The sequence below is a fragment of the Phyllobates terribilis genome, unplaced genomic scaffold (assembly GCF_046119375.1).
Source record: "Phyllobates terribilis strain yellow unplaced genomic scaffold, ASM4611937v1 Scaffold_1__5_contigs__length_1240528914, whole genome shotgun sequence".
NCBI classification, from domain to species: domain Eukaryota; kingdom Metazoa; phylum Chordata; class Amphibia; order Anura; family Dendrobatidae; genus Phyllobates; species Phyllobates terribilis.
In genome coordinates this window covers 281,369,621-281,657,978 of record NW_027362761.1, presented here as the reverse complement: position 1 = coordinate 281,657,978, position 288,358 = coordinate 281,369,621, and the positions used below count along the sequence as shown (strand labels likewise).

General features: G+C 44.3%; 4 protein-coding genes across 9 annotated transcripts; 3 read left to right on the top strand and 1 right to left on the bottom strand.

The window, feature by feature from the left end:
* Nucleotides 1–12,645: 12,645 nt before the first annotated feature.
* TPST2 (tyrosylprotein sulfotransferase 2) lies at nucleotides 12,646–67,586 on the top strand. Its single transcript, XM_073673108.1, has 7 exons — nucleotides 12,646–12,785; nucleotides 52,890–52,946; nucleotides 57,567–58,485; nucleotides 60,273–60,471; nucleotides 60,864–60,914; nucleotides 63,999–64,045; nucleotides 66,979–67,586. The coding sequence occupies exons 3-6, from the start codon at nucleotides 57,638–57,640 to the stop codon at nucleotides 64,026–64,028; spliced, it is 1,128 nt and encodes a 375-aa protein (XP_073529209.1). The 5' UTR covers nucleotides 12,646–12,785; nucleotides 52,890–52,946; nucleotides 57,567–57,637; the 3' UTR covers nucleotides 64,029–64,045; nucleotides 66,979–67,586.
* A 60,814-nt stretch (nucleotides 67,587–128,400) lies between these two features.
* Nucleotides 128,401–173,706, top strand: LOC141258089 (clustered mitochondria protein homolog). The gene is made up of 26 exons (XM_073673100.1): nucleotides 128,401–128,584; nucleotides 134,391–134,515; nucleotides 136,803–136,974; nucleotides 137,075–137,218; nucleotides 137,314–137,468; nucleotides 137,866–138,023; nucleotides 138,942–139,067; nucleotides 139,363–139,510; nucleotides 141,798–141,890; nucleotides 143,162–143,856; nucleotides 145,055–145,143; nucleotides 147,415–147,519; nucleotides 147,595–147,695; nucleotides 148,012–148,164; nucleotides 148,708–148,770; nucleotides 149,862–150,106; nucleotides 155,870–155,954; nucleotides 156,778–156,931; nucleotides 157,759–157,898; nucleotides 158,371–158,451; nucleotides 158,535–158,660; nucleotides 159,665–159,786; nucleotides 164,255–164,348; nucleotides 169,305–169,439; nucleotides 171,679–171,752; nucleotides 171,864–173,706. The coding sequence occupies exons 1-26, from the start codon at nucleotides 128,494–128,496 to the stop codon at nucleotides 172,687–172,689; spliced, it is 4,500 nt and encodes a 1,499-aa protein (XP_073529201.1). The 5' UTR covers nucleotides 128,401–128,493; the 3' UTR covers nucleotides 172,690–173,706.
* Nucleotides 173,707–177,166: 3,460 nt separating this feature from the next.
* SRRD (SRR1 domain containing) lies at nucleotides 177,167–228,602 on the bottom strand. 2 transcript variants are annotated; one of them, XM_073673086.1, is made up of 8 exons: nucleotides 228,453–228,602; nucleotides 226,632–226,802; nucleotides 188,617–188,657; nucleotides 187,498–187,715; nucleotides 184,246–184,344; nucleotides 183,455–183,606; nucleotides 183,330–183,375; nucleotides 177,167–179,036 (listed from the first exon to the last, which is right to left on the bottom strand). In XM_073673086.1, exons 2-8 carry the CDS (start codon nucleotides 226,793–226,795, stop codon nucleotides 178,845–178,847), a joined length of 912 nt encoding a protein of 303 aa, XP_073529187.1. In that variant the 5' UTR covers nucleotides 226,796–226,802; nucleotides 228,453–228,602; the 3' UTR covers nucleotides 177,167–178,844. The 2 variants fall into 2 exon arrangements, with proteins under 2 accessions (XP_073529187.1, XP_073529193.1); XM_073673092.1 differs by having other exon boundaries at nucleotides 187,498–187,682.
* Nucleotides 228,603–228,612: 10 nt separating this feature from the next.
* Nucleotides 228,613–273,818, top strand: HPS4 (HPS4 biogenesis of lysosomal organelles complex 3 subunit 2). Of its 5 annotated transcripts, none has more exons than XM_073673057.1 (14): nucleotides 228,613–228,742; nucleotides 232,970–233,094; nucleotides 235,926–236,016; nucleotides 244,895–245,038; nucleotides 246,001–246,108; nucleotides 247,053–247,166; nucleotides 247,956–248,050; nucleotides 249,150–249,216; nucleotides 262,219–262,246; nucleotides 265,355–265,451; nucleotides 268,741–269,653; nucleotides 270,036–270,168; nucleotides 270,712–270,820; nucleotides 273,472–273,818. In XM_073673057.1, the coding sequence occupies exons 2-14, from the start codon at nucleotides 233,054–233,056 to the stop codon at nucleotides 273,641–273,643; spliced, it is 2,112 nt and encodes a 703-aa protein (XP_073529158.1). In that variant the 5' UTR covers nucleotides 228,613–228,742; nucleotides 232,970–233,053; the 3' UTR covers nucleotides 273,644–273,818. The 5 variants fall into 5 exon arrangements, with proteins under 5 accessions (XP_073529158.1, XP_073529173.1, XP_073529165.1 ...); XM_073673072.1 differs by lacking the exon at nucleotides 228,613–228,742 and adding an exon at nucleotides 229,243–229,379; XM_073673064.1 differs by lacking the exon at nucleotides 228,613–228,742 and adding an exon at nucleotides 232,716–232,827.
* Nucleotides 273,819–288,358: the final 14,540 nt, after the last annotated feature.

The following is a 288,358-nucleotide window of genomic DNA, read 5'->3' as shown; positions in this document are numbered from 1 at the left end:
AGCACGCCACCAGGGATGTTACACTATGGTTCCTGTATGGTTCGCATGGTCTGTATGATGATGGCTGGTAACAACAACTCCCAGTATCTCCTTACCAATGTCAAGGACATACTGGGAATTTTAGGTTCAAGTAATACACTTATGTATGGGGCTGACCTGACATTACATTTGAACGCTGCACAATGCTTGGTGCTGTATACATGTACTGACAGTGGTTCTGGCGCTGCATTCATACAAACACGGTGGTTCTGGCACTGCATTCGTGTACTGACAGTGGTTCTAGTGCTGCATTCATGTACTGATGGTGTTTCTACCGTTGCACTGATATACTGACGTTGGTTCTGGCGCTGCATTCATATATTGACGGTGGTTCTAGCACTGCATTCATGTACTGATGGTGGTTCTGGTGCTGCATTCATGTACTGATGACGGTCTTGATGCTGCATTCATGTACTGTTGGTGGTTCTGGTGCTATATTGCTGTTATGATATTCTCCATGCTTAGTGTGGCACACACAGATACACAATGCAAAAATTGAATCAACTTCTCCAATTTTTATCTGGTTTCAGGTGTGCTTTTCATATTGCCCACACCTGTTACTTGCCATAGGTGAGTTTGAACGAACATCGCATGCTTAAAACAAAGGTGTTTACCCAAAATTTTGTAAAGGTGCCAACAATTTTGTCTGGTCCATTTTTGAGGTTTTGTGCGAAATTATGTCCAATTTGCCTTTTTTTCTCTCTTTTTTTATGTTGTTCCAATGCACACAATAAATAAAGAAATAAACATATGTATAACAAAACATGCGTAATTGGAATAATTTTTTGGGAGAAATACTTAATTTTCTAGAACAATTTCAAGGGTGCCAACACTTTTGGCCATGACTGTATATGTAAGAGGTGTGGACAATGAGTGTTGCGTCCGTATCCCTGAAGACACCAATCATGTTATGTGAATAAGTGTTATGTGTCTTTTACATATATTGATAGTATTATGTAATCCATAGTGTGTAGCAGTATTATAGGTAATGTGATAATGTAAGGTGTTATAATGTATAGTGATAGGATGCATGAAAGACATAGGTTAGGACTTAGGACATGAGGTAGTGTTTACATAGACTGTAAGTGAAAAGGTAAGTCTCACCAGCAACAGACTGCAGGGTCAGAGAGAGAGTTAATTTTGGGACCAGCCCACAGGTGGAGTGCTTAGTGCTAGGGTAAGTGACCTGCTTCCTGAAGTTAGTCAGATAGGAGTTAGAGTCTGAAGAAGTGACAAGTGTGCAGTGCTGCCGTTGTAGGTGAACTACAGCAAAGGAGACGAAGGGACATGAGGTAGCACGACCGGGAACTGGCAGAAGAGACAAAGTGGCCTGCCACTTTAAAGGGGCCCTTGGATAGGACGACTTGTCAAGAGAAACTCTGAGTTTGATAAACACCGAAGGTATGGACCTAATGAGGACTGGGAATGTGGGACTAGTGAGGGTCCCGAGCAGGGCATCCATAGTGATAGGACGCGGAGCCGCTACTAGCTTCAGTAAACTAAACCTACAAATTTCCTCCAGCATGTTATGTGTTGGGGGTTAAACCACCATTTTTAAAGGGAGTGTTTTTTTGTGAATAACATTGAGAAGGGCGGGAGGTCATTCACCATATATCCACCTCAGGGTGTAGCTGTTATGATCTGCAACATGTACTAAGGAAAGATAGGGGAAAGCTGTCCCTACAGTAAGACTAAGCTGAATCCCTACGATGTAGCGGGCTGCCTGTTCCTAGCGAACAGATCCACCTTAGTCCTCTTCTAGTCTGAACGAAGACCTATAGCATTAAGGGAGGGGTCCCTAAAAGAACTAAGGACTGGGACAAAAATGGGACACCTCCTAAACAGAGAAGTTGTTGCAGAACACAAAAAGACAAACTGACAAAAAGGTACTAGAGGTCCCAGAAGGACAGAGCGAAATGACAGAGAAAGGCACCAAAGCACCAGGCTAGAGAAACAGTCAAACACTGAAGTCCAGCACAGCCAGAAGGGCGGAGCTGGAATATAAAGGCAGATGGTCACGTGACCGCAAAACACAGGATGGAAAAAACAAACAGGAGGGTTCTAACAGTAGCTGGACAAGTTAAATGCTCAGTCACTCTGTTTTTTCTCTCTGGTGTGGTCTGGAGAAGGAAGTCTCCAGACTGTGTGTGTAGAAACCAGAGAGCTCCACAGAAGTACTTTTGTTTGGTGAAACTTCATTGTGCTACCAGGAGCGGGTGAAACCCCGCACACCTATGGACTGCACTATACTTTATCTTTTTTTGTTTTTCGTTATCCCGAAGAGGACGTGTTTATTTTTTGGAACCCTGCTGAGGTTTATGCCATATCAAAATAAACCTACAGGAAGTTAACCCAAGACATGGTTCCTGTGTCTGCCGCTTTACCACAAATGGTAAATTTAGACAATTGGAACTGCATTACTGCCATGAAAAATAGATAAGTGCTAAATAATGTACATATGGAATTTTGGGAAAAATGTAACAGCAAAAAATTTTGCTCTAGGAAAATTTATAGTAGAAGGATGGTACTTAGCACATACAGTAGGTACGAAAAGTATTCAGACCCGTTTAAATTTTTCACTCTTTGTTTCATTGCAGCCATTTGGTAAATTCTAAAAAGTTCTTTTTTTTTATCATTGTTCTCATTGTTACAACAAAAGTTACAAAACCATTTTTTTAGGGACCAAATCACTTTTGAAGTAACTTTGGGAGGCCTATATGACAGGAAGTACACCGAAGTGACACCATTCTAAAAACTGAACCCTTCAAAGTCCTCAAAACCACATTTAACAAGTTTATTAACCCTTCAGGTCCTTCACAGCAATTAATGCAATGTGGAAGGAAAAAAAATGAACATTTTACTTTTTTTTTCACAAAAATGTTACTTTAGCCCCCAATGTTTTATTTTCAGAAGGGAAATAGGTGAAACTGGCCCCAACATTTGTTGTGCAATTTCTTCTGAATACACCAATATTACATATGTTGGGGAAAACTACTGTTTGGATGCATGGCAGAGCTCGGAAGGGAAGGATCACCATTTGACTTTTTGTAAGCAAAAATGACTGGAATCGAGAGAGGATGCCATGTCGCGCATGAAGAGCCCCTGATGTGCTTAAACAGTGGAAACCCCACAAGTAACTACATTTTGGAAACTAAAACCCTCAAGGAATGTATCTAGATGTGTGGTGAGCGCCTTTAACCCCCAGATGCTTCATAGAAGTTTATAGAAGAGCCGTGAAAATAAAAAAATAAAAAATCACATTTTTACCACAAAATGTTCTTTTAGTCCCAAATTTAGCATTTTAACAAGGGTAACAGGAGAAAATGCACCATACAATTTGTCGTGCAACTTCTCCTGAGTACACTGGTGCCCAAAATGTGGAGGAAAACTACTGTTTGGAAGCATGGCAGGGCTCGGAAGGGAAGAAGCGCTATTTGACTTTTTGAACGGAAAATTTGCTGGAATCATTAGCGGACGACATGTCGGGTTTGGAGAGCCCATGATGTGCCTAAACAGAGGAAACCTCGCACAAGTGATGCCATTTTGGAAACTAGACCGCACAAGGAATTTATCTAGACATGTGGTGAGCACTTTGAATGCCAAGGTGCTCCACAGAAGTTTAGAACGTTGAATTGTGAAAATTAAAAAATGCATTTTTCGCAGAAAAATCTTGATTTTGCCCCTAATTTTTTATTTTCACAAGGGTAACAGGAGCAAAATAAACCATACAATTTCTCCTGAGTACACTGATACCCTATATGTGGTCGAAAACTACTTTTGAGGCACAGTGCAAAGCTCAGAAGGAAAAAAAGCGCCACATTGGAGTTCAGATTTTATTGGAATGGTTTGAGGTTACCTTTGTAAGGAGACAAGACTCTGTGGAACCAGAACAGAATGGAGTTGTGACAGAGGGGAGGAGTTTGATCAGGATTCCGAGTACTGTGTTGTCAGGGAAACCAGCTCAGGAGAAAAACAGCACGTGTGCAAGTTCTGAAGACTGCCCCTTCCCGGTATAGTTAATGACAATCTAGTTCCCCTTCCCTCCAGTAGATCACTTTAAACTACAAGCCCCTGAATTCTAGTGTATTCTGAGATTTTATTCTGTTATGTGATTTCCTGCTTATTTTACTGTCAAACATTGTAAACAAATTGTTACTATATAATACGTGTTTTATAATTAATATTAGTTGTTAAATAAAAGAAATATAATGTTTTTCCGCCTGTGTCTCCGCTGTTACATTCTGATACCTGCTTATACTATGTCACATTGGCAGAGCCCCTGAGGTGCCAGAACAGCAGAAACTCCACTTAAGTGACGTCATTTTACAAACTGCACCTCTCAACGAATTCACCTAGGGGTGTAGTGAGCATGTAGACACCACATGTGCCTCACACAAATTTATACCCTTGGTCGTGAAGAAAGAATAATTAAATTTTTACAGCTAAAATGTTGTTTTAGCCTAATTTTTTTAGAAAAAAAATGGACCTCTCAGTTTGTTGTGCAATTTTTTCTGAGTGCGCAAATAACCTACATTTAATCGGGAACTACTTTTGAGGCACAGTGCAAAACTCAGAAGGGAAGGCGCACCATAATTTAGCGCAGATCTTACTGTTATGGTATGCGGGTGCCATGACCCAGTGGGAGAGCTCCTGTGGCGCCAGAACAGCACAACCCCCCACCCCATTTTACAAACTACACCTCTCAATTAATTCATCAAAGGGTGCAGTAATTATATTGACACCACAGGTGTGTCACAGAATCTTATAGCATTGGGCAGTGAAGAAAAACTAATTACATTTTTACCACAAAAAAATTGTTTTAGCCCCAGATTTTACATTTTCACATGGGGAAATGGGGAAAAATGGCACCAAAATTTGTCACAGAATTTCTGCTGAACATGGAAATACCCCATATGTAGCTGTACAGTAATGCTTAGCCGCACGGCGAGACTCGGCAGGGACGGAGCGCTTTTTGCCTCCTGGAGCACAGATTTTCCTAGAATAGTTTGCAGACTCCATATACAGAGACCCTAAATATTAGTAGAGCAGAATACCCTCCTCAAGTGACCCCATTTTGGAAATTATACTTCTTTGGGAATTTATCTACAGGTGTAGTGATGATTTGACTCCATGGGTGTTTTCCATAAACAAGCAGCAGTGGATGTTGCTGAGTGAAAATTATAAATCTGCTACTGTAATGCCTAGTAATGCCCATACATTGTAGAGCCCAGAGCGTTATGCCCAGCTCATGCTTCCGGAGAAATGCACACGTAAATTAAGCGGACTCTCATCACTACAGAAATGCCAAATATGTGGACGCTAAAACTGCAGTTTAGGCACACTATGGGGCTCAGAAGGGAGGGGAGCATTTGGATTTGGGAGTGCAGAATTCGCTGGATTTCTTTTGGAGGGCGAGGAGCCATAGTGCTTTTCCAGAGCCTTTGTACTACCAGTAAAGTGGAAGCTCCCTATATTTCCGTTAACAGATGACGGACCTGAGTGGGGACTTGCTTTTTTTGTGGATTGAGTTGAAGCTTTTATCGGAAACATTTTACATAACATTTGGGATCACATTTATCCAGCTCTCTATGCTGAGCATTTACATCGGGGTTCCCATCTAAATCTTCGAATGACATGATTCAGATGACACGCCTGACCGGTCCATTCACTATTTTGAGACAGCAGTTACTCTGGACCTCGTCTAGCTTCTGCTCAGCGGTGTTCTTCATCTCAGAGGTGAGCAAAACCGTGGTCGAACGCACTGTTATGCATGCCTAAGAAGACAGGCACCGCTGAATTATAGGCCAGATGGCATCCACACAGCCTCCATCTGCCTCATTGTAGGGAATCTTCTGAATCACGTATTTCAGAGATTTATATAGAAACCCCAGTGTAAGCGCTCATCGTAGCGCAGGATAAATGTGAGCCAGGCCGTACTGCGATCTTTGGGAGGCAGAAAGAACAAATCAACAGCAGGCCGAGAATTGGTTTTATTTATTTTTCACGCCATTCTTAGTGCGGTATAAGTGATTAGACAACTTTATTCTTCGGGTCGGCGATACCAGATTTATATAGTTTTTTTTTTATATTTGGCTGATGTCACACAATAAAAGACGCTTTTTTTTGCAAAACAAAGTTTTAGTATTGCCATATTTTGAGAGGTATAATTTTCCATATTTCTGCTGACAGAGTTATGTGAGGGCTTGTTTTTTATGGGAAGAGTTGACATTTTTATTGGTACCATTTTTGGGCACATGACATTTTTTGATTGCTTTCTATTCTGATTTTTGTGAGGCAAAATAAACAAAAAACAGCAATTCATGACTGTACAGGAACATGGTCTGATCATACCAAGAAGAAGAAGAAGCAGCAAAAGAGTATACAGATATTACAGCATGGGATCGCAGCTGATTCATTTTGTGAGGTAAAACATTTCCCTGCCTGCTTTTAAACAATGTTTTACCTCACAGAAAGAATCAGCTGTGATCCCCTGCTGTAATGTCTTTTGCTTCCTCCCCTGCCCAGGAGCTGTGGTATGATCAGACCATGTTCCTGCACAGTTAGACACAGCCATTACACAGTACACAGCACGGACACATTTATAAGATTATCTCAGCATAGGGACATTTCATTTAAACACATCCAATTGTGGAAGTTAGTATTATTACAAGATCTATTGATTAAAATGAAGTTTTGTTCATGGGAAAACCCCTTTAACTCCACTCTGACGCAGGGTGTAATAATATGTACCTGTGCCTTATTGACCAGGTATGTATTATTCCTGGCGATCGTGCTCGCACAGAAGCTGTGCGGGCGCGATCACTGCCACGGTGTCAGCTGATTCTAACAGCTGACACCCGGTACTATGTGCCAGGAGCACATTAACACCTGAAATCGATCGCAGCATTTCCGAGGCAAGCAGAGGTAATAGCGCCCCTCTTACCTTGGATCGGAGACCCCGCGCTCTGTGCGCGGGGTCCCGATTGTTGCCATGGTGACCCAATGTCATCATAACTGTACTATACTGTACCCATAAATAAATATTACTATGAAAAAAAAAAACAACAATAAAAGTACACATATTTGGTATCGCTGCATCTGTAACGATCTGACCTATAAAACTGTCCCACTAGTTAACCCTTTCAGTGAACACGGTAAAAAACATAAATAAAAAACAAAGCAAAAAAATGATGCTTTATCATCATACCGCCAAACAAAAAATGGAATAAAACACGATCAAAAAGAAGAATGTACATAAAAATGGTACCGCTGAAAACGTCATCTTGTCCCACAAAAAACAAGCCGACATACAGCTACATCAACCAAAAAAAAAAAAGTTATAGCTCTCAGAATAAAGCGATGCAAAAAAAATATGCACAAACGTTTAGAAACCGACTCCATGAGGGTGGTATGAGGGCCCGACGTCCACAGATGGGGGTTGTGCTCACAGCCCAACACCGTGCAGGACGCTTGGCATTTGCCACAGAACACCAGGATTGGCAAAGTCGCCACTGGCGCCCTGTGCTCTTCACAGATGAAAGCAGGTTCACACTGAGCACATGTGACAGACGTGACAGAGTCTGGAGACGCCATGGAGAGCGATCTGCTGCCTGCAACATCCTTCAGCATGACCGGTTTGGCAGTGGGTCAGTAATGGTGTGGGGGTGGCATTTCTTTGGAGGGTCTCACAGCCCTCCATGTGCTCGCCACAGGTAGCCTGACTGCCATTAGGTACCGAGATGAGATCCTCAGACACCTTGAGACCATATGCTGGTGCGGTTGGCCCTGAGTTCCTCTTAATGCAGGACAATGCCAGACCTCATGTGGCTGGAGTGTGTTAGCAGTTCCTGCAAGATGAAGGCATTGAAGCTATGGACTGGCCTGTAAGCTTCCCAGACCTGAATTAGATTGAGCACATCTGGGACACCATGTCTCGCTCTATCCACCAACTTCACATTGCACCACAGACTGTCCAGGAGTTGGCGGATGCTTTAGTCCAGGTCTGGGAGGAGATCCCACAGGAGACCATCCGCAACCTCATCAGGAGCATGCCCAGGCGTTGTAGGGAGGTCATACAGGCACGTGGAGGCCACACACAATACTGAGCCTCATTTTGACTTGCTTTAAGGACATTACATCAAAGTTGGATCAGCCTGTAGTGTGTTTTTCCACTTTAATTTTGGGGGTGACTCCAAATCCAGGCCTCCATTGGTTAATAAATTTGATTTCCATTGATGATTTTTGTGTGATTTTGTTGTCAGCACATTCAACTTTGTACAGAACAGAGTATTCAATGAGAATATTTCATTCAATCAGATCTAGGATGTGTTATTTCAGTGTTCCCTTTATTTTTTTGAGCAGTGTATAATATTATGGTGTATATAGTGTGGTGATATTATGGTATATATAATATTATGGTGTATATAGTGTGGTGATATTATGGTATATATAGAGTGGGGGGATTATGGTATATATAGTGTGTGTGGATTAGGGTATATATAGTATAATATTATGGTATATAGTGTGGGGAGAAAATTGTATACATATAGTATAATATAGTATATATAGTGTGAGGGGATTATGGTATATAGGATATGATGACATATATAGTATAGTATGGTGATTATTATGGTATATATAGTATAAGATTATGGTATATATAGTGTGGGAGGATTATGGTAAATAGGATATGATGATATATATAGTATAGTATGGAGATATTCTGGCATATATAGTGTAATATATATAGTATGGTGATATTATGGTATATATAGTGTAAGATTATGGTATATATAGTGTGTGTGGAGTATAATATTATGGTATATAGTGTGGGGAGAGTATTGTATACATATAGTATAATATTATAGTATATATAGTGTGGGGGATTATGATATATAGGATATGATGACATATATAGTATAGTATGGTGATATTATGGTATATAGTGTGGGGGGATTATGGTATATACGATATGACATATATAGTATAGTATGGTGATATTATGGTATATATAGTGTGGGGGGATTATGGTATATAGGATATGACATATATAGTATAGTATGGTGATATTATGGTATATATAGTATGGTGATTATTATGGTACTAGATGGTGGCCCGATTCTAACGCATCGGGTATTCTAGAATAGGTATGCGGCCGACCGGGCGCAATCAGCAGAGCGGTATTTAAATTTTGCGCCAAAATCGCTGATTGGTCGAGGCCGGCAACCGCGACCAATTAGCAAAGCGGTGTTAAAATTTGGCACCTATATCGCAGATTGGTCACGGCTGGCGGTGGCGACTAATCAGCAGAGCGGGGTTTAAATTTGGCGCCAATAATGCTGATTGGTCGCGGCCAGCGAACGAGACCAATCAGCAGAGCGGGGTTTAAATTTGGCGGCAATAATGCTGATTGGTTGCGACCGGCGGTCGCGACCAATCAGCAGAGCGTTATTTAAATTTGGCGCCAATAATGGTGATTGGTCACGGCCGCGACTAATCAGCAGAGCGGTGTTTAAATTTGTCGCCAATAATGCTGGTTATTCGTGACCGGTAACCGCGACCAATGAGCAGAGCGGTGTTTAAATATGGCGCCAATATCGCTGATTGGTCGCGGCCGGCCACCACGACCAATCAGCGAAGCGGTGTTTAAATTTGGCGCCAATATCGCTGATTGGTCACGGCCGGTGGTTGCGACTAATCAGCAGAGCGAGGTTTAAATTTGGCGCCAATACTGCTGATTGGTCACGGCCGGCGACCGCGACCAATCAGCAGAGTGGTGTTTAAATTTGGCGCCAATACTGCTGATTGGTCGCGGCCGGCGACCGCGAGTAATCAGCAGAGCGTTGTTTAAATTTGTCACCAAAATTGCTGATTGGTCGCGGCCGGCCACCGCGACCAATCAGCAGAGCGGGGTTTAAATTTGGCGCCAATATTGCTCATTGGTCGCGGCCGGTGACCGCGACCAATCAGCAGAGCGTTGTTTAAATTTAGCGCCAATCTCGCTGATTGGTCGCTGACGCCAGACGCGACCAATCAGCAGAGCATTGTTTAAATTTGGCGCCAATCTCTCTGATTGGTCACGTCTGGCGTCCGCGACCAATCAGCAGAGCGGTGTTTAAATTTGGCGCTAATCTCGCTGATTGGTAGCGGTCGCCGGCGGCCCCGACTAATCAGCACAGCGGTGTTTAAATTTAGCGCCAATCTCGCTGATTGGTCGCGGCCGGCCACCGCGACCAATGAGCAGAGCGGCGTTTAAATTTGCCGGCCATCTCGCTTATTGATCACGGCCGGCCACCGCGACCAATGAGCAGAGCGGCGTTTAAATTTGCCGCCCATCTCGCTGATTGGTCGCGGTCGGCCACCGCGACCAATCAGCAGAGCGTCGTTTAAATTTGCAGCCTATATCGCTGATTGGTCGCGGCCGGCGACCGCGACCAATTAGCAGAGCGGCGTTTAAATTTTCCGCCGATATAGCTGATTGGTCGCGGTGGCCGGCTGCGATTAATCAGCAGAGCGGCGTTTAAATTTGCCGGACATCTCGCTGATTGGTCGCGGTGGCCGGCCGCAACCAATCAGCAGAGCGGCGTTTAAATTTGCCGCCCATCTCACTGATTGGTCGCGGCCGGCCACCGCGACCAATCAGCAGAGCGGCGTTTAAATTTGCTGCCCATCTCGCTGATTGGTTGCGGTGGCCGGCCGCGACCAATCAGCAGAGCAGCGTTTAAATTTGCCGCCCATCTCGCTGATTGGTCGCGGTCGGCCGGCCACCGCGACCAATCAGTAGAGAGGCGTTTAAATTTGCCGCCCATCTCGCTGATTGGTCGTGGTCGGCCACCGCGACCAATCAGCACAGCGGTGTTTAAATTTGCCGCCCATCTCGCTGATTGGTCGCGGCCGGCCACCGCGACCAATCAGCGTCGTATTAGTGTGGGCCCGGGAGCGGCGCTGCTTGTGCGGCTCCGTATTAGCGAGGACCGGGGAGCGGCGCTGCCTGTGCGGCTCCTTCTGCTGCGAGAAGTCGGGAGATGAGCGGCTACTCGCAGCAGAAGCATCCCGACCGGCGGCGCCTCTCCATGGTCCTCCGTTCACACTTGCTGTCGGGAGATCAGCGGGCCAAGCCGCTGATCTTCCGACGTTAGCCGCATGGAGGTCAGCGGCGCCGCTCATCTCCCCGCTGCATCGCCGCTGACCTCCGTCCGGCAGATGAGCAGCTAACGGCCGCCATCTTTTTTCAGAAATCCCGCGGCGCTGATTGGCCGCTGCCGGACCAATGAGCGACGCGGGATTTCCTGGACAGACAGACGGGATAAGACAATTATATATATAGATATATATTATGGTATATATAGTGTGGGGGGATTATGATATATATGATATGATGATATATAGTATAGTATGGTGATATTCTGGCATATATAGTGTGAGGGATTATGGTATATAGGATATGATGATATATAGTATAAGTATAGTATGGTGATTATTATGGTGTATATATAGCGTGGGGGGATTATGGTATATAGGATATGATGACATATATAGTATAAGTATAGTATGGTGATTACTACGGTATATATAGTGTGGGGGGATTATGGTATATAGGATATGATGACATATATAGTATATATGGTGATATTCTGGCATATATAGTGTGGGGGTTATGGTATATAGAATATGATGACATACATGGTATAAGTATAGTATGGTGATTATTATGGTATATATAGTATAATAATAGTGTAATATTATGGTATATATAGTATGGGGGGTTATGGTATATAAGATATGACATATATAGTATATATGGTGATATTCTGGCATATATAGTGTGGGGGTTATGGTATATAGGATATGACATACATAGTATAAGTATAGTATGGTGATTATTATGGTATATATAGTATAATATTATGGTATATATAGTATAATATTATGGTATATATAGTGTGGGGGGGTTATGGTATATAGGATATGATGACATACATAGTATAAGTATAGTATGGTGATTATTATGGTATATATAGTATAATATTATGGTATATATAGTGTGGGGGTTATGGTATATAGGATATGATGACATACATAGTATAAGTATAGTATGGTGATTATTATGGTATATATAGTATAATATTATGGTATATATAGTATAATATTATGGTATATATAGTGTGAGAGGGTTATGGTAGATAGGATATGATGACATACATAGTATAAGTATAGTATGGTGATATTCTAGCATATATAGTGTGGGGGTTATGGTATATAGGATATGATGACATATATAAGTATAGTATGGTGATATTCTGGCACATATAGTGAGGTCTCTGGCTGTACACGGGCTTCCTGGGCCCCTCCCGGCTGTGTCTTCCCCACACGGGTCTTGCTGTCTCTATGTGCCGGGCTCTGTGCTCTCGCCTCCATTGCTCATGACGGGCTGTTTTCCCTCCGTCACCGCCAGCACCGTGTGAGCATGACTCCGTACACGGACCCTACATCCTACTGGCAGGCAGGACACGGCCGTATAGTGGGTCACAGCCTCCACAGCACTGAACACCCAGACCCTGCGGCCAGGCACAGGCCTGAGGGGCGGAGACTAGTGCGCGTCCTGGCGGGGGCGGGGCCTGTGTGAGTCTGGCAGTGGCGGGGGAGGGAGTCGGTGCGTGGGTGCGCGCCTCGGGTTGGTGAGGGCACTGCTGGTGAGAAGAGAGGTTCCCGGTTGCTGCCAGCTGCATGCGGGGGGCAGCGGAGAGGTGAGTGCGGCTGTGCCTGTGCAGGCTAGTTGTGGGTGCAGTGTGGTGTCCGGGCGCCCTGGCTCCTATGTGCCTCATGTAGCTGTGCTGATAGACATGTGCCTGTGTGGTCGTGTACCCCACCATTACCGTCAGGTGTGTGCACATGGCCCCAGTAATGACTGTTATGTCTAGTCTTCAGCCATTTGTGAGCTGTGTGGGAAAGCTGGGTGCAAGCTGTGTCCCCATAGGGGGCTGTCACCAGACTCCTGACTGCCACCCTGGGGCATGGCACTAGTATACATCACTGGGCACATCAGCCATTCAGGATGCCAGGAAAGCTGAGTGACAACTTCTAGATCTGTTCTTAAAGGGATTGTCCATTGCTTATTGGCCATGTTACTGGGAATATCAGAACTTCAGAGTTGATCTCTGTTGCACAGGTGTAATGATTGCCGCGTTGGCACAACCCTCGCCCGTCCGCAGGGCAGTGGCCTTCTTCACACATTTAGTAGCCGGCAGGGCATGTGTCAGGAGTGTGCAGTATATACTGTAGGTTTTATCATCCTGATTACGGTGATTATTTTCACAGATTACTTGCTGAAAGCCGAGGATTATCTCTATTGGATTACTGTAGGGTTAATCCACTTGTGAGTTCTGCGGCTAATCCGTCACAAAAATCCACGTTTTATATGTGGATTATCTGAAAAACCCACCCAGCATTGATTTTGGGTTTTCCTATAATCCCCTGGCCCTACGGGGGGGGGGGGGGGGGATTTATTAAACAATTTCCCCTTCTTTTTGCGCCTTTTCTGTTCATAAAAAGTCACAAATTTTTATATCTTGCATTTTGTTCAATTTTATGCCGCCGACATCGCTTTTCTTAGAAGCGGATGGTGTTTACTCTAAAGAAAGGGGCCAACAGGCACTCAAAATATTTCCAAATATTTACATAAGTTATAAAGGACAAAAAATAATAGTTTGGCTAAGTGCACACGATGCGTATTTGAAGCGGAAATTTCCGCTTCATTTCCGCATGTCCTTTTTCCTGGAAAACGCATGCGGAATTTGGCATGCGTTTTTCGCGCGTAATTCGCGCGTTTTGCACATGCGGAATTGCCTTGCGTTTTCTACTGCATTGTAGATGGCAATTCCGCATGCGTAAACGCACAAAGAATTGACATGCTGCGGAATTTTCCGCACAACAAAACGCTGCGGAAAATTCCGCAGCGTGGGCATTACAATTGCGGAATGCCATAGGGGACCATGGCAGAAGGCTAACATGCGTAATTCATGCGTTTACGCTGCGGAATTTTCCGCACAAAATACGCATGAAATACGCATCGTGTGCACATAGCCTTTCTGTTTGTGGCTCATGGACAGCACACGATGTGCCATATTTATTAAGGGGTTTGCACCTCTTCATGAATTTCTGCATGCTACTGATTTAAGAGCTTGTTCAGACAAGGCTGTAATTGGTCCGTGTGCTGTCCAAGAGTACCCAAAGCAGGTAGCACACTGACAAAGCAGGTCAGCGACAGTTCACATGAACCTTTTTACACACAGGCAAATGATCCACATGTAAAAAATCTCAGCAGCCTCTACTCTGATCTGTATTCCGGGTCACACTCGTCCATTATAAGCCAAAGGCGCAGAAAGGACTGATCACTTACAGGTTACCATCTGTTTGGCATCCATCTTTACGGATCTATTGCAATTATTAACACAGGAAACTGTATTTAGTTTTTTATTAAATTGTCAATATAAAACCGAATGGCGAATGAAAAATGTGTTATTTTTTGGGCTATATGAAAAACAGTCTACTCTGTATATGTTGGTCTGAACTTGGCCTAAGACTGGTGTAAGAAGCGCCATCCTTAGTGAAGTCAACCCTATGTGTGATACAAGCCTCCGGGAATGTTTTTAGAGTATCGAAAAGGAAGTGGCCTCTTCCTTATTTCTCACTTTCTAAGTTTGTAAAAATACAAGTGAAACACGATGGCCTTCTCCCTGGTATGATGAATGGACGCGGTCAGACTGGTCATTATTTATGTGCCGACTCCCCTGGGAATATGTCCTTGTGAGCATCTTGTTCTGGCCAGTAGATATTCCAGCCAGCTACCTTCTGGCCTCCTTCCTTTTCTTTTTCAATTTGAGACATTTTTTACAGACATTTTTGAAGTTCTTAAAGGGAATATGTCAGAAGAATGCACTACCTAGAGCCTGTCTTTGATTAAAAAAGAAAAAAAGCCGGAAATCAAACATCTATGTAGACTTTCTCATATTTCACTGCAGGTCTTTAAGGGGCTGTCCAGAACTTTAATAAGAATACTCCCAGCTGTTGGCAAGTCCCATGGTAACCAATGGAAAACTGTCTGCGTAGCCAGAATACCACGTTTATGCACACGGAGTAGTGGCTGCTGTTCCATTGAAGTGAATAGGAGCTGATCTTCAGTAGCCAAAATGGCCGCTACACAGCATACAGACCCTTGCCTTTCTGCTATGTACTCTCTACTTCTTGCCTCCATGGGAGCTACAAACAGCTCAGTGTAGGGGTGCCGGGTGGCAGACCTGTTTTTGTAAAAAAAATAAATAAATAAATCAATAAAAAGCTTTAAAATATTGAAAAGTTCTGTTTCTAGTAAAACAGAATGACCTCCAGATATATCCTCCTACACCGCCTACCACCCAGCTTTCCAGGCTTGTTTATTGGGTATCTGCAGGTTATGTACCCGTGAAGGCAGACAGCATGTTGCTGCATAGATAGTGAAATTGGGCTGACTTTAACAGGATGACAACACTTGTGGGAGTTATATTGGTGACCATACTTTTATATCCCAAGTGTGTGTATAGATAATAATAAAGCTGGACAAATTAAAAAAAAAGCAGAATTTTGTAGGACTCCTGTCTCTGATGGTTTCAAGGGAATAAGTCAGCAGGTTTTTGCTACCTCATCTGAGAGCAGCCTGTATAGGCAAAGAGACCCTGAATCCAACCATGTATCACTTAGATTACTGAGTGCAGCGATTCTGACACAATCACAGCTTCTAGATGTTTAGGCTGTGTGTCCACTATGCGTTTTTTAAGCATTTCCGCAGCGGTAATTCTGCTGCTGAAATGCTTAAAAAACGCTTGGTAGAAGGTCTGCTATGTTCCCCAATGATAATCCGCATGTGCTGTGCACATGCTGCGGAAATTTTCGCTGCGGATTATCATTGCGGGAAAATCCGCAGCACTACCAGTTATTTTGCGGAAGCACGCCATTTTCGCCGCCATTGACTTACATTGGAACGCATGTAATCCGCATCACTGCATCTGTACATGCGGATTCCATGCGTTTCAATGTGCAGATGGTACCCGGGTCTGGAGAAGAGGAGACTCTCATCCAGACCCGGGTACCATAGAACCTGTAAAAAAAAGAATAAAATAAAAAATAAATATTATACTTACCTTCTGATGGCCCCCGGTGTCCTTGTCTCGGCTTGCCGGCAGCTTGCGGTGGACTGAAGGACCTGTGCTGACGTCATTTAGTCACGTGACCGCTGACATCAGCAGGTCCTTAAAAATCTACCGCAAGCTGTCGGCAAGCCGAGACAAGGACTCTGGGGGCCATCAGAAGGTAAGTATATATTTATTTTTTACCATTCTTTCGGTCACACTATATAAATTCATGCTGTTTGCATGGATTTATATAGTGTGACCAAGTTGTCAAGCACTTTCCAAGTGATGCTAAAATCGGTTGGAAAGCGCTTGTCAACCCGCATGTGGAAATGCAAGTGAAGAACGCTTCACATCCGCATGTCCCTGGCAGGAAAACGCATGTACAATCCGCATGTACAATCCACATGCGTTTTTTCTGCCTGGGAGATGCAGAAACGCTCAGGAAAAAGCCGGAGCATTTCTGCATCGTGGGCACATAGCCTTATAGGGGTTGTCCAGTACTTTTAAAAATATGCCAATGTGATAAATAGAAGCTTCTTTCTAATTACCTCCTGGTGCTGTTTCTGCCTGTAAGCGGCGCTATCGGTGGCCGCTCACAGGCAGCACATGACCCCCCGCTGTCGTCATGTCAAGTGAGGCGTGACTCAGCGCTGGGGTCCCCGCGGTGGCTGCTGGATGTGACACGGGGACCCCAGCACTGAGCTACGCCTCACTTGACATGACGACCGCATGCTTTTCCAATGAATGGGGAGAGGCAGAGCTCGCAGTGGATGGTGGGCGTGACGTGCGGGGTAACCCCGCCCACAGCCTGGACTTGTCGTGACGTCAGCGGATGTCAGAGCCGGCTGCAGCCGGGGGTCACGTGCTGCCTGTGGGCGGCCACCGATAGCCGCGCCGCTTACAAGCAGAAACAGCACCAGGAGTGATTAGAAAGAAGCTTCTGTTTATCATTACTGTTTATCATTAAAACACATTGGCATATTTTTAAAAGTTCTGGACAATCCCTTTAATCAAGTAGATCTAGAAAGCTTTCCCCACCCACACCAGGCTCTGTATATACAGTGTCCATAGACAGTGAGCTGCCTATCACAGGGGCAGGGGGCGGAGTGTGACCAGGAAGCACACTGCTGTGTCCCAGCAATGATAAGCTCTTGGTGCTAAAACAATCATTGTAAGCAAACAGAACCTTGGAGCTTGATAAGAGGCATTGCTGAAACCTGTGTTTTAACCCCTACCTCATGCTGTCTTCAGATTACACAGCAAAAACCTGCTGACAGATTCCCTTTAATTTGACTGATCTGAGATAAACATAGAGGGCCAGAGACCCTGATGTGTCACTTAGGGTATGTGCACACACTGCCTTATAACCTCAGGTGAACCTGCTGAGTATTTCAAACAGAAGAAGCTTCAGGAAACTGGCATTTTTTTTCCTTTTCCTGAAGCATCTTTTGTGGGGCGTTTTTAGGTCGTTTCCTGAGCAATTTTCATACAGTTTTGGCTGCTGCCAAGTTTTTGGAAGCGTTTTCCTATGGTTCTTGCAAAGTCTGTTTAATATAGATGTCATGTGCACATACCCTTACTGGGCTTCTTGCTGTAGTCTAGATAAATCACGGTTTTCTCCTGCCCACATCACTGGCAGCTTTCTGAGAACACTGTACATTGACAGAAAGCTGCTAATCCATGTTGGAGATGGGATTATACTGAGAAGAATGGCTATATAACATCAAACACCTAGTCCTGCAATGATGATCTCCTAATAAAACAATGATTTTATTGAAACACGGTCTTGTAGGTGACACATTGCTGGAATCAGGGTCTCAGCCCCTGCATCATGCTGCTGACAGATTTCCTTCAAATTAAGGCTCACTTTGGGGCATTTTTAGAAATGTTAGGTTTGACTTTGTTTTTTTCCCTCCCATTAAATGCATAGTCTAGGAAAAGCTCCCTTAGGAAATGTTAATGGATGACTGTGATGAATGCCATTCTGTGTTTATAAAACTGTATCACGGAATATAAACTTTATTTGATGCCACTTTATACAATAGCACAGTCTGTTGCATCTCATATTACATAGAAATGTAAATCCCAGGGGTTCGGGTAAAAGATCGAAAATTCAGACTCTCTTTTTGCAGATCTTCTCCTAACTCTCACCAATCCTCACCTCTCTCCTTTAATTTACATTCCATTTTATCAGAATTTGGTACTTTGTCAGGCCGCAAAACAAACACAAGTAAAACTGAAGCGCTCTCAATAAATATACCAGATCCTCAATTGAATCTCCTATGTATTAACTTCAAATACCATTGGAAAGATACCACTCTTAAAAATTAAGGAATTAATCTCACATCCTCATTTTCAACTCTCTGAGAATAATTTTCCATCACTCTATAAAGAAATCAGTTCCCTCTTGACAAGATGGATGTCCCTACCCCTATCTCGCCATTTTTCAGCAATAAAATGTCCATTCTTCTAAAATTATTATATGTTTAAAACGTTACTTTACCCATACATGTCCCACTCAGAGAGTTAAGATCATTCTAAGCAGCTACTTTAAAGGCAGGAGAGCACCACAGAATTCCAAAGTCAATTCTGCTGATGAGTAAAAATACGGGTGGTTTAGGTACCGGTCACTTTGTACACTATTATTAAGCTACTCATTTACACAGAGTCCAAGCATGGTCCTCTAAACCTGCCTATACGGAATGGATGAAAATTGATAAACTTTGACTTGCACCAGCACAGCCTAACTCTGATATGGAATGGTTCATATAATCCTCTTTCAAATCAACTCCTTGGCCCAATGGATCTCACCAGAGGCATTTGGAGAACTTACTCTAAAAATGTCAAATTGTGTTCCACAAGCTACCCCCTTACATCCTTCCTATTTCACACAAATTTCCCTGAAAGCTTGACCCCCTCTTAACAAGTATTTGTGCCCACACTGGTCAGTTTAATTTTGCAGATATAACTAACTATATAACCAGGACAAGGCTCACGTATGATGAGATGAAATCTAAACTTTGTTAGTAAACTCTCATTATTCCAATATAGTCTACTACTAGGACAATCCCTTCTCATACCCCATACTTGGCCCAATAAAATAAAAATGGTTATACTCGCCTCCCTTTCCAGTGCCGTTCCATTGGTGTCGGCACTCGCTCTCCCCGGGGCTCTCGTGCGCTGTTGTGACATGTGATGCCGGCGCCCAATCGCCGCCGGTGTCACTGTCCTCGCCTCCTGTGGAATTGAACAAGAATAGGAAGTCCGGGCTGCGGCTGCTCTCTGACTTCTTCTTCATGTTCAATTCGTATGAAGGCGGAGACAGGGACTCCAGCGCTGATTGGGCGCCGGCATCACGTCACAAAACCGCACGGGAGTCCCGGGGAGGGAGAGTACCGACACTGGGAACGGCGACGGCATGGGAGGCGAGTATAAGCTTTTTTTTATTTTATCAGGGCCAAGCGTGGGGTATGAGAAGCAGTTATCCTAGTAGAGGACAACCCCTTTAAGATTAGGCATTTTACCTCATCCCTATTCCATAGCTTACAGGTTTCTTTTTCAATATATTTTGAAAGACTCTGTAGAATCGGTCCCTCAACAAAAGGCTTCATTTCTAATGTATATAATTTACAAAATCCCAATGATAATTCCTTGATTAGACATCCATATATGCTCAATGGGAAAGCTGTTTGGGTTGAACTCTAAGTGATGCTGACTGGAGACTTGTTTGATCAAGAGCAGCTATTACGGCATCCTGTATCACTTACAAAGAGAACCAATATAAGATCCTCCATTTCTGCTACTACATAAACCAGACTCAACTATTTCTCCCATGTGTTGGAGATGTGCCTCATTGAGAGGAACTATCTTTCACCTATTCTGGGACTGTTCCCTGATAACCAGGGCTGTGGAGTCGGTATAAAATGGACTGACCCCGACTCCTAAAAATATAATAAATTGGGTACAGTAGAACAATGCAGGATGTGCTGTAAATGTTTTCATAAGAATTTGGGCAAGTTATGAAATGTCCTATAAATGTCTGTTCCATTCCAGATATAAGGATCTCGGCTTTTAGTTGAGATGAATCTGTGCTGCTCTTTATGTACAAACACGCAGCGTCCAGATGTTACGGTATAGTGGATGGGATCTCTAGAAATCCCATGTCCTCTATGCGTGCATCAGAGGCTGCGGATCACCCGTCGACACTGACATATGGCGCGTCTTTCAGGACCGCAGCATGTCAAATACTCTTGCGGAGTTGCTAGTCTCCGCAACATAAATTTGACCACTAGAATGTATTGAATGCGGTTCAGTGAATACATGTGGGTTTACCTGCGTTCAATAGAATGCAACGTTTTGGACGCAGCAAAAAATAGGCGTCCAAAGCGCTGCTATATCCGGATCGAGGGCACACAGCCTAAAATTCAAAAAAATGGCGTGGCCTCCCGCGTTATTTTTATAACCAGCAGAGGGAAAGCTGGGGGCTGATAGCAGGAGAAGGGGCCATTAGCAAAAAAAAATGTTCCCTGGCTATTAATATCAGCTGTTTGTTTAGCCTTTACTGGCTAGATTACAGGGGGAGCCCAGAAAAAATTGACGTGGGGTCCCCCTATAAAATCTAACCAGAAAAGGCTAAACAGACAGCTGCGGGCTGATATTAATAGCCAGGGAAGGGGCCATGGATACTAGCCCCCTTCACGGCTATAAATATCACCCCTCAGCAGTCCCAGAACTGGCGCTTCTTAAGATGCGCCAAATCTGGCGCTTAGTCTCCGCTCTTCCCGCTGCCCTGTAGTGGTGGCGAGTGCTGTAATGAGGTTGGGGTTGACGTCAGCCTTGTATTGGAGGCTGACGTGAAGCCCATATTAGTAATGGAGGGCATCTATTAGACGCCCCCATTACTAACTGCGTAGTAAAGTTATTGCCGCCTTTTCAATAAAAGACACGGCCAGAATAAAGTATTTTAATGAAATAAAAAAACACATGGTTTTTAAAAAAAAAAAATTTTTTATTCTACTCTGTCCGCGAAGCCATCGATCTTCTGAAAAAAAAGTAAAAAGCAAACAACCATATCCCTCACCTGTCCGCCATCACGACGCAGTCCACAATTACGCCGATTGTCCCTTGGCGATACGGGTCACCTCTACAGCAGTGACCTCAGCAATCCCTGATGTCACTGCTGTAGAAGACACTGGGTCACTGGGGTTCATTAGCTGAAGATCAGCTGATCAGCCCCGGTGAGCTCACCACCAGTACTGGTGGGAACATTATTCAGAATGTTCCCACGGTGAGGTCACGTGAGTGATCAGCTGATCGCTCTTGTGACTGCAGGTCCTGGCAGCGCAGTACACTGCTGGGAGCGAGCGAGGAGAACATTGCCAGGGACCAGGAGGACACTGGGTGTGTGGTGTGTGTGTGGTGTGGTGTGGTGTGTGTGGGGTGGGGGGGGTGGGCTGGACAGGTGAGTATAGTGTTTTGTGTTGTTGTGTTTTTTTTTTTTTTGTTTTTTTTTTTTTTATACACCACATGGTAGCCGGCTTGGCTGAGGAGACTACTGCTCCTCCCAACCGCGCCGCTCTCGCTGTTATCAGTGGGAGTGGCGGTCGGATGAGAGCAGTAGTCTCCTCTCCCGACCCAGGTACCACCCGCACCGCGTTTCCACCGCGAATTTGCGCCTATTGGCTTTAATTGAAAAGCAGCAAATCCGCGGGTATAAATATTATACCTGCGGATTTTTCGGGTTCAATTCAAATCACAATGGTCATGCTGCAGTTTTTACCGCAATGGCAATCCTGAGCGAAAATTTCTGCATCATGTGCACAGCACATCAGGATTACCATTGCTATAGCTGGCAGACCTATTAACAAGCGTTTTCGCAGCGGAAAAACAGCCGAGGAAACGCAGTAAAAACGCTTCGTGTGTACATACCTCATGCAATATTCTCATATGGTGAATAATATGTGTGGAATCTGAAATGGCAATTTGCAAAAGTACAAAACAAAGGAATTGTGAAATCTCCGTAGACTACCGCGCAGTAATATATAGTACTAGAGAAATCGGTGACTTCCAGCATATGTTATACAATCCTTTCTAACAAGTCAGTTTGTGAAACTTTTGGTCTGCTCGCCTTGCTTATGCAATGGCTCTCTATAAAAGTCTGCCAAGTTTTCTTGTTTAGTAAAACAGTCTGTAGACCTATAGGTGCCTGATGGAAGATCAACAAGCACACCGTTGGCCTCCGTTCAGTGAATTGGAGCCTATGAGAATGTCAATGTAAGTACGGTATATATAAAATAAAAAGATAAAAAGCACTGTGCACTTCGCCTTAGCTCACCTGCATATGATGTGATTTCAACCTGGAAATATCTACATCATGCAAACGTGAGCACTCTCATTTTTATTACGTTTGAATGGTTAAGATGCATAGAGTGGCACTTGGGCTCAATAGTTCTATGAGCCTATTCATTTGCTTGTACGTGAGCCTGTGCACGTGCTTGCAGAAGTGAGCTCATCAGAGCAGTGTTTAAAGCTTTCAATGGTTGTCTCAGTACTTGAGTGATCGGCAGCGCGCTTAGGTATGTAGGAAACATAAAAACAAAAAACTATAGGTTCCCGTTAATTGTAGAGAATAGCAAATGCAACATTTTACAGTAATGCTGCGTGCCCACTATGCGTTTTTCAGGCGTTTCTGCCACGGAATTTCCGCAGCAAAAACGTTTAAAAAACGCTTGGTAATACGTGCCCCATGGTTCCCAATGTTAATCCGCATGTGCTGCGGAAATTTCCGCTGCGGATTATCATTGCGGAAAAATCCGCAGCATGTCCATTCATTTTGCGGAAACGTGGCGTAATTGCCGCCATTGATTTGCATTGAATCGCATAGTATCCGCATGATGACATATACACATGCGGATATTAAGCGATTCAATGTGCGGATGGTACCCGGGTCTGGAGAAGAGGAGACTCTCTCCTCCGGACCCGGGTACCATAGAACCTGTAGTTAAAAAGAATTAAAATAAAAAAACATTATACTCACCTTCTGATGGCCCCTGGTCTCCTATACAGTTCGTCTGGTGTCTTGGGCGGCTCGCGGTGGTGTAAAAGGACCTTCCATGACGTCATTTAGTCATGTGACAGGTCACACGACCACAGACGTCAGCGGTCGCGTGACCTGTCACATGACTAAATGACGTCATGGAAGGTCCCTTTACACCACCGCGAGCCGCCCAAGACACTGGACGCACCGGAGAAGGAGACCGGGGGCCATCGGAAGGTGAGTATTATGTTTTGTTTTTTGTTTTTTTTGCCATTTATATTCTTTTTACCATTTTTATTCTATTAACTTGGTCACACTATATAAATACATGCCGGTTGCATGGATTTATATAGTGTAACCAAGTTGTCAAGCACTTTTCCAAGTGATGCTAAAATCGCTTGGAAAAGCGCTTGATAACCCCCATGCAGAAATGCATGCAAAAACGCTTGACAAACGCTTCTACCTGGTGGGAAAAACGCATGTAAAATCCGCATGCCAGGGAGAAGCGGAAAAAATCCGGAGCATTTCTGCTTTTTGGGCACATAGAGTAAAGTGATTGGCAGCATTTTTACACTGTGTGATGATCTTAAATGCACCAAGGGTAGTCAGATGTGGAAGTGCTCATTAAAGCCTAAAAATAACAGCAGTACTGAATACAAAAGCGAGCTAATATTCTCATCAGCAACATGCATGGCTTACAGTACTACTAAAAATAGGACTCAGGTTGGCCTGTTCTTTGGGTTCCTCAGACTTTCTCCTATCAATATCTGATGACCAATACTAACCTCGGACCATACACATTAGACTGACATCAGCCAGACCTGCCAGTAGCACTTGGCAGATTTGATCATTCATGTACAGGTGCATCTCACTAAATTAGAATATCATCAAAAAGTTAAGTTATTTCAGTTCTTCAATACAAAAAGTGAAACTCCATATCATATAGAGTCATTACAAACATAGTGATCTATTTCAAGTGTTTATTTCTGTTAATGTTGATGATTATGGCTTACAGCCAATGAAAACACAAAAGTCATTATCTCAGTAAATTAGAATAATTGAAAAATGTTTTTAAAATCCAGAATGTTGGCCTACTGAAATGTATGTTCAGTAAATGCACTCAATACTTGCTCGGGGCAATAGTTTCACTTTTTGTATTGAAGGACTGAAATAAATTAACTTTTTGGTGATATTCTAATTTTGTGAGATGCACCTGTATGTGGAGTTGTGTACTATGTAATTGATCTATTGTGTATGGGGGGCTTTAAGGTAACTTAGACACGCCCTATCAGTCAAAAACTAGAAGGTGGGGAAAGGGGATTTTTCCACAAGTTACGTGAATGACGACCATTTCCATAGAAAGGTAATGGTTCTGGGGTCGCGCATGCTCCCTTCCCCTGCATTGATACAGGGGGCTTGATGTCCTTGTTTGGACAACCCCTTTCACATGCTAGTCTTTTAATGTGCGAGTACTACTCCAAAGTTATTTTTAAGGTTTAAGGTGCTTTTACTCTGCAGGATTATCATGAACGAGCTTTCCTATGAATTGTGCAGTCTAAACCAATTGCTGATCACCTGACAAACAAACAAAACACTCGTTCTGTGAAAAGATCTTTTGGTTTGCCTATTGTCCTATGCAAACAGGACCTGCACTGCCGAGAACAATGGCTACCTATGTACAGTGAACGATCTATTACAGATTGCTCAGTGCTCATCTGAAGCATGGTCTACCTGTGTTAAAAGGCTAATAAATAACCTCCGGTATTCCCACTTGATTTTGCTTCGTATAAACATCATCTTGATATCTGACTACCCCTGACTCTATAATAGCCAGTGGTCCCATTCAGATGTTCGAATTCAAAAACAGACAAATGTACAAAATTGGGATCTAATTAAAGGGAAACTGTCACCAGGATTTTGCTACATCTGAGAGAAATATAATATCGCAGCAGAGACCCTGATTCTAGCACTGTGTTGCTCTGTTACTTATTGGGCTGCTTGCTGTAGTTTTGATAAAATAACTTTTATTTGTGGCAGATTTACTAGTTCTCTGATTATTGAACTCTGTAAAATCCCACCCACACCACTGATTTAGGTGTTTTTTTTTTTGCCTATGCACAGTGTACACAGAAAGCTGCCAATCAGTGGTGGGGGTAGGGTTATACAGAGTCTATGAGTATTAAGGAATACATGGCAGCAGGCTTATTTTTCCAGTGATAATCTTCTGATTACCAAAGCAATCAGCCCAGTAAGTGACACATCGTTGGGATCTGGGTGTCTGTCCCTACATTATGCTGCTCTCAGAAAAAAAATCTGACAGTACATTGACCAGAGTAAATCAGTAGGGCTGCTCATAAAGTGTCCCTGTTTACAATCAGGGATGTAGTCCACTCCATTCCTGTACCTGCTTGAGAGGACGGACACTATAAAGCTGAGTCCTGGCAGTCTATGGCTTTGTTGGGGTATCTTCTGAATCCCGTTTTCATGCTTAGTGAATGTGTAAGTGCGTTGAGCATTTTTTTTCACAGAGAAGAATCACCACAGCATGCACTATTCTCATCCATTAATGAGAAGAAGAGTGCATGTCTGCATTGGGGGAAGAGTGGAGGATGAGACAAGTGCCCAAAGCACAATCATTTCAACATTTGTCTGAACTCGACCTTATGCGGAGTTCACACTACATTTGAGGCTTTTACCTGTAGAAACCACAACACCGATTTATGCATTGTACGATAGAAAACACTGGTGCTCGACAGACTCCATTGAATTAGAAGTCTGTTAACCTACAAAATTCCACCAAAAGTAGAAGGTTATAGCTCCTAGAATAATAATGTGAAACCAAAAAGGTTCTTCAAGGCCACCTCATATGTAGCGAGAATCAATGCATCAAGCCTCATAGGAGGGTAAAATAAAAAAAAAATGAGCATAAGACTAATAATAAAGTTTTATTGCATCAACAATAATAACAGTAAGTACTATACAATTAAAGTGAGGGACAAGTACGGCTAAGAACTTGCATAGGGGAGATGGGTAGTGTGCACAACTTTTGTGTAGCCTAAAACACCTATTACAACTGGATCCATTTTCTTTTTCAAGCATTAGTCTATCAGAAACATAACGAGTGGTCATCTATTATGTCATCTATTAACAAATTTGTTTTCTCAGTTCTGCGCATGCCCAAAACTCTAGAGGTGTACAGAGACTCCAATGGATGCAAAACGGAAGCTATAGAGTGCATCCATGTATACTCCACTTTTTTGTAACAGATCCATTTTTTTTTTTTTACTTTTAAAATACTGGAACCATTTACAAGCGGATGACAACTGCACATGTGAACCTTTTTGTGTAACTTTTTTATTTTTTCCAGTCTGAAGGCTGCCTGAAGGTGTTTTGCCTCTTATTACTAAATCATTCTTACCTGGTTGTTAGGGGCCATGACCCCCACTGATCCCACCTTTATGATGTGTGATTGACAAGTGTCCAGTTCTTTCCCACCCCATGAAAATGAATAGCCTTTTAATTTCAATCAATATTTTCTTTGTTCTCTCTGACCTTAAAATGAAAGGCTTTGCGAATTGAATGGAGATGACTGATTGATAACCTCAGTCTTCACTGGATTAATACAACATCTGCTCTTTTAACACGTGCATGTTCTTCAAATGCACCATTGATGTCTACAATCAGGTTTTAATTTAGATTCTTGAAGCATTTCCTCTGATGTGCAGTTATATTATATCTTGCAGTTTCTTTATTCTCCCTGAGAGATAGCAAAAGTTTGTGTTTTACTAGAGTTTTCTTTTTTTTAAAGCAGCATTTGACCAAAATGTATTGTTTCAGTTAAGTCAACTTTTAGGTTTGCTACATCCAATAGATGGCACTTAAGCTTCTGTCCTCTTACTTTCTGAAGAGGCTATTTGCATATTGAAATTCCCAGAGGAGCAATGCATGGCTTATAAGTCTTCTTACACTGACTTGGCACTGTGCACAAAGAGAACTTCTACCCATTAGAATCCTTTCAGACGCCTCTCACCCATCCAAACGAGATCTCCTGTATTGCACTGATGAGGAGAAAGAATATCAAAACATGTGTCCGTAGATGGAGTTTCTGGCTTGGCTTCTAATACCAAATCAGGTGCTCGTTAAAGGGTCAATATTCATTTTTAGATTGCTCCAACCAATTTGTGGCATTAGAGTTCACAGGCAAGATAATGTGATATTGGATTTACTTATTGGGTACTTAAATCTGTTCAACCTTCAAGCTTCTCGTCTGTTTTGCGTTCGTAAATTGTCATCAGGGTAGATTGTGAGTTTGAAACATTTTTTTTAAGCTTGTAATCTATACTAAATGTGTATCTTCATTGGTATAATTGGAGCACCTGTACATATTATACTGAATAATATGTGTAAGAATATATACTGTGGTAGACTGACTCACTCAGCTACTTCCAGAGGTAGACACAGGAACGTTTTCGTCTGCAGGTTTATTCAGTATGGCATAAAGCACTGCAGGTTCAACAAAATATGCCAGCGTGTTTAACGGCAAAACAAAAGATAAAGTATAGCACAGTCTTTATGCATGCGGGATTCGTCCACTCAAGTTATAATCTACTTCAGCTCTCACTGAAGTACCACACAGGAGACTCCTCTGTCTCCAAACATATCACAGGAAAGAAAAACTCAGTAGCTGGAGATTTAACTTCTCCAGGCACGCCCTATAGGTGAAGATACTGTGAGTGGCCATTCCACTCATCTTACAACCACTCACAAAAAACCCATCCAAAATGGCTGATTAACCTCTTCAGCACCTAACATGCTGAAGACAAGCTTATAGGTGTAACATACCTGGCGGCGTCCTTGCATGGTGGTCCATCTCCCACTGTGCAAGAGCGCGCACTTGATCTCCAGTCCAGAATGTCTCTCTGGCTTCCCTCCTTGCTGTCTGTTTGTCTGTTTTGGCTGCATAGGGCGACGCCCGCTGAACTTCCTGTTTCTTGTACCTGCTGCGGACACGCCCCTGTTGCACCTTCAGCCTATTGCTGTCCATCTTTGGGTATTTATACCACCTTCTTCCTCAAGATGGCGCCTGAGCATTGTGTCCTGTCAGTTGGCTTTTTGTCTCTGACATGCCAGGTCCTATCCTGTTTTCCTGCCTGTTCTCCAGTTCTGTGTCTGAACTGTGGTCTGTTCTTGTGAACACGCTTCTAGCCTGTTCTTTCGCCTTCTAGGGGCTGTATTCCTAGATCTGCCTGTCTGTGCCTTGCGGTATCTGTTCCCGTCTGAACAGAGTCCTGTTTGTGTCCCAGCCTTGCTGTATTTGTTCCCGTTCCTCTGTTTCCAGTTGTCTGTGCCTTGCGGTATCTGTTCCCGTCTGAACAGAGTCCTGTTTGTGTCCCAGCCTTGCTGTATTTGTTCCCGTTCCTCGGTTCCCAGTTGTCTGTGCCTCGTTTCTACTTTAGCCTTTTCTCCCTTTTCCCTCTGTCTGTTTTCTGCGTCTTTCTGCAGAGTCTGAACTTGCTCCTAAATTCCTTCTCGTCGTCTCTGTACCTCTGTTGTGTATTTAGTGTACGCTCGCTACTTCTTTGTAAGTACTTTGTGTGCTTCTGGTTCTGCCTTTCCTTCTCCGTCTGTTCTTTGTGAACAGAGTCCTATCCCCTTGCCTTGTCTCGTTCGCCGCTCCGGCGGTTCTAGCCGCTCTGCTTCTGCCTCGCCTACCGCTCTGCGGTTTCCGCTCTGCTCCTGCCTTGTTTACCGCTCTTCGGTTTCCGCTCTGCTCCTGCTTAGCTTGCCGCTCTTGCGGTTTCTGCTCTGCTCCTGCCTTGTTTACCGCTCTGCGGTTTCCACTCTGCTCTTGCCTTGCTTGCCGCTCCTGCTCTTTCTGCTCTGCATCTGCTCGCTGCTCCGGCAGTCCTGTCCTGCTCTGCTTCTGCACACCGCTTCGGGCGTTCCCTCTCTGCTGTGTTTGGCTACCGCATCTGCGGTTCTGTTTCTGTGACCCAGTCTGTACTGGGTCTTGTCCTCTCTGTGCTCCAGCCCGTCCTTTCGGCCAGTACCTCCCTGCCTGCATATTCGCCTGTATCCACCCGTCTGCATACCTGCCGTGTTCGCTTATATCCACCAGTCTGTGCCAGCCTAACCTGCCTGTTCCAGTAATCCCTGTGTGGGTCAACCCCCGTGTCCGGAGTTTGACCTGGAGTAGCACCTGGTCCCTCTGCCCGGTTTCTCCCTGGTGCACTGGCGTCGTATGCCGTCGTGCCATCTTGGTCGGATCGGCCAGATACTTAGTCACGCCCCTCCAGGCACTCTCCGGTTCATGGTCCAGTGGAACCACTTCTCCCGCACACGCCAGTCAGTCCGGGCGTGTGCATAACAGCATGCTCAGGCCATGGTTCCCGTTGAGCCCCACGGCCTTCGCTCTCTGAGGCGTTTTCCAGCTAAATACGTGCATTAAAAATAAATAAATAAATTTTTTTTTTCTCTAGCTGAGTTCCAGGCGAATTACGCACCCGTCCAGATGGAGCTTTCTGCACCCGTTCCTGCGGATCCGCCCCAGTACTATGGGGATCCAAAACTAAGTCGTACATTTGTGGAGCAATGCATGCTACACTTCAAGTTCTACCCTCTTTCTTTTCCTTCTGATTGGTCTAAAGTGGCATTTATAATTGACTACCTAGCGGGTGATGCCTTGAAGTGGGTCACCCCCCTATGGGAAGCTTGGGATCCTATCGTCCTTGACCTGCAGGCCTTCCTGGTGGCTTTCCTAATGGTCTTCGATGACCCCAATCCTGGAGTCCCTGCTGAAGCTGCACCTGCTCCCGCGGATCCACCACGGTACTACGGGGATCCAAAACAATGCCGTGCGTTTGTGTGGCAATGCTTGCTGCAGTTCCGGTTCTATGCCAATGCTTATTCTTCCGATCGGGTTAAGGTGGGATTTATAATGTCCAACCTAGCGGGTGATGCCTTGGAATGGATCAACCCCCTATGGGAAGCACAGGATCCTATCGTTCTTGACCTACAGGCCTTCCTGGTGGCCTTCCTTTTGGCTTTCGATGATCCTAACCCTGAAGTCCCTACTGAAGCTTCATCTCCCTGTATCCTGGAGAAGCCCCAGCGGGTGATGTGCGTGGGTGGTGCACCAGTTCTCCTGCCAGAAGAGACTGCTACCCATCCAGAGTCCACACAGGAGAGCTTCCTGCACCTGGCATCAGATACTACACCCACTTTAACCAGTGTGCATGTCCAAGGATGCTCCGAAGCTGTGATTACCTCCGAGTCTGTACACCTCTACTACCTGGCGGAGGACCCCCTGTTGCCTCCTGAATCCTCCGGGATACCACTCGATGACAAATGGAGAGAGACTTCTCTACACTCGGTACTCGATACTTTGTCCGCTTCGTCCTGTGAGCCTGACAATGGGTACCCCAAAGTGGTAGTTACCCCCGAGTCTCTACACCCCTCCGACCAGGCCGAGGACCTCCAGTTGTCTCCAGAACCCTTCGGGGTGCTACCTGGTAGCGAAAGGACAGAGACTCTCCTATACTCTGTACCTGATACCTCGCTCGCTTCGTCCAGTGAGTCCAACCTAGTATACTCCGAAGCAGAGGTTACTCCCGAGTCTCTACACCCCTCCGACCAGGCGGAGGACCTCCAGTTGTCTCCAGAACCCTTCGGGGTGCCACCTGGTGGTGAATGGACAGAGACTTTCCTATATTCTGGACCCGATACCTCGCCTGCTTCCTCCAGTGAGTCCGATCTAGTGTACTCTGAAGCAGATGTTTTCTCTGAGCCTCTGCACTCTTCTGACCCGGCGGAGGACCTCCAGTTGTTTCCTGAATTCTCCGGGGTACCACCAGATAACAAAGAGACAGTGACTTTTCCTCATTATGTACCTGATAACCTGTCTATTTCTTCCTGTGAGCTTGACAAGATGTACCTCGAAGCAGAGATTACCCCCAAGTCTCTGTCCCCCTCCAACCCGGTGAATGACTTCCAGTTGTCTCCTTTTCCCTCTGGGGTGCCACCTGAAAATATGTGGAGAGAGACTTCCTTGTGTGCTGTTCCTGGTACTCCACCCGTTTCGTCTGTTGCTAAGGATGGCTGGATAGGAGGTAGCATCCTAGCTAACCAGATGAGATCAATTTTTCCTGTGGACAGTGGAAGTGATCTCCTTGAAGTGAACGACCTCGAATTCCCTGCGGAAGATTCTGGCAGGCCTGAAGAAGAGGGGGCGTAAGGGGGGGGTACTGTAACATACCTGGCGGCGTCCTTGCATGGTGGTCCATCTCCCACTGTGCAAGAGCGCGCACTTGATCTCCAGTCCAGAATGTCTCTCTGGCTTCCCTCCTTGCTGTCTGTTTGTCTGTTTTGGCTGCATAGGGCGACGCCCGCTGAACTTCCTGTTTCTTGTACCTGCTGCGGACACGCCCCTGTTGCACCTTCAGCCTATTGCTGTCCATCTTTGGGTATTTATACCACCTTCTTCCTCAAGATGGCGCCTGAGCATTGTGTCCTGTCAGTTGGCTTTTTGTCTCTGACGTGCCAGGTCCTATCCTGTTTTCCTGCCTGTTCTCCAGTTCTGTGTCTGAACTGTGGTCTGTTCTTGTGAACACGCTTCTAGCCTGTTCTTTCGCCTTCTAGGGGCTGTATTCCTAGATCAGCCTGTCTGTGCCTTGCGGTATCTGTTCCCGTCTGAACAGAGTCCTGTTTGTGTCCCAGCCTTGCTGTATTTGTTCCCGTTCCTCGGTTCCCAGTTGTCTGTGCCTCGTTTCTACTTTAGCCTTTTCTCCCTTTTCCCTCTGTCTGTTTTCTGCGTCTTTCTGCAGAGTCTGAACTTGCTCCTAAATTCCTTCTCATCGTCTCTGTACCTCTGTTGTGTATTTAGTGTACGCTCGCTACTTCTTTGTAAGTACTTTGTGTGCTTCTGGTTCTGCCTTTCCTTCTCCGTCTGTTCTTTGTGAACAGAGTCCTATCCCCTTGCCTTGTCTCGTTCGCCGCTCCGGCGGTTCTAGCCGCTCTGCGGTTTCCGCTCTGCTTCTGCCTCGCCTACCGCTCTGCGGTTTCCGCTCTGCTCCTGCCTTGTTTACCGCTCTGCGGTTTCCGCTCTGCTCCTGCTTAGCTTGCCGCTCTTGCGGTTTCTGCTCTGCTCCTGCCTTGTTTACCGCTCTGCGGTTTCCGCTCTGCTCCTGCTTAGCTTGCCGCTCTTGCGGTTTCTGCTCTGCTCCTGCCTTGGTTGCCGCTCTGCGGTTTCCGCTCTGCTCCTGCCTTCTTAGCCGCTCTGCGGTTTCCGCTCTGCTCCTGCCTTGTTTACCGCTCTGCGGTTTCCGCTCTGCTCCTGCCTTGTTTGCCGCTCTGCGGTTTCCGCTCTGCTCCTGCCTTGTTTGCCGCTCTGCGGTTTCCGCTCTGCTCCTGCCTTGTTTGCCGCTCTGCGGTTTCCGCTCTGCTCCTGCCTTGTTTGCCGCTCTGCGGTTTCCGCTCTGCTCCTGCCTTGTTTGCCGCTCTGCGGTTTCCGCTCTGCTCCTGCCTTGTTTGCCGCTCTGCGGTTTCCGCTCTGCTCCTGCCTTGTTTGCCGCTCTGCGGTTTCCGCTCTGCTCCTGCCTTATTTGCCGCTCTGCGGTTTCCGCTCTGCTGCGGCCTTCTTAGCCGCTCTGCGGTTTCCGCTCTGCTCCTGCCTTGTTTACCGCTCTTGTGGTTTCCACTCTGCTCTTGCCTCGCCTACCGCTCTGCTCCTGCCTTGTTTACCGCTCTGCGGTTTCCGCTCTGCTCCTGCTTAGCTTGCCGCTCTTGCGGTTTCTGCTCTGCTCCTGCCTTGTTTACCGCTCTGCGGTTTCCGCTCTGCTCTTGCCTTGCTTGCCGCTCCTGCGGTTTCTGCTCTGCATCTGCTCGCTGCTCCGGCAGTCCTGTCCTGCTCTGCTTCTGCACACCGCTTCGGGCGTTCCCTCTCTGCTGTGTTTGGCTACCGCATCTGCGGTTCTGTTTCTGTGACCCAGTCTGTACTGGGTCTTGTCCTCTCTGTGCTCCAGCCCGTCCTTTCGGCCAGTACCTCCCTGCCTGCATATTCGCCTGTATCCACCCGTCTGCATACCTGCCGTGTTCGCTTATATCCACCAGTCTGTGCCAGCCTAACCTGCCTGTTCCAGTAATCCCTGTGTGGGTCAACCCCCGTGTCCGGAGTTTGACCTGGAGTAGCACCTGGTCCCTCTGCCCGGTTTCTCCCTGGTGCACTGGCGTCGTATGCCGTCGTGCCATCTTGGTCGGATCGGCCAGATACTTAGTCACGCCCCTCCAGGCACTCTCCGGTTCATGGTCCAGTGGAACCACTTCTCCCGCACACGCCAGTCAGTCCGGGCGTGTGCATAACAATAGGTTTCACATCACGGAAGATAGCAGCCTCCGTGACACACATCTCCCGACACATATATTGCCAGTGACCCTATCACATATTTCCTCTTCTGTGCCCAAAGCTGGGGGTTTTGGCACCTTTAGAGACTAAACAGGGAATTCTAGCGAGGGCATCCGCATTACCCTGTATTTTTCCAGGTCTATGCTCTACATGGAAACTAAAGTCTTGGAGACCTAAGAGCCACCTAGTCACCCGGACATTCTTACCCTTTTTTTCTTTTAGACCATGCCCCTCTGAGATGGTTGACACTAGTTTAAACTTCCGGCCTAGTAGGTAATACTTTAGTGTATCTATGGCCCATTTTATGGCTAAGCATTCTTTCTCAACAATAGCGTGGTTTTTCTAGCAGGATGAAAGCTTCCTGCTCAGATACAGGATGGGATGTTGCTCCCCATTTATCTCTTGAGACAGCACGGCTCATAAGCCAACTTCTGAAGCATCTGTCTGGACCACAAATTCTTTACTAAAGTCCAGTGTGATCAGGGCCAGCTGCTTACATAGTGCCAGCGTCAACTCTTGGAACGCCGTCTCCGTTTCAGCTGTCCATTCGGCCATCGTTGTTTTAGAGCCTTTAAAAAGATCAGTCGGTGCGGCCATCATGGCGAAATTTGGGATAAACTGTCAGTAATATCCCACAATTCCAAGAAATGCCCTCATCTGCTTCTTGGAGAGCAGTTGCGGCCACTTCTGGATTGCCTCAACCTTATTTACCTGGGGCTTGATTTCGCCTCTCCCGACGATATAGCCTAAGTACTTTGCCTCTTCCTTCCCAATGGCACATTTCTTTGGATTTATAGTAAACCCTGCCTTTCTCAGAGCATCCAAAATCTCCTGTACCTTTGGTAGAGGACAACCCCAGTTTGGGCTAAAGACCACAATGTCATCGAGGTAGGCTGCGGCTTCTTATATGGCCCTCGATCCATGGCCCTCTGGAAGCTGGCTAGGGCCGCCTGCAGTCTGAAAGGCATTCGAGTTTATTGAAAACACCCATCAGGTGTTGCGAAAGCCATCTTCTCCTTGGCCCTCTGCTACATGGGGATCTACCAGTAGCTCTTTGTCAGGTCGAGGGTGGTAATGTACCTCACAGGTCCAAGCCTCTCAATGAGTTCGTCGACGTGGGGCATTGGGTATGCGTCACACTTGATACTTCATTCAGCCTGTGGTAGTCGTTGCAAAATCTCTACTCCCCGTCAAGCTTTGGCACGAGAATGATGGGACTCGACCATCCGCTCTTTGACTCTTTGATCACGCCGAGGTCTAACATCCTCTTTACCTCGATTGAGATCACCTCACACCGTGCTTTGGGAATCTTATAAGGCTTAAGGTTCACCCATATGTGCGGCTCTGTCAGCACGTCATGTCCACCACCTGTGTACGCCTCGGCAACTCTGAGAACAGGTCACTGTTCCGCTGCAGCAGTTCTCGACACTGTTGCTTCTGGGCCGGCGATAGTATCCGCTGTTGTGACATCTTCCACTTTGGCTTTGGGAATGGCTCTCGGGCAAGGAGCTCCAACAGTTTCCTGATCTTGCCACAGCTTTAGCAAGTTCACATGATATACCTGGTGCGGCTTTCTTTGGCCTTGCTGGTGGACTTTATATTTAACTTCGCTGAGTTTCTTCACCACCTCATACGGGCCTTGCCGCTTGGCCAGGAACTTGCTCTCGACTGTGGGGATAAGCACCAGAACACGGTCCCCAGGCTGGAACTGCCTCAGTCTGGCTGATCGATTATACACCCTTGCCTGTGCCTGGAGGAGATGAGCCTTTACAATAGGCTTCACTTTCGCCATTCTCTCCTTCATTTAGGCGACATGCTCTATGATGCTCCGGTGGGGCGTAACCCGCGGCTTCCCAAGTTTCCTTGGTAATATCCAGGAGCCCTTGCAGATGTACACCATACAGTAGCTCGAACGGGGAGAAGCCAGTAGAGGCTTGAGGAACTTCCCTGACAGAGAAAAGCAGGAACGGAGGCAGGTAGTCCTAGTCTCGACCATACTTCTCAAGGACCCTCTTGAGCATCGTCTTTAAGGTTTTATTAAAGCGCTCCACTAGACCATCCATCTGCGGATAGTAAACTGAGGTTCGCAGCTGGACAATCTGGACCTTACACAGCTCCTTCATTACCTTGCTCATGAAGGGGGGGTTCTCTGCTCTGTCACTATCTCCTTTGCCACGCCGGTCCTGGCAAAAATATGGACAAATGCACAGGCAACCAGCACTGCAGCGACTCAGTCCTTGTGCAGAGACTTCAGAAGCTCGACCTCATCAGCTGGAGCAATCAATCTTACCATCGGGTGCAACTCCCTCCAGAAACAAAGTAAGTCACAATTCATACATGAAGAAAGCGGGGTGGCACACCGATGTAATAAAATCTTCTTTTATTCCATTTCCATTAAAAATGCAGGGAAGCGGCACCTTTTGCAGACGAAGGCCGTTTCGCGTGTCTATCACGCTTCCATGGGTCCATGCCTGGACCCGTGGAAGCGTGATAGACACCCGAAACAGCCGTCGTCCACAAAAGGTGCCGCTTCCCTGCATTTTTAATGGAAATGGAATAAAAGAAGATTTTATTACATCGGTGTGCCACCCCGCTTTCTTCATGTATGAAAAATATGGACAAGTTCCCGGGCTATGCTCCTGCTCGAGGACGTCCTTAGTGGCTTCTGGGTATCGGGTTGCATAGTCCATGACATCAAGGATATATTGGTGCCCCTGTGCTGATTTAACTAAGGGTCCCACTAGGTCCATGACAGTCCTCTCAAATGGGACCTCTATCACAGGTAACAGGACTAGTGGACTGCGGAACTGAGAAGAGGGAGTGGTTATCTGGCAGATCTAGGATCTCCCGGTAACATTTGGGCCAATAGAACCTCTGCATTATCCTCTCCTGAGTTTTCTCGACCCCCCCCCCCCTCCCCCAGATGTTGATGGTGTTTTCCCCCGGCTCTTGAGCAACCCCATTACAAACAGGAACATTGTCAAACTCCCCCTTTTAAGGTCAGCTCCCGAACTTGAGCAGTCCTAAAGTTCTGTACGGACACCTCTAACTCAGGGAAGTTGGCCTCCTCCGTCACAGTGTCGTCCTCTTTCCCGGCAAGGACACACAAGGGGAACTCATCCCGAGGGGCTTGGCTTTTGTCTGGGACATTCTATACGGCCCCCTTTTCCCACAAGTCCCAAAATAAGGAAAAATCCCGCCCCAATGTGAAGGGATGCATCAAGTCCTTTACTTCGCCGACCTCATGGGACTGGGCCCCAAAGTTTGTTCCCACGGTTACTCTGGCCATAGGGTAGTCCTTGGCGTCCCCGTGGATACATCCAACGGTTTTGGCAGCGATAAACTGGTGGGGGAGGGCAGCACTGATTACTCACCAGACTCCCCGAGTCCAACAGTCCAAGCACAATCACCCCATTAATGAACACTGCACACGCCTGTGGCCCCTCGCCGGGTTGACAGTCCACACTACAGACTAGATAGGAGTAATAGGAACAAAGCCGGCCTAAGCTGCAGTCTATTGGTTCAAGGGACATATGACACTGGGCGGTTACGTGTCCAGGATTGTGACATCGCCAACAGACCACACCCTTAATAACATCCTTTGCGGGATTGCAACGCCCTTCCCATATGTGACTTTACACCCCCTATGTGGGGAGACTACCCCCCTTTGGGTATTCCAGTACGGGAAGCCGAATATGTCCAGTTTCCCGAGGGATTTCTCAACAATCTGGTACCTCTCTACTAGGCCAACGATGTCGTCCACGTTCTGAGGGTCGCCCTGGGCAACCCAAGTCTGTTCCGGCCTGGGAAAGGAGTGAATGAATCTGTCAATCACCACCCACTCGACCATCTGGGCAGGAGTGGAAGACTCTGGCTGCAACCACTTCCGGACTAGATGCAGTAAGTCAAACATCTAAGGGTAACCTTATCTTACAGGAACCAACGACATTGTAATAAAGACACTGGTGGGGTCGCAACGTCAATGTAACTTTGTCGCACATCTTCCCGCACATTTTTGCATATATCTGCTTTCATGGATAATACAATTTTGCATCACCTGAATTAAGTGTGTGCAGCGAATTTCTCTTGCCTTGGTTGAGGGGTCACGCATCAGCACCTTGCAGAACGACTGAGTGCGCTTCAACTTCCCAGTATCTGTATTAATAATTGACATGGGCAGCTTTCATATCTTGAAAGGCACTATTATTGCCAAGCATTATATAGAGGGTTTAGAATAACACATTCTCCCATCCAGACATCTATTTCAAGGAAGGCCTTGTATATTTCAGCAAGACCATGCAAAACCACATACTGCATCCATAACAACAGCATGGCTTCACAGCAGGGCTGTGGAGTTGGTAAGCCAAACCTCCGACTCCTCAATTTCCCTGACTCACGACTCCGAATCCACAGCATTGCCTCACAACTGAGCATGTACATAAAGTGCAGCACAGATTCCTCTCAACTAAAAGCCTAAATCCTTAGATCAGGAATAGACCAGACATTTATAAGACATTTCATAACTTTCCCAAATTCTTATGAAAACATTTACAGCACATACTGCATTGAACTACTGTATCCAACTTATATATTTTCGGTCCATCGTATACCTACTCTGACTCCACCAAAATGGACTCTGACTCCACAACTCTGACTCCACAACTCTGACTCCACAACTCTGACTCCACAACTCTGACTCCACAACTCTGACTCCACAACTCTGACTCCACAACTCTGACTCCACAACTCTGACTCCACAACTCTGACTCCACAACTCTGACTCCACAACTCTGACTCCACAACTCTGCTGCACAGAAGAAGAGTATGGGAACTGGCCACCAATAGATAACATGTTGCATAATATGAAACGAAAAGTCCAGGAAGGATGACCCAGGACTGAGGAGCAGGTGGAATCCTACCTCAAACAATGGGACAATATTCCTCTCCCAAAACTCCAGCAATTGGTCTCCTCACTTCCCAGACATTTATAGACTGTTGTAAAAAGAAGAGGGAGATGCTACACAATGGCAGACATGACCCTGTACCGACTTTTGTGAGATATGTTGCTGCCATCAATTTCTAAATGAATTTATTTTTTTCTAATGAAGTGGAAAAATGTCTAACCTTCACCTTCTGATCTTTGTTTTATGTTCTGTTGTGAATAAAATGTGCTGTAAGAGGTTTCCAAATCATTGCGTTCTTGTTTTCTTTACATTTTACACTGTCCCAACTTTTTTACCCGTAAATACATTGATCAATCTCCGTTTATGGGCTTCCTTTAGCTGGCCCTTTTGATCATAGCTATGAAAAGCACTCGTCTTAAGCAGTGTACAAAGTTTTCAGCTGCTCTCTTATTGGTTACTAATAGCTACCAGACTTTTTTAAACTTGAGTGAGTGATGCTCTCAAGATTAGAAACACTTGAGTTTCTTCAGTTAGGTTGACACACAAAGGCTTCCTAAGATTTGAGGCTTTAAGAGGTTTGCCTTTGTTGAAAGCAATGGGTTTAAAGCTCCTAGTTCATTGCAGAATGATCAGACACAATTGAGAACTGGGTTTGGCATTTCTTGTTCCAGACTTTCCCACCTTCTGAAAGCTTCTGTTTCCAATACCTGCAGTCTATCCATCTACAATGCTGGTCACCATTATTGGCACCCCTTCATTTTTTTTTCATAGACCGTACAATATCTTCAGAAATAAATGGAAATGTACCAAAGTTATATCCTCAGGATTTTTTAATTAGTGGTCCAAAGTAATACAACAATAAAACATTGTTTTCCAACTTCCATGTTGCAATTTCAAAGAAGAAACAGAATAAACAGCATGTGCAGCAATAAAGGCACCCCTAATTAATACTTGGTTGCACATCCTTTGGCATTGATGGCAGCCTCCAAACGTTTATTGTAGCCATGTATAAGCTTCATGCACTTCTCAGCTGTAATTTTCTCCCACTGTTCCTTTGCAGTTTGTTCAAGCGCTTGAAGGTTTGCAGGGTTCTTTTTCCAAAAAGCTCTTGATAATTCTATGATTTCATGATTCCTGTGATACGGTCAAGGCCTCCAGTACCAAACGCAGCAAAGCAACAACACAGCATTATGGATCCTCCACCATGCTTAACTGTTGGTAGGGTGTCCTTTTCTTTATAAGCTACATTGCGCTGTCTGTAAACAGTATGCATCTAAATTCTGTTTATGTAACTGAGGGCCTTCACAAAAGAAGTATACTGTGCTGTATGTAGTTTTTAGGAAACTGGCCCCTATGGTGTACGGATGCTGTTGCATCCATTAAGATTGTGATGACATGCCCAGCATATACAGTACTTTGACTGTAAACATCCAACCGTGGCCACAAACTAAGTGTCCACTTAGCCAAACCAGGTACATTTAAATGACATGGAGGAGTCTGTTTTATATCAATGTTAACGGCTTTAGATATAACCCCTTTGAAATTACAGCTGTCAGTGCAGTCTGCCCAGGAATTGTCCTGTGGTGTTCAACAAACAACTGATTTTTCCAGGGAAGATATACTGATACATGGCGATGATTGATACATGTAGATAAGACTGTTAGAATGTGCCATAATCTGAATCCTATGCTATGGAGGGGCTCACCATTCTGGCTTCTAGAAAGAAGTTGGGCTATATGATGTCCATATGCTCCACAAGAGACAACCCCTTTTAACGTAAAGGGTGTGTATCAACAGAAAATTAGGGTTTTTTTTGTTACACTTATCCTTAAAAAAATTGGCAATGTTTTTTACAATCTCTATATAAAAAAAAAATATTAAAGGGAATCTGTCTCCACATTTGACCTCTCTAAACTAGTAGTATGGGCATACAGATTATAGACGACTGAAAAAAGTCCTACCTGTATGCCTCATATCAGATGCCTTGTTGCTTATAAATAATCTTTTATCAGACTTATTGGACTATAAGACGCACCGGACCATAAAACACACCTAGGTTTTGGAGGAGGAAAATAGAAAAAATATTGAAGCCAAAAATGTGGTCATGACACACTGTTATGGGGAAGGGGGAGATTCTGCTGCTGACACTGTTATAGAGGTAATTTCCCCCAATTCTGTACTGATATCCCTCATCCTGGTAGATATGATTCCCATCCAGGTATACAGTACAGACCAAAAGTTTGTACACACCTTCTCATTTAAAGATTTTTCTGTATTTTCATGACTATGAAAATTGTACATTCACACTGAAGGCATCAAAACTATGAATTAACACATGTGGAATTATATACTTAACAAAAAAGTGTGAAACAACTGAAAATATATCTTATATTCTAGGTTCTTCAAAGTAGCCACCTTTTGCTTTGATGACTGCTTTGCACACTCTTGGCATTCTCTTGATGAGCTTCAAGAGGTAGTCACCGGAAATGGTTTTCACTTCACAGGTGTGCCCTGTCGGGTTTAATAAGTGGGATTTCTTGCCTTATAAATGGGGTTGGGACCATCAGTTGTGTTGTGCAGAAGTCTGGTGGATACACAGCTGATAGTCCTACTGAATAGACTGTTAGCTGCTTTTTTCTTGCCATAATACAAATTCTAAGTAAAGAAAAACGAGTGGCCATCATTACTTTAAGAAATGAAAGGTCAGTCAGTCTGAAAAATTGGGCAAACTTTGAATACAAGTGCAGTTGCAAAAACCATCAAGCGCTACAAAGAAACAGGCTCACATGAGGACCGCCCCAGGAAAGGAAGACCAAGAGTCACCTCTGCTTCTGAGGATAAGTTTATCCGAGTCACCAGCCTCAGAAATTTCAGGTTAACAGCAGCTCAGATTAGAGACCAGGTCAATGCCACACAGAATTCTAGCAGCAGACACATCTGTACAACAACTGTTAAGAGGAGACTTTGTGCAGCAGGCCTTCATGGTAAAATAGCTGCTAGGAAACCACTGCTAAGGACAGGCGACAAACAGAAGAGACTTGTTTGGGCTAAAGAACACAAGGAATGGACATTAGACCAGTGGAAATCTGTGCTTTGGTCTGATGAGTCCAAATTTGAGATCTTTGCTTCCAACCACCGTGTCTGTGCGACGCAGAAAAGGTGAACGGATGGACTCTACATGCCTGGTTCCCACCGCGAAGCATGGAGGAGGAGGTGTGATGGTGTGGGGGTGCTTTGCTGGTGACACTGTTGGGAATTTATTCAAAATCCGTGCCAACAGCGGTCACTAACAGCTGACCGGCATGGCTAGAGATGTGGGGACCCATTTCCACGGTCTGCGCTCTCTGATTGCTGTGATCGCTCAGTCAATCTGACTGACCGATCACAGTATGTGATCGCAGGGAAGTGCTGAAATATCAGCACTTCCCTACGTAATTACTGCCTGAGTTCCACTCAGCTGAAAAAAATGGGGTTGGGATACAACGACTGTGGCTATGTGATGTTTCATGAAACAGTAGGAAGATAAAGTCTAAAATAAAGACCCAGTGGCCAGTGTTAAAAATTGCAAGGTTTTGTGTTGTGGCAAAAAATTGCCCAAAATTTTTTAAAAGAATTTAACACACAAACTTTATTTTAAGCAATAGGTAATTTTTCTGATGACCTGTTTCTTTTCTTGCATGTAGCTATATGGAGGTCAGACTAGTGGTGTGACAGTGCCTGTACTGTGCAAGATCCTCAGCTATTCAATTCATTAGTTTTGTGCTCCTTAACATACTGGAAAGTTAGTGACCAGGGAACCCCATCTGCTGACTGTTTTTTCGCCAAATGTTTCTATGTGCGGAAAAACGCCTAAAGGAGATCTTCAACTCAGTTATCAATGCTGTTAAAGTGATCACTGGCTATTATAAATGAAATACTCTTTGTAGAAAGTGGAACTTGGGGCCATAACTGTTAAGTAAAATGGAGCTAACCAGGGTAAGTAACACACCAATGGTAATTCTTTACCCTGGTATCCTAGCATACAAGTTTTCAAGTTCTTCTAAACACTGGAGGTATTCACTACTTGTAATAAATGTCCACTTACTTGGCTCTGCAGTCAGGTGAAGGTCTGAGATGGACACAAGCCACCAACCGTCTGCTCGTAACTAGATTTAAAGACAGCTCTTTGGATACTATATTACCTTGATGGCTATCACATGGAGTTAATACATGCATATTGGTTACCTAAAGAAAAAACTGCCTATTGTTGGGAAATTGAAGAACAGAATAAAAAAAGTTAAATTATCTGCTGCTCCATCGGTCTTTGTTTACTGGTCTTACAGTGATGATGTGCCGTACATGCAAACCGATCACTGACCTCAATGAAAAGCTAAAACTACGCAGAGATGGCTTCTATGGACCGGATTGGGGACATGTCACGGTCTACCCGTATAGGATTTCTACAATGCACTATTGGTCTTTCCTATCACCTAGAATAACATGGCTGTATGTTACAGGGCCTTACGTTGCTCCCTGAATATACTCTAGAAATATTACTCATAATACTAAGAGCTTTCTAAAAGTATTTTAGATGCTTTTTCCTGTCTTTGGATAAAAAAGCATGGAGAATTAACAGAGCGCTTTCTGCTACATTTTAGCCACCAGTTCTTTCTGCTGAGTTAATGCAATGATGATGTTTTATTACAGAGACAAGTGACTTGTTGCAGCCAATCAGATATTTACTACAGTCAGTGATTGGCTGCAGCAGTCACATGAACATCATTGCTACAACAGAAAATAAAAACTGGCAGAGAGGCCCATATTGTTGGAATACAAGCAATGGGGGGATATTCAAGGTGAACATTTTTTCCCAATTCATATAAAAATCCTCATTTTGTTTATAAAAAAAAAAAAAAAAAAAAAAAAAAAAATGGACTACCAAGATAATCCCTTTAATTGATGCTTTTGAGTGGCTATTACAAATTAAAGTACTTTTATCAGGAAATAGATGATGGTCTTCCTGGCACAGTTTTGGGCACACTCACATATGGGATATGTGAACCCAGCCTTGGACGATGTTACAAGACACAGCCAGCATAAATGCCATTGAAAACTGCTGTTACATGGGAATTGGACTATAACTGCATGGCAAACTTTGGAGAGAGCAGAATGAATTGTAGCACTCGCCCTTATCTTAAAACGGAGTCCTTTATTCCATTTTGAGTAAAGTATAACTGCTTCACACATGGGGAAAGTGCGGATTTGCAGGTGATAGCCGTTTCATGCATGCATCTTATGGTTTTACCTATATAAAAAGAAAATTTAAGAAAAAGTGACATTAACGCAAAATGGCCATTGCTTGCACAACCATTTGCTGCTTCACAGCATGAGAAGGACTTATTTGTATGATACCGGTGAGTGCCGCACATTCATTCTGTGGTTTCAATAGTCATAGAATTGTTGGCTATGTGACGTGCTCCACCGGATTATGTTGTAATCACTCCGTGGTTGCTCTGGTCTATACTGACAGTCCCTTTCATCTGTCAGTGCCATACGTTGTTCTGCTTCGTGTTTTGATGTTGGTAGTAAACCCATCGTGGTTTTGGCTCAACTTTGAGCATAGCGGCTGAGATGTTAGAAAATGTCGATAGCGGAGTATTGTACTGGCTAGCATTTAAACCACTTAGCCCTCAAGATGCAATATCAGGACAGTGATGAATGTGATGTTTAGTTATTGGTTTAAGTTGACCAATATTGTCTGTTGCATGATAACCCTCTTCTTACAATTCCCAAATTCATTCCAGCTGAAAACCACATTACCACTAGATGATTCAGATATTAGACACAGTTTTGTAGATCAGATCAAAGTTTACAGAATCTCATGTGAAACTACGCCTTTCCGTTATAATACCCGTACAGCTTGGCTAGCATAAAGATCTGTATACATTTACAATGTACTGATTGTGTGTAGTTTATAATAATGTTACGTTGTACCCAGGGCTGTGGAGTCTGAGTCTGTGTCCATTTTGGAGTCAGTATAAAATGGACCGACTCTGACTCCTAAAATATATAATAAATTGGGTACAGTAGTACAATGCAGAATGTCCTGTAAATGTTTTCATAAGAATTTGGGCAAGTTATGAGATGTCCTATAAATGTCTGCTCTGTTCCTGATCTAAGGGTCTAGACTTTTAGTTGAGATGAATCTGTGCTGCACTTTATGTACATGCTCAGTAGTGAGGTCGTGCTGTGGAGAGGTTGGTTTACTGACTCCACAGTCCTGATTATACCTACTGCTGGCCTGAACTTCACCGCTTCTGTCTGCTGCTGGGGGGGTCTGATCACATGGATGGTACTTCGGGGTCTAATTTTACCCAATGTAAAATAAAGGGTATATGTCTTTACATTATTTTGCTCTCAGACTAGATGGCAAACACCTGGTGGCAAATTCCCTTTTATAGAGGAATTACATTTTTCATTTTTACGGTTTAATTTTCTTCCCCTGTTTTTTTTTTTTTTTTTTCAAGTATCCATTTCTCTCAACAAAGAGGTATGAGGGCTTGTGGGCCAAGTAATAGTTTTGAATCATTTATTTTACCATATAGAGTAATAAAAATGTAAAAAAGAAATCTAAATGTGGTGAAAAATTGCAATTCCGTTTTTGGGGTTTAATTTTTATGGCGTTAGTTGAGTAGTAAAAATGATGTGGTATCTTAATTCTCCCAAGTCAGTATGATGACCGTAATACAGACCCAAAAAATTATGAACTTATACTAATAATAAAAAAAAAATAGGTTTGTGCCACCGTTTTCTAACACCCATCACTTTTATTTATTTATTATTTTTTTTTCTCATTGGAGCTGTGAGGGTTTGTTTTTTGCATGTCGAGCTGGTGCTTTATTTGTACCGTTCATACTATGCTTTAATTATTGCATTTTTTTGTGTGAGGTAGAATAACCTAAAAAGGCAGTTTTGGCAATTCATTTTTTTATTTATTTTGTTAAACTATTCTTACTGTGCAAATAATTTTTTTTTATATATATTTTAATAGATCTGTCTTTTACAGATGCTGCTATATCAAATGTAATTTTTATTTTTTACACTTTATTTTTATCTGGGGAAAAAGAAAGGTGATACAATTTGAATTTGTATTATTTTTAGAAATTTTTTTTTATTTTACTTTTTCCATTTTTTTCAATCCCTAAGGGGACTTGAACCGTTAGTTCAGTTGTGCTAAGTAAAGCAGTGCTACAGTATATAGTAAAAATCAGTGTCTCCAATGACTTCCAGCCTGGATTTCATGGGAGAAATAACATGGCAGTCATGGGGGACTAGAGCCAGCCCCATGGCTTTCATAGTAACCCATAAAATAACTGAGCCGGATCTCTGCGCTTAATGCTGTTAGTGATTAAGAAAATAAAAAAAAAGTTACACCCAGACAATGATGTGTTTAGATAAAACTACCCTGACTACAAAAACAGCACAAGCCAATACACGGTACCGCATAGATGCGCCATTGTTGGTGGGGTTAGTGTTCACACTTTATTCTAACTTTTGAGCTTTCTTGTGGGGTTTCACGCTAGCTAGAATCTATTTTCAAGCAGCGGAGCCCATGTCTTGTGCAGCTGTGCAGGGACCGATGAACGTGCAGGAAGTTGTGGGTTAGCAGTCTCCTTAACTAATCTTCACAAGTAACACTGAATAGACTTTTTAAATTAGCTCTGTAGGATTCACAAGTTAACAATACAACGTAAGCAAATAATATGCACATAATATAGTCCACATGTTTAATTCACGGATCCATGCTGCACTGGAAGCCTTTTGAGCAGGGCCGGCTCCAGGTTTTTGTGGGCCCCGGGCGAAAGAATGTCTGGCCCCTTTAACACATACCAAAATTCATAATGCACAGATAAGGAATATAGATATAGTACAAGGTCAAAGATTTCACTTACTACTTACATTACATCTATGATATCATATGATATCTATTGTAAATTCTGCAATATCTCAGAAACCGGTAAATCCTCACAGTGCACAGTGTGTGTCCTGAGGAAAGGGGGGGAATCAAACGTTTTCATTTTAGACCGGACAATATACCATATTTTTTGGGCTATAAGACGCACCTAGGTTTTAGAGGCGGAAAATAGAAAAAAAAAATAAGCAAAAAATGTGGTCATGATGCACTGTTAAGGAGGAGGGGGTCTTCTGCTGACAGTTATATGGGTAATGTCCCCCAATTCTGTTAATATCCCCCATCCTGGTATATATGGCCCCCTCCTTCCTGTTATACGTGGCCCTCAACCCCATCCCGATATGCATGGCACCCCAATCCACCATCCTAGTATGCATGGCCCCCCTCATCCCTCTTCCTGGTATGTATGCCCCCCCCCCTCCTCGCACTTATCCTGGTATGTATGGAACCTTCATTCCTCATCCCTGTATGTATGGCTCCCCTCATCCCTGTATGTATGGCTCCCCTCATCCCTGTATGTATGGCTCCCCTCATCCCTGTATGTATGGCTCCCCTCATCCCTGTATGTATGGCTCCCCTCATCCCTGTATGTATGGCTCCCCTCATCCCTGTATGTATGGCTCCCCTCATCCCTGTATGTATGGCCCCCCTCATCCTGGTATGCTTGGCACCCCCTGATCCCCGTCGCGCTGCACAGAAAAAAAAAAATAAACAATTATACTCACCTCCTCTCTCCTCCAGCACGGTGTCCCGCTCTGTGCCGGAATGGTCACTGCTCCCCACGCCGGGATTGCGTGCGTGGGGAGCAGTGACCATTCATTCTCCCTAATAACGCACACTGTAGCCGCAGCGCGGTTCCTGCTGCGCCCGGCTGTCTGCGTGCCCGCTATTAAATGCCATGCATATTCACCACACCCGTGGGAGTGGTGATTATTCATGGACTTTAATAGCGGGCACACTGACCGCCGAGCGCAGGCTGCAGCTAAAGTGTGCGCGCTATTAGGGAGAATGAATGGTCACTGCTCCACACGCACGCAGTCCCATGGGCGTGGGGAGCAGTGACTATTAATTTTCTTTAGTAGCGGGCACAGTATAGGCTGCAGCGGACGGGTATGAGCCCTAATAGCAATAGACTGGCTCAGGACCTACTTAGGTGTGTGGACTATTCAGGACAAAAGTTATTGTGAAGGGAGGGGGAGGAGGTGAGTTGTGACATCGCCTATTGTGAATAGTGGATCCTGTGTTGTCACTTGATACACTGTAGATTTGTTACCTTTCATGGTAACGCTGCATGTGATGACTTCTGAAAAGTCTTCTGTAAAGAACACAAAGCAAGTCTAGAATTAGGTTCAGTGGCCATTGAGAAAATTGCAAGACTTGTTTTTTTAATGTAGACATATAAAAAAAACAAAAAAAAACTCAATTTAAAAAAAATAAATGTATAATTTTTAATCTGCAATACAAATTTGATTTAAACGATTGCTAATAAGGCATTCCATCAAAGGGGGAAAAATGTAAAATATGATGAAATGCAGTTAGAAGAGATTAGTTCTAAATGAACATTTGATAGTAGATTATATAGGAGTATAATATGTAGTACTGATCATTCTTGCACTGTAAGTAGTGTTTGTGCTTGGTGTGCCTTAGTATGCGCTTGCTGTTATGACTCATGTTCGCAGCCTTCTTATATCTCCAGTACATTTAGTTGACAATAGTGGCCTGTATAGTGAAATAACAATCTTCTGTCATGTAGTGTTATAAACTTCCACGTCCTCCAGTGTAACAATGCAATGAAGAAGGAACTATATTTAGTCTCAGCCCTGAGCAGCTGGAAGCAATATCTGTAGTAATATTCTGCAGTGCCGCATTATGGAGAGCGCTCCGCTCCATGTGATGTGCAGGTGGGAATTTTGGCTCCGGGATGATTCTCGTGTTGTAACTGCAATCCACAAACTATTCAACAAAGGGCTTATATAATGCTCTTCTGTAGCATGCTGCAAACAATTGGTGAAAAAAGTCAAGGAATTCTTTGTGGAGTGGAAAAAATATATATTGTCTGTGTACTTGTGTGTATTTATAATATTTTATTCCGATAGTTTTTCTGTGTCGTTATTCAGCAAAGTTCAGATCTGAGAAGAACTTCTGTTCCTCTGCTGAAATGACGTCCCTCAGGGAGTCGTAGTGTGCTTGACTTTGTCATTTTCAGGCTTTTGGAGACCTGTTATTTTTTCTTATTTTCATATCTAAGGCTACCTAACAGTGATAAATAAGACAGACTCCCCTGTACAGAAGTCAGGTGCTGCTGGACATGTCCATTCAGTGCAAGTGCTTTGGACAGACTTTTTTTCTCTTTGCCGTAATGTTGAACTTTCAGGAAGTTTGCAGTTCGGTTAAGTGATACATTTTACATCTCTGTACCTGCAGTTATTTGGGAATAGCTATGACTTGTGCTGTGTACACATTCATGGTGTTAGATGACTTGTCTAACTTGTACTTGACACCCTAGCGTGACATTTCCACTCCTTTCCTTGTGTAGTCCTCACTTGTTGGTGATACAGAGCAGACTGATTTGCTGTCGTGTGAGATTATATGATACTAGCTATTGAACCCGTTCTACGCCCCGGGTGGCGAGCATTTTTTTATTGGTACATTTTTAATTGTATTAATGGCGCCAGAGCCAGCATGTGCGCTATCCTGCACCATTTTTTTAAAGACACTGTCTGCGAATTCGCCTATACAGTGTCTTGAATAAAATGGCGCCGTAGTGCGATATGCACACGTGCTGACTCCGGTGCCTCACTGCACAGGCGCCACCCATCCCATCCAGCATATATAAGATGTACTGAGAATACAGACTGCTGTGTACTCAAGCTGAGCGCTGTTATGTATAATGTACTGAGAATACAGGGGGTGTACTCGCTTACGCTGAGCACTGTATATATAATGTACTGAGAATACAGGGGGGCGTACTCGCTTACGCTGAACGCTGTATATATAACAGTGAAAATACCGGGGGTGTACTCGCGCTGAGCGCTGTGTATAGAACGTACTGAGAATACAGGAGGGGTGTACTCGCTTACTCTGAGAGCTGTGTGTGTATATATATATATATATATATATATATATAACGTAATGAGAATATAGGGGGGTGTACTCACGCTGGGCGCTGTCTATATAACGTACTGAGAATACGGGGGGATGTACTCACTGACGCTGAGTGCTGTATATATAATGTACTGAGAATACAGGGAGGTGTACTCACTTATGCTGAATGCTGTATGTATAACGTACTGAGAATACAGGGGGTGTACTTGCTTACGCTGAGCGCTGTATGTATAATGTGAATACAGGGGGGGGTGTACTTGCTTACGCTGAGAGCTGTATGTATAACGTACTGAGAATACAGGGGGTGTACTTGCTTACGCTGAGCGCTGTATGTATAATGTGAATACAGGGGGGGGGTGTACTCGCTTACGCTGAGTGCTGTATACATAACGTACTGAGAATACAAGGTGGGTGAACTCGCTTACGCTGAGCACTATATACAGCTCTGGCAAGAATTAAGAGACAACTGCATAGTTTTCAAAAAAATCACCATCTTTACATGTCTGACAGCCATTCCATTCCAGTGTCAGTTGAATTCCAACCAAAGTCCACCTCATTCTACTTAATGTGCTTCTGATTAGGTGATCACCTGAACCAAGTCTTATGTTACGAGGGAAAGTATAAAAAACACTGCTGTGGTCTTCAGAATCCTCTTGCAATAAGACAAGCTGGATGGAAAAACAAGTGCTAGGAATAGCCCAAAAGTAATTTGAATAAAAAAATAACTTTTAACCATGCCAAAGGAGTTGAAAAGAAAAATCTTGAGAGAGGAAAAGAAGGGCTTAATTCTGGCTTTACCAGCAGAGGGATACAGTGAGCGTCATGTTGCCTCCATCCTTAAAATTTCGAAGACTGCAGTCCATTACAACAAGGTCAAGCAGCAGACATTGGGGACAACAAAGCTACAGACCGGCAGAGGGCGAAAGAGACTCTCCACTGACCGGGATGACTGTCATCTTATTCGAATGTCACTCGGCAACCGCAGGATGACATCAAGTGACCTACAAAAGGAATGGCAAATGGCAGCTGGGGTGAAGTGCCTCCTAGAGGCAGGCCGCAAGTCATGTAAAGCTAGAAAAAAGCCTTTCATCAATGAGAAGCATAGGAGAGCCAGGCTGAAGCTTGCCAAAGACCATAAGGATTGGACCATTGAGGACTGGAGTAAGGTAATCTTCTCTGATGAGTAATTTTCAGCTTTGCCCAACACCTGGTCGTCTAATGGTTAGACTGAGACCTGAAGAGGCATACAAGCCACAGTGTCTTGCACCCACTGTGAAATTTGGTGGAGGATCGGTGATGATCTGGGGATGCTTCTGCAAGGCTGGAATTGGGCCGGTTAATCTTTGCGAAGGACGTATGAATCAAGCTGCATACAAGGTTATCCTTGAAAAACACTTGCTTCCTTCTGCTCAGGCAATGTTCCCCAACTCTGAGGACTGTTTTTTCCAGCAGGACAATGCCCCATGCCACACAGCTAGGTCAATCAATGTGTGGATGAAGGAGCACCACATCAAGACCCTGTCATGGCCAGCCCAATCTCCAGACCTGAACCCCATTGAAAACCTCTGGAATGTAATCAAGAGGAAGATGGATAGTCACAAACCATCAAACAAAGAAGAACTGCTTAAATTTTTGTGCCAGGAGTGAAGCTTGAAGCTCATCAAGAGAATGCCAAGAGTGTGCAAAGCAGTCATCAAAGCAACAGGTGGCTACTTTGAAGAACCTAGAATATAATACATATTTTCAGTTGTTTCACACTTTTTTGTTAAGAATATAATTCCACGTGTGTTAATTCATAGTTTTGATGCCTTCAGTGTGAATGTACAATTTTCAAAGTCATGAAAATACAGAAATTTCTTTAAATGAGAATGTGTGTCCAAACTTTTGGTCTGTACTGTATATTATATATGTTATATATATTTTGGTATCAAAGCTGGTTGTGGGAGTGGGGAGAGAAGATCAAGTTCCCTCTCTGTTTCCATTTTTTTTACTGCTATCCGAGACCAGCAAGATGAAAGGGCAGAGACCCTGATTCCAGTGATGTATCACTTACCGGGCCGCTTGCTGCAGTTTTGATACAATCATTGTTTTCTCTGCTGCCGATCTAGCAGTTCCCTGAATGCTGAGCTCTGTATAACCCCGCCCACACCACTGATTTGCAGCTATGTGACTATACACAGTGTACACAGAAAGCTGTCAGTCAGTGGCGGGGTTATAGAGAGCTCCTGAATATTGAGGACTACATGGCTGCTAGTTTACTAGGCTTCTAGTGATAATCTGCTGCTGATAAAACAGTGATTTTAATTTTGTTTTACTCAAGTATCGCAAGCAGCCCATTAAGTGACACATTGCTGGAATCAGGGTCTCCATCTCTATAGTATGCTCTCAGATTAGTCGACAAAAACTTGGTGACTGATATCCTTTCAGGCATCTTTCACACATTTGTTTTTTTGTGTTATAGAATAAAAAAGTCATGACTTGGTCCACAAAAAACATGACCTCATTGACTATAGTGGTTACATATTTTATCCGTTAAAACACGAGTAGGACTTGTATCTGAAAAATGGACCTGCAAAATGCCTAACACTGTGAGTAGCAAGATAATAAAGGACAAGTTTTCATCACTTTCTAGATCTGATTTTCATCCATTTTTGGTCCGTGAATCCGTTTTTACCATTAGCGTGTCACCGTGTCACAGTTTTTGTCATATGAGGGGAAAAAAAATAATGGATGCAGTGCTGTGGAGTCACTAAGCTAAACCTCTAACTTCTCACTTTCCCTGACTCCTGACTCCACAGCACGACCTCACTACTGAGCGTGTACATAAAGTGCAGCACAGATTCAGCTCAACTAAAAGCCTAGATCCTTAGATCAGGAATAGAACAGACATTTATAGGACATTTCATAACTTTCCCAAATTCTTATGAAGACATTTACAGCACATCCTGCACTGTACCCAATTTATTATATATTTTAGGAGTCTGTCCATTTTATACTGACTCCACCAAAATGGGCACCGACTCCAACTCCACAGCCCTGGATGCGAGTTTCCCATTCTTCTCCTACCAAACAGTTTATTTAAAAGCTAATGATCCCATGAGATGATTTACCCCCAAGGTTTATCCATCTACAGGGCCGTGTGTATAATGAAGTGCGTTTGTATGAACCTGTATATGCATTCTTCATAAATGAATTACGTTCCAATAGGATGAAGTATTTGGGTTGGGGGGCTCTTTTTTTCTTTGGTCTCTAATAGCATTGGAAATGATGTTCTCTCTTTCTCTTTCAGAATGGACCATTATAAACAGAGGAAGCTGACATCATAAGATGATTACACCATGGATAGGTGGGTTTATCCTCCGTAATATGGTCTGATATTACAGCAGGGTTGGTATAAATATTTGATATTGTAAATGGATAATCCATTGCTGTACCATTAATAATTAACTCACTTTCAGATTTTATAAAAAGATCTTTACTGCCAACAAGTTCATCTGATACTTGTATTTTAGTAGAAGTTGATCAAAATGAGCACCCTCCTCCACCAACAAAACACTTGTATGGCATACCACCATTAAAGGGGACCTATCCGCCATTCATGCACCTGTGGCAGCATGAATCAGAGCATGACGGCACAATCGCTGTCTGGTATGTTTTTGCCTGAAATGCCGGAGCATTAGAAGATCCTTCCGGGGACCATAGCTGGCAGGATTGCCAACTTTACTTTTTTTTTTTTTTTTTTCCACACAGCTTATCAAAAAAATCACGAACAGGCAATATTTTTTACGGACACATTGGAAAACCATAATAAATCATTATGATTTATAAGTAATCCATGTCTACAGAACACAATTGTGATATGAAGACATTAGCTGCATTCACTGTAAACTGTAAAATGATAATTAAAGTAAAAATAATCTGTATAAGTTTCTTCAGCTTCCCCAAAAAATTACACCCTAAATTTTTGTTTTATTTTCCAAAATGGTATTAATAAAAACGTCAGCTTGCCACTCAAAAAACATGCCCTCACATAGCTTTGATTTTTCTTTTATAACAAAGTTTTGACTTTTTTTAATTTGTAAAAGAATAAATAAAAAAAAAAAAGCACTACATTTATCACCGCAATTATACTGACCTGAAGAATTATGTTGCCAGGTAATTTTACCACTCAATGAACGCTGCGACCACAAAAATGCAGTTTTTTTATTTTCACCATTTCAGTGCTTGTCGTGTTTTCTTCCATTTTCAGTACATTGTATGGTGAACTGATTGGTGTCATTCAGAACAACTACTTGTCCCGCTAAAAATAAAAATGAAAAACACGTCCTCGTAGTTTTGTTAATGGAAAAAATTAAAAAAGTTAAGGCTCTTGTAAGAAGGGGTGGGAAAAACCGAGCAAAAACAAGAATTTGCTGTGGAGGCAAGGGGCATAAAATATCAGACTACAAGGCGCACTTATTGTAAATCCTTTGTGAAACAACTGCAAAAACATTCTTCACGTGCCACCTCTGCTGTTGTTACTGTAACCATAGCTTGCCCTTGCATTGTTGCACACCTTGAGCACTAAACATACCACAAAAATACAAACCCAATAAAACACATTGCAACTTAGTAAAAAAAACTATCCCAAGTCTTGCATACATGGACGTAAGAAGGCTTTTAGTAGTCACTGCCTTCAATATCCTAGAATTAGGTGTACTCCTGTACTGTCATTTTTATGTACTACCAATTAGTACATATGGATGTCCTATAGGGAGGGAATCAATCAGTAGATGCAGCCCTCCTAAGCTGTCTATATGGGCATGCAGGTCATAAGGGGCTGAATAAAATGGTACTTTGATATCTGCAATCTGATGTCTTATTAAGAAAAATGTGGATTCCTCTGAAATAGCCTCCAAAGCTTATTTTAAAGGGCGATAAAACATTTTTGTACTGTCCCTGCCCTCAAAAACTATGAAGGTGAGATGCCAGGTGCACTTCTATGATCTTTAAAATACTTGTATTTCAGTGTGACAGGAGCTGCTCCTCACTGCTCACCCCTCAGTCTTGGGGGGAGCAGTTCCTGTCAGGCCAGCCTTCTGATAATGTCTCCTTGTCTGCAGTCCTACATAAGAGGGCGTGGGCCAGGAACAGGACACGCCCCCTCCGACTGGACTGCAGACAAGGAGGCTGGTGTGACATAAGCTTTTTACACCAGTGTACAGCTCCATGCTGTTACTATCAGCCAGTCTCCTGATAATAGCTGTTTCTTTGCAGAGAACAGGGAGCATGGCGACACCCCCTCTCCTAAAGGCCCTGTCACACATAACGAGATCGCTAGCGAGATCGTTATTGCGTCACGGTTTTGGGATCGCTGGGGAGATGTCAAACGTGCAGAACTTCCCAACGATCTCGGCCGCCCCAGCGATCTAACCAACGATCTCGGCGGTCGTTGGGACGCTTTCACACAGCAGCTATTTCAACGATCCACACCTTGATAGGGACTGTACTGTGTCAGAAAGGCGTACATAAAATTACTTTTCCGTGCCCCCCTCCTCTTCAATTGGAGAACGCTACTACATTCTGATTGGGTGGCCTTGGTTTAACACTGCGTCTCCGGTCAGATGGGATCTCCACTTCGTGTCCATTAAAAATGGAAACTCATTTGAGACCCCAAACAATACTTACCTCGCTAAAGATGCCTGATTTCTTCAAACTAGAGTCACAGCCGGAGAACGCTGGTGGGATCTGAAAAAAACAAGGACGCAGTAGCGACCACCAATCGGAAACGAGGAGCGCAGAAAAGTCCAATTTATGCACGCCTACATGTCTCAGTTCTGAATTGCTAACGAGGTCGTTGATAAGGTGTCAAATACAGCGATGCACACTGCCCTGCTGGAGAGCAACGACCCAGGAATGGTCCAGGAAGCTTTGTAACGATCAGCGATCTCACAGCAGGGGCCTGATCGTTGCTACCTGTCACACATGACGAGCTCGCTAGCGAGATCGCTATTGCGTCACCAAAACCGTGACTCATTAGCGATTTCGCTAGCGATCTCGTTATGTGTGACGGGGCCTTAAGGCTGGCTGTAACTCACAGGGGGAGCTGCTCACTGGTGTGTGACCTAGTGTCCCAGACAGGAGGGGGGAAACAGTGAGTAGCAGCTGCTGTCACTCTTAATTACAAGTATTATAAAGATAATATAAGTGCACTGGGCATCTCATCTTTATAGTTTGAGGGCAGGGACAGTAGAATTTTTTTTAATCTCCCCGGAGTACCCCTTTAAATGAAAAAAGTGTGTGATATGTAATGACTGACAGTCTGCTCTCCTGATCTACAGGTCTCACAGGTAACGGCCCATTTAATTCAAAATAAGCCCTGGAGGCAGATTCTCCAGAGATCTTTGTCCAGCCCAGTGATCACAACAGTTCATTTACATATTAAGAAAAAAAAAAACGTGTTTTTTTCTGGAATGAGACATTGGATCACAGATATCAAGGTATCCCATAATTCAGCTTCCTATGACCTGCATGCCCTTATAGATGGCTTAGGAGGGTTGATCCTACTGAAATATATTTCCTTTAATATTTGAAAACCTTCCTTTACCTGAGCCCATAATGACATTAATGGAATTGTTGTACAATGACGGGTTGTACCAAGAGGTACAATAATGTAGTCTGCTTCTGGGATTTCAGGGAAGCTGGAAATCCCTGCAACTCACTTTTTTAAAGGGGTTGTCTGATACCTAGAATTCCCTTTTATAAATATCAATCTTTAAGCCCTAACCACTTTTTAATTTGCTTTATTATAAAACTCCCTGGTATTCTAGCTCTCCTGCTAAACCCTATATCTGCTTTTTTCTTCATGTGATGTTTGGTTTGAGGGGAGTCTCAAACGGATCGTCACCAGAAGATGCCCCTACAGTCACTTCCTCGAAACGTTATCACCCCTCTTTCCATCCCTCCTGTAATAGGATGTCATTCGTCCTTGCCGTCCCTTGATGATGATCTGTTTCAGGGGGTGATGGAGAAGTAGTGGCCGCCACGCATATCTTAAGTCATTGCCACCGTCATTGCTTTGGATACGGTCACCTCTGCTCCCTGAAATAAGATGTGGATTCATTTGAGGGTAGTGATGGAAGCTAATGTCTGTAACGCACTGTGGAATTAATGGTGTTATATAAGTTAGTAAAATAAAAAATATAGAAAAAGTAAAGAAAAAAACATAAGGATTAACAGTATAGGGAGAATTGTAGGGAATTTTATAATAAGGCTAATTACAATAGTGGTTAGGGCATAAAGATAAATATTTTTATAGAGGGCATTATAGGTATCTGATAACCACTTTCAAGTAATTTTTAGAGCGTGCTGCAGATGAGAACGTGAAGTGCTTGACTTTAATATCTGTGAATAAGTGGAAACTGCGTGGTAACATATAGGACTGACCAGTCTTATTTATTATGCTGGTTTATATAGCACCATCATATTCCACAGACATCGTCCTCCAATCATCATTGGGGCCCACAATCTAAATTTCCCATCAGTATGTCTGACGTGTCAGAGGGGGCCAGAAGAAACCCACGCAAATATGAGAATATACAAACTCTTTTCAGGTGTTGTCCTTGGTGGGATTTGAACCCAGGACTCCAGCGCTGAAAACAAACAGTGCTAACCCCTGAGTCATGATGCTGACTCGATTACACTCATATATTTAGTGGCTTCGCTAAAAAGATTGTTTTAAGAACTGCGCCACTTTGTGTATAGAAAGTGATCTAGTCGATCTTTTCATGTATACACAGTCCTAGTACATGAGGATAAGGAATAGCTGATGTTAAAACGTTATTTAGGCAATTGAAAGTTGGAGCAAAACACTGTCACCTTGTGGCATTATGTGGTACTGCACCCAAAGGTAGATAACCAATCCTGAGCAAGATCTGAATTTTGATCTAATTTAATATGTTCTGCTTTATATTTCCCTCTTCTCCAGGGTCCCTATGGAAGCATTACCATATTAGTTTACCCCCTGCAGTACTTGTTTCCGCATGGTGACCAGTAAGAATGCGCTTCACGGTGAGGAAGGTGCTGCTGGTGTTTGGCTTCATTGCCTTGGTCGCCGTGGCAGTCCATCTTGGACAACAAATGCTGGAATGCCAGCAGATTCTAGATGAAGGATATGGTAGAAAAAATCGGGGCGTCATGAAGCCAGAAAGTGAAGAACTTGTAATGATGGACGCCAACAACATAGAGTACAGATACAGTAAAGACATGCCACTTATATTTATAGGAGGAGTGCCGAGGAGCGGTACTACATTAATGAGAGCCATGCTGGACGCTCATCCGGACGTCCGCTGTGGAGAAGAGACACGGATTATTCCCCGGATTTTAGCAATGCGCCAAGCTTGGTCAAAATCTGGCAGTGAAAAGCTGCGTCTTGATGAGGCCGGAGTAACTGACGGGGTCATGGATGCCGCCGTGCAGGCCTTTATACTAGAAATCATTGCCAAACATGGAGAACCTGCCAAACTGTTGTGTAATAAGGATCCCTTTACTCTGAAATCATCAGTTTACCTCTCCAAACTGTTCCCAAATTCCAAGTTTCTTCTAATGATTCGAGATGGACGTGCGTCTGTACATTCCATGATCACCAGGAAGATAACTATAGCCGGCTTCGATCTCAACAGCTACAGAGACTGCCTGACCAAATGGAACAAGGCGATCGAGATCATGTATGCGCAGTGCTTGGAGATCGGAGAGCACAAGTGCCTGCCGGTGTACTATGAGCAGCTAGTTCTGCATCCCAAACAAACCATGCACGCTATTATAGAGTTTCTGGGCATCCAATGGAATGATGCAGTGCTTCATCACGAGGAACTGATTGGAAAACCAGGAGGAGTATCCCTCTCTAAGTGAGTGCTGCCATTGGAAATGTGATGCATCTGCTAGCGTCAAGTTTCAACTTCTTTCTACTTTCACCAGCAATGCTGAAAAGCGCCGTGCTCTAACTCATGTGCACATGTGGTTAATGCTGACACCTAGTGGCCATTATGATTACTGTTTGTTACTATTTGTGTGCCTGCGGCTAGTGGCTTTTCTGATGATAGGCACCATTTAACAATGAATAATTCTTTCATCTAGTAAAACAAGCCCCTGAATTAATGAAGGTGCTTTTCCTAGGTTATTGTCTCGCAAAAGTTGCAAATTAATGTAATAATCACAGATGAAAAAAAATCGGGATTGATATATGTAAATTTAGCTTAAAGGGGTTGTCTACTACTAGGACAACCCCTTCTTGAACTAAAATAAAAAAGCCTATACTTGTCTCCTGTTCTGGCGTCTTTCCAGCACTCGCAGTCCTGGAACTCTGGTGCGGTGGAATGACACGTAGTGCCCGGCACCCGATCAGCGCTGGCGTCACTGTCTCCGCCTGAACATGAAGAGGAAGTCCGGGCTGCAGCTGATCTCTGACCTCCTCTCCGTGTTCAATCTGTACGGCAGAGACGGTGACGCCAGCGCTGATTGGGCGCCGGGCATCATGTGACATTCCACTGCATCACAGCCCCAGGACTGCGAGTGCTGACACCGCTGGAACGGAGCCCGCACGGGAAGTGAGTATAGTTTTGTTTTTGTTTTTTTTTAATCTGGGCCAAACATTTAGTTCAAGAAGGGGTTGTCCTAGTAGTGGACCACCCTTTTAAGCGCTATATTTTTCTGTCAACACCTTCAAGACCACTGCATGCTGTCATGTATGTTCACATCTACAGGCAGATCAAGTATAGAGGCCCATTCATTCTCGTAGCTGGGGGTTTGCTACAATTCTATCTAGACTAGGATATTCTGCTGATTTACTTTATCATAGTCTATGAAAGAATACAGTGAACTCCATAGTTATGACTCCTATATTCATAAGAGGAGAGCTCCCCTTGCCTCTAGTAGCTAAAGGGCACAACATTTATGTGCAATTTGGGCTAATAGGACCATTGTTCTGTCCCTTTTATATGCTTCCCATATATTGAGCAGAATAAGATGACGGATCCCTTTTAATACATGAACAGGGTTAATGGCCCCATAGCAAAACGTTTCTCTATGGACCTCAGCTCTATCGTTCCTGCTAGTAAGCTTGAGAATAAATGTGTGGTCACTATTAAAGGGGTAGGAAGAAGTTAAATATTATCCATTTCTAGATCATGGGGGTCCACATCCAGAACGGAGCTCCTTTTATCCCCATTATAAGCATTACCGCTGCTCCATTATTTCCAGTGGGACTGACTGAGCGATGCCCTCTGCTTTCTATGGCTGTCGCTTAGTGAATGGATGGATGGGATATCACACATGCGCACTGTCGCTCTGTTCTGATAACGTCTACTTTCAGGAATGCCACTTTTAAGGCTTTATTCATACAACAGCTGATTTACAGAGCCTGAAAATGTTGCCTATAGAATTCCTCAGCCACATTTACTGAACTTCCCACCAAGAACGTAAGCCTATTGAAAATTTTGGTGGTCATTACATTCCCAAGAATCCAGTTGTCAGTTACGGACTGAAGTTTTGTAAATCCCTATAATGTGGTTTGTTCTGGTCATTATTCCAGCTCAGTCGGAAATGGGTCATTGACTCACTATCATGTTTGGTTTTCTCAGTCTTTTTTTTCCAAAACGTCTCTTTGCCTGGACTTTTTTATTTTTTTTATTTTCAGAACTGAAAAGTCAACAGACCAAGTAATGAAACCTGTGAATCTTGAGGCCTTGACAAAGTGGGTTGGAAAGCTTCCAGCAGATATAATAGAGGACATGCCTCGTGTGGCTCCAATGCTTGCTCGACTAGGGTATGATCCTTTTGCAAACCCGCCAAAATATGGTAGTCCAGATGCCCTAGTGGTCAACAACACCCACAGAGTGAGTATGTCTATAATATGAAGACACGTACAGTCCTGTAAAATCCACTGTGTCGGTCATTAAAGTAACTTAGCTGATTGAAGAAATGAGTAAGACTGAGCGGAGCGGCCTTGTATTTTCATTGTTTACCAAGCAATCACGTGATTTTTCAGGATAGAAGATTTTTCATCCCTAAACTGTGTGATTTTAATGGTAGCATGGTTTTGCAGGTGAAGCGGTTATTTCCCAGGCCTTACCCAATTAGCTGGTGACAAGTGTGACTACCTATAGAAATGCTTCTCACCTTATGCAGCGAGTTTTTATGCATTGTACATTATAAAATCTTTATTTTCATTCATTTTGTACATTCGCAAGTCTCATTAACAATTACCCCAATGCTTGATATTTTTCAGGTCTTAAAGGGTGACTTTAAAACGCCAAGCAGCCTGAAAGGGTTTATCCAGGTTAGCCTTCTTTATATACTCTAAGTGACGGCGATTAATATTCTTCTGCAAATTCTATGGATCTAAGCGTAATAGTATCCCAGTGTGCCCATCCGTTGTTGTTTCACTCTCTTAAATATTAGAAAAAAAAACAAGAGTCAAAAAACAAATGCACTTGTGTCACGGGGTCCTTCTCCAACATCACACAATCAACAGAGCAAGAGAAGATTGAACAATTCCAAGACCTTTATTATAGGCAAAACTGAAAGGTCCATATACAATCCACCACACAGAGGATAATATAATCCAGAAATACAAATGCAGTCTGGTAACGGGAGAAATGTCCCGGGAGATGAGAGTCCAACAATCCAGCAGACAGAGGATAAAATAGTCCATATGCTTCTCTGTATATATTCCACCAGCAGTATTTTCAAAGTCATCCAGGTTTCTCCCATTCTCTCTGACATGCTGTCCTCATTGTCCCACACAGAATCTGACTCTCTTGTCTCTCCTGGCTGTGATATTTAAAAGTCCCTCTCCTCATTCACAGGGGCAGTGGGGGAAGGTGGCATTGTTGGTCCTTCCATTGCTTTACAAAATCAACAAGCTAGCCTGGTTCAATATGTCATTAGCATATTAGCAAACAGCATTATTCACTGACCCTGTGCACAGATAACAGTACAATAAGCTGTGGGAGCTGATATCAGGTGATAAATAACAGCTATTCATCAATTAACCAATATCAACCCATCCTACAAGAGAAGTCAACATTAGAGGGACACATAGCAACAAGAGAACACTATGAAAATCAGTAAAACCTAAATATACACAAAATGATAACCACATACCATATCATATCATCACAAAAAACAAATGTAAGGGTATCGGCGACCACATGTTTAGTTTTTTAACACTGTACCTATTCAACTAGTATTATCAGTGGCCACATTTCCTTCCAAACATTATCAATCAATACTGTCTAAGTCTTATACAATGAAAACTTAGACTAGACCATCATAATAGACATCAGATTTATCACAGTGCTCCATGCTGCTTGATAAATCTGGTGTTTAGAGCGTCTCATCTAAGTTTCCATCACCTATTTATTGGCTTAGGCTGTGTGCCAACGATGCGTTTTTTAAGCGTTTCCGCAGCAGCAAAAACGCTGCACAAATGCTTAAAAAATGCATGGTAGAAGGCCTGCCATGTTCCCCAATGATAATCCGCATGTGCTGTGCACATGCTGTGGAAATCTCCGCTGCGGGTTATCATTGCGGAAAAAAACGCAGCACTAGCAATTATTTTGCGGAAGTGCTGCGTTTTCGCAGCCATCGACTTGCATTGGAACGCATGGAATACGCATCACTGGATCTGTACATGTGGAATCCAAACGTTTCAATGTGCGGATGGTACCCGGGTGTGGAGGACAGGAGATTCTCCTCTGGACCCGGGTACCATAGAACCTGTAAAAAAAAAGAATAAAATAAATATTATACTTACCTTCTGATGGCCCCTGCTGCGCTCGTCCTCCCATGCCGGCAGATCGCGGTGGACTGAAGGACCTGCACTGACGTCATTTAGTCATGTGACGGCAAGTCCTTCAGTGTACCGCGAGCTGCCGGCAAGCCAGGACTGAGCGAATAAAGACTGCGGGGGCCATCAGAAGGTAAGTATATATTTATTTTTTACCATTCTTTACGGTCACACTATATAAATCTATGCCGTTTGCATGGATTTATATAGTGTGACCAAGTTGACAAGCACTTTCCAAGTGATGCTAAAATCGGTTGGAAAGCGCTTGACAACCCGCGTGCGGAAATGCATGTGAAGAACGCTTCACATCCGCATGTCCCTGACAGGAAAACCATGTACAATCCGCATGTACAATCCGCATGCGTTTTTTCTGCCAGGGAGATGCAGAAACGCTCAGGAAAAAATCCGGAGCATTTCTGCATCGTGGGCACGTAGCCTTAGAGATGACGGAAAACCTCAAAAGATTGGAGTCCAAATATTCAATACAGCCTCTTCACCACCTTGATGAGTGCAAAGTATCCCACCAGTCAGGGAGGTAACAGCAAACATGTAGAAATTGTGAGTACGCATTCCAGCACTTTTCATATAAAAAATTAACTTCTTTATTGATCCATGATAAAAGTCATTAAAATAGATATGGCAGGGAGCAAGCAATACGTTTCAATCCCCCTGGTTGTTACTGAGATGTTTGAAATGCGTTGCCAGCCCTGCTTGCTCTCCGCCATGTCTGTTTTCATTCTAGATCAGTGAATGGTATGTATATGAAGAGTGCTGCAATGCATTTTCACAACGTCTATATGTTAGCTTACTTTATTCCAAAAATGTTCTCCAAAATTTTGTTGCATTATGCCACACCTCCTTTACACTAAGCCACACCCCTTTCAGTGAAGCCACAATCAGAAAATGTCTAAAACACACAACTATGGAGCAGGTGATAACAGACTGCTTTTTGAGTTTTTATTTCAGCAAAATTGCGCTAGAATTCAGGCATATTTATCTTGATAAATCTCCCCCAATATTTTCTTGTTGAGCACTATAGCCATCTTTTTATGACTTTTTTAGCTACTTGCTTCCTTCCTTCTAACCATTTTGGCATTAAAGGTGGAGAGCACTGTCCCTGATGGATTTCTGCATTGTTTTTCACTGTTCAAGAGGACAGGATCTCTAGCACCACCTATTGGATATAGCAATCCTCAAAGTCAATATTGACCCTTTTAACGAGTCTTGCCATTTGACTGATCCAAACCAGAAACTCCATTTTCAGACACGGGTTTCAGGCTGTTTTCCCCTCCTCAGTGCAAAGCTGGAGATTTCATTTGGCTGTATGAGAGGCCTCTGCATTGTTTTTTTCAGTTTTGATTATTTCCAAATAACAGAAGAATACTACCAGTCAGGACATTTAATGGTGCTATAAATTAGGGGATTGATATTAATGCAGCCAAGTAAACACTTTTTTTTAGGGACACACACGTCTTCCACCAGTATTTCACTACTGCTATTGATAACACATGATAAAATAGTGCTGAACCACCTCTAAGGTTTCTGACTAATTTCTTTCTTTTTTTTTTCCAGATTCATCAGAATAACTCCTCGCACTGGTGATGACTGCAGCAGTGCCGGTACACGCTTATGTATTAGTCATGCCGAATATGTCCGGATTATACCGGAAATGTGTGACCAAATATGGATTTTTCAGGTTATAACAACTGATAGCAGTGGGTCATGTTAATACATCTACTGAGCGGTATTACGTTTCCGCTGATGTCATGGCTTCCAACGGGTCCATTAGGGTTGTAGTATCCCATTGACTTACAATGGGTATATGTTTACACAGGATAAAATAGTAGTATACTGAATTGTTCTGGCTGTGGAAAAGCAATGGAGCCTTACTGAAGTGTGGACGTTGAATATCCGCTTTGGCCAATCCCTTTAAGGGGAACTTTCGCCAATTCTGCCTTATAAGCTGTACATTTGTGCAAATATTAGCAGTAATGTAACTAAAAATGTATTTATTTATTTATTTTTACTCCCTTATATAGCTCCATTAATTCCACAGCACTTTACAGACATTATGGTCACTGTCCCCATTGGAGTTCACAAATTATTATTTTTCCCTCCACTCCAAATATAAAAAAGCAGCATCCATAAGTAGACCTAAATGAAACGCCCATTGAGGTGAAGAACTGTGCAAGCATGATAGTTACCCGTCCTCGGCCCTCACATGCTCCCATGGCGGTCCTCACCCTGATGCTGCTGTCTGCCTCCTCTCACCTTACTAACAGGAAGATCCGGGAGGGAGACGTCGTGAGATAATCCTGCGCGAGCCTTTATCTGTCTCACGTCACCATATCTTAACCCTTTTCCATGTGGTTAATTTTTGCATGGCTACTTATTTCTGTGTAGAAACTAATTTAATTAGTGATTTTCACTGATTTAACAGCCGTATGAGCAGCAATGCTGCTTTGACTATTGGGAACGGTCTGTGATAAAATTCCGCTATGCTTATGCCCATAACCTTAAGACCACGTTCACACGTTCAGTATTTGGTCAGTATTTACCTCAGTGTTTGTAAGCCAAAACCAGGAGTGGATGAAAAATCCAGAAGTGGTGACGTGTTTCTACTATACTTTGACTGTTCAGCTCCTGGTTTTGGCTTGCAAATACTGATGTAAAATACTGACCAAATACTCAATGTGGCAACATGGCTTACCTGGGAGTCCCTGTGATTAGTTGTAGTGCCACCTGGTGCCCATTGAAACCCGTGGACTATCTTTGTAACTCATGGATGTGTTTAGTTCTTCCAGAGAGGGAGTCGTCTGCATCCTCCATTCCTCCAAAATGACTTAATAGGGTACTTGAAAATGAGTTGAATATAATCTGTGCATTTGTGTTCTTTAAGGTTTTTTTTTCCCCACAAACGAAAGTTAATTTTGATCAATAGATCTTGGAATAATAATAACTTCCACAATTGGATTTGTTTAAAAAAATGTTCCTGTGCTGAGATAATCTTATAAATGTGTCCCTGCTGTGTACTGTGTAATGGCTGCGTCTGACTGTGCAGAGACCTGCTCTGATCATACCACAGCTCCTGGACAGGGGAGGAAGCAAAAGAGTATACAGATATTACAGCAAGGGATCACAGCTGATTCTTTCTTTTGAAGTAAAACATTTCTGTCTGTTTTTAAACAATGTTTTACTTCAAAGAAAGAATCAGCTGTGATCCTGTGCTGTAATGTCTGTATACTCATTTGCTTCCTCCCCTGCCCAGGAGATGTGGTATGATCAGACCAGGTCTCTGCACAGTCAGACACAGCCATTACACAGTACACAGCAGGGGCACATTTATAAGATTATCTCAGCACAGGAACATTTTATTTAATCACATCCAATTGTGGAAATTATTACTATTCAAAGATCTATTGATTAAAATAAACTTCCGTGGAAAACATTGGACTTCACACAGATCACATCTGAGTACTGTCTGATTTTTGCCGCCTCACAGAATGGTAAAAAAAAATTCTATCTTCTCCTCATCCGAGAGAATTGGATCAGAGTGTGATCCAATTCCCTTGGATGAGAGAATACCGGGTCGTCTGCACCTGCTCTTACTGAGCATGATTTCATGATTTCACACAATGACTTTGTTTAAAAAAAATGCCCCAAAAATGTATTGTGGCCATATTTTGTTTGGGAGTCAGTTGTGAAACACTACAAACAGTGTATTTTTCTTGTAGCCTTTTCTTCTCACTTTTGGTGGTTATATTAGGTTATTGGTAATTTTTCAAACATACTATTTTAGCTTTTGTATTTTCCCATGCATTTTTCCTAGGCTTTTCTCTTGGGGAAAAAATGAATGCATGTGTAAAAAGAAAAGTTATAAAAATGCATGAAAATTATGGTGTTTTTTTACTGACCAGAAAAAAGATTCAGCAAAATAAACTAAGGGTATGTTCACACTGTGTCGTTTTCCTTACATTTTTTTTTGAGTGGGTCTGTTAAAAAAAAAAAAAAAATTCCTGAAGGTGCGCAGACAAAATGATCAGAGACGGCCCCTATTAATTTGTATAGGAAAACGACTTGCTGTTTATGTTCGGGTTTTGGAGTGTCTCTTAAATGCTACAAGCTTTCAAAGATGCCAAGTGTTTAAAAGAAAGTGACATGTCCAATTTTATGTAGTTTTCCACTAGGAAGATGGGAAAACCAGCAAGATGCCTAGGTGCCTTTTTGAGCATTTTGTCAGTGTTTTTTTCTGCAAAAAGAGCTAACATTTTCCTCATTGTTTTAATTACAAAAAAAAAAAATCTCCAGAACGTGACCGTAAAGTAGCCCCCAAAAAAACTACACTTAAAAAAAGCCTGGTGAAAAAGAAACCAGCGAAAATGCACTCATGAAATGACCCAAAAACACAAATTTAAAGATGTTTTTGACAACTGTAAAACAATGCGGTGTGAACGTACGCTTAGAGGTAACTATTACAGTAACGTGGATGTAATTGGATGTACAGCTGCTAGTGTTCGCACTCTTCATTTACTATATTACTTTTTATTTTCAGAAGCTGAACTTCTTTTGATCGTCAAGACAAATAGAAGGAAATAGAAAATCCTGATATTGAAGGAATCCTGATATCCAAGCATATTGCTTGCCAAATCTTGCCAAACTGTGACTGTCTAGAGCGAATGTATTTGCACTTGTTTGTACGCTACAACCCTTCAGACTTGTTGGTAGAACATGACTTGTTATCTCATCTGACTGTACTATGATCTGCGGATCTTTTATCTGTCACTGAATACGGAGCCAATATTTTATAGTGAGCCACATCAAGTGCCGGACACCCAACTGGCTAAAGACAGGAATATTATCAGTATCCTGGAGTGATGGGGAGCGGCGTCCTCTCACAGTAGATGTTTTTGGCCCATTACACACTGGTGAAATGAAGGAGTGGCTGCAATAAATAGTTTTATTCTTTCTTCACAAACGACTGGTACATTCTAATAGTCCGTCATTCTGTTCCAAGCGGTGGAAAATAATGGTGGTGGAGATGGTTTTAAAAGTGTTATTGTATTCTTCAAATCTCTATTTAAGATTTTAATATATGATCCATTGCATTACAAGTTTTAATCCAGAATTCATGATATTAAACTGTTTTAATGAAGTGCCAAATTATTGCTCGGTTTTATGTTAGTTTGTACTTTTTTATTTTACAAAGGGCAACAAAATGCGAGAGTTGTAATATAATTTTGCTATTTCTGTTCTCTGTCCTTTATGATGTGTGTAGTGGCAGCATTAACCACTGTGGTCTAGGCACACGTCCGTGGCAGCACCCGGTGTTTTCTTTTTCTGGTGCTCCAGTACAATGGCCTCTTTGAACACTGTAAATCAATGAAAAGCTGTAACTAAAAGACACCTAAAAGTGTTAACAGCTTGATAGAAGAGGACAGCTTAAGATTTAGTATTTAAAGTGTTATTTTTGTGTGTTAAATAATATTTCTATAGCGCCAACATATTCTATATCACTTTACAATTTAGCGGAGACATGTACAGACAATAAAGACATTACAAAGTAACACATACAGTTAGGTCCATATATATTTGGACAGAGACAACATTTTTCTAATTTTGGTTCTAGACATTACCACAATGAATTTTAAACAAAACAATTCAGATGCAGTTGAAGTTCAGACTTTCAGCTTTCATTTGAGGGTATCCACATTAAAATTGGATGAAGGGTTTAGGAGTTTCAGCTCCTTAACATGTGCCACCCTGTTTTTAAAGGGACCAAAAGTAATTGGACAATTGACTCCAAGGCTATTTCATGGACAGATGTGGGCAATCCCTTCGTTATGTCATTCTCAATTAAGCAGATAAAAGGCCTGGAGTTGATTTGAGGTGTGGTGCTTGCATTTGGAAGGTTTTGCTGTGAAGTAAACATGCGGTCAAAGGAGCTCTCCATGCAGGTGAAACGAGCCATCCTTAAGCTGCAAAAACAGAAAAAACCCATCTGAGAAATTGCTACAATATTAGGAGTGGCAAAATCTACAGTTTGGTACATCCTGAGAAAGAAAGAAAGCACTGGTGAACTCATCAATGCAAAAAGACCTGGGCGCCCACGGAAGACAACAGTGGTGGATGATCACAGGGCCCTGTGACGTGCAGGGGAGGGGGCAATATGGTAACTAAGCATATAGGCGGGGATTTAGGGGAATAATAAACAGGCTGGGATTTCTTAGCGTCCCCCAGACGCCAAGCCTGTACAAAACAGAATTGATTAAAATGCTTTTCTCTGCAAGCAGACCTATGGGCCATACAGGTATGTATACATTTACTTTTCTATACCCTGCATGCCCATAGTAGAGGGCTGATATCTCCCAGGGGTTGACAGATTCTCTTTAATAATGTAGAGGCTAGGTATTATTCAGATTGTGTGAGGGTAGTGCATTCCAGAAAACTGACGAAGCACAAGAGAATTCTTGGAGACGGAAATGGAAGGTTAGGATTATGGAAGATCTTAGTCTTGGATCAGTTGCAGAATGGAGAGCACAGGTAAGGTATGAGATGAGGGAGGAAATGTATGGTGGTGTAGAACTATGGAGAGTTTTGTTGGTGAGCTAGAGAAATTTATATTGTACTCTGTAGCGGATGGGCAACAAGTGCAATGACTGGCATAAGGTGGAGACATCAATGTTGCAGCTGATCAGAAATACGACCCTAGCTCCCACATTCAGGATGGGTTGGAGAGGAGAAGGTTTGGTAAGAGGGAGACCAATCAGTAGAGTGTTGCAGTTGTCCAGAGAAGAATGATTAAGCAACAGTGTTTTTGCCATTTCAAAGGTGATAGAGGATTCTTGAGATGTTTAAGATGTAGGTAACATGATTGAGTGAGAGGGGTCATATTTGACACACAGATTTACTTTATTTCCTGTATCCAAAGACGAGTGCTGCTTGGGAGTTATGGTTGAACTACCCAAGGAACTTGCAATATCGGGTATAGGTAGGTTAGTAAAGGGAGGAAACACGAAAAGTTCAGTTTTGGAGAGCTACAGTCTCAGAGGGAGGACATGGTGTTACAGACGGTAGGCAGACAATCCCTGCTATTTTGTATTAAAGTGGGGGTGATGTGAGGAGATGATATGTATAATTGGGTGTAATCACCCTATAGATGGTACTGGAAACCAAATCTGCTGATGGTTTGTCCAATTGGGACAGTGTATAGAGAGAAGAGGAGGGGGACTTGGACTGTACCTTCAGAAAGCCCGACAGTAAGGGGGAGAGGAAAGAGTCGGCAAATTTATACAGTGAAGGAGTGGTCAGAGAGGTAGGAGAACCGAGGGAGAATGGTGTTTTTTTTTTTAATATGCATACATTAAAGGGAATCTGTCACCCCCCTGGGACCTATCAGACCTCTAATATGAGCATACAGGTGATAGAAATGTGACTATACTTACCTGTATGGCCCATATTAGAGGTCTACTGCCTTTGTAATAGCTTTTTATTAAATTAGTTTTAGCAAGCTTCCCGTCCGGGGGACTCTAAGAAATCCCTGCCTATTAGCTTAATTTCCATATTCCTCCCCCCCACCACTCACCTGCACATCACCGGGCCCTGTGCCCTGCATTTACCGGCCGGATTCCATCCCTGTACGGAAGGTGCTCTTCTTCCCGCAGTCTGTGTAGCCTTGTGGAGCAGGAAACTTGTGCGCAGGTGCCGGGAAGGCAGAGTGACAAACCGGCGATTGCGCACAAGTTTCCTGCTACACAGACGGGAGGAAGAAGAGCGCCTTCCATACTAGGCAGGCGCGGGATCTGGCCGGTAACTGCACGTCACAGGGCCCTGTGACGTTCAGGGGATGGGGGGGGGGGGGATATGAAAATGAAGCTAATAGGCGGGGATTTCTTCGCGTCCCCGGATGGGAAGCTTGCCAAAACTAATTTAATAAAAAGCTATTACAAAGCAAGTAGACCTCTAATATGGGCCATACAGGTAAGTATAGATTCACATTTCAATCAACTGTATGCCTATATTAGAGGTCTGATAGGTCCCAGGGGGGGTGACAGATTCCCTTTAAGATGGCATGTTTGTATGCGGATGGAAAGGTACCAGAAGAAAGAGAGGTTAAATATTGTAGTTAGGTGGGTAATGACAGCCAGGGCCAAAAAAGGTTAGAAAAGAGGAGTAACCGATTATAGAGGTGGATTATCAGTGGGGATGTTCCCCCATGGTGAGAGTGGGAATGTTACAGGATACGAAGTATGGAAGCCAGGTGGCAAAGTGATCATGGAACTAGGTGGTTTTGCCTGAAAGGCGATACACAACAGCCAACCCGCAGGGAGAGTCTAATGGTATGAACCTCAAATAAGGGAAACATACAGTATATATGAGGGTACTTGAGTGGTAACCTGAAAAGCACATTGTGATGGAAGGAGCAGACCAACACCTCCACCTTGTCTGAAAATGTAGCCCACTATGTGAGAGGGCAGCAGGTGGCAGTGATGTTCTACTGCTGCATACATGTTTCAGTGAGAGCTAGAAGGTTAAGGGAATTAGAATGTAAGAAGTCGTGGAAGTAGGGGAGTTTGTCATTCACTGACCCTTAGTTCCAGAGGGCACAGTTCTAAGCCACAAGAGAAGGCATGCACTGAATGTTAATAAGATTAGTAGGGTTTGTATGTGCAGCAGGAAGAGTTATATTTTCTAGTGGAAGGAGGGCCCTGGTAAGAGAAAATGTTGCCACCGAATAAGAGGAGAATGAGAATGAGCAAGTGGTTGTGTTTTTTGCGCTGTATGGTGGTAGAGGATAATTTGGAGTGTTTGACAAATGTGAATAGAGCCCAAGATCTGTACATGGGAGGAGAGGGACTGATGTGGAGAGAGTGCACAGAATGTGTAAATGGGCGGTAGTTGTGAAAGGAAAGCAGCAGCTAGAACATGGATGAAACAAAGAGATATGGAAAATAAATTGTGGCACAAGAAGCATCTTTGGATATCTTGCGTAGCTCACATGTCTCCTGACTAACTGCCATGTTTAACCCTACTGTTCTGTTCGTATTGACTATACACTTGTACTGTTTGGGTCAATATGACCCGACCTATTAAAGTCTGTTCATTTTTACATTTAGCTACGGAAGCACATTATTTGAATACCAGTTGCATTATTTAACTGTATGTGAACATGTTTGGTCAAAAACAAATGAAAAATAAAAATCAAAACTTCAATTTTCTAAAGAAAATAAAGTAAAGGGTTGTACGGGTTCACTTAATGCTATATTCAGGCATTCTTACATTCTGCACAGAAATAACTCACATTTGCTTTACATAAATATTTACCACAACTAGAGCATGTAGTATTTGTTTTATCACCGAAGATGGACAAATGCTGCATCTTTTCCTTTTTAGGCTTTTTCCGGTGCTGGTGGAGGCAGTGGGCTCACTTTGTTTAGCTGCTGGATATGGTTTACTATGGCTGCTGCTCCTTCACTTTGGGGTTTTACTTTTCTTCCTAAAATAGATGGCATGAAAAGTGACTTTCCTAATTCTTCCAGAAAGAGTATTTGTTTATGCGATTTATTGGCGTTTCAATCGGGAATTATTTCACACGATAAAACAAATGTATTGTAGGCAGATACATCAACAATGTTATAAAACCATTGGCCACCGATTTGGTTTTGCGTCTGCTTGTGTATGTAGCTATTAGTTTATATATTGTATCAACTGCCCCTCCGGTGGAATTTATAATCTGTCATCTGTGGCTTTGTCATCTCGACTACTTACCGCATTGTGATGGTGCACCATGCTCATCAGAATGACCGGCTTGTGGTTTTGGGGAATGTAAGAAACCACTGTCTTATCTCCAGTAAAGTAAAACGTTGAACTATGAACATCTTTTACCAAGGATACATTGCGGAGTTCAGGCTTGCATTTTCTTACTGTGCCCAGCATTGTAAGTCTTCCTTGTAGCAACAGCTGCTCCAATTGGTGCAATGTAAAAAAGTCACATTTTGTCCTCTTTGTCCATATGTCAAATCTGAAACCACTTGCATACCCTGATTCTTTTCATGTTTTTCTCCAGTCTTATGGGCTGCTGCTGTCTCAATGTGTCCATACAGTGGGTACGGAAAGTATTCAGACCCCTTTAAATTTCTCACTCTTTGTTTCATTGCAGCCATTTGGTAAATTCTAAAAAGTTCATTTTTTTTCTCATTAAAGTACACTCTGCACCCCATCTTGACTGAAAAAAACAGAAATGTAGAAATTTTTGCAAATTTATTAACAAAGAAAAACTGAAATATCACATGGTCATAAGTATTCAGACCCTTTGCTCAGTATTGAGTAGAAGCACCCTTTTGAGCTAGTACAGCCATGATTCTTCTTGGGAATGATGCAACAACTTTTTCACACCTGGATTTGGGGATCCTCTGCCATTCTTCCTCGCAGATCCTCTCCAGTTCCGTCAGGTTGGATGGTGGACGTTGGTGGACAGCCATTTTCAGGTGTCTCGAGAGATGCTCAATTGAGTTTAGGTCAGGGCTCTGGCTGGGCCAGTCAAGAATGGTCACAGAGTTGTTCTGAAGCCACTCCTTTGTTATTTTAGCTATGTGCTTAGGGTCATTGTCTTGTTGGAAGGTGAACCTTTGGCCCAGTCTGAGGTCCAGAGCACTCTGAAAGAGGTTTTCATCCAGGATATCTCCGTACTTGGCCACATTCATGTTTCCTTCAATTGCAACCAGTCGTCCTGTCTCTGCAGCTGAAAAACACCCCTATAGCATGATGCTGCCACCACCATGTTTCACTGTTGGGATTGTATTGGGTAGGTGATGAGCAGTGCCTGGTTTTCTCCCCAAATACCGCTTAGAATGATCACCAAAAAGTTCTATCTTCGTCTCAGACCAGAGAATCTTATTTCTCATAGTCTGGAAGTCCTTCATGTGTTTTTGGTCAAACTCTATGTGGGCTTTCCAGTACGTCCCCATGACAGAACCATAGGAGGAGTAATCCTATATCCTGTGTAGGGACAGGAAGCACAAGAGGTTAAAAGCCCGCCCACCCCCAACCTCCTCAGTGTTTTTCCTGTCCCTACACAGGACAGGGAGTACAGGAGGCGTGCTGGTGCAGGAGTACTGGGAAAAGTTTACCTCAAGGGACCCCAGGGGAACGGGGGGTGGCCGCGGCTCTCTCCTTACCGCCGTCAAGCGGGTCCTGGGCCGACACTCCCTGGTGGGAGTCCCTCAGCCCTCCGATGTGCTGGAGCCTCCAGGTGCTGCTTCCCCATCGCCGGGGCTCTTGGCGTCCTGCTCTGGGCGGGTCCGGCTTCTCCCGGCTTCAGGACCGCCCGGCGTAGAAACCGGAAGTCCGGAGATGACTACTTCCGGTGGCGATTGCGCGGGAAATTCAAACCGCAGTTAGACCAGACGCCAGGGAGCAGGAGAAAATGACTGGACGACCAGGTAAGGTATAAGAAGGGGGGCTGGGGAGCATCAAAGGCAGGCTTACAGCTTGGGCACCCTTGACAGTAAAATGGCAGACATGTCTCACCCTGATACCCTCCCTGGATTGCCCCACAGTCATGTAAGTGTTCCATTACCCCTTTTTATATGGCTAATGGAGCTTACGCTTACCAGGCCCTCCATATTTTTTATAGGATGTCTCTGGGCAATTACCACCTCCTTCTGAGAAAATGAAGGATACGGGGAAAAAGGCCACAGTAAAATCCAAGAGGTGCCTGGATTGTAACATCAGACTTCCCGACTCGTATACTAAGCGTCTATGTGCTGAATGTAGAGCCTCCATGCTAAAGGAGGAGCACGAGGCTTTATTAAATGAGATGCGTAGTATAAAGAAGAAGTTCAAGCTTCTATTATGTCTCTGCAGCCCCCAGGTTCAGGAGTCCAGGATGTCCCTGGACCCAGAGAAGATATAGCACCATCTTCTGAGGGTGAAATCGACCCATCTGGCGACTCTGACAACAGTGAGACCATTAGTCCACCTCAGGGCGGGGAATGGAAAAAATATATGTTCCACTCAGATGGTATGGATATTCTTCTACGAGCCGTCCGAAACACGATGCTGGTAGAGGAAACGGGGAAGAGCAGTAACATTCAGGATGAGATGTTTGGTGGTCTTAGAACCCAGAGATCCATGGTTTTTCTTGTTAATGCTCATGTGAAGGACATGATACTGGAGGAATGGGAGGATGCGGAGAAGAGACTCCATACAAGTTCCATACAATTATCAACCTGAAACCCCTAAACCGATGGGTCCGCTACAAAAAATTCTGCATGGCATCAGTAAGATCAGCCATTCCTCTAATAGACGCAGATGCGGTAATATGCACCCTGGACCTCAGGGATGCATACTACCACCTGCCAATACATTCCTCAAGTCAGCAATATCTGAGGTTTGCACTACCATCAGGCATTCAGATTTTACACTACCAGTTCCAATGTCTTCCCTTTGGCCTGTCATCTGCTCCCAGAATCTTTACGAAGATCATGGCAGAGGTGGTGGCCTATATCTGACTCAGGGATATTACCATCATTCCGTACTTGGACGACTTCCTGGTGGTGGCAGGATCTCCTCTAGGTATGATGCAACATGTGGAACTTGTCCTACAGACATTTACCAGCCTGGGTTTGATTGTGAACAAAGAAAAATCCAATCTTATCCCCAGTACTTCACACATCTTCCTGGGAGTCCATCTCGACTCCCGAATGCGAATGTCTTATCTCCCGGAAGACAAAATGCTCTCAATTCCACAAAGGATTTGTTCTTTTGCAAGAGATAAGAAACCTTCAATCCGAAAGGCGAGTATTTTGAGACTCATGACGTCATGCATTACCTGCGTCAGATGGAGCCAGTTCCATTCCAGGCCTCTACAGAAATGCATCCTGGAAATGACAAACGGATATCAGAATTACCTAGACAGGAAGATGTCTTTATCCTCGACCAGAAGAATCTACAGAAGGGAGTGCAGTGGATTCTGAAACCTTGTCTTTTAGTGACCACGGACGCAAGTCTCTCAGGATGGGGAGCTCAAGTGGGAGATTCTTATCTCCAAGGAACATGGACCACAGAGATTCGGACCCGATCATCGAATTTTCGGGAACTACAGGCGATCTGGGAAGCCCTACAGAGAAGCCGGGCGGTCTTAAGAGACAGACATGTAAAAATCCTGTCGGACAACAGCACGGCAGTCTCTTTCATCAGACATCAGGGTGGAACCAAGACACCCACTTCTCCAGTCCCTGGCCTAAAAGATAAAGAAGATAGTGAGCTCCATTTCAGCAGTTCACCTTCGGGGATCCGACAATCAGGAGGCACATTACCTCAGCAGGCGTCAGATGAAGGCTTCAGAATGGGAACTGAACGAAGAGGTGTTCCAGCAACTAACTCGCAGATGGGGTCAGCCGCACCTAGACCTTTTTGCATCCAGAACAAATGCAAAGACCACATCTTTCTTCTCTCTTGACCCAGGAGATCATCCTCTGGCAGTGGATGCTCTCTCACAATATTGGGGAGAAGGCCTAACATATGCCTTCCCACCTGCCCCTCTAATTCCGAGAATGCTGCAGAAAATTCAGAAAGATCGGGCGACAGTCATAACAATTGTCCCGTTCTGGTCAAGGAGGAGTTGGTTCTCCCTTCTACGTCATCTAGCATTGGAAGACCCAATCGTTTTACCATTTCAGGAAGATCTTCTGACGCAAGGTCCACTGTTGCATCGGAATCTTCAACAGCTCCAGCTCTCAGCCTGGCTTCTGAAGGGGAGATCCTGAAGAACAAGGGCTTATCCACCAGAGTGATCCAGACTATGCAGGCTAGTAGAAAACCTGTAACCCAGGCCATATATAAAAAAGTCTGGAGGACTTTTTGTCAGTTCCACAGGACGGTAGCCACCTCTCAGCCAGACATCCCTGGGATCCTTGATTTCTTGCAGGCGGGATTTGACGCAGGTCTTAGACCAAGTACCTTGAAGGTGCAGATTGCGGCACTAGGTGCTTTCTTCGACACATCATTGTCCTCGCATCCCTGGATAATCAGGTTTGTCAGGCAATCCAGAGACTTAGGCCTACCCAGAGAATTTCTTCCCCTCCGTGGGATCTGAATCTTATCCTTAGAGTCCTTTGCAAACCTGCCTTTGGCCCAGTTAATGAATTGGGAATAAAGAACTTGACTCTGAAAACCAGTTTTTTTGGCGGCAATCACCACGGCTAAATGGTTGGGTGAAATCCAGGCTCTATCTGTTGTTGAGCCTTGTATGCAGATTCGGGATGATTGCATCATTCTGAAGCTGGATCCAAGTTTCTCCCCGAAGGTGGTGTCAACGATGACCTTAAACCAAGAAGTGGTTCTTCCATCATTCTGTGAAAACCCTAGGAATCAGAGGGAGGAAGAGTTCCACCATCTCGATGTCCGCAAAGCAGTGTTGGCCTATTTGGAAGCCTCTCGGAACTGGAGATTAGGCTAATCTTTTTATACAGTTTGGGGGGAAAAATAAAGGCTTCAAAACCATCCTTTGCTAGATGGGTCACATCCATGATTAATCTAGCATATCTTTCAGAAGGACCGCCTCCCCATGAAATTATCAAAGCCCATTCCACCAGAGCAATTTCCACCTCATGGGCAACTCTAGCAGGGGCTACCATTGAACAGATATGTACGGCAGCCACATGGTCAGGACATACTACTTTCTGCAAATACTACAAGCTAGATGTTCTCTCACAGCAGAGATCTGCGTTTGGTAGGAAGGTACTTCAGGCAATTATCCAACCCTAAGCTATGAGTACTTGGGTATACTCCTATGGTGCTGTCATGGGGACGTACTGGAAAACCAGAATTAGTCTTACCGGTAATGATGTTTCCAGGAGTCCACATGACAGCACCCTTATTTCCCTCCCTATATTGCTACTGTATGTGACTCTAACATATGTCTAAGCAGTCTAAAATAAAAGTTTGTTGTACCCAGCCAATGTGGTTCTTGGAAAATCACTGAGGAGGTTGGGGGTGGGAGGGCTTTTAACCTCTTGTGCTTCCTGTCCCTACAAAGGATATGGGATTACTCCTCCTATGGTGCTGTCAAGTGGACTCCTGGAAACATCATTACCGGTAAGACTAATTCCGTTTTTCAGATATCTTGCACTGAGGAGAGGCTTCCGTCGGGCCACTCTGCCATAAAGGCCTGACTGGTGGAGGGATGCAGTCATAGCTGACTTTGTGGAACTTTCTCCCATCTCCCTACTGCATCTCTGGAGCTCAGCCACAGTGATCTTGGGGTTCTTTACCTCTCTCACAAAGGCTCTTCTCCCACGATTGCTCAGTTTGGCTGGACGGCCAAGTCTAGGAAGACTTCTGGTGGTCCCAAACTTCTTCCATTTAAGGATTATGGAGGCCACTGTGCTCTTAAGAACCTTGAGCAATGCAGAAATTATTTTGTAACCTTGGCCAGATCTGTGCCTTTCCACAATTCTGTCTCTGAGCTCCTGGGGCAGTTCCTTTGAGCTCATGATTCTCATTTGGTCTGACATGCACTGTGACCTGTGAGGTCTTATATAGACAGGTGTGTGCCTTTCCAAATCAAGTCCTATCAATTTAATTAAACACAGCTGGACTCCAATGAAGGAGTAGAACAATCTCAAGGAGGATCAGAAGGAAATGGACAGCCAGTGACTTAAATATGAGTGTCTGAGCAAAGGGTCTGAATACTTATGACCATTAGTGTTGAGCGAGTATGTTCTATTAACCCTTTCGCCGAGTACGCTCGGGCTGAGCTCCGAGTATTTACAGCTGCTCGATGATATGGTTTAATCGCTCCCGTGTGCATGATTTGCGACTGTTTCACAGCTTTATTACATGTGAGGAATGTGTAAGAAATAGACATTCCTCACATATAATAAAACTGTCAAACAGTCGCAAATCATGCACACGGAGCGATTCAACCATATCACCGAGCAGCTGTAAATACTCTGAGCTCGGCCCGAGTGTACTCGGACAGAACATACCCGCTCAACCCTAATGACCATGTGAAATTTCAGTTTTTCTTTTTTAATTTGCAAAAATTTCTACATTTCTGATTTTTCTCAGTCACGATGGGGTGCAGAGTGTACTTTAATGAGAAAAAAAATGAACTTTTTAGAATTTACCAAATGGCTGCAATGAAACAAAGATTGAAAAATTTAAAGGGGTCTGAATACTTTTCGTACCCACTGTATCTCAATGCCGTACTTTGCTGGCTTACTCGGTATATATTGTTTGAACGGGCATTTACCTTGGAAAGCCACAAGTTGTTCATCCATAGTGACATTTTGACCAGTATTTTATAATTTTGGAAGAAGCTCTATCCATTTATCCCAAACTTCTCTAATAGCGGCTAGTTATTGGAGAATTATCTGATGTCAGCAGACAATTTTCTTGCCTGGGCAGAAGGCTGCAAGTTCCAAATTACATTTTCATTTTTAGACTGAATTGCTTGCATCGGACTAGTTGTCTGCGTATCTTGCCTCAACAGATTCAACTTCAGAATTCACGTAATCACTTTCCCCGCCACTTATGTGGTCCTCATCTTTGGAAATTTTCACCAGTTGGATAGCTTTTTCAGAATCTGAGGCACTGGCACGCTTTTACAATTCAGATTCCGTCAGTGGACATCTCCACATTTTTATCCAACTTTCAAAATAACTTTCACAGGGTAAAATCAGCGCGGTGTAATAAAATAGTACTATATGAATAAACAATAATAATAAAATCGCAACAAACACCAGTTTAGCAACAATAAGAGCTTACTAACTTCCGCAAACAGACATGTACTCAAAGCCCATCCATCTGCAGTAACTTGCAAATGTATCGAGCGCAATGACATGCAGAAACTGGAGAAATGGAAAAACAATAGTAGGTGCAGTAAATAATCCACAATGATATTGTAAATCGTTTGTGACTGAAAATATGGCGGGAGATGTATGAAGATAATAATACCAAAGAATTTGTGATTGCAATCATTTTCAGGAAGAAACTGAGTATTATCTGACAGAATTGCAGGGGTGCCAATACTTTTGGCCACCACTGTATGTAACAATTATTTCATACAGAAAGAGTTAAAAAAAAAAAAAAACACTCATAATAACACTTATCCATAAACAAACTTCCCTAACCATGATTTGCAGATCCTCAGAATAAATAATCTGTGGCTTGACAAATTTTTTTTCTGGTCAAATAAACCCTAACAGTACAGCAGGGTTAACTGCATACACCGATGATATTGCACACATGCTTACCCTAAACCAGATCTAAATGTATAGGAAGTATTTGTTAAGATTTGGCCAATTTAACGTGTTCGGGGTGGGGAACCTCCACGTTTTGCCGGCCTTGGGCCCTTTACTTGCTCCTGAGATTGTGATCATGCGCACGCAGCGTTCAGTATGGAACGCTGACGTACCTTGGAGTCAGTGTCCTCCAGTCCCACTGACAGCTCGTTCTGTGATGTCTGTATGCCCCAGCACACCCTCCAGTAATGCATATATGCGTCTCCTGTGTTCAGAACTTACTGCTACGAGTTTTCAAAATTCATCAAAAAGAGTTGACTCCAGACCAATGGATACCTGGAAAAGCAGTTACGAGTAGTAACTTCATCACTACCACCTAATATCACGTCTCCCCAAAGAGAAGCAGCTCCAGCCATCACATTAGGGGCGAGTTAACTGACCAAACATAACATAAAATAAAATTCAAATTTATATTTTTTACGGTCCACGAATGATGGTATAAATATCCATATGGTCCCTGGCAGAAAAAAAGATTCCCTATCTGTGGAACACATCAATTAACCAGAGAGCAGGCAATTGCAATACTACACAAGATGAACACCCATACTGGACAGAAAAGATCATAAAATATCAAATAATTGAGATAGTTTTCAACATTTAGAAACCGACACAAGAACAATTAGTACTTTCTCCTTCCCCCATGACAGCACCATGGAGAGAGGGGATCCGCCCTTCAAGGACTGGAAACCTACAGATAAAAGAGCGGTACCTCTCTCCCGCATCAGTTGGTTTCCAGTCCTTGATGGGATCCTACAGTTCCGAAAGGAGGCATACCTGCGGGGTGCCAGAAGATGATCATCGTGGGATGCCAGGCCCGGCCAGTCCGATCCAGGCAGCGGGGGTTCCCTGCCTCGGCTGGTGCAGTGCCCTGATGCGCCACCACTGGGGTCAGTGGCCTTTAGGGTGTGCGGGGGGAGTCCAGACGAAGAGGACAAGGCCTGTCGGGGCCCGCTGAGGTGCTGCCCTGGACCCCCCTGATTGCGGCAGGTGGAATCGCGGCGCTGTCCAGCAGCATTCTAATGGACTTCCGGGTTTGCCGCACACGCGCGAGCGCGCCGGGTGCCTCCTGATGACGTGTCGCCGCAATGCATGACTGGGAAACCAGTCTGCGCAGGCGCGAGCATCCCCCCGCAGGTGCGTGGGAGGAGGGGGGCGCCAGATTACCGCAGGCACTATGGGAGGGACTCCCAGTACCTTAAAAGACAGCTGGGGGCGCAAGGAAAAAGCTTCTCTGAAGCTCTGGCACACTGTCTGGAAGGAGAAAGGAGGAAAAAATAAAATAAATATGGGTGACCAGGAGCTACTTGAGGAGCAAGAGGTGCATCCTCAGTCGCCACCACCGCCACCAACCCAACGCAAGAAGAAACCGGAAGAGACGGGACACCAGGATCGTAACAGTGGAAGCGGGCGCTCCGGCAGATCATTGCAGCGCAGCAAAGACTCCACATCAGCATCTTCCAGGAGGACTCCATCTACAAAGATGGCTCTGCCTCCTGAACCGGTACCCTCTCTTCCGTCTGGTTGGTAAGTGATCTTCGTGAAAGTCCACTTTGTAACTAGGGCCCCCCCTCTCTCTTTTTTTCTCTTATTAGGGAAGAAAGAGTACAGGAAAAACAAAGAATAGGACCTGTGCACTATGCACGGAAGTCTTACCCACTAGTTGGAATAAGAGACTCTGCAGCTCCTGCATTGAGCAAACCATATGCGAGGAAACCCCGAAATTTGCCTCTGAACTTAGAGACCTGATAAAGTCACAGGTCGAAGATACCATTAAATCCTTTCGGGGGGTAAAAAGCTTAAAAAAAATAAAAACATATCCCCGAGTCTGGGTCTAGCAGCTCTGAGAATGGCGGAGATTTGGACACGTCCGTCTCTTCATCATCCTCTTCCTCGTCTACAGATAGGGGAGATGGAGCCTTTTCCCTATGGAGGAAACAGATAGCCTCATTAAGGCCGTCAGGTCCACCATGGGGTTAGCAGATCTCCGTCCCAAGAAGTCTATCCAGGACATAATGTTCAGCGGTCTTGAACAAAAAAAAGGAGATCTTTTCCACTAAATGAGCAAGTACACTCTTTAATTAAAAAAGAGTGGAAAAGACCGGAGAGGAAGGGCCTCCTTTCCCCAAAGCGGAAGTACCCGTTTGATGACCCTGCATGTTCCTTTTGGGAGAAAGTGCCAAAACTGGACGTCGCCATTGTCAAAGCCTCAAAGAAGTTCTCCCTTCCATTTGAGGATATAGGCGTCTTAAAAGACCCCATGGATAAAAAAGCAGACACCTTCCTAAAGGGTTCCAGGGAAGCTACTGGGGGGGGGGGGGGTTAAAACCTGCGGTAGCTGCCACATGTACGGCCAGGTCAATAATGGTCTGGTTAGACCAGCTTGAAACACAACTGCGTCAGAAAACATCTAGACACACAATTCTAGAAACCATCCCGGTAATGAAGGGAGCTGCGGCCTTCCTAGCTGACGCCTCGGTGGACTTCGTCAGATTAGGAGCTAGGGCGACAGGGCTCGCTAACGCGGCCAGATGAGCCCTCTGGCTCAAATGTTGGCCCGGGGATCTACAGACAAAATCGAGATTGTGCTCCATCCCCTGTGAGGGCGAATTTCTATTTGGTCCCACCCTTGATGACATCTTAGAGAAAGCGGGGGACAATAAGAAGGGGTTCCCTATCCTGTCTAACACTGCTTACAGGGAACCTTTTTGAAGCAAAAGGTTTATCCGCAGAAAGCCCCCTAAAAAGCAGGATAGGTGGGAGGACAGGAGAAGGAAGACAAAAGGGTTCCTATTCAACAAACCTCCCAACGATAGCAGAAAGCCCTCCCAATGAGGATTTGCCATGGGTGGGGGGAAGGCTATCAGACGTTCTCCCGGCCTGGGAATTAATATTCGACAGCTCATGGATTCTGAGCCTAATACAATCAGGCCTGAAACTCCAGTTCCTCACATATCCTCAGCCAAACTTAGTCTTAACCCCCAAAAGGTCCTCAAGCGAGGAGCAGCTGGCCTTGGAGCAGGAAATCCGGGGACTGGTAGGGAAAGGGGTCCTTCAGGAGGTCCCGAGGGGGGAGGAAGGCAAGGGCTTCTATTCTCCGTTATTCCTAAGGAAAAAAACAGATGGGACTTACAAGACGATTATAAACCTATAAAAGCTGAACAGACTTTTGAAGGTGGAAGCCTTCAAAATGGAGACAATAAAATCATCAGTAAAAATGCTGTTTCCCGATTGTTTCATGGTCATCCTGGATTTAAAAGACACTTATTATCACGTCCCAATACACAAAGACTACCAGAAGTTCCTCAGAGTACAAGTTCCCGTATGTGGAGTGGTCAAACACTATCAATAAACGGCCCTCCTATTCGGCATCGCCATAGCCCCAAGGGTTTTCACCAAAGTTATTGCGGAGATGATGGCTCATCTAAGGGAACAGAACACCCTAGTCGTCCCATACCTGGACGACTTTCCGGTAATAGGCAGTTCCTTCCTAAACTGCAAAACCCATCTGGGAAAGGTCATGGATTCCTTGACACACTTAGGATGGCTTTTGAATCTGGAAAAATCCAAAACAGAACCATGCCAGATACAGGAATACCTAGGCATCGTGCTGGATTCAAAAAGACAAGAGTGTCGTCTCCCCACAGGGAAAATTCACAAAATCATAGAACAAATATCACGGGCAAAGTCCCACCCGACTATGTCCCTACGGAAAGCCATGTCCCTTCTAGGCTCCCTGTCGGCATGTTTCCCGGCCGTCCAATGGGCCCAAATACACACCAGGACCCTGCAGTGGGAAATCCTAGAGGCAAAAAAATCCCTAAAAGGGCATTTAGAAGGGCAGCTAACGTCTAAAGCTAGTTTCCGCAAACATGAAGGAGCTTCTAGCAGTAGAGTGGGCACTCCGGGAATTCATGCACACACTAAAAGGCCACCACGTGAGGGTGTTCTCAGACAACCGAGTAGTAGTGGCGTACCTGAACCACCAGGGGGGTACACGGTCCCATTCTCTGATGCAGGCTACAGAGGTCATCTTTCGTATAGCCGAGGAAAACTTACAATCCCTATCAGCCCTACACATAAAAAGGATAGAAAATCGCACCGCAGACTTCCTGAGTCGAACACAGCTGAAGCAGGTGTAAGGCAGCACTAGTCATCATAATGGGGGATACTCGCTGCACCGGGTAAATTAGGCACACGTGCAATGTCCTTCCGGTATTTTCTCAATACAGCAGTTTATTATCTTATCATAAACCGCATATCACACAGTCCTTCTTAGTAGATCACCGGCATGTTTACACACTTCACATCCGGGAGTCTCTCAAGTAGCAGACAGGCCCAATTGGCCCAAGTTACAGCCTTCAGCAAGGTAACACTATAGCAATGTCTATGTAAGTGTCCATATAACAAAGTGTATTACCTTTGCCGGGTTTAGTTGCTGCAGTCCATTTAATCCGCCACCACTGTGGCTTTAAGGCTTTCCCAGGTGGGGATCTCTAGCCGTCGTCCCGTCTAAGGCTACTGGAATGTTTCACTCACACCCATCCAGTCTGCGCCTTTCCGGATTCTTCACCAAGCCGCTGCCTTCCAAGGCCACTGGCATCTACACAAGATCCAGGCTCGACCTTTCAGGCTGCCAGGCTTCACGGTATCACGGTGTCCCACACACACAGGGAACAGGCCTCACGCCCAACACACTGAACACACCTGTCTCCCATCAAGCAGGGTTTATATATGCATCCCGTGCACACACACACACACATACTGACAGGACCTTGCTGATGTCACAGTCATGTGATCAGACAGACATTCTGTGCGTGCAGGACCTGTGCTATGTCACAGTCATGTGACCAGTCACCTGAGGGGGAAGGTACATGGTCAGGTAAAACACATCCTGGACCATTACCGTAATGCCAGCAAGTCGCTGCATTACACAGGGCAAATGGGAGTTAAATCAGTCAGTTTTTCGTCAGATTGTACAAATGTGGGGACGTCCTTCCATAGATCTGTTCGCCAACAGTCAGTACAAGAAAACACAATTTTTCTGCTCCCTAGACTCCAAAGGAAACCCCATAGCTTTAGATGCCTTCATGATCCCATGGAGTCACCCTCTCGCTTATACTTTTCCTCCGACTGCCCTAATTCCAGCTGTTCTGAGGAAAATCAGGTAAGGGAAAGCGAGAGTAATCTTGATAGCCCCCTTCTGGCCAAAGAGGGCGTGGTTTTCTTGGCTGAGGATGTTGTCAATCTCCAACCCATGGGTTCTTCCGGAGCTTCCGGACCTTCTTTCTCAGGGTCCGGTTCTCCATCCTCAGGCATCAAACTTACACTTGACAGCCTGGAATTTGAGAGGGCTCTTCTGAAGGACAAAGGTTTTTCCCCAAATCTTATCACCACACTACTTCAAAGTAGGAAACCCGTGACCACCAAACTTTATGGGAAAACTTGGAGGAAATTCCTTTCAGTCTCAGGTTTCACGTTTGGAGGGGAGGTTCCATTAACAGCTATCCTGGAATTTTTACAGAGGGGTTTGGAACAGGGTCTGGCCACCAGTACCTTAAAAGTCCAAGTTGCGGCCCTGGGAGCCCTCTACAATTTCGATCTGGCTAGGGATGGATGGGTATCTAGGTTCATTAAAGCATCATCCAGATCCCGACCCATCCTCTCCCGAAATACTACACCTTGGGATTTAAACTTGGTCCTTTCAGCTTTAACGAAGGCCCCTTTTGAACCTCTGTCAGAAGCGTCTCTAAAAATTATATCCCTCAAAACAGCGCTCTTAGTAGCTCTCACATCCGCATGTAGGCTTAGTGATATTCAGGCCCTATCTGAAGGCCCCCCCCTTCACACAAATCTTGGAGGATAGGGTTACTCTGAGAACTGACCAGGCCTACCTGCCAAAAGTGGCGTCAAGATTCCACAGGTGTCAGGAAATCACCCTCCCTTCTTTCTGCCCCAACCCTAGGAACACGAAAGAGAGAGTCTTGCATACACTAGACGTCAGAAGGTGCCTAATCTGTTACCTAGAGGCGACACAAGAGTGTAGGGAGGATAGTTCTCTCTTTGTTTGCTTTCAGGGCCCTCATAAGGGGCAGAAAGCTTCTCAGGGCACGCTGGCCAGATGGATAAGGGAGGCCATTATACTATCGTACTCCTCATGCGGGGAAGCTGCCCCGGAGAAACTGAAGGCCCACTCATCAAGAGCGGCGGCAGCCTCCTGGGTGGAGAAGGCCGGTGCTACATTAGAGCAGATATGTAGAGCGGCAACCTGGTCTTCCCCCTCTACCTTCTTCAATCACTACCGGCTAGACTTAACCTCTTCTTCAGACCTTACTTTCGGGTGAAGGGTTTTGGAAGCTGTGGTCCCCGTCTAATGAGTCACTTCTCTGTAATTCTCTCCATGGTGCCGTCATGGGGGAAGGAGAAAGACGTAGTTACTTACCGGTAACGGGATTTCTCAGAGCCCATGACGGCACCCGTACATTTCCTCCCTTCACGTGTGGGTGCACACACTTATTAGTTACCTGTTTGTAGCCACATGGTGTTTCTGACAAGTTCTTAAAACGTAAAATTTTGTGTTACTAACCTGGTGGTCCTCTCATGCTCTGTAAACAACTGATGCGGGAGAGAGGTACCGCCTTTTTATCTGTAGGTTTCCTGTCCTTGAAGGGCGGATGCCCTCTCTCTGTGGTGCCGTCATGGGCTCTGAGAAATGAAGCCATTTATTGTCAAACTAGTGTTTTCTCTTTTTAAATCTTAATGACAGCCAAAAACATCCAAATGACCCTGATCAAACGTTCACATACCCCAGTTCTTAATAACGTGTATTGCTCCCTCTAACATCAATGACACCTTGAAGTCTTTTGTGGTAGTTGGATGAGGTTCTTTATTTTCTCAGAGGGTAAAGCTGCCCATTCTTCTTGGCAAAAAGCCTCCAGTTCCTGTAAATTCCTGGGCTGTCTAGCATGAACTGCGCGCTTGAGATATCCCCAGAGTGGCTCAATGATATTGAGGTCAGGACACTGAGATGGCCACTCCAGAACCTTCACTTTGTTCTGCTGTAGCCAATGACAGGTCGACTTGGCTTTGTGTTTTGGATCATTGTCATGTTGGAACAGCCAAGTACGTCCCATGCGCAGCTTTTGGGCTGATGAGTGCAAATTTGCCTCCAGTATTTTCTGATAACGTGCTGAATTCATCTTTCCTTCAACTTTTACCAAGTTTCCTGTGCCTTTGTAGCTCACACATCCCTAAAACATCAGCTATCCACCTCTGTGCTTTACTATAGGAATGGTGTTCCTTTCATCATAGGCCTTGTTGACCTCTCTCCAAATGTAACGTTTATGGTTGTGGCCAAAAAGTTCAATTTTGGTCTCATCACTCCAAATTACCTTGTTCCAGAAGTTTTGAGGCTTGTCTCTGTGCTGTTTGGCGTATTCTAGGCGAGATACTTTGTGGCATTTGCCCAGTAATGGCTTTCTTCTGGTGACTCGACCATGCAGACCATTTTTCTTCAAGTGCCTCCTTATTGTGCATCTAGAAACAGCCACACTGCTAGTTTTCAGAGAGTCCTGAATTTCAGCTGATGTTGTTTGTGGGTTTTTCTTTGCATCCCAAACAATTTTCCTGGCAGTTGTGGCCGAAATTTTTGTTAGTCCACCTGACCGTGGTTTAGTTTTTACAGAGCCCCTGATTTTCCATTTGTTAATCAGTTTGAACGCTCCTGACTGGCATTATCAATTCCTTGGATATTTTTTTGTATCCCTTTCCTGTGTTATACAGTTCAACTACCTTTTCCTGTAGATCCGTTGACAATTCTTTTGCTTTGCCCATGACTCACAATCCAAAAATATCAGTGGCTGGATGAAAGATGCAAGAGTCTGTCTGGATCCCAGAAACTCACTCAGCTTTTATGCACACACACTGATTACAAGCAAACAGGTCACAGGTGAGGATGTTACCTTTAGTAGCCATTCAAACCCATTTGTGTAAAATTCTGTGCATGTTATCAGGCCAAAATCACCAGGGTATGTGAACTTTTGATCAGGGTCATTTGGATGTTTTTGGTTGTCATTAAGATTTAAAAAGAGAAAACACAGTAGTTTGACAATAAATGGCTTCACCCAACCAATAACCATGAGTGGAGAAAAAGTTTTTTTGTTATCATTCATATTCTCTGAAACAAGGCCAAGAAAGGAAAAATTCTGCCGGGGTATGTAAACTTTTGAGCACAACTGTATATACCAAAAATGAAATCTTGGAATAACAAGGGGAGATGTTCACACTTGACAGAAGTTGACATTTTAAAGGTGAGTGTTGTCCAATTTCTTTAGAAATGAAAATTTATTAACGTAAATACTGCTTTATTTTTGAAAAAGGAATGTAAGAAGTTGACACCTCCTATAGAACGCCATCCCTAGCCTTTATTGTAGTCCTGGAGTAGGACATATACTAGTTCTAACTGTAACAGGTTGACTACGCGCTTATCTTCACTTACTAATTACTCCTCTTCCACAGCCCTCCTCTCACTGTTCAGGCCGAGCATGCGCAGAAGAGCTTGTCTGAGTATCTGTATGTAGCTGTGATGCACTGATCCCCCGAGCTGTGAGAAGTCACCTGGGAATTTTGGCTGCTCTCACTGCACATCTTGACTAGTTGACGAACCTTTCAGGTCATGTGATCAGTTACATGCCTGTAGGAAACTTCAAAATGTGATAGTGTATACACTTCACTTAAAATCTTTGTGTATATCTGTGTTTGTGTGGGGCAGAGTATGTGCACTGTAAAGCCTTTTGTGTATAATACACGTTACATAGAAACATTAACAGGAAAAATACCTCCCTAGTCTACCCTAGAGCATAAAAATAAGTGATATTAACCCATCCACTTCATTACACTACCAGGGAAGTTTTAATACACTGTGTGCAGAATTATTAGGCAAGTTGTATTTTAGAGGATTATTTTTATTATTGATCAACAACTATGTTCTCAATCAACCCAAAAGACTCATAAATATCCAAGCTTAATATTTTTGGAAGTTGGAGTGGGTTTTTTTAGATTTGGCTATCTTAGGAGGATATCTGTTTGTGCAGGTAACTATTACTGTGCAGAATTATTAGGCAACTTAATAAAAACCAGATATAATCCCATCTCACTTGTTTATTTTCACCAGGGAAACCAATGCACAAAATTTAGAAATAAACATTTCTGACATGCAAAAACAAAAACCAAAAAAATTAGTAATCAATATAGCCACCTTTCTTTATGATGACACTCAACAGCCTTCCATCCATAGATTCTGTCAGTTGCTTGATCTGTTTTCGATCAACATTGCTTTCAGCAGTCACCACAGCCTCCCAGACACTGTTCCGAGAGGTGTACTGTTTTCCCTCCCTGTAGATCTCACATTTTATGATGGACCACAGGTTCTCTATGGGGTTCAGATCAGGTGAACAAGGGGGCCATGTCATTATTTTTTCTTCTTTTAGACCTTTACTGGCCAGCCATGCTGTGGAGTAGTTGGATGCATGTGATGGAGCATTGTCCTGCATGAAAATCATGTTTTTCTTGAACGATACCGACTTCTTCCTTACCACTGCTTGAAGAACTTGTCTTCCAGAAACTGGCAGTAGGTCTAGGAGTTGAACTTCACTCCATCCTCAACCCTAAAAGGTCACACAAGTTCATCTTTGATGATACCAGCCCATACCAGTACCCCACCTCCACCTTGCTGGCGTCTGAGTCTGAGTGGAGCTCTCTGCCCTTTATTGATCCAAGCTCTGGCCCATCCATCTGGCCAATCAAGAGTCACGCTCATTTCATCAGTCCATAAAACCTTTGAAAAATCAGTCTTAAGATATGTCTTGACCCATTCTTGACGTTTTATCTTATGTTTCTTGTTCAAAGGTGGTCGTTTTTCAGCCTTCCTTACCTTGGCCATGTCCCTGAGTAGCGCACACCTTGTGCTTTTTGATACTCCAGTAACGTTGCAGCTCTGAATTATGGCAAAACTGGTGGCGAATAGCATCTTGGCAGCTTCACGCTTGATTTTTCTCAATTCATGGACAGTTATTTTGCGCCTTTTTTGGCCAACACGCTTCTTGCGACCCTGTTGGCTATTTGCCATGAAACGCTTGATTGCTCGGTGATCACGCTTCAAAAGTTTGGAAATTTCAAGACTGTTGCATCCTTCTGCAAGACATCTCACAATTTTTGACTTTTCAGAGCCCATCAAATCTCTCTTCTGACCCATTTTGCCAAAGGAAAGGAAGTTGCCTAATAATTAAGCACACCTTATATAGTGTGTTGATGTCATTAGTCAACACCCCTCCTCATTACAGAGATGCACATCACCAGATTTACTTAATTGGTAGTTGGCTCTCAAGCCTATGCAGCTTGGAGTAGGACAACATGTATAAAAAGTATCAAAGTGATCAAAATACGCATTTGCCTAATAATTCTGCACACGGTGTAGTAATAAATAAGTTATTCCTATATTCTCCTGTCTAAACCTGGGGTGTGTCTTATAGTGAGATGCTTCCAAAAATATGGTGTGTCTACATATACATTACTGTGCATAAGTTTTAGGCAGGTGTGGGGAAAATTGCAGCAAAGTAAAAAAGCTTTCAAAAATAGTTTTACCAAAGTAAATGAACAAAAGAGAGACCTAAATCAGATCAATATTTGCTGTAACCTTCCTTTTATCTTTAATACAGCATCAATTCTTCTAGGTACAAAGTAAGGTATTTTGTAAGATTATAGTCATGTATATGAGTAGCCAATGATACCAAATAGATGATAAGAATCACCATTTTCGTTTTTAAATCAAATGTTTTTTATTCATTTTTATAAAGATTTTCACAAAGGTAAAAATGAAAAAAACAACAACAACCAGACAAACATTGGAGAAACACAGTTCTCCACCCCCCAACCTTAAGAAGCATTAAACGTGAGTTACGTATACATCTTGGCCCTGCAAAACCAGCATAATTAGATGAACAAATATTTGAACATAGTAACAATAGTCAATCCAATTACATATAACTTGTGGAAGTACTAATAACACTTTTATTAATTTTCAAAGAAGTTTAATTTGAGGCATCATATAAACGTAACTCAAAGCAAGCCGAGGCGAAATTTCCTCAGTTCCCTAGATGTCAAACCAAAGCCATCAATCCATAGACCCTATATCTTGTCAAATTTAGAGACAGCATCTCTTTTTAGGTATATGACTTTTTCCAAATTTACTAGCCAGTTAACTTTATGAATAAATTCTGATATCATAGGCTCCTGATCTACTATCCATTTTTGAGCTATCAATTTTCTTGCCATATATGACATACATGCCGCTGCAATTTTGCCGTACTCATCAATAGTCAGATCTTCAACATATCCCAATATACATACTAATGGTGAAAGCTCTACGTCAATTGAATAAACCCTGTTAATCATTGCTTCAACACTCTTCCAAAAGGACACCAGGTGAGGACAGTTCCACATCATATGAAGCATATCTGATATGTTAGTTTTGCATCTAGGACAGTGAGGACGTTAACGAAATCCTATGTTAAATAAGAATTGAGGTGTCCTGTATATCTGGTGTATATCACATATACAGGGTGGTCCAAAAGTAGGTGGACAGAAACTTTTTTGCACAAGTCTCTTTGGGTATTAATTTCTTGAAATGCATCTCTTATGTAATTTTTCAAATCACTGACACTTTTTGGTTTTCGACTATAAACTTTGTCCTTGAGTACTCCCCAAAAGAAAAAATCCATTGGGGTCAAGTCTGATGAACGTGCCGGCCAATCAAGTGGGCCTCTTCGGCCAATCCATTTATTAGGAAATGTTTCATCAAGATACTCGCGGACTACTCTTGAATAATGTGGAGGGGCCCCATCTTGTTGAAAATAAAGGTCATTTGAATTAGGCTGTTGCTGTAACTGGGGAACAACTTGATTCATTAGAATTTCGAGATACTTATCTCCTGTGACTGTTCCATCAAAAAATATTGGTCCTCAAACACCAAAACTTGAAATACCACCCGAAACATTGACACCAGGCTCATTTAGTTGTTGCTCTAATGTTAAATGCATGTTCTCATTATACCAGTAAATACAATTATGTCTGCTAATATGGCCGGATAATTTGAAAGAAGCTTCATCACTCCACATAACCACTTTACACCATGTTTGATAAATCTCCCCCTTCATAACCTTATTACACTTACTGTCCACCTACTTTTGGACCACCCTGTATATATGGGACAGTCTATGGGATTCACTTAAAGACAGCTGTGGAACTCTTTCCAGTATATCTGACCAGTGATTTTCCTCTATGGCTCCCATTACGCTCTCCCATTTCTCTTTTGATCGCATCGGCTGGTTTGTCAATATAATGTCTTAGAGAATGTTATAAAGTAATGAGATCAGTCCACGAGAACTGTGTAGATTAGCTATTCTCTGTATTATTGAGTTTCGGGGTACCACTCCTTCCAGAACAATGCCTTCTGCCCGATATGAGTGCCTAAATTGTAAGTATTTATAGAATTCAGAGGGAGGTAACCCATATCAGCACTTGATTGTCTGTTTAAACCCTTGGCGCTCCAGGAGCCAAATCCCACCAGTTGGTATAGATTTGGAAACCATGGAGTGTTCCATAATGAAGTAAATTGTGAAACTTCTATTCCTTGTCATTTTTTCACCGTCCCCCAAAGTTTGTGACATAACAGCATAGTCAGTATTTTGCCTCCAAGTGTCCCAAACTTATGTGCCTCCAATACCTCATAGAGTTTATCTGATTGGACATAATGCTGTAGTAACATACGCTGAGCTCCCCTTCACCTAGGGTCGTCCCATCCCCGGATATGTTGAAGCTGAGATGCCACATAATATACCTATGGGTTAGGAACCGCAATCCCTCCCATTGTTTTGTTTCTTTTCTCGGAGTCTGTTTGCCCCATATAAATTTTCTAAACTCCTGACTGACTTTAAAGAAAAACCTCCTATTTATCCATATTGGGAAGTTGTGTAGAACATACTACAATGGTGGCATCCAGATCATTTTGACCAGATGGCCCACAACCGACAACGGTAACTTAGACCAGGTGCCTAGTTTACCTCTAAATTTAATTAAGACTGGATCAAGATTCAACTTTATTTTTGCCGATTATATTGATGCCTAAATATTTAAACTCCGATACCACTTGTAAACCCGAATTAATGTAGTGGGAAGCATTCTCATCTGTATTATCCAATGGAAGTATAACTGATTCGCTCCAATTTATCTTCAGACTGGAGTATTTTCCAAATGTTTCTATCATCGTTTCCATTGCTATAGGGAGGGGCTCAGAAGTTTTAGCCAGAAATAATAAAGTGTGGTAGCATATAACGCGACCTTCTCTTCACTATTCCCTCTACGAAACCCAACTATTCCTGGATGCTCCCTGATAACTGATGCCAGGGGTTCAATGGCTAGTGCAAAGAGCAAGGGGGACAATGGGCACCCCTGCCGAGTACCTCTTCTCAGTCCAAAAGCCAGGGAGAGGTGTCCATTTACCCGTATTCTAACCATCGGCCTACCATTTTTTAACCCATGAAATAAAACTAGGTCCTATACCAAACTTTTCCAACACCACCCATAAATATTCCCACTCAACAGAATTGAATGCCTTAGCGGCGTCCAGAGAACATACAGCTCTATCCCCATCACCGTCCACCGGCAATTGAAGATTAAGAAACAATCTCCGGATATTAACAGCTGTGGATCTAGCAGGCATGAAGCCTGACTGGTCAGTATGGATAACTGTAGAAATTACTGTATTTAATCTAGTCGCCAGAAACTTCGCAATAATTTTAACATCAGTTGACAATAAAGATATGAGCCTGTAAGAGTCAGGTATTAAAGGGTCTTTACCTGGCTTAGGTATGACTACTATCACCACCTCTTGCACTGAATGGGATAGGGTTCCCCCCGTCACTGCCTCCTCGAAGGTAGCCAGTAAGTGGTGAAGTAGAATATTTCCAAATTTCTTATATATTTCTGTGGGAAGCCCATCTACTCCTGGTGATTTATTAGCTATAGAGGCTACTGCTATTTGACGCGCCCCTGGGCCTGTGTCGCGCTGCGTTGCGCACGCGGGAGCTTACCCGGAGCCGGATCTCTTGAGGGTTGTAGTCTCGTGGCGGTGACCCGGTCCGTGCCCAGGGAGTCAAACTGAGCGGCGATGTAACAGCGGTAGATGCAGGACGACTACGCCACCCGTTGAATGCAGCTATGGAGCTGCCGCTGCAGGACAGTCCGCTGAGGCCGGTGGATGGATGGTGCAGCGTAGATGGTATAACCCCCAACGGGAGGGGTATGGCCTCAGGGCAGCAGATGTGGATGATGGGGGTAGCAGGAACCACTCAGAGACGGTGCGGTGTAATTCAGGGTCTTTACTGGTAACAACGATAGACCCTCCCGGAGTACTTGCTAGTGAACGGGCCCTGGTCAGTCCTTGAGCAGATGGGATCTCCCCTGGCCAGGCGGAGTTGTAGGCCTCCCAAACTGACTGTACTCTTCTGGCTACCTTGCTAGAAGCGGATATAAGTAGCCCACGTCCCTGAGTGTACCGTGTGGTGCTCACCCGTATGGCCGGTGACTCGGGGCCTTCTAATGGCTTCCGCTCCACGATGGCGGTGCTGGTCCCACACGTGTGACCGTGCCTTCGGGTTTCTGGGCCTGAGGACCTGCAATCCCCTGCCGGTCGGCTTCTGCTGCTGGGTAAGAGTTAGTCCCCACAGCCTCGGACGCCGGGTCCGGTAAGAAAGCTTCTCAGTCAGGGCGAGCTCTGCAGCTGCCAGCCCCTGACTCGTAGTAGTATTGCTTCTGCTGTTTCTCGTCTCTACTCTCCTTGACTGACTAACCCTGCCTCAGCCCAGGGTTTATACAGGGGAAGTTCTTCCCCTCCCAAGACTGGGCAGGAGGTGTGGCATGCACAGGATCCCTGACCAAAGGACCTCCCACCTGCTCTCAGACATAACATTACATTACTGTGGAAAACCAGACCCCTGGGGTGCCACATTCCCCCCTAGTGAAATTTAGTACTCCGGGACTAAACATATTTTTGTAACATAACAAAGTATAAACAATAACATTACAATAAGGAAACACATAAAGCTGGTCACGGCGTGTCCGTAACCGGGTGCAGTCTTTGAAGAAAGCAAGGTGTCCATTTCACCAAAACAGGGAGACGTAACCAGGTAGGGGTCTGTCCTACCCCGAGTCCTTAACAGTCTCTAGTCCATCCTGGGTTACGCTCCAACTATGTACAAGGATTCCCGGTAAATCCACCAAGGATTCCTAAAAATAACTGGAAACACAAAATTATACACAAGCAACAATACACAGATAAACATAAATAAAACAATTTATACACTTCAAATCCTCCAGCGTGCGGGTAACTGGCCTCTAGTGGCCCTAGTGGACCTACGGAGCTGACTGTCTAGCCCTGAACTACAGGGTGTAGGAGCTGTCAAGGGTAAACTGGGCAGCTGTCTACCGGCTCTTTGTCTCACTAGGGGTACGGCAGGCTCACTATAAGCAGAGGGTTGATCCTCCTGTTCTGCTTGTGTGGAGTCTTCTGCCTCCTGGACCGGCTGTTCTTCCAGCTCTACCTGTTGCTCCGTAGGTGCTTGGGATGCTGGTTGGAGGAAGGTGAGTACGAGTACCACAACTGCACCATTGACTTGAGTCCAAGACCGAGGGAAGTCCCCGAGCACAGTACTAACCATTTCTTCCCTTTCCTCTACGGGTCGATGGTCTTCTTGTTCCTCTTCAGGGTTTCTCAGTTGTTCGGGACACTTCTTCAGGTGGTCCCGGGATACAATGGCTGTCGTTTCCCCTCCGTCTTTACTGATGGTACAAACCTTCGGGTTCTCGTGGCTTGAGGGCAGTACGGTGTACGGGTCCTTCTCCCACTGGTCATCCAACTTGTGGAGCCGTCTCTTCCTCTTCAAGACCTGCTCTCCGGGTACCAGGGGAACAGCGGGAGCATACTGGTTGTAAGTTTTCTCTTGTCTTTCCCTAGCCTGACAGAGACTTCGCTCCACGCTCTCCTGTACTCTCCGGTACTGCTGCTGCCTCTCTGTGTCCCAGTCTGTTTCTGGTGAAGTGTCCTCGGGTGTCAGGACTCCCATTTCCAGGTCAACAGGTAACTTACCAGGTCTTGCCCTTATTAGGTAAGCCGGGGTACAGTTGGTGGAACCTACCGGGATGTGGTTGTATAGGTCCACCAGATCGGGCAACTTCTCAGGCCACAGACTGCGTTCTTCCAGGGGCAACGTTTTTAGAAGATCCATTACCACCTGGTTCATTTTCTCACAAAGTCCATTAGTTTGCGGATGGTAGGGTGTCGTCCTTATCTTCCGGCAGCCATACAGATTGCAGAATTCCTGGAAGACCTCCGCTTCAAAGGCAGGTCCCTGGTCCGTCAGCACTTGGTCCGGGTACCCGTGTGGACGGCAAAAGTGCTGCTGGAAGGCTCTAGCTGCTGTTTGAGCCGTTAAGTCCTTGACGGGGACGACAACCAGAAACCGGGAGTAATGATCCACGATGGTTAACGCGTAGACGTAGCCACTTCTGCTTGGGGTCAGTTTTACATGATCCAAGGCTACCAGTTCCAACAGTTGCCGGGTGACGATGGACTGCAGGGGAGTCTTCTGGCTGGCACGGTCCTTCCTTCTCAGGTTGCACGGGCCACAGTCTCTGCACCACTTCTCGATGGTTCCCCTCATGCCTACCCAGTGGAACCACTCGCGCAGCAGGAACTCCAGCTTCTTCCACCCGAAGTGTCCAGCTCCGTCGTGGTATGCCTCCATCACCATGGCTGCGTCTCTTCGTGGCACCACTACTTGCCAGAGTAATTCATGCGTCCGGGAGTTAACCATTCTGCGGCACAACTTCCCTTTGTAAAGGAACAGTCGACTCTTCTCTGCCCATAGTTGTTTGGCTTCCTCCGGAGCGTCTGGTTCAAGGCGAGCCTCCGGCCGAGTCAGCATCTCCTTCACCAGTCGGACGGCAGGGTCGCTGTCTTGCGTTTCCGCCCAGTTGTAGTGGGGTAAGGGGTTCAACGTAGCAGCCTGCTTACTCCTTACCCGGTGGGAATACTGGATAGTCCCATGACGGTGGAACGCAGGGAGTTCAACTTCTTCCAGTCCCTCCGGATCTTCTCCTCCGTCCGGCAGGTTGGGCATCCTGGACAGGGCGTCCGCGTTGGTATTGGAGCGTCCTGCCCGGTATTTGATTGTGAACTCGTAGTTGGACAGACGGGCCATCCACCTCTGCTCCAGGGCACCGAGTCTTGCCGTGTCCAGGTGTGTCAACGGGTTGTTATCCGTGTACACGGTGAACCGGGAAGAAGCGAGGTAATGCTTAAAGCGCTCGGTGACTGCCCATACTACGGCCAGGAACTCTAACTTAAATGAGCTGTAATTCTCGGGGTTCCTTTCGGTGGGTCGCAGTTTTCGGCTGGCGTAGGCGATTACTCGTTCCTTCCCCTGCTGGATCTGGGACAGTACGGCTCCTAGCCCGATGTTACTGGCGTCGGTGTAGAGGATAAAGGGCTGGCTATAATCCGGGTACGCCAGGATTTCGTCCCCCGTGAGGGCCATCTTCAGCTGGCGGAAGGACTCTTCTTCCAGCTCCTCCCATTTGAAGGGCGGCTTCTGGTTCTTGGCCTTCCGGGACTGGCCTATCAGGAGGTCCTGCATAGGTGCTGCCTTTTTGGTGAAACCGGGAATAAACCTTCGGTAGTAGCCTACCAACCCGAGGAACTGCCGCACTTCTTTTACGCTGGAGGGGCTTGGCCATTCCTTAATTGCGGTGATCTTATCAGGGTCGGGAGCCACTCCGTCAGCGCTCACCACGTGTCCCAGGTACTGCACCTTTGGTTTCAGGAGGTGACACTTGGAGGGTTTCACCTTTAGGCCGTAACTTGCCAGAGCTTCGAACACTTCCGCCAGGTGTTTCAGGTGGTCCTCATACGTCTTGGAATATACGATGACATCGTCCAGGTACAACAGGACCGTCTCGAAGTTTCTGTGGCCCAGACAACACTCCATTAGTCGTTGGAAGGTTCCCGGTGCGTTGCAGAGTCCGAACGGCATGCAGGTGAACTCGCTAAGTCCCATCGGGGTGGTGAATGCGGTCTTCTCCCGGTCCGCCTCTGCTACAGGAACCTGCCAGTACCCGCTAGTGAGGTCCAAGGTAGAGAAGAAGTTAGCAGATCTTAAAGCAGCCAATGACTCCTCTATCCTTGGTAAGGGGTACGCATCCTTGTGTGTGATACGATTGATTTTCCGGTAATCTACACACATCCTCATGGTGTTGTCTTTCTTTCGGACTAAGACTAGTGGAGCTGCCCAGGGGCTACAGCTATCCCTGATCACCCCAGCCTCCTTCATGTCTCTAAGCATCCCCTTGGCGTGTTGGTAGTGTGCAGGGGGTACGGGTCGATACCTCTCTTTTATGGGAGGATGGTCTCCCGTGGGGATGTGGTGTTCTACCCCCTTGACTCGCCCGAAGTCTAACGGGTGTTTACTAAACACTCTCTCGTACTCTTGAACCACCCGATAGACTCCCTGTTTCTGATGTGAGGGAGTGGAGTCAGTACCCAAATGTAGTTGCTGACACCAGTCCTCCTTTGTTTTCTTAGAGCCGTTACCTTCCTCCGGGTGAGATGGAGGCAAGGGTTCCACAGATTGTATAGCATTTTGGTTAATGGTATATAATTTGGCTAGCGTGGCATACCGGGGCAGGTACACTTCCCTCTCCCCGATATTGATTATGCGAACGGGCACCCTCCCATGGCGTACATTGACCACCCCCCGTGCTGTCAAAATGGTGGGCCTACTGTCTGAGTAAACTGGTTCTACCATTGCCTGGTAATCTCTACCTCTCAGACCAATAGCTGCCCGGCACCAAATCATCATTTCACTTTTTGGGGGCATGGCAATAGGAAAAGGGTCACACATTCTTACGCTACCAATCTCACCGCCGGAGAGTTCCACCTGTTGCCGTCGCATCAGTGCCCGGATCTCTTTCTGGAGCACCCGCTGCTCGCCGGAGCTGGCGTTCTTGGCAACCTGCTGTAAAAGGAAAATCACCTCTGCAAGACAATTTTCAATTACATTAGTTCCTAGAGTTATTTTTGGGTGACTCTCATGTTTGTCAATATCTACAATGATCAGTCCCTGTGCTGCCAGTTCGACTCTACCGATTTTGATGGTCACCTCTTTAAATCCGATCTGTGGCACGGGCTGGCCATTGCTGGCGATGATACTCAAGTCGTCGTCAGGGTAGCGGGTAATATCCGAGTCATTCCAGTACTGCTTAAAGAGCACGTACGGGATGGTGGTGACCTGTGACCCGGTGTCCAGTAGGGCACTCATGGGAATGCCATCCAGTACCACAGGCAAGACTGGACGTCCTCCCACATATCTGTCGCGCCAGTTCGATGGGCCTGGTGATCTTTTTCCTGGGGGTTGGCCCTCTACCCCAGGTTGTGCCCGTTTAAAGAACAGTACCTTGCCATATGTCCAGGTTGATTGCAGCGGCGGCAGATGGGTCGTCCGTCCTCGCTGTATCGGTCACTGGGTCTTCCTCTGGCCGGTGGGGTCCTCCTTGGTCGACGCCACGGGATGTCCTCCGGTCCGGATGCCAGCTGGATCTTCCCTGGGGTGGAAGCCTGTAAAGACTGCACAGTTCGGGTTAGCGCAGCAACGCTCTTAGCTAGCTCTTGGACCTGATGGTGTAGGTCTGGAGCCGGGTCATTGTCCAAAGCCTGCGCATCAGCTCCCACAGGCCCTGCCGACAAGGGCACCGCCTCCTGGTGGTAAGTGATAGCAGGGCGCTTGTGGGTCATAACGCCACCCGGTGCCAGTTCTCGGAGCACCCGGATGGCTCTGTCCTTGAACTGTGCAAAGCCCAGATGGGGATCCTGTAAGGCCATTGCCCGCAACTGGGTTCGGTGGGTATTACAATACAGTCCCTCTATAAACTGTTCGGTCAACAGCCTGTCCTCGTTTCCCACTCCATCAGGGTCGGTCTGCTTAATGGCCCTCAGGGCCTCTTGTAGGTTTAGTGCATAGTCCCTTATACTCTCATGCGCTCGCTGCTTGCACCCGTAGAATCTAAGCTTAATCTCGGCTGAGGTGCGGGTATCAAAGGTGTCCTTCAGCCGGGTTAGTATCCCTGCGACAGTCTTCCTCCCAGGTGGCCAGGATTTTACTTCCCTTTTGGCTGCCCCGGTTAGTTGGGCCACCAGGATGCTCACTTTTTGCTCTTCTGTGAGGGGGTACACCTGGAAGAGGCTATCCAGCTTTTCTCTAAAGTCATGCAGGGTATGTGACTCCCCTGAGTACTGGGGTAGCCAAGCTGCTCCCGGGATATAGGGCATGGTGAAGGGCATAACTGCAGCAGCGGTAGCGCTGGCGGGGGTTGAGGCAGTGAAGCTCTCCTCCGTATCCGACATCTTCCTCCCCCCTAGTGGACCGTGGCCTACCTTGCGATGATCCTGTTCCGTAGGCCGCGGCTCCGCAGTGGATCGTCAGGGTTGAGGACCTTCCGTCGCGCTCCTGTGACGTCGGCGTCTGCTGGGCTCCTTCCAGGACCTTACGCAACGTCCGGACGTGAGGCGGGGCTTCAGTTCTCGCGCGCTTTCGGAGTCCACGCCCCTCTTCTTCCCGCGCGGCGTCCTCAAGATGGCGTCCAATGGCGGGAAAACTCCACGGATGGCGGGAAGAAGGCAGAAGATGGCGCCGGATGGCGGGAAACTTCACCGATGGCGGGAAGAAGGCTGAAGATGGCGCCGGATGGCGGGAATCTTCACCACAGGTAAGTTTGAAAAGTCTCTTTTTCAGGCACGCAGTACCCGGTGGTTGCGGGCACGAAATCCTGCCGACTACGCCAAAGTTGACGCGCCCCTGGGCCTGTGTCGCGCTGCGTTGCGCACGCGGGAGCTTACCCGGAGCCGGATCTCTTGAGGGTTGTAGTCTCGTGGCGGTGACCCGGTCCGTGCCCAGGGAGTCAAACTGAGCGGCGATGTAACAGCGGTAGATGCAGGACGACTACGCCACCCGTTGAATGCAGCTATGGAGCTGCCGCTGCAGGACAGTCCGCTGAGGCCGGTGGATGGATGGTGCAGCGTAGATGGTATAACCCCCAACGGGAGGGGTATGGCCTCAGGGCAGCAGATGTGGATGATGGGGGTAGCAGGAACCACTCAGAGACGGTGCGGTGTAATTCAGGGTCTTTACTGGTAACAACGATAGACCCTCCCGGAGTACTTGCTAGTGAACGGGGCCTGGTCAGTCCTTGAGCAGATGGGATCTCCCCTGGCCAGGCGGAGTTGTAGGCCTCCCAAACTGACTGTACTCTTCTGGCTACCTTGCTAGAAGCGGATATAAGTAGCCCACGTCCCTGAGTGTACCGTGTGGTGCTCACCCGTATGGCCGGTGACTCGGGGCCTTCTAATGGCTTCCGCTCCACGATGGCGGTGCTGGTCCCACACGTGTGACCGTGCCTTCGGGTTTCTGGGCCTGAGGACCTGCAATCCCCTGCCGGTCGGCTTCTGCTGCTGGGTAAGAGTTAGTCCCCACAGCCTCGGACGCCGGGTCCGGTAAGAAAGCTTCTCAGTCAGGGCGAGCTCTGCAGCTGCCAGCCCCTGACTCGTAGTAGTATTGCTTCTGCTGTTTCTCGTCTCTACTCTCCTTGACTGACTAACCCTGCCTCAGCCCAGGGTTTATACAGGGGAAGTTCTTCCCCTCCCAAGACTGGGCAGGAGGTGTGGCATGCACAGGATCCCTGACCAAAGGACCTCCCACCTGCTCTCAGACATAACATTACATTACTGTGGAAAACCAGACCCCTGGGGTGCCACACTATTTGTAACTCCTCCAGCTGTAGTGGTTTATTTAATAATTCTTGATCTTTACCGCTGAATGTCGGTAGTGTGATTTCCCTCAAGTAGGATAAGATCTTTTCTCTATTAAATTGCAGTTTGGATGTCTATACATCTGCCTTCTCCCCCTCCTAAAAGAAGTGTGTTTTTGTAGCAGTGTCTGATTTATATCTATCCCAAATGGAATGAAGAACATTATTGAAATCTCTCATGCAAAAGACTGGAACTCCCGATATCTTATTCATTAGTGAAGCAATATTTTTTAAAGTAATGTTGTTATATGGAGGAGGAACATAGACTGGCACAATTAGAATTTCTTTTGTGAATATTTTACAGTGGATGCCCACAAATCTGCCTTCTCCATCTATCTTGGAATCAATTAATTCAAAAGGGATATTCCTATGTACTAGGATGCTAACCCCCCTAGAATATGTGGAGAAGGTAGAGTGGAAGCTGTGGCCTATCCATTAATGTTTCTTGCCCACAACACTGTTTTTCCCAAAGTGCGTTTCCTGCAGACACCCCACTGCAGGCGGGTGATCGCGGATATGCTCCATGACCGCCGCTCTCTTTAAGGAGTTCCCCAGACCTCTGACATTCCATGAAAGGAAATATACTTTATCAGCCATTATATCTAGTTATATAGGGATTGAAAAATACTGGTGACTTGTAAGGAATCTCGCCTTTCTCCTCCCTTTTATAACCCTTTTTACAGTATTTCCACTTAGTCGGCTTAACCGCTAGTATTTGCAGAACCAGACAAGTTATAGAAACAAAAACCCCACAAACACATTTAATCTAGTAAACATTAATCCATCCATTCAATCTGGATGAAGAAAGGCACCAGTCCATCCTGTAGCCGTATACAAGGCAAGCGAACAATCAACCTAAAATGAAAAGGGTTAAACACTTCCTGGGGGCCTGCAATATTCGGATATAGCTCAGGATAGTTGTGTCCACTGGGCCGTGGGCTAGGCAGTAAAGGATATGACCCCAGAAGTCAATCGGGAAGCTTCGATGGTATATATCTTTAATTATCCAGGTTCAAAGTTACTGATTTTGACAGATCCTCTACTCATTCAGATCAATCCAACGGAGTGCATCCTTCGGATGTTCAAAAAAGAAAGTCTCTCCCAGAGCCGCCACTCTAAGTTTTGCAGGGTAAATCATGGAGTATGAGGTTTGCAGAATACGCAGCCTTCATTTTACATCAAGAAACTGCTCCCTACATTTTGAAACTTCAATGGAGTAATCTGGAAAAAAAGAAATTCTTTGGCCGTTAATAGAAATGTCCCCTTTATCACGGGCAGCCTTAATAATGGCATCTCTGTCTTTGTAGTGAAGCAACTTTATTAATACTGGACGTGGAGGAGCTCCTGGTAGCAATGGCCGGGTTGGCTCCCTGTGCGCCCTTTCCACAGCAAAGAGGGCTGACAGGCAATCAGTCCCAAACAAAGAACGTGACCATGTCTCAAAGTACTCATTCGGATTATTGCTCTCAGTATTTTCAGGGACACCAATCACTCTTATATTATTTCGCCTGAGTCTGTTCTCCAAATCATCTGTTTTAGCTAATCAGGCCATTATTTGTTTGTCATGTTTCTGGCTGTCCTGTGATATCTGAGACTGTTTATCCTCCAGATCACTGACTCTGCCCTCTGCTGCTGTAGTGCAGTCGTTAACCTTTTGTAGCCCTTGCCTCATAAAAGAAAGTTCCTCTTTAACCCCTTAATAACATCTGACGTACTAATACGCGTCTGTGCCCTGGGACTTAAGAGCCAGACCCGTATTAGTACGTCATGGCGATCGCGCGCGCACACAGGCTGTGCAGGCGCGATCGCCGCCGGGTGTCAGCTGATTGTCACAGCTGACACCCGGTACTATGTGCAGGGAGCGGTCCTGCACCGTTCCCAGCACATTAACCCCCGCGATGCTGCGATCGAAGTCGATCGAAGTCGATCGCGGCATTGCGGGGGCAAGGGGAGGTGATCGGCGATACTCACCTCCTCTTCCGGCTTCCAGCGCAGTCTGCAAAGGCTTCCCGGGTGTTGCCATGACGACCCGATGTCGTCATGACAACATCCGGGTCACCAGAGAGCAGGAAGATTGCTTGGGCATGCGCAGTGCATCTCCAAGCAATCTTCACACTGTGCACTTCTGACAGCCTTCATGGCATAGGGATGGTGCTTCATTCCTGTGCCATGCAGGCGATCAGAAAAAAAAAAGTGAAAGTCCCAGAGTGGGACAAAGTAATAAAGTGTATAAACTGTGTGAAAGTGGAAAAAAAAAAAAAAAAATGTGCAAAAATATTATAAAAAAATAAAAAAAATAATACACCAAAAATAAAAATATAATGTACCCATCAATAAATATTATTATAAAAAAAAAACAAAAAAAAAACAATAAAAGTACACATATTTGGTATCGCCGCGTCCGGAACAACCTGACCTATAAAACTGTCCCACTAGTTAACCCCTTCAGTGAACACGGTAAAAAAAAAAAAAAAAAAAACTAAGCAAAAAACAATGCTTTATCACCATACCGCCAAACAAAAAGTGGAATAACACGCGATCAAAAAGACACATATAAATAAAAATGATACCGCTGAAAACGTCATCTCGTCCCGCAAAAAACAAGCCACCATACAGCTCCATCAGCCGAAAAATAAAAAAGTTATAGCTCTCAGAATAAAGCGATGCTAAAAAATATTTTTTTCTATAAAATAGCTTTTATTGTGTATAAGCGCCAAAACATAGAAAAATGATACAAATGTGGTACCGCTGTAAACGTACTGACCCGAAGAATAAAGCTACCTCATCAATTTTACCACACGCGGAACAGAATTAAAAAAAAAAAAAAACAATTCCTGAATTGTTGGTTTTTGTTTATTCTGCCTCCCAAAAATCGGAATAGAAAGCGATCAAAAAATGTCACGTGCCTGAAAATGGCACCAATAACAACGTCAAGTCATCCCGCAAAAAACGAGCCGTCACATGACTGTCTGCCAAAATCTGGAAAAATTATAGCTCTCAAAATATGGCGATGCAAAAACTAGATTTTACAAAAAATGCGTCTTTTAGTGTGTGACAGCTGTCAGTCATAAAAACCCCATATGATTCTGGCATTGCTGTAATCACACCGACCCGAAGAATAAAGTCGTCTAATCACTTATACCGCACAAGGAACGGCGTCAAAAATAAACTCTTGGGTTAGGATTGGGCTAGGGTTAGGGCTGGGTTTGGGGCTAGGGTTGTACTGGGGCTAGGGTTGTGCTGGGGCTAGGGTTGTGCTGGGGCTAGGGTTGTGCTGGGGCTAGGGTTGTGCTAGGGCTAGGGTTGTGCTAGGGCTAGGGTTGTGCTAGGGCTAGGGTTGTGCTAGGGCTAGGGCTGGGGTTGGGATTTTTTTCAAAAGTAAGAAAAAAAGATGACGATACGGCGACTAGTGTTGAGAGCAAGTGCTCGCTACTTGAGTTTGCATCGGGTGCTCTGGTATGCATTGAGTATCGTGGGTATTTGAGTGACATGCTCGAGTCTCTGCCCCATATGCTTCGCGGCCAAAAAACTTTACGGGGATTGCCTGCCATGCACGAGCGATCCCCGCTTTTTTTTTTTTTGGGTGTCTAATAACCGTGAAACATGCGGAGCAGGGACTCGAGCATGTCACTCGAGCACACGCTGTACATGGTGCATACCTGAGTACCCGATGCAAACTCAAGTAGCGAGCACTTGCGCTCAAGAATAATGACAACTTATTCAATATGATGACCTAATGTAAACAAATTCTGTGCCGTACCTCTGGGTTCAAAATGTTCACTATACACCTTAATAAAATCCTTGAGGGGTATAGTTTCCAAAATGGGGACACTTGTGGGGGAGCTTCACTGTTTAGGCACATCACGGGCTCTCCAAACGCAACATGGTGTCCGCTAACAAATTGAATGGAAAATCGGCTCAAATTGTTAGCGGACGCCATGTTGCGTTTGGAGAGCCCCTGTGTGCCCAAACATTGGAGCTCCCCCACAAGTGACCCCATTTTGGAAACTAGACCCCCCAAGGCACCTATCTAGATGCATAGTGAGCACTTGGAACCCCCAGGTGCTTCACAAATTGATTCGTAAAAATGAAAAAGTGAAAAAAAAAAACACTTTTTCATTTTTATGAATCAATTTGTGAAGCACCTGGGGTTCCAAGTGCTCACTATGAATCTAGATAGGTGCCGTGGGGGGTCTAGTTTCCAAAATGGGGTCACTTGTGGGGGAGCTCCAAAGTTTGGGCACAGAGGGGCTCTCCAAACGCAATGTGGTGTCCGCTAACAATTTGAGCCGATTTTCCATTCAATTTGTTAGCGGATACCATGTTGCATTTAGAGAGTCCCTGTGTGCCCAAACATTGGAGCTCCCCCACAAGTGACCCCATTTTGGAAACTAGACCCCCCAAGGCACCTATCTAGATGCATAGTGAGCACTTGGAACCCCTAGGTGCTTCACAAATTGATTCGTAAAAATGAAAAAGTGGTTTTTTTTTCACTTTTTCATTTTTACGAATCAATTTGTGAAGCACCTGGGGGTTCCAAGTGCTCACTATGCATCTAGAAAGGTGCCTTGGGGGGTCTAGTTTCCAAAATGGGGGAGCTCCAAAGTTTGGGCACAGAGGGGCTCTCCAAACGCAATGTGGTGTCCGCTAACAATTTGAGCCGATTTTCCATTCAATTTGTTAGCGGATACCATGTTGTATTTAGAGAGTCCCTGTGTGTCCAAACATTGGAGCTCCCCCACAAGTGACCCCATTTTGGAAACTAGACCCCCCAAGGCACCTATCTAGATGCATAGTGAGCACTTGAAACCCCTAGGTGCTTCACAAATTGATTCGTAAAAATGAAAAAGTGTTTTTTTTTTCACTTTTTCATTTTTACGAATCAATTTGTGAAGCACCTGGGGGTTCCAAGTGCTCACTATGCATCTATAAAGGTGCCTTGGGGGGTCTCGTTTCCAAAATGGGGTCACTTGTGGGGGAGCTCCAAAGTTTGGGCACACAGGGGCTCTCCAAACACAACATGGCGTCCGCTAATTATTCAAGCAAATTTTACAATCAAAAAGTCAAATGGCGCTCCTTCCCTTCCGAGCCCTGCCGTGCGCCCAAACAGTGTTTTTTCCCCAAATATTGGGTATCTGCGTGCCCAGGGGAAATTGCACAACAAATTTTGGGGTCCATTTTTTCTTGTTACCCCTGTGAAAATAAAAAAAATTGGGTCTAAAGTAACATTTTTGTGAAAAAAGTTAAATGTTCATTTTTTTCTTCCACATTCAAAAAATTCCTGTGAAGCACCTGAAGGGTTAATAAAGTTCTTGAATGTGGTTTTGAGCACCTTGAGGGGTGCAGTTTTTAGAATGGTTTCACTTTTGGGTATTTTCTGTCATAAAGACCTCTCCAAGTGACTTCAAATGTGATGTGGTCCCTAAAAAAATGGTTTTGTAAATTTTGTTGGAAAAATGAGAAATCGCTGGTCAACTTTTAACCCTTATAGCTCCCTAACAAAAAAAAATTTTGGTTCCAAAATTGTGCTGATGTAAAGTAGACATGTGGGAAATGTTATTTATTAACTCTTTTGTGTGACATATCGCTCTGATTTCAGGGCTTAAAAATTCAAATTTTGAAAATTGCTAAATTTTCGCCAAATTTCCGTTTTTTTCACAAATAAACGCAAGTGATATCGAAGAAATTTTTCCACAATCATGAAGTACAATATGTCACGAAAAAACAATCTCAGAATCAGTGGGATCCATTGAAGCGTTCCAGAGTAATTACCTCATAAAGTGACAGTGGTCAGAATTGTAAAAATTGGCCCGGTCATTAACGTGCAAACCACCCGCAGGGCTTAAGGGGTTAATCTCTCCCATCTGACTGCTAAGTGAGGCTAAAGCAGATCCATACTGTGTTACAGCCATAAACACATACTTTATCGTGGGCTCATTATGCTGAGCTGTATTATGGTGGGAAGCAGTGATTTCTTGCTGAGGCTGCCGGGCACAGGAATTTGCAGAGTCATTATCAGCAGTGTTATTGAATTCCTCTGAGAGCACAGAGAAACGATTAGACACCTCAATGATATGTGTCTGTGCCTCATTGCCAGTGCAGGCTCCTGTATCTGAATTTCTAGCGTGGCCACCCAGCCTCACTGCAGTGCCTGCAGCCACTGACTTCCCTGTTCTGGTACCTGCTGCAGAGGAGCCTGCGCCATCTTGGATGCCTCCATTCCCTCCTGCTGCTGCTCCCCGTCGTCTTGCTGCTGCTCCTCTGGCCATGATCGCTCCTCCTATGCACATCGGTAAGTGCTAGGACGTGTATGGAAGGGGTAACACCGCTTTTTATGAAGTTAGGGGCCCAGTGGATACTCCGGCAGGAGCTCTTCTAGCACACTTCCACTCACATGTCCGGCCAGGCCACGCTCAGCAGCAATCACCATTTTCATACGTAGTTTGAAATATAGTCATTAACTGAAACAGAAATTGCTGTGTGGGAGACACAGGGACTCTCAGCACAGAAGGACTGTTCAAACCAAGCACATGCGCTTAGTGCATCAAGGTGAGGAAAATCATTTCAATACACCTTCCCACCTGCTTGTTTTCCATCCATCTCCACCCTTCTCTGGTTCTATGAAGCCAAAGCTGTTAATCAAAGAAGAGGGAAGGGGCATGCAAATAGAGGGAAATCAAGCTGGTGAGAAGGGAATGTAAATGATTGGCCCTGCCATGATACACCGAGCACCTGTACTTAATTTGAACAGTCATTATATGCTGACAGTGTCCCTTTAAAACTGAGTGATAAACAGTCAAACTCTGCTACAAAGGTGAGGTTGTGGAAGACAGTTCCATGTCATAGATCATACACCATGGTAAGACTGAACACAGCAACAAAACACAAGTTTGTTATTCTGCATCAACAAGGTCAATCCCAGGCAAAAATTTCAAAGCGGTCCGGGGTTTCAAGATGTGCTGTTCAAGATCTTGTGAAGAACCAACAAGAAACGGGCAGCGTTGAGGACCGTATTCATAGCTTTTACTACTTGGAGAATTTTATGCCCATTTACTATTCAGAGAAATTTGAGTATAAGTGATCTATATGGAAAAACTGGAGGAACTGGAGTTCAGAAAAATGGCAGCAGGTTCTCTGGACTGATGAGTCAAAATGTGAAATATTTGGCTGTAACAGAAGAAAGTGTGTTCGCCAAAGGGCTGGAGAGCAGTACAATAATGGGTGTCTGCAGGAAACAGTGAAGCACGGTGAAGGTTCTGTGCAAGTTTGCGGCTGCATTTCAGCAAATGGAGTTGGCAATTTGGTCAGGCTTAAAGGTGTCCTCAATGCTGAAATACTTAACCATCATGCAATACCATAAGGGAAAAAAACCAAAGACAAGCAAAATACCCAAGTAACTGGAAGTAAATGGATAAATCGCAAGTGCATAAAAATAATGATAAATAATACAGGGTATTTAGTTAACATAATTTTGATCAAAATAATGTAAAAGCTATCCCGCCACGTCACGGCAACCCTTATGGGACAGTCCTAACTCTAATATTAAAACCTTACCATTTGTCAAGTGACATACATATGGACAAGGGCAGAGAGACTGAACCCTAGTAGAAGCATGGACCTGAGAGGCAGAATGAGCCTTTCAGCTCAGACAAAGGGCGGCCACACCCTTATATGCACTGAAGCACACTAAACTACAAAGAAAAAACCTGGGAGTCTGAACTGAAACGTAAATTGATGTGCATGCAAAATGTAAATGCATGTTCACACAAGGCCACTAAACAGCGAAAAAAAACAAAGACAAGCAAAATACCCATAAGGGAGTTGTCTGACTGGCTCCAGATTTATTCCGCAACAGGACACGAACCCCAAACATGAATCCAATGTGATTAAGAACTATATTCAGCGTAAAGAAGAACGATGAGCTCTGGAAGTGATCATACGGCCACCACTGAGCCCTGATCTCAACATCATCCAGGCTGTCTGAGAATTGCTGCAAGCCTAAATCCACAGAAGATCTGTGGTTAGATCTCTAAGATATTTAGAACACCCTCTCTGCCACATTCCTTAACAAGCTGTGTGCCAGTGTACCTAGAAGAACTGATAGTTTTGAAGGCCAAGTGAGGTCACACCAAATATTGATTTGATTTAGATTTCTCTTTATTTTCCATTTTGTTAATTGATAAACTATTAACATATCTGTTTTTGAAAGTAATCCTACTGTGCAGCATTTTTACCACACCTGCCTAAAACTGCGCCCCAGGCACTGATTGACAGCCGACCCTAATGCTGAGCAAGCTGTCAGTCAATGCCGGAGGCGTGGTTATAGCTGCCTCTCCTTATAGCTATCCCACAAAACAGGCCTAGAAAAAAGCCTAACTAACCAGAATTTTTTAATATTAAAAATTATCTTTATTAAACACACCAAATAGTACAGCCACAATTAAAAACACACATGCTACATAAAGGAGACAAAGATCCCTTATACCTCCATTTGGTAAGATAAAATACTAGGGTATGTAAATTCACTAGGGAGTCTATCTAACAGATAATAACTGCAGATGCCCCTGATACTGTTTAAAGTGACATGTGCCTTGTGCAAAACTGCATCCAAAAGTAAACCCTTAAATAGTAGTAGTACATAGCATTTGTATGTAAGTACGGGCACTCATTTTCAAAATTGTATCCATATATCAGGCTTAGGGCAACTTCCTACAAAGTATAGCATACTTACAACAGGAGGTGGGCGAATACGGCATGTACTCGCGCCCCTACGTGTGTTTCGCCCTCGCTTCGTCAGGAGGTGTGTCACGGATAGATAAATTATTGTGTTTGATCATGGAATAATCTTCTGGATACCTTATGAGTATAATGTTACCTCTCCTTGTCTAGTCTTGACACCCCCATGACTGGAAGCCAAACACTGGCGAGGGGGATAAAGTTTGTTTCCTCTCTGCAATGGGGCTCTCAGTGCCAGGCAGGTTCAGAACACTATTGACCTGCAGATTAACCCCATATCTGCAGGAAAATAGTGTTTATTCATGTGACAGGTTCTCTTTAATGTTGTTATACAGTAAGATGATAACTTGGTAATAATAACCCTTTAAACTAAAGTTGGAAAAGTGGTTTCCATTTTGTCTAGTCGCTCATACTATGCCTCTTTGTTCCTCCAATTTTTTACGGATTCTATGAGAATCCACAAGAATAAAAGGGTAGCATGTTGCACATTGAGTTGAATGGGTAATGTGTAATGCCCATTCATTGATTTGCTGAGCGGGCATTTCTGGCTATTTCTGTTGTGTCAAGACTGGGCCAGGCAGTAGAGACCAGCAGGGACCTGGAGCCAAAATTGGTGGGTTTTTATCTAATTTGTATGCCGGCATTAACAGCCTATCTGAAAGCCTAAAACAATCGTCTCCTATACCAGCATGGGCATCATGCACCTTTCTAGAAAATCAAACTATTCAGAAAATAGAGATAACACATTCACATGTAAAGCGCCATGGAATAAATGGTGCTATAATAATAAATGTTTCAAAACGATATACAAACATCAGAGAAATATGCAGTAATACATAAGATACATTTAAGAAACATTCCTTATATTGTAATAGATAGGAGAAAATATACTATAATAAATAGCGATATGGTACAGTAATGAATGCATATTACTACACAATAGTGATCACTGGTGTAATTGGCTAACATGTAACAGATGCTGCTGACTGCACTCTTGTTTTGCAGTTTTCTGATCTTTCAGCCACGGACAGATATTGGCTGTAAAATATAAAATGTCCTACAAAATGCACTTTTTGTGTCAGTTTGTTCATATTAGTATTTATTCAAGTTTTCAAAATTAAATCATGGGAAGCAGAACAATTATTGAGAACCTGAGAGCTGATCTATAACGCCCGATCCACAGGCAGCAGGTATCAGACGCAGGCGGTATGATTTCAGCCAAATATGTTTGACTCTGAAGCGCTGCAGTGAATCAGAGAAAAGTATAGTTTCAAAGCCGCCAGGGAGCAAGCCTCACAGGAGACTTGACGGACAGGTGGGTCCCCAGTGGCTTCTCCCCGCCAGCTGTCATACACATACGCAGGGAGAAACCTGTTACTAAACTATGCTTTTCTCTGAAGCGGCGCAGCATTTTAGGGTCAAGCATATCTGGCTGAGATCATACAGCCATGGTGTAATACATGCTGCCTGTGGAGCATATATCAGCTGTCAGGTTCCCTTTAATGTACAGTTTTAAAGAGAATGTGACAGCTGATACATGCAGCTTGTGTAGACAGGCATTCAACGACAGTCATATAGTGCGGCTGGTCGGTCTGTGTAGGCGGACCCTTACACTCCGCTGCACATTTTACCCTACTATCTATGTGCCGCATTATCTGCAAGAATATTCTGAATTTAGGAAAATATAAATTGGGAACAGTAAGAGATTTATCATTTTTTCCCTTTTTCTTGCTGAACAAATGCATTTTTTAATGCTAGAAAGCAGTCAAAATTCATCCTGAGGCGTCAGACGTGTGACAACTGGACGATGTGAATATTTGGAAGGGTTTATGTACAAGTTAAGAGTTGCAGGGACGCCAGGCTAAAGGCTAATTTCACATTAGATATAGAAGCAGGGATTTACCTCCTCATTAACAAGCTGGACACATCTACCCCCATAATGACAGAATAAATCCTGAAGAGTGGGAATGTTACTGACAAAATATTCCTTCATTTATTATGTATATGGACCCTTATGGAGATCCTGCCTGGTGGAGGGATTACCCCCCATCTCTGCAGACAGTGGGATGCATAATGTTTATGGGGCCCCATAACAAATGTTTTAATTGCCCCCCACCTTCTAAAAAAATATGATCCCTGCCTACTCCACAGAATATATATATCTCCCAATTTTTATAAACAGGGAGAGAGACATGTATTACACATACACAGTAATTATGCCACTATTGAAGCCCCTTAGTGTTCTCATCCACAGTAACCCTTCTGTGGTGATTATAGAGTGTGATGCTCTAAAAAATGCAAATACACACACAATATAATATCTTTACACCTGTCACACTCCCCACACCGTGTGACACCCCACACCCCTCCACACAGTATCATGGCCCCCAGAGACCCATAATGCTCCCATAGACCCTTATTCAGAATTATGGCCCCCACAGTCAGCCCCCTACTCAGTATTATGGCCCCCACAGTCAGCCCCCCACTCAGTATGATGTCCCCCAATGTGACCTACTCAGTTTGCTGGCCCTAATGCCAGCCCCCTACTCAGTATGATGTGCAGTGCATGGAGTCTCAGACTCTAAGGCACAGGTTGGATGAGGAATAATGAATCCCTGATCCACCTTTCTCCGTAATGGTATCCTGACCATGAGCATGCGGATGCTGCTGAAATTTTGATGACAGGTGGGTGGGAGGGCTAGGTGATGATTGACGCCTGGCCCCCTGACTTATGGGCCCCATAGTGGACGCGTAGTCTGCCGCTATAGAGGGTACGCCTCTGTCTGCAGAGAGATGATTCATGAGGCAAGCTGTCCAGATCTAGATTACCAAATTACCAATTAAATGAAGAGGATTGGGACACTTAAAGGATAAAGATACATTGAGAGGATATTTATTTTTTCTTAAAATGCATGTACTTTTGGCTAAAAACATTTTTTATTTCGTCTCCTTAAAAATGTTGCACCTTTTAGCTTTCACAGACTCTTTGTTTCCTTCCATATTGCTGACTGCAGAATGAGTTAATAACAAAATACTGACCGTCACTTCCGAACTGCAGTGCACGGGTGCATACTAAGAGTAGCCATCTCTATTAGTGATGAGCGAGTGTGCTCATTTAACCGAGCACGCTCGGGTGCTTTCCGAGTATCTTCGGTGTGCTCGTATATTATGTTTGAGTCACTGTGTCTGCATGATTTATGGCTATTATACAGCCTCAACACATACAGGGATTGCCTGTTTGTTAGGGAATCCTCACATGTGTTGAGGCTGTATAATGGATATAAATCATGGAGAAGCAGGGACTTGAACATAATATACGAGCACGCCGAAGATACCTTGAAAGCACACGAGCGTGCTCGGTTAAAGGGCTAAACGAGCACACTCGCTTTCTCTATACATAACTAACAAATAAGGTTGCACTCTGTAGCGCTATAGCATGTAAACATGAAATATATGAAATTGGAAATGCATTACTGCTCTAGAAAATAGGAAAAAACGAAGATACTTAGCACATAATTTGGTCAATTCATGCACGCCCAAGCAGCCAACGAGATGGTCAGTCTCTTGTTATTTATATATAGGACCTCTGACTGAGCACTCCACCCATCAGCCCCTGGCAGTTTTAATTACAGCAGGATCCTACCTACCCATATAAATGTAGGCTTCAGCCTAGGGGAGGATTCACATTAGGATAGGTTCCCAGCAAAAAGAGATTGCCTTATTGTTGGCTACTGGGCATGCATGAATTGGCCAAATGATGTGCTAAGTATCTTCATTTTTTCCTAATATCTACAGCAGTAATGCAATTAAAATTTCATACATTTCATGTGCTATAGTACTACAGAGTACTACTTTATTTGTTAGTTAGTGCAGAATGAGTTAAGTGAGATTTTGTCAGTGAACTGGTCTTTTATCTGTCTTTTTAGGAGCTTCACTCAGTTGATTTAAACTTTGATGTGGTCTGTGGTGATAAATCCTTACAGAAGAGTAAAATAAAAGAGTTACAAACTATGTCAGAACGTGCTCACTGACTCATTTTGCAGCCAGCAATGCGCAGAGAAATAGAAATCCAATTGCAAAAATGTCCTCAAAGGTGTTTATATCATTTAAATGCTACAGACGCCCTTCACAGTGAAACAAATGATATTTACACATTCGTGGTTACCAGGCCCGGACTGCTAATCTGCCCTTCTGGGCACTTGCCCGGTGGGCCGCAGTGTGCACTGCTTGGGAGCCTCCCAGCCCATTTTACGGCTGCCGGCCCATTTAATTTTCCTGGTGCCTGCCCTGGTGGTTCGGCATCATCGGGCGCATCGTTCATCATTTGATGTCGCATATCGTGTAACCATCACTGACTCTGTTTATCCTCTACCCATTTCGTTGAGCTGGATATTTTCCTGTTTATGTGGGGCCATCATACTATGTGCAGGGCTATTAGGACTTTTGCTATGGGGCCCCATGTTTTCTTTGTACACCCCTGGCGGCCACCTAATCCGCTCCAAACCAGCAGTCATCCGCATTGTGTTGTCGTTCCTTCCCAGTCTGCAGTAATCTGGGTCACTGGGTGAGTTTGTGTTCTCTCCCAGCCCAGAGACAAATTTAATACATTTAAAGGGGTTGTCCACTGCTTTAACACTGATGATAGGGCATCAATGTCTGATCTGTGTGGCTGCGACACCTGGCACCCCCGCTGATCAGCTGTTCTCAGTGCTGGCGGAAACTACTCAATTTTGGCACAGCACAGCTCCGCCTACTGTATAGTGGCCGCAGCTGGGTGCTGCACATTCGTCACCTATTCAAATCAATTAGGGGGCGGATGTGCAGTACCCGGTTGTGGCCACTATACAGTAAACGGAGCTGTGCAGTTCTTTAAGGGTATGGGCAGACTATCCGGAACCGGCTGCGGACCCAAGGCTGCAGAGAAGCCGCCTCCGGCTACCGCTCATTATGCAAATGAGCGCTGGCCTCTTTTTTTTCTCACATTCAGACTTTTCCCATAGCGATTAGGTCTATGGGGAAAGTCCACATGAGGACCCGCAGGAGATATTGACATGCTGCAGTCTGGAAAGACGCACCACATGTCAGTTTCAGCGGGTGATCCGCAGACGCATAGTGGGTATGGGATTTGTATAAATCCCATCCACTATGCTGTAACATCTGGCTTCTGCGGATTGCACGCAGCGCACTTGTGTTGCGTCCAATCCGCAGTGAACACTGATCGTGTGCATGCACCCTGAGCAGTTCCTACCGGCACCGAGAACAGCTGATCGGTGGGCGTGCCGGGTGTCACACCAACACCAATCAGACATTGATGACGTACCCTAAGGATAGGTCATCAGTGTTAAAGTAGTGCACAACCCCTTTAAATATTCATGTTTGTCTCCTCTGGTCCAGAACTGACTGATAATAATTGTGTTTTCTCCCTACTAAAAACGTCCAGTCCTCCACCCAGTTTTGCACCAGAAGCTTATTTGGCCTTGGAGATATGATTTCTATAAGTGCTGGACCATCAGTCCCTATATAAATCATATCTTCTTGGTTCAAAACTGTCTGGAGCACTGGCCGTTTTTAGTAGGGGGACAACCCCTTTAATTTTTTCTTTATGTGGTGATAACATTAAGGGCTCGTTCACACGATCGATGATTGCCAGATGATCGGATCGATTATGGTAATGACATTGATCACACTCCGATCAGAGTTTGATCAGTGTCAGTTTACTGTGATTTGATTCTCGCACAATAGCATCGTATCTCAGGTGCGGAGCAGACGGAGAGCTGAATTTCTCCATCTCCTCCATTGTCTGTGTCCGCTTACATCAGACTGCACTTGAATGACGTCTGAGTGCAGTCCAATGTTTCAGACTTGTACGGGTGATCTGAATGCCAGAGCCACTCGCAGCTTGATGCAAATTTCAGACCAATTTGGTCTATAGAGAACAACGCAGATCTGCACTGCCCATAGTGTAACATTGAGCCGAGTGCTATCTGTTAAAACATTGGACAGCACTCAGCTGTGTCCTATACTAGTGTGAGCGAGGCCTCACTGTGCCAAACACATTCTCATCTGCTTCCCGTAAGAGCATTGGATGAAAAGTGATGAGAATGTGTTTGGCAAATCACATACTTATAGTCACGTGACAACTGAACCGCCTGGTAAAGCCGAATCCCAACATTACAGTCTGCTAGTGACGCGCCCCTGGGCCTGTGTCGCGCTGCGTTGCGCACGCGGGAGCTTACCCGGAGCCGGATCTGTTTAGGGTTGTAGTCTCGTGGCGGTGACCCGGTCCGTGCCCAGGGAGTCAAACTGGACGGCAGTCTGTTAGCGGTAGAAAATGGTTGATGACTACGCCACCCGTTGAATGCAGCCAGGGGGCTGCTGCTGCAGGGCAGACCGCTGAGGCCGGTGGAAGGATGGTGCAGCGTGATAGTATAACCCCCAACGGGAGGGGTATGGCCTCAGGGCAGCCGACGTGGATGATGGGGGTAGCAGGAACCACTCAGAGACGGTATGGTAGCGTTCAGGGTCTTTACTGGTAACAACGATAGACCCTCCCGGAGTACTTGCTAGCGAACGGGGCCTGGTCAGTCCTTGAGCAGATGGGATCTCCCCTGGCCAGGCGTAGTTGTAGGCCTCCCAAGCTGACTGTACTCTTCTGGCTACCTTGCTAGAAGCTGATGTAAGTAGCCCACGTCCCTGAGTGTACCGTGTGGTGCTCACCCGTATGGCCGGTGACTCGGGGCCTTCTAATGGCTTCCGCTCCACGATGGCGGTGCTGGTCCCACGCGTGTGACCGGGCCTTCGGGCTTCTGGGCCAGGGGACTTGAAATCCCCTGCCTGACGGATTCTGCTGCTGGGTAGAAGTTAGTCCCCACAGCCTCGGACTCCGGGTCCGGTAAAGAATCTTCTTAGTCAGGGCGAGCTCTTTAGCTGCCAGCCCCTGACTCCTTGTGACTCTGCTGCTTCCTATGCTGCTCTTGTCTCTACTCTTCCTGGACTCACTAACCCTGCCTCAGCCCCGGGTTTATACAGGGGAAGTTCTTCCCCTCCCAAGGCTGGGCAGGAGGTGTGGCATGCACAGGATCCCTGACCAAAGGACCTCCCACCTGCTCTCAGACGTAATATCTCTATCACTGTGACAACCAGACCCCTGGGGTGTCACACTAGTATTCAGCGAGCTCTGCTGCCGACTAAAAACACTAGGTGGACTAGGTGGAAAACCCCTATAACTAGGAGGTAGGGTGGCCTGAGTGTATAAATTATAATTATTAGACTATGCACTGACCTTGGGTCCTCCTGCAGCTAGGGGCATACATAGAAGAAGTCCTAATTCTGGTTCCCCCTTTCAAAACCAAAAATTCTCAGCGGGGTCACAGGGCATAGGTACAGTCCCAGAATGGCGTGTCTCCCAACTTTTAAAGACAAAGTCATTTTTCACTTATTGAACTCCCTTAGCGTTCTCATCACAAACTGTACAGAAAATATACACTCCTATTTAAAAACAGCGATTTGCATTTGGGCTGATTTGGTTTGTGTGCCAGGGCTGATTTTCAGTCCCAGTCCGGCCCTGGTAATTACCTTTTATAAAGGCTGTGTGCCCACGATGCGTTTTTTAAGTGTTTCCGCAGCTGCAGAAACGCTTAAAAAATGCATGGTAGAAGGCCTGCCATGTTCCCCAATGATAATCCGCATGTGCTGTGCACATGCTGCAGAAATTTCCGCTGTGGATTATCAAGGACCTGCGCTGATGTCATAGTCATGTGACGGGTCACGTGACGCTGACGTCGGCAGGTCCTTCAGTGTACCACTGCCGGCAATGGAGAACGCAGGGAAAGCAGGACACCGGGGGCCATCAGAGGGTAAGTATATATTTATTTTTTTATTTTTTACCATTCTTTCGGTCACACCATATAAATCCATGCCGTTTGCATGGATTTATATAGTGTGACCAAGTTGTCAAGCACTTTCCAAGTGATGCTAAAATCGCTTGGAAAGCGTTTGTTAACCCGCATGCGGAAATGCAAGTGAAGAACGCTTCACATCCGCATGTCCCTGGCAGGAAAAACAGATGTACAATCCGCATGTACAATCCGCATGTACAATCCGCATGTACAATCCACATGCGTTTTTTCTGCCAGGGAGATGCAGAAACGCTCAGGAAAAAATCCAGAGCATTTCTGCATCATGGGCACATAGCCCAAAAGTCTTCCACTTTGCAATCTATTAATTTCCGGACCCCCTGGTATGCTCCTACTTTCAGACTTGGTTAAGGTGGCTGTGTTCCTCCCAGTAATATCTGATTGATACAAGGTTTGTGTGTCCTGGTTCTGCTGTCTGCTCCAGCTCTCATGTGTCAGCACATCGTTATTCCTGTACTGTTTTACCCTTATAATTTAGTCTGGAGAGCTCTCCTCTATCATCTACTGTCAAATACACATTCGATAAAAGTCAGCTGATCCTGCTGGCCACTCAAGGGCTCATTCATACGTCCGAGCATGGACCGCTAATGCATGGACTGCTAATGTATGGACTGCTAATGTATGGACTGCTAATGCATGGACTGCTAATGCATGGACTGGCACCTAGTCTCCCGACCCAAGCATGACAGCTTTAAGTATTCCTATGAGGCTGTCATGCTCAGGTCAGGAGACCTGCTACCTGTCCAAGCATTGCAGTCCGAGATCCCCAGACGTTTGCATTAGCCCTATGTACTGTCCCACAACATTACCAATATTGCAAGTTGTACACTGGTCACTAGGGCTTTTAGATTTATACATCTTGCCCTTTCAGAAAGAGTTTACAGGAGTTTTCTTATCAGCAGAGGCAGGATAACAATGACAGGTAACGCCTCTATACACAGCTGATAACACAGGATCCACCAATCACAATAGGTGATGTCACAGCTGACCTGTTCCCCCTCCCTTCACAATTACCTTTGCACAAGCTCATCAGCCACTTCAATTCATATTATAGGGTCGGGTCTGACCACTGTGACTATGTACATGTGTTGTTTCCTGAAGCAAAAGGAAAGATGAGTCTAAAAAGCCGAAGTGGTCGGTGTGAAAATGGCAAGATTTCTATTTTTTTTTAATGCAGAGTGTGTTATGTAAAAATAAATGGCAAAAATTTCTAAAAAAAAATACATTTAACACAAAAACTTGATTGAATCAATAGATCATTTTCTGATGATAGCTTCCCTTTAAGCCTGTCACGATCTTTGACATACCCTTCCATCATAGATGGGAAAAGGTTCCCGACCTTTGACATATGGGTACATCATGGCGATTATGCAGGCACAAGAGCTATGCCCAAGCGATCGCCGCTGGGAGCACGGCTTAAGTTAAAGCCGAGACCCATCTGTCAGTGCCAGGAGTGCACCACTTTAAACCCCTTAAATGCAGCGATCGATATTGATTGCAGCATTTAGAAGGCGGGGGGGGGGGGGCTCCCTCTCCCGTCCGATCGGGAGAGCCCGATCGTTGCCATGGCAACCCAACATGTCATGACGACATCTGGGTCACCAGGCTAAGACAAGCCTGTTAGACCATGCTCAGAGCATGGTCTAAGAGGTTTCTGTCTGTGCAGCACTGACAGGTATAATGCATTGCAATGCTTTATAACAGCGGTCAGCGCCATAAAAGTGAAAGTCCCATAGAGGGACTAAGTAAAAAGGTAAAAAAAAAGTAAAAATAAATAAATTGCAAATATATACAGTACAGACCAAAAGTTTGGACACACCTTCTCATTTAAAGATTTTTCTGTATTTTCATGACTATGAAAATTGTACATTCACACTGAAGGCATCAAAACTATGAATTAACACATGTGGAATTATATACTTAACAAAAAAGTGTGAAACAACTGAAAATATGTCTTATATTCTAGGTTCTTCAAAGTAGCCACCTTTTGCTTTGATGACTGCTTTGCACACTCTTGGCATTCTCTTGATGAGCTTCAAGAGGTAGTCACCGGAAATGGTCTTTCAACAATCTTGAAGGAGTTCCCAGAGATGCTTAGCATTTGTTGGCCCTTTTGCCTTCACTCAGCGGTCCAGCTCACCCCAAACCATCTCGATTTGGTTCAGGTCTGGTGACTGTGGAGGCCAGGTCATCTGGCGTAGCACCCCATCACTCTCCTTCTTGGTCAAATAGCCCTTACACAGCCTGGAGGTGTGTTTGGGGTCATTGTCCTGTTGAAAAATAAATGATGGTCCAACTAAACGCAAACCGGATGGAATAGCATGCCGCTGCAGGATGCTGTGGTGGCCATGCTGGTTCAGTATGCCTTCAATTTTGAATAAATCCCCAACAGTGTCACCAGGAAAGCACCCCCATACCATCACACCTCCTCCTCCATGCTTCCCGGTGGGAACCAGGCATGTAGAGTCCATCGGTTCACCTTTTCTGCGTCGCACAAAGACACGGTGGTTGGAACCAAAGATCTCAAATTTGGACTCATCAGACCAAAGCACAGATTTCCACTGGTCTAATGTCCATTCCTTGTGTTCTTTAGCCCAAACAAGTCTCTTCTGCTTGTTGCCTGTCATTAGCAGTGGTTTCCTAGCAACTATTTTACCATGAAGGCCTGCTGCACAAAGTCTCCCCTTAACAGTTGTTGTAGAGAAGTGTCTGCTGCTAGACCTCTGTGTGGCATTGACCTGGTCTCTAATCTGAGCTGCTGTTAACCTGCGATTTCTGAGGCTGGTGATTCGGATAAACTTATCCTCAGAAGCAGAGGTGACTCTTGGTCTTCCTTTCCTGGGGCGGTCCTCATGTGAGCCAGTTTCTTTGTAGCGCTTGATGGTTTTTGCAACTGCACTTGGGGACACTTTCAAAGTTTGCCCAATTTTTCGGACTGACTGACCTTCATTTCTTAAAGTAATGATGGCCACTCGTTTTTATTTACTTAGCTGCTTTTTTCTTGCCATAATACAAATTCTAACAGTCTATTCAGTAGGACTATCAGCTGTGTATCCACCAGACTTCTGCACAACACAACTGATGGTCCCAACCCCATTTATAAGGCAAGAAATCCCACTTATTAAACCTGACAGGGCACACCTGTGAAGTGAAAACCATTTCCGGTGACTACCTCTTGAAGCTCATCAAGAGAATGCCAAGAGTGTGCAAAGCAGTCATCAAAGCAAAAGGTGGCTACTTTGAAGAACCTAGAATATAAGACATATTTTCAGTTGTTTCACACTTTTTTTGTTAAGTATATAATTCCACGTGTTAATTCATAGTTTTGATGCCTTCAGTGTGAATGTACAATTTTCATAGTCATGAAAATACAAAAAAAATCTTTGAATGAGGTGTGTCCAAACTTTTGGTCTGTACTGTGTGTATATATATATATATATATATATATATATATATATATATATACACAGTACAGACCAAAAGTTTGGACACACCTTCTCATTTAAAGATTTTTCTGTAATTTCTTGACTATGAAAATTGTACATTCACACGGAAGGCATACAAACTATGAATTAACACATGTGGAATTATATACTTAACAAAAAAGTGTGAAAAAACTGAAAATATGTCTTATATTCTAGGTTCTTCAAAGTAGCCACCTTTTGCTTTGATGACTGCTTTGCACACTCTTGGCATTCTCTTGATGAGCTTCAAGAGGTAGTCACCGGAAATGGTTTTCACTTCACAGGTGTGCCCTGACAGGTTTAATAAGTGGGATTTCTTGCCTTATAAATGGTGTTGGGACCATCAGTTGTGTTGTGCAGAAGTCAGGCGGATACACAGCTGATAGTCCTACTGAATAGACTGTTAGAATTTGTATTATAGCAAGAAAAAGCAGCTAAGTAAAGAAAGACGAGTGACCATCATTACTTTGAGAAATTAGGGTCAGTCAGTCCGAAAAATTGGGAAAACTTTGAAAGTGTCCCCAAGTGCAGTTGCAAAAACCATCAAGCGCTACAAAGAAACTGGCTCACATGAGGACCGCCCCAGGAAAGGAAGACCAAGAGTCACCTCTGCTTCTGAGGATAAGTTTATCCGAGTCACCAACCTCAGAAATCGCAGGTTAACAGCAGCTCAGATTAGAGACCAGGTCAATGCCACACAGAGTTCTAGCAGCAGACACATCTCTTCAACAACTGTTAAGAGGAGACTTTGTGCAGCAGGCCTTCATGGTAAAATAGCTGCTAGGAAACCACTGCTAAGGACAGACAACAAGCAGAAGAGACTTGTTTGGGCAAAAGAACACAAGGAATGGACATTAGACCAGTGGAAATCTGTGCTTTGGTCTGATGAGTTCAAATTTGAGATCTTTGGTTCCAACCACCGTGTCTTTGTGCGACGCAGAAAAGATGAACGGATGGACTCTACATGCCTGGTTCCCACCGTGAAGAATGGAGGAAGAGGTGTGATGGTGTGGGGGTGCTTTGCTGGTGACACTGTTGGGGATTTATTCAAAATTGAAGGCATACTGGACCAGTATGGCTACCACAGCATCTTGCAGCGGCATGCTATTCCATCCGGTTTGCGTTTAGTTGGACCATCATTCATTTTTCAACAGGACAATGACCCCAAACACACCTTCAGGCTGTGTAAGGGCTATTTGACCAAGAAGGAGAGCGATGGGGTGCTACGCCAGATGACCTGGCCTCCACAGTCACCAGACCTGAACCCAATCGAGATGGTTTGGGGTGAGCGGGACCGCAGAGTGAAGGCAAAAGGCCAACAAGTGCTAAGCATCTCTGGGAACTCCTTCAAGATTGTTGGAAGACCATTTCCGGTGACTACCTCTTGAAGCTCATCAAGAGAATGCCAAGAGTGTGCAAAGCAGTCATCAAAGCAAAAGGTAGCTACTTTGAAGAACCTAGAATATAAGACATATTTTCAGTTGTTTCACACTTTTTTGTTAAGTATATAATTCCACATGTGTTAATTCATAGTTTTGATGCCTTTAGTGTGAATGTACAATTTTCATAGTCAAGAAAATACAGAAAAATCTTTAAATGAGAAGGTGTGTCCAAACTTTTGGTCTGTACTGTATAAATATATATATATATATATATATATATATATATATATATATAAAAAGCCCACAAAATTATTATTTTTTCCTTCCATAGTGCTTTAGTTCCTGTGAAGCACCTGAAGGGTTAATAAAGTTCTTGAATGTGGTTTTGAGCACCTTGAGGGGTGCAGTTTTTAGAATGGTGTAACTTTTGGGTATTTCCTGTCATACAGACCCCTCAAAGTGACTTCAAATGTGATGTGGTCCCTAAGAAAATGGTTTTGTAAATTCTGTTGGAAAAATGATAAATCGCTGGTGACCTTTTAACCCTTCTAACTTCCTAAGAAAAAAATTATGTTTAAAAAATGATGATGATGTAAAGTAGACAAGTGGGAAATGTTATTTATTATGTGTTTTGTGTGACATATCTCTCTGATTTAAGGGCATAAAAATTTAAAGTTTGAAAATTGCAAAATTTTCAATATTTTTGCCAACATTCCTATATTTTCACAAATAAACTAAATTTACCACTAAAATAAAGTACAATATGTCACAAAAAAAACATTCTCAGAATCACTGGGACACCAAGGGTTCCAGAGTTATTGCCTGGTCAGAATTGTAAAATTTGGTCTCGTCATGAAGGTGAAAACAGGCTCGGGGTGGGAAGGGGTTAAAGAATATGTAACTTTCCCCCTCCCCCCAGTACACAATTTCCTTTTAGTGCTCACCTTTGTCACCTATGAAATACATTTCTCACCTGCAGGATAGGTGATAATCCCTTGATTACAGGGGGCTTCTCCAATCCCGAGAATGAGGGTTATCAGCCCCTGTTCCTCCTTTGCTGCACAAGTAGGAATCCTCTCCTTGAGAAAGCACGCTAAGCGAAACGCGCGTTGGGGCGGTTGCGGCGGTGCCTTGTGAACATGGGTAAGTGATGAGGGTATTACCCTTTATTTGCATCATATTCCGTTCTTGTTGGACTGTATTTGTTTATGTCAGACTATCTTTTAATGTGCCTTATTAATGGCGATCACCGTTACTGATATATACAGTGGGTACGGAAAGTATTCAGACCCCTTTAAATTTCACTCTTTGTTTCATTGCAGCCATTTGGTAAATTCTAAAAAGTTCATTTTTTTTCTCATTGAAGTACACTCTGCATTCCATCTTGATTGAAAACAAACAGAAATGTAGAAGTTTTTGCAAATTAATTAAAAAAGAAAAACTGAAATATCACATGGTTATAAGTATTCAGACCCTTTGCTCAGTACTTAGTAGAAGCACCCTTTTGTGCTAGTACAGCCATGAGTCTTCTTGAGAATGATGCAACAAGTTTTTCACACCTGGATTTGGGGAACCTCTGCCATTCTTGCTTGCAGATCCTCTTCAGTTCCATCAGGTTGGATGGTGAACGTTGGTGGACAGCCATTTTCAGGTCTCTCCAGAGATGCTCAATTGGGTTTAGGTCAGGGCTGTGGCTGGGCCAGTCAAGAATGGTCACAGAGTTGTTCTGAAGCCACTCCTTCGTCTTTGTTCTAAGTGGGGTTCTTGGGATAGTTAATTTCCAAGTGTAGGTTGTATAGACATGGCAGAAATCCACTTTATATAAAGAGAACTACATTGATATGTCTCCAGCCACATTATATAGAATGTGTACTTTGAATTTTTGCATGAGTACAAGCAGGAATCCTGCTGCCCCATTCATGTCTATGGGACAGATGGAAAACACCATTGTCCTTTGCCTGCCCCATATGGCAGTAGGGATCAGTGGGGCCAGTGGCGTACCGCCAATGGCGGCAGGCCACGCGACTGCTATGGGGCCCGTGACGCGAGGGGGCCCCATAGCAGTCCAGGGGAGGACATACCGCCGCCGGTGCAGTTGCTCCCTGCACGTGGCGGGCATGGAGCGATCCCTGCAGCTCTGCTGCTGACAGGAGGAAAATGGCAGCGGAGCAGGAGGGATCCGCTCTCTGCTTCCTCCTTGACACAGACGCACGCAGCTTGATGACATCATCATGCAGCGCTCGCTTGGGTCAGGAATAAAGTTGCCAGCAACTAGGAGGATGCTGCAGGAGAGCGTGCTGAGAGGTAGGTTTTTTTTTTTTTACTTAAAACGCTGGGGAGAGGAACAGGAGAATGAGGGGAGGTGGGGGAGAGCAATGGTGGGGCTGGGGAGAGCAATGAGGGTGATGGGGAGAGCAATGATGGGGATGTGGTGCTGGGGAGAGCAATGATGGGGCTGGGGGGAGCAATGATGGGGATGATGGGGCTGGGGAGAGCAATGATGGGGATGTGGGGCTGGGGAGAGCAATGTTGGGGCTGATGGAGCTGGGGAGAGCAATGATGGGGATGGTGGTGATGGGGAGAGCAATGATGGGGATGGTGGGTCTGGGGAGAGCAATGATGGGGCTGATGGAGCAGGAGAGAGCAATGATGGGGATGGTGGTGCTGGGGAGAGCAATGATGGGGCTGGGGAGAGCAATGATGGGGCTAATGGAGCTGGGGAGAGCAATGATGGGTATGGTGGGACTGGGGAGAGCAATGATGGGGATGGTGGCGATGGGGAGAGCAATGATGGGGCTGAGAAGATCAGTGATGGGGATGGTGGGGCTGGGGAGCGCAATGATGGGGCTGGAGAGAGCAATGATGGGGGTGCTAGTAGAGAGCAATGATGGGGGTGCTGGGAGAGAGCAATGATGGGGGTTTCACTTTGCTTGCACTGCAAAGCCTTGTATATTTTCCGTGTGCACATAGCCTTACAGTTAATTGGAGAGAGTCACAGAGAATAATTTATATTATTGGGCGGCAGAGATTATAGTTAATGGGGGGCACAGTGCTGCTGATCACTTTGTATTTTGATTACTAAGTGGCTAATAGTATATTAATGGTGGGTACATATCTGTATTCAGGGGCGCAGTGTGCGGGAGACACAAGTATATATACAATATATGTGACCTTGTTATTTTTAGGGCTGTACTGATCATCGTGACAAGATGAGTCGTGGCTGGGAGATGTCGACATGACGGTCTGACCAGATGGAGAAGAAGCAGCAGAAACTGACTCTGATCAGATGAGACGTTAGTGGTAAGTTCCTGGATGTAAATAATGTTATCAATAAAATCCCTTAGGCTGCATTCTCACATTTGTGTGAAATGTCCGTGTGCTGCCAGAATTTTTTATCGCATGGTCCACGGACTCGTAGAGTTTTATAGATCCATTCACATATCCATGAAAATCACGGATCTGAGAACGAGATCTGTGAGGGTCAGAGAATGTCCTGTTCTGATCCGATTTTGAGGATTAGAATAGGACATGCTCAATGCATCGGTAAAAGTGGGCAGCACACCGACACAGCATACAGATGCAGGAATGTAGCCATATTATGTATAGCATACTCAGTATACTCGTATAGTGTACTCACTTATTATGTGTAGCGCCGTCCTTAGTTATATAGTTTCACCTTTTTTTATGTATAACACCCTCCCTTATTACGTATCATCCTCTCTAGCTCTAAGGGGTCACAGTTGGGGGATCATACTGTGTTGGGGTCACTATACTTTGCCCTGGGAGTTGAGGTGGGGTACAGGAGGGACATTATACTGCGCATGTGGAGGAATTCACCAGGGGTATACTGTGTTTGGGGGACACTTTTGTTGGCACGACACTTTAAGGGGCAATGAAAGAGGGATCTAGGACTACAGCAGGGGGGAAATTACTATGTAACGGATGGAAAGTTGTGAGATCTGCTCTTGTGTGACCACGACAATTATTTCCATTTTTTTTTTGGGGGGGGGGGGGCCCAATTAGAACTTCTGCTATGGGGCCCCATGATTCCTATGTACGCCCCTGGGTGGGGCCCTTCATCGATCACCCATTTATCTTGTAGATAATGTCTTTTGTGAGATAACCCCTTTATGATTGGTAGGGTTGAGCGAGTATGTTCTGTCCTGAGTATGCTCGGGCCGAGCTCCGATTAGTTACAGCTGCTCGATGTTATGTTTGAATCGCTCCCGTGTGCATGATTTGCGACTGTTTGACAGTTTTATTACATGGGAGGAATGTCTATTTCTTACACATTCCTCACATGTAATAAAGCTGTCAAACAGTTGCAAATCATGCACACGGGAGCGATTCAACCATATCACCGAGCAGCTATAAATACTTGGAGCTCGGCCCCCAGCATACTCGCCGAAAGGGTTAACAGAATATACTCGCTCAACACTAATGATTGGTCATTCAGGAGCCTGGGAAAGCTGGGTGACAACCCCTGTGTGAGCTGTGATGTAAACCACAGTGGTTGTCACTTAGGCCTCATTCACACATCAGTTTCTTTGGTCAGGATTTGTGAGCCAAAACCAGAGTGTCTCCAAAACACACAACAGGTGTCAATATATCAATTATAGTTTTTCTCTATAGGTTCTTCTGGCTTTGGCTTACACTGATGGAAACCACCGACCAAATACTGACGTGTGAATAAAGACTTAGAAATGGAGGCACCATTGCCTAAAGCTGGAGACCACAGACCTCCTTCCTGGAGATGGGGGGTTTGTGCCTTCTGCTCTTTCCCTCAGGACACGATGCCCTTTAGGTCACGGATGTCGTGGGTCGTGACTTTCCACGCTACTGCACACTATACAGTATGTGCTATAGAGTCAGGAGACATGTGACAGTGCCGGAGATCACAGTCAGGCTTTTCCCCAGTTTCAGCCTCTTGCATCATGAACCTCTATTCTGTGTACAGAAGTGACGTCACATGGCACACACTGATCGCCTGCAGTCACATGGCACACACTGACCGCCTGCAGCCCGGCACCTGCCGCGATCGTCCTTGCCGGCACAAGTCACCTCTACACTCAGCCTGGTGGCCTTCAGCAGTCAATGGAATAGTGACACTTGCGCTGACACAAGCCGCGCCCCCGTGACCTGATTGGCCAGTGTCAGGCTTCTCGTCCGTAAAAGGACATAGTGACCATATAAGGCAGCGGCGCCTCCTCCGTTACACGCTGCGGGGTGACCTCTGTGTGTAAATCACTGATCGCTGCACTGAGCTCTGCTGATCGGACCTGGGAGCAGGAAGCATGGTGATCGGAACCGGGAGCCACACAGCCGGGCTCTCCCCCACTGCTGCCCCGCACAACTCAGGGGAAGCCATGGAAAGCCCGCACCAAGGTGAGAAGGAGACACCTGAGTGGGACAAGTGCTGGCTGTCAGTAGTGTCTCCCCAGCCTTATCTGTGTCTATGTATTATATGTCATCAGTAACCAGAGATCGCCCAATCTAGCATGTATCATCATGTCTTATACGATCAGATCGTTACAATATCGCATGAGGTGATGAATCTGGGGACACAAGGTCAGTATATAGGTGCTGGGCTAGAATGTTGTGCTCGCTTAACACGTGGATGTGTGGACAAACTTCCAAGGTCACCTTTCCTGTGCTGTGGCCATTACTACAGCCAGAAGTGGAGGGGTAGTGGCCATCTCTGCTCATACACAGCAGGACTACTGGGGGATCTGGTATCTGGACCAGTCCTGGCCATACACAGGAGGACTACTGGGGGATCTGGTATCAGGACCAGTACTAGCCATACACAGCAGGACTACTGGGGGATCTGGTATCAGGACCAGTCCTGGCCATACACAGCAGGACTACTGGGGGATCTGGTATCAGGACCAGTCCTGGCCATACACAGCAGGACTACTGGGGGATCTGGTATCAGGACCAGTACTAGCCATACACAGCAGGACTACTGGGGGATCTGGTATCAGGACCAGTCCTGGCCATACACAGCAGGACTACTGGGGGATCTGTCATCTGGACCAGTACTGGACATACACAGCAGGACTACTGGGGGATCTGGTATCTGGACCAGTACTGGACATACACAGCAGGACTACTGGGGGATCTGTCATCTGGACCAGTACTGGACATACACAGCAGGGCTACTGGGGGATCTGGTATCTGGACCAGTACTAGTCATACACAGCAGGACTACTGGGGGATCTGGTATCTGGTCCAGTACTGGCCATACACAGCAGGACTACTGGGGGATCTGGTATCTGGACCAGTCCTGGCCATACACAGCAGGACTACTGGGGGATCTGTCATCTGGACCAGTACTGGCCATACACAGTGTAGTCAGGAAAGTTGGATAAGACAAGTGATAAAGAAGAGAAAACTTTGTATAGAAGTTGTGATTCCAGTACAACCTGTGGGCAGTTGTTACTATAGATGGAGCATTGTTACCATTATTATACAGAAGAGCTATGTATATTAGAGCCACTTGTGGATTAGATTTACTTTACCAAAGTGAAATGTAAATGTAGTATCCGGCGACCATGATTTATTACTATTTATTAGCAATGTGCCAACATATTCTGCAGCGCAGTACACACAGTGCACTCCATCTGCATAAACAATGAAGGATGATCCAGCTGTTTCCTGTATTAAAATATATCAAAAACTTCATGGATTTAACATAGTCTGAACGCGTAGGAAAGAACAAATTGCATATTGCTTGGATGTACCGATATAGATTATTTTTATCAAAGTATTCTATGATAAAAATTCTTTGAATTCGTGGAATAAAGTTTTTGATGCATTTTAATACAAAAACCTCTGGATAATCCTCCATTCATTATTAAGTCTTTGGCCGAATCGAGCACGGGTGGCGTTTACGTGCCAAATCTACTTAGAAGCCTCAAAGTGGGTGAGCTGGACTACGTCTGCCCACTGCCATCTGCTCCTGTTACTAGTGGGCCGGTGTCTAAAGCACCCAGACACAGAAGCTGGGGGGGGGGGCAATTTCCTAGCAAGTCACTTAGCCCAGGACCAGGGGTGGACTTACATCTTGGGTCCCTGTGCAGCTGCACAGATTGCACCAATGGAAAGGGGGGCCGCTCTTACCTCCAAAGCAAGTGGAATTGTGCATTATGATGAGTTATTAGACTGCAAAGGGCTTATATGTTGTTCTTACACAGGGGCCTCTTCTGTCTGTGTCCGCTCCTGCATAGGACACCTTACCTATTCAGATATCCACCACAAATGAGGAGTGGAACATTTTGCAAGTTACATTAATTGACCTCTATGTACATATAGTCATGGCCAAAAGTGTTGGCACCCTTGAAATTATTCCAGAAAATGAAGTATTTCTCCCAGAAAATTATTGCAATTGCACATGTTTTGTTATACACATGTTTATTTCCTTTTTGTGTATTGGGACAACACAAAAAAGAGAAAAAAAGGCAAGTTGGACATAATTTCACACACAACCACAAAATGGGCAGGACAAATTGTTGGCACCTTTCCAAAATTGTGGGTAAACAACTTTGTTTCAAGCATGTGATGCTTGTTCAAACTAATCTGTGGCAAGTAATAGGTGTGGCCAATATGAAAATCACACCTGAAACCAGATGAAAAGGGGAGACGTTGACAAGATCTTTGCATTGTGTGTCTTTGTGTGCTACACTAAGCATGGAGAAGAGAACTGTCTGAGGACTTGAGAACTAAAATTGTTGAAAAATATCAACAATCTCAAGGTTACAAGTCCATCTTCATAGATCTTGATGTTCCTTTGTCCACGGTGCGCAACATAATCAAGAAGTTTACAACCCATGGCACTGTAGCTAATCTCCCTGGACATGGATGGCAGAGAAAAACTGTTGAAAGATTGCAACGCATGATAGTCTGGATGGTGGATAAGCAGCCCCAATCAAGTTCCAAAGAAATTCAAGCTGTCCTGCAGGCTCAGGGTACCTATCCGTCTACTTTTGAATGAAATGAAACGCTATGGCAAGAGACCCAGGAGGACCCAACTGCTGACAGACATAAAAAACTAAACTGCAGTTTGCCAAAATGTATATAAGTCAGAATCCTTCTAGGAAAGCATCTTGGCAGGTGAGACCAAGATAGAGCTTTTTGGTAAAGCATATCATTCTACGGTTTACCGATTAACGTAATGAGGCCTACAAACAAAAAAAACACAGTACCTACAGTCAAATATGGTGGAGGTTCAAAAATACTTTAGGGTTACTTCGCTGCCTCTGGCACTGGGTGCCATTACTGTGTGTAAAGCTTCATGAAATCCGAAGATTACCAAAGGATTTTGGGTTGCAATGTAGTGCCCAGGGTCAGAAAGCTGGGTTTGCGTCCTAGGTCATGGCTCTTCCAGCAGGACAATGACCCCAAACATACTTCAAGAAGCACCCAAAAATGAAAGGAAACAAAGCGCTGGAGAGTTGTGATGTGGCAGCAATGAGTCCGGATCTAAATCTCATTGAACACCTGTGGAGAGATCTTAAATTTGCTGTGGGGGAGAAGGCACTCTTCAAATGTGAGAGACCTGGAGCAGTTTGCAAGAGAAGATTGGTCCAAAATTCCAGTTGAGAGGTGTAAGAAGCTTGTTGATGGTTATAGGAAGCGATTGATTGCAGATATTTATTCCAAAGGGTGTGCAACCAAATGTTAAGTTGAGGGTGGCAACAATTTTGTCTGGCCCATTTTTTGTATTTTTTTTGTGTGAAATTTTGTCCAATTTGCCTTTCTTTCTTTGTTTTTTTTTTATATTGTTCCAATACACACAAAGGAAATAAACGTCTATAACAAAACCTGTGTAATTGCAATAATTTTCTGGGAGAAATACTTCATTTTCTGGAACAATTTCAAGGCTGCCAACACTTTCGGCCGACACTGTATCTGATATTTATGGACTGTTTTCTTACATGGATCACATCCCTGTTTCCTGATGACCATTACAAAGTTTTGACAACGTTTTTAAAGGGGTGTTCCCTGCTTCAACAGTTATTGTCAGTTGGGCAAGGGTGGGGAAATAAAAAAATAAAATAAAAAAAAAAGCCTTACTCTCACGTCCTGAGCTAGTACTGATCCTCTGCACTGAGTACTCTATCCCCCGGTTAACATCCAGAGGTCATGTAACCACTGCAGCCAATCAACAGCTATTGTTCAACTGTAACCTTCACATTCCATACAAGTTGATAAAGCTCGGAAGTGACTATAGGACTTTATTTTTTTATTTTAGCACTGGAGTGGTGTTACTAATATAAATTCCCTGCTTAGGCCACGGCCCCACTATCAGTATTTGGTCAGTTTTTTTTCTCAAGAGTAGGAGCCCAAACCAGGAGTGGGTGATAAATGCAGAATTGGTGACTTGTTTCTATTATACCTTTTCTCTGATTGTTTCTCACCTGGTTTTGGCTCCCACTCTTGAGAAAAAATACTGACTGAATACTGATAGTGGGGCCGTGGCCTCATGGTAATATACTTACCAGCCGCTGTCTTCTGCTCTCAGCGCCATTCCCATCGTCTTTTGTTGTGTGTGACCTGTCGGATTGCTCCAGTGTTTGCTGGATGAGCCGGAGGTCACTTTTCACTGTAAGTCTATGAGAGCCAGAACGAGGCTCTCATAGACTTATGCCACGGCTCCACTATCAGTATTCGGTCTGTATTTTTTCTCAGGAGTGGGAGCCAAAACCAGGAGTGGGTGATAAATGCAGAATTGGTGACTCGTTTCTATTATACCTTTTCTCTGATTGTTCCCCACCTGGTTTTGGCTCCCACTACTGAGAAAAAATACTGATCAAATATTGACCAAATACTGATAGTGGGGCCGTGGCCTTACATTGAGAGTTTGTGATTGTTACCTCTGACTTCTAGGAGCAACATTGATTAGTGATTCCACTCCAGCTGTAAAATAAAATAAAAAATGCTTGAATGGTACTTTAAATTATCCCACCCTGCCCCGTTGACAATGGCTTTGCAAGCAAGGGACAGCCCCTTAAACACTAAAGGTGAAGTTTGATAGTATGTTAAAAAAAAAAAAAAAAAAAAACAACTGCTGATAAATCTGCAAAAATTCACAGATTTTTCAGAGTTATGACATCTATAAAGAAATTTCACATAAGAAAATCTGCTACAACTAATATCGGGGATGCAAAAAATCTGTGCTTGAGTATTGGGATAACATGGAGAAATCCTACGTAGTAGAAATGAAACTATGCAGTGTGTGGCCATGTGTGAATCCTCCTGAATGTGGCCATCTGACAGCGTGCTATATACCAGGGAACGGTCTGCGCCTGCAGAATACTTTGCTGAAGGGTCCTAATAAGAGCAGGTTAATACATTACAAATATTTACCCCCAGGGGATGAAATTTCAGACTGTAGCAATTATTTTCTGCTTGCATTAATCGTGGAGTATTTTCTCTGCAGAGGACATTTTTGGATGACCTCCAGTTACATGTGTAACATTTTTATAGGTTACTTTAAAAAAAAAAAAAAAATCTGATTTTTTTTTTTTTTTTTTTGCTATGGACAACACTGCACCTTATTTATTACATTAAGGGTATGGGCGCACAAAGATTTTTAGAGGTGTTAAAAATGACGAGTTCTCTAGTGAAAGCTGCTTCAGGAAACCCTCATTGTTTGGGGAGTTTTTGAAGGAGTTTTTAATTCTCTAAAACTATTTTGAAGCGTTTTAATTTTTTTTTTTTTTTTTTTGCAGCCTTTTGATTGTACAGGGCAGAAAATCAGCACAAAAGACTGTTCCCTTATTGTAATACCTAAGTAGACCAAGAAGACAGAATGTGCAGGATTAACAGACTTGAAGTAGTTTAGTGAAAATATGTATACCTGCACCAATTTTATGTGGCTTTGCTGCTTTAGCTGAAAGGCAATATATATATATATATATATATATATACATACACATACACATACACATACACATACACATACACACACACACACACACACACACACACACACACACACACACACACACACACACACACACACACACACACACACACACGGCATCAATGTTTTTTTAGAGGGAATTTTACTTCTTGGTCCCCAAGTGATCCTGAGATAAGTGGACCTGTTACCAGCATAGAATAAATATTGTTTTCATAACTTATTATTAATAATACACTCATGTTCTACTATGTATTATATTTCTAGATATTACCAAAGTGTTGGAAGGAAAAGCACCCAAAGGTGTAACCCCGACAGGGGACCCACACAGTCCCCAGGATCTGTATAATGTGACTATTCAGCTGCCGGGAGGAGACTGTATTGAAATACAGGTAAGAGACATTGTGTAGATTTGTGCACATTTTTATCTTCTGACGTATCATAGAAACATGAGAGAAGGGTATTTCTGAGACTCAGTCTGATCAGAGCTCAGATTTTCGTTGCCTACAAGCTGTGCTATACCTTCACCTTCACTCACCGGGGGAAAGATTAAGACTGTGGAGGCCAATGCACCCAACTGTATGACAACTCCTTCATGTGCCCCCAGTTTCATACAGAGACTATATAGAGGGGCTTTTTATGTCCAATCCATATAAAATTGTAAAATGCTCCATCAGATTCCATAGGGTCACAGCTAGTGGCAACCAGCTTTATTATCTTCAAACATAGCAAAGCAAGTACTTCACATTACGACAATTAATTCAGGGCCGCCTGACCACTAGCTACACATTACATATAACATCTCTCATTATAAGGGTCTTTCACACGTCAGTATCTCAGGTGCATGTAGTGACCGTTTCCACACGTACTGGTGACCCAAATGAATGGGTCTGTGCACATATCGGTCTGTTTTACGGACTGTGTATCCGTGGGCAACACACGCTGACATGTCCGCTTTTTCTGCGCTGCACGGGCTGCAAATTTTCCCACACTGATGACACACAGTTGACATTCGTGTGTCATCTGTGTGACACTTACCGGCGCCTGGAAACCAGTATAAGTTAGTGCTCTTACCAAGCACCGGTTTTGAGCGCTGCCCTCATTATGGTTCCCTGCCGGTGCTGCAATTAGCACCAGCAGGGGACCATAATGAGAGTATTAGTCTGCTCCTGCTGTCTCCAACTGTGAAAATAAGAATAAAATAAAAAATCCATATACTCACCTGTCCTAAGTGTCTCCCCTGTAATCCATGCGACCACTCATGTCGGGAAGAATGACTCCTGCAGCGAGCGAGCCCCGGACCTCTGCTGAGCTCAGTGAGTGGTGTCCTGTCACTCACTGAGCGCAGCTTCAGGGCTTGCTCACTGCAGGAGTCGTTCTCCCCGGCTCCTCTGCTGATCAGTCGCATGGATTACAGCGGAGACACTTAGGACAGGTGAGTATAAGGATTTTTTTTATTTTACTCTTATTTTTACAGTTGGAGACAGCAGGAGCAGACTAGTACTGTCATCATGGTCCCCTGCTGGTGCTGATCGAAGTGCCAGCAGGGGACAATGATGAGAGCACCCCACGCTTGGGAACAGCGCTAACTGTACGCTGATTCCCAGGCGCCAGTACGTGCACACAGACACAGATATCTCCGGTATGGGTTTTTCCACTACTGGAAATATCCAGATGTGTGAAATACAGCTAAGAGTCACTCTTGTGAGCACAATATAATTTTATAAAAATCTGTTACCTTTAAGGTTCACTACACAGCCCAAACCCTGGCCTGCCCTGGTCAGAGTGGCGTCTTCTCTTTTCTTTCACTCCATCAAAATATATGACACCTACATGGAATGAACACGCCACTCCCGCAGCTGCTCTGCTACACTTTGTACATATAAAACCTGGTTTGATTGTTGCAATTATGGGTAATTTCAATTTTTTATTACTTCAGTTTATGATCATTCCATTACCGTCCATTGTACAAAATGAATACTATGTATCTTTTACATTGATCATACTAGTAGAAAAACGGGTTCTTGTTTTTTTTTTTTTTTTCCAGTCTCTCTGAACTCAATGAATGAATGGAGTTTTTGTCCATAACAATTAGACGAGATACATCTGTCTATACACATTACATGGACAGTATTAGCCCACATCTCTTAATTATTGAATACAGGTTTTGTATTCAGTCTGATTGTCACAGGTCTATAAAACTAATGGACGAATATCGGGAGAACGTTACCTGCCGGACTGCATTGTGCCTTCTGTAAAGTTTGGTGGAGGAAGGATGACGTTCGTTATAGGGTTGTTTTTCAGGGATTGTCCTAGGTCACTTGGCTCTAGTGAAGGGAAATCTTAATGCTTCATCAAGCCATTTTGGAGAATGTTATGCGTCAAACTTTGTGAGACCAGTTTAGGGCAGGCCCTCTTCTGTTCCAGCATGACTGTACCTCAGTGCACAAAGCAAGGTCCATAAGGGCATGGTCGGATGAATTTGGTATGGAAGAACTTGATTGGCCTATATGCAACCCAAATAAACACCTTTGAGATGAACTAGAACAGTGATTGTCTGACATCACAGATGTTTTTCTTGATGAATAGGCAAAAAATCCCACAAACACTCCAAACTCCATCATTTCTGAGCTCATTGGTATGTAGAAAGGAATTCTATGCCATACTTTATGTGCACAGGTATCATCGAAAGAACTGGTGCAGGAGATTATCCAGGTATTGATGGAACATGAAGATTCCTGCCATAGAACTTGCTTTTCATTGCAATTTGATGGGAATGTTCTGGACAACTTTTCAGAGCTTAAGTCTGTGGAGGGACTGAAAGAAGGCTCTGTTTTAAAAGTAGTGGAAGGTAAGTGTCTGTGTCTTATATATTCAGTATATATACATCTCACATGGAGCAGAGGATCTCATGACATTAATTATAATACTTCAAATGTCTTCTTTCTTAGAACCATATACCATCAGAGAGGCACGAATTCACATTCGCCATTTCAGGGACTTGTTGAAAAGCTTGGACTTCACTGATGCCTACAATGGAATAGACTGCAGCTCACTGTCCTTCCTCAGCAACATTTCAGAAGGTGACGTTGGAGGTACCAATAATTTGATTTTAAGATTTTTTTAATAAAGTTTTCCTGTTTCACCCTAGCTTTATCTATTCCCAACAAATCTGTTCTCCCTAATTTAGATTCGTCCAGTTCTGAAAACAATGGAAAGAAGAAGAAGCGTTCAACTGCAGAACAAGGGCTGGAAGCCATAGACTGTTCTCCACCAGAATTTATTCTTCCAGGAAGTATAGAGCGTCCTTTACAAGCTCTTCAACCTGTCAGCTTCGACATCAAGGTAACTTCTTTCCTACTGTTCTGTGGCTTTCCACTGTCAGCGTGGCATAAACTGACTGTTGTCACAGTTTGGAGCATTATGCCAGAGATGCTTCTTAACATCACTTTTGGTCATAATTAATTTTGCCATATTATATATGAAAGGGGTTTTCACATTAGTCATTTGTGGCATATCCAAAGGAAATTATAAAAATGTTGAAGCACTTGGATACCCATGACCCTAAGAACAGGGGTGCATGGTCACCTATTGCCCTTCATCAGGCCTTTCAAGGGATGGACCCTAATTTCCATGGGAGTTAGAGAAACAGCTATCTTGATCCAAGTGCAATAAATGTCTCTTTTGGGGACATCTCATTTAATTTTTTCTGACCTTGTTTCAATTGGTACTGTCTTTACAGCAGACTCCACAATGTCTGAAATCATTGATTATGAGCGGCTGGAATCCTCCTCCAGGCAATCGGAAAATGCATGGCGATCTCCTGTATTTAACTGTTGTGACAATGGAAGACCACCACATTAATATCACTTCTTCCAACAGGGGGTTTTACATCAACCAGTAAGTACTGTGAGGAAAGTTTTCAGAGGTCAGTCATACTTTAAGTGTCTGAGGCGAACTTGGAACCTTAAAATCGTGCTTCCGGTGCTGCAAAACTTTCAGTGTGAAAAATTGTGTCAGATTCAGTTTCATTACAAAAGCCTATATTACACGGTTACAATAAGGGGTTAAATATGAGTCCCATAATATAACTTTTAGAATCGGAACAACAATTGAGTTCTGGCTGTGTCATCTACGTTAGCAACACTTGGAGAAGAACAGGGGAAATGGCTCTCACATGCCAATTATGGGAAAAGGATGTGGAAGAGGTTTGGGTAGGATGGAGAGGATGGGGTTGTTAGAATACTAATTATCTTTGGGGTGTTTCTTCAAGGGAACCTATGAGAGATGTTAATGTCCCCACCCCACCCCCCTCAAATTATTTATATGACTGTTTAGCACTTGAAAAGATAAGTCGGTTGATCCCAACGCCTTCTCCAAGATTAAGAAATTATGTTTTGACGTTATGCCTGGAAGTGCATTGGGATGTGATGATGCACTGCTAGCTTCTCAGCCTTGCGCTATATTTCCTATCTAGCAGCACCCTCCCCTGGCTCATTGACAGGTCAGAGGTCGTGTACCAGAGAAACTGACCTGTCAATCAGCCAAAGGAGGGTGCTGATTGGTAGGTAATAGAAAAATGAGGCTGAGAAGCTGGAAGTGCGTCATCTTGTGAGAGACTAGAAATGCGTCATTACGTGAGAAGCTAGAAGTGCATCATCACGCCTCCATGTACTTACAGACACAACTTTAAATGTGATTTCTCATTGCTGCAGCAATGCTCTAGGTTACACAATCATATTAATGCTTATGGGGGGTAAAAGTTTCTGACAGGTTTCCTTTAATTAAAAGCATCCATCATTTTGCATTTCTTGTAAGGTCAACAGCAGAAGTATTTAATCCGAAACCCGCATCACCGAGCCACTTGAGCCACAGTATTGTGGAATTGCTGAACCAGGTTAGCCCGGCTTTCAAGAAAAACTTTTCCAATCTACAAAAGAAAAGGTAAATGTCTGCAACACAGCCATCATAATCCCACAAATGTCCATACACTCATAGAAAAAAACAGCACTGTATTCACAATTTTCCTAGTTGGTTGTCATTGGAAACAGTCTACACACTTGTTGTCAGACACATCCAGCTGTAGAGATATCTGGTAATTTCTTGTTTTTTTTTTTTTTTTTTTTTTCTTTCAATTGAAGTGCTCTTATAGAGTATGGCTTATAATATTTAGTATCTTGTCTATGCTTGCAGGACACCAATATAACACGTTTTTTTTTTTTTTTCCCCCAACTTTTAGGGTTCAACGTCATCCATTAGAGAGAATTGCAACTCCTTATCAGATATACAGCTGGATTGCCCCAAGCAGCAATCATATCATAGACTGCGTACGGGCAGAGGATGCATACAATTCACGTCTGGGGTATGAGGAGCACATTCCCGGCCAGGTACGACCAAAAATTCATGACTAGTTTGGCACGTGAACAGTGTCGGACTGAGGTGCCACGGGTCCACCAGTAACCAACTCCATGCAAATGTGACATTATCCTCAATCACAAATTTATATAACCATGAACTGGGTAGATTGATCAATGAATACGATGCTGCCTTTCTACATAGTGAATCAAGTATATTGTGCCAAGTACTGCTCATATAAGAGGGTGGTGGCCCACTCTTACATAGGGGCCCACCGGAGGTTTCTCCTGTTCTCCTGTGGGCCAGTCCAAGCCTGGATGTCAACACATATACCTTTATGATAATGCTTATTCTGCTGATTCTATGCTTGGTTCTGACAAAATGAAAATTTGTCAAGACCAAGGATTTTCATTAGAGCTCTTGGTTTATGGACCTTTTAAGAACTTGCAAGAGACTCACTTTAAAGAGTGACTACCTTTGTAATATAATATATATATTTATAAATCAATAGCTCACATGTAAATGAGAAACTTTGTAATATACCAAAGAAATCTGCTTCTTTCTCAATTGATTTTTTTTCATTCTCAAAATTCTCAATGTAGTGAATACAAATGTTCCAGGTTCTGAAACAGGAGATGACAGTTGGTCCTTATAAAGTTCTATGGAGAACCGTAACTGTCATTTAATTGCTCACAGCAGAATATCTGTATCTGCCTATAGCTCCTTTCTTCTTCTCTCCCTTCTCTCATCCATAGAGATTTAAAAGCACCAACTGTCATATCCTATCTCAGTAATGGGATAATCTTTTTTTCACTGAATACAGATTGGTCACCCTCAATTCATGGGTACAATCAACCCAGGACGATAAAAAGGCACAGTTCTCTGTTAAGATGTATTACAAAAGTTGCTTATTTTCATGTGTACTATTACAATTTATGAAGTAAAAATTAAAACAATGGTTAGTTTTTAATTAAATATAAAGGTTGACAGTTTAGGACGGAGATTGCTATACGGTAACCATATAGAAGGCAATTTACAAAATGCTTCCATTTTACCATTAGACTATATGTAGAATAAGTACCGTATATACTCGAATATAAGCCGAGGCCCCTAATTTTACCACAAAAAACTGGGAAAACATATTGACTCGAGTATAAGCCTAGGGTGGGAAATGCAGCAGCTACTCGTAAATGTCCCCATCCTGGTAAGCAATGCCTACTCATCCCCAATCCTGGTATGCATGGCACCCCTCATCCCCAGTCCTGGTATGCATGGCACCCCTCATCCCCAATCCTGGTATGCATGGCACCCCTCATCCCCAATCCTGGTATGCATGGCACCCCTCATCCCCCAGTCCTGGTATGCATGGCACCCCTCATCCCCCAGTCCTGGTATGCATGGCACCCCTCATCCCCCAATCCTGGTATGCATGGCACCCCTCATCCTAAATCCTGGTTTGTATGGTACCTCTCATCCCCAATCCTCGTATGAATGGCACCTCTCATCCCAATCTTGGTAAGCATGGCCCCACTATCCTGGTATGCATGGCCCCCCATCACTGCACACATGGAAAAAAAAAAAACACTCCCCTTCCTCCCCCTCTGCTGCAGCGCTGCCTTCTGTTCTGCCAGTAGCATCTCACCTTGGCATCTGAGGGGATATTCACTCCTCTCCACCCTGGGACTATGCTCGTGGAGAGGAGAGAATAGTCAGTCATTCTCCTTAATAGCGCAGTGTGAGTCTCAGCTGCCGCTTCCTGCAGCGGCTCTACGATCACATGTGCCCGCTACAAAAGAAAATGAATATTCACTCTTCTGCATGCCCATGGGCTTGGAGAAGAATGACTATTCATTCTCTCTAATAGCAGGCACAGAGGATCACTGAGCCGCTGCAGGAAGCAGCAGCTGCGATTCACACTACTCTATTAAGGAGAATGAATATTCACCCCTCTCCACTCTCATGGGTGTGCAGAAGAGTGAATATTAATTCTCTTTAGTAGAGGGCACACGTGGAAGCTGCAGCAGCAGCTAGTGCCTGTGCCCGCTCCTCCGCCGCAACCCCCCCCACCTCCAAACCTCCACCGGTATATAGTCTATAGAAGTATATACCCGAGTATAAGCCGAGAGGGGCTTTTTCAGCATAAAAAATGTGCTGAAAAAGTCGGCTTATACTCGAGTATATATGGTATGTTGAAAATTTTTCATATCAGCGCAGGAAAAACAGATCTACTGCATAGGTAGATCTACTACTATTGTAATTGTATTGGTGAGTTACCATGTTAAGGTTTGATTCAAATATCAAATATTCTCTGTCTTAAAGACAAGAGACTGGAATGAGGAGCTGCAGACAACTCGAGAACTTCCCCGGGAGCTCCCATCAGATCATCTACTGCGACAGAGAGCAAATTTTAAGGTAACAATAGTGAATATTTATGATATACATTTGATTCATTGGTGTCCTTAGGGATTTGACATCCAATATAATGGAATGAAAGCTTGATAGGCTGTCACACTCGCAGGTGGCGCACGTGGTTCGTGGACTCACTGTGCCACAGGGCCGGGTCTGCCTAGGAAGGGGCATAGCTAAGCGGTTACTAGGTGTTCACTGGAGCTCCGGATGGTGGAGACAGACTGGACTGCAGGTAGCTGCCAAGTACCACTCCTAGGCAGTCCGTCCCCCCACCCCGCCAGTACTGCAGCTGCCGATACCAAGTGGCCGGTTTGCTGGACAGGAGAATTTGTGACCGGAGTCCCTGCCGAGCAGGATTCGGAGACAGACGGACTGTACGGACAACTTGGATCTTGAAGATAGGTTCTTGTTCACACATGCAGTAATCGGGAAACATTTTGGGAGCTGGCCGCACTAGGACTAGGGACTACGGATTCAGGGCTGGCCACACCAGGGCCAGGGGTTCAGGTACCGCTGACACAGTTTCAGGATTTAGGATATGGATACCGCCGAAGCAGTCACAGGATAAAGAACACAGTATACTATACTAATGGAACAACACAGGAAAGGGAATAATTATAACAGACTAAGGACAGGGGACCTGTTAATTTACAGTTGCACACACCAACACCACTAACACCAAACTATAGGGGTTGCTCAGGCACCTCCCTATTGGGGAGTGTGCCTTTCAAACTATATGCCTCCCAGCTATAGCCTGGGAGCCATCTTGCAGGTGTATTCTTTACTAAATGCCTCCCAGCTGTTGGCTGGGAGAATTTTATTATGTGCGCACGCTGTCCCTTTAAGAGCAGGGGAGCTCTTGCATTAGGCGCGCCACTGGAACAGTGTGATGTGCACAGGGGAAGGAGGAGTATCGCAAGGACGCTGCTGCTGCCGGGGTGGTGAGTATTCCGGCGTCCCTGCATGGAGGGACGAGAGGAACCATGCAGGGGTGCCGTTCACGGACGTTAGAAAGGCCCATAACCTAATTCCCATACATACCTTAGATCCATTTAGTTGCAGCCCTTCTTAAAACATTACTGCCTGATCAGGTAGTGAAAATATTCAGCTTTGGTTATAAGGTCAATGGCCTGAAAGAGCAAGATAGGTGACAATGTTTTAAGACCTCTAGAAATTGGTGCTATCTAAAATCTGTATTTCTTGTAAATATCCTGTTGGAACATAGATGTGCATTCATAATGGCTGACTATTGTCTTTATTATTATACCTTGTAGATTAACTCTGATTTTGTTGGGGCATCCACCCGAGGAGCTATGGCAGTAATTGATGGAAACGTTATGGCAATTAACCCTGGAGAGGAAACAAAGATGCAAATGTTTATTTGGAACAACATCTTTTTCAGCTTTGGCTTTGACGTAAGAGATCACTACAAGGACCTGGGTGGAGATCACGCTGCCCACGTGGCTGCAACCCATGACTTAAGAGGAGTACAGGTCTACAATGATTTGGACATAGACGAACTCTATGTCTTAGGCACGGTAGTTCTCGATTACAGAGGATACAGGGTAACTGCTCAGTCAATCATACCTGGAATATTGGACCGGAAGGAAGACCAAAGTGTGGTATATGGTTCTATTGACTTTGGTAAAACCGTAACTACAGATGTAAAATATCTAAGTTTACTCCAGAAAGCCTGTAAACCACTGCAGATAATGAGGCACACAGTGCTAAATGAGAAGGATGAAGAAGTGCTTCTGTGTTCTTCTGTGGAGTGCAAAGGAATTGTGGGTAATGACGGGCGTCACTACATTTTGGATCTCCTTAGAACTTTCCCTCCCGATGTGAATTTTTTACAACTGAAGGAAGAAGAATTAATAAAAAATTGTCAAAACCATGGATTCCCTAAACCTTATCGACACCGACTGTGCAGTTTGAGGCCAGAACTCATAGAAAGATTCGTTCAACATAAGTAAGTTACTCGGTCAGATGCCGTTAAGGAACCAAGATGAGGCACATGTTATCAGATGGCGAAGAAAAGATGTATGATCACGTGAAATAGATTGTGTTCTAAAAATATTACTGAACATGTCATGATGGTATAATGTAGGGTTAGACACAAGTGACCCAGGTGCTGGGTAAGGGACTAATGTGGACATGCCACAGTAGGCCTCAATCACACTGCAGTTTTTCATGTACGAGAAAATTGGACCAGGTTTTATGAATGATTTTCATCAGTTTGGTCGAAGTGTCATCAGTTCTTCATCAGTACTTGGGGGGGAAAAAAAATTTTCTCCAACATCCTCCTATTTAACAATCCATGAAAATCGGACCACACTCTGATGGCATTCATGTGCTGTCTGATTGATTTATTTATATGGATCTATAAACTTGCATTGCCGTTTTTGATATTTTGATTCAACACTCGGTCTCGGATCAATATAGGACAAGTCTCAGCAATTTTGTGCTGACTTCTCGGTCTGCGAATAATCAAAACATGTGAATGGCCCCATTCACTATTATAGGTACGTGTGCTGACGTGTGAATGAGGCCTTACTCTAAGGTAGTAAAATAAAGCTTTTTCCTTGAGTGAAGGAAAGTCCAACTATGACTCTCATCCAATGACATTGAAAATCTATTTATGAAGCAAACTGTGTGACCCTGAGATATATTTAGTAAGGTCGCCGGCACTCCTATCATGATTGAAAATGACTTATTCCTGTGATTACTATTTACAGCTTGATTTACAATAAGGACAGTTTCACATCAGTATCATTTGGATGCTTTTCAGTGGCCATAAATCATCCATCCAACACCCACCCTGACCATAGGTCTAATGTCCTCAACTAAGCACTTCATAGGGATGTCAATGTGAATCATTAGTTCCAGTGGCGAACATAGAATTGGTGCAGCTGCACGGGGCCCAGGAGTTAAGGGGTTCATTTCCACCTCCAAAGCCAATGGAATTTTGCATTGTGATGAGCTATTGGGCTGCAAAGGGCCCATATACTGTTCTTACACAGGAGCCCTTTTTGGTCTGTGTCCGCCAGTGATTAGACCCACAGTTAAGCCACAACTTGCAGCCATAATATTGGAACAGGAAAAATGCCCCCAAACCTAGAATGACGCTGGATTAAAGCTTTCCCAATATATCTCTATTTGTTTCATAGGTATGCCCAGTTCATGAAGTTGATAGTGGACAAGTCACAAAATGGAGAATTACTTCAACCTTACAACAGTGGAGATGAATCCTTGAAAGGTAAGCCTAAGGCCGGGTTCAGACGAGCGTATAAATAATCATCTGATTTACACCCCTTTTTTTTTTTTTACACCCAGAAAAAGACAATTCTCATCCGTGTGTCCATTTCTTACATTCATGTGACATTCGTATCAGTATATCAGCAGCAAATAACATTTTCAAAACCAAATACAACTTCTCACGTGAATAATTGCATTGTATCCATAAAAATTGGATGCAACTTAGATAACCATATGGGATCTGATTTATTTTTTTATTTTTTTTTTTTTGTGCGCACCCTTAGACCTGAATGGGTGAGTCTCATACGAAATATAGAAGAGAATAGTACAGGCAACAATTTTCTTTTTTCACACGGATCAGCCTTTAGAAAGAACTTTGGTCAGTGTGCTGTCCGATTTTTTTTTTTTTTTTTTTTTTTTTTTTTTTTTTTTTTTTTTTTTTTTTAGCCCAGACCGCACGTGGACGTATAATACGCTCATCTGAACGATCCCCAATTAAGAGATTAGAAGTGCCTCCAATTACAAAATACTTGAAAGGATGTGTGTCATTAGAGACTTAGTGTTTAAATCAGGTCTATATGTTAAACCTATTTTTTTTATTTTTTGATAATGTTTTTGCTTTCCACTTCCATATCGCTCTTTATGTAAGAAAACAAATCAGAAATCTTGCAATTTTCACACTGGTCATTAAGCCTAATACTAGCCTCATACATCCTCGTCTGTACACATGACTTTTTAAGCAGTCATTTCCATTAATGGGAATATCCGGGACTTTGTGATAAACAAAAAATGTTCCTAAGCACTAACAGGCCGGTACAGTAGTTGCTACCTACCTGCCTGTTGTGCGTGGCGCTGTTCATCGCCGGTACAGACCGCTCTGTTGACGGGGAGGGACTTCGACGTCATTCTGATTGACAGCCGGATTCCCGCTGTCTAACTGGGGGAGCCGATTGTCAATCAGAAGGACGTCGGAAGCCACACTTTGTCGACAGAGCAGGCCGAAAAAGAAGACTCCGCACTGACGTGATGTTGACGTGATGTCAACAGAGGCAGCTGAATCCCCTGCAGGAGCGGTCTGTGCCGGCGATGAATGGCACCGGGCACATCAAGCAGGTAGGTAGCAACTACTGTACCTGCCTGTTTGTGAAAAAACAAAAAATGTGCCTAAGCGCTAAGACCCGGATATCCCCTTTAAGGCAACATAACAATGGCAGCTAGCGCCTCAGCATACCACCACTCACAATAGGTGACCCACCACACCTTACTATTAACCTCCCCATTCACAATGATCTTTAACCAGATTCAGAGATGCCTAGAATACTCCTGGAGAGGTCAGTTAGGCCTCATTCACACACCCGTGTTTAACACCCATACCTGAAAAAAATGGCACGGATGTCATCAGTGGTTTCCACCAGTGTGTCATTCATGTGTCCATTTTTACCATCAGTGCGGTCATGAGGGTTTTTTCACGGATAGATAGATAAAGCTTCTCCTATCTTTTGCACTGTTAAATACGGACAGCACATAGATGCCATCCGTGTGCTGCACGTGTTTTTCACTGACCCATAGACTTGTATTGGCACTTTTCATCCAGAGAAAAAGGACATGTCTATATGAGTTTTGCAGGGACAAACGGGTCAGTTAAAAAAACCAGACATGTGAATAGCACCATAGATTATAATGGGTGCATGTTCTATCCGTGAAAAAAAATGGGTACAACACATGTGTGCAACATGGACGTGTGATTGAGACCTTAGCTCTGACTATTAGTAGGCTGCTGAAAAGTACAAGTCTGGTATTGGGTCTAGTTTCCAGTGTGAATGAAGAATTGCAAGACTTTGTTTTATGTAAAAAAAAAAAAAAAAAAAAATTGTAAAACCTTTGAAAAACTTTTTTTTTTTATTGCATAAAACCTGATTTACACAATAGGTCATTTTCTGATGACACATTCTCATTATAGTTGATCTGACACATCCATATGCTGTTCTAGCTAAGGTTCATTCTCCTATTAACCCATCATTAAAAGGCACAAAAATATTGTGCAATTTGGCTAAAACAAGCAATCACTGAATGTAATGCCTGGCCTGCCCCCTCCTCCAATGCAGTGATCGACAGGCTGCCCCAATCATAGCAAGATGTCTACATTATAAATGTTCAATCTATTCAATGTGCGACAGCAGAAGATAATGGCACTGTTGTAACATGTCAGACATGACCTTCTAACGGTCCATTACTGGTTTATGATAAGTGATTATCCCACTCTCCTCTTCAGATGATCTACGGGGCGCCGATATTGTAAGAGACGCCTGCAGAGAGATCGGCTCTGTAGCTGATTATATTTTTGATATACGGTTCAATCCTGATGTATATTCCCCAGGTAAGTAATTTTTATTTTCTCCTTGATAAAGAATGTTTAACTTAGGTGGAATTGACCTTGTTTTTTTGACCTCAGTGGTTAGGTTTCCGGAGACCCAAAACCAGGCCCTTCAAGTACAAAAGCGATTGCTGAGTGAAGCGGCCACCTTTATCCTCGTGGTGCAGATCCCCAACTTTGTAAGTAGAAATATATCGGGTTTTTGTAGGCAAATATAACATCATCTAGGAAATGTATTGTGTATACAGTACAATTAAAGGGTTTGCCGCCCTAAAAAACGAAACAAAACAAACAATCCTGGTTAATTACACAAACCCCGGCCACAAATGAGCAATTGTTCATACACAAATGTTGGTAATATATATGACATTTATTAACATGAATGTTGGTAACTATATAGATGTCATATTGGTCATCAATCAGCAGCATATTGTGAACTTCAGCTTTCAGATGGCATATTGGGAATATTCTTCTCATTATCACTTTGCTTTACAGGTAAAATCCTGTCTGAATCATATAATTGTTCCCCTGGATGGTAAAACACTAAAAGAGTCTCTTCATTCACACGGAATCAACATAAGATATTTGGGAACAGTCGCTGAGATGATTACCAAGATGCAAGTCCTGTCTTCTGTGGATCATCTTTATGTAAGTATGGTATTATCAGTATACACATATTGTTGGGGGCCATTGTGTGCCATAATAAAAAAAATTGGGTTCTATCGAGAATTCAGCTTTGTCGCTGAACCTACATGTTACCATATATATGGCAATTATCTTATTGTGGGTACAATACACTTAAAGTGAACTTTAGGTTGTATTTACATGCTATGATTTGTTTGTATTCCAATTCATCCCATTTAAAGATGTATTCCTATCTGTTATAGTAATGCATGCAGTTTTTCCCTGCACAGCGGGACTCCCGACAAATCTGGCTGTGCAGAGAACTACAACTGTCCCTATACACCTGAGGAGAGCGGTGCTGCAGTTCCCCTGCACAGTGCCTGACTGCTGTACAGGGAATGATTGTTCTCAAGATTGAAGGATCTCAGAGAAGAATTTTGTATTTAAGTGGTGAATTGCACTCCTTCCCCTCAATGACGCCCAGGCATCCTCTTATTCTCCCTCTACCTCATCACTCTGTGAATAACTACTAACATGTATGATTATTACTTTTTTTTTACCCAACAGAGAATAATAATCATTGACATAGTCACACGCTCAGCCAAAAGGATCCTACGCAGCTACCTACAGGTAAGACAAACCCAGCAGTCTCTGTCTAGAGCAGGGATGTCAAAAACACAGAGGGCCAAAATTAAAAGCTTGGACAATGTCGCGGGCCAACCTTGATATTAAAAAAATGTCTACAATTGAGAGCTTTTCCTAATCAAATGTAATGATGAAACTTTTCATATGGAAACAAACTTAAAAGTGGTTGTCTCACGGAGAAAGTACAGTTTAATTAATAGATCCTAGAATAAGATTAGCACATAATCACAAATGGGGCATACTGCAATAATATGTCATTTAAGAGCAATAAAAAGCATATCGCCCAATGGCCTAATTTAAATATGTAATAGCAAAGGATAAAAAAACCCTTGAATTAATAGATAATAAAGTATGATGCCAGCAAGTGCCCCCAAACACAGTATGATGCCCTCACAGTGAATTCCTCCACAGTATCCTCCACATGCACGGTATGATGACCCAACTTTACCCTCCCAATAAAGTATGGTGACCCAACGGTGATCCCCACACAGACATCCACATATTATAATGGGCCCCACATAGTCCTCCCTACAGTATAATGGGCCCCACATAGTCCTCCATGCAGTATAATGGGCCCACACATAGTCCTCCATACAGAATAATGCCCCCACATAGTCCCCGGCGTTGCGGGCCAAATATAATCACCCTGAGGGCCAGATTTTGTGGGCCGGAGTTTGACATATGTGGTCTAGAGTTACTTATGGTATGCCCCTATCCCCCCACACCAAACTTTAGTCATAAAACAGCCTGTATTGACAAGAAGTATGAAAGCAAACAATACAGTACCTTCTTCCAGCAGCAATGGTCCATGAGATCAGGTCTTGGGTATGACATTTTAGCAGGACTAGTATATTAGGTGATGAAACCTGTGTGGCGCTCTGTTATTTTACAATGTATACTCTTGATTTATTTGTCACCTTGTCTGTGAATGTTCTGTAGTTCCGTGGAATTTCCTATTCTTTTAATGTCTGTCTGTGCTGTTGAGCTGGAAACTTACTGAAGATTCAGGTCCTTTAGAATTGTAGATATTGTGGTAGGGACATTATAATGGATTGTATCCCTTTGTCTTATGTTAGGGGATAGAGATGTCGGCTTTGTCAGCTGCGCTCAGCCACTTTCTGAACTGCTTCTTGAGCTCTTACCCAAACCCCGTGGCCCATCTGCCTCCCGATGAGCTCCTCTCCCGTAAGCGCAAGAACAAGAAGAAGATGCGTTCAGTGGAAAATGGAGACAGCACAGCCTGGACCAGTATGACACCGACCGACCTCTGGAAGCAAATCCAGCACAGTGCTAAAGACAGCTTCGACTTTACAATTTCATGGTAAGACTTCAATTATTAATCGGAGAAATGGCGGATGCTGAATATAGCAGGACTGAATACTCCGTACACTTCATCAGTCCATATGCATCAGATATACTGACTCACTCCTAGACAGGCATAAACATGTGTATAGACACCGTGAAATCTAAGGCTTGGGAGATATGTGATAAAATAGTGATCATAGTGGCAGATACCCTGTTATTAATGCCATGGATGAACATCTTCTCACCTGGCTGATAATCGGGAACTATACATTGTATTCAACCACACAGGTTAAGATATAAACTGAACAGTAGGTTTGGTTTCCCTGTAACCTATTCATGTTCATTACCTGTTTTAACCAGTTGTTACCCTTTTAAGCTGACCCTAGGCCACTGTCTATCTTATTTATATTAAGCATGGTAGACACAAACCTACAGCCAACTGTCCCAATACACCTCAGATGGCTGAATGTTGGTTCGTCTGATCGATTGGCCGGCAGCTCTCAGCCATCTCTTCCATACATAGGAGAGCACTGGTGTTCTTTATGAGAGAGCCACAGCCAGACATCTCTGGGAGCAACTTATCTCAAGGAGAACAAAAGGATTGTCAGCCCAAAATCGGACATGCCGGAGCCATAACTCCCTCAACAATCATCTGTTCAGGGCCCCCATACACATTAGACACATCTCGACAGGTAAAGTAGGCCTTAGGCCTACGTTCAGTGTTTGGCTAGTATTTTACATCAGTATTTGTAAGCCAAAACCAGGAGTGGGTGAGAAATCCAGAAGAGGTGACGGGTTTCTATTACATTTTTCCGCTGATTGTTCCACTCCTGGTTTTGGCTTAAAAATACTGATGTAAAAAAATAGCCAAACACTGAACGGGAGCCTAAGGGCTCTTTCACACGTCAGTATCTCCGGTACTTGTGGTGACAGTTACCACACGTACCGGAGACAATTACACACGCAGACCCATTCAAATCTATGGGTCTGCGCACATGTCAGTGTGTTTCCACAGACTGTGTGTCTGTGTGCTCAACACGTAGACATGTCCGTTTTTTACACGCTGCACGGGCCACAAAATGTCCCACACTGATGACACACGAATAATATCCGTGTGACACGTACCGGCGCCTGGGAATCAGTGTACAGTTAGCGCTGATCCCAAGCGCTGGGTGCTGAACGATGCCCTCATCATAGTCCCTTGCTTACGCTGTGATCCGAACGAGCAAGAGACAATGTTGAGAGTAGTAGTCTGCTCCCGCAGTGTCCCTGTGTAAAAATAAGAATAAAATAATAAAATCGTTATACTCACCTGTCCGAAGATGTCCCCCACTGAATGAGCCGCTCCAGCGGCCCTGCACTGAGCGGAGCACACTGAGTAACAGGACACCATTCCTGAGCTCAGCACAGCTCTGGGGCGGCTCATTGTCCCCGGCTCCTCGCCATCAGTGGTCAGAGGATTACAGCGGGGGACATCTCTGGACAGGTGAGTATAAGGATTTTATTATTGTATTCTTATTTTTACACAGGGACACTGCGGGAGCAGACTACTACTCCCAGCATTCTCTTGCTCGTGCTGATCACAGCTCGAGCAAGGGACAATGATGAGGGCAACAGATACACAAGACACAGATATCTCCGGGATGGGTTTTTCTGGTACTGGAAATATCTGGACAGGTAAAACCGCCCTAAGGCAGGGGTCCCAGTAGCGTATGGCATCTGATGCGAGAGCATCGGATGCTATATGCTAATGACATTAGGCTCCTGCTCTGCTGCGAGCTGCCGATTTTTTTTTTTTTTATTATTTTTTTTTTATTTATTTATTTTTTTTTTATTTTTTTATCGGATTGCATTCATCCGATTTAATCACAATTGAGATCGAGCCCTAAGGCCTACTTTACCTGTTGAGTTTTTTTGGTGGTTTATTGGTGCTTGTAAAAGCTCCTTAAATTTAACGCATTTTTTTTTTCCACATTTTTGTTGTTTTTTTTGTGTTTGTTGACCTATTTTGGCATTGTCATTTTTTTCTTATAAGTACACGGAAAAAAAAAACAAAACAGCACACCTAAAGTTTGCTGCGTTTTGGAAAAAATAAAGCTAAAAATATCACAAAAGCCTTAAAACAAGCCACAAAAAAACTGCTGTTTGTAGTCCATTTCATAATTTCTTATTGACTCCAGCACTTTTTGTTGCAAAGGAAGAACAGCAAAAAATTTAACGTTTTTCCTAAAAATGCTCTGGGTGATCAAGGCATCCGTAGCTTACCATATTTTCGGTCTGAGGCGCTTCAGATTACCTCTTTTTCTTATACACAGACTGGATGTCTGTATGAAAAAAAAATGGCAGCATGCACTAGTCCCTTTCATATTTTGGATACTTGGACTATGGGTGAGCCAAGAAAATCAGATCCAACTGTTTTTTACAGATACATTGCAATTCTTAATATAGGAAACTGTATATGGTCTTGAAAATTGTAACCATTTTTATATTAATTTTATTAAATTATTTTTAGATGCTCAAGTGAACTTAGCCTAAGTGTAAGGGGTGGTTCAGACCAGGGCCGGCGTCAGCACCCGGCGCACCCGGGCAAATGCCGGGGCCCTGAGCAGGCAGAGGGGCCCACTGGCGGTCGCGCACCCCGCTGGGCTATGGGCGGAGGAGAGCGGTGTCAGCGCCCGCCCTTCTCCGCCGCTTGCTCAGGGCCCCGGCAGCCCGATACTTACCTCTCCCCGTGCCTCCGCAGATCAGCTGTCTTCCTGCTCTGCGCTCCCTGTGACGTCTCAGGTCAGAGGGCGCGGTGACGTCTTTACACCGCGCCCTCCCCTGAGCCGTCACAGGGAGCGCTGAGCGGGAAGACGCCGACAACGCTGGAGTTCGGAGCCGAGCAGCGAGCGGCGGGCAGCAGGTAGCAGGTGAGGAGAAGGGAGGTGAGTATTTGATTTTTTTTTTTTTTTTTTTTTTAATGTATGGAGGCATGGGGCATTATAAAGAGGGGAGGGGGGGCATCCTGCATGGGGCATTATAAAGAGGAGGGGTGACAGCCTGCATGGGGCATTATAAGGTGGGGAACAGCCTGCATGGGGCATTATAAGGTGGGGAACAGCCTGCACGGGGCATTATAAAGAGAGGGGGGGACATCCTGCATGGGGCATTATAAAGAGGAGGGGTGACAGCCTGCATGGGGCAGTATAAAGAGGAGGGGTGACAGCCTGCATGGGGCATTATAAAGAGGAGGGGTGACAGCCTGCATGGGGCATTATAAAGAGGAGGGGTGACAGCCTGCATGGGGCAGTATAAAGAGGGGTGACAGCCTGCATGGGGCATTATAAGGTGGGGAACAGCCTGCATGGGGCATTATAAAGAGGGGGGGATTCCTGCTTGGGGCATTATAATGAGGAGGGGTGACAGCCTGCATGGGGCATTATAAGGTGGGGACCAGCCTGCATGGGGCATTATAAGGTGGGGAACAGCCTGCACGGGGCATTATAAAGAGAGGGGGGGACATCCTGCATGGGGCATTATAAAGAGGAGGGGTGACAGCCTGCATGGGGCAGTATAAAGAGGAGGGGTGACAGCCTGCATGGAGCATTATAAAGAGGAGGGGTGACAGCCTGCATGGAGCATTATAAGGGGGGGGCAGCCTGTATGGGGCATTATGTGGGGGGTAACAGCCTGCATGGAGCATTAAAAGGGAGGGGCCTGTATGGGGCATTATGTGGGGGGTAACAGCCTGCATGGAGCATTATAAGGGGGGGGCAGCCTGTATGGGGCATTATGTGGGGGGTAACAGCCTGCATGGAGCATTAAAAGGGAGGGGCCTGTATGGGGCATTATGTGGGGGGTAACAGCCTGCATGGAGCATTATAAGGGGGGGACAGCCTGTATGGGGCATTATGTGGGGGGTAACAGCCTGCATGCAGCATTATATGGGGACCGGTATCCTGTATGGAGCGTTATATGGGGGCCAGTATCCTGTATGGAGCGTTATATGGGGGCCAGTATTCTGTATGGAGCCTTATATGGGGGCCAGTATTCCATATGGAGCCTTATATGGAAGCCAGTATTCCGTATGGAGCCTTATATGGGGGCCAGTATTCCATATGGGGGCCAGTATTCCGTATGGAGCCTTATATGGGGGCCAGTATTCCTTATGGAGCCTTATATGGGGGCCAGTATTCCATATGGAGCCTTATATAGGGGCCAGTATTCCATATGGGGCCTTATATGGGGGCCAGTATTCCGTATGGAGCCTTATATGGGGGCCAGTATTCCGCATGGAGCCTTATATGGGGGCCAGTATTCCGCATGGAGCCTTATATGGGGGTCAGTATTCCGCATGGAGCCTTATATGGGGGTCAGTATTCCGCATGGAGCCTTATATGGGGGTCAGTATTCCGCATGGAGCCTTATATGGGGGTCAGTATTCCGCATGGAGCCTTATATGGGGGTCAGTATTCCGTATGGGGCCTTATATGGGGGCCAGTATTCCGTATGGGGTCTTATATGGGGGCCAGTATTCCGTATGGGGTCTTATATGGGGGCCAGTATTCCGTATGGGGCCTTATATGGGGGCCAGTATTCCGTATGGGGCCTTATATGGGGGCCAGTATTCCGTATGGGGCCTTATATGGGGGCCAGTATTCCGTATGGGGCCTTATATGGGGGCCAGTATTCCGTATGGGGTCTTATATGGGGGCCAGTATTCCGTATGGGGCCTTATATGGGGGCCAGTATTCCGTATGGGGCCTTATATGGGGGCCAGTATTCCGTATGGGGCCTTATATGGGGGCCAGTATTCCGTATGGGGCCTTATATGGGGGCCAGTATTCCGTATGGGGTCTTATATGGGGGCCAGTATTCCGTATGGGGCCTTATATGGGGGCCAGTATTCCGTATGGGGCCTTATATGGGGGCCAGTATTCCGTATGAAGCGTTATATGGGGGCCAGTATTCCGTATGGGCGTTATATGGGGACCAGTATTCTGTGTGGAGCGATTCACCGGTTTCTGAGCTATTGTGGAATTTACAATAGATATCACTCATGAAGTGAAATCTTTGCATTGTACTATATATATATATATATATATATATATATATATATATATATATATATATATATATATATATATATATATATATATATATATATATATATATATATATAATATAATATATATATATTTCTCCGCCGTATCTCTGCATCATGAATCGTGGTATGTGTTAAAGGGGCCACTGAGACTCTTTCGCCCGGGGCCCAGAAAAACCTGGAGCCGGCCCTGGTTCAGACGATCATTTTCTACAGACATGTGCTGTACATGTTACAATCGGACATCTCACAGACCAATGGAAGTTAATAGGGCAGTTCATGTGGCATGTTAGAAAAATTGCACCATGCATCAGTCTTCTCTGCCTATTTCAAGTCTATGGGTGCGCAAAAAAATTGGATCCCATACGGATCACACACATCGCATCGGATTTTGATGGATACATTGCCATTATTAATATAGGAAGCTGTATTTGATAATCTACATTCTGAAGTGTTGATGTCTAAATACGGATGCCATGAGGATGTAAAATAAGGACACGGATGACCCAGAGATAGAATCCGAATGACAGTACTGATGAAAATTTTCCACGTTTTTTGGATGAAAATCAGACAATTTTTCGTACGCTCGTCCCAATCTGGCCGTATGCTAGCTATAAAGCCAATGTGTCTTTCATGTCTTTCTCCCCCTATTATGGTCATAAATCTAGGACTGACCTGTGTATTGTGTTTCAGTGACTCTATCGAGCAGTTGGTTGAGAAGTTTACTCTGCAGAAAGTCACGCTCTTCAGGGAGTTCTGTATGAAGACTGGAGTTCAGGTAATTGTCTCGACCTGTATGTGGAATGCTATGAAGAATATCTTCAGGGCTCGGGCTGCTTATCAGACTCTTCATACCTGTAATACGTGCAAGGAAAATGCTTTGCAAGCAGTGATTTTTCAATTTTTTTGTTTTTTATTTTTTTCCTTTTTATTTTGTAATATATTATTCATACTTCATGGACTTTTTTTTTTCTTCCTAAGAAAATGTGGTATATTGTAAGCGCTGATAGGGCTTTAAAATATCTTCAATGCTGGGATATGATTGGTTGATGTTGCAGGCCCAAAGCCTGCGGCACCCTCTACTCATTTCTCACTGGTGCAGTGTTGTCATGGAAACCTTGTGTATATTCTGATCACCATTCACATGAGTGACTACATATAACACAGATAACTACCATTTTTCAGGCCAGATAGGATGTAGATATTGATGAGGATGGTGATTTGGATTCCGTTATCACTGGAGAATACATCTGCCATTACTCAAGAACGACTTACATGTTGTCCACTACTTTTTCATTGATCTATGCTTAGGATAGGTCATCAATGTCTGATCGGTTGGGGTCCGACACCCGGCACCTCCACCGATCAGCTGTTCTCGGTGTCAGCAGCTGAACCTGCTCGATTCCAAAGCTGCTCCGTCTTCTGATAGTGCCCTCTACAGGGTACTACACATCCGCCTCCTATTCAAATCATTAGGAGGCAGATGTGCAGTACCCTGTAGAGGCCACTATCAGAAGCTCCGCAATTGAGGATAGGTCATCAATGAAAAAGTAGTGGACAACCTCTTTAAATGTTTTAAAAAATGATCTTCTTTTTTATAGGTTCTCCTGCGGGAATACAACTTTGAAAGTCGCCATAAGCCAGCCATAACAGAGGAAGACATTTTGAATATGTTTCCTGTAGTCAAACATGTCAGCATTAAGTCCAAGGAGGCTCATGAATTATTCACTAAAGCCCAGATGAGCATACAGCAAGGTAACGGCATTCTGCTCTGGGCTACTAATTTATAACTCTTGTAGCACAGATCAAATAAAGGCGTAAAGTGTAAATTGCCGCTGATGTCTGGAATACAAACTGTCCATACACAAGAATATTCGTCTTGGGCCAGCAGTGTTTTCTTTTAAAAGCTCATTAGTCCAAAATCAGGTACTGATTCATTTCTTATGGTGCCCATACACATGAGATGAAGGCCGAACTTGCCTGGTTTGGTGGTGTCCCTACGTTCTCCTAATGACATGCTGGCAGGGAGGAAGAAGATTGGGACATGTTGGACTTTATCTTGGGAGCGAAGTTACTGCCACAACAAGAATCTGTCAGCGGTTCACTTCTCTCTCCCCATGGTTGATCCAAGCAAGAATGTGACTGCGGACACATTCAGCAATCTAAGAACTATGGTTTTCTAAAATAGTTTATATTTATAGAGGTCGGAGCGCCTTTTTAACAGAAAACTCCAAACAAGCTTCTTATATGCATTCTGCTTAATGGGGTGGTTCATTTGCAGGAAATTGGACCTGAAATTCTGTAAAATACCTAAAATAACAAACACAGCAAGTACTGCCAGCTCCCCTCCGCTGCTACGGGCTCAGTATATTGGCTGCAGCGGTGACATCACATTGGGACAAGCTGCTGAGCTCAGTGATTGACAAACACTGAGATTGAAGTGGCGGTGTTCCAGTAATTATTTTAATGCATACACTAAACATATATTAGTGATAGTTATGAGATGGGGAAATAAAAAAGCCCAGCTGGAATGGGACTTTATGTTTATATGCAGACTTTACTGACTTTATCATACTTTGCAGGAGGCCTTAACGAAGGAGTTGCTTTGTTGAATGAGGCCCTAGTCCAATTCAACAGCGTGTATGGAGCCATACATCCAGACATTGCCATGTGCCTTCGTTTGCTTGCCAGAGTTAAATTCATTTTGGGAGATATCACAGAGGTGAGAGTCATTGCTAAAATGTTCCCAACATTTTTTGCACATCCAATGTTTACTATTTTACACCTGTATCCCATAACACGCATATCTAAGGCTTTATGGAAGAACGCCATGTATAAATGAGCAGTTACAGATATAATGACATCTAAGATGTCCAATGCACTAAATCTGGAGGATTGTGAGTTAGAGCTACCACCGATTACTGGAATGAATAGTGCTTGGAAGCATGTAGCCGGTCTACGTGCCCTTGGCTTTTAGATCTTCGATCCCCTGACCTATGCTGATGCCTTTAATATGACTGGAGCTGTAAAGCTCCTACATTTTTCCTATTGCCATACACAACACCAGTTACATTTAAAGTTAGTTGTGGTCTTATACATTTTATATTTTAGTTATTTTATCCCTATATGACATATGAATGTGGCATTGTAGAAATTATGATCATCTACACTAAATAAATGTCATTCTCCCATAGGCTCTGGATAATCAACAGAAAGCAGTAATAATGACTGAGAGGACATTGGGCTATGACAGCAGCATCGCAGTTCAGGACTATGTAAGTTTGGTCTAATGGTCCAATACCTATAAAACTAATGTTAGCCATTGTAGTACATGGACTTCATTGTATTTTTCCGACAGGTCCTCTTCTCTCATTACTGCTTTGCCAGTGGACAATTACCTCTAGCTTTGAAGCTGCTGTACCGCGCCCGATACTTAATGCTGCTCATAGCAGGAGAAGACCATCCTAGCATGGCTACACTGGATGTGAGTATGATCTGTGAATTATATGCGAATTGCAGAGGTGTACATAGAAATCATTCGGCCTAGTAGCAGAAGTCCATATTGGGCCATCCATTTAACTCCCCCTGCCCTCTCCAGAAAAAAATGAATATTCAGCGGGGTCACAGAAAAGCATACCTCACAACTATACAACTCTTACAAAATAATTTTTCTCCTTTTGAAGCCCAATAGTGTTCTATACCCCTTTCATGGCCGCCATTGAGAATGATTCCAACAAAAGTGCCCCCCAGACATGGTATGATACCTCCACAGTACCCTCCATACACACAGTATGATGACCCTACAGTGACCCAAGCACAGTATGATGGCCCCCATGGTCCTCCCACATGATAGGAGGACCCCCACAGCCCTTCACCCATATGATGACCCCCACACAGCACTCCATACAGTATGATGACCCTCCATACAGTATAATGGCCCCCACACTATATAATGGCCCCCCATATAGTCCTTTAAATAGTACAATGTCTTCCTTATAGCCCTCCAAACAGTGTAATGCCCCCCACAGACCACTAAACAGTTTAAGGCCTCCCTCTATATGATATAAGGGTGGTCCACATAGCCCTCCATATAATATAATGGCCCCCACAATGTACTCATTGATTAAAAAAAAAAAGACAGCGGGCTCGATGTAGTGACATCATCACGTCTGCTGCACTGAGACGTCAAAGCTCAGACTCACAGGGAGAATGATGGGAGAATGAGGGAGCTGCCGAGCCCCCCGATTCACGGGCCCCATACCGGCAGCGTGGCCTGCTGCTACTAGTGATATGCCACTGGCGAACTGATATGTCATAATAAGTAAAAGTTGACAATTCAACAAGAACATTTAATATCCTATCACAATAGTTTCTGTCTTCTCTTGGCCCTTCTGTCTTGTTATGAAATAGAACTAAGAGAAAGTGTTCTTCCACATTGTCCTGATCTAGACTGCTGGTTCATTGTGAAGTGTCTTTTCTCCCTGGCAGAGTAATATTGGCGTGGTTCTACAAGCTGTGCTTGAATGTGACTTATCTCTTCGTTTTCTCGAGAAAGCTTTGGAAGTCAATAAAAAGTATTTTGGACAGAAATCCCTGGATGTCGCTTTAAGGTATCATGATTAGCATATTACATGTACATCAGGAACACCATCTATGTAATACAACCTTTTCCAAAAAAGCACCTAGACACGTGTGACATACAGCTATGCAGTATACATTTTATATCAGAAATGCACTTATATTTCACAATATATGATCTAGATCAGAGAGCCACTTTATTACCAGCTGTTTAAAATTGGAAAGAAGAATGTCTGCTTTTCGATCAACAGCACCACTTATGTCCATGGAGTATATCTGGTATTGCAGTTCATTTGAATTAACTAGGTTGCAATACCAGACACAACCACCAGAACCACCACCATTTGTTGCCTCTTTTGGGCAAAAAATAATATATTTTTTAAAATTCTACCCCCTCCAGGTGTTTATTATATTGGGCTAAATCTAAACAAGCACCAGCCATAGAAACACGTCACCACTGTAAAATACTTAACGTGTGAACATGGTCTTAATATTCAACTTGCAGGTAGGTCCACTTGTGGTGGACTTTTCTGCCATAGATTTAACCCCTTCTACTTTGAAACTGGGAAAATAAAAAGTGGTAAAGATCTGCAAAAGTAAATGACGTGCTGCAGGTTTAAAACTTCGTAGGTCAATTATGTATGTCGTGTCCTGTACTGTCTACTCGTGGGGCTTCACTAGATCAGATTTATGGTGAATTGCTTCATGCACTATGATCACTCCTCACCTACGATGCGCAGTCTCATAAATCACCATCTGCTGATGTTGTTCTCGAAACCACAATGTGAAGGAATGATGGAAGAAAGGTTATCACTCACAATTGTGACTTCTGTAGCCAAGTAGAAGAATTCAGACAGCGATGATCAAAGCACATGATCTTGTGTAGGAATATGGGATTTTACAAGGGTTGTTGAGCAACAGCTGATGCAACAGTAATAGCCTTGACAGCAAATGGCTTCGTGCTGTGTGTGTGTTGGCTCAGAACAGCCGTCCAGATCAGTGACCTTGTGAAGGTCATATACCAATACTACAGATTATGTGTAAAATGTATTCTAGTTGTTCCTTGCATTGGAATTGTCGTTGTTATACATATAAAAAAGTTATATGTGTGTGTGTGCAATATATATATATATATATATATATATATTACTGTACAGACCAAAAGTTTGGATACTCCTTCTCATTTAAAGATTTTTCCGTATTTTCATGACTATGAAAATTGTACATTCACACTGAAGGCATCAAAACTATGAATTAACACATGTGGAATTATATACTTAACAAAAAAGTGTGAAACAACTGAAAATATGTCTTATATTCTAGGTTCTTCAAAGTAGCCACCTTTTGCTTTGATGACTTGTTTGCACACTCTTGGCATTCTCTTGATGAGCTTCAAGAGGTAGTCACCGGAAATGGTTTTCACTTCACAGGTGTGCCCTGTCAGGTTTAACAGGTGGGATTTCTTGCCTTATAAATGGGGTTGGGACCATCCGTTGTGTTGTGCAGAAGTCTGGTATATACACAGCCGATAGGTCTACTGAATAGACTGTTAATACAAATTCTATGTCAAGAAAAAAGCAGCTAAGTAAAGAAAAACAAGTGGCCATCATTACTTTAAGAAATGAAGGTCAGTCAGTGCGAAAAATTGGGAAAACTTTGAAAGTGTCCAGAAGTGCAGTTGCAAAAACCATCAAGCGCTACAAAGAAACTGACTCACATGAGGACCGCACCAGGAAAGGAAGACCAAGAGTCACCTCTGCTTCTGAGGATAAGTTTATCCGAGTCACCAGCCTCAGAAATGGCAGGTTAACAGCAGCTCAGATTAGAGACCAGGTCAATGCCACACAGAGTTCTAGCAGCAGACACATCTCTACAACAACTGTTAAGAGGAGACTTTGTGAAGCTGGCCTTCATGGTAAAATAGCTGCTGGGAAACCACTGCTAATGGCGGGCAACAAGCAGAAGAGACTTGTTTGGGCTAAAGAACACAAGGAATGGACATTAGACCAGTGGAAATCTGTGTTTTGGTCTGATGAGTCCAAATTTGAGATCTTTGGTTCCAACCACCGTGTCTTTGTGCGACGCAGAAAAGATGAACGGATGGACTCTACATGCCTGGTTCCCACCGTGAAGCATGGAGGAGGAGCTTTGATGGTGTGGGGGTGCTTTGCTGGTGATACTGTTGGGGATTTTTTCAAAATTGAAGGCATACTGAACCAGCATGGCTACCACAGCATCTTGCAGCGGCATGCTATTCCATCCGGTTTGCGTTTAGTTGGACCATCATTTATTTTTCAACAGGACAATGACCCCAAACACACCTCCAGGCTGTGTAAGGGCTATTTGACCAAGAAAGACATATTTTCAGTTGTTTCACACTTTTTTGTTAAGTATATAATTCCACATGTGTTAATTCATAGTTTTGATGCCTTCAGTGTGAATGTACAATTTTCATAGTCATGAAAATATAGACAAATCTTTAAATGCGAAGGTGTGTCCAAACTTTTGGTCTGTACTCTATATACACATAAGTTAATTTATTTCAGTTCTTCAATACAAAAAGTGAAACTCATATAGTCATTACAAACAGAGTGATCTATTTCAAGTGTTTATTTCTGTTAATGTTGATGATTATGGCTTACAGCCAATGAAAACACAAAATTCATTATCTCAGAAAATTAGAATAATTAACAGAAAAACCCTGCAAAGGCTTCCTAATCGTTTAGAAAGGTCCCTTAGTCTGTTTCAGTAGGCTCCACAATCATGGGAAGACTACTGACTTGACAGATGTCCAGAAGGCAGTCATTGACACACTCAACAAGGTTCCAGAGTTCCAATTTTCATTTGGAAATCAAGGTCCCAGAGTCTGGAGGAAGATTGGAGAGGCCACAATCCAAGCTGCTTGAGGTCTAGTGTGAAGTTTCCACAATCAGTGATGGTTTGGGGAGCCATGTCATCTGCTGGTGTAGGTCCATGGTGTTTTATCAAGACCAAAGTCATGGCAGCCGTCTACCAGGAAATTTTAGAGCACTTCATGCTTTCCTCTGCCGACAAGCTTTTTGGAGATGGAAATTTCATTCTCCAGCAGGACTTGGCACCTGTCCACACTGCCAAAAGTACCAATACCTGGTTTAAAAATAACAGTATCACTGTGCTTGATTGGCCAGCAAACTCGCCTGACCTTAACCCCACAGAGAATCTATGGGGTATTGTCAAGAGGAAGATGAGAGACACCAGACCCAATAATGCAGACGAGCTGAATGCTGCTATCAAAGCAACCTGGGCTTCCATAATACCTCAGCAGTGCCACAGGCTGATCGCCTCCAGGCCACGCCACATTGATGCAGTAATTGATGCAAAAGGAGCCCCGGCCAAGTATTGAGTGCATTTACTGAACATACATTTCAGTAGGCCAACATTTCGGATTTGAAAATCATTTTTCAAGTTGTTATAAAGTATTCTAATTTACTGAGATAATGACTTTTGTGTTTTCATTGGCTGTAAGCCATAATCATCAACATTAACAGAAATAAACACTTGAAATAGATCACTCTGTTTGTAATGACTCCATATAATATGAGTTTCACTTTTTGTATTGAAGAACTGAAATTTTCTTTTTGATGATATTCTAATTTAGCGAGATGTGTGTGTGTGTGTGTGTGTGTGTGTGTGTGTATATATAATAAATATATATATATATATTTAATATATACACACACACACACACACACACACACACACACACACACACACACACACACACACACACACACACACACACATACACATACTTCTTCCTTGTGGTTCACCGGCATTATTTGTACTCCGTCACTACTTTTGTCAGTTCACATATACATATTACAACTTCACCATTTCGTATTTATAAAGGTTAGTCTTTGTAGGTGTAAATGGTCCACATGAATAATGTTGAGCTGTGATACCAGATGAAACCCAGAAGAGAGTTATCCAATTTCCATCATAACATATGGCATTATATATGATTGATAGGCAGAGATACACCACATCTCTAAGAGATCCTGACATGATGATGATGATGAAACCCACTGAGAAATGAGGCTGTAAGATCAGGGTTCACAGTATGTAGCTTTGTTTCTTTGCCCACGTTACAGCCACATGATGCTGTCAGTTTGGATCATGGATCCATAAGACGGGCATAAACTTGTGGCCATAATGCTAGTGCAGAAATGTAAAACTGACAGTAATGTTGGTATCATAAGCCTCTCACCGCTGTGGCCAATCATTTATTTTTGGATGATTAACCTATAAGTCCTGAGCTGAGGTCACAAGACAAGTACAAGTGGAGATGCCCTTCTCCTGGAGCAGCTGCGTCCTCCTAATGATTCAGTGTTCTGCAGCCCATCACTGAATGTGTGAATGGCAGTGTATAGTACTTTTACCCTATGTGTGACAGAATACACAGTACAGCACTAAATCGGTTTCTTCCTGTACCAAAAAATGTTTCTTTTTCCATTTTTGCAGCCATCATTTAATTGCGCTTAGTTATACAAGCAAAGTAGAATTCAGATCAGCAATGCAGCATGAGAAAGAAACCTTCACCATCTACAAAGCTTTGGTAAGTGACTTTTCTGAATATCGATATCTTGTCTGGGTGTTTTTGTTCTATAATTCATTAGTCTATGTAACTACTGCTCTCCTATGTACGACCTGGGCATTACAGCAATTCACACTTTACACCAACTCACTTGGTAGAAGTTTTGACTACTTTTGGCCTTCTAGACGTTCCTAGGGGTGAGAGGTAAGATAGGCTCCTAACACAGCCTGTACTACATCTGCCGATGAGCTCAGTGATGTCCGCTGTATGGTGACGTCCCCGCTGCGGCCTGTAATCACCGGAGGAGAGGTGGTGCAGGGGAAAACCAGCTCACTTGGTTATTTTATACATCTGCTATCCTATGGTACAAAAAAAACATGAAAGTGGAAAAACCCTAAGTACTAAGCAGTTTCTGAAAACTACACAATTTAATTGTCCCCTGTGTGACTCTGAAGCCATGTCTACTCTTTTGAACATGTTGGAAAAATTGATAAATGAGCTTTATGAATGACATCTGACCCGTGCGACATATATCTTTCATGTACCATATTTTCCTTACTACAGATTGCACTTAACAATAAGAAGTATCCCAAGTTAAAGGGAATCTGTCAGCAGGTTTTTGCTACCTCATCTGAGAGCAGCATGATGTAAGCAAAGAGAAGCTGAATCCAAGGATGTATCACTTAGACTACTGAGTGCAGCCGTTCTGACGCAATCAGAGCTTTTAGATTTCGCATGAAGCAGAGCTGAGAAAGCTAACCCCGCCCACACCAGGCTCTCCATATACTATGTCTATACACAGTGAGGTGCTTATCACAGCGGGAGGGGGCATTGCTGCACTAATGTAGTCTAGAAATGTTAATCTCTTCGTGATAAATCCTTCACAGTTAGTAAACAGCACACCCTTTGACAAGTGACCCATCTCTAAATTCTGTGTCTCAGCCTCTATCTCCTGCTGTCTTCAGATTACATAGCAAAAACCTGCTAACAAATACCCTTTAAGAGAGCAGAAAATACGAAAAACGTATTTCCCCTACTTATTAAATGGAATCTGTCAGTATGTTCTTGGTATCCAGTCTGAGAGCATCATAATGTAGGAGCTGAGAGCTTGATTCCAGTGATATGTAACTTTCTGGGCTGCTTGTTGCCGATTTAATAAAATCCGTGTTTTATCAGCAGCAGATTATCATCAGAGGACTAGCTGTCTCATGCCATGTAATCCTCCTGCTCTGTGTAACACGAACCCGACCACTGATTGGTAGATTTCTGTGTATGCTGTAAATTGGCAAAAAGCTGCCAATCAGTGGTGTGGGCGGGATTACACAGGGCTCAGTATTCTGAGCATTGCTAGAGCATTGCTAGATTTGCAGCAGAGAAAATAGTGATTGCATCAGAATGACCACATGCAGACCAGCAAATGACATATAGCAAACACTTGGTGACAGATTCCCTTTAAAACTTCCCCGGTGATGTAAAGGAGTGAAGGGGTCAATATCACTAGTTTTAATGCACAAGGGTAGAACAGGGCAGTATGATCTATTGTTAGTATTTACTAACTTATTGTTAGTATTACAGTGGGTACGAAAAGTATTCAGACCCCTTTAAATTTTTCACTCTTTGTTTCATTGCAGCCATTTGGTAAATTCTAAAAAGTTCATTTTTTTTCTCATTAAAGTGCACTCTGCACCCCATCTTGACTGAAAAAAAACAGAAATGTAGAAATTTTTGCAAATTTATTAAAAAAGAAAAACTGAAATATCACATGGTCATAAGTATTCAGACCCTTTGCTCAGTATTGAGTAGAAGCACCCTTTTGAGCTAGTACAGCCATGACTCTTCTTGGGAATGATGCAACAAGTTTTTCACACCTGGATTTGGGGATCTTCTGCCATTCTTCCTTGCAGCTCCTCTCCAGTTCCGGCAGGTTGGATGGTGAACGTTGGTGGACAGCCATTTTCAGGTCTCTCCAGAGATGCCCAATTGGGTTTAGGTCAGGGCTTTGGCTGGGCCAGGCAAGAATGGTCACAGAGTTGTTCTGAAGCCACTCCTTTGTTATTTTAGCTGTGTTCTTAGGGTCATTGTCTTGTTGGAAGGTGAACCTTCGGCCAAGTCTGAGGTCCAGAGCACTCTGGAAGAGGTTTTCATCCAGGATATCTCTGTACTTGGCCGCATTCGTGTTTCCTTCAATTGCATCCAGTCGTCCCGTCCCTGCAGCTGAAAAACACCCCCATAGCATGATGCTGCCACCACCATGTTTCACTGTTGGGATTGTATTGGGCAGGTGATGAGCAGTGCCTGGTTTTCTCCACACATACCGCTTAGAATTATCACCAAAAAGTTCCATCTTCGTCTCATCAGACCAGAGAATCTTATTTCTCATAGTCTGGGAGTTTTTCATGTGTTTTTGAGAAAACTCTATGCGAGCTTTCATATGTCTTGCACTGAGGAGAGGCTTCCATCAGGCCACTCTGCCATAAAGGCCAGACTGGTGGAGGGTTGCAGTGATAGTTGACTTTGTGGAACTTTCTCCCATCTCTCTACTGCATCTATGGAGCTCAGCCACAGTGATCTTGGGGTTCTTCTTTACCTCTCTCACAAAGGCTCTTCTCCCACGATTGCTCAGTTTCGCTGGACAGCCAGGTCTAGGAAGACTTCTGGTGGTCCCAAACTTCTTCCATTTAAGGGTTATGGAGGCCACTGTGCTCTTAGTAACCTTGAGTAATGCAGAAATTCTTTTGTAACCTTGGCCAGATCTGTGCCTTGCCACAATTCTGTCTCTGAGCTCCTTGGGCAGTTCCTTTGAGCTCATGATTCTCATTTGGTCTGACATGCACTGTGAGCTGGGAGGTCTTATATAGACAGGTGTGTGCCTTTCCAAATCAAATCCTATCAGTTTAATTAAACACAGCTGGACTCCAATGAAGGAGTAGAACCATCTCAAGGAGGATCACAAGGAAATGGACAGCATGTGACTTAAATATGAGTGTCTGAGCAAAGGGTCTGAATACTTATGACCATATGATATTTCAGTTTTTCTTTTTTAATAACCAAAAATTTCTAAATTTCTGTTTTTTTTCAGTCAAGATGGGGTGCAGAGAGTACTTTAATGAGAAAAAAAATGAACTTTTTAGAATTTACCAAATGGCTGCAATGAAACAAAGAGTGAGAAATTTAAAGGGATCTGAATACTTTCCGTACCCACTGTGTATATATGTATGTATGTATTGTTGTTTACAGCACACACTATGTAAACTCTCTGTAAAGCACACATATACACATCACTGCTACATGTACAGTACAAACACACTCAGCTCTGCTACACTGCCCCATTACTCTGTTTTTCCTTTCTAAAAGTGCAGCTTATAGTCTGAAAAATATGGTATTTATGCCTAAAAAGTGATAAATACATTAATACTAATCATTTTGATAGCGCCAACATGTTCTGCACCACTTTACAATTCAGAAAGTATAAAAGGTGAGTGTGATGTGTTTTTAGGGCTCACTTGAAAAAGTGGATGCTGGGAATTACCAGATGGTTTTGTATATACTTAAATACCATATTTCTTTATAAGAAATGTACATTGTACTTATATTAAAGGGAATCTGTCACCAGGTTTTTGCTATGTAATAAGAGGACCGCATGAGGTAGGGATTAAAATTCTGAGTTCAATGATGTGTCACTTATCAGGATGTGTGCTGTTGTTTACTTACAGTGAAGGTTTTATCACTAGGACATTATCGCTTTCATGTCTGATGTGTACGGGACTACTAGTCTGACGCTGCCCCCTCCTATGATAAGCAGCTTACTGTCTATAGACAGTGTGCAATCCGATGTTTCACACGCACCCATAGACTTATACTGGTGTTCATGGTCAACAAATGCACTCACGACATGCTGTGATTGTTCTCTCATGCCGAATAGGCATGAGAAAAAAAATCGCAGATCTGCACTGCTCCACAATATAACATTGGGCCGAGAGCTGTCCGATAAAGCGTCAGATAGCACTCGGCCGTATTGTACGCTCGTGTGATCTACCTCTCAGAACCATGATTGTGTCAGAGCTGCTGCACCCAGTAAACTAAGTGATACATCTTTGCCTACATCATGCTGCTCTCAGATGAATATGCAAAAAACTGCTGACACGTTCCCTTTAATTATATTTCAACTTTTGATAGTTGTAATTAGGGCTTAGGCTACATGAACACCTCAATGTTAGATGTTCAAGTACTGTTTGATTTTTTTTTTTTTCTGTGACCGCACTCTTATCCATAGAGTAGAATGGATGTGTCACACATTCTTTAAAATGACAGATCTGAGCGTGAGATCAGTGAGACTCAGTACTATTCTGATATGATTTGCAGATTAGACTCTGCCATTCAGACGATGATCATAAGGCTTCCAATTTGTTTCCATTTTGCATCCCTGCCTCACGGATCTGATGCTTAGTGATCAACATGAATAAAAACAAGTGACCTTCCAAGGGGATTTTTATTATTTTGGAAGCTAGCACACCTTCAGTGGGGAAAAAAACAAAAAACAGAAGCAACTAGGATTTCACTTGAGATAAAAATCTGTCCTTTCTCTTGGATAGTAACACTCACATGGACGTGTGAATGTTGGCTTAGTCATGTTTCTATAGAATCAATACCAGACAATATGAAAATGACTAAAATATCACCGCAGAAAGTCTTAAAGAAGTTGTCCACTACTTTTCATTGATGACAAATCAATAGGAAGAGGATGTGCAGTACCCGCCGCGGCCACTACCAGAAGATGGAGCAGCTCCGCAATCAAGCAGTTTCGGACAGCTTCAGCTGACACCGATAACAGCTGATTGGCAGGGGTCCTGAGTATCGGACCCCGATCAGACATTGACCTAGCCTACAGATAGGTCATCAATGAAGAAGTAGTGGACAACCTCTTTAAGTCAATGTAAACAGGCCATAAATTTAGTTTTCTTCTGCCATCATTTCTAGCTTGGCGATTGCCATGAACGTACTAGAGAAAGTTCTTCCTTCCTGAAACATGTTACACAACAAGCCGTCAACTTGCAGCGGACCATGAATGAGATCTACAAAAATGGATCTATTTCTTCCTTACCTAATGTCCAGGTATGCCTACTAGACTTACAAATGTTGTAAATATCAGCCTTTAATTGTAAATGTAGTGATACGGGGGAGCCTATAAAACATTATACATGGCACTGGATTCTGGGCCATATACTTGTGGAGTGCACCCCCAGAGAAATCAGTTTTACCCTTTAACTGTCACATTCACATGTGAATGAAAAATACCCTAAGGGTAGGCGCACATCGCGTCTTCTTCAGGCAGAGTCTACCTGTAACCTGACTGAAAAACCTCCCCATAAAACGTCAATGTCCAAACGGCATTGCTGTGCTCATGTTAAAATGTCACTTCTTAATAACTTCGCAGTTTGGAAATCCTGAAGCAGTTAAAAGAAGTGACATGCTCCTTCCTCAGGCCGCTCAGAATCAGCCGGCTCTATACACTCAAAGAGTAACCGTTGTTTTAACTTGAGTTTCATAAGTGAATAATACACATGAAAATAAGCAACTTTGTAATCTATCTTATCAGAGAAATCCACTTCTTTCTCCTCCTGGACTGGTCTTTCATTTTCAAAATCCTCAATTCACGGGTAAAATCTGACTTCAGTGAAGACAGACTTAACATTATTGAAACTTCTGGAATACAGATTTCACCTCTGAACTGAGAGTAAAAGACTAGTCCAGGAGCTGAAAGAAGCAGATTTCTCTAATAAGATAGATTACGAGGTTTCTTATTTTCATGTGTACTATTCATTTATGAAATTTAAGATTAAAAAGACAGTTTCTCTTTAAAGAACGGAGCCGGCGGTGAGGAGCAGCTGCAAGAACGGCGTCAAAATTTGCCAGCTAAGTGACCTCACCTTGGAAAACTGCACCTGGGTCTAAATACCACTGTGTGCACATAGTCTAATGGTGGTATTACACAAAATTGTTACAAAAAATACAGGTTTTATTTTTGAGGCAAAATTCACTGCACTTACAGTAGGTATTAGTTGTGAGTCAAATGGAAAATACGTAATGCACTACAGTGATATGTTGTATACATTTTTTTCACACTTTTAGTGTGTTTTTGTTTTGGGTTCCTTTCTTTTTTTATGAGTTTCCTATAGACATCACTACAAAAGAAAAACATAAAAAATGTGTATACAAAAATACCTCAATAAGACTTGTAAAAATGCACTAAAATCAAGCCATTTCTTAGAAATAGGAAAAAATGCAAAAAATTGATCTGTGAAGGAAGCCTAAATGTGCAGCCCTATTTGCTCTGGGGAGTTGTCACTTTTATATCGCTTTGGCCCCGGCCCCACTATCAGTATTTTTTCTCAGGAGTGGGAACCAAAACCAGGAGTAGAACAATCAGAGAAAAGGTATAATAGAAACAAGTCACCAATTCTGCATTTATCACCCACTCCTGGTTTTGTCTCCTACTCCTGAGAAAAAATACTGACCAAATACTGATAGTGGGGCCGTGGCCTAATGGCTACTATTTGGTAAAGAATGCTAAATTGAAGACACTTGGGAGAACTAATGAACTGCTTAGTGCAGGGCCTAAACCCATGTGAATTATATTTATCCACTTCACTTTAATCCATATTTTAGAGGATGTGGACACTCTCGGTAAGGGCAGGGACACACTGCCGTATTTCTCTTGGGAGGATCTCATGGTAAACCACGTACTGGCCGACACCTCTCCTGAACGGAGCTTGCAGCTGTATAGAAATCCATCAAGCTGTCATGCTCAGGTCAGGATAGGTGTCGGGCCAGTCCGTTCATTGCGACGCGATCATCGCACAAGTCATACGGCCGGGTGTCCCTGCCCTAACAGTTTTACACCTAAAGGGAACCTGTCTAATCTGCTGGCCGGATATTATAGAGCAGGAGGAACTGATCAGATTGGTCTTTTTGTGGGTAAAGTTTTAGTAAAACTTAATTGAAATCCCTGATGTTTATATACATAGATGTCTGGTGGGTGGTCCTATTCAGTGATTGACAGTTTTCCCTGTATGACTGTGCATGCAGTTGTCACTATTAGATGCCGACTGGACTCGTGTGTGTGTGTGTGTGTGTGTATGTATATAAACACCAGGGATTTAAGGGAATAAAATACAAGTTATACTGAATCTTTTCCAACTATCTTCTAAATCATTCAGCTACTCCTTATCTATATCATGCTGACTGCAGACTTGTAGTTTAGGACCGGATAACCCTTTTAAGTGCCATTCTATTTTACCTTAATAGTATTGTATTTCGTTGCACTGATTTCAAACATACTTTACATTCACAGATTGTTCCTCCAGGGATTGATACACTATTACAGCAGCTAAACCTTTTAAATGGCATTTTACGGATCAATGTTGGGTAAGATATAGCCTATTTTTTTTTTTCTTTTGTAGACTTTTTTTTAAATACTATACATTCAGAATGATGCACTGGAATTTTTCACACAATTTATTTCACTTAACTTTGCAGCATTAGTGAACAAAATGGTAAAGAAAACCCATCCGAGAAACAAAATTCCACAGACAGCAGTGAAGAGCAATCAGAAGAAATTTCTGGAGCTCAAAAATCAAGCACCGAGAATGTACAGGATGTGATAAAAGATCAGACCAAAGCTGGACAGGAAAAAGCAGGAGCTGAATACCAACCTCAAGATGCCACTGCAGAACAAGGTAAAGCTGAAGGCCAACCCAAAGATACCACTGCAGAACAAGGTAAAGCTGAAGGCCAACCCAAAGATGCCACTGCAGAACAAGGTAGAGCTGAAGGCCAACCCAAAGATGCTACTGCAGAACAAGGTAGAGCTGAAGGCCAACCCAAAGATGCTACTGCAGAACAAGGTAGAGCTGAAGGCCAACCCAAAGATGCCACTGCAGAACAAGGTAGAGCTGAAGGCCAACCCAAAGATGCCACTGCAGAACAAGGTAGAGCTGAAGGCCAACCCAAAGATGCCACTGCAGAACAAGGTAAAGCTGAAGGCCAACCCAAAGATGCTACTGCAGAACAAGGTAAAGCTGAAGGCCAACCCAAAGATGCCACTGCAGAACAAGACAAAGCTGAAGGCCAACCCAAAGATGTTACTCCAGAAAAAGATAAAGCTGAAGGCCAAGCGGAAGGTGACACTACAGAAACAGATAAACCAGAAGACCAACCCAAAGAGGCAACTGTAGAAAAAGACAGAGCTGAAAAAATCAAAGATGTCAGTGAGAAAAAAGATGATGCTAAAGATCAAATCAAAGATGGAGATGATGGACAGATTGAGGAGTGTAAGGAGCCTAAAGAAGAAGCTGAAGAATGAAAGGGTCACCATAAGGAAGCAACTAAAAATGGTGATGTCCAAGAAGGGATTAAGGAAGAAATTAATGTCACACACAGTAGAACAATATAGCCAGCTAAAAAAGATAATAAAGCTGATTGACAAAATGAAGGACCTAGAGATGTAAAGAAAGATTTGGCCGATGCTGAGACAGAGCAAAACTAACTAAATGACAAAGTGATATCTTTGAGCTTCTGATCTAGAAAACCAACAAATACTATATTAGGAATTCCCCCAGTGATAATCACAATGCACATTACCTTTTAGTTGGCAAGAAAATTCATTACCGTGCTTTTTTTCCAAGAACACTCAGGATTTCTGTGGTAATTATTCTCGGCTGAGTAATACCATGATTTTGGGCCTGAACTGCTTTTTCTTGTAATGTTACATACATTTAGCATGGCTTGTAAAATGTCGATAATGTCAGATTTTATATCGAGATTTTCTCACAATATTGCAACGACAAAACCCCTTTGTAAACATATACCGATAGTTCAGCTTATCTGTGCATATAACTCAGGGCTCCTTAAATATTGTGCATTCAATCCGTTGATATGTCAATTGAAATTTTGTAATTTTTTACAAGAATTCTTATGAAACACAAAAATCCATCCCAGTTACATAGTCCATGAACCTTATTAGGGACAAGAAAGTAATTCTGCAGCAAAGAACAGAAAAAAGTCCTATAAATGTCCGTATCTAGTGCCTTACTATTCACTGTGTTCTTGGGAAGGTAGGCTAGGGCTAAGGAAAAGGTATGTATTAATAAATTTTTATTATGATTAGTAACAATTATTAATGTAATCTAAGTGTTCTAACTTTTGCTAACACTATATACACATCAAGTGCAGCAATGCGGGTCAATGCAAACCAGGCAGATGAGCAGAGTATAAGTCATATCCAAAGAATATAGGACTAGCTGCTGTATCCCAATGTGTGTGTGTGTGTGTGTGTGTGTGTGTGTATATATATATATATATATATATATATATATATATATATATATATATATATATATATATATATATATATATATATATATATATATATATATAAATAAACTTCATACATAACTGTGGCCTGTATTATACTATAGCTTTTCTTTTTAGTTTTGCTACTGTTTAGATACAAAAAATGCCAAAACTGTGACCATATACACACGCACAGATGTTATAGCCAGGAATTGCCCACCAAGAGAGCTTTCTTTGAAATGATCCGCTGGACAATACAGGTCTGCCTTCTGAAACCCCCCCCAGTCATCGTCCGTTGTCTTTTTGGGGAAGTTGTGGTCAGCCAACATTTTCTTTCCGCAGCACATATTTGCCATTAAGAATCAATGGGTTCCCAAATTTGGGAGTCACCGATTCTTAGAGGCACTTCAGTTTGGATTTCATAGTTTTAACTTGCGTTCATACACAAATGGTATTAATCTTTACACTATAACCTTCTAGGAAACCTAAATCAAGATCTCAGTGATGCCCCTGTGCAGAGCTGTTGTGTACCCTTTAGGCATAAACCTTGTAATACATCTCTACAGCTAAACTACACACCTACTTCATCTGCAAAAGACCTGTAGGGATGGGCATGGGTTAAAATCCACTGATCTAGCGTCTTCATAGAGTTCAGTAGCTGGCACTGCTCAAATTTATAGACCGTATGAAACTACACCTTAAAGGGAAGCGGTCAACAGGTTTTTGCCACCTAATCTGAGAGCAGCATAATGTAGAGACAGAGACCTTGATTCCAGTGATGTATCACTTACTGATCTGCTTGCTGTAATTATTGCAGCAATTCTATCACTGGAGGTCTAGTAAACCAGGTACCATGTAGTCCTCCATATTCATGAGCTCTGTATAACTTCACCCACAACACTGGCAGCTTTCTGCCTATGCACAGTGTACATAGAAAGCTGCCAATCAATAGTGTGGGCGGAGTTATACAGAGTTCGGCATTCAGAGAACTGGAAGATCTGCAACAGGTAAAACACTGATTTTACTACGTCTATTTTCATATGGGTTACTAAAAAAACTTTAATTATGCTGTATGTGAACAGATTGATGACCTCAGATTTTAGGTAGGTTTAGAATGACAAATGTAAAATGGTTAAAACATTGTAGTTACACTGACACCAATCCCTTTATTTTTACTTTACTGCCTGCTGTAAAATCTACTTTTTGTACCCCTGTGTTATTTCTCACTGTAACCTGGACAGAATAGTTTTAATTTTCAGGAAATCTTACATTTACAATTTAAGAAAGTTCCAAGATGCCTTTTCACAAACAGAACTAGATTAAAGACTGCAGCTTTAAAAGAGATTAGGCTACAAAGAGAAGTAAGGATCACTATCCTACAAACTTACTGTTCAAGCAATACATAGCTAAAAGTAAGAAAAGATGGCTCATCATAGCAGTGACACACAACAATATTACTATAACGGTTTGGTAAATTGTTTTTGGCTTATAATCTTGGCAACAGTTACAAGTTTACATGTGGTGGTCACAGTCAGTTGCCTTTTGACACCATCTTTACAGGAATCAAGAGGCTGAACTGATGTGAGAGATACATCTTACTATGCAACGATTGTTGTGTTCTTTTTTCTATTGTTGTTTTTACTTCTTTTTTTTAATAAAACAATATATTTTTCGCTGTCTAAAGACTTTACTATGCCTACACGTCTATAATAAACCTGGCAGTCTGACCTTTTTTGTATTTTATTCATTGTATTTAGTGAATTGATAATATTACCGGTAATAGCACCGTCACTATAGATTACACTGCAGTGAATGGTATTTAACAGGGAAAAATGTAGTATTGGGTGAGGAACACAACGGGTGGTATATAAAGTATATATGATTTTAAAGACCGTGTAACCCCTTCAAATGCACTGATTTTCAAGATTTTGGCATGGTAAAGAACAACCCTGCTACATGTATAATATAGGGTCAAACAACCTATCGTAACTATTTTGTAATTTAGCTGGCTGTGGCTACACTGTAGTTGCTGTACCAAAGGTCTTTCAAATGTTTATTTAACTACTTCTGGACTGCCCATAGACTTTAAATGTCTGTGTAGTCCACATGTGTCCCTTCAATGATGTTTCAAAAAGTTCAAGCAATCTAATGAGCTTTCATAAGATTGTGAAGCTGTGGCAGAGGGAAGCTGACTGTCACACCACCAGACATCCTAGACACCAGCCATTACCATGTCTATCTTCTAGATGTCTGTAAACACAGAACTGAACTAGCATTGTGTATACAGATTAGGAAAAACTGACTGTGCTTCCACCTCCAAACCCTGTGATCACTGGGTGCAGGGAGGGAACAGGAGTTGCTAGGTCCTAGGAAACCCAGACAGCTCTGATATGCAGCCTGACAGCTGAAATTCCATTGTAGCTGGAGATAAAATACAGTGGCATGTAAAAGTTTGGGCACCCCTGGTCAAAATTACTGTTATCGTGAATAGTTAAGCAAGTTGAAGATGAAATGATCTCTAAAAGGCCTAAAGTTAAAGATTTTTTAAAAATCTTTAAATCAGCCATCAAGTGCGGGGAAAGATGGGGGCTCAGCGTTTGAGCTGGCATCAAAGGCAGGGACGTACGGTAAATATATGTCAAGGGGTAAGGACATGTACGATGAAACCTAAAAATGTCCCTGGTCAGGAAGGGGGTAAATAGCCCAGTCATGAATTGGATAAATGATATCTGGACATTCTCCTTACAGTCTGCTTTAGGAAATAATATAACATAATAACACATTCATAATAAAACAACAATTCAACAACATCTTTTACTAGAACACTGCATGGTGCTGTTTCTCTGTCATTATCCCTAGAAATGTATCAATAAATTGACAACTGAGTGCAACCAAATGGAGGTGTGTCCCTACACAGGATAACATTGTCCAATCACTACTGACAATTTCAGACTATTTTGGGACACATCTCTTTGACAAGAGGAATGGTGACATCCAGTTGTCAATTTATTCATAGATATTCAGGAGGAATAATGGAGGAAAGGCACAACATAGAGTTATGAGAATAGAGGTTTCCCAAATTGTTATTTCATGAGGAATGTAAGTACCGGTATTTACTAAAACGGACATGTCAGAAGAGCTGACCAGTGAGCTGCCAATAACATGCAAAGTAATGGACTGCTATGAGTGACGACATACTCAGTACACCACTGATGAGGCTAGACTGCTCAATCACTGCACTAGGACAGGAAGAAAAACTCTATACTGAAACAATATTGTCAAAACCATTTATTTACAATGTAAAAGTAATACAAAATATTACCAAGATGAAAAAATATTACCATTTTCTTTTTCTTCCCCGCTCTTAGTCTGGAAATGCTATTATCAAATCTCACATCAGAAATTGATGACATGGACACAATAAACAATAAGGGGTTCCTGGCAATGTAATGTCTCAGGTAGGCACTAGAGTTCACACAGGCACCGGGTTCTTGTGTCCAAACAGTGTGAGGTTTATTAAACTACATAAACTTTCACAGTTCTCAAATGAAAAAACAGCCTTTTTCGGCACAAACGAAATAATGAAAAATCACAGCGATACAGGTTTTGCTTTAGGCTCAGTGTGATCACCATTACTGGTTACTCTCCAGCTCCAGCACGTCACACCCACCTGAGCCAACCCAGCTGCCTTTTATAGGACCTGCAAGCCCTGGATTGGAATGTATGGGCGTGACCATTCCCACTCAAGCTCTTTTGGTCGCTCCTAAATCCAGGACCCAGAATCCTGTCCACTAAAAATCCTCTTGGTAACTTCTTGTTAACGGAGCACTCTCTTCCAGGACTTACATCACAGAGATCAGGCTCCTTAGTGACACATAGGACTTTACTTACTATTTTGCTACAACATTTATACTAAAATAACTTCATATACTCTCCTCTACAATGGAACACTAACAAGGAAAAGTTGTGGAATTAAAGAAATCACAAAATCAATACACATATTAATGCTATGAAAATGACAGAAAAATGGAAAGAAAAATTTCAAAACATTTTGATTTATTCAGTATCGAGTATGAGCCACATGCAGAAATATACACACTTTACAACTTGGCTGCTACCTGTGAGGTTATTAATGGTTGTCTGAGGAATGTTCTGCCACGTTGAATGAACTTGGACACACAAATCATCAAGATCCGCTGCTGGCAGCTGTTTTTGCAATTGCCAAACAATGACATCCCAGTTGTCCTCGATGAGAGACAAGTCCGAAGACACTGCACGACATGGTAACACGTTTAGGCCACACAGGCTGCTCACAGTAGCACAAGGAACATGCAACCCAGTACTGTTGATTTGAAAAACGGCTCCTGGAACAGGATAGCAGCTGAGGCATGTAAGTGCATGTACTTCTGCACGTGGCACTTATACTCAATGCTGAATAAATGGAGATATTTAAAAAATGTTTCCATTTTGTCATCATTTGCATATCTTTAACATATCTATCCATCCTGTGAACAATACATGTGGCCCAGGCAGGTGTGAAATTGAACAATGCCCTGAGCAACTCAATGGCAGACCCCATAGTGTGAAAGTAAATAGTGTCATACAAACTCTATGCACTGCCAGTGTCTTAGGTAAACTATTCCTGAACAATTCACCTCCCCCCAACTGTTACATTTGAAATTCTGGTTAATATGGTTTCACATATGTCTTGCATTGGTGACCTGTGTTCATGCTTCTGTGGTGGAAGCAAAGCTGAACTTTGGCTATGTTCACACATCATGTTTTTTTCAGTTTTTTTTGTGCCTAAACCAGAATGAGATTTTTTTTTCTCTGAACTTTATGTACATGCATAACAGAGAAAAAAGGACAGTGAGAAAAACGCTGAAAAAAAACGCACAAAAAAAAGCAAAACAGCAACAATAATCCTGAACAACCTCCTGGCAAGAGATCAGGTTTTGCTGCAGAAAATGAATGCTGAAAAAACCATGATGTGTGAACATAGCCTTATGGAACCAGGTGTGTATGGAGGGATCTGCCATGTCTTTATACTTGTACGTCTAGTACATCAGGTAAACCAGACTCCACTTCTGGAAAAGCTTCTTCACTGGCGATGACTCAGAAATAACCCAATGTCTTTCTGATGATATGCATCTACTGAAACAGTCACTATCTAGTGGGGCAGAGAATTATTTCCAGGTCTTCACAGTCTTGGTATTTAGGTTCATCTTGAGATAGCCATGTTTCTTTAGGTAAACGTTTCAGTTCCGCCATAGGAAAGCTGTGAATGGATGTGTCGTTGAAAACATCACTGTAGTGATTACTTTCTGGAAATGGCATTTCTTCTACAACTTGTAAACTCTGTGGAAATACAAAACATTACTAGCAGTAGCGGAGCTTCCAGAGACATGGGGCTGGGCCTTGAGCTACTACTGCTTCGCATCACAATTAGCCACCAGTAGAGGGAGCTTGGTGTAAAGAGATTTGTGGAGATCCTACTGAGCTCAGTAGGAGCTACATAAATACACATAGAGTGCTCCCCCCAGTGGTGGCTGTAGGAGTTTCATCAATTATGAAATCATTTCATCAATTACGAATCATTATGAGAAGTGAGGCAAAGGTTTTGAAGCTCTAGATGAAAAATTGAAGCTGCAACTTCCTATAAAAGAAACATTACAAGAATACAATGAACGCTAAGTTGATGGAAAATAAAGGACACGTCAGGGGTCATTTTAAATATTGCAAGATAGCAGTTAGTTACTATGATTTTTGTATACACCCCTGAACAGTAACCCACAATAAACTGCTCCTCAGTGTCCCTCCTCCCTGAGAACATCTCAAACTGCTCAGTACAAGCTGCAGCTCTCAGTCAGGCTGGGTGGGCAGAAACATAATATACTTGGACTCAAATTTAAAAAAAAGTATTAGATGGCTTTCTGACATGGATTTTCAAAGTAAATACACCAGCCTCATCAGTTTTAAGAGATTTACTTAATAATTATGCAGTTATTCTTGTGAAACCTGGTAAGATATACATTTTAGCAATTTATCATGTACCCAAATAAGAATGATGTTTCCATCTTCTGCCAAACCATGTTTAATCTTGAAACATCACAATTATATATAGTTGAAGAAAAAGAAGGAACGGAACATATAGAATCTGTATAGGAGATACTGGTCATAATGTCAGAAAAACAACAGTCAATGAAACCTGACCCTTCTGCTCTGCATTTTCTATCTGAGCAATCGATCATCAGATTAAATACTGGCGATCCAAAGTCCAGAAATAACATAAGATCTTAAAAAGTCTAGAATGGTAGATATTATGGATTTTTAACACTACACTGTGTTCCAAATTATTATGCAAAAAGTGTTTAGGAGTGATAAGGGAAGAATTTTTTTGTTTGTCAGTTAAACTCAATGATGGCGATGTGTGTCAGGGCTCTTTATATCACTGTAAGCAATTGCAGACACCTGTGCTAATTAGTTTGGCAGGTGTGTCCAATGAAAGGCAAGACTACTTAAGAAGGCTCTCTCACATTATTAAGCAGCCTACATTTTCTGCCAAAATGGGAAAGAAAAAGGATGTGTCGGCTGCTGAGAAGCAACAAATTGTGGAGTGTTTAGGTCAAGGCATGACTACAATCAACATTGCCAAGACACTTCATCCTGATCATCGCACAATCAAGAAGTATGTAGCTGATTCACAGTACACACGTGTGCGTGCTGATAAGGGAAAATTGAGGACTCTTTCCTACAGGCAATTACGTCAGGTTAAAAGAGCAGCGGCAAAAAAGCCTTGTCATAGCAGCAGACAAGTTTTTGAAGCTGCTGGTGCCTCCAACGTCCCCCGAACAACAAGATGCAGGGTCCTTCAGAGGTTTGCAGCTGTGCATACGCCATCCTGTCGACCTCCTCTATCCACTGTACACAAGCAGAAACGGCTCCAGTGGGCCAAACAATACATGAAGACTGACTTCAAAACTGTTTTGTTCACCGATGAGTGCCGTGCAACGCTCGATGGTCCAGATGGATGGAGTGGAGGATGGCTGGTTGATGGATACCCCACGCAAACACGGCTACAGCGCCAACAAGGAGGAGGTGGAGTAATGTTTTGGGCTGTAATCATGGGGAGAGAGATTGTCGGCCCCTTTAGGATCCCTGAAGGGGTAAAGATGAACTCCATAATGTATGTTGAGTTTCTCAAACAGCACTTCCTGCCATGGTTCAAGAAGAATAACCGTGTATTCCGCAGCAAGATCATTTTCATGCATGATAATGCACCGTCTCATGCTGCACATAAAACATCTGCATCTCTGGCTGCTATGGGCATAAAAGGGGACAAACTTATGGTGTGGCCCCCATGCTCCCCTGACCTCAACCCCATTGAGAACCTCTGGAGCATCATCAAAAGGAGTGTCTATGATGGCGGGAGGCAGTTCACATCTAAGCAACAGCTCTGGGAGGGTATTCTGTCCTCATACAAAACAATTGAAGCAGAAACCATCCAAAACCTGACAAATTCAATGGACGAGAGAGTTCAGAAGCTCCTTTCGAACAAGGGGTCCTATGTGCAAATGTAACATCACCTAGAATAAAGTTTTGAGTTGAAAACTGTTTGATTTCAGTTTGTAATAACCTGCTAATGCTTATAATTTCAAAAATGACCATTTTTTATTCTTTATTAAAATGAAAAGGTTGAAAACTCTGCTGTGCATAATAATTTGGAACATGCATTTTGAGTGCAGTTTGAGTTTTTTATTTTTTTAAAAATATACTGTTATCATAGGCAGTTTGTACAAAAACCTTTCAATTGTACTCTAATAGTTATTTGACTGGAAAATTACAATGACTGCAATTCATATAGGTAATTTGGGAAAATCTGAGAAAATATTATTTGCATAATAATTTGTAACACAGTGTAGATTAATAGATAGGCTGCGGAATATGTTGGTGCTATATACAGTGCTGGCCAAAAGTATTGACACCCCTGCAATTCTGTCAGATAATACTCAGTTTCTTCCTGAAAATGATTGCAATCACAAATTCTTTGGTATTATTATCTTCATTTAATTTGTCTTCAATGAAAAAACACAAAAAGAATTGTCCTAAAGCCAAATTGGATATAATTCCACACCAAACCTAAAAAAAGAGGGTCGACAAAAGTATTGGCACTGTTTGAAAAATCATGTGATGCTTCTCTAATTCGTGTAATTAACAGCATCTGTAACTTACCTGTGGCACCTAACAGGTGTTGGCAATAACTAAATTACACTTGCAGCCAGTTAACATGGATTAAAGTTGACTCAACCTCTGTCCTGTGTCCTTGTGTATACCACATTGAGCATGGAGAAAAGAAAGAAGACCAAAGAACTGTCTGAGGACTTGAGAAACCAAATTGTGAGGAAGCATGAGCAATCTCAAGGCTACAAGTCCATCTCCAAAGACCTGAATGTTCCTGTGTCTTCCGTGCGCAGTGTCATCAAGAAGTTTAAAGCCCATGGCACTGTGGCTAACCTCCCTAGATGTGGACGGAAAAGAAAAATTGACGAGAGATTTCAACGCACGATTGTGCGGATGGTGGATAAAGAACCTCGACTAACATCCAAACAAGTTCAAGCTGCCCTGCAGTCCGAGGGTACAACAGTGTCAACCCGTACTATCCGCCGGCGTCTGAATGAAAAGGGACTGTATGGTAGGATACCCAGGAAGACCCCACTTCTTACCCCGAGACATAAAAAAGCCAGGCTGGAGTTTGCCAAAACTTACCTGAGAAAGCCTAAAACGTTTTGGAAGAATGTTCTCTGGTCAGATGAGACAAAAGTAGAGCTTTTTGGGAAAAAGCATCAACATAGAGTGTACAGGAAAAAAAAAAGAGGCATTCAAAGAAAAGAACACGGTCCCTACAGTCAAACATGGCGGAGGTTCCCTGATGTTTTGGGGTTGCTTTGCTGCCTCTGGCACTGGACTGCTTGACCGTGTGCATGGCATTATGAAGTCTGAAGACTACCAACAAATTTTGCAGCATAATGTAGGGCCCAGTGTGAGAAAGCTGGGTCTCCCTCGGAGGTCATGGGTCTTCCAGCAGGACAATGACCCAAAACACACTTCCAAAAGCACTATAAAATGGTTTGAGAGAAAGCACTAGAGACTTCTAAGGTGGCCAGCAATGAGTCCAGACCTGAATCCCATAGAACACCTGTGGAGAGATCTCAAAATGGCAGTCTGGAGAAGGCACCCTTCAAATATCAGGGACCTGGAGCAGTTTGCCAAAGAAGAATGGTCTACAATTCCAGCAGAGCATTGTAAGAAACTCATTGATGGTTACCAGAAGCGGTTGTTCGCAGTTATTTTGGCTAAAGGTTGTGCAACCAAGTATTAGGCTGAGGGTGCCAATACTTTTGTCTGGTCAATTTTTGGAGTTTTGTGTGAAATGATCAATGATTAGATTTTTGCTTCATTCTCTTTTGTGTTTTTTCCTTGCAAGCAAATTAAATGAAGATAATAATACCAAAGAATTTGTGATTGCAATCATTTTCAGGAAGAAACTGAGTATTATCTGACATAATTGCAGGGGTGCCAATACTTTTGGCCAGCACTGTACATAAAGATTATTATTATTAATATTGAGTAAGATAGTTAAATGGAGTTTACCTTATATATATAAATGTAATCTCTCTGCAGGATTCTGGAAACCAACCTATAATATAAGATCACGGTGAAAAAGGAAATATACTCTTCTCAAACGAATAATGCGGCAAATTACTCAAATTACTTACCGTTCTTCTATTCCCTTGAAACTATTGCCAATGATGATCATTTGTGACAAAGCATCACTTGACCAGTTCCTCCATAGCAAGTTATTATACAGCGCCTTGCCACAATGCAGCATAAAGAACACGGTGGGCTTTCGGACAGCATGCTTCCCCTCCTGTAATGGAGCAGAAACACATCACAGCCTCATTGTTCGCGTGCATCAGCAACAAATGCAGATAACAGCGACTGAAGGTTTTAAAGATATAAGATGATTCTAATGGCTGCTATACACATTAGACAAAAGTCATCAGAACCTGTGAATATGTGTAGGGGGACCTCCTGACTTTTCCCTGACACATGATGTTGGGGGGGAAGAAGGATCCCTGGATTTCCAACGATACATTTGTCCTCCAGGAGATAAGCGGATAGAAGAGTCTGGTAGCGGCTCGCTAACAGAGAGCACAAGAGCGCTCAGAAGAGCCAAGCATTTCTGTGTATAGCGGAGTCAGGGAAGATAGTCATCAGCCAAACCATTGTTCGGACAATAGTTATCTCATGAGTATTGGGGTCTTTAGGCCTTATGTACATGACAGATCAGTGATACGTCACTCAAATTTATGGGCCCCTTATATTGACCCTCTGATAAAATAAGGAAACTAAAAGCCTGTTGCTACCAGATGGGTGTAACAGTGGTTTAACCCCCTCTTTTAGATGAAATATACATGATCGCATGGCCAATCCAAGCATAGATATTAATTAGGGGATATTTATTAGGCTTTACTCTTGTAATCTATCTGGAATTGACAAAACTTACTTCATTTTTCATCACACGTGTCAGCCCTAGTTCCTGGAGTACAGCGATCTCCAACCGAGAAAATATGGGATCAAAAACATAGCACTGGTGTCTGGGGATCTGAATGGAGAAAAAGAGAGCAAAAACACCGAAATGATGTCAAGGTCCAGACCCATCACTATAATCTGATCCTTCTGATTTATGTCACTGACGCCCTTGAAATCTCCATATTTCAACCACAAGGACAAGGACAAAATAACTGTGGAGAGAAAACAAGAGCCTAGAACACTACATGCATTATGTGCCCTAAGAGATGATTTCATTGTCAGCATTATCCAGTGGTGGTCCACTATAAAGACAGCAAGAGATTATGGTGCGTATTAACTACAGAGTGCATTATTCCTTTGGGTAATCCATAATCTGAGAATTTAAAGAAAGTCCAGCATCACCAGATATATAGTTATGGCCGAAAGTGCTGGCACCCTTGAGATTGTTCCAGAAAATGAAGTATTTCTCCCAGAAAGTTATTGCAATCACATGTTTTGTTATACACATGTTTATTTCCGTTGTGTGTATTGGAACAACACAAAAAAAACAGGGAAAAAAGGTAAAATGGACATAATTTCACACAAAACCCAAAAAGTGTGCTGGACAAAATTGTTGGCCCCATCAATGTAATATTTGGTTGCAAGCCCTTTGGAATAAATAACTGCAATCAATCGCTTCCTATAACCATCAACATGATTCTTACTCCTCTCAACGGAAATTTTTGACCACTCTTCTTTTGCAAACTGCTCCAGATCTCTCATATTTGAAGGACGCCTTCTCATAACAGTAATATTAAAATCCCTTCACAGGTGTTCAATGGGATTTAGATCCGGACCCATTGCTGCCACTTCAGAACTCTCCAGTGATTTCTTTCTATCCATTTCTTGGTGCTTCTAAGTATGTTTGGGGTCATTGTCCTGCTGAAAGAACCATGACCTAGGACACAAACCCAGCTTTCAGACACTAGGCACTACATTGTGACCCAAAATCCTTTGGCAATCTTCAGATTTCATGATGCCTTGCACACAGTCAAGGCACACAGTGCCAGAGTCAGCAAAATCCCAAAACATCTTTGAACCTCCACCATATTTGACTGTAGGTACTGTGTTCTTTTCTTTATAGGACTTATTCTGTTTTGGTAAAAAGTAGAATGATGTGCTTTACCAAAAAGCTCTATCTTGGTCTCATCTGTCCACAAAACAATTTCCCAGAAGGATTTTGTCTTACTCATGTACATTTTGGCAAACTGCAGTCTAGCTTTTTTATGTCTCTGTGTCAGCAGTGGGGTCTTCCTGGGTCTGCTGCCATTGCGTTTGACTCCATCCAAATGTCGACGTATAGTTCACGCTGACACTGATGAAGCCTGAGCCTGCAGGACAGCTTGAATTTCTTTGGCACTTGATTGGAGCTGCTTATCCACCATCCGGACTATTCTGCGCTGCAACCTTTCACCAATTTCTCTATCTTTTCATCCAGGGAGATTAGCTATAGTGCCATGGGTTGTAAACTTCTTGATTATGTTGCGCATCATGGACAAAGGAACATCAAGATCTGTTTTAACACCTTCAGTTCTCAAGTCCTCAGACAGTTCTCCTCTCTCTGTTCTCCATGTTTAGTGTGGCACACACAGACAAACAATGCAGAGATTGAGTCAACTTCTCCCCTTTTTATCTGGTTTCAGGTGTGATTTTCAGATTGCTCACACCTGTTACTTGCCACAGGTGAGTTTGAACCAGGGCTGTGGAGTCGGTAAGCCAAACCTCCGACTCCTCAAATTCCATGACACCGACTCCGACTCCCTCATACATGGCTCATGTTTAAGTGATAAATTTACTGTAGCACAGATTCATCTCAGCTAAAAGTCTAGACCCTTAGATCAGGAATAGGACAGACATTTATAGGACATTTCAGAACTTTTCTCAAATTCTTATGAAAAAATATTCCCCACAAACTGCATTGAACTTCTGTACCCAATTTATTATATATTTTAGGAGTTGGAGTTGGCACATTTTATACCGACTCCACCAAAATGGGTACCGACTCCACAGTACTGGTTTTAACGAGCATCATATGCATCATATGCTTGAAACAAAGTAGTTTACCCACAATTTTGGAAAGGTGTCAACAATTTTGTACGGCCAATTTTTGGGGTTTTGCGTGAAATTATGTCCAATTTGCTTTTTTCTCAGTTTTTTTGTGTTGTTTCAATACACACAAAGGAAATAAAAACATGTGTATAACAAAACATGTGCAATTGCAATAAATTTCTGGGAGAAATACTTCATTTTCTGGAACAATTTCAAGGGTGCTAACACTTTCGGCCATGACTGTATGTGCAAAGATGATTTTGGATTTATTGCTTACGTGCAACAAGATAAAAGAGCTTGTTGACTTGCATGTCAAATGGCAATCTTTTTCAAACGTATAGTTTTTTCAAGCGCTTGAAAAAAACTATAAGTTAGAGACGCATTGCCCGTTGACATGCAAGCTCTTTTCTCTCGTTGCACGTAAGCAATAAATCCAAGGTCTTCTTTGCACATGTACACAGTGATGCTGAATGTTCTTCATATGTCATCAGAATCTGGGCTTTCACAAATCTCTGTGCACTCAGACAAACAACACTACTAACGTGCTGAGTTGGCTTTTCTCTTTTCCAAAATCTAAGACTATAACTAAAAAGTAAAGCGGCAGTAAAGATATAAATCACTTCATTTAATAATATATCAGGATTAGTGAAAAGATATATTCTATGCTGCCATAAACACTTGTCTAATGGTGTTTCAGGACAAAGGTTAGTGCCATCTACTTGTCACATGCAGCTTTGTAGCCAATTGCAACATCAATAAGTATTTCTACGTATGACTTAATTGCCAAATAAAGCTGCACATAACAAGCAGGGGTGGTCCCCAGTGTACACGGGACATTGAAAATATCACTTCTAATGTAAGCCAGACAGATTTTGATGCTTTTTGTCATGAGAAAAAAAAATTGACATAGGAAATTGCATCAGTAATAGGCTGGGGTCTGACCACAGCGCCCCTCCGATCAATAGAAAGAAGGGGCTGTGTCCCCTTCAGATTTCTCATCTGCACAGCTCCACTCCATATGACCTGGTGCCATACATAGGAGCATCTCTGCTGTGCATAGGACCAGAAAAGGACCAGTGGAGGCTCCAGCGATCAGAGCCTCACAGATACGATGTCTTCCATAATGATCAATTATCACCTTAAATCGTTCCAGGAATAAAAGTAGGAAGGCCATTTGGTGTCGGGATATAACACAGGATGTAAAGTTTCCCAGGCCATAGCACACACAGTCATAGTCTTGGAGAGAAATGTGGGTAGATATGGGGCCCTCAAGGTTCAGGTTCTTCATTATCTTCTCATTAACACTGCAGTCATCTGAAGTAACTGGTGATAAATCTTGACATTTCAGTAGACAACCTAAGGATAATGTATAAGTAATTGCTGATAAACTAGTAAACAATTGTCTTGGGAGGTAAGATTAAAAGCAGGTAAAAAAACATATTTGAGAGAACCTGAGAAGTTATGATGCACATGACCTTAATGTGCGGTGGCTTTATGGAAGAGAAGAAGGCAACAGAAAACGATAGGCTCTGAGGGACCTGTCATATCCATGCAATATATGGACCAGACCATTAAAGAATTAAACTTTCTTCTTGATTTTTCATCTTTACCAGGCACTGCATGTACCTGCAGACCAGTGGTGGCCCATGTGCTGAGACCCCCAGTGATCACACAACAGACACCCGGGAAGTGCTCAGCTGAGCTGCGGATTTCTCAGAGGTCAACTACACGATTTGTTGGGGGCTCTGGATGTGGACACTCACAGGTCTGCAGGTAAATGCAGTGCCTGGTAAATAAGAAAAATCAAGAAGAAAGTTTAATTCCTCTTTAATGGTCTGGTCCCTCAGAGCTTATCTTTTTCAGTTGCCCTCTGACATAATGCCAAGTGCCTGCTAAATATGAAATATCGGCTTCCAGCCGAGTCACATATCCCAATGAGCTCTATCCACTACAACCGATAAAACAAATTTTAGATGGAACATTTTAGTCACTTACATAACAATACTCATTAGTGGTTGTCAGTGATAGCAATAAAAGTTATTGGTACACATAGGGGCAATAAAGATACCATAAACAGACATCAGTGATATTACAGATAGTAATCGCCAAGAACATGTGGAAGACAAACAGAATAAACTCAGCCATGTCCTCTATAGAAACAGCTATATATTCTGGGAAAATTCAGCTTCAAGGCTTGTGGCATCAATTCTGCTATTAAAATGTAGCGTTTATAGTCTCTGGGTCCCAACTTTCTTACCTTGAGAAGAGGCCCAAAAGTCAGATGCTTGCAAATCCGCCCTGTTAAATATAACAAGAGAAAGAGAAAAGTTATAGTAAAAGCTATGGCTATACCTGTGTCAGAGGCTGTAACAGCTATGGCTATACCTGTGTCAGAGGCTGTTGCAGCTATGGCTATACCTGTGTCAGAGGCTGTAACAGCTATGGCTATACCTGTGTCAGAGGCTGTAACAGCTATGGCTATACCTATGTCAGAGGCTGTTGCAGCTATGGCTATACCTGTGTCAGAGGCTGTTGCAGCTATGGCTATACCTGTGTCAGAGGCTGTAACAGCTATGGCTATACCTGTGTCAGAGGCTGTAACAGCTATGGCTATACCTATGTCAGAGGCTGTTGCAGCTTTTGGCTATACCTGTGTCAGAGGCTGTTGCAGCTATGGCTATACCTGTGTCAGAGGCTGTTGCAGCTATGGCTATACCTGTGTCAGAGGCTGTTGCAGCTATGGCTATACCTGTGTCAGAGGCTGTTGCAGCTATGGCTATACCTGTGTCAGAGGCTGTTGCAGCTATGGCTATACCTGTGTCAGAGGCTGTTGCAGCTATGGCTATACCTGTGTCAGAGGCTGTTGCAGCTATGCCTATACCTATGTCAGAGGCTGTTGCAGCTATGCCTATACCTGTGTCAGAGGCTGTTGCAGCTATGGCTATACCTGTGTCAGAGGCTGTAACAGCTATGGCTATACCTGTGTCAGAGGCTGTAACAGCTATGGCTATACCTGTGTCAGAGGCTGTTGCAGCTATGGCTATACCTGTGTCAGAGGCTGTTGCAGCTATGGCTATACCTGTGTCAGAGGCTGTTGCAGCTATGGCTATACCTGTGTCAGAGGCTGTTGCAGAAATGGCTATACCTGTGTCAGAGGCTGTTGCAGCTATGGCTATACCTGTGTCAGAGGCTGTTGCAGCTATGGCTATACCTATGTCAGAGGCTGCTGCAGCTATGGTTATACCTGTGTCAGAGGCTGCTGCAGCTATGGCTATACCTGTGTCAGAGGCTGTTGCAGCTATGGCTATACCTGTGTCAGAGGCTGTAACAGTAATGGCTATACCTGTGTCAGAGGCTGTTGCAGCTATGGCTATACCTGTGTCAGAGGCTGTAACAGTAATGGCTATACCTGTGTCAGAGGCTGTAACAGCTATGACTACACCTGTGTCAGAGGCTGTTGCAGCTATGGCTATACCTATGTCAGAGGCTGCTGCAGCTATGGCTATACCTGTGTCAGAGGCTGTAACAGCTATGGCTATACCTGTGTCAGAGGCTGTAACAGCTATGGCTATACCTGTATCAGAGGCTGTAACAGCTATGGCTATACCTGTGTCAGAGGCTGTAACAGCTATGGCTATACCTGTGTCAGAGGCTGTTGCAGCTATGGCTATACCTGTGTCAGAGGCTGTAACAGCTATGGCTATACCTGTGTCAGAGGCTGTAACAGCTATGGCTATACATGTGTCAGAGGCTGTTGCAGCTATGGCTATACCTGTGTCAGAGGCTGTTGCAGCTATGGCTATACCTGTGTCAGAGGCTGTTGCAGCTATGGCTATACCTGTGTCAGAGGCTGTTGCAGCTATGGCTATACCTGTGTCAGAGGCTGTTGCAGCTATGGCTATACCTGTGTCAGAGGCTGTTGCAGCTATGGCTATACCTGTGTCAGAGGCTGTTGCAGCTATGGCTATACCTGTGTCAGAGGCTGTAACAGCTATGGCTATACCTGTGTCAGAGGCTGTTGCAGCTATGGCTATACCTGTGTCAGAGGCTGTAACAGCTATGGCTATACCTGTGTCAGAGGCTGTAACAGCTATGGCTATACCTGTGTCAGAGGCTGTTGCAGCTATGGCTATACCTGTGTCAGAGGCTGTTGCAGCTATGGCTATACCTGTGTCAGAGGCTGTTGCAGCTATGGCTATACCTGTGTCAGAGGCTGCTGCAGAAATGGCTATACCTGTGTCAGAGGCTGTTGCAGCTATGGCTATACCTGTGTCAGAGGCTGTTGCAGCTATGGCTATACCTATGTCAGAGGCTGTTGCAGCTATGGTTATACCTGTGTCAGAGGCTGTTGCAGCTATGGCTATACCTATGTCAGAGGCTGTTGCAGCTATGGTTATACCTGTGTCAGAGGCTGTTGCAGCTATGGCTATACCTGTGTCAGAGGCTGTTGCAGCTATGGCTATACCTGTGTCAGAGGCTGTTGCAGCTATGGCTATACCTGTGTCAGAGGCTGTAACAGCTATGGCTATACCTGTGTCAGAGGCTGTAACAGCTATGGCTATACCTGTGTCAGAGGCTGTTGCAGCTATGGCTATACCTGTGTCAGAGGCTGTTGCAGCTATGGCTATACCTGTGTCAGAGGCTGTTGCAGCTATGGCTATACCTGTGTCAGAGGCTGTTGCAGAAATGGCTATACCTGTGTCAGAGGCTGTTGCAGCTATGGCTATACCTGTGTCAGAGGCTGTTGCAGCTATGGCTATACCTATGTCAGAGGCTGTTGCAGCTATGGTTATACCTGTGTCAGAGGCTGTTGCAGCTATGGCTATACCTGTGCCAGAGGCTGTTGCAGCTATGGCTATACCTGTGTCAGAGGCTGTAACAGTAATGGCTATACCTGTGTCAGAGGCTGTTGCAGCTATGGCTATACCTGTGTCAGAGGCTGTAACAGTAATGGCTATACCTGTGTCAGAGGCTGTAACAGCTATGGCTATACCTGTGTCAGAGGCTGTTGCAGCTATGGCTATACCTGTGTCAGAGGCTGTTGCAGCTATGGCTATACCTGTGTCAGAGGCTGTTGCAGCTATGGCTATACCTGTGTCAGAGGCTGTTGCAGCTATGGCTATACCTGTGTCAGAGGCTGTTGCAGCTATGGCTATACCTGTGTCAGAGGCTGCTGCAGCTATGGCTATACCTGTGTCAGAGGCTGCTGCAGCTATGGCTATACCTGTGTCAGAGGCTGTTGCAGCTATGGTTATACCTGTGTCAGAGGCTGTTGCAGCTATGGCTATACCTATGTCAGAGGCTGTTGCAGCTATGGCTATACCTGTGTCAGACGCTGTAACAGTAATGGCTATACCTGTGTCAGAGGCTGTTGCAGCTATGGCTATACCTGTGTCAGAGGCTGTTGCAGCTATGGCTATACCTGTGTCAGAGGCTGTTGCAGCTATGGCTATACCTGTGTCAGAGGCTGTTGCAGCTATGGCTATACCTGTGTCAGAGGCTGTTGCAGCTATGGCTATACCTGTGTCAGAGGCTGTTGCAGCTATGGCTATACCTGTGTCAGAGGCTGTTGCAGCTATGGCTATACCTGTGTCAGAGGCTGTTGCAGCTATGGCTATACCTGTGTCAGAGGCTGTTGCAGCTATGGCTATACCTGTGTCAGAGGCTGTAACAGCTATGGCTATACCTGTGTCAGAGGCTGTTGCAGCTATGGCTATACCTGTGTCAGAGGCTGTAACAGTAATGGCTATACCTGTGTCAGAGGCTGTAACAGCTATGGCTATACCTGTGTCAGAGGCTGTTGCAGCTATGGCTATACCTGTGTCAGAGGCTGTTGCAGCTATGGCTATACCTGTGTCAGAGGCTGTTGCAGCTATGGCTATACCTGTGTCAGAGGCTGCTGCAGAAATGGCTATACCTGTGTCAGAGGCTGTTGCAGCTATGGCTATACCTGTGTCAGAGGCTGTTGCAGCTATGGCTATACCTATGTCAGAGGCTGTTGCAGCTATGGTTATACCTGTGTCAGAGGCTGTTGCAGCTATGGCTATACCTATGTCAGAGGCTGTTGCAGCTATGGTTATACCTGTGTCAGAGGCTGTTGCAGCTATGGTTATACCTGTGTCAGAGGCTGTTGCAGCTATGGCTATACCTGTGTCAGAGGCTGTTGCAGCTATGGCTATACCTGTGTCAGAGGCTGTTGCAGCTATGGCTATACCTGTGTCAGAGGCTGTTGCAGCTATGGCTATACCTGTGTCAGAGGCTGTTGCAGCTATGGCTATACCTGTGTCAGAGGCTGTTGCAGCTATGGCTATACCTGTGTCAGAGGCTGTTGCAGCTATGGCTATACCTGTGTCAGAGGCTGTTGCAGCTATGGCTATACCTGTGTCAGAGGCTGTTGCAGCTATGGCTATACCTGTGTCAGAGGCTGTTGACCCTATGGCTATACCTGTGTCAGAGGCTGTTGCAGCTATGGCTATACCTGTGTCAGAGGCTGTAACAGCTATGGCTATACCTGTGTCAGAGGCTGTAACAGCTATGGCTATAACTGTGTCAGAGGCTGTTGCAGCTATGGCTATACCTGTGTCAGAGGCTGTTGCAGCTATGGCTATACCTGTGTCAGAGGCTGTTGCAGCTATGGCTATACCTGTGTCAGAGGCTGTTGCAGAAATGGCTATACCTGTGTCAGAGGCTGTTGCAGCTATGGCTATACCTGTGTCAGAGGCTGTTGCAGCTATGGCTATACCTATGTCAGAGGCTGTTGCAGCTATGGTTATACCTGTGTCAGAGGCTGTTGCAGCTATGGCTATACCTGTGTCAGAGGCTGTTGCAGCTATGGCTATACCTGTGTCAGAGGCTGTAACAGTAATGGCTATACCTGTGTCAGAGGCTGTTGCAGCTATGGCTATACCTGTGTCAGAGGCTGTAACAGTAATGGCTATACCTGTGTCAGAGGCTGTAACAGCTATGGCTATACCTGTGTCAGAGGCTGTTGCAGCTATGGCTATACCTGTGTCAGAGGCTGTTGCAGCTATGGCTATACCTGTGTCAGAGGCTGTTGCAGCTATGGCTATACCTGTGTCAGAGGCTGTTGCAGCTATGGCTATACCTGTGTCAGAGGCTGCTGCAGCTATGGCTGTACCTGTGTCAGAGGCTGTTGCAGCTATGGTTATACCTGTGTCAGAGGCTGTTGCAGCTATGGCTATACCTATGTCAGAGGCTGTTGCAGCTATGGCTATACCTGTGTCAGACGCTGTAACAGTAATGGCTATACCTGTGTCAGAGGCTGTTGCAGCTATGGCTATACCTGTGTCAGAGGCTGTTGCAGCTATGGCTATACCTGTGTCAGAGGCTGTTGCAGCTATGGCTATACCTGTGTCAGAGGCTGTTGCAGCTATGGCTATACCTATGTCAGAGGCTGTTGCAGCTATGGCTATACCTGTGTCAGAGGCTGTAACAGTAATGGCTATACCTGTGTCAGAGGCTGTAACAGCTATGGCTATACCTGTGTCAGAGGCTGTTGCAGCTATGGCTATACCTGTGTCAGAGGCTGTTGCAGCTATGGCTATACCTGTGTCAGAGGCTGTTGCAGCTATGGCTATACCTGTGTCAGAGGCTGTTGCAGCTATGGCTATACCTGTGTCAGAGGCTGTTGCAGCTATGGCTATACCTGTGTCAGAGGCTGCTGCAGCTATGGCTGTACCTGTGTCAGAGGCTGTTGCAGCTATGGTTATACCTGTGTCAGAGGCTGTTGCAGCTATGGCTATACCTATGTCAGAGGCTGTTGCAGCTATGGCTATACCTGTGTCAGACGCTGTAACAGTAATGGCTATACCTGTGTCAGAGGCTGTTGCAGCTATGGCTATACCTGTGTCAGAGGCTGTTGCAGCTATGGCTATACCTGTGTCAGAGGCTGTTGCAGCTATGGCTATACCTGTGTCAGAGGCTGTTGCAGCTATGGCTATACCTATGTCAGAGGCTGTTGCAGCTATGGCTATACCTGTGTCAGAGGCTGTAACAGCTATGGCTATACCTGTGTCAGAGGCTGTTGCAGCTATGGCTATACCTGTGTCAGAGGCTGTTGCAGCTATGGCTATACCTGTGTCAGAAGCTGTTGCAGCTATGGCTATACCTGTGTCAGAGGCTGTTGCAGCTATGGCTATACCTGTGTCAGAGGCTGTTGCAGCTATGGCTATACCTATGTCAGAGGCTGTAACAGCTATGGCTATACCTGTGTCAGGGGCTGTTGCAGCTATGGCAATACCTGTGTCAGAGGCTGTTGCAGAAATGGCTATACCTGTGTCAGAGGCTGTTGCAGCTATGGCTATACCTGTGTCAGAGGCTGTTGCAGCTATGGCTATACCTATGTCAGAGGCTGTTGCAGCTATGGTTATACCTGTGTCAGAGGCTGTTGCAGCTATGGCTATACCGGTGTCAGAGGCTGTTGCAGCTATGGCTATACCTGTGTCAGAGGCTGTAACAGTAATGGCTATACCTGTGTCAGAGGCTGTTGCAGCTATGGCTATACCTGTGTCAGAGGCTGTAACAGTAATGGCTATACCTGTGTCAGAGGCTGTAACAGCTATGGCTATACCTGTGTCAGAGGCTGTTGCAGCTATGGCTATACCTGTGTCAGAGGCTGTTGCAGCTATGGCTATACCTGTGTCAGAGGCTGTTGCAGCTATGGCTATACCTGTGTCAGAGGCTGTTGCAGCTATGGCTATACCTGTGTCAGAGGCTGTTGCAGCTATGGCTATACCTGTGTCAGAGGCTGTTGCAGCTATGGCTATACCTGTGTCAGAGGCTGTTGCAGCTATGGCTATACCTGTGTCAGAGGCTGTTGCAGCTATGGTTATACCTGTGTCAGAGGCTGTTGCAGCTATGGCTATACCTATGTCAGAGGCTGTTGCAGCTATGGCTATACCTGTGTCAGACGCTGTAACAGTAATGGCTATACCTGTGTCAGAGGCTGTTGCAGCTATGGCTATACCTGTGTCAGAGGCTGTTGCAGCTATGGCTATACCTGTGTCAGAGGCTGTTGCAGCTATGGCTATACCTGTGTCAGAGGCTGTTGCAGCTATGGCTATACCTATGTCAGAGGCTGTTGCAGCTATGGCTATACCTGTGTCAGAGGCTGTAACAGCTATGGCTATACCTGTGTCAGAGGCTGTTGCAGCTATGGCTATACCTGTGTCAGAGGCTGTTGCAGCTATGGCTATACCTGTGTCAGAAGCTGTTGCAGCTATGGCTATACCTGTGTCAGAGGCTGTTGCAGCTATGGCTATACCTGTGTCAGAGGCTGTTGCAGCTATGGCTATACCTATGTCAGAGGCTGTAACAGCTATGGCTATACCTGTGTCAGAGGCTGTTGCAGCTATGGCTATACCTGTGTCAGAGGCTGTAACAGCTATGGCTATACCTGTGTCAGAGGCTGTAACAGCTATGGCTATACCTGTGTCAGAGGCTGTAACAGCTATGGCTATACCTGTGTCAGAGGCTGTTGCAGCTATGGCTATACCTGTGTCAGAGGCTGTTGCAGCTATGGCTATACCTGTGTCAGAGGCTGTTGCAGCTATGGCTATACCTGTGTCAGAGGCTGTTGCAGCTATGGCTATACCTGTGTCAGAGGCTGTTGCAGCTATGGCTATACCTGTGTCAGAGGCTGTTGCAGCTATGGCTATACCTGTGTCAGAGGCTGTTGCAGCTATGCCTATACCTATGTCAGAGGCTGTTGCAGCTATGCCTATACCTGTGTCAGAGGCTGTTGCAGCTATGGCTATACCTGTGTCAGAGGCTGTAACAGCTATGGCTATACCTGTGTCAGAGGCTGTAACAGCTATGGCTATACCTGTGTCAGAGGCTGTTGCAGCTATGGCTATACCTGTGTCAGAGGCTGTTGCAGCTATGGCTATACCTGTGTCAGAGGCTGTTGCAGCTATGGCTATACCTGTGTCAGAGGCTGTTGCAGAAATGGCTATACCTGTGTCAGAGGCTGTTGCAGCTATGGCTATACCTGTGTCAGAGGCTGTTGCACCTATGGCTATACCTATGTCAGAGGCTGCTGCAGCTATGGTTATACCTGTGTCAGAGGCTGCTGCAGCTATGGCTATACCTGTGTCAGAGGCTGTTGCAGCTATGGCTATACCTGTGTCAGAGGCTGTAACAGCTATGGCTATACCTGTGTCAGAGGCTGTAACAGCTATGGCTATACCTGTGTCAGAGGCTGTTGCAGCTATGGCTATACCTGTGTCAGAGGCTGTTGCAGCTATGGCTATACCTGTGTCAGAGGCTGTTGCAGCTATGGCTATACCTGTGTCAGAGGCTGTTGCAGAAATGGCTATACCTGTGTCAGAGGCTGTTGCAGCTATGGCTATACCTGTGTCAGAGGCTGTTGCAGCTATGGCTATACCTATGTCAGAGGCTGCTGCAGCTATGGTTATACCTGTGTCAGAGGCTGCTGCAGCTATGGCTATACCTGTGTCAGAGGCTGTTGCAGCTATGGCTATACCTGTGTCAGAGGCTGTAACAGTAATGGCTATACCTGTGTCAGAGGCTGTTGCAGCTATGGCTATACCTGTGTCAGAGGCTGTAACAGTAATGGCTATACCTGTGTCAGAGGCTGTAACAGCTATGACTACACCTGTGTCAGAGGCTGTTGCAGCTATGGCTATACCTATGTCAGAGGCTGCTGCAGCTATGGCTATACCTGTGTCAGAGGCTGTAACAGCTATGGCTATACCTGTGTCAGAGGCTGTAACAGCTATGGCTATACCTGTATCAGAGGCTGTAACAGCTATGGCTATACCTATGTCAGAGGCTGTAACAGCTATGGCTATACCTGTGTCAGAGGCTGTTGCAGCTATGGCTATACCTGTGTCAGAGGCTGTAACAGCTATGGCTATACCTGTGTCAGAGGCTGTAACAGCTATGGCTATACATGTGTCAGAGGCTGTTGCAGCTATGGCTATACCTGTGTCAGAGGCTGTTGCAGCTATGGCTATACCTGTGTCAGAGGCTGTTGCAGCTATGGCTATACCTGTGTCAGAGGCTGTTGCAGCTATGGCTATACCTGTGTCAGAGGCTGTTGCAGCTATGGCTATACCTGTGTCAGAGGCTGTTGCAGCTATGGCTATACCTGTGTCAGAGGCTGTTGCAGCTATGGCTATACCTGTGTCAGAGGCTGTAACAGCTATGGCTATACCTGTGTCAGAGGCTGTTGCAGCTATGGCTATACCTGTGTCAGAGGCTGTAACAGCTATGGCTATACCTGTGTCAGAGGCTGTAACAGCTATGGCTATACCTGTGTCAGAGGCTGTTGCAGCTATGGCTATACCTGTGTCAGAGGCTGTTGCAGCTATGGCTATACCTGTGTCAGAGGCTGTTGCAGCTATGGCTATACCTGCGTCAGAGGCTGCTGCAGAAATGGCTATACCTGTGTCAGAGGCTGTTGCAGCTATGGCTATACCTGTGTCAGAGGCTGTTGCAGCTATGGCTATACCTATGTCAGAGGCTGTTGCAGCTATGGTTATACCTGTGTCAGAGGCTGTTGCAGCTATGGCTATACCTATGTCAGAGGCTGTTGCAGCTATGGTTATACCTGTGTCAGAGGCTGTTGCAGCTATGGCTATACCTGTGTCAGAGGCTGTTGCAGCTATGGCTATACCTGTGTCAGAGGCTGTTGCAGCTATGGCTATACCTGTGTCAGAGTCTGTAACAGCTATGGCTATACCTGTGTCAGAGGCTGTAACAGCTATGGCTATACCTGTGTCAGAGGCTGTTGCAGCTATGGCTATACCTGTGTCAGAGGCTGTTGCAGCTATGGCTATACCTGTGTCAGAGGCTGTTGCAGCTATGGCTATACCTGTGTCAGAGGCTGTTGCAGAAATGGCTATACCTGTGTCAGAGGCTGTTGCAGCTATGGCTATACCTATGTCAGAGGCTGTTGCAGCTATGGTTATACCTGTGTCAGAGGCTGTTGCAGCTATGGCTATACCTGTGTCAGAGGCTGTTGCAGCTATGGCTATACCTGTGTCAGAGGCTGTAACAGTAATGGCTATACCTGTGTCAGAGGCTGTTGCAGCTATGGCTATACCTGTGTCAGAGGCTATAACAGTAATGGCTATACCTGTGTCAGAGGCTGTAACAGCTATGGCTATACCTGTGTCAGAGGCTGTTGCAGCTATGGCTATACCTGTGTCAGAGGCTGTTGCAGCTATGGCTATACCTGTGTCAGAGGCTGTTGCAGCTATGGCTATACCTGTGTCAGAGGCTGTTGCAGCTATGGCTATACCTGTGTCAGAGGCTGTTGCAGCTATGGCTATACCTGTGTCAGAGGCTGCTGCAGCTATGGCTATACCTGTGTCAGAGGCTGTTGCAGCTATGGTTATACCTGTGTCAGAGGCTGTTGCAGCTATGGCTATACCTATGTCAGAGGCTGTTGCAGCTATGGCTATACCTGTGTCAGACGCTGTAACAGTAATGGCTATACCTGTGTCAGAGGCTGTTGCAGCTATGGCTATACCTGTGTCAGAGGCTGTTGCAGCTATGGCTATACCTGTGTCAGAGGCTGTTGAAGCTATGGCTATACCTGTGTCAGAGGCTGTTGCAGCTATGGCTATACCTATGTCAGAGGCTGTTGCAGCTATGGCTATACCTGTGTCAGAGGCTGTAACAGCTATGGCTATACCTGTGTCAGAGGCTGTTGCAGCTATGGCTATACCTGTGTCAGAGGCTGTTGCAGCTATGGCTATACCTGTGTCAGAAGCTGTTGCAGCTATGGCTATACCTGTGTCAGAGGCTGTTGCAGCTATGGCTATACCTGTGTCAGAGGCTGTTGCAGCTATGGCTATACCTATGTCAGAGGCTGTAACAGCTATGGCTATACCTGTGTCAGAGGCTGTTGCAGCTATGGCAATACCTGTGTCAGAGGCTGTTGCAGAAATGGCTATACCTGTGTCAGAGGCTGTTGCAGCTATGGCTATACCTGTGTCAGAGGCTGTTGCAGCTATGGCTATACCTATGTCAGAGGCTGTTGCAGCTATGGTTATACCTGTGTCAGAGGCTGTTGCAGCTATGGCTATACCGGTGTCAGAGGCTGTTGCAGCTATGGCTATACCTGTGTCAGAGGCTGTAACAGTAATGGCTATACCTGTGTCAGAGGCTGTTGCAGCTATGGCTATACCTGTGTCAGAGGCTGTAACAGTAATGGCTATACCTGTGTCAGAGGCTGTAACAGCTATGGCTATACCTGTGTCAGAGGCTGTTGCAGCTATGGCTATACCTGTGTCAGAGGCTGTTGCAGCTATGGCTATACCTGTGTCAGAGGCTGTTGCAGCTATGGCTATACCTGTGTCAGAGGCTGTTGCAGCTATGGCTATACCTGTGTCAGAGGCTGTTGCAGCTATGGCTATACCTGTGTCAGAGGCTGTTGCAGCTATGGCTATACCTGTGTCAGAGGCTGTTGCAGCTATGGCTATACCTGTGTCAGAGGCTGTTGCAGCTATGGTTATACCTGTGTCAGAGGCTGTTGCAGCTATGGCTATACCTATGTCAGAGGCTGTTGCAGCTATGGCTATACCTGTGTCAGACGCTGTAACAGTAATGGCTATACCTGTGTCAGAGGCTGTTGCAGCTATGGCTATACCTGTGTCAGAGGCTGTTGCAGCTATGGCTATACCTGTGTCAGAGGCTGTTGCAGCTATGGCTATACCTGTGTCAGAGGCTGTTGCAGCTATGGCTATACCTATGTCAGAGGCTGTTGCAGCTATGGCTATACCTGTGTCAGAGGCTGTAACAGCTATGGCTATACCTGTGTCAGAGGCTGTTGCAGCTATGGCTATACCTGTGTCAGAGGCTGTTGCAGCTATGGCTATACCTGTGTCAGAAGCTGTTGCAGCTATGGCTATACCTGTGTCAGAGGCTGTTGCAGCTATGGCTATACCTGTGTCAGAGGCTGTTGCAGCTATGGCTATACCTATGTCAGAGGCTGTAACAGCTATGGCTATACCTGTGTCAGAGGCTGTTGCAGCTATGGCTATACCTGTGTCAGAGGCTGTAACAGCTATGGCTATACCTGTGTCAGAGGCTGTAACAGCTATGGCTATACCTGTGTCAGAGGCTGTAACAGCTATGGCTATACCTGTGTCAGAGGCTGTTGCAGCTATGGCTATACCTGTGTCAGAGGCTGTTGCAGCTATGGCTATACCTGTGTCAGAGGCTGTTGCAGCTATGGCTATACCTGTGTCAGAGGCTGTTGCAGCTATGGCTATACCTGTGTCAGAGGCTGTTGCAGCTATGGCTATACCTGTGTCAGAGGCTGTTGCAGCTATGGCTATACCTGTGTCAGAGGCTGTTGCAGCTATGCCTATACCTATGTCAGAGGCTGTTGCAGCTATGCCTATACCTGTGTCAGAGGCTGTTGCAGCTATGGCTATACCTGTGTCAGAGGCTGTAACAGCTATGGCTATACCTGTGTCAGAGGCTGTAACAGCTATGGCTATACCTGTGTCAGAGGCTGTTGCAGCTATGGCTATACCTGTGTCAGAGGCTGTTGCAGCTATGGCTATACCTGTGTCAGAGGCTGTTGCAGCTATGGCTATACCTGTGTCAGAGGCTGTTGCAGAAATGGCTATACCTGTGTCAGAGGCTGTTGCAGCTATGGCTATACCTGTGTCAGAGGCTGTTGCAGCTATGGCTATACCTATGTCAGAGGCTGCTGCAGCTATGGTTATACCTGTGTCAGAGGCTGCTGCAGCTATGGCTATACCTGTGTCAGAGGCTGTTGCAGCTATGGCTATACCTGTGTCAGAGGCTGTAACAGCTATGGCTATACCTGTGTCAGAGGCTGTAACAGCTATGGCTATACCTGTGTCAGAGGCTGTTGCAGCTATGGCTATACCTGTGTCAGAGGCTGTTGCAGCTATGGCTATACCTATGTCAGAGGCTGTTGCAGCTATGGCTATACCTGTGTCAGACGCTGTAACAGTAATGGCTATACCTGTGTCAGAGGCTGTTGCAGCTATGGCTATACCTGTGTCAGAGGCTGTTGCAGCTATGGCTATACCTGTGTCAGAGGCTGTTGCAGCTATGGCTATACCTGTGTCAGAGGCTGTTGCAGCTATGGCTATACCTATGTCAGAGGCTGTTGCAGCTATGGCTATACCTGTGTCAGAGGCTGTAACAGCTATGGCTATACCTGTGTCAGAGGCTGTTGCAGCTATGGCTATACCTGTGTCAGAGGCTGTTGCAGCTATGGCTATACCTGTGTCAGAAGCTGTTGCAGCTATGGCTATACCTGTGTCAGAGGCTGTTGCAGCTATGGCTATACCTGTGTCAGAGGCTGTTGCAGCTATGGCTATACCTATGTCAGAGGCTGTAACAGCTATGGCTATACCTGTGTCAGAGGCTGTTGCAGCTATGGCTATACCTGTGTCAGAGGCTGTAACAGCTATGGCTATACCTGTGTCAGAGGCTGTAACAGCTATGGCTATACCTGTGTCAGAGGCTGTAACAGCTATGGCTATACCTGTGTCAGAGGCTGTTGCAGCTATGGCTATACCTGTGTCAGAGGCTGTTGCAGCTATGGCTATACCTGTGTCAGAGGCTGTTGCAGCTATGGCTATACCTGTGTCAGAGGCTGTTGCAGCTATGGCTATACCTGTGTCAGAGGCTGTTGCAGCTATGGCTATACCTGTGTCAGAGGCTGTTGCAGCTATGGCTATACCTGTGTCAGAGGCTGTTGCAGCTATGCCTATACCTATGTCAGAGGCTGTTGCAGCTATGCCTATACCTGTGTCAGAGGCTGTTGCAGCTATGGCTATACCTGTGTCAGAGGCTGTAACAGCTATGGCTATACCTGTGTCAGAGGCTGTAACAGCTATGGCTATACCTGTGTCAGAGGCTGTTGCAGCTATGGCTATACCTGTGTCAGAGGCTGTTGCAGCTATGGCTATACCTGTGTCAGAGGCTGTTGCAGCTATGGCTATACCTGTGTCAGAGGCTGTTGCAGAAATGGCTATACCTGTGTCAGAGGCTGTTGCAGCTATGGCTATACCTGTGTCAGAGGCTGTTGCAGCTATGGCTATACCTATGTCAGAGGCTGCTGCAGCTATGGTTATACCTGTGTCAGAGGCTGCTGCAGCTATGGCTATACCTGTGTCAGAGGCTGTTGCAGCTATGGCTATACCTGTGTCAGAGGCTGTAACAGCTATGGCTATACCTGTGTCAGAGGCTGTAACAGCTATGGCTATACCTGTGTCAGAGGCTGTTGCAGCTATGGCTATACCTGTGTCAGAGGCTGTTGCAGCTATGGCTATACCTGTGTCAGAGGCTGTTGCAGCTATGGCTATACCTGTGTCAGAGGCTGTTGCAGAAATGGCTATACCTGTGTCAGAGGCTGTTGCAGCTATGGCTATACCTGTGTCAGAGGCTGTTGCAGCTATGGCTATACCTATGTCAGAGGCTGCTGCAGCTATGGTTATACCTGTGTCAGAGGCTGCTGCAGCTATGGCTATACCTGTGTCAGAGGCTGTTGCAGCTATGGCTATACCTGTGTCAGAGGCTGTAACAGTAATGGCTATACCTGTGTCAGAGGCTGTTGCAGCTATGGCTATACCTGTGTCAGAGGCTGTAACAGTAATGGCTATACCTGTGTCAGAGGCTGTAACAGCTATGACTACACCTGTGTCAGAGGCTGTTGCAGCTATGGCTATACCTATGTCAGAGGCTGCTGCAGCTATGGCTATACCTGTGTCAGAGGCTGTAACAGCTATGGCTATACCTGTGTCAGAGGCTGTAACAGCTATGGCTATACCTGTATCAGAGGCTGTAACAGCTATGGCTATACCTGTGTCAGAGGCTGTAACAGCTATGGCTATACCTGTGTCAGAGGCTGTTGCAGCTATGGCTATACCTGTGTCAGAGGCTGTAACAGCTATGGCTATACCTGTGTCAGAGGCTGTAACAGCTATGGCTATACATGTGTCAGAGGCTGTTGCAGCTATGGCTATACCTGTGTCAGAGGCTGTTGCAGCTATGGCTATACCTGTGTCAGAGGCTGTTGCAGCTATGGCTATACCTGTGTCAGAGGCTGTTGCAGCTATGGCTATACCTGTGTCAGAGGCTGTTGCAGCTATGGCTATACCTGTGTCAGAGGCTGTTGCAGCTATGGCTATACCTGTGTCAGAGGCTGTTGCAGCTATGGCTATACCTGTGTCAGAGGCTGTAACAGCTATGGCTATACCTGTGTCAGAGGCTGTTGCAGCTATGGCTATACCTGTGTCAGAGGCTGTAACAGCTATGGCTATACCTGTGTCAGAGGCTGTAACAGCTATGGCTATACCTGTGTCAGAGGCTGTTGCAGCTATGGCTATACCTGTGTCAGAGGCTGTTGCAGCTATGGCTATACCTGTGTCAGAGGCTGTTGCAGCTATGGCTATACCTGCGTCAGAGGCTGCTGCAGAAATGGCTATACCTGTGTCAGAGGCTGTTGCAGCTATGGCTATACCTGTGTCAGAGGCTGTTGCAGCTATGGCTATACCTATGTCAGAGGCTGTTGCAGCTATGGTTATACCTGTGTCAGAGGCTGTTGCAGCTATGGCTATACCTATGTCAGAGGCTGTTGCAGCTATGGTTATACCTGTGTCAGAGGCTGTTGCAGCTATGGCTATACCTGTGTCAGAGGCTGTTGCAGCTATGGCTATACCTGTGTCAGAGGCTGTTGCAGCTATGGCTATACCTGTGTCAGAGTCTGTAACAGCTATGGCTATACCTGTGTCAGAGGCTGTAACAGCTATGGCTATACCTGTGTCAGAGGCTGTTGCAGCTATGGCTATACCTGTGTCAGAGGCTGTTGCAGCTATGGCTATACCTGTGTCAGAGGCTGTTGCAGCTATGGCTATACCTGTGTCAGAGGCTGTTGCAGAAATGGCTATACCTGTGTCAGAGGCTGTTGCAGCTATGGCTATACCTATGTCAGAGGCTGTTGCAGCTATGGTTATACCTGTGTCAGAGGCTGTTGCAGCTATGGCTATACCTGTGTCAGAGGCTGTTGCAGCTATGGCTATACCTGTGTCAGAGGCTGTAACAGTAATGGCTATACCTGTGTCAGAGGCTGTTGCAGCTATGGCTATACCTGTGTCAGACGCTGTAACAGTAATGGCTATACCTGTGTCAGAGGCTGTTGCAGCTATGGCTATACCTGTGTCAGAGGCTGTTGCAGCTATGGCTATACCTGTGTCAGAGGCTGTTGAAGCTATGGCTATACCTGTGTCAGAGGCTGTTGCAGCTATGGCTATACCTATGTCAGAGGCTGTTGCAGCTATGGCTATACCTGTGTCAGAGGCTGTAACAGCTATGGCTATACCTGTGTCAGAGGCTGTTGCAGCTATGGCTATACCTGTGTCAGAGGCTGTTGCAGCTATGGCTATACCTGTGTCAGAAGCTGTTGCAGCTATGGCTATACCTGTGTCAGAGGCTGTTGCAGCTATGGCTATACCTGTGTCAGAGGCTGTTGCAGCTATGGCTATACCTATGTCAGAGGCTGTAACAGCTATGGCTATACCTGTGTCAGAGGCTGTTGCAGCTATGGCAATACCTGTGTCAGAGGCTGTTGCAGAAATGGCTATACCTGTGTCAGAGGCTGTTGCAGCTATGGCTATACCTGTGTCAGAGGCTGTTGCAGCTATGGCTATACCTATGTCAGAGGCTGTTGCAGCTATGGTTATACCTGTGTCAGAGGCTGTTGCAGCTATGGCTATACCGGTGTCAGAGGCTGTTGCAGCTATGGCTATACCTGTGTCAGAGGCTGTAACAGTAATGGCTATACCTGTGTCAGAGGCTGTTGCAGCTATGGCTATACCTGTGTCAGAGGCTGTAACAGTACTGGCTATACCTGTGTCAGAGGCTGTAACAGCTATGGCTATACCTGTGTCAGAGGCTGTTGCAGCTATGGCTATACCTGTGTCAGAGGCTGTTGCAGCTATGGCTATACCTGTGTCAGAGGCTGTTGCAGCTATGGCTATACCTGTGTCAGAGGCTGTTGCAGCTATGGCTATACCTGTGTCAGAGGCTGTTGCAGCTATGGCTATACCTGTGTCAGAGGCTGTTGCAGCTATGGCTATACCTGTGTCAGAGGCTGTTGCAGCTATGGCTATACCTGTGTCAGAGGCTGTTGCAGCTATGGTTATACCTGTGTCAGAGGCTGTTGCAGCTATGGCTATACCTATGTCAGAGGCTGTTGCAGCTATGGCTATACCTGTGTCAGACGCTGTAACAGTAATGGCTATACCTGTGTCAGAGGCTGTTGCAGCTATGGCTATACCTGTGTCAGAGGCTGTTGCAGCTATGGCTATACCTGTGTCAGAGGCTGTTGCAGCTATGGCTATACCTGTGTCAGAGGCTGTTGCAGCTATGGCTATACCTATGTCAGAGGCTGTTGCAGCTATGGCTATACCTGTGTCAGAGGCTGTAACAGCTATGGCTATACCTGTGTCAGAGGCTGTTGCAGCTATGGCTATACCTGTGTCAGAGGCTGTTGCAGCTATGGCTATACCTGTGTCAGAAGCTGTTGCAGCTATGGCTATACCTGTGTCAGAGGCTGTTGCAGCTATGGCTATACCTGTGTCAGAGGCTGTTGCAGCTATGGCTATACCTATGTCAGAGGCTGTAACAGCTATGGCTATACCTGTGTCAGAGGCTGTTGCAGCTATGGCTATACCTGTGTCAGAGGCTGTAACAGCTATGGCTATACCTGTGTCAGAGGCTGTAACAGCTATGGCTATACCTGTGTCAGAGGCTGTAACAGCTATGGCTATACCTGTGTCAGAGGCTGTTGCAGCTATGGCTATACCTGTGTCAGAGGCTGTTGCAGCTATGGCTATACCTGTGTCAGAGGCTGTTGCAGCTATGGCTATACCTGTGTCAGAGGCTGTTGCAGCTATGGCTATACCTGTGTCAGAGGCTGTTGCAGCTATGGCTATACCTGTGTCAGAGGCTGTTGCAGCTATGGCTATACCTGTGTCAGAGGCTGTTGCAGCTATGCCTATACCTATGTCAGAGGCTGTTGCAGCTATGCCTATACCTGTGTCAGAGGCTGTTGCAGCTATGGCTATACCTGTGTCAGAGGCTGTAACAGCTATGGCTATACCTGTGTCAGAGGCTGTAACAGCTATGGCTATACCTGTGTCAGAGGCTGTTGCAGCTATGGCTATACCTGTGTCAGAGGCTGTTGCAGCTATGGCTATACCTGTGTCAGAGGCTGTTGCAGCTATGGCTATACCTGTGTCAGAGGCTGTTGCAGAAATGGCTATACCTGTGTCAGAGGCTGTTGCAGCTATGGCTATACCTGTGTCAGAGGCTGTTGCAGCTATGGCTATACCTATGTCAGAGGCTGCTGCAGCTATGGTTATACCTGTGTCAGAGGCTGCTGCAGCTATGGCTATACCTGTGTCAGAGGCTGTTGCAGCTATGGCTATACCTGTGTCAGAGGCTGTAACAGCTATGGCTATACCTGTGTCAGAGGCTGTAACAGCTATGGCTATACCTGTGTCAGAGGCTGTTGCAGCTATGGCTATACCTGTGTCAGAGGCTGTTGCAGCTATGGCTATACCTATGTCAGAGGCTGTTGCAGCTATGGCTATACCTGTGTCAGACGCTGTAACAGTAATGGCTATACCTGTGTCAGAGGCTGTTGCAGCTATGGCTATACCTGTGTCAGAGGCTGTTGCAGCTATGGCTATACCTGTGTCAGAGGCTGTTGCAGCTATGGCTATACCTGTGTCAGAGGCTGTTGCAGCTATGGCTATACCTATGTCAGAGGCTGTTGCAGCTATGGCTATACCTGTGTCAGAGGCTGTAACAGCTATGGCTATACCTGTGTCAGAGGCTGTTGCAGCTATGGCTATACCTGTGTCAGAGGCTGTTGCAGCTATGGCTATACCTGTGTCAGAAGCTGTTGCAGCTATGGCTATACCTGTGTCAGAGGCTGTTGCAGCTATGGCTATACCTGTGTCAGAGGCTGTTGCAGCTATGGCTATACCTATGTCAGAGGCTGTAACAGCTATGGCTATACCTGTGTCAGAGGCTGTTGCAGCTATGGCTATACCTGTGTCAGAGGCTGTAACAGCTATGGCTATACCTGTGTCAGAGGCTGTAACAGCTATGGCTATACCTGTGTCAGAGGCTGTAACAGCTATGGCTATACCTGTGTCAGAGGCTGTTGCAGCTATGGCTATACCTGTGTCAGAGGCTGTTGCAGCTATGGCTATACCTGTGTCAGAGGCTGTTGCAGCTATGGCTATACCTGTGTCAGAGGCTGTTGCAGCTATGGCTATACCTGTGTCAGAGGCTGTTGCAGCTATGGCTATACCTGTGTCAGAGGCTGTTGCAGCTATGGCTATACCTGTGTCAGAGGCTGTTGCAGCTATGCCTATACCTATGTCAGAGGCTGTTGCAGCTATGCCTATACCTGTGTCAGAGGCTGTTGCAGCTATGGCTATACCTGTGTCAGAGGCTGTAACAGCTATGGCTATACCTGTGTCAGAGGCTGTAACAGCTATGGCTATACCTGTGTCAGAGGCTGTTGCAGCTATGGCTATACCTGTGTCAGAGGCTGTTGCAGCTATGGCTATACCTGTGTCAGAGGCTGTTGCAGCTATGGCTATACCTGTGTCAGAGGCTGTTGCAGAAATGGCTATACCTGTGTCAGAGGCTGTTGCAGCTATGGCTATACCTGTGTCAGAGGCTGTTGCAGCTATGCCTATACCTATGTCAGAGGCTGTTGCAGCTATGCCTATACCTGTGTCAGAGGCTGTTGCAGCTATGGCTATACCTGTGTCAGAGGCTGTAACAGCTATGGCTATACCTGTGTCAGAGGCTGTAACAGCTATGGCTATACCTGTGTCAGAGGCTGTTGCAGCTATGGCTATACCTGTGTCAGAGGCTGTTGCAGCTATGGCTATACCTGTGTCAGAGGCTGTTGCAGCTATGGCTATACCTGTGTCAGAGGCTGTTGCAGAAATGGCTATACCTGTGTCAGAGGCTGTTGCAGCTATGGCTATACCTGTGTCAGAGGCTGTTGCAGCTATGGCTATACCTATGTCAGAGGCTGCTGCAGCTATGGTTATACCTGTGTCAGAGGCTGCTGCAGCTATGGCTATACCTGTGTCAGAGGCTGTTGCAGCTATGGCTATACCTGTGTCAGAGGCTGTAACAGCTATGGCTATACCTGTGTCAGAGGCTGTAACAGCTATGGCTATACCTGTGTCAGAGGCTGTTGCAGCTATGGCTATACCTGTGTCAGAGGCTGTTGCAGCTATGGCTATACCTATGTCAGAGGCTGTTGCAGCTATGGCTATACCTGTGTCAGACGCTGTAACAGTAATGGCTATACCTGTGTCAGAGGCTGTTGCAGCTATGGCTATACCTGTGTCAGAGGCTGTTGCAGCTATGGCTATACCTGTGTCAGAGGCTGTTGCAGCTATGGCTATACCTGTGTCAGAGGCTGTTGCAGCTATGGCTATACCTATGTCAGAGGCTGTTGCAGCTATGGCTATACCTGTGTCAGAGGCTGTAACAGCTATGGCTATACCTGTGTCAGAGGCTGTTGCAGCTATGGCTATACCTGTGTCAGAGGCTGTTGCAGCTATGGCTATACCTGTGTCAGAAGCTGTTGCAGCTATGGCTATACCTGTGTCAGAGGCTGTTGCAGCTATGGCTATACCTGTGTCAGAGGCTGTTGCAGCTATGGCTATACCTATGTCAGAGGCTGTAACAGCTATGGCTATACCTGTGTCAGAGGCTGTTGCAGCTATGGCTATACCTGTGTCAGAGGCTGTAACAGCTATGGCTATACCTGTGTCAGAGGCTGTAACAGCTATGGCTATACCTGTGTCAGAGGCTGTAACAGCTATGGCTATACCTGTGTCAGAGGCTGTTGCAGCTATGGCTATACCTGTGTCAGAGGCTGTTGCAGCTATGGCTATACCTGTGTCAGAGGCTGTTGCAGCTATGGCTATACCTGTGTCAGAGGCTGTTGCAGCTATGGCTATACCTGTGTCAGAGGCTGTTGCAGCTATGGCTATACCTGTGTCAGAGGCTGTTGCAGCTATGGCTATACCTGTGTCAGAGGCTGTTGCAGCTATGCCTATACCTATGTCAGAGGCTGTTGCAGCTATGCCTATACCTGTGTCAGAGGCTGTTGCAGCTATGGCTATACCTGTGTCAGAGGCTGTAACAGCTATGGCTATACCTGTGTCAGAGGCTGTAACAGCTATGGCTATACCTGTGTCAGAGGCTGTTGCAGCTATGGCTATACCTGTGTCAGAGGCTGTTGCAGCTATGGCTATACCTGTGTCAGAGGCTGTTGCAGCTATGGCTATACCTGTGTCAGAGGCTGTTGCAGAAATGGCTATACCTGTGTCAGAGGCTGTTGCAGCTATGGCTATACCTGTGTCAGAGGCTGTTGCAGCTATGGCTATACCTATGTCAGAGGCTGCTGCAGCTATGGTTATACCTGTGTCAGAGGCTGCTGCAGCTATGGCTATACCTGTGTCAGAGGCTGTTGCAGCTATGGCTATACCTGTGTCAGAGGCTGTAACAGCTATGGCTATACCTGTGTCAGAGGCTGTAACAGCTATGGCTATACCTGTGTCAGAGGCTGTTGCAGCTATGGCTATACCTGTGTCAGAGGCTGTTGCAGCTATGGCTATACCTGTGTCAGAGGCTGTTGCAGCTATGGCTATACCTGTGTCAGAGGCTGTTGCAGAAATGGCTATACCTGTGTCAGAGGCTGTTGCAGCTATGGCTATACCTGTGTCAGAGGCTGTTGCAGCTATGGCTATACCTATGTCAGAGGCTGCTGCAGCTATGGTTATACCTGTGTCAGAGGCTGCTGCAGCTATGGCTATACCTGTGTCAGAGGCTGTTGCAGCTATGGCTATACCTGTGTCAGAGGCTGTAACAGTAATGGCTATACCTGTGTCAGAGGCTGTTGCAGCTATGGCTATACCTGTGTCAGAGGCTGTAACAGTAATGGCTATACCTGTGTCAGAGGCTGTAACAGCTATGACTACACCTGTGTCAGAGGCTGTTGCAGCTATGGCTATACCTATGTCAGAGGCTGCTGCAGCTATGGCTATACCTGTGTCAGAGGCTGTAACAGCTATGGCTATACCTGTGTCAGAGGCTGTAACAGCTATGGCTATACCTGTATCAGAGGCTGTAACAGCTATGGCTATACCTGTGTCAGAGGCTGTAACAGCTATGGCTATACCTGTGTCAGAGGCTGTTGCAGCTATGGCTATACCTGTGTCAGAGGCTGTAACAGCTATGGCTATACCTGTGTCAGAGGCTGTAACAGCTATGGCTATACATGTGTCAGAGGCTGTTGCAGCTATGGCTATACCTGTGTCAGAGGCTGTTGCAGCTATGGCTATACCTGTGTCAGAGGCTGTTGCAGCTATGGCTATACCTGTGTCAGAGGCTGTTGCAGCTATGGCTATACCTGTGTCAGAGGCTGTTGCAGCTATGGCTATACCTGTGTCAGAGGCTGTTGCAGCTATGGCTATACCTGTGTCAGAGGCTGTTGCAGCTATGGCTATACCTGTGTCAGAGGCTGTAACAGCTATGGCTATACCTGTGTCAGAGGCTGTTGCAGCTATGGCTATACCTGTGTCAGAGGCTGTAACAGCTATGGCTATACCTGTGTCAGAGGCTGTAACAGCTATGGCTATACCTGTGTCAGAGGCTGTTCCAGCTATGGCTATACCTGTGTCAGAGGCTGTTGCAGCTATGGCTATACCTGTGTCAGAGGCTGTTGCAGCTATGGCTATACCTGTGTCAGAGGCTGCTGCAGAAATGGCTATACCTGTGTCAGAGGCTGTTGCAGCTATGGCTATACCTGTGTCAGAGGCTGTTGCAGCTATGGCTATACCTATGTCAGAGGCTGTTGCAGCTATGGTTATACCTGTGTCAGAGGCTGTTGCAGCTATGGCTATACCTATGTCAGAGGCTGTTGCAGCTATGGTTATACCTGTGTCAGAGGCTGTTGCAGCTATGGCTATACCTGTGTCAGAGGCTGTTGCAGCTATGGCTATACCTGTGTCAGAGGCTGTTGCAGCTATGGCTATACCTGTGTCAGAGTCTGTAACAGCTATGGCTATACCTGTGTCAGAGGCTGTAACAGCTATGGCTATACCTGTGTCAGAGGCTGTTGCAGCTATGGCTATACCTGTGTCAGAGGCTGTTGCAGCTATGGCTATACCTGTGTCAGAGGCTGTTGCAGCTATGGCTATACCTGTGTCAGAGGCTGTTGCAGAAATGGCTATACCTGTGTCAGAGGCTGTTGCAGCTATGGCTATACCTATGTCAGAGGCTGTTGCAGCTATGGTTATACCTGTGTCAGAGGCTGTTGCAGCTATGGCTATACCTGTGTCAGAGGCTGTTGCAGCTATGGCTATACCTGTGTCAGAGGCTGTAACAGTAATGGCTATACCTGTGTCAGAGGCTGTTGCAGCTATGGCTATACCTGTGTCAGAGGCTATAACAGTAATGGCTATACCTGTGTCAGAGGCTGTAACAGCTATGGCTATACCTGTGTCAGAGGCTGTTGCAGCTATGGCTATACCTGTGTCAGAGGCTGTTGCAGCTATGGCTATACCTGTGTCAGAGGCTGTTGCAGCTATGGCTATACCTGTGTCAGAGGCTGTTGCAGCTATGGCTATACCTGTGTCAGAGGCTGTTGCAGCTATGGCTATACCTGTGTCAGAGGCTGCTGCAGCTATGGCTATACCTGTGTCAGAGGCTGTTGCAGCTATGGTTATACCTGTGTCAGAGGCTGTTGCAGCTATGGCTATACCTATGTCAGAGGCTGTTGCAGCTATGGCTATACCTGTGTCAGACGCTGTAACAGTAATGGCTATACCTGTGTCAGAGGCTGTTGCAGCTATGGCTATACCTGTGTCAGAGGCTGTTGCAGCTATGGCTATACCTGTGTCAGAGGCTGTTGCAGCTATGGCTATACCTGTGTCAGAGGCTGTTGCAGCTATGGCTATACCTGTGTCAGAGGCTGTTGCAGCTATGGCTATACCTGTGTCAGAGGCTGTTGCAGCTATGGCTATACCTGTGTCAGAGGCTGTTGCAGCTATGGCTATACCTGTGTCAGAGGCTGTAACAGCTATGGCTATACCTGTGTCAGAGGCTGTTGCAGCTATGGCTATACCTGTGTCAGAGGCTGTAACAGCTATGGCTATACCTGTGTCAGAGGCTGTAACAGCTATGGCTATACCTGTGTCAGAGGCTGTTGCAGCTATGGCTATACCTGTGTCAGAGGCTGTTGCAGCTATGGCTATACCTGTGTCAGAGGCTGTTGCAGCTATGGCTATACCTGTGTCAGAGGCTGCTGCAGAAATGGCTATACCTGTGTCAGAGGCTGTTGCAGCTATGGCTATACCTGTGTCAGAGGCTGTTGCAGCTATGGCTATACCTATGTCAGAGGCTGTTGCAGCTATGGTTATACCTGTGTCAGAGGCTGTTGCAGCTATGGCTATACCTATGTCAGAGGCTGTTGCAGCTATGGTTATACCTGTGTCAGAGGCTGTTGCAGCTATGGCTATACCTGTGTCAGAGGCTGTTGCAGCTATGGCTATACCTGTGTCAGAGGCTGTTGCAGCTATGGCTATACCTGTGTCAGAGGCTGTTGCAGCTATGGCTATACCTGTGTCAGAGGCTGTTGCAGCTATGGCTATACCTGTGTCAGAGGCTGTTGCAGCTATGGCTATACCTGTGTCAGAGGCTGTTGCAGCTATGGCTATACCTGTGTCAGAGGCTGTTGCAGCTATGGCTATACCTGTGTCAGAGGCTGTTGCAGCTATGGCTATACCTGTGTCAGAGGCTGTTGACCCTATGGCTATACCTGTGTCAGAGGCTGTTGCAGCTATGGCTATACCTGTGTCAGAGGCTGTAACAGCTATGGCTATACCTGTGTCAGAGGCTGTAACAGCTATGGCTATAACTGTGTCAGAGGCTGTTGCAGCTATGGCTATACCTGTGTCAGAGGCTGTTGCAGCTATGGCTATACCTGTGTCAGAGGCTGTTGCAGCTATGGCTATACCTGTGTCAGAGGCTGTTGCAGAAATGGCTATACCTGTGTCAGAGGCTGTTGCAGCTATGGCTATACCTATGTCAGAGGCTGTTGCAGCTATGGTTATACCTGTGTCAGAGGCTGTTGCAGCTATGGCTATACCTGTGTCAGAGGCTGTTGCAGCTATGGCTATACCTGTGTCAGAGGCTGTAACAGTAATGGCTATACCTGTGTCAGAGGCTGTTGCAGCTATGGCTATACCTGTGTCAGAGGCTGTAACAGTAATGGCTATACCTGTGTCAGAGGCTGTAACAGCTATGGCTATACCTGTGTCAGAGGCTGTTGCAGCTATGGCTATACCTGTGTCAGAGGCTGTTGCAGCTATGGCTATACCTGTGTCAGAGGCTGTTGCAGCTATGGCTATACCTGTGTCAGAGGCTGTTGCAGCTATGGCTATACCTGTGTCAGAGGCTGCTGCAGCTATGGCTGTACCTGTGTCAGAGGCTGTTGCAGCTATGGTTATACCTGTGTCAGAGGCTGTTGCAGCTATGGCTATACCTATGTCAGAGGCTGTTGCAGCTATGGCTATACCTGTGTCAGACGCTGTAACAGTAATGGCTATACCTGTGTCAGAGGCTGTTGCAGCTATGGCTATACCTGTGTCAGAGGCTGTTGCAGCTATGGCTATACCTGTGTCAGAGGCTGTTGCAGCTATGGCTATACCTGTGTCAGAGGCTGTTGCAGCTATGGCTATACCTATGTCAGAGGCTGTTGCAGCTATGGCTATACCTGTGTCAGAGGCTGTAACAGTAATGGCTATACCTGTGTCAGAGGCTGTAACAGCTATGGCTATACCTGTGTCAGAGGCTGTTGCAGCTATGGCTATACCTGTGTCAGAGGCTGTTGCAGCTATGGCTATACCTGTGTCAGAGGCTGTTGCAGCTATGGCTATACCTGTGTCAGAGGCTGTTGCAGCTATGGCTATACCTGTGTCAGAGGCTGTTGCAGCTAAGGCTATACCTGTGTCAGAGGCTGCTGCAGCTATGGCTGTACCTGTGTCAGAGGCTGTTGCAGCTATGGTTATACCTGTGTCAGAGGCTGTTGCAGCTATGGCTATACCTATGTCAGAGGCTGTTGCAGCTATGGCTATACCTGTGTCAGACGCTGTAACAGTAATGGCTATACCTGTGTCAGAGGCTGTTGCAGCTATGGCTATACCTGTGTCAGAGGCTGTTGCAGCTATGGCTATACCTGTGTCAGAGGCTGTTGCAGCTATGGCTATACCTGTGTCAGAGGCTGTTGCAGCTATGGCTATACCTATGTCAGAGGCTGTTGCAGCTATGGCTATACCTGTGTCAGAGGCTGTAACAGCTATGGCTATACCTGTGTCAGAGGCTGTTGCAGCTATGGCTATACCTGTGTCAGAGGCTGTTGCAGCTATGGCTATACCTGTGTCAGAAGCTGTTGCAGCTATGGCTATACCTGTGTCAGAGGCTGTTGCAGCTATGGCTATACCTGTGTCAGAGGCTGTTGCAGCTATGGCTATACCTATGTCAGAGGCTGTAACAGCTATGGCTATACCTGTGTCAGAGGCTGTTGCAGCTATGGCTATACCTGTGTCAGAGGCTGTTGCAGAAATGGCTATACCTGTGTCAGAGGCTGTTGCAGCTATGGCTATACCTGTGTCAGAGGCTGTTGCAGCTATGGCTATACCTATGTCAGAGGCTGTTGCAGCTATGGTTATACCTGTGTCAGAGGCTGTTGCAGCTATGGCTATACCGGTGTCAGAGGCTGTTGCAGCTATGGCTATACCTGTGTCAGAGGCTGTAACAGTAATGGCTATACCTGTGTCAGAGGCTGTTGCAGCTATGGCTATACCTGTGTCAGAGGCTGTAACAGTAATGGCTATACCTGTGTCAGAGGCTGTAACAGCTATGGCTATACCTGTGTCAGAGGCTGTTGCAGCTATGGCTATACCTGTGTCAGAGGCTGTTGCAGCTATGGCTATACCTGTGTCAGAGGCTGTTGCAGCTATGGCTATACCTGTGTCAGAGGCTGTTGCAGCTATGGCTATACCTGTGTCAGAGGCTGTTGCAGCTATGGCTATACCTGTGTCAGAGGCTGTTGCAGCTATGGCTATACCTGTGTCAGAGGCTGTTGCAGCTATGGCTATACCTGTGTCAGAGGCTGCTGCAGCTATGGCTGTACCTGTGTCAGAGGCTGTTGCAGCTATGGTTATACCTGTGTCAGAGGCTGTTGCAGCTATGGCTATACCTATGTCAGAGGCTGTTGCAGCTATGGCTATACCTGTGTCAGACGCTGTAACAGTAATGGCTATACCTGTGTCAGAGGCTGTTGCAGCTATGGCTATACCTGTGTCAGAGGCTGTTGCAGCTATGGCTATACCTGTGTCAGAGGCTGTTGCAGCTATGGCTATACCTGTGTCAGAGGCTGTTGCAGCTATGGCTATACCTATGTCAGAGGCTGTTGCAGCTATGGCTATACCTGTGTCAGAGGCTGTAACAGTAATGGCTATACCTGTGTCAGAGGCTGTAACAGCTATGGCTATACCTGTGTCAGAGGCTGTTGCAGCTATGGCTATACCTGTGTCAGAGGCTGTTGCAGCTATGGCTATACCTGTGTCAGAGGCTGTTGCAGCTATGGCTATACCTGTGTCAGAGGCTGTTGCAGCTATGGCTATACCTGTGTCAGAGGCTGTTGCAGCTATGGCTATACCTGTGTCAGAGGCTGCTGCAGCTATGGCTGTACCTGTGTCAGAGGCTGTTGCAGCTATGGTTATACCTGTGTCAGAGGCTGTTGCAGCTATGGCTATACCTATGTCAGAGGCTGTTGCAGCTATGGCTATACCTGTGTCAGACGCTGTAACAGTAATGGCTATACCTGTGTCAGAGGCTGTTGCAGCTATGGCTATACCTGTGTCAGAGGCTGTTGCAGCTATGGCTATACCTGTGTCAGAGGCTGTTGCAGCTATGGCTATACCTGTGTCAGAGGCTGTTGCAGCTATGGCTATACCTATGTCAGAGGCTGTTGCAGCTATGGCTATACCTGTGTCAGAGGCTGTAACAGCTATGGCTATACCTGTGTCAGAGGCTGTTGCAGCTATGGCTATACCTGTGTCAGAGGCTGTTGCAGCTATGGCTATACCTGTGTCAGAAGCTGTTGCAGCTATGGCTATACCTGTGTCAGAGGCTGTTGCAGCTATGGCTATACCTGTGTCAGAGGCTGTTGCAGCTATGGCTATACCTATGTCAGAGGCTGTAACAGCTATGGCTATACCTGTGTCAGAGGCTGTTGCAGCTATGGCTATACCTGTGTCAGAGGCTGTTGCAGAAATGGCTATACCTGTGTCAGAGGCTGTTGCAGCTATGGCTATACCTGTGTCAGAGGCTGTTGCAGCTATGGCTATACCTATGTCAGAGGCTGTTGCAGCTATGGTTATACCTGTGTCAGAGGCTGTTGCAGCTATGGCTATACCGGTGTCAGAGGCTGTTGCAGCTATGGCTATACCTGTGTCAGAGGCTGTAACAGTAATGGCTATACCTGTGTCAGAGGCTGTTGCAGCTATGGCTATACCTGTGTCAGAGGCTGTAACAGTAATGGCTATACCTGTGTCAGAGGCTGTAACAGCTATGGCTATACCTGTGTCAGAGGCTGTTGCAGCTATGGCTATACCTGTGTCAGAGGCTGTTGCAGCTATGGCTATACCTGTGTCAGAGGCTGTTGCAGCTATGGCTATACCTGTGTCAGAGGCTGTTGCAGCTATGGCTATACCTGTGTCAGAGGCTGTTGCAGCTATGGCTATACCTGTGTCAGAGGCTGTTGCAGCTATGGCTATACCTGTGTCAGAGGCTGTTGCAGCTATGGTTATACCTGTGTCAGAGGCTGTTGCAGCTATGGCTATACCTATGTCAGAGGCTGTTGCAGCTATGGCTATACCTGTGTCAGACGCTGTAACAGTAATGGCTATACCGGTGTCAGAGGCTGTTGCAGCTATGGCTATACCTGTGTCAGAGGCTGTTGCAGCTATGGCTATACCTGTGTCAGAGGCTGTTGCAGCTATGGCTATACCTGTGTCAGAGGCTGTTGCAGCTATGGCTATACCTGTGTCAGAGGCTGTTGCAGCTATGGCTATACCTATGTCAGAGGCTGTTGCAGCTATGGCTATACCTGTGTCAGAGGCTGTAACAGCTATGGCTATACCTGTGTCAGAGGCTGTTGCAGCTATGGCTATACCTGTGTCAGAGGCTGTTGCAGCTATGGCTATACCTGTGTCAGAAGCTGTTGCAGCTATGGCTATACCTGTGTCAGAGGCTGTTGCAGCTATGGCTATACCTGTGTCAGAGGCTGTTGCAGCTATGGCTATACCTGTGTCAGAGGCTGTAACAGCTATGGCTATACCTGTGTCAGAGGCTGTAACAGCTATGGCTATACCTGTGTCAGAGGCTGTAACAGCTATGGCTATACCTGTGTCAGAGGCTGTTGCAGCTATGGCTATACCTGTGTCAGAGGCTGTTGCAGCTATGGCTATACCTGTGTCAGAGGCTGTTGCAGCTATGGCTATACCTGTGTCAGAGGCTGTTGCAGCTATGGTTATACCTGTGTCAGAGGCTGTTGCAGCTATGGCTATACCTATGTCAGAGGCTGTTGCAGCTATGGCTATACCTATGTCAGAGGCTGTTGCAGCTATGGCTATACCTATGTCAGAGGCTGTTGCAGCTATGGCTATACCTGTGTCAGAGGCTGTTGCAGCTATGGCTATACCTGTGTCAGAGGCTGTTGCAGCTATGGTTATACCTGTGTCAGAGGCTGTTGCAGCTATGGCTATACCTGTGTCAGAGGCTGTTGCAGCTATGGCTATACCTGTGTCAGAGGCTGTAACAGTAATGGCTATACCTGTGTCAGAGGCTGTTGCAGCTATGGCTATACCTGTGTCAGAGGCTATAACAGTAATGGCTATACCTGTGTCAGAGGCTGTAACAGCTATGGCTATACGTGTGTCAGAGGCTGTTGCAGCTATGGCTATACCTGTGTCAGAGGCTGTTGCAGCTATGGCTATACCTGTGTCAGAGGCTGTTGCAGCTATGGCTATACCTGTGTCAGAGGCTGTTGCAGCTATGGCTATACCTGTGTCAGAGGCTGCTGCAGCTATGGCTATACCTGTGTCAGAGGCTGTTGCAGCTATGGTTATACCTGTGTCAGAGGCTGTTGCAGCTATGGCTATACCTATGTCAGAGGCTGTTGCAGCTATGGCTATACCTGTGTCAGACGCTGTAACAGTAATGGCTATACCTGTGTCAGAGGCTGTTGCAGCTATGGCTATACCTGTGTCAGAGGCTGTTGCAGCTATGGCTATACCTGTGTCAGAGGCTGTTGCAGCTATGGCTATACCTGTGTCAGAGGCTGTTGCAGCTATGGCTATACCTGTGTCAGAGGCTGTTGCAGCTATGGCTATACCTGTGTCAGAGGCTGTTGCAGCTATGGCTATACCTGTGTCAGAGGCTGTTGCAGCTATGGCTATACCTGTGTCAGAGGCTGTAACAGCTATGGCTATACCTGTGTCAGAGGCTGTTGCAGCTATGGCTATACCTGTGTCAGAGGCTGTAACAGCTATGGCTATACCTGTGTCAGAGGCTGTAACAGCTATGGCTATACCTGTGTCAGAGGCTGTTGCAGCTATGGCTATACCTGTGTCAGAGGCTGTTGCAGCTATGGCTATACCTGTGTCAGAGGCTGTTGCAGCTATGGCTATACCTGTGTCAGAGGCTGCTGCAGAAATGGCTATACCTGTGTCAGAGGCTGTTGCAGCTATGGCTATACCTGTGTCAGAGGCTGTTGCAGCTATGGCTATACCTATGTCAGAGGCTGTTGCAGCTATGGTTATACCTGTGTCAGAGGCTGTTGCAGCTATGGCTATACCTATGTCAGAGGCTGTTGCAGCTATGGTTATACCTGTGTCAGAGGCTGTTGTAGCTATGGCTATACCTGTGTCAGAGGCTGTTGCAGCTATGGCTATACCTGTGTCAGAGGCTGTTGCAGCTATGGCTATACCTGTGTCAGAGGTTGTTGCAGCTATGGCTATACCTGTGTCAGAGGCTGTTGCAGCTATGGCTATACCTGTGTCAGAGGCTGTTGCAGCTATGGCTATACCTGTGTCAGAGGCTGTTGCAGCTATGGCTATACCTGTGTCAGAGGCTGTTGCAGCTATGGCTATACCTGTGTCAGAGGCTGTTGCAGCTATGGCTATACCTGTGTCAGAGGCTGTTGACCCTATGGCTATACCTGTGTCAGAGGCTGTTGCAGCTATGGCTATACCTGTGTCAGAGGCTGTAACAGCTATGGCTATACCTGTGTCAGAGGCTGTAACAGCTATGGCTATAACTGTGTCAGAGGCTGTTGCAGCTATGGCTATACCTGTGTCAGAGGCTGTTGCAGCTATGGCTATACCTGTGTCAGAGGCTGTTGCAGCTATGGCTATACCTGTGTCAGAGGCTGTTGCAGAAATGGCTATACCTGTGTCAGAGGCTGTTGCAGCTATGGCTATACCTGTGTCAGAGGCTGTTGCAGCTATGGCTATACCTATGTCAGAGGCTGTTGCAGCTATGGTTATACCTGTGTCAGAGGCTGTTGCAGCTATGGCTATACCTGTGTCAGAGGCTGTTGCAGCTATGGCTATACCTGTGTCAGAGGCTGTAACAGTAATGGCTATACCTGTGTCAGAGGCTGTTGCAGCTATGGCTATACCTGTTTCAGAGGCTGTAACAGTAATGGCTATACCTGTGTCAGAGGCTGTAACAGCTATGGCTATACCTGTGTCAGAGGCTGTTGCAGCTATGGCTATACCTGTGTCAGAGGCTGTTGCAGCTATGGCTATACCTGTGTCAGAGGCTGTTGCAGCTATGGCTATACCTGTGTCAGAGGCTGTTGCAGCTATGGCTATACCTGTGTCAGAGGCTGCTGCAGCTATGGCTGTACCTGTGTCAGAGGCTGTTGCAGCTATGGTTATACCTGTGTCAGAGGCTGTTGCAGCTATGGCTATACCTATGTCAGAGGCTGTTGCAGCTATGGCTATACCTGTGTCAGACGCTGTAACAGTAATGGCTATACCTGTGTCAGAGGCTGTTGCAGCTATGGCTATACCTGTGTCAGAGGCTGTTGCAGCTATGGCTATACCTGTGTCAGAGGCTGTTGCAGCTATGGCTATACCTATGTCAGAGGCTGTTGCAGCTATGGCTATACCTGTGTCAGAGGCTGTAACAGTAATGGCTATACCTGTGTCAGAGGCTGTAACAGCTATGGCTATACCTGTGTCAGAGGCTGTTGCAGCTATGGCTATACCTGTGTCAGAGGCTGTTGCAGCTATGGCTATACCTGTGTCAGAGGCTGTTGCAGCTATGGCTATACCTGTGTCAGAGGCTGTTGCAGCTATGGCTATACCTGTGTCAGAGGCTGTTGCAGCTATGGCTATACCTGTGTCAGAGGCTGCTGCAGCTATGGCTGTACCTGTGTCAGAGGCTGTTGCAGCTATGGTTATACCTGTGTCAGAGGCTGTTGCAGCTATGGCTATACCTATGTCAGAGGCTGTTGCAGCTATGGCTATACCTGTGTCAGACGCTGTAACAGTAATGGCTATACCTGTGTCAGAGGCTGTTGCAGCTATGGCTATACCTGTGTCAGAGGCTGTTGCAGCTATGGCTATACCTGTGTCAGAGGCTGTTGCAGCTATGGCTATACCTGTGTCAGAGGCTGTTGCAGCTATGGCTATACCTATGTCAGAGGCTGTTGCAGCTATGGCTATACCTGTGTCAGAGGCTGTAACAGCTATGGCTATACCTGTGTCAGAGGCTGTTGCAGCTATGGCTATACCTGTGTCAGAGGCTGTTGCAGCTATGGCTATACCTGTGTCAGAAGCTGTTGCAGCTATGGCTATACCTGTGTCAGAGGCTGTTGCAGCTATGGCTATACCTGTGTCAGAGGCTGTTGCAGCTATGGCTATACCTGTGTCAGAGGCTGCTGCAGCTATGGCTGTACCTGTGTCAGAGGCTGTTGCAGCTATGGTTATACCTGTGTCAGAGGCTGTTGCAGCTATGGCTATACCTATGTCAGAGGCTGTTGCAGCTATGGCTATACCTGTGTCAGACGCTGTAACAGTAATGGCTATACCTGTGTCAGAGGCTGTTGCAGCTATGGCTATACCTGTGTCAGAGGCTGTTGCAGCTATGGCTATACCTGTGTCAGAGGCTGTTGCAGCTATGGCTATACCTGTGTCAGAGGCTGCTGCAGCTATGGCTATACCTATGTCAGAGGCTGTTGCAGCTATGGCTATACCTGTGTCAGAGGCTGTAACAGTAATGGCTATACCTGTGTCAGAGGCTGTAACAGCTATGGCTATACCTGTGTCAGAGGCTGTTGCAGCTATGGCTATACCTGTGTCAGAGGCTGTTGCAGCTATGGCTATACCTGTGTCAGAGGCTGTTGCAGCTATGGCTATACCTGTGTCAGAGGCTGTTGCAGCTATGGCTATACCTGTGTCAGAGGCTGTTGCAGCTATGGCTATACCTGTGTCAGAGGCTGCTGCAGCTATGGCTGTACCTGTGTCAGAGGCTGTTGCAGCTATGGTTATACCTGTGTCAGAGGCTGTTGCAGCTATGGCTATACCTATGTCAGAGGCTGTTGCAGCTATGGCTATACCTGTGTCAGAGGCTGTTGCAGAAATGGCTATACCTGTGTCAGAGGCTGTTGCAGCTATGGCTATACCTGTGTCAGAGGCTGTTGCAGCTATGGCTATACCTATGTCAGAGGCTGTTGCAGCTATGGTTATACCTGTGTCAGAGGCTGTTGCAGCTATGGCTATACCGGTGTCAGAGGCTGTTGCAGCTATGGCTATACCTGTGTCAGAGGCTGTAACAGTAATGGCTATACCTGTGTCAGAGGCTGTTGCAGCTATGGCTATACCTGTGTCAGAGGCTGTAACAGTAATGGCTATACCTGTGTCAGAGGCTGTAACAGCTATGGCTATACCTGTGTCAGAGGCTGTTGCAGCTATGGCTATACCTGTGTCAGAGGCTGTTGCATCTATGGCTATACCTGTGTCAGAGGCTGTTGCAGCTATGGCTATACCTGTGTCAGAGGCTGTTGCAGCTATGGCTATACCTATGTCAGAGGCTGTTGCAGCTATGGCTATACCTGTGTCAGAGGCTGTAACAGCTATGGCTATACCTGTGTCAGAGGCTGTTGCAGCTATGGCTATACCTGTGTCAGAGGCTGTTGCAGCTATGGCTATACCTGTGTCAGAAGCTGTTGCAGCTATGGCTATACCTGTGTCAGAGGCTGTTGCAGCTATGGCTATACCTGTGTCAGAGGCTGTTGCAGCTATGGCTATACCTATGTCAGAGGCTGTAACAGCTATGGCTATACCTGTGTCAGAGGCTGTTGCAGCTATGGCTATACCTGTGTCAGAGGCTGTTGCAGCTATGGCTATACCTGTGTCAGAGGCTGTTGCAGCTATGGCTATACCTGTGTCAGAGGCTGTTGCAGCTATGGTTATACCTGTGTCAGAGGCTGTTGCAGCTATGGCTATACCTATGTCAGAGGCTGTTGCAGCTATGGCTATACCTGTGTCAGACGCTGTAACAGTAATGGCTATATCTGTGTCAGAGGCTGTTGCAGCTATGGCTATACCTGTGTCAGAGGCTGTTGCAGCTATGGCTATACCTGTGTCAGAGGCTGTTGCAGCTATGGCTATACCTGTGTCAGAGGCTGTTGCAGCTATGGCTATACCTATGTCAGAGGCTGTTGCAGCTATGGCTATACCTGTGTCAGAGGCTGTAACAGCTATGGCTATACCTGTGTCAGAGGCTGTTGCAGCTATGGCTATACCTGTGTCAGAGGCTGTTGCAGCTATGGCTATACCTGTGTCAGAAGCTGTTGCAGCTATGGCTATACCTGTGTCAGAGGCTGTTGCAGCTATGGCTATACCTGTGTCAGAGGCTGTTGCAGCTATGGCTATACCTATGTCAGAGGCTGTAACAGCTATGGCTATACCTGTGTCAGAGGCTGTTGCAGCTATGGCTATACCTGTGTCAGAGGCTGTAACAGCTATGGCTATACCTGTGTCAGAGGCTGTAACAGCTATGGCTATACCTGTGTCAGAGGCTGTAACAGCTATGGCTATACCTGTGTCAGAGGCTGTTGCAGCTATGGCTATACCTGTGTCAGAGGCTGTTGCAGCTATGGCTATACCTGTGTCAGAGGCTGTTGCAGCTATGGCTATACCTGTGTCAGAGGCTGTTGCAGCTATGGTTATACCTGTGTCAGAGGCTGTTGCAGCTATGGCTATACCTATGTCAGAGGCTGTTGCAGCTATGGCTATACCTATGTGAGAGGCTGTTGCAGCTATGGCTATACCTATGTCAGAGGCTGTTGCAGCTATGGCTATACCTGTGTCAGAGGCTGTTGCAGCTATGGCTATACCTGTGTCAGAGGCTGTTGCAGCTATGGTTATACCTGTGTCAGAGGCTGTTGCAGCTATGGCTATACCTGTGTCAGAGGCTGTTGCAGCTATGGTTATACCTGTGTCAGAGGCTGTTGCAGCTATGGCTATATCTATGTCAGAGGCTGTTGCAGCTATGGCTATACCTTTGTCAGAGGCTGTTACAGCTATGGCTATACCTGTGTCAGAGGCTGTTGCAGCTATGGCCATACCTATGTCAGAGGCTGTTGCAGCTATGGCTATACCTATGTCAGAGGCTGTTGCAGCTATGGCTATACCTGTGTCAGAGGCTGTTGCAGCTATGGCTATACCGGTGTCAGAGGCTGTTGCAGCTATGGCTATACCTATGTCAGATTTCAATTTTATCCTATTTGCTGGGAAGAGCAGCAGACGGATCCAGCACTCTGTCAATTTTATTTTGCTGCTCCTATGACATATGCAAAATTCATCTGTGCTACATTGAATTATGGGTGATCATTTTTCTTTCTCTGATATCAGGTTATTGTTTTCAGTATTTATATTACAACCAGGCAGAGAACAGCAATTTATATGGTAACTTCATTGTCAGTTACCCTTTCTGAATAAACTGTCCTGTGTGTGTACATGAGAAATTTCTCTGGGTCTCCCTCTGCCTGTTTCCTCTCCATGCTCCTCACTCCTACTCCCTCCCCTCACCTCACCATAGAGCAGCAGACTCCAACCTTTCTTACCTTGAAAGCCAGATTCAGCTCTGAGAGACGGTCAAAAAGCCACATCCTGGGCCTCCCATCACCCACACATTAGTGACACCTAAAACCTGCTTTACTGGTGTAATGATAGCCAAGGATTCCCCCATAAAAAGCACACAGAGACCTTGTGCCCTGCTCCTTTATATGCAATTACATTGGGTTGTTTCCAACTTACCCACATTTAATATTCTTACATCAAGCACTCCCATCAGACTATTGCATCCAGCCTCAGGCTCCCCATAACTTGCAATGTCATCTTATCTAGAACTTACTATATTCCACCCCTGTTTATGCATATCCAGATCTGCTCTTCTGTGTGGGACTACTCACAAAAGTCACCATCTGGAGACCTTGTCTTCATAGCTGTTGAGTAAACCTGGTGCTAATGCACCAAGCTGACAGACAGCCGCGAGCCACACATCATGCGCCCCCAAGCCTCAGGTTGGGGCCCCCTGCTATAGAGTATAATGGGCTTTGTCACATGACACCACAGGTAGCTGGCAGTCCATCATGTATGAGCGAGATGGAATTGAGTTGCTTGCTTATAGTGGGTGATGAGTTCAACAGACAGAGGGAAAGGAGGGAGAAATGTCTAAGTGTGGTAGTAAGTTGATTTCTCTGATTAGATACATTACTAAGTTTCTTATAATCGTCTGTACTATTGATATATGCAAAGTTTGTTGAAAGTACAGTTCCCATTTTGGGTAATAGAACAGTGGTATATGAGCTTATATGACACTTATCTATGCGTTTTACTGTGATGTTAGTCAAACATACCAACTATTAGAATTTCCCCACTCCAGTAACGTATAGCCATCATGACGGCATTGAAAATATGGATTGTTAATAAATGATTGACATGCAATTAAGGAATTAGAGGGGTTGTCTAGCATTATGATACTAACAACCTATAAATAGAATAGCTCATCAATATCAGATTGGTGGGGGTCCGACACCAGGCACTCCTACTGATCAACTGTGTTCAGATCCGGCGCAATCCAAATGTAAACAGTGAACTGAGCCGGTACCGCAGAGCTCCATTCTATATGCAGTGGCCATTGGGGAGAGCCGCCACTCAGTTTCAATTCAATGCAGTTTTCGGCAACGGCAAATAAACAGTGTACAAAGTGCTGCTGCTCCGGCTCCGTTCATTGTGTAATCCGGCTGAAAACACCTGAACAATTGGGGTGCTGGGTAGGGATGAGCGGATCGCTCTGCACAAGGCTGCGTTCCTGGCTCTGCTTTTGATTCATCAGCCTGGGATGACGTCACCTGGGCAGCGGGTGACGCACAAATTACATCATGCCAACCCAGCTAGTTATAAACTGAGCCTGGGATACCGGAGGGTAAGGAAATTACGACTAGAGAGCAATCACCTGGACCATGGACCGTGATTGCACAAAGCGATATGCTTATCTTTAGTGCTCGGTGTGGAACTCCCACCAGTATGATATTGATGACCCCTCGTGAGAATAAGTCACCAATATCATAAAGATGGAAAATCTTTATAAACATTTTTTTTTTTCATAGAAATCTTGGACATTTTATTAGAAATTTTTTGAAACATTTTTTTTCATAGAAATCTCTGCTTGCATTGTGAAGATATAATGCAGATTACAGATAGGCCTAACTTTGTTGGCCGATGGGTAATATTTGGCAAAGGGTTTTTATGGTAATCTGTGAAGCTAAATTCACAAAATATCTGTTGTGATTTCAGGAAAACCTCCCAACTTGTATGACACCAGCATGCAAAAAACCCGCTATACCGCATGTCCTGCTTTATGTCAGTCTATAGCAGATATATACAGATGCACAGGCATGCAGTTAGTTAGGTGTGATGCATACATTAGAGAATTATTTGAATAGGTTATGTTGAACAAGGTGTAGATCTAACTTTACCTAGATCATGTACTCTCTGCATGGTGTCCTTGCACAATATACAGTACAGATGTGTAACTTACATGGTGTCATGAATTCGCTTCATTCCATCAGCGCAGTCTTGGGCCGAGTACAATGCATGAGGTCGCTCAGAACCTGCAGGATTACATGCTGTACTTTCTTTTAGCCAAGATGATTTCTTGATGGCCTTTTTCTTGCTAACCTTCTGCCATGTGTCTGATTCCATCCTGGACCTAGATAAACCAAATAAAAGCAGGATTATCCACAGCGCTATACATAGCACACACCAGGGGCATTTATATAGGAAGTCATGGAAGGAATGTGGGAGACTCAAGTGACACGGTGAGAGTATACTGACAACCACTGACCTGCTGTAGCATGTTCATGTGGCCAGTGATTTCTATTCATCTCATTTCAGGTAACTTTTCGGAATAAGCTGTCATGTGTGTACATGAGGAATAACGCTATGTCTAGGTCTCTTTCTCTGCTCCTCCATCCTCTTACCATAGATCATACTACACAGCTATAATCTGATCCCTCAGTCAGTTGGCAGTCCTTCTGGTCTTCAACAAAATAGATTTGAGCTGTTTATTTTGGAGTAAGTCATAACCTTGGGACGCAGAGGGTAAAAGAAGTGCATACAACCCAACTGTCAAAGATCTAGCAGGACAGACCCAAATGAGGGGAGCGCTCCCAGGAGGTCTGAGGTATGTCCAAACTTCAAAAGTCTGCTTCTCAAAGACACAAATACAGTTGAACACAATGGTGGAGCAGGGAGCAGTCAGATCCCCACTCTATCATACCATCTCGGTAAAGAATGAAGAACCTCGCGAGCACCTACTTTGTGGGGGAGGACTGTGGAGACATTATACTGTGTGGTGGATTGTTAGGGCATCATACTATTTGTAGGGTGGACTACTGAGGTATTATTCGTGTGGAGGGTAGCATCATACTGTATGTGGGGTCATTATACTGTGGGTAGTAGCAATGTGGGGGTATCATACTGAGTGTAGGGGGATATGAGGAGGCACCGCACTGTGATTTGGGGGCAATGTGTGAGTGGGACAGCATAATATGTGTGGTGAGAACTGTGGGGGGGGGCATCATATTGTGTATGGTGGGCACTGTGAGTGGGTGAGGCAATGAGGGGGCATCATTCTGTGTGATGGAAGGGCAATGTATGAGCAGGACTGTGCTGTGGAGTCACTAAAACAAACCGACTCCTCAATTTCCATGCCACCGACTCCCTCATACACGGCTCATATTCAAGTGATAAATTTACTGTAGCACAGAATCATCTCAGCTAAAAGTCTAGACCTTTAGATCAGGAACAGGACAGACGTTTATAGGACATTTCATGTGGGCGACATCATACTGTGTGGTGGGCATTGTGGGGGTAAACACGCTGTTTGTGTGGAGCCATGAAGCAGTACCGTACTGTACTGTGTGGGTGTATGTATGGACTGGGCTGGCTCAGGTGTCTGCAGTGTTGTGCTATGCACGCCCCTGTATGTGTCCCTCTTTTCTAACTTTCAAAGTTGGGAGGGTAAGAAAGTGGCTCATAAGTGAAGAAAGAAATATATATCTCATGATAACATAAATTACAAAATCTCTTTTATTGCTCTGAAATATTGATTCATGTAAAATTGGTTGAAGATCCAGGATGGAAGGAGAGATACAACAATGGGGAGGGTCTCGTCTGGGATATGTAGTCTTTATTAATGGGAGGGGGGGGGGTCTATAGCATTTATAACGCGGAGGGTCTGCTCTGGTGACTGTATAATTAGGGGGAGTCATCAGTGCCATGGTACAAAGACATAAAGTCTGCGGAGCAGCGCAGTAGTGACCGGGTAATGCACACAGTAACCAATGGATTCACGTACAGCAGGTGGTAGAGGAGCTGGATCCCGGGCGGCTCTGGGTCAGTCACACCGTCTTGCGTTCCACCACTTGCATCTTCTGCGTTTCAGAAGACCGGAAGCTGTTGTGCGTTCCAAGCCTCGCTACTATGTCTGCACATTGATTGGTGGCCGCTATCTTACAGTTCGGAAACAGGATGTGACGTAACTAGTTGTGTACTGACGCGGATATTATGCGACTTTTGTTTGGAAAGTAGGAAAAGCTTGGACTATCATTAGATATTTGTGTTACCTAAATAGAAGAAGGAGTACAGGTAGGAAGCGCCGCCTCATGACGTTCTCTCCTTGCAGCTCATTTTTTCTGTCTGTATTTACTGAATACAGTTGCTGGTTTCAGTGGGAACTTCCGTAAGACAAAATAAGCTTTATTTATAAGGTCTATCGGAACAAGTGACCTTAGCTGCAACAACCAATCAGCGTTCAGCTGTCATCTTGTGAATCGTGCTGGAGGAATGTAAGCTAAGCTGTGATTGGCTGCTTTATCGGATATATCAGTTAAGTGGTAGAAATGTGACAGCCTCGTGTGTAAAGTAACGGGTTGTATAGTAGAGCCATTACTATATTATTCCTTAATAAACTATACTGGAATAGCGTCTAGTATGAACCAATGGCCCCAACGTGTGCGTTCACGTCTCACTTCTATGAATATATCCCCTTCATAATACAGCGCGTACAAATCAGGATCGTGCTCCACCTAGTGTTCACTTGTATGTATGTCAGTGTATGGGGAAGGATTGTGCTCCCTCTAGTGGGGACTTATCAGTATGACTGCTCTGGCCATAGACAGCTGGGGGGAGAAATCACGAGAAGCGTCTTGTGATCAGTTCATCCTTCAGAGCTGGCCTCCATCATTCCCTGCATCCTCCAGGGCTGTGGCTGTTTCTGTGAGAGGTGGGTAGAAACTACTCCTACATATCAGTACTTATCTATTGTATTTATTGCTGAGGGTTTCATAGCATTGTGTCACATAGAAGTTACTGGGGTTCATGTCTGCTAGTGTTATTGATGGGGAGTCCCACGTATACTTGTCGCCATATGCTGAATGGGGACATTTTTATAGTATTCTGTCATTTCTGAGGAGATCTGTGTCTGCCATGGTGCAGCCTCTACATAGAAGGCAGAGAATAGCCGCACATTTGGTGGGACCATTCTTGTTTCTATTCGGGGGCTGCAGCCGGCACAGACCCCCTAAGGCCGTGGCCAAACGGCGACATGTGACCACGATTCTCAGACAAGTCATGCGACCAAAAAGATTTGTGCGACTTGCTGTCATGTGACAGAACCATGAATTTTTCTGAAAAAGAGGCAAATCACACACAAGCTGCAGTCACTTGGACTTACATAGAAGTCTATGGTGAATAAGGTGCAAGTGACCAGCAATGGCTGTGACACCATAGGAAGTCATTACATGCCATGTTACACCACAATCTCATGTCTTCTCTAGTCCACACATGTCAAACTTTGGCCTGCAGGGTATTTGGCCCACGACGCCGGCACCGACCCCCCATTATTCTGTATGGAGGACTATGTGGGGCCCATTATTCTGTATGGAGGACTATGTGGGGCCCATTATTCTGTATGGAGGACTATGTGGGGCCAATTATTCTGTATGGAGGACTATGTGGGGCCCATTATTCTGTATGGAGGACTATGTGGGGCCAATTATTCTGCATGGAGGACTATGTGGGGCCAATTATTCTGCATGGAGGACTATGTGGGGCCCATTATTCTGTATGGAGGACTGCGTGGGGCCCATTATTCTGTATGGAGGACTGCGTGGGGCCCATTATTCTGTATGGAGGACTGCGTGGGGCCCATTATTCTGTATGGAGGACTGCGTGGGGCCCATTATTCTGTATGGAGGACTGCGTGGGGCCCATTATTCTGTATGGAGGACTGCGTGAGGCCCATTATTCTGTATGGAGGACTGCGTGGGGCCCATTATTCTGTATGGAGGACTGCGTGGGGCCCATTATTCTGTATGGAGGACTGCGTGGGGCCCATTATTCTGTATGGAAGACTGCGTGGGGCCCATTATTCTGTATGGAGGACTGCGTGGGGCCCATTATTCTGTATGGAGGACTGCGTGGGGCCCATTATTCTGTATGGAGGACTGCGTGGGGCCCATTATTCTGTATGGAGGACTGCGTGGGGCCCATTATTCTGTATGGAGGACTGCGTGGGGCCCATTATTCTGTATGGAGGACTGCGTGGGGCCCATTATTCTGTATGGAGGACTGCGTGGGGCCCATTATTCTGTATGGAGGACTGCGTGGGGCCCATTATTCTGTATGGAGGACTGCGTGGGGACCATTATTCTGTATGGAGGACTGCGTGGGGACCATTATTCTGTATGGAGGACTGCGTGGGGACCATTATTCTGTATGGAGGACTGCGTGGGGACCACTATTCTGTATGGAGGACTGCGTGGGGACCATTATTCTGTATGGAGGACTGCGTGGGGACCATTATTCTGTATGGAGGACTGCGTGGGGACCATTATTCTGTATGGAGGACTGCGTGGGGACCATTCTGTATGGAGGACTGCGTGGGGACCATTATTCTGTATGGAGGACTGCGTGGGGACCATTATTCTGTATGGAGGACTGCGTGGGGACCATTATTCTGTATGGAGGACTGCGTGGGGACCATTATTCTGTATGGAGGACTGCGTGGGGACCATTATTCTGCGTGGGGACCATTATTCTGCGTGGGGCCCATTATTCTGCGTGGGGCCCATTATTCTGCGTGGGGCCCATTATTCTGCGTGGGGCCCATTATTCTGCGTGGGGCCCATTATTCTGCGTGGGGCCCATTATTCTGCGTGGGGCCCATTATTCTGCGTGGGGCCCATTATTCTGCGTGGGGCCCATTATTCTGCGTGGGGCCCATTATTCTGCGTGGGGCCCATTATTCTGCGTGGAGGACTGCGTGGGGCCCATTATTCTGCGTGGAGGACTGCGTGGGGCCCATTATTCTGCGTGGAGGACTGCGTGGGGCCCATAATACTGTGTGAAGAGCTGTTAATAGATATCAAGGTTGGCCTGCGACTTTGTCAAAGGTTTTTTATTTTGGCCCTTTCTGTAATTAAGTTTGACATCCCTGCTCTAGCCGGATGCTCCAGAAATGTGTGCGCCTTCTTGTTGAGCCTCTATGCGTGTATCCAGTCATTAGCCCATTTCACCCCAGCATAATATGGAAACCCAGTTGAGAGTTCAGGATGGGCTGCGGGTTTGGTGGCGTGATAGATCGCTGTGGTGCTGTTAGTTCAGTCATTACACTGATTCAATGGCAGAAACACGGAAAAGAGCCTGTGTGCTAGAGCAGTCCATGGGCCCAATAGTTCAGGATTTTAGATATATTTTGTGCCTGAAAAACTCAGCAAATTTACCAATGCTGAGTTCACACCATGCATATTTGGTTGGTGTTTTATAGTGCCAGAAAAGTGCATGAGTTTTAAATGAATCTCTTCCGCCTACTGCGGAATCCACACAGAAATTGGCTTTTGTTGCATTTTTTTTTTTTTTACATTTGCAGCATACCAATTTCGGTTGCAGAAATGCAGATTTTCCCCATTCCTTTCAGAGGGGATCCTAAATCTGCAGTTAGTTTGGCATTGTTGTATTGCATTTGTTGTTTCACTTTTCCAGAGCCAAAAATCCACATAAAACGCATTAATAAAATGTGGAAAGTCCTAGTCTAAAGGTATGCTCAAGATTTTTGGCTTAAAAAGGTGTTTGAAAGTAAGCCAAGTAATAAGCGGTGTGAATCTCCACCAGACGGTCTAACAAATGCACATGGCAATGGTGATTTTGGTGTATTTTAAGACTGTGCAGTCTGTATTGTGTAACTTACACTGAACGGTGTTTAAAGGGAACCTGTCACCTCCAAAAACACTATAATCTGTAGATATAGTGGTAATCCGCAGGTAAATAGCTCTTAAATGACGAGTTTACAGGGAGCACGGCTACAAGAAGAAAATGACGATGTATTCTCCCTGCAGCCGCTTGCCTCCGTAAGTCATCCGGGCAGTACTGGAAGGTGTTAGGGCATGTTCACACAATGTTTTTTGGAGCTGGTCCACTTTGAAAGCTGCCTGAAAGAGTTCAGAACGGAGTTATGCATTTCTTTGTAAAAACAATTTGCCCCCATCATCTCCTGGTGTCCTGTGCTGATCACATAGGTACACGGCTGCCATAGCAAACCTCTGATAACTGTGTTGTAATGTTACCGCCCTGCGTGATCAGCACATGACAGGACGGACTTTCATCCCCTGGAAGCAAGCCGTGAGGACGAGCTGAGAAGCTGAAAATCCTGAGAAATGTCTATGCAAAGAAGAGTAGGAAATGGCTTTACTGAAAATGATGACACTTGGCCATAATGACCCTTTTATCCGGTCCATAACCCATCCCTGTGTAGATTTATGTATGGACTACTCATCCTGACTGCTACTTATTCTTCTGGGTTTATTTTTTTGCCAGGTATCTTAGAGAACTGTAGATTTTTGGGATATGAGGATGTGCAGCAATTATTGGATGGTGATGGAGTAATTCTACGTGAACTCGATGGCATCTCCCCTTTTTTCCAATCCCAAGCCGGTGTCATGGTGAGTAAATAGTATTTATGATGTATGTACACCACACTGTGATTTAGAAGAATATTAGACACTGAGGAGTTGCATACATTTATAGTGGCACATCGTACTTCTCACAGAACGCAACTGAAATCTTGTTTTTTCACCACATTATGTTCCATAAGAGCTCCGCGCCCTGCTCCGCGCCCTGCTCCGCGCCCTGCTCCGCGCCCTGCTCCGCGCCCTGCTCCGCGCCCTGCTCCGCGCCCTGCTCCGCCCCCTGCTCCGCCCCCTGCTCCGCCCCCTGCTCTACCCCCTGCTCTACCCCCTGCTCTACCCCCTGCTCTACCCCCTGCTCTGCCCCCTGCTCCGCCCCCTGCTCCGCCCCCTGCTCCGCGCCCTGCTCCGCGCCCTGCTCCGCGCCCTGCTCCGCGCCCTGCTCCGCGCCCTGCTCCGTGCCCTGCTCTGCCCCTGCTCCGTGCCCTGCTCTGCCCCTGCTCCGTGCCCTGCTCTGCCCCTGCTCCGTGCCCTGCTCTGCCCCTGCTCCGTGCCCTGCTCTGCCCCTGCTCCGTGCCCTGCTCTGCCCCTGCTCCGTGCCCTGCTCTGCCCCTGCTCCGCGCCCGCTCCGCCCCCCTGCTCCGTTCCCTGCTCTGTCCCCAGCATTCCCAAGACTCAATCCACCACAAGTGCAGCCGATCGTTATTATTTGCAGTGGGCAGTCGACTGCTGAGACTGACGCTGATCAGCAGATCAGAGAACTTTTATCCCTGTTATGAAATGGCACGACCACAGCTTCATTCTTTCTCTGTGGGGCTGCTGGAAAACGCAAAGTGCAGTGCTCCGCAACCCTATAAGGAATAAATGGAGAGGCAGTCAAGCATGGACACTGTTACTCTATTCTAATGGGGATAAAAGTGCCCCACTCTCCCCATCAGTTTAGGCTCTAGCAGTCAGACCCCCACCAATCAATGTTGTCAACTATACTGTCTACTACATCTGAGTACAGTAGGCATACACTCTCGAAAATGATGCATGTCAGAGCGCACGTTCACTCTGCCGGCACCATTATAGTCTATGGCCCCGTCGGTGTATACGTCCAAATTCCTTTTTATTGGGTGATTCAGACGTAAGCCCCGATGGAGCCACGGAACGGGAGCCTAAACACAGTGTGAAAGCACCATTAAATGGTCACTGTAAGGCTATGTGCCCACTATGCGTTTTTTAAGCGTTTCTGCAGCTGCAATTCCGCTGCAGAAACACTTAAAAACGCATGGTAGAAGGTCTGCAATGTTCCCAATGATAATCCGCATGTGCTGTGCACATGCTGCAGAAATTTCCGCTGCGGATTATCATTGCGGAAAAATCCGCAGCACTACCAATTATTTTGCGTAATCGCGACGTTTTTGCTGCCATTGACTTGCATTGAATCGCTTAATATCCGCATGACTACATCTGCACATGCGGATATTAAGCGATTCAATGTGCGGATGGTACCCGGATCTGGAGAAGAGGAGACTCTCCTCCAGACCCGGGTACCATAGTACCTGTAAAAAAAAAAATGAATTTAAAATAAAAAAAATATATTATACTCACCTTCTGATGGCCCCCGGTCTCCATAGTGATGCTTCCTGGCGGCTCACGTTGGTGTAAAAGGACCTTCCATGACGTCATTTAGTCATGTGACAGGTCACGCAACTGCTGACATCGGCGTTCGCGTGACCTGTCACATGACTAAATGACGTCATGGAAGGTCTTTTTAGACCACCACGAGCCGTACAAGAGACCGGACGCAGCGGAGAAAACACCGGGGACCATCGAAAGGTGAGTATAATGTTTATTTTTTATTTTTTAACATTCTTCTACTATAACTTGGTCACACTATATAAATCCATGCCGGTTGCATGGATTTATATACTGTGACCAAGTTGTCAAGCACTTTCCAAGTGATGCTAAAATCGCTTGCAAAGCACTTGACAACCCGCATGCGGAAATGCAAGTGAAGAACGCTTCACATCCGCTTGTCCCGCTTGTAAAATCCGCATGTACAATCCGCATGTGTTTTTTCTGCCAGGGAGATGCAGAAACGCTCAGGAAAAATCCAGAGCATTTCTGCATCATGGGCACTTGGCCTCTGTTTAACAAACTTATGTTTATTACATTGCCAGTGTAGGCTCAATCAACATTTTGATATACGGTACTTTCATTACCAAAAATATATATATATATTTTTTTAGTAAAATATTGCCAGAGTACCGCAAACCTCCTACTATCTGTGACATCTCTGGGGCCTTTCTGATTAGTAAGCACCATGCATGAATGACGCCGCACTGGGCCTACCAGTTAGAAGATGGATGTCCCGAGTAGCTGGAGATTTGCAAGGCTCTGGTCCAGCGGCTACGTACTGCAGGTAGTAGGGAAAGGAGGTCAGGAGCATATAGTGCTGGCAGTCTCAGCCCGCACAGTACGTGCCTCCTGCTCCCAGAGATCTGAACGATGCGCTTCCAGTGTATTGGCTGGCGGGAGGACGCTCAGGAACAACTGGGAAAAGCAAACAATATATTACATTTTTATCTGAACCACAGGCACAGTTTAAAGGCTATGCTGGGAGATTTTCCAGACATCTATGTTGGTTGCATCAGAGAATAAAATCCCATTTCTAGAGCGTGCTTTGTTTTAATTACCATTTTTGTTTTTATCTAAATAAGTGTTGTTAAATCCTCCCCAAAAAAACAAGTCTACTTATATAGAACTTTATCTTCAGACCACAGACCATCATTAAAGGCAATCTACATTTAAGATGCCACACAAGCTTTTTTTAATGTAAAAGAAAATACTAAATCTTTACTATTTTTCTTTATATGCAGGATGAATTATTTTTTTCTCTATGATGGATCAAGGGTGAAGGGAGAAGCTGACCCCACTAGGGAGGGAATTAATTACTTCTATCCACCTCAGGTAACTATCTGAATAGATAATGTATGCTGAAATGGAGCATATCATTAGAAAATGTATATAAGGTTTTCAGTTTAAAATTTTTTTGTTTTAATGTTTTTTTTCCAAATTTCCAGGTCACTACCTATATGAAAAAAATAAACACCATAGAATGTGAATGGGGTCGGAGTGGCTATCTTTTTTTTTTCCAACGGATAAAACACATGCCTATTTAGTCTGTGTCCATTTTTACATGACCATTAGCTTTTGTAGACTGATGGTCCACAAAAAAAATATATATGTTCAAGTTTGATCCAATATGTAGACCAAACTCGCCCATAAAAGTGGATGGGTCCATGAAAAATACAGCACAAGGGTGTTACCCTGGGTGCGTCTGTGGATATTTTTCACTGACTTAGAAGCTTTGGGAACCTCCATTCATTATTTTTTTTTCTCATGTAAGAAAAATATAAGACGGTCATATAGACCAAAAACGTATCTCCCTGAGAATCTGCCCTCAGAACTTATTTTAAATAAAAGGGGGAGTTATCCGTGTGAGATATGTAGATCAGGAGAGCAGACTGTCAGTCATTACATGTCTCACACTGGTAACTCCCCGTTTCATTTACAATAATCTGCAGACATATTCCCAGGGAGATCTATGTACGGCCCAAAGATATTATCAGATCATTTATACAGTACAGACCAAAAGTTTGGACACACCTTCTCATTTAAAGATTTTTCTGTATTTTCATGACTATGAAAATTGTACATTCACACTGAAGGCATCAAAACTATGAATTAACACATGTGGAATTATATAGTTAACAAAAAAGTGTGAAACAACTGAAAATATGTCTTATATTCTAGGTTCTTCAAAGTAGCCACCTTTTGCTTTGATGACTGCTTTGCACACTCTTGGCATTCTCTTGATGAGCTTCAAGAGGTAGTCACCGGAAATGGTTTTCACTTCACAGGTGTGCCCTGTCAGGTTTAATAGGTGGGATTTCTTGCCTTATAAATGGGGTTGGGACCATCAGTTGTGTTGTGCAGAAGTCAGGTGGATACACAGCTGATAGTCCTACTGAATAGACTGTTAGAATTTGTATTATGGCAAGAAAAAAGCAGCTAAGTAAAGAAAAACGAGTGGCCATCATTACTTTAAGAAATGAAGGTCAGTCAGTCCGAAAAATTGGGAAAACTTTGAAAGTGTCCCCAAGTGCAGTTGCAAAAACCATCAAGCGCTACAAAGAAACTGGCTCACATGAGGACCGCCCCAGGAAAGGAAGACCAAGAGTCACCTCTGCTTCTGAGGATAAGTTTATCCGAGTCACCAGCCTCAGAAATCGCAGGTTAACAGCAGCTCAGATTAGAGACCAGGTCAATGCCACACAGAGTTCTAGCAGCAGACACATCTCTTCAACAACTATTAAGAGGAGACTTTGTGCAGCAGGCCTTCATGGTAAAATAGCTGCTAGGAAACCACTGCTAAGGACAGGCAACAAGCAGAAGAGACTTGTTTGGGCTAAAGAACACAAGGAATGGACATTAGAGCAGTGGAAATCTGTGCTTTGGTCTGATGAGTCCAAATTTGAGATCTTTGGTTCCAACCACCGTGTCTTTGTGCGACGCAGAAAAGGTGAACGGATGGACTCTACATGCTTGATTCCCACCATGAAGCATGGAGGAGGAGGTGTGATGGTGTGGGGGTGCTTTGCTGATGACACTGTTGGGGATTTATTAAAAATTGAAGGCATATTGAACCAGCATGGCTACCACAGCATCTTGCAGCGGCATACTATTCCATCCGGTTTGTGTTTAGTTGGACCATCATTTATTTTTCAACAGGATAATGACCCCAAACACACCTCCAGGCTGTGTAAGGGCTATTTGACCAAGAGGGAGAGTGATGGGGTGCTACGCCAGATGACCTGACCTCCACAGTCACCAGACCTGAACCAAATCGAGATGGTTTCGGGTGAGCTGGACCGCAGAGTGAAGGCAAAAGGGCCAACAAGTGCTAAGCATCTCTGTTAACTCCTTCAAGATTATTGGAAGACCATTTCCGGTGACTACCTCTTGAAGCTCATCAAGAGAATGCCAAGAATGTGCAAAGCAGTCATCAAAGCAAAAGGTGGCTACTTTGAAGAACCTAGAATATAAGACATATTTTCAGTTGTTTCACACTTTTTTGTTAACTATATAATTCCACATGTGTTAATTCATAGTTTTGATGCCTTCAGTGTGAATGTACAATTTTCATAGTCATGAAAATACAGAAAAATCTTTAAATGAGAAGGTGTGTCCAAATTTTGGTTTGTACTGTATATAAGAAAAATGTGGATTTCTCTGGAATAAGACATCAGATCACCGATATCAAGGTGTTGTATAATTAAACTTTCTGTGACCTGCATACCCATATAGACGGCTTAGGAGGTTTGATCTTACTGATTGATTGATTCCCTTTGCCAAAAAAAAACTATTTGAAGAACGACTCCAGCCTTTTTTTTTCTTTTCCAGCACTGGAGTGGCGCTTTAAATGTAAGCCTTCTGCCCCCGTTCTTATTCTCGCCTTTTGGCGGCTTCACCTTTTACCGACACTGCACCATCTTGTGCCTGTAACTTCTGACTGGCCAGAAGTCACAAGAGCTCAACACAAGTCTATGAGAGCAAGAACGAGGCCAGAACAAGGCTGTCATAGACTTGTATTGAAAAGTGACCTCCGGTGTGCTCCATGAACATTGGAGCAGTCCGCAGGTGACTTTCCGCTGTAGACAGATGGTAGCAACATTGGAAAAGGATGAAGGCGGCTACAGGTGAGTATCAGACAGGGGGAGGGGAATTACATTTAAAGCACCACTCCAGCCGTGCAATAAGAAAAAACTGCAGTGGTGCTTTAAACAATAGGTAATTTTCTGATGGCTGAGAACATGTCTTCATGTGAACCTAATACATAATTGTGTTCATGAAAGACTTACTAAGCAGATGTGCACACGTTCAGTATTTGCAGCCGAAAAATTGGCAGCAAATACTGATGTGTTGGCGGGAAATATGTATGATACACATGTTTTTGCGTGTATTTTTTTAAAATGTTTTTTATCCTATCACCCATGACAGCACCTACAACGAGAGAGGGGATCCGCCCTTCCAGGACAGGAAACCTACAGAATAAAGGGGCGGCGCCTCTCCACCACCTCAGTTGGTTTCCTGTCCTTGAGGGGGAACCTTGTTAAAACGGCCGCAGAAGAAAGAAGAGAAGATTATTCCCAATGGGAGAACCTTAGACAGGCTTACCTGTTGAAGATCCGGATATGACTGAGCGGAAAAGCTGCTGTGGAACTGCGCCCCTATCTGGGTTCGGCAGATCCAGCTCTGCACGTCAGTGAGAGAGCAGCTGTGGACCTGCGCCCCTGTCTGGGGTTGGCAGCTTCAGTTTCATGCACCAGTGGAGAAGCTGCTGTGGAACTGCGCCCCTGTCTGGGTTCGGCAGATCCAGCTCTGCACGTCAGTGAGAGAGCAGCTGTGGACCTGCGCCCCTGTCTGGGGTTGGCAGCTTCAGTTTCATGCACCAGTGGAGAAGCTGCTGTGGAACTGCGCCCCTGTCTGGGTTCGGCAGATCCAGCTCTGCACGTCAGTGAGAGAGCAGCTGTGGACCTGCGCCCCTGTCTGGGGTCGGCAGCTCCAGTTCCGTGCATCAGTGGAGAAGCTGCTATGGAACTGCGCCCCTGTCTGGGGTCGGCAGATCCAGCTCTGCACGTCCTTGAGAGAGCAGCTGTGGACCTGCGCCCCTGTCTGGGGTTGGCAGCTCCAGTTTCATGCACCAGTGGAGAAGCTGCTGTGGAACTGCGCCCCTGTCTGGGGTCGGCAGATCCAGCTCTGCACGTCAGTGAGAGAGCAGCTGTGGACCTGCGCCCCTGTCTGGGGTCGGCAGCTCCAGTTCCGTGCATCAGTGGAGAAGCTGCTGTGGATCCGCGCCCCTGTCTGGTATCAGCAGCTCCAGCTCTGCACATCAATGGGAGCACCTGTTGAGCTGCGCCCCTGCCTGGGGGTAGCAGCTCCAGCTTTGATCGGCGCACTATTGGAGGTGCCCCTGCCTGGGATTGACCACCCCAGTATTGCTCAGGCATGGACGGATGGAGGGGAACAGGCCTGTGACTTCTTCCAGCCTCCGAATCTGTACAGCTGGTGGTGAGTGATCTTCGTGAATGCTTACCTTGTTTATGGGGCCCTTTCCTTGTTATGGTTACTAGGAAAGGCTGAAGGATATTAGCGCAAAACTCAAAAGTGTGTGTGTGTGTGTGTGTGTGTGCGCGCGCTCTGTAAGACCCCATCTGGGCCAAGGGCATCGTGCTTTAAATTTGGCTTCAGGACGGAAGCTGGACCTTAGACCTCTAGGCTAAAGTTAGCCACATGTCTGGGCTGCACAGAGCCTCATGATTGGCCTTCAGAATTTACCACAAAAATGAGCCTTAATCTGCTCAGTAAATGTTAAACTAACACTGTGGTTTTTACTGTTGTCCTCCAGTCTGTTAACTCCATCCATAGGACGGCACATGGTGTTAATACAGCACATGGTCTCTGTGAAGGTCTGCTGTCCAGCTGCGTCTCATCAGTTGGCTCCTTCAGGTGGGGCTAGTCTGACAATTGAGATTTACCACCCAAAGGAAAGGTTTATCCTTCATTCAGAAGGATTGCTCTTTTAAATAAAAATCTGAGCGCAGTGCCTTATAAAGCCTCTTTGCGCTTTATATCACATCATAGTGCCTCACAGCACCTCTGGGCACATCATAGCGCTTCATAGCACATCATAGTGCCTCATGGCACATCATAGTGCGTCATAGCATAGCGCTTCATAGCACATCATAGTGCCTCATAGCGCCTCATGGCACATCATAGTATAGTGCTTCATAGCACATCATAGTGCCTCATAGCATAGCGCTTTATAGCACATCATAGTGTCTCACAGCGCCTCATGGCACATCATAGTGCGTCATAGCATAGCGCTTTATAGCACATCATAGTGTCTCACAGCGCCTCATGGCACATCATAGTGCCTCATAGCATAGCGCTTTATAGCACATCATAGTGTCTCACAGCGCCTCATGGCACATCATATTGCATCATAGCATAGCGCTTCATAGCACATCTTAGTACATCATAGCGTGGTGCCTCATGGCACATCATAGCGCGGTGCCTCATGGCACAGCGCTTCATGTCACTTAATAGTGCCTCATAGCGCCTCGTGGCCCATAGCATAATGCCTCGTGGCCCATAGCATAATGCCTCATGGCACATCACAGTGCCTCATGGCACATTATAGTGCCTCATGGCATAGTGCCTCATAGCACATTATAGTGCTTTATAGTGCCTCATGGCATAGTGCCTCATAGCACTTCATAGCGCCTTATGGCTCTTCATAGCAGAACATATCATAGTGACTCATAGCATATCATAGTGCCTTATGGTGCATTCATAGTGCCGAATAGCGTCTGTTAGTACCTCATAGCGCTTCACAGTGCCTTTTAGTACCTAATGGGGCCTCATAGTGTCTCTCAGTGCTTCAGGGTGCCCCTGTGCCTTGTAGTGCTTTTATAGGGTGTCTGTGCCTCATAGTCCCTCTTTGTAAAGGTACTGGTTCCACAACTAACTTTATGTCTGACAAAACCAAGTTCAGCGACTGTAAACTGTGCATGGTAAGCTTACCGAATTCAGGGGGAAAAATATCCTAACCTCTATTTTGAGACCGAGGGTAGCAGTATTCCTGGCTGGTGCTCAGCTGGCTCGGTGGAATGCTGATTGGAGGCAGGTGACGAGCGCTTCCTTAGTTTTGAAGGTTAATAATAAACCTTGTAGGTTTTCACTATTAAAGGTAGGAGGCATCATGTAGTCCTCATACAGCCATTGTGGGTTTGGTCCAATCGAGCGCACTTTTCTTGCTTTTTACAGGTTGCACTGAAGTCGTAAACATTATTTCTGGTCTTGTCCAAGCTCTGATTAAATAGGACAGACCCTGACTTCTCATATACAGCTCAGCTAACCCAGCTTGATCAAACAAAACAATATTTATCCAGGGTAACTACTGATACTTGTGGAGTCTGGCCTGTGTCTCTGATTAGCTCCAAGACGCATACCATCTGCTCTGCTCTCCAGCAGTCTGACTAAGGTGAATGCCTAGCCTGCTCTGGTGCTTAGCTCTCCAGGGGCCCTAATCAAGACTTGTAAAGCTATTATTTAACCCAGTCCTACCTGGGTTTGCTACAACCCGAAGGGGCTGTTGAGATTCCTGAGAGTTAGATCATTGGAAATGGACTCTAGAAGAACTGCTAGTAAATCTGCAGTTCCAAATTGCGATATAGTAGTATAGGCGTTTAAGGAAGTATACAATCAGGTTCCAATTCACATGAAACATCAAATTTCCTGAGAATAGTTCTTGGCATAAAATGAGGATTTAGGCTTTCAGTTTGTGTCCTTCCATTCAGATGTTAATGAGCCTTAAGGCTTTATGGAGGATTATAGTAGTTAGGACAACTCGCATATCGAAGGAAGAGGCATTGACAAGAGTTTATCTCAACTATTTCGGGATTATGGGCAGATCCATCGAGTGCTGCAGAACTCACTGGGCAGTGAGTAAGCGTTGTTGTCTCCCAAGGTAGAATAAGGAGTCCTGCTATATGTCAAAATTAATAATCAGTCTGGCCACAACTCTGATCAAGGCAATATTGCTGTTAATAACTCTAATCTCATACATTCCAGTAGTAGCATGGTCACGGGTACACACCCGTGGGCTTCCTCTAAAGACCCGGTTCCTCTAACCTAAAGAAGCTTTAGGCAGTTTATAAGAAAGCTCCATTCATCTATACATGGTCACCATGTAAAGGTCTTGTCATACAATGGAGTAGCTTTATCTTACATAAACCATTATGGAGGCACTCTGCCAAGATCCCTAATGACACTTATGTCTAATCAGTTCAGATGGCGAAGTCTCACCTTTTATCTTTAACAGCATCTCATATAAAGAGGAAGAGAATTGCAAGTGGACCTTTTTAGCCGTAGACTACTGGAACAGTGTCCAACCTTCATTGAATAAGCAAAGAATGTGAAAGTGAGCTTTGGATCTAGGCCCATTTTCAGTCCAAAGATGGCACCCTGGGATGTGAATCCAGTGTTTATGGCTGTAACAAGCCTTCGCTTGAACCCATGGATTCAGGGTCTTCACAATAAAGACTATTATCCCAGTGGCCCTGACTTCAGCATGGTAAGTTAGTGACATTCCAGCTTTTTCGGTTAATCCTTTGTTTATACAGATCCTAGAAGATGGGTCGGTTCCGGAGCTACTTTATCTTCCGAAGATAGCTTCCAATTTCCATAGAAGTCAGGAAATTGTGCACCCTACTTTCTGTGCTAATCCGGGGAATCCATGGCAGAACAATAAGAAAGCGGATGTCCCCATCAAGCATTATGTAAGGTTGCGATTCAGTCTTCACCTTGCACCTTCTATAGACACTATAGGCTTGATCTGGGATCCTCTGCTGTCCTTTCCTTTAGGAAAACTGTTCTACAGGCTGTGGTCCCACACTACCTTTAAAGTTTTTTCTCTGTAAATATCTCGTTGTAGGTGCTGTCATGGGTGATAGGATAACACTAAATTACTTACCGGTAATTTGTTTTTCCTGAACCCATGACAGCACCCTTATATTCCCTCCCATCACTGGTAGAAGTTGATCACTTCATTTCCTTCATGGTGTTTGATTCACGTGGTGTGTAGAAGGAAAAATCATGGGATATATAACTATTAAGTGGTGTCCTCTCATGCTCTGTAAACTGAGGTGGTGGAGAGGCGCCGCCCTTTTATTCTGTAGGTTTCCTGTCCTGGAAGGGCGGATCCCCTCTCTCGTTGTAGGTGCTGTCATGGGTTCAGGAAAAACACATTACCGGTAAGTAATTTAGTGTTTCATTCATTAGAATGGGCGAAAAACCCCTATATAATTGACAAACTGCTTCAAATCTGCAAGAAAAAAAATAAACCACACGTGCATGTGATTTCAGAAATCGTGATCACTCTGCTGGAACAGTAAAATACTGTGTTTTTCATGGCAAAAACACGCAGGGCAAACAGGACATAAAAAAGAACGTGTGAACATATCTTATTAGCTTTTTTTTCTTTATTTCAATAATAAAAGAGTCGCATTACTTGAGAACGGGCAGTATACTGTATGGAGGCAATCTTGTTTTTTCTTTGGATAGGTCATCAAAATGTAAGTAGTGCTCGGTCCTTGAAGAAGCCGTAGGCTGATAGGGACACAATCAGGGGGTGAAGGGAAGGATCTGCAACCACAGTGCAATGAGTATAATATGTAATTATGGGAAAGTATGACGCTGCCTTACAGCAAGGGGAAAGTAGCAGTGTGAACAGTGTTATATGTGGTGGCATTTAACTCCTATGTGTCCAGAACGTCACAAGTGGTACGAGAGGGATCTGCATATTTTACTGTCCCAGTTTTTATGTGCTCATTGCTTCCTGTGCTTTCCATCTTGTAAAACCTTACTTTATTATGTATCATTAATGCGGCCTTTCTACAGAAACAAGAAGAGCTTTTTCTTCCCAGCATGGCTCCACTGTAGTGACATTTCCAGATCTTCTTCTTTATCCAGTTAACAAAGACTAGACAGTAAAGATGAAGCCTTTCATTCCCACAGGAAGCCTTGTGACATTCTGTAAGCTTCTGGGAAAACTGCTCATTCATGGCCATTACAGGCTTTCTATGTGGGTGGAATTCAGCGTGATAAATCCATTGCATGCACTGTTTGCCTGGTTTTCTAATAGTCCATTACTGTATCTGTTCATTCTACAATAAGTAGTTATTAATATGTGCACTAATGTGCTGCTCTTCTGTGCCTTCAGACCGCCATTGACCAGCAGGAGCTACTCTGCGGACAGATAGCAGGGGTTGTTCGCTGCCTCACTGAGATTTCCACTTCTCCGCCCAATCTTATCCGGCTGCGGAAACAAAAATTTGCGATTCAGGTGCACGGGGAATATTTGTGGGTAAGTATTATTAAAGGGAAGCTGTCATCAGGATTTACCCCTACTATTAGGAGCGCTATATAATCAGCTTCCTAATACCCTCTTTAATAATGGCCATATTAGCCCTAAACAAGCCCTACCAAATCCTCAATGGGTTAATTTGTACAAATGAAATGGAGAATCGTCTAATGGTCATTTTCTGATCTATATACTATGTTGTGAATAAAATATGGCTCTATGAGATTTCCAATCATTAATTCTGGTCTTCCTTGCATTTTACACAGCGTCCCAACTTTTTTGGAATTGGGGTTGTATTATTTTTTGCTTTCAGGATAATGTTGGACATTTCTCATGACGTCAGTCCCGAGTGTGGTTACATTTGCTCAAATATAGATCTGAGTAGTCTGAAATATACGGTCCATAGAAACTGTTACAAAGCAAAGGGTTTCTAAAATCGCCACTTAGGTTTTACTCTGACATTTCCAGAAACCTATTTGAATGGATGGGTGATTTATATGTGGACGTTTCCCATAATTTGCACCACAGGTTTCATGGTACCATTCGAAATTGGTATTTCATCCTTAAAGGGGTTGTTTGGTCTAAAACTACAAGTCTGCAGTCACTTTGTGACTGCAAGCATGTGAATCCTCACATCGCGCACACTGTGCGCCGTGATGTATGTCCGGTGTCAGCGCCGAGAACAGTGGTCATTTGACCCCCAAGCATACACTTGCATTGAGCGAGGCCACATCCATCTAGTTGGATTGTTGCCCGGAGTATGCATATCGCATTTTGCAGACACATGACCAGCATTGACACTGGAGATTCCTCACACCGAGCTGTACACTATGTGAGGATTCACAAGTCTGCAGTCACATAGGGTGACTGCAGACTTATAATGGACAACCCCTTTAAATGAATGATCAGAGGGCTTACAACTTGGTTTTATAGCGTTTCTTTATCTTTGCACTCGTTTCTTTCAGGCACTCGGATGCTCTGTAGAGGTTTCTGATGTCACCTGCAAGTGTTTCTTGGAGGATCTTATAGGGCTCTTTCGGTTTTATAATGGACCGTTATGGCATGCTTATCGGGTAATTCTTAGCATAAGACCTGTTTTGTTTGTATTAGTGTATGATATAATGATTCTTCTAACCTTGAAATTGCAACACCGAGAAGAAAAAGTCATGGAATTGTGGAATCAGAAGATGGATAGATATGTTAATGAGATGAAAATTATAAAAAAAAATGGAAACAAAATTTTCAAAACATCTCGATATATTTAGTATAGAATATGAGTGTCATGCACAGAAATCCCCCCCCCCCCATTTACACACTTTGGCTGCTATCAATGAGGTTATTTATGGTTGTATGGGGAATGTTCTGCCAAGCTAAATGCACTTGGGCACGTAAATTACCCAAATCCCCAGCTGGCAGCTCACTTTTGCAATTGCTGACCAATGATGTTGTTCTTGATAGGAGACAGGTCCAGCGATGGTTATGGTAGGACATTTAGGCCACACAGGCTGCTTACAGTAGCACAAGCTACATGCGACTTTGATGTTGTGTCGAAAAACGACTCTTGGGACACTTTGAAGAAATGGCTATATTACAGGTCCCACCACCAAACCAATGTAACACTTAGCTGTTTGTGTACCTGGAATGAAGACTACAAAGGACTGGTTGCTGTATATAATCCCAGGAGTAGGACTGGAGTGACATTCACTCATGAGACCATTGTCCACGTGGTCTCCAGTTCAATGTTTGGCTATCATTGGGTCCAAGGCAAAAAGCAGGACTAATGGCTGAAGAGGATAGGACATCCAATCTCCATCTGTAGAACACTTTGTTTCCATTTTTCATCATTTGCATATCATTAACATGCCTTTTGGACCTCTGACTTCCATAATTCCATGACTTCTCCTTCTTAGTGTTGCAATTTCGATGTTGAGGAGTGTACATAGAGAAAGGAGTGTAATTTTGAACTTAGTAATATTTGGAATATACACTTTTTGTCACTTTGCTGGTTTCTTCTCAGGTTCGTTCTCAGGTGGAGCTGAGCGAGGAATGGAATCTTTACCTAGAACACGTCCAGAACACCTCCGACCTGCACAGGATCTTCAACTCCCTCAGCCATGTGGATAAAACTAAAGTATGGCCCCACCGTGTAGAGATCAATATCATATATGGTGTGATTGCAGTCATATTATGTGTAGTGTGATTATCCATCTGTATGATTTTAGCATTTTATCTACAGGCCATCACTTTAACACCTCCATACTCAGCTAAAATTTGACTGAAACCAATGATTTTGTCAAGATCTGCCTACCATCTAATGTGTATAGAGGCCTCCCAACTGTTTCTCAACAGATGATGTCAGGGGAGATAAGTATCGACTGATTTGAATGAATTCAACAGATCCCACAGTTCTACAGGCAGAGGAGCCTGGCAGCATCTGAAGCCCACCATACACAATACATCAAATGGCCAACATCTATCTCTCCCATCCCCCATACAGAGGAACTCTTGCTTCCGTCAAGTTCTCCTGTGTTTTCAAGGATAGTCATTGCCAGACTCCTTTGTCTGAGATTTATATCCCGGAGAGCAAAAAATCATCATTCGAACATGAGGGATCCTTCTCTTTTCCGACATCATGTGTCTGGGAAAAGGTCAGGAGGCCCCCATGTAAATTAGACTGTTAGCGGATCCATCTGATATCAGAGGGTTTATCCAAATTTAGTCTCGTGCAGGTGTCTTTACTTTTCCTCTGCCCATAGAGGACACACTAATCTATCTGGAGTTTTCACAATTGATGCCATCTTTAACTGTAAAGCAGTGAATATGTGTTATTATCTGTCACATTTGCAATACTAAAATGGTAATAACAATAGAATTACAAAATCACTATAAAACTTTTTTTTTTTTGCTTTTTAACTTGCAGGTCGATCCACTACTCTTGCTGAAAGCCGCGCTCATTCTGCAGACATGTCAGCGCTTTCCCCATATACTGGCTGGCTGCATTATGTATAAAAATCGGTAGGGCAAGTAATTAATTCTAAGTCTTCTTTGTATTATTATTATTAACTTTGAAAAGGCTTCTGCATTATATTTTCATTAAAATCAGAATAGCTTAGCATGCTACTTTGTGCTATCCAGGAAATAACAGATTTATGAATCAATGAGAGGGACAAAGCAGATGTGTTCATAGATTGTGTGAACACAAGCTTCTGTCATTCAGTGATCTCGGCTCTACTGTCTTCTCAGACAGCTAGATTTTTCTTTTCACCAGAACCTTTAACAGGCGGTACAGGTCCATAATTTAAAGCACCATCTTCTGACATTTTTGTGTTATTAATGCTCTTTTTTGTTGTTTCAGCATCCTTTTGTCTGTACTTGATATGTTTAGTAGGGCTTAAAGGGAACCTGTCATTTTATTCAGGCTGCCCAAAACTCAAGTAGCCTAAATCAGAGCCTGGCTGCACGTTTGCCGCAAGAAATATCTTTTTCTGAAAAGCCCTGATGTTTCTGAGAAAACCTAGTATGAAGAGCTGGCTGTGGACTATAAGGAGAGGAGACTAGTCAAGCGCCACCCCTGGTTGGCTTCTTCCCACACTCCTCTGGTTCACAGGTCTCTCCCATGTATGTCCATAGCCAGAGACTTGTCAATCACTTCTAGAAGTGCTGAGACAAGCCGTCCGGGAGTGGGGTGGGACTAGTCTCATCTTTGCCTATGGACCTTGGCTGATTTTTCAAACTACATTTTCTTAGAGATGCTCTGGCTTGTCCCATAGACATACCTCCATTTACATTGAGGCTCTGCAGAACCCAGTTACGAGGTCCCAGAGCCCCGCACTGAAGATCGCTAGGCATCCCTGCCGGCAGACCCGCAGTCATCAGGAAGTTAGCCCCAATGGAAGATGACTTACTATTTTGTGTATAACCCTTTAACATGTCTCCATCCACAATTCTTACATGAGCATCGACCATCTTTTTTTTTGTGTGATAAGGGATGATCTCTGCTAGGACTACGTTTTAGGACGGCTTTGAATGATTGACATATCTGACTGTAATAATGTAATGAAGAAACATCACTGTAATGTGCCGTTCTGTAAAGTGTTTGTCTCTTGCATTGCAGCATAGTGAGCTCACAGCTGCCTCCTTCGCTGACTGCCAGGGTTCTCTTTCAGAGCCTTGTGCAAAAAGTGAGTATGCCCTCAGATACATTTCTGAATATTTTATATAGATGGATAGATAATGCCCCACCCTTGCCCATCTGAATTTGCATAGAATTATCTTACCAATATAGTACATGAACCACATACACATCATAAACAGCAAAGCTGACATTTCTTATATCTGACATGGTTTACTACTATTAATCAAGTGTATTGAAAATAACGTCTCTGGCCTGCTGTTCTGACACTACCCTTGGGCATTTAATCCAATCCCCCCACTGTTTCCCAAATGTAGCAGTAGCCCCCCCATTTGATATAAACCCATTTTTTCCATTAGAATAGTGTTATTCACACTGCTCACTACCTCTTCTATTAAGGGAGCAGTCTTTGCCAGCCAATGTCTAGCTGTAGCCTTTCTGGCTTGATGCTAATTTTTTTCTATTGTCAGTTGTCCGGGGGCGAACCTCTAATCTCCCCCACATTGCCTAACACACGCACCTTGGGGTCTAGAGTAATATGAATGTTAAAGACCTCGGAGACCAGTCTGCCTACATCTTCCCACAGCCCAGCCAAATGGGTGCAGGACCAAAACATATGGACTAAATTTGCCCCAATTAACCCGATTATGATCTCGAATGGCCAATGTTGTCAAAGGGGGTCTTTTAACCACTCAGATGCTGTTGTCGCAATTGACATCAGTAGTTAAGGGGTTAATCGGCCCCGAATGGCTCCAACCGGTTTTGTAATCAATGTCATATACTGCTGTTACCAGCGAGATTTTCGCCCACTGGGGGGCGCTATTCAGTTAATCCTCAGTGCAGTGAAAAAGCGACGCTAAGGATTAAGGCCACTTAATGGCCTCCGTTAAAAGGCGTATCGGTGGTCGTTAAGGAGATAGATATATGAATAGAATGTGGCTTGATTTATTGGATGTATTCTGTTATACGTTAAGCCTATATTCCCACAATTAGCTTTTGGTGTGTTTTTGACGCTGCCCATTTTTACTGCGTCATAAACGCAGCCTCTTACCGTTCCAGCAAAGTGGGAATGTAGCCGAAGTGTCCAGAATGTTATGACCACGCTATAAGGTTATGTATAGTGCTCGCTCGCCCCTTTAAGTGAGGTAAAGGGCACCAGAACCAAAAGCAGGTCTATACTGGCTGAGCGGACTTATGTGATGGCTCCTTCCACCAGCTTAGACACTCAGTTAGTAGGGCACTCCGGAAGAAACGTTCACACAGCAATGTTCATAGAGTAAGGCGGTGTCCCATGGGAAGTACAGGAAAATGCTTTCCTTCATTCACAATATTCTCTGACAGTAAGTTGTCTGAAAATACAGTCTTCTACTTCTCCTCTTTCATGAAGTCTCTTAATGTCCTGTTCAGCCATTTTTGAGTTTCAGATTCAGTTACAATTCACATAGGAACTCTTATCAAGATTTCTAGAATGGTCCAGATATCGGCATTGTGAACCTAAGGCTATGTGCCCACGATGCAGAAATGCTCCGGATTTTTCCTGAGCGTTTCTGCATCTCCCCTGGCAGAAGAAACGCATGCGGATTGTACATGCGGATTGTACATGCTTTTTTCCTGTCAGGGACATGCGGATGTGAAGCGTTCTTCACTTGCATTTCCGCATGCAGGTTGACAAGCGCTTTCCAAGCGATTTTAGCATCACCTGGAAAGTGCTTGACAACTTGGTCACAGTATATAAATCCATGCAACCGGCATGTATTTATATAGTGTGACCGTAAAGTATGGTAAAAAAAAATAAAATAAATATATACTTACCTTCTGATGGCCCCCGCAGTCTTGATTCGCTCCGTCCTGGCTGCTGGCAGATCGCGGTACACTGAAGGACCCGCCGACGTCAGCGTCGCGTGATCCGTCACATGACTAAATGACGTCAGCGCAGGTCCTTCAGTCCACCGCGAGCTGCCCGCAAGCGAAGACAAAGACACCGGGGGCCATCGAAAGGTAAATATAATATTTATTTTTTATTTTATTCTTTTTTTTTTTTTTACAGGTACTATGGTACCCGGATCCGGAGGAGAGTCTCCTCTTCTCCCGACCCGGGTACCATCCGCACATTGAATGCATGGAATGCGCATGTACAGATGCAGTGATGCGTAATCCATGCGTTCCAATACAAGTCAATGGCGGCGAAAACGCAGCGCTTCCGCAAAATAATTGGTAGTGCTGCGGTTTTTTCGGCAATGATAATCCGCAGCGGAAATTTCCGCAGCATGTGCACAGCACATGCGGATTATCATTGGGGAACATGGCAGGCCTTCTACCATACGTTTTTTAAGCGTTTCTGCAGCGTTTTTGCCGCTGCAAAAACGCTTAAACGCATTGTGGACACACAGCCTTAATTAGTGTACTTTATTTCCTCTTTACTACGGAGACAAAGCAGCTGGGAAATGTTCACACAGTGCTTTTTTTGCAGAGGCTTTTTCCACATAAAAAATACTGAGAGTTGAAAGCAAAAATTCTGCGTACATTACGTAGCTTTTTGACGCAATGCTTTAGGCGTTCATTTTAATGGGTGAACAAAAATGCAGCAAAAACGCTGCAAGATTTAACATGTTGCAGCTTTGAAAAAAAAATGCAACACCGCTCAAAATAATGCAAGAAAAAAACTAAAAGATTCTAGAAATGTAATATAAAAAGCTGCGTTTTTTTCCTACAGGGGGAAAAAAATAAAAATCAAGGAAAAAATGCAGCGTGTGGACAAGTCTTAAGTTTCACTATACTTTTGGCATTTTTGCTGGAGGCAATCCATGAGCTGGGCAATGGATTTGTTCTACCTACTGTCAGTAACATTGGGCTGAAAATAAATATATGAAAATTACGGCAGTGCAAGGAATTGTGAGACTGCACTGAAAAAAGAATCACATTTTAATGTAAAAAATAATCATAATCAATTAGTATTCAATCCTTCATTTACAGTTGTAATAAAAAAGATCCCCAGGGAAAAATTAGGTTTATTGGCAAAATTTACATACTTTCTGCTGTATGCATTAAACCATGTAAATAGCTCAGCACAACTAATATAACAAGTGTTTTCTCCAAATTTAAAATGCCACTTTTAATGACTACTGCAGTCTCAGAATTATTCAACCCCTTCATGACAAGTGTCTTCAGTACTTGGTAGAGACCCTTGAGCTGTTATGACCTGCTAAAAACGTGATGTATACACCAGCTTCTGGCAGCATTCCTGCGGAATCTTAGCCCAGTCCCTATAGGTAATGACCTCTAGTGTACTAATATTCTTGGGTTTGTATGCTGCAATCACCATCTTCATATCCCACCAAAGAAATTCTATCAAGTCAGCTGACTGACTTCAGACTCTTCCAGGATTTCTTCTGAAACCAAGCTTTAGTAGACTTTTATGTTTCCTTGGGATCATTATCTTGTTGAAAGGTCTAATGAAGCCCAAGGATCAGCTTCCTCATGGAAGGCATAACATTTTCTGCTAGTATTTCCTGATACTTGGTTGAATACATGTTGTCCTCCACATGCTGCAGGTGTCTAGTGTCAGAGGAAGCAAAACAGCACCACATCACTGAGGCACCGTCATACCTCACTGTAGGCAGGGTGTTCTTTTCAGTGTATGCTTCATTTTTTCTTCTCCAGATTCTGATCTATAGGCCTATAGAAGTTCCAGTTTTGTTTCATTGCTTCACCAAGCAGTATCCCAAAATTTCTGTTTATTTTTATGGTTTTGAGCACATTGGAGCTGACTTTTCTTGTGTAGGCTTTTCAGTAGAGGTGTATGTCTTGGAGTTCAGGCATGGAGAACTGCAGCGCTTAGTATGCACCTTATTCTGCAAACTGAAACCTCAGTGTCCACTGCCACCAAATCTTGCTGCCGGTCTTTTGTAGTTACTTAAGGGATTTTGATCATTTGCATCCCCACTAATCTGGTAGGAGCTGGTGACTGCTTCCTCTTTCTGCCACATACAGGTAGTATAGCAAGTGTTCTTATAACTTAGAACTTGTGAACTCTGCTTCAAACTCAACCTCTAGGAACATTCAATGCCTTTTCAATCTTTTTGCATCCGTTTTCTTTTTTTGTGCAAGGCAATGCTGTAGTCTCTTAACTTTCTGGATCACTCTCTTGACAACCCAAGAATATTAGTGAACTGGAAGCCATTGCCTACGACAACTCTGCTAAGATTCCTTTAGAAACGCTGCCAGAAAGTGGTGTCTGGCTATGCATCACGTTTTCAAGAAGTCATAACCACCAGAAGTGCGCTACTAAGTAATGAAGACACTTGTCATGAGGAGGTGAATAATTCTGCAACTGCAGGAGTCATTTAAAAGTGACATTTTGTGATGAATTTCCAGAAACCTCTTTTTATATTAGGTGTGGATATATTTTTGTTGGTTTATTGCAAACAGCAGAAAGTTTGTAAGTGTTGGTAATAAACATAATTTGTAATGGGGGTTAAATAATTTCGAATGCAACTGTATGTGAACTGCCTTCTGGAATAAATGGGCTGTTTTCTATCAGTTAAGGACGGAAAACTACTAATCTAAATCAGCAAGCTCAGTACAATGTAAGAAGTTAAATGGGTCTTCCCTAACAAGAGATCTGTCTCTATATCACTATTAATATATATACAATGAGTACTTTTATGTTTACTCACACATCTTTTGTTTTTGGCACCCATTAAAAATAAAAACATTTCTTAACAGAGATATTGCATATATAAACTTATTATAGTGCCATCAAGTGTCCAAAAATGCCTTGGACATTGTTTCTTTGGCTCGGTAGAAGGTAGAGTCAAGTTTGCATGGAATTCTTGTGATGGGACTTTCCTCAAACACCGGTATCATAGCGCCTCCCCCATAGTGCGTCCATCTTTTCACGTATTCATACTTGGGCTCATATTTCCAGTTTCTGCACTCAGTTTCCTCAAAATTGGAGGTGTGAAGGGATTTTGGTGAGCATTCTGTGCAATAATAATCAGTTTAGTGTCTGCTTGTCAGTGGTGATGTTACCCATGTGAGTGGCATTCTTCTCCAGAATAGGTCCTGCCTACATATCATAATTATGGCGCTTTACATGTGAAAAGGGGTATACATAAAAAACAAGTACAATAATCTTAAACATACAAGTCGCCGACTGGTCCAGGAGGAGAGAGGACCCTGCCTGCGAGGGCTCACAATCTACAAGGGATGGGTGCGGATACAGTAGATGAGGGTAGGGCTGGTTGTGGAGCGGTATGGTGAAGCGAGGGTTACTTCAGGTTGTACACTTGTTGGAAGAAGTGGATCTTCAGCTTCCTTTTTGAAGGTTTCCACAGTAGGCGAGAGTCTGTTATGTTGGGGTAGAGTGTTCCAGAGTAGGGGGGATGCACGGGGCAAATCTTGTATGTGATTGTAAGAAGAGGAGCTAAGAGGGGAGTAGAGAAGAAGATCTTGTGAGGATCGGAGGTTGCATGCAGGTAAGTACCGGAAGACTAGGTCACAGATATATGGAGGAGACAGGTTGTGGATGGCTTTGTATGCCATGGTTAGGGTTTTGAACTAGAGTCTCTGGGTAATGGGGAGCCAGTGAAGGGACTGACAGATTGGAAAGGCGGTGGGAAATGTGAATTTGTCTGGCAGCAGAGTTTAGGATAGATTGGAGGGGTGCAAAAGTGTTAGAAGGGAGGCCACAGAGCAGGATTTTGCAGTAGTTGAGGCGGGAGATGATGATGGCATGCACTAGGGTTTTTTCAGATTCTCTTTTAAGGAATGTACGGATCCGGAAAATATTTTTGAGTTGGAGTGGGCAGGAAGTGGAAATGGCTTGGATATGTGGTTTGAAGGAGAGATTTAGAGTCCAGGGTTGCCACAAGGCAGTGAGCTTGCGGGACTGGGGAGAGTTGGCAGCCATTTACTTTAATGGATAGGTCCGTTGGAGGGTTGAGTGAGATGGGGGGAAAATTATGTTTTGTCCATGTTAAGTTTTAGAAATCTAGCAGAGAAGCATGAAATAGCGGACAGACATCGTGGGATTCTGGTTAGTAAGGAGGTGATATCGGGTCCAGAAAGGTAGATCTGTGTGTCATGGATCTCTATGAGCTGCCCTAAGCTGAAGGTGTAAATGAAGAATAGCAGGAGCCCTAGAACTGAACCCTGCAGGACACCGACAGATAGGGGGCGAGATGAGGAAGTGGTGTGTGAGTGGAAGATGCTGAATGTCCGGTCTGTTAGGTATGACTAGATCCAAGATGGGGCCAAGTCTGTGATGCCAAGAGATGAGAGAATCTATAGTAAGAGGGAATGGTCCACTGTGTCAAAAGCAGAGGGCAGGTCCAGGAGGAGAAGGACAGAGTAGTGTCGCTTGGCTTTGGCGGTTAGTAGGTCATTGGTGACTTTAGTCAGGGCAGTTTCAGTGGAGTGATGCGGTCGAATGCCATATTTTAAGTGGTCGAAGAGGGAGGAGAGGTGGGAGGACTGTTCAACATGGACGTGTTGTTCCAGTAGTTTTGAGGCTTAAGGGAATAGTGATATGGGGCAATAGCTAGACGCAGATTCAAGGGAGGGCTTTTTGCGGATGGGATGGGTGTGATCGAGGCATGTTTGAAGCATGAGGGGAAAACATCAATTGTTAGTGACAGGTTGAAGAGATGGGTTGGGGTTGGGATGAAGACTGTGGTATGGTTTGGGATGAGGTGGGGCCGGGATTAGGTCGAGCGCACAGGTGGTGAGATGTGATCTTGAGAGTAGAGCGGAAAGTTGATCTTCTGTAATGGTGGAGAAGCTGGTTTTGGAGGAGGAGAGTTGAGTAGTTATGAGGAGGGGCTGTGGAGGTTGTAGGCCAAAGCTTTCTCTGATGTTATCGATCTTCTGCTTGACGAATGAGGCAAATAGAAGCTTAGAGACAGCTGAGTGGGAAGTGTCAATGGGGATGTTGAAGTCCCCTATGATTATAATGGGGATGTCAGCGGAAAGGAAGTGAAGTGGTCGAAGAAGGTGGTGGTTGGCCCTGGTGGTTGTAAATGACAGCCAGTTGGAGAGGAAGTAGATGCGCATAGAGTGCACCTCAAAAGGAGAGTAACGGAGGGTGGCAGTGAAATTGGGCTGAATGAGCAGTTCTCTGACAGGAGAAAACCAACTCCTCCACCATGCTTGCTGCTGGGATGGAGGATGTGGGTAAGGTGGAATCCACCATAATAAAGTGCAGCTGGAGAGGCTGTTTCAGAGGGGGTGTGCCAGGTTTCGGTGATGCTAAAGAAGGTAAGGTTACTAGTGAAAAGATCGTGGATGTAGGAAAGTATGTTGCAGACAGAGCGAGCTTTCCATAGAGCTCCTGTTAGAGGGACTGGGGAAGTGGGGGCTGGGCTTATGGGTATAAGGTTAGAGCAGTTGCGGAAATTTGTGATAGATCGTGGATGAGAGGTAGAAGTGACTATGGGGATGTGGTGAGGAAGACCAGGATTTAGGGAGATATTGCAGGCAGTGAGGAGGAACAGAGAAAGTTCTAGTAGATGGGAGCAGGAGAGGGCATGAGGTGGCTGTCTGTTCGGAGACACAGGATTGTATGTTAAGGAACAGTTCTGAGGAGTAGGCGAGATGGATGGGGAGGATGGAGGGAGAGATGACCAGTTCCTTACTAGGTGTTGGGATTAGGGAGGTTAGTAGGAAGTGAAGGACTATGGGGGTGAAAGTGAAAACAAACAGAAACATTGTTTACAGTGACTATGAATTCAGGTTCCCTTATGTTTCAATTCTGAGGTTTACAATACATCTTTCACGCTGACAAGCAGAGAATACAGTGATTGTGTGACAGAAATGTAATATTCTTTGCTTGTCAGTATAAATGCCGATGCTTGAGCCCTATCAGCGCCAAGTATCCTGCAGCTTTTACATTGCAGCTATAAGCCATATTTTGTATACCATGTTTCTCCTTTATATCGAAGGGTAGTGGGTTGAACATGTCATTGGTTACGTAGCGATTGAGAGGACACACTATTTTTGTGTAGCTTTGGAGAGGATCTGGTGACTTCTCGTTAAAGGTATCAGAAGATTACAGGGAACTGCAGCTCTCTGGGAGAGGTCAAGTGGTGCAGCTTACCCATGGGAGAGGTCAAGTAGTGCAGCTCAGCCACAGGAAAGGTACTGGACATAGAAAATGCTGAAAAGTTGTAATAAAAGTGGAAAAAAATTTAACTTGCATGTTACTGTCTTTTTACTTTTTCTAATATAAAACCCATTAAGGGTATGTGCACACGATGCAGAAAATTTCTGCATCATTTCTGCATCTCCCTGGCAGAAAAAATGCATGCTGATTGTGCATGCATTTTTCCTGCAGAATACATGCGGATCCACATGCGGATTCACATGCGTTTCCGCATGCAGATTGACAAGCGCTTTCCAGGCGATTTGAGCATCACCTGGAAAGTGCTTGACAACTAGGTCACACTATATAAATCCATGCAACCAGCATGGATTTATATAGTGTGACCCGAGAGAGTGTATATACTTACCTCCGATGGCCCGCGCTGTCCTGCTTTACACTCTGTTCTCCCGGCAGCCGGCAACTTTGAATTGAAAGACCTGCCGACGTCAGCGTCACGTGACCCGTCACATGACTCTGACGTCAGCGCAGGTCCTTCAACTCACTGCAAGTGCCGGGAACCAAGCAGGAGCGCTGCGCGGGCCGACAGATGGTAAGTATATATATATTTTTTATTTTATTCTTGTTTTACAGCTTTTTTAATGGTACCTGGGTGTGGATGAGACTCTCCTCTCCTCCACACCCGGGTACCATCCGCACATTAGAACGCGCCAATAACGCAAGTACAGATGCAGTCTTGCGGAATTGGCGCGTTCTAATGCAAGTCAATGGCGGCGAAAACGCCGCGTTTACGCAAAATTAATTGACATGCTGCGGAAAAATCCGCATCATGGGCACAGCACATGCGGATTTCAATTGGGGAACATTGCTGCCCTTCTACCATGCGTGTTTAATGCGTTTCCGCGGCGTTTACGCAACTGCAAAAACGCCGCGGAAACGCATTAAATACGCATCGTGTGAACTCAGCCTTAAAGTGACCATTACAGTCTCATGCAGCTCAATGCCAGGGGTGCCAGCGTTAGTTGGAGATGCAGAATGTAAGAATTAAAGGGGCATATTGATCAGAGGAGCATCAAGGGACCACTACTTGATACTGACTTCTAGCCGTCTCTATGACTTGTCATAGGACTGTTTGGAAAATCTAATGTGACCGGCATGGTTAACTCATTCAGCACCTACATTGAGAAGAAAGTATTGACAGGGCATACTTTCCATTTGTGTGAAGACATTGATTCTTCATTACTAAGATTTAATCTTTTGAATTAGATGGCGGTGTTACAGGAGTTCAATTGAGTTGTGTCAATGGCTTAATCTAAACATTTATCCTGATAGATCTTTTCAAGCCTTTGAAGTATTCTGCACTGCTAATGGGATTACTTTGCCTGTATTTGCATGACCTGCCCTCATTTCCACACATGTGATGAGCAGATTATGGCAGCCGGGATGATCTAGCCTCCTGAAAGCCATTGCTCTGTCTGCACCAGTGATTAGTGGGAATGCATTTTAATCTACTTAATCCTATCAGTGCTGTTTATACAGGAGACCTTTGTGATCCTGAAAAATGGTGAAGGACTTCAATCACTTCCTTCATAATTGAGCCTCAATGTCCATACTTCCCGGAGGGACATTTACCAGAAAATTGCAAATTAAAATGCTGTCCCTGGATCTGTGCCTGGAGTGGCCAGCAGTGAGAAGATAAACTCAGGACTGGATTTACTTATGGCATTTATTGCTAGGCTCTGACTACACTGGTTCACCGATATGCCCTAATTACGAAATATACATTTTTAAAATTATTAATTAAGAGACCCAATAAGGTAATGAAAAGAAAAATATAAAAAAACACTCAACAATAGGGACTCTACCCTGAGGCTAGGAGATAAGGTACAGTGGCTTGCGAAAGTATCCATCCCCTTTGCATTTTTTGTGTTTTGCTACTTCACAACCTGGAATTTCACTGTTTTTTTGAGGGGTGGCATCAGTTCATGTAAAGAACATGCCTACAACTGTAAAAATGTGGTTTTCTTTTGAATGTGAAGCAAACAACAAATAAGACAAAATAACTGAAAACTTTGTATGTTCTCCCCGTGTTTGTGTGGGTTTCCTCCGGGTTCTCCGGTTTCCTCCCACACTCAAGACATACTGATGGCGAATGTAGATTGTGAGCCCCAATAGGGACAGTGTCGATAATGTCTGTAAAGCGCTGTGGAGTTAATGGCGCTAAAGAAGTGAGTAAAATCAATAAATAAACTTCAGTGTGCATAACTATTCACACCCCTAAAGTCAGTACTTTGTAGAACCTCCTTTTGCAGCAATTACATCTGTAAGTCACTTTGGATAAGTCTCTGAGCTTTCCACATCTTGCCACTAAGATCTTTGCCCATTCCTCAAGGCAAAACTGCCCCAGCTCCTTCAGGTTAGATGGTTTCCTATGGTGAACAGCAATCTTCAAGTCTGACCACAGATTCTCAATTGGATTAAGGTCTGGACATTGACTAGGCCAATACAAAACATTTACACGTTTCCCCTGAAACCACTCGAGTGTTGCTTCAGCAGTATGCTTTGGGGCATTGTCTTGTTGGAAGGCACTCCATCCCAGTCTCAGATCACTGACAGACTGAAACAGGTTTTGCTCAAGAGTATCCCTGTATTTCACACCATCCATCTTCCCCTTGACTCGGACCATTTTCGCTGTCCCTGCTGCCGAAAACATCCCCACAGCATAATGCTGCCACCAATATGTTTCACAGTGGGGATGGTGTTCTTGGGATGATAAGCTGTGTTGGTTTGACGCCAGACAGAGCATTTACATTGGTGGCCAAAAAGTTCAATTTTGGTCTCATCTGATCACAGCACCTTCCTCCATACATTTGAGGAGTCTCCAATATGTCTTTTGACAAACTCAAAACGAGCCTTACAATTTTTGTGTGCAAGTAAAGGATTTTCTTCTGCCCACACTTCCAAAAATATTTCAACATAGGTTGTAATTTAACAAAATAGGTAAAAAGCCAAGGTGGGGAGGGGGTGAATACTTTCACAAGCCACTGTACTAGACAACACCTATATTATATTGCCATCTAATGTAACGCCTTAATACATAGTAGGTATCATAACAGTGTATAAGAAGCAAGGTGACATGAGGGGTATAATGACACGGATATGTGAGCCTAGGTTGGATCATCCTGCTACACTTTAGAACATCTCTATTGCACCCTATTTTCTTCCCTACCTGACTGCAGAGGTTGGCACCCTACTAACGCAAATGGTGTTCTTAGTAAATTTAATAGAAGAAAACCCCTTGCATATAACCCAAAACTTAATATGACTTGTCTCAGATTAGAACGCTTTACTCAACTCGTTTCCCTTTTTTGAAGGTTCATCCAGAGTGGATATTAGGGGTCCCATTAGTGCTATGGATGCTAAGTCATAGCCTCGGTCATACATGGAGTGCATGCTAGGCAGCAGCGTACGCCAATGTCCATCAGAGAATGATCCCTCTGTGGATAGCAAGCCATCAACATTTATTTTACTCATTTATATAGCGGCATCATTTTCCGCAGCACTTTACAGACATCATTGTCTCCATTGGGGGCTCACGATTTATGGCCTACATAAAATATTCCGTCTCATCACTATCACTGATATGATATTTCTGTGAAAATCTGTCCGACCAAAAATCCCTACTCTGAGGATATCAGTCAGGTATGGGACCCCACATTTATCTCCAAATAGGGCTGTCTCGTACACTGCTGGGGATGGAGAGGTGGTCGTACAGGTGTTCCTCTCTATTTGCTTATATGGAAGCTTTGAAAAAATGCAGAGCAAGTGTTACTCGGATTAGTCGGGGTTCCCTTGTGTTTTGGGTGTATTTTGCTATGCCGTTCTTGCCATAAATATTGAATCCTTGACCGAGCCGATTACTCAATGAAGTCCAACAGGTTTGGGCTGTATCCTTTGTAGCTTCGGTTATAGCTGTGTTATAAAAGGAAGCCATTGCACTGGTGTGAGCAGAGTCTTGGTTAGGGACTAAAAGGCGATTGAAAGTCACTTTAAAAATTTCTCTTGTGACTGTCTTTCATGCTTGCCATAGTAAAAAGTTTATAGAGAACTTTGCTTCTCATAGGGAATAATAGTCGGCTAATAGTGGCCACATACTGAGTGTGCCTTACCATTATTATAATGTGCAGGTGTACTCCAAGATATTACACTTTCTGTTTATGGGCCCCATTTATGGGAGTTCATTGCAATTCATCAGGTGCAATAATATCGCCATTATTATAAATGTGTCCTCCACTCTTTCCTTTAACATGACTTATTTTTAGGATATTCTTAATATCCACAATCACATCTTTATTCTGTTTTCTCTCCCTGTGATTCACAAGGCTTTCCTCCTCTAGCGACAAGCATTTAATATTAATATCGCCTTCCCAAATAAATTGGGCAATAATACTACGGTATTACATTCCCATTAATATGTTGATTCTCAGCAGGGTAGGACCTGTTACATGACAGATTTATTAAATCGTGTCTAGAAATAGCACCGATTTTATGAGGAATAAACTCCTGCCGTGAGAATTTCTACCAGACCCCATCTGAGTTACTGGATCCTGTGCAGGGTACATAGAGATGGTGTTCGTCAGTGTTTCTTTCTAGCATCCAGCATGGACGCTTTTCTAGATCCCTCAGAGGAGGTCATCTAACTTTCCTTGTCCCCTGATTGGTAAATCTGACAAGTTTGCCAGTAACACGAAAGTAACACTAAATATTTAGCAGGTGGTCATGAAAACCTTATTAATGACACAGAGAAATCCCAAGCAAATAACTAAAGTATATTGAATTAGTCAAAGCCGCCAATATGGCTGCTTTTAGCCAGCTATTTTCTATTATTAACTGTATTGTTATTACGTGACACAAGGTGCGTGCCTTGACTTTATTGCTTTGCTTTTTCTTCAGTCACCTCCGAACACCTTCCAAGGACAAGGTAAGAATGGTACCCAGATGCAGTCCACCATAATACAGCATCGCATAGAGATTTCTTTATGTCTTGATTCATACAAAATCCAACAAGAAAAACCTCCATATTACTTTCATATACATAAATTTGTAGTCATAAAAAATGGAAACGTGTGAGGCAAAAATTGTCAAGATCCAAAAATTACCACCATCATGTTACATATCCCTATTGCTACATTTTAATAAAGTCCTTTGTGTCCCCAACGAATGTTTACTTCCCCCAACCAATTTTTGAAGGTAGCATTCGTCATATGCAAATTTGTCAGGACTAGTCCACATGTTTGCAGCGTCTGAAGTAGACTAGTCTGGGTGAAGCAACAAACATGCCCCTCTTTTCCACGGGCATGATTGACATAATCTCCGTTGACTGCATTATCTCAGTATAGTTTCCTGGGCAAGTGCAGTGCTTTGATGAAGCTGCGGAGGAGGGTGGCCTAGTCTTGAGTGAAGAAACACCCACCCAGACTAGTCCTACCTAATTTGCATATGACGAGCAGTACATTAACACATTACATTTCCACCACAGAACTATTTACACCCTAATAGACTCATGCCTTCAACAAGGTCTTAAATATCGATCTTCCAGCACCTCCTCCAACAACTGCACAATGATTCCTCCTCTCCGTCTGATGCAGATATGAGCCCAGGCACCTAACCATAAAGAACCAAGCCAATAAGCTTGATAACCAGCCCTTGATCACCATGCCAATGCTGTTGATTGTGCTAATAAAGGAATAGAGCTATGTATGATGGTGTTATATGGACAGACGTCTTCCAACAGAGGCCTCCAGGGCTGACAAAAATAAAGCCTTTTGGGGTGTAACTTGGAGTATATGGCCCCTTTCACACTACGTTCTTTGCCACGTTCAGTGTTCCCATCGGGGCTTGCGTCCGAATTCCCCTCAAAACGGGTTTCTACTGGAGACAGATACCCTGGCATAGTAGACTGCACCTCGGTGTCCGCCTCCAGTAGGCGTATAGGCCCGAAAATGGTGCACGACAGAGCACAAGGTGACTCAAACTGCACAGTTATAGTCAATGGCCCCATTGAGGCATACGCCCCTAAACCAGTTTTGAAGGGGGTTCGGATGTAAGCTCCGACCGGACCACTGAACGTGGTGAAGAACACAGCGTAAAAGCACCCTAACTTACGTAGTTATATGAAAGGCACCTAGTAAGATTAAATAATGGCAACTACATAAAAAATACCAGCACAAAGGAACAAATACAATAAAACAGGTTTGTTTTCTTCACATATATAATTTCATAAAAATGTATAAACATTAAAAATATTATGTTTTATATCCTATTTTTAACAAACTCTCTAATACATTTGTGTCAGCTAAGATGAATGGCACATATATATGGAACAACAACTAGTATTTGCTACCCCATCTGAGAGAGTGATGTAAGGACAGAGACCCTAATTCCAACGATACATCACTCACTTGGCTGCTAGTTGTAGTTTTTATAGAATCCCTGTTTTATCTGCTGCAGATCTACCAGTTCTCTGATTGCTGAGCTCTGTATAACCCCATCTACACCCCTGATTAGCAGCTTTCTGTGTACACTGTGCATAGGCAGAAAGCTTCCAATCAGTGGTGTGGGTGGGGCTATGCAGAGCTCATCAAAATGAAAGACTACACAGCAGCAGGTTTACTAGTCCTCTAGTGATATTGTTCTGCTGATAACATCATTGTTTCATCAGATCCAAAGCCAGCATCCAGTAAGTGACACACAGTTGAAATCAGGATCTCTGCCCATGCAGTATGCTGCTCAAAGTTTAGGGAGCATAAACCGCTTGACAAATTCCCTTAAAGGGGTTGTCCACTACTTATTATCCCCTCCCCAATGTATCCCCCCGGGGGCCCATAAGTGTTTTTGTAAATACTTTCTGTTGCAGTTACTGCCTGTGAGCGGCGCTATCACTGGCCGCTCACAGGCATCATGTGACCCCCGGCTGCAGCCGGCGCTGACATCTGCTGACGTCACGACAAGTCCATGCTGCAACCGAAGGTCCCTCTTCCGTGTTCCACAGTGGATGCCAGGCTGTGGGCGGAGTTATCCCCGCGCGTCATACCCAGCAGACGCACAGGGAAACCCCGCCCACAACCCAGCAGCCACCGCGGGGACCCCAGTTCGGAGTCACGCCTTGCTTGTCGTGAAGTCGGCGCGGAGTCACGCCTTGCTTGTCGTGAAGTCGGCGCGGAGTCACGCCTTGCTTGTCGTGAAGTCGGCGCGGAGTCACGCCTTGCTTGTCGTGAGGTCGGCGCGGAGTCACGCCTTGGTTGTCGTGAGGTCGGCGCGGAGTCACGCCTTGCTTGTCGTGAGGTCGGCGCGGAGTCACGCCTTGCTTGTCGTGAGGTCGGCGCGGAGTCACGCCTTGCTTGTCGTGAGGTCGGCGCGGAGTCACGCCTTGCTTGTCGTGAGGTCGGCGCGGAGTCACGCCTTGCTTGTCGTGAGGTCGGCGCGGAGTCACGCCTTGCTTGTCGTGAGGTCGGCGCGGAGTCACGCCTTGCTTGTCGTGAGGTCGGCGCGGAGTCACGCCTTGCTTGTCGTGAGGTCGGCGCGGAGTCACGCCTTGCTTGTCGTGAGGTCGGCGCGGAGTCACGCCTTGCTTGTCGTGAGGTCGGCGCGGAGTCACGCCTTGCTTGTCGTGAGGTCGGCGCGGAGTCACGCCTTGCTTGTCGTGAGGTCGGCGCGGAGTCACGCCTTGCTTGTCGTGAGGTCGGCGCGGAGTCACGCCTTGCTTGTCGTGAGGTCGGCGCGGAGTCACGCCTTGCTTGTCGTGAGGTCGGCGCGGAGTCACGTGATGCCTGTGAACGGCCAAAGATAGCTCCGCTCACAGGCAGAAACAGCAACATCAGGTAGTTACAAATACACCTATGGGCCCTGGGGGGATACATTGGGGGCATAATAAAAAGTTGTGGCCAACTTCTTTAAGTAAGTGTACCCAATATGATGCCGTAACAATACCTACATACAATGGCTCCCAAGTGGCAAAATAAACCTAAAAAAAGAAGAGTTATGACTGACTTGAACTATAATTGTTGCTACTTTTGTATTCATATTACAGATGCCTCATTACCTCAGGATGTCTACATGATCCCAGTATTTGTCATGGAAAAAGAAGCAACTGCACTTCGTCAATACCCAGTTCAGTGGATGACCAGGTAGGTGGTGAAGCAAAGGAAACAGCTTTCCGTTTCTGCTGATTGGTGTATCCCATCTTTATCTTTTCTTTAACTTCTGATGGTCCCCATAAGCACAGGTGCAAATTCTGCCAAACACACTGATTGCAACCATCCTATATGTTTCCGGGTCTCCTGACTCTTCACTAACAGGTAATATTAGGACTTGAGTATGTTCAATTTCATAATGGACAATCTTTAGTTCTTCGCAAGATAAGCAGCTGCCAAAGGCGTCTGACAGCGGCTGACTTTCTTCCCCCTATTGAGAACCATTGAGTCTTGCAGGTTGTGAGAAAAAGCTGATGGACAAGTGTTCGGATGTCCGCTATTGAAGGTGTAAGGCCATCTTAAAGGGAATCTGTCACCCCCTGACACTTATCAGACCTCTAATGTGGGCATACAGGTGATGGAAATGTGAATCTATACTTACCTGTATGCCTCATATTAGAGGTCTTGTTGCAGAGAACTGTTATTCTTTCCAGATTTTGACTTTTCCTGTCCAGAGTACTTGAAGAAATCTCTGCCTACTGTTTTAATTAAAATATTTCCCCCCTCCGCTGCACTTCACAGTGCCCTGTGACGTGCAGTTCCTGCGGACTGATCCCGCCCCTTTTCAATTTACCTTGTACACAAGGCGCAGTAATTCCTGCAGTCTGTGTATCCTTGTAGAGCAGGGAACTTGTGTGCAGGTGCTGGGAAGGCAGAGTGACTCGCCGGCGCCTGCGCACAAGTTCCCTGCTCTACAAGGATACACAGACTTCAGGAATTACCGCGCCTTGCGTACTAAGTAAATTGCACAGGCGCGAGATCCCACCACGGGAACTGCACGTCACAGGGCACTGTGACGTGCAGGGAAGGGGGGAAATATTTTAATTAAAACAGTAGGCGGGGATTTCTTCCCGTCCCCCGGACGGCAAGCGTCAAAAACTGGAAAGAACAAAAAGACGTTTCTCTGCAACAAGACCTCTAATATGGGCCATACAGGTAAGTATAGATTCACATTTCCATCACCTGTATGCCCATATTAGAGGTCTGATAAGTGCCAGGGGGTGACAGATTCACTTTCAATTGCTCACTTTCTCTCTCGGCTAATATCTACCAATGGTTCCTTGCTACAAATAGTATTGCAAAAGTTGTTTCGATAATATATGAGGTCTGTGTTGTGAATGAGACCTAAAGGGAATCTCCATTCAGGGCAGGTGCTGGTTGTGTTATACAGCAGACACTTGCCTCTAGCAGCAGCAATCAGAGTAAGCTCAGATTGCTAGTGTTTAACTGCTTAAAGGGGTTGTCCGCTAATCGGACTACCCCTTCTCACAATGTTTGACACTGCTAGAATAAAAACGCCTATACTAACCTTCCATGCTGGCGCCACTCCAGCAGTAATGGCACTTGCGTTCCCGGGGCTTACGTGAGGCTGTGATTGGGCGCAGGACCCATGTGACCTAACAATCTCATTTGAGACCCGGGAACGCGAGTGCCAAAACCGATGGAGGTGAGTATAGGTGTTTTTTTTTTTAAGGGGGCAAACATTCAGAATAAGAAGGGGTTACCTATTAAGTACACAGTCTTAAAATTTTATGGTTTTATGTACTAGGATTATAAAAAAAATCAAAAAAAAATCTGGTCCTTAGAAGGTCTTAAAATTAGGAAGCTGCAACCTCAGATGAACAATTCACTTGACAACACTGTTACTATTTATTTAACAAAACTATGCAAAGATAAGGCCATTTCCAAACCATTTGGAGTCCAACATTCTACAATGAGGAAGATTATTCACAAGTGGAAAACACTCAAGACAATTAACAATTCTCCAAGGAGTGGAGTCCCAGCTAATTAACCCCAAGGACAATGCAATTCTCTGACAAATTGCAAAAAAAAAACAAGAGCTACAGCTTATACTCTAAAGGCCTCTGTTAGCATGTTAAAAGTTAAAGTTCATAACAGTACAAGAAAAAGACTGAACAATTATGGCTTGTTTGGAAAGGTTGCCATGGGAAAGCAACTTCTTTCTGAAAAGAACATGGCAGGATGGCTAAAGTTTGCAAAAATGCATTCAAACACACTAAAAGCCTTCTGCCCAATGGCTCATCAAAGCGATTACGGCAGAAATCTGGCTTAACTCTTTGAAAAATCTTAGAATTTTTACGCAATGCAGGGTTTGAACGAAAGCGTATTCTGGCAGATTTCTGGCGTTTTCATACCAGTTTCTGCCAGCTTTGACAAAATGGGTGGGGCTGGGGCGGAACAGGCATGGGATTGGGGCATAGCAACGTCCACTTGTCTAATTCACGACGAGGAGTGGCATGCCTTACACCACAAATCCTTCTCCAGTCACTGACTGGAGTGAGATTTGTGGCAATGTGCATGTAAGCGCCCGCCACTTTTCAGACTCTCCGGATTTATTAAGAAGCGTGCGCCTCTTAATGAATCAGGTGCATCTGACTCCACTATGCCCCATCGTCAAGACTGGAGTCACCAATGACAGTCTTTATGGATCGAGGCCAAAGTTGTTTAGATAGATGTTACTAAAGATGAGCTGTTTGGCCATAATGCACTGCACCATATTTGACAAAAACAAACAGTCATTGAGTCGATCATGTATCCTTATGTATACCGAAGTATTCTAGCCACCAATCCAAAAGTTAACCTTGGCTGAAACAGTAATGCAGCAGGACAATAATACCAAGCACACCAACAAATCTATATCAAAATGGATGAAAAAGAAAAGAATCAATGTACTTCAATGGCCAAGTCACAGTCAAGATATAAACCCAGTTGAAATGCTTTGGCCTGGGACCTTTGTGCTTTGCCCATGAACCTCAATGAACTTCTGTAACACTATAAAGAAGAGTGGGCCAAAATTCTTTCAGAACGATATGAGAGACTTATAAAGTCCTACAAAGACTGTTGCTCCAAGTTATTGCTGCTAAAGGTGGTTCTACAAGCTATTGATTTATAGGTTGTACTTAATTTTTCACTCAGTTCTTTTATATTTTAGCCTAGATTTCATTAACTAAATAATGATTCTGTGATGTGTTGTTTTTCATCCGATGTTGTATTTACCTAATTTTAAGATGTTCAAAGGACCAGATGTTTTTATTATTTCCTGATACGTAACACCATAAAATTTCTAAGAGGGTGTACTTAATTTGTTCAGCACTGTAGGTATCCCTTATAGACATATAGAACCCATATTACACTTGTTTTTTCTAGTTTATTCTTACATTTCATATACCCTACACATATTGTATTGCATTTTTGTATTTAGAATACCAAGTTGCTCAAGAAGAAGTTCAAGTATTTCCCACAGCCTCAGCGAGGAAGCCCAGGTTAACCAATCTCATATCTCAGAAGGGGAGTCTTTAGATAAGGAGAAAAGAAAGGTGGAACTTGCTTCATTACCAAAGGTGGATGTTTCACATCTGTCAGTAGAAGGTGTCAGAGCTAAAAATGACAGCACTACTTCAGACTCCATGTTTCTGGGACCCATGACGCACATTCCCATTCAAAGTTCATCTCCATTTATACCTTCAAATATGCCTGAAACCAATGGTGACAATGAAAAGATAAAAACCAAAGGGAGCAGCAGCTCAGAAGATGTGTTCATAGATACCAATTCTAAGGACTCCTCTCCAATGACTTCTGATGACCAAATAAAGCTTCGCATGTCCCAGGAAGACCATGAAAGTAACCATGATCATTTGTCTACAGGGAGTTTTGCTACTTGCTTTTCTTCAAGCGAGTTAGAGAAAAGCAGTCCCGAGGAATCTGTCTCCTCCACGATGGAGGACAGCCAGTTCACTGTGGACAACTCCATTGCAGAAAACAAACATGAATCACTAAGCACAGAAGAGAATTCTGAGGACCACTCTGGAGTTATGACTATTGAGGACAGCCTTGATATGTTGGACATTACTGATGGTGACACGCAAGATGATGTGAGAGATGCCGAAACAACCAGGGTGATTACACAGTCATACGAGAGCACAGACACTGAGAGCAGCCAGTGCTCTAAATCTTGTAACATCACAGACTGGACATTGACACTGAGCTCAAATCCACCAAGCAATAGCTCAAAACTGGTTCAGATGGTCTTATATGTCCATAACGTCAAAGGCTTAGTGCTGTCTCTTATTGCAGAAAGTGATTTCAGATACATTAAGGAGAATATTCAAGATGTGGTGAGTATGAAGTATCTCAAGCATTATTGGTGAGCGTTGTGTAGATAATATATGTTCAAACTTATCAGAAGTTTTCCTGCTGCCAGAATACAGATGCAGTTTCAATGTAGAATATGTGGTGGTAGCACAAACTACAAAAAACCCTGAACAAAAGGCTGATCTTGGCCTTAGGTTCTCTTCAGCAGCCATATTGGTTGACCAAAAATAACAAGGTTCTTTGTTGACATGCCTTAGAACTTTTCCTAGTCACTGAATAATGACTTATACTACCCAGCATAAGATATAATGCAGGTAGATTTGACAGAGTTGGTAAGTTAGTTTTCCCGGCTGTAACTTAGTGAAGTGACTCATTCTAACGTTTCCATTTTATCTCATCCTTTAGTACGACAGCACATTGGCTTCGCTCAACGGCTTAGAAGTTCATTTGAAAGAGACTTTACCCATTGACAATAATAATGTATCAAAGAGCACATACAGCTTTACCCACTATGACTCTATCCAGAACACTCTTACTGGTACGTGAGGACTTGTTTGGTCTACATTCACACTGAGTTTTTTGAAGAGTCTTGGAAGATTTTTTTTTCCTGAAGCATTTTTTGCAGCCTTTTCATTGGCGAATGCCTAGTTCGGAGAGGTTTCCTTCCTGATCTGCTTCAAAGAAATGACATGCACTTGCTTTCCCACACCCCATTAGTTTTTAAGAAATATATTTCAGGAAAAATAAAAGCTTAAAAACTCTTCATATTAACAGCAAACTGGATTTGCCATAGAATTTATTTTGAAGAGTTTTTTTTCAGGGGGATTTCGGAGAGTTTGTGTTCGAATAAAAACCTGTGTGAACATATACGAATACTAACTTCCTCAAGCAGTGATTGAAACTATTTTGCTCAGAGTGTGGGGATCACAGTAATTCATTGCCAGCTAAACTATCCAATTTCTGAGGCATTTATTAGCAATGTATATAAGCAAGACTGCCGGAATATTCTTGCCATTTTTAATTCTCCAGTTTTACATTATTATTGGTGGGTAGAAGATTTCTCATTCTGTCTTCTCTACAGCCAATCTGTCATCAGCTTCAAGCACAAGTGACCGCCAGTTCCTCAGAGCTGCCAACCTCATCCACTCCGACTTTAGCTTATACCCATCATTACAGGAGGTGACTGTAAGGTAAGAATACTGTGTTTGACTTGATGGAAGTTTAAAGGGGTTGGTTGCTCTATGATTATTTTCACAAATGGGCTACACACAGCTTTATGAACTGGCGCGGCTAGATCCGCACAGCACAGAACCCTTGACCCCCTTCCATACAGATACAGTAGTGTTCAAAATAATAGCAGTCCAATATGACTAACCAGATTAATCACTGTTTTTGGTATAAATTAAATTATATTACCACATGTCAAACAATTTATCAGTTGGTGCAGTAGATTCTAAGAAAACCAACAGACTCTGCATTCATGATCTGCATGTTTTTGAGTCTGCGTATTTGAGTAATTAAGGGTGTGTGTTCAAAATAATAGCAGTGTGGAGTTCACGTAGTGACATCAATCATTCTGTGAAGAAACAGGTGTGAATCAGGTGGCCCTTATCTAAGGGTGAAGCCAGCACATGTTGTACATGCATTTCTCCTTGAAAGCCTGAGAAATATGAGTCGTTCGAGACATTGTTCAGAAGAACAGCGTACTTTGATTAAAAAGTTGATTTGGAGAGGGTAAAACTTATAAAGAAGTGCAGACAATTATAGGCTGTTCAGCTAAAATGATCTCCAATGCTTTAAAATGGAAAGCAAAACCAGAGAGACATGAAAAAAAATAGAAGACTACCATTCCAATGGATCGAGGAATAGCCAGAATGGCAAAGGCTCAGCCAATGAACAGCTCCAGGATGATCAAAGACAGTCTCAAGTTACCTGTGAGTACTGTGACAGTTAGAAGACACCTGTGTGAAGCTAATCTCTTAGCAAGAAGTCCCACTGTTAAAAAAGATGTACTGAAGCACATCAGCTGGCCTAAAGAGAAATGGAGAAACATTTTGTGGACTGATGAAAACAAAAATTGTTCTTTTTGGGTCCAAGGGCCGCAGACAGCTCGTCATACGACCCCCAAACTCTGCATTCAAGTCACAATACATTCTGATGACAGTGAAGCATGGTGGAGCAAACATGATATGGGCATGTTTTTTTTACTATGGTGCAGGACCTATTTACTGCATACCAGGGATCATTGACCAGTTTGCATATATTAAAATACTTGAAGAGGTCATGTTGGCTCACGCTAAAGAGGATATGTCCTTGAAATGGGTGTTTTAACAAGACAATGACCCTAAACACACCAGTAAATGAGCGAAATCTTGGTTCCAGTCCAACAAAATTGAGGTTATGAAGCTGCCAGCCCAATCCCGGACCTTAATCCGATAAAAACTTGTGGGGTAACATCAAAAATGCAGTTTCTGAGGCAAAGCCAACAAATGCCAAAAAATTGTGGAATGTAGTCAAAGCATCCTGGGATGGAATAACAGTTGACAGGTGCCAGAAGTTGGTTGACTCTATGCAACATAGATGTGAAGCAGTTCTAAAAAACTGTGGTTATACAACTAAATATTAGGTTAGTGATTCACAGGAATGCTAAATCCTCAAAAAAAAAAAAAGTACATATTGTGAGTTTGTAAAGACAAATGCAGACATTGTTATTTTTTAGAACAGCCCAATGCTCATTTTTTTGTTATTTGCTGTAAAGTAGTTAAAAATTATATACAATTCTCTTCATGTTTTGAATAAGAAAACAATAGTGCCCAATATCCCCAATGCATGGAAATAAAAACTAGTATAAAGATTTTGTGCTTAACTCGTGTTTTTGAACGCACTGCTATTATTTTGAACACTACTGTATAGCTTGAGTAAAGCCTGGTTTGGTCAAAACATTGGCGCAATCTGTTTGCACAAGGGTCGCTTCAGTTGAATAACATTTCTTTCCTCACTTGCAACCATTTATGAGAGCCGAAGTTTATTTTACTTATTTGAACCCTTATGAACCATTCAATAATTTATTGTTTTTAGAAGATCTGCTTCACTTTCCTTCTTTATAAACAGCTTCCCCCTTGTTTAGTCTTCTTCCTGATTTGCACAGTGCTCTGATACTAAATCTGGCTGCTTAAGGAGGGGTTGTGACCAGACATCAGCAGCCCCTATAAAAAAAAAACCTGTGCAATATTTTTCAATGACAATTTGATGATTGATGTGTCTAGTCTCATGCCCCTTCATCAGGTGACCTTTTTACAACCAGAGCTCCATGCAGTCAGTGAAGAAGGTTGTACTAAACGAGGGTCAAACTTCTTTAAGTCGATCACCAGTCCATTAGACAGTCCAAGCATAGTCGAAAGCTGGCCATTAAAAGTTGCGTGTATATTAGTGCTGCCGAAGATGACCATAATGATCTAGTATTTATAACCTGTAATATTATACTTGAAAAGTATAATATTACAGGTTATAAATACTAGATCCCTTGAAAGGGCGTTAATCCAGGGAACTAGTCTGATTGTCGTATTGAGTCGGGAAGGATTTTTTTTCCCCAATGTGGAGCTAAGTGTTTGCCACATGGGTTTTTTGCCTTCCTCTGGATCAACATGTCAGGCTATGGGTTGAACTAGATGGACTTAGTCTTCCTTCAACCTTAAAAACTATGTAATTAGTGACTTTTTGATAATGCGGTGCAGTTTTATATTTAAAAAAAAAAAAAAAATACCTATTATGAGTAAATTGTTGATGAATGCCACAAATTGCCATGAAAGTAATATTATCTTCTTCTGAATGACCATTACAGAAACGCCTCTTCATCGGTGTATGGTTGCCAGAGTGCTGTCCATGAAACCTACTTCCAGCAACTAGCCCCTCTTTTTAGGAACTCCGGAGCCCCAGACCCACAGGACACTGCCTTCATGCTACATAGCAAAGCCAAGCAGAAGTTACTAAAACATGGGCTCAACTTGCTGTAACACCTTACACCATGGCTTTGCCATGATGGGCCCCGCACAAAAATGTCTTCTTCAGCCAGAGACTGAATGAAAGTGTGGTTCGTGGACCAAACTCCTTATCAGACACTGTATATGTGAAATGTCCAAGCTGGTTCTCTGTTTTCCACCACAAATTAAAGGATTATTAGTCCTGTCATTGGGCTTATTGGATTTGTAACTGAATATGATGTTTGACACGGTCTACCAGATCGCTCTATTAGTGTGTCTAAAGGTGACCATACATGTAGCTGCTGGTCAATCAACCGCTATTCCTCCCACCAACCATACACATACATGCTCGGCTGGTTCCGCGAACGTTCGCATTCAATATTTATGACCCTTCTTAAGGATTTCTTCACCTAACACATATCTGCATCAGATTTTCTGTTTTGAAAATCAGTGTTTTACCCTACCAGCGTGGCAAATGAGATGTTATGAAATCTGACCCACGTGCTGCAGAGAGCACACGAGGCATCAATTGACCACCGGCACAGATTGGACATCTGCAGTGTGACCGTTTATGTTGCGTATGTTCTCAGCAGATTTATAGATTTCACCTTTAACAAAGCAAATGCTACTGTATCTCCACAGCATATGTGCAGAGGAAACTTCTGAGATATCAGCAAGGTATCTTTAAAAGTCATAAGCAAAGTCCACAATGAATAGCCGCTGAAAGAATTGACGTGCTGCAAATCTCAAAAGCCGTACCGCAGGTCAGTTTACGTGTGGAAGTAAATTTCTGCAACATGTAGATGAGATTTTTAACCACTTCCCTTCATTACATTGACTTTTCAAATCATGATGGAAAATGGCATTTGCCATTAGCATTTGAAAAGGCCGTGTATCTTAATTCCAGAATTGTGATCCACAGCCGCATTTTTTGGTCCGAGTGCTGTCCATAAAAAAAAAAATGGACAGTATACGGACAGCACTCAGACCAATATTATTCAATGGAGCAGTGCAGATGAGTGATTTTTTTCACTGATCAAATCTGTATGTAAAAAAAATCCCAGAATGCACTAGTTTCTTCCGTAAATCAGATGATCCTCACCCATTCAAGTCTATGATTGCAGCCTGTCAATATAAGGCTACTGACATTCATCGGTGTGAATTTTTACATTTTAGAGAAACTGACCGTTTTCATCATTGTGGCATCCGTTTTGCATTCGTTTTTTCTCAGCTGTTTTTTAAAACTGAAGCAGACGAAGTGTCTGAACTTTATCTAATGACGCAATGGATCAGGTTAAAATAGATGAAACATGGGAGAAACGCTGAAGTAAAAAGTGTGTTTTGGGCGTTTCACGCATTTTTTTTACAGAACCACATCGACTTTAATGTCTGATCCGCAGAACGGATGAGAATAGCACATGCTCTGAGACTCATGGACCGGACATATGGATCCGATTTTTAAAACTGTGTTTATGGCTCAATGAAGCACTATTGGTCTGTGTACTGTGCAAGAAAAAAATGCACTGCACTTGAATTTGTACAACATATACAGTACAGACCAAAAGTTTGGACACACCTTCTCATTTAAAGATTTTTCTGTATTTTCATGACTATGAAAATTGTACATTCACACTGAAGGCATCAAAACTATGATTAACACATGTGGAATTATATACTTAACAAAAAAGTGTGAAACAACTGAAAATATGTCTTATATTCTAGGTTCTTCAAAGTAGAAACCTTTTGCTTTGATGACTGCTTTGCACACTCTTGGCATTCTCTTGATGAGCTCCAAGAGGTAGTCACCGGAAATGGTTTTCACTTCACAGGTGTGACCTGTCAGGTTTAATAAGTGGGATTTCTTGCCTTATAAATGGGGTTGGGACCATCAGTTGTGTTGTGCAGAAGTCAGGTGAATACACAGCTGATAGTCCTACTGAATAGACTGTTAGCTGCTTTTTTCTTGCCATAATACAAATTCTAAGTAAAGAAAAAACAGAGCTGTGGAGTCGGTAAGCCAAACCTGCGCCTCCGACTCCACGACTCCGACTCCCACATATATTGCTTATATTTCAGTGAAAAATTTATTGTAGTACAATGTGAACATCAGACATTTAATCATTTTTATGATACAATAATCAATATATTTAGATAGAATATAATGATGGATAGCTGGAGGGATGGATGAATGAATGAATGGATGGATAGAGTGTGATAGACAGGTGACAGCTACAGACAGCAAATACTACATTGCACATATTGTTCACACACATTGTACAGAGAGCACATAATAATCACCTACAATATTAGCAATAGTTACCTTCCTGTGACAGAGATGAGCAGTAGTACTTTCACTTTCTCCAGCTCGGGGCCCAGGAATCGGATCCTGTGCAGGGCAGGCACCCCTCCCCCTCCTCTCTCTGGTGAAAATGGCAGAAGACAGGACAGAGGAGGGGAGTTTGCCCCCTGCAGTCTGGAGCCAGTGCAACACGGGAGCACTGCAGCATACAAGTGAGTTTTGATAGGAGCGTGCCCCTGCTTCTAGGGGGGGCAGCTGCCCCTCGCTGGCTACGGCCATGATTCACACACAGCATTTTTGCGGATCCGTTTTTTGCAGTAAAATGCAGTGTCTCTGGGCATCCCAGCAAAGTCAATGGGTTTCAAGATATGACATTCAGACACATCGTTTTGTGAGGATCCGTCTTTGGGCTCAAAAACGGATCCTCACAAAGAATGAGCATGTCAGTTTGTTCGGCGTTTTTCTAATCTGTTTTGCTATTGAAAACATTATCTATGAGCTCAAAAACCTTTCAGGTGATGCGGTTTTTTAAAAAGCTGATCTGCTTTTGCAGCTGAAAAACGTATCCTCAAAAAAACGCAGCAAAAACTCTGTGTGTGAATGTAGCCTTAGATCAGGAATAGAGCAGCCATTTATAGGACATTTCATAACTTTCACAAATTCCTATGAAAAAATATTCCCCACAAACTTCATTGATCTACTGCACCCAATTTATTATATATTTTAAGAGTCTGAATCGGTCCATTTTTTACCGACTCCAATGCCACCAAAATGAGCACCAACTCCACGACTCCGACTCCACAGCCCTGAGAAAAACGAGTGGCCATCATTACTTTAAGAAATGAAGGTCAGTCAGTCCGAAAAATTGGGCAAACTTTGAATGTGTCCCCAAGTGCCCTTGCAAAAACCATCAAGCGCTACAAAGAAACTGGCTCACATGAGGACCGCCCCAGGAATGGAAGACCAAGAGTCACCTCTGCTTCTGAGGGTAAGTTTATCCGAGTCACCAGCCTCAGAAATGGCAGGTTAACAGCAGCTCAGATTAGAGACCAGGTCAATGCCACACAGAGTTCTAGCAGCAGACACATCTCTACAACAACTGTTAAGAGGAGACTTTGTGCAGCAGGCCTTCATGGTAAAATAGCTGCTAGGAAACCACTGCTAAGGACAGGCAACAAGCAGAAGAGACTTGTTTGGGCTAAAGAACACAGGAATGGACATTAGACCAGTGGAAATCTGTGCTTTGGTCTGATGAGTCCAAATTTGAGATCTTTGGTTCCAACCACCGTGTCTTTGTGCGACGCAGAAAAGGTGAACGGATGGACTCTACATGCTTGGTTCCCACCGAGAAGCATGGAGGAGGAGGTGTGATGGTGTGAGGGTGCTTTGCTGGTGACACTGTTGGGGATTTATTCAAAATTGAAGGCATACTGAACCAGCATGGCTACCACAGCATCTTGCAGCGGCATGCTATTCCATCCGGTTTGCGTTTAGTTGGACAATCATTTACTTTTCAACAGGACAATGACCCCAAACACACCTCCAGGCTGTGTAAGGGCTATTTGACCAAGAAGGAGAGTGATGGGGTGCTACGCAAGATGACCTGGCCTCCACAGTCACCAGACCTGAACCCAATCGAGATGGTTTGGGGTGAGCTGGACCGCAGAGTGAAGGCAAAAGGGCCAGCAAGTGCTAAGCATCTCTGGGAACTCCTTCAAGATTGTTGGAAGACCATTTCCGGTGACTACCTCTTGAAGATCATCAAGAGAATGCCAAGAGTGTGCAAAGCAGTCCTCAAAGTAAAAGGTGGCTACTTTGAAGAACCTAGAATATGACATATTTTCAATTGTTTCACACTTTTTTGTTAAGTATATAATTCCACATGTGTTAATTCATAGTTTTGATGCCTTCAGTGTGAATGTACAATTTTCATAGTCATGAAAATACAGAAAAATCTTTAAATGAGAAGGTGTGTCCAAACGTTTGGTCTGTACGGTATGTGAATGTAGCCTAACATTGACAAGCTGAAATAATGCACTGTTATTTTTTTACGGATTTAAAAAAATGTAAAAAAAAAACTATTTTTCCCAATACAAAGTGGTTTAATCTAATAAAAAACAAACGCCCCAAAAAGACAATTATTTGTTATTGCGCCATCAGTAGTGACATATATTTGAAAAATATATCATTATCTATCTTACACGATGAATGCAAAAAAAAAAGCTTCATACTGCTCTTTAAACAGAAAAATTAAAGTTATGACTCAGAATGCCAATCAAGAAAACATTTTTTAAAAGCGATTCTCTTGTGCAAAAGTAATTAAAAAATGTAATGAAAAAAAAACTAAATTTGTTATCACTCTAACCATATTGAGTGATATATTAAAGCGATATCATTATTTATCCTTCATGATAAATTCTTACTTTGTCATCCACACAAAATACTTTCACTGAATGTGCTGATGAATAAACCCTTTGCCACACTGCCAAGGAAAACTTAGTTATAGGATTATTATTATTATTATTTATTATTATTATAGCGCCATTTATTCCATGGCGCTTTACATGTGATAGGGACATACATAGCAAAAACATTTACATAATCTTAACAAAACAAGTCAGCGACTGGTACAGGAGGAGCGAGGACCCTGCCCGCGAGGGCTCATAGTCTACAGGGGATGGGTGAGGATACAGTAGGTGAGGGTAGAGGAGGTCATGCAGTAATGTGATGGAGCGATGGTTACTGCAGGTTGTAGGCTTGTCGGAAGAGGTAGGTCTTCAGGTTTCTTTTGAAGGCTTCCATGGTAGGCGAGAGTCTGATGTGTTGGGGTACAGATACTAAGCAAGATTGTTTTAATATTAAAGGATCTATTACATTTGACATATTTGGACACTGGCATATTTCGACTGTTAGGACTCCCTTTGATGAACGGTTGTCCACAATGGTTAACTTAAAGGGGCTCTCCAAGAATGTGATAAAATGGCCCCTGTCACATAATTCAAATGGCAACCCATCTTAGTCCTGTTTCAGGAAGAGGGCTTGAGCCTGAGGAAACACACCTGCTGAGACCTGTGTCCCAACTGACAGAGGAGCAGTATCATAAACACACATGCCTTAGTGAGCTGCCAGAGCAGGACTGTGACAGGAGAATAAATAAATCTTCTTGGCTGAATGACGAGGAGGAAATGGAAATGGCTTCACATCCAGCTGGATGAATGTCTCAAGTGGGGTACCACAGGGCTCCGTCCTGGGACCTGTATTGTTCAACATCTTTATCAATGATTTAGATGAAGGAATTGAGGGTAAACTGATTAAATTTGCTGATGACACAAAGCTAGGAGGGATAGCTAATACTAGAGAAGAGAGAGAGAGGATTCAAAAAGACCTAAATAAACTGGAGCAGTGGGCAGCAACCAACAGAATGGTTTTTAACAGGGAAAAATGCAAAGTACTACATCTGGGCAATAAAAATGAAAAAAGCATATACAGAATGGGAGGAATAGAGCTAAGCAACAGTACATGTGAAAAAGACTTAGGTATACTAATAGATCATAGACTGAACATGAGTCAACAGTGTGATGCAGCAGCAAAAAAGGCAAATACAATTCTGGGATGTATTAACAGAAGCATACAGTCTAGATCACGTGAAGTCATTATCGGTCTTTACTCCTCTTTGGTTAGACCTCATCTGGAATACTGTGTACAGTTTTGGGCACCACATTTTAAAAAAGACATAGACAAACTGGAGCAAGTTCAGAGAAGAGCGACCAGAATGGTGACTGGTCTGCAAACCATGTCCTATGAGGAACGGTTGCAGGATTTGGGAATGTTTAGCTTGCAAAAAAGAAGACTGAGAGGAGACTTAATAGCTGTCTACAAATATGTCAAGGGCTGTCACATTGTAGAAGGATCATCTTTATTCTCATTTGCACAAGGAAAGACTAGAAGCAATGGGATGAAACTAAATGGGAGGAGACACAGATTAGATATTAGAAAAAACTTTTTGACAGTTAGGGTGATTAATGAGTGGAACAGGCTGCCACGAGAGGTGGTGAGTTCCCCTTCAATGGACGTCTTCAAACAGAGGCTGGACAGACATCTGTCTGAGATGATCTAGTGAATCCTGCTTTGAGCAGGGGGTTGGACCAGATGACCCAGGAGGTCCCTTCCAACTCTACCATTCTATGATTCTATGATTCTAGGATTGATACATGGGGAAAAAATCATTTACGCTCAGTCAACCGAGAAGATTTATTTCTGCCTATGGCACAGCCCAGCTCCAGCAGTTCACTGACATATGTGTGCTTAGGATACACATGCCTCATGTCTCAAGCTGTGTTTCTTCAGACTGCAATCTGTCCTGCCACATGACTAGGATGGTCTGCCCTTTGTTATTTGATGGAGGCCATTTTATTTTTACATTATTACATTCTTGGCAAACCTCTTTAAATAGCGTGATCCGATACTGGGGACCTGTTTATTTTGATCCAGATACCATAATAATTAATATGGATAGAGGTTGTCTTGACCAGATCACCCCCTAAATATTGTTCTATGGTATTGCTTCATGGTTCCATGGAATACCAGTAGATTGTATGTTTAGTGACTTACATAATGGCAGCACAGGTGTAAAACCGTTCACTGGTCAATTCCTTTGTGAAATGATTTCATTAAGTGCAGAGTCATTAAAACCAGTTTCAGTTAACACCAGCATAGTAACACTTGACCTCAACATGTTCCCCAGTGATTGACTGTCATTTATAGAGCCAACAATGGACAAGAGCTCAACTTCTTACACCTATTATTTGCATGAATACGTTTTCAGCAACAGCTAAGTAGAAATGTGTCCACTTTAAAATAAAAAAAAAAAAGATACTCGTTTTCTTATTGAGGGCCTATTACATTGACCATTATAAATAGGAGTCATCTGTCTTGAAGAATAAGTAGATTTAGATAAATAGTCCCAGTGGGGTGTTTTTTTATGGGAAAACATGCAACATTACTTTACTAAGCAGTGTCTTTTGAGCCAAAGGAGCACTGGATTTTATAACTGTGGTCAACATTAAAGGGATTGTCCAGTTTGTTCCCACAATGAGTACTGGGTGCATTTTTCAGGCTGCATATGAACACGCAAAAAAAAACCCGCAGTGTCTTACAGTACTAGCAGAGTGAATTGGATGTATAGAAATCTCATGCCCACTGCGCTTTTTTTACGCTGTGGAAACTGACCTGCGATGGGATTTTGAAATCTGCAACATGTCGATAAATTCAGCATTTCATTTGCGAATTTACCACATAGTCTTGAATGAGATGAGGAAAATCTGCAGGTAAAAAACACACTTTTTTATTGCGTTTCCACATTGGAAAAACATTAAAAATGCATATAATCCGCACTTGCTTTTATAAATACAGTTTTATTAAAGCTAAAGACCAGGAATAATGCAAAACAAAGCAGTTTTATTTAAAACACTAGCTGTACCCGCCTACGCGTTGCTGTGGCTCAGTATGGTTAAATGGAAAAGAAAAGCGCACGTTTCTAAAATATTTAATTTCACAATGCTTGTGGGGTATACAATATTTTTTGTTGTTCCATTGTCTGTGTAGATCTATAGAGATTGTCTGTCTGGTTTACGGACTCTAGAACACGCAACATATAATTGTCCATGTGAGAAGCAATCCGTGTCTAGATTTAAACCGCACAATTCTAAAGATTGGCCATAAGCTTTGTTGTTGGTGATTGCAAACGCCAATCCAATGGAGCCGGTCATGTCAGGGATTGCTAGTTATGCTATTCCCTAATACAGAGGGAATATGACAGGAGGGGGCACAGAGATGAAGGCAGGCGACAGAGGTGGAGGGGGGTGATCCGCTTGACATGTCCCGGACCGGTACCGGCCAGATCACAGAGCCGCTCCTGCCGGTGGCGCAGTGGGATTTGCACTCGCTCACTATCTGCCTACTGCTGCAAGGCTCGGGCCTAGCTCAGCGCCCAGAGCGGAGGCCGCGGCCTGTCCCTCTCCGTGCAGCCTCTCTCCTTCCCTCCCTCCCCCCATTTGTTGTTGCACAGTCAAAAATAAGACTCAGCTGCCGGAGAAGAAGAAGCCGCAGCAGCAGCGGTGCTGGAGAGCAGAGGCGGCCGCCTCTCTGGTGGTGGTAGGGATGAGCAGCAGCATCTTTCGGCCTTGAACAGATGGTCTCGTAATTCACCTTCACCCCCCCAATCCCCAGGGGAAACAGAAAAGGAGCAGAGCACAGGCAGCGGCTGGGGCGAATGAAGGAGAGGGAGAAGGGTTTATGAATGAGATGTCACTAAGGGGTGGAGAATGCCGGGCGGCTGGGGAGAGTCAGCCTGGGACTGAGCGCGTAACACCCCCCTCTCGCTGTTGCTTTTACATCCAACAGCTGGTATATAAAAACATAGTAGGTATATAAAAACATGCGTATATTCAAATGCAACATTGTATCAAAATTTCAAAGCAATCGGTGAAGAACTTTCGGAGATTTAAGATATTGAACAAACGAACATTTACATTTTTATTTATATAAATGAGATGGCAAAGCTAGAAAAAAAACGCAGCAGAAAAAAACAAGATAAAATGCATAAAAAAAACCACAGAGATACCCAATTAAGAAAAATCAAATAACCTGTTTTAGCTAATTAGTTCAAAAATGCTGCCAAAAAATCTGCAGTTCATCATGAAAACGTAGCGTAACACAGACTGACTCACATTGTATGCTCACAGAACGATCGCCGATGTTCTGTGTACATTGACTGCCATGCAATAGGCAGCACATCACCTGTTTCTGTGGGTGATGTGCTGCCGATTAAAAATGATTTTAAAGCCGGCTTAAAATCATTTTACCAGACGAATTATCATTTTACCAGACGAATTATCATTTTACTCATGTTAGGTGATATCTTCAGCTTTTTGAGTGTCTTTTAACCACTTCAGGTTTGAAAAGACGCCAAATGGTTAAAAGAAATGAACAAACAATTCTTCAGGTGAATTCAGCAGATTGGTCTGGCTGAAAAAGACGTTGAGTGCACATATTCTAAGACATACAGTCATGGCCAAAAGTATTGAGAATGAGACAAATAGTAATTTTTCCAAAGTTTACTGCTTCATTTTTTGTAATGGCAATTTGCATATACTCCTGAATGTCAAAGAGTGATCAGCTTAACAGCAATTACTGTACTTGCAAAGTCAATATTTGCCCAGAAAATGAACTTTAACCCCCAAAACACATTTCAACATCATTGCAGTCCTGCCTTAAAAGGAGCAGCTAACATCGTTTTAGTGATTGATCCATTAACACAGGTGTGGGTGTTGATGAGGACAGGGCTGGCGATCAATCAGTCATGATTAAGTAAGAATGACATCACTGGACACTTTAAAAGGAGGCAGGTTCTTGGTATCATTGTTTCTCTTCAGTTAACCATGGTTATCTCTAAAGAAACACGTGCAGCCATCATTGCACTGCACAAAAATGGCCTAACAGGGAAGAGTATCGCAGCTACAAAGATTGCACCTCAGTCAACAATCTATCGCATCATCAAGAACTTCAAGGAGAGAGCTTTCATTGTTGTCAAAAAGGCTCCAGGGCGCCCAAGAAAGACCAGCAAGCGCCAGGACCGTATCTTAAAACTGTTTCAGCTGTGGGATCGGACTACCAGCAGTGACGAGCTTGCTCAGGAATGGCAGCAGGCTGGTGTGAGTGCTTCTGCATGCACTGTGAGGCGGAGACTCTTTGAGCAAGGGCTGGTTTCAAGGAGGGCAGCAAAGAAGCCACTTCTCTCCAGAGAAAACATCAGGGACCGACTGATATTCTGCAAAAGGTACAGGGAGTGGACTGCTGAGGACTGGGGCAAAGTCATTTTCTCTGATGAATCCCCTTTTCGATTGTTTGGCACATCTGGAAAACAGCTTATTCGGAGAAGAAGAGGTGAGCGCTACCACCAGTCTTGTCTCATGCCAACTGTAAAGCATCCTGAAACCATTCATGTGTGGGGTTGCTTCTCAGCCAAGGGAATCGGCTCACTCACAGTCTTGCCTAAAAACACAGCCATGAATAAAGAATGGTACCAGAATGTCCTCCAAGAGCAACTTCTCCCAACCGTCCAAGAGCAGTTTGGCGCCCAACAATGCCTTTTACAGCATGATGGAGCACCTTGCCATAAAGCAAAGGTGATAACTAAATGGCTCATGGAACAAAACATAGAGATTTTGGGTCCATGGCCTGGAAACTCCCCAGATCTTAACCCCATTGAGAACTTGTGGTCAATCATCAAGAGACGGGTGGACAAACAAAAACCAACAAATTCTGGCAAAATGCAAGCATTGATTATGCAAGAATGGACTGCTATCAGTCAGGATTTGGTCCAAAAGTTGATTGAGAGCATGCCAGGGAGAATTACAGAGGTCTTGAAGAAGAAGGGGCAACACTGCAAATATTGACTTGCTGCATTAACTCATTCTAACTGTCAATATAACCTATTGGTACTCATAATATGATTGCAATTATATTTCTGTATGTGATATAAACATCAGACAAACACTAATAAAAACCAGAGGCCAGCAGATCATGTGAAAATATAATTTTGGTGTCATTCTCAAAACTTTTGGCCATGACTGTACAGAATAAGAGCAGATACTGAACATTAGGGTATGCTCACATCTGCGTATATAAAGTAGCTGAGATTCTCAGCCAGAAAAGTTGGCCAGTGTCAAGCGTTTTTTTCCCTCACTTTGCATCTGTGTGCAATCCATATACAATGCGTTTTTAACATCAGCTTTTACATACAGTAATTCTGTCATTTCTATCTAGTTTTTGAAGTAATAAAACAATCTTTTATACAGATATAGATATATCATAGTAAGAAATATGTCAGTGGGATATATACTGTACATGTATTTATCTAATAAATAAAGAAATAAAAGAAAAAAATATTGTGGGGTCACCCTTATTTTTAATACCAGCTGAGGGAAAACAGACAGCTGGGGGCTGGTATTATTATTCTGGGAAGAGGCCAATATCCATGAAGTTTCCCAGGCTATTAATATCAGCTCACAGCTGTCTGCATAGCCTTTACTGGTTATTAAAAAAGGGGACCCTTAAAGAAGTGATGTGAAGTCACCCCCTATTTTTAATAACCTGCAAAGGCTAAGCAGACACCCCTCCCAGACTAATAACACCAGCCCTCAGCCGCCCCAGAAATTGTGCATCCATTAGATGCGCCAATTCTGGTTCTTAGCCTCGGCTCTTCCCGCTTACCCTAGTGCGTTGGCAAGCAGGGTAATGGTTTTGGGGTTGATGTCAGCTATGTAATGTCCGCTGACATCAAGTCCAGGGATCAGTAATGGAGAGGCATCTATAAAACACCACCATCACTAACCCCGTAGTCAAAAGTAATAAACACACACAGAGAAAAGTCCTTTAATTGTAAAAAGCACTCCCCGACCATCTGCCATAAATTCATCCCACATCCCACGACGATCCCCGACTCTGCTACATCCAGATGCTGGGCTGAGCCTTAACATAAGAAATGTGACTGCTCAGCACAGCAGCCGGAACACAATGACTGTAGCGTGTAAAGCTGGTCTCTGCGACGAGCGCTGATGTCAGTAAGGTTATCACAGTTCATAGCCGGTGAACAACGATAACCCTTACTGATGTGACTGCTCACAGCGCCAAAACTAGGTGTAGGTGAAAAATGCAGAAATGGTGCACTTGTTTCTACTATACTTTTCATTTGATTTTTCCACTCCTGAATTTGGCTTACAAATACTAATACAGGACAGGAGAAGTGGTACTGTGCAGTGTATGCAGTGGTGTGAAACAGGCTTTGCCCTTTCCTGATTTCTTATTCTTTTGCATGTTTGTCACACTTAAATGTTTCAGATCACAAAACAAATTTAAATATTTGACAAAGATAGCACAAACACAAAATGCAGTTCTTAAATGAAGGTCTTTTATATTAAGGGAAAATAAATCCAAACCTACAGGGCCCTGTGTGAAAGTAATTGCCCCGTAAACCTAGTAACTGGTTGGGTCACCCTTAGCAGCAACAACTGCAATCAAGCAATTGCGATAACTGGCAATGAGTCTTTCACAACGCACTGGAGAAATTTTGGCCCACTCATCTTTGCAAAATTGTTGTAATTCAGCCACATTGGAGGGTTTCCGTGCATGAACCGCCTTTTTAAGGTCATGCCACAGCATCTTAATTGGATTAAGGTCAGGACTTTGACTAGGCCACTCCAAAGTCTTAATTTTGTTTTTCTTAAGCCATTCAGAAGTGGACTTGCTGGTGTGTTTTGGATCATTGTCCTGCTGCATAACCCAAGTACGCTCCAGCTTGAGGTCACGAACAGATAGATGGACATTCTACTTCAGGATTTTTTGGTAGACAGCAGAATTCATGGTTCCGTTTACCACAGCAAGTCTTCCAGGTCCTGAAGCAGCAAAATATCCCCAGACCATCACAATACCACTACCATATTTTACTGTTGGTATGATGTTCCTTTTCTGAAATGCTGTGTTACGTCTACGCCAAATGTAATGGGACATACATCTTCCAAAAAGTTAAACTTTTGACTTGTCAGTCCACAGAGCATCCTCCCAAAAGTCTTGGCGATCATCAAGATGTTTTCTGGCAAAACTGAGATGATCCTTTATGTTCTTTTTGTTCAGCAGTGGTTTTTGTCTTGGAACTCTGCCATGCATGCCATTTTTGCCCAGTCTTTCTTATGGTGGAGTCATGAACACTGACCTTAACTGAGGCAAGTGAGGCATGCAGTTATTTGGATGTTGTTGTGGGGTCTTTTGTGACCTCTTGAATGAGTCATTGCTGCGCTCTTGGGGTAATTTTGGTTCGCCAGCCACTTCTGAGAAGGTTCACCACTGTTCCATGTTTTTGCCATTTGTGGATAATGGCTCTCACTGTGATTCGCTGAAGTCCCAAAGCTTTAGAAATGGCTTTATAACCTTTTCCTGACTGATAGCTCTCAATTATTTTGTTTCTCATTTTTTCCTGAATTTCTTTGGATCTCAGCATGATGTCTAACTTTTAAGGATATTTTGGTCTACTTCACTTTGTCAGGCAGGTTCTATTTAAGTGATTTCTTGATTGAGAACAGGTGTGGCAGTAATCAGGCCTGTGTATGGCTAGGGAAATTGAACTCCGCTTCCCAAAGATGTGATAAACCACAGTTAATTTATGTTTTAAGGAAGTAGGAGAGGTGGGGGTCACTCTTTCACACAAGGCCTTGTAGGTTTGGATTTCTTTTTCCCATAATATAAAAGACTTAATTTAAAAACTGCATTTGTGTATACTTGTTTTATCTTTGTCTAATATTTAAATTTGTTTTGTGATTTGAAACATTTAAGTGTGACAAACATGCAAAAGAATAAGAAATTAAGAAGGGGGCAAACGCTTTTTTTTACACCACTGTATATACATAATAATACAGATACTAAGAATTACACCCAGTATACAGGAAAGGAGAAGTGGTACTGTGCAGTCTATATATACAGAATAATACAGATACTGAGAATTACACCCAGTATATAGGACAGGAGAAGTGGTACTGTGCAGTGTACAGGGGCCCAAGAAGTAAGGGGGACAATTTCCACTTGCAAAGCAGGTGGAATTTGACATTATGATGAGTTATTGGACTGCAAAGGGCCCATATACTGTTATAGCACATTGGCCCTTTTTTGTGTCTGCCAGTGCTGTATATACAGTATTAGTCAAACCTTTGGACACCTGTTCAAGCAAATCCTCTCCTTGTTCCTATTGGAATATGCACATTGTAGATTGAGACTGAAGGCAAGAGAATCACAAGAGAGCACATATGGAAACAATGACCCCGAATCATCAAGACTGGCGATATTCACACCAGTCCTGATGAGGGGGCATATTGGAGTCAGATGCTCCTGATACACAAAGAGGCACATGCCTCTGGCAAGTGGCATGTGCCTCCACCCACCTCACCACAAATCTTACTCCAGCTTGTCGTGATTTAGAAGACCTGTGGTGTCATACCCCTGTCCAGGCCCAGCTCTGCCCATTTTGGAAAAGCTGAACGAAACTGGTGTGAAAACTCCAAAAGTTGCAAAGTTTTGAGAAACTCCGCATTGCCTAACAATTTTGTGACTTTTCAAAGTGATTTACGCCAGAATTCTGGTGTAATTGTGTTGATGAATTGGGCTGATGAGTAAAGAAACACATATTAAATAGACCAGAATATTTGTTAAATTTTATATTTATCAAAGTATCCCTTTTTAATTTGGTGACAACTTTACACCCCATTGGCATTCTCTCAGGCAGCTTTCACTGTTGCCTGCAGACACTTATTGTTCCGTTCTTCAGCCCTTTGACAAGAAAACTGCCTTCTGTTACAGTCATATATTTCAAACTTTGTCTCATCAGTCCAGAAAACCTGGTG

Excerpts from the sequence above, each read along its gene's own strand:
- TPST2 (XM_073673108.1), top strand. The coding sequence starts at position 57,638 with ATGCGCTTCACGGTGAGGAAGGTGCTGCTGGTGTTTGGCTTCATTGCC. Across the intron at positions 58,486-60,272 it reads GGAGGAGTATCCCTCTCTAA|AACTGAAAAGTCAACAGACC; the intron begins GTGAGTGCTGCC and ends TTTTATTTTCAG. Across the intron at positions 60,472-60,863 it reads TGGTCAACAACACCCACAGA|GTCTTAAAGGGTGACTTTAA; the intron begins GTGAGTATGTCT and ends GATATTTTTCAG.
- HPS4 (XM_073673057.1), top strand. The coding sequence starts at position 233,054 with ATGGCATCTCCCCTTTTTTCCAATCCCAAGCCGGTGTCATG. Across the intron at positions 249,217-262,218 it reads TTCAGAGCCTTGTGCAAAAA|TCACCTCCGAACACCTTCCA; the intron begins GTGAGTATGCCC and ends CTTTTTCTTCAG. Across the intron at positions 270,169-270,711 it reads TATCCAGAACACTCTTACTG|CCAATCTGTCATCAGCTTCA; the intron begins GTACGTGAGGAC and ends TCTTCTCTACAG.
- SRRD (XM_073673086.1), bottom strand. The coding sequence starts at position 226,795 with ATGGAATCAGACACATGGCAGAAGGTTAGCAAGAAAAAGGCCATCAAG. Across the intron at positions 187,716-188,616 it reads CTTTTGGGCCTCTTCTCAAG|GTTGTCTACTGAAATGTCAA; the intron begins GTAAGAAAGTTG and ends CATTATCCTTAG. Across the intron at positions 183,376-183,454 it reads TTCAAGGGAATAGAAGAACG|GTTGGTTTCCAGAATCCTGC; the intron begins GTAAGTAATTTG and ends CTTATATTATAG.
- LOC141258089 (XM_073673100.1), top strand. The coding sequence starts at position 128,494 with ATGGTGATCGGAACCGGGAGCCACACAGCCGGGCTCTCCCCCACTGCT. Across the intron at positions 134,516-136,802 it reads GAGACTGTATTGAAATACAG|GTATCATCGAAAGAACTGGT; the intron begins GTAAGAGACATT and ends TTATGTGCACAG. Across the intron at positions 148,771-149,861 it reads TCCTACGCAGCTACCTACAG|GGGATAGAGATGTCGGCTTT; the intron begins GTAAGACAAACC and ends GTCTTATGTTAG.